The 279,055-nt window shown below is 42.6% G+C and overlaps 6 protein-coding genes and 1 non-coding gene across 11 annotated transcripts; 3 read left to right on the top strand and 4 right to left on the bottom strand.

The window, feature by feature from the left end:
* Positions 1 to 35,598: 35,598 nt before the first annotated feature.
* On the bottom strand, positions 35,599 to 42,307 carry GJA3 (gap junction protein alpha 3). The gene is made up of 2 exons (XM_069850039.1): positions 42,226 to 42,307; positions 35,599 to 37,148 (listed from the first exon to the last, which is right to left on the bottom strand). Exon 2 carries the CDS (start codon positions 37,129 to 37,131, stop codon positions 35,599 to 35,601), a length of 1,533 nt encoding a protein of 510 aa, XP_069706140.1. The 5' UTR covers positions 37,132 to 37,148; positions 42,226 to 42,307.
* A 17,108-nt stretch (positions 42,308 to 59,415) lies between these two features.
* GJB2 (gap junction protein beta 2) lies at positions 59,416 to 60,284 on the bottom strand. The gene has a single exon (XM_069850038.1). It carries the CDS (start codon positions 60,255 to 60,257, stop codon positions 59,580 to 59,582), a length of 678 nt encoding a protein of 225 aa, XP_069706139.1. The 5' UTR covers positions 60,258 to 60,284; the 3' UTR covers positions 59,416 to 59,579.
* Positions 60,285 to 85,512: 25,228 nt separating this feature from the next.
* Positions 85,513 to 96,423, bottom strand: LOC138735424 (gap junction beta-6 protein). 3 transcript variants are annotated; one of them, XM_069883431.1, is made up of 2 exons: positions 96,323 to 96,423; positions 85,513 to 87,345 (listed from the first exon to the last, which is right to left on the bottom strand). In XM_069883431.1, the coding sequence occupies exon 2, from the start codon at positions 87,321 to 87,323 to the stop codon at positions 86,532 to 86,534; it is 792 nt and encodes a 263-aa protein (XP_069739532.1). In that variant the 5' UTR covers positions 87,324 to 87,345; positions 96,323 to 96,423; the 3' UTR covers positions 85,513 to 86,531. The 3 variants fall into 3 exon arrangements, with proteins under 3 accessions (XP_069739532.1, XP_069739535.1, XP_069739534.1); XM_069883434.1 differs by lacking the exon at positions 96,323 to 96,423 and adding an exon at positions 92,143 to 92,283; XM_069883433.1 differs by lacking the exon at positions 96,323 to 96,423 and adding an exon at positions 89,688 to 89,815.
* A 30,295-nt stretch (positions 96,424 to 126,718) lies between these two features.
* CRYL1 (crystallin lambda 1) lies at positions 126,719 to 195,820 on the bottom strand. Its single transcript, XM_069883543.1, has 8 exons — positions 195,721 to 195,820; positions 192,373 to 192,480; positions 180,537 to 180,663; positions 163,946 to 164,107; positions 160,184 to 160,378; positions 143,329 to 143,434; positions 130,799 to 130,905; positions 126,719 to 128,885 (listed from the first exon to the last, which is right to left on the bottom strand). Exons 1-8 carry the CDS (start codon positions 195,744 to 195,746, stop codon positions 128,772 to 128,774), a joined length of 945 nt encoding a protein of 314 aa, XP_069739644.1. The 5' UTR covers positions 195,747 to 195,820; the 3' UTR covers positions 126,719 to 128,771.
* A 7,453-nt stretch (positions 195,821 to 203,273) lies between these two features.
* IFT88 (intraflagellar transport 88) lies at positions 203,274 to 257,459 on the top strand. 3 transcript variants are annotated; one of them, XM_069883494.1, is made up of 27 exons: positions 203,274 to 203,332; positions 206,145 to 206,238; positions 206,792 to 206,854; positions 207,596 to 207,652; positions 209,287 to 209,340; positions 211,046 to 211,109; positions 211,186 to 211,255; positions 212,123 to 212,213; positions 215,391 to 215,495; positions 216,566 to 216,668; positions 217,253 to 217,367; positions 217,467 to 217,698; positions 219,254 to 219,324; positions 219,766 to 219,852; positions 222,407 to 222,506; positions 227,390 to 227,476; positions 228,097 to 228,283; positions 228,870 to 228,978; positions 230,396 to 230,546; positions 231,802 to 231,917; positions 234,732 to 234,784; positions 236,826 to 236,891; positions 238,671 to 238,777; positions 244,255 to 244,315; positions 246,224 to 246,268; positions 256,439 to 256,534; positions 257,198 to 257,459. In XM_069883494.1, the coding sequence occupies exons 2-27, from the start codon at positions 206,149 to 206,151 to the stop codon at positions 257,317 to 257,319; spliced, it is 2,502 nt and encodes an 833-aa protein (XP_069739595.1). In that variant the 5' UTR covers positions 203,274 to 203,332; positions 206,145 to 206,148; the 3' UTR covers positions 257,320 to 257,459. The 3 variants fall into 3 exon arrangements, with proteins under 3 accessions (XP_069739595.1, XP_069739598.1, XP_069739597.1); XM_069883497.1 differs by lacking the exons at positions 256,439 to 256,534; positions 257,198 to 257,459 and adding an exon at positions 246,366 to 246,400; XM_069883496.1 differs by lacking the exon at positions 246,224 to 246,268 and having other exon boundaries at positions 203,282 to 203,332.
* Positions 213,391 to 213,463, top strand: TRNAV-UAC (transfer RNA valine (anticodon UAC)). The gene has a single exon. It is a non-coding gene; the product is annotated as a tRNA-Val (tRNA).
* Positions 257,460 to 271,485: 14,026 nt separating the features above from the next.
* Positions 271,486 to 273,754, top strand: IL17D (interleukin 17D). The gene has a single exon (XM_069883555.1). The coding sequence runs from the start codon at positions 271,486 to 271,488 to the stop codon at positions 271,828 to 271,830; it is 345 nt and encodes a 114-aa protein (XP_069739656.1). The 3' UTR covers positions 271,831 to 273,754.
* The last annotated feature ends 5,301 nt before the right edge of the window (positions 273,755 to 279,055 follow it).

Raw genomic sequence — 279,055 nt, 5'->3', positions numbered from 1 at the left:
CTTCTCTGGAGGTGTTTAAGGCACGGGTGGACGAGGTGCTAAGGGGCATGGTTTAGTGTTTGATAGGAATGGCTGGACTCGATGATCCGGTGGGTCTCTTCCAACCTGGTTATTCTATGATTCTATGATTCTATGGATGCTTGAAACTAGCATGTAAGGGGGCGTGCTCCAAAACTTAGGCTGGTGCTAGTGGCTGTAACACTAATTAGCTATCTCTTTAGACACAGTAGGCATCTCACAGACATACAAAAATGATGTGGGGGTTAGTGCCTGCTCATCGTGCTGCTCCGGTTGGAGCTGGCAGCCGCTGGTGAGCGGCTTTGCCTTGGCAGGGCCCCAGCTGGCTATGGGCAGGGGTGGACAGTGCTCCCCTTCTCCTACCCACAGGCACAGCAGGACCTGCGCTGCATTCAGGGGCATCTCTCGTGGTCTTCCCTTTGCTATCACGTTGCATCAGGGTTTCTTGCTGTTGGGATCTGGTGGAAAATGTGTGACTGCAACATGAGCCAAGTTCATGGCTGGGTGTGAAATAAGCCTTGGGCAGAGAAGGAGCTGAAATGATAATTCCACCTTTTCCTTATCGCTTAATAAGGCATAATTGCACTTCAAGGTTACCTCTACAAAAGCCTCCTCTCTCCCCAGCTCAATTCTCACAGGCAAAACAGCAGAAAGTATCTGAGTAAGACACTAGCATGGTCAAGTGCTTCAGGGATGTGTGAATGTGTCTATGTGATGGTGATTAGATAAACTGATACTGGTGGGTGAGGAGACTGTGCAGACACACAAGGAGAGGGATGGAAAAGATTGCATCCATTTTGAACAGTTAAGAGGGTTTGATTCATACTCCGATGGTCCCTTCCAAGTTTCTGTCACTTGTTCCAACCTCCTGCATAGCCTGACACAAAGGATTTCACCCAGTGACTGCTGTGTGCTCTCAGTGGGCATGGGAATGAGGTGTGTATTTAAAAGCGCTTCATCTGGCTAGTTGCATTTACAGGATATCAGTGTGTTGGTGTTTCTGAATAACTGTATCTGGGAAATATTTGCATTTCCTGACCCGAGAACCAGTTGTCTTCATGGAGTAAAGCCGCTGATAACAGCAGTCATGGCACATTTGCATGGGCATAATTTCAGTAAGGAAGGATGCAGTTAAATCTCTGTATTGTGCCCCAGGTACCAGTGAGGCATCACAGCACTTCAACTGATTGTTTAATCAAATATTTTTCTACCTCCAGTGTTCGTCCTTTGTGAAATTGAAAGGAGAAAAATCTCTGGATATAGCAGAGTCCTTGGAAAAATCCTTCAGGGACACTTGATGATTTCCTCCTCTGCTGGCAGGAGGATGTGAGAGCTGGCTCTGGTTGGGTCACCAGCCTTCTTGTTTGTCATAGTTAGGAAAATCAGCCTAGATTGTTGCTTCCCCCTTGAAGTACGATTTTACTCAGCAAACCAGTGCTGGTGGCAGTCCTGGAATCACTGCTGAGCAGAAGGATTTCTGCAGGTGTTCACAAAAGTAATTGACACCTATTTAATGTAAACTGCTGCCATTTTGTTTGTGCCAAACCACTAAAAGTGCTTTACTAGTTTAAAATATGAAATAATATTTTATTCATAACGTTTGCTGAGTAAGCAGTATGCTTCCTCCAGTCATGAAGATGATTTCTAGTTTTAGCATGCGTTATGCAAGGCAATATAAGTGTAGTATTTGCATTTCTAGTCTTGAATTATTTTTTTTAAATACCCTGCTTGGAAGTGAAGAGGAAGCTTTCCAGTTCAGGATAAAGCTCTGTCGCTAAGGCAAAGGAAGTAAGTAGCCCATCATCACTGCAAAATCACCATCACTGCAAAATCACCATCAATGCAAAATCAACAGCCTCAGTACTTCTGGGAAAAACTAATCCTGAAAGTCTCCCCTCCTCATTACACCTAAAACCAGTTTCGATTTGTTTTTTCTCTAGCCCCAGATATGACACATACATTAGTACCTAACAGCTCTATGGTGGTCATCAAAAGAATAAATATAAAAATAATTTTCAGTCTCGTTTCCATTAACTTAAGAAATGTTCATGAAGGGTTGTAGTGGTGGGATGAGGGACAATGGGTATAAACTGGAGAGGGGCAGATTTAGGCTAGACATAAAGAGGAATTTCTTCGTGATGAGGGTGGTGAGACACTGGCCCAGGTTGCCCAGGGAAGCTGTGGCTGCCCCATCCCTGGAGGTGTTCAAGGCCAGGTTGGATGGGGCCTTGGGCAGCCTGGTCTGATGGGAGGTGTCCCTGCCCATGGCAGAGGGGTTGGAACTGGATGGGCTTTAAAGGTCCCTTCCAGCCCAAACTATTCTATGAAGGCCAATGGCATCTTGGCTTGGATCAGAAACGGCGTGACCAGCAGGTCCAGGGAGGTTCTTCTCCCTCTGGACTCGGCACTGGTGAGACCGCTCCTCGAATCCTGTGTTCAGTTCTGGGCCCCTCACCACAAGAAGGATGTTGAGGCTCTGGAGTGAGTCCAGAGAAGAGCAACAAAGCTGGTGAAGGGGCTGGAGAACAGGCCTTATGAGGAGCGGCTGAGAGAGCTGGGGTTGTTTAGCCTGGAGAAGAGGAGGCTGAGGGGAGACCTCATTGCTCTCTACAACTACCTGAAAGGAGGTTGTAGAGAGGAGGGTGCTGGCCTCTTCTCCCAAGTGACAGGGGACAGGACAAGAGGGAATGGCCTCAAGCTCCGCCAGGGGAGGTTTAGGCTGGACATTAGGAAAAAATTTTTCACAGAAAGGGTCATTGGGCACTGGCACAGGCTGCCCAGGGAGGTGGTTGATTCACCTTCCCTGGAGGTGTTTAAGGCACGGGTGGATGAGGTGCTAAGGGGCATGGTTTAGTGTTTGATAGGAATGGTTGGACTCGATGATCCGGTGGGTCTCTTCCAACCTGGTTATTCTATGATTCTATTCTATGATTCTAAATAAGCTCCCCCCTCAGAGCTCTGGCTGTATCAGTGATGTTAGCCAACCCACATGATGTTTGAAAAGTCTTGGCAATCACGTGAAATCCCTGGTGACTGGAAAAAGGGAAAAACCTCACCCATTTTTAAAAAAGATAGAAAGGACGACCTGGGAACTACTGATCTGCCAGCCTCTCCTCTGTGCCTGGGAAGATCATGGAACAGATCCTCCTAGAAGCTATGCTAAGGCACATGGAGGACCGGGATGTGATTAGAGACAGCCAGCCTGGCTTTGAGTGGGATCAGACTTGCTGCCAACAGCGGGCGCTAGCAAGGCTAGAAAACACGCGTACCCTGCAAAGCAGATGAGGCGACTTGTAGTCTAAGACTTAATCAAATCGGTGGCATTTGGGGTGATCTCTAAGTCTCACAGCCAGTAAAATCAGATAAGACCACCTCCCCCTGGCCTCGTATCTTTGTACCAAAATTCTGCACCCAAAAGGGCATGTCAGTGGGTTCTGCTGGTGATGACACCACAGACTTTGTTAAGAGTCAATTGGCACCCAATAATTGACTTAGTCTCACCTCACTAATTACTAAGAAAAAACCCTGGCATTTTGAATCCTTTGTTTGGAGCACAGGATCTCCAGCTATAGAATGGGTCGACAGGCCTAAATACCTCTTTCCTCCCCAACCAGGAATACCTCCTTGATAAGATTTGCACCTCCAACCGTGTTTGATGTTATCTGGAAAATTATAGTTAACTGTAAGTCCTTCATTTTTAGATCTACCTTAATTTTGCAGTGAGTGAATTTATCACCATCGATCTCAAACTTGTTATACCTGTGTCTTCAGTAAATTGTTCTGTTGGTTCTACTTGGTGAATCTGATCAGTGAACAACAGGCTCTGACAATCAAACACTGGTCCTATCACCCTCCTGGAACTGCTCAGTTAGAGTCCTCCGTGATTGCTGACAGACCTAGTTGAGCAAATCAAATGTGTGAGACTGTTCAGTGAAAGTCCCCCTGTGGATGCTGACAGGCAAATTGACTCTCAAACCTAAACATCCTTCTTTGGATGCTGACAGGCAAGTTGACTGTGGCAGGAGGGCTTCTTTTTCTTAGTCACATCAGGCCCTTTACCCTTTTAACACAACACTTCATCAAGAGCAAGTCCTAGTGGCCTTCTACGACGGAGCGACTACATCAGTGGACAAGGGAAGAGCTGTGGAAGTTGTCTGGACTTCGGTTAGGCCTTTGACATCAACTCCCACAACATCCATCTCTCTAAAGGGGAGAGAGATGGATTTGATGGGTGCACTGTTTGGTAGATCAGGAACTGGTTGAATGTTCACATCCAGAGGCTAGTGGTCCATGGCTCAATGTCCAGATGGAGATCGGTGGCAAGTAGTGTCCCTCAGATCCATGCCGGCACCAGTATTGTTTGATACATTCATCAATAGCGCAGACAGTGGGATTGATCAGCAGTTTTGCAGACAACACCAAGCTGAGTGGTACAGTTGACACTCCCTGAGGGAAGGGATGTCACCCAGAAGGACCTGGACAAGCTTGATAAGCAACCCTATATGAACCCCATCTATCATTAACCCCCAGTATCAATACAGGCTGAGGAATGAAGGGATTGAGAGGCAGCCCTGTGGAGAAGGAGTGGGGGCTACTGGTGGATGAAAAGCTGAACATGAGTGTGCAATGTGTGCTCGCAGCTCAGGAGGCCAACCATATCCTGGGCTGCATCAAAAGAAGCGTGGCCAGCAGGTTGAGGGAGGGGATTCTTCCCTCTACTCCACTCTAGTGACACCCCACCTGGAGTACCACATCCTGCTCTGGAGCCTTCAGCACAAGAAAGACAGGGACATGTTGGAGCAGGTCCAGAGGAGGGCCACAAACACGATCAGAGGAATGGAACACCTCTCCTATGAAGACAGGTTTAAAGAGTTGGGGTTATTCAACTCAGAGAAGAGAGAAGTCTGGGGAGGCTTTATTGCAGCCTTTCAGTACTTAGAAGTAGCTTATAAGAACGACGGGGACAAGCTTCTTAGCAAACCCTGTTGCAATAAGACAAGGGGTCTTGAAACCGAAAAGAGGGTAGAGTCAGACAGGATATAAGGAAGATATTTTTTACAATGAGAGTGGTGAAACACTGGCATATCTTGACCAGAGAGGTGGTAGATGCCCCATCCCTGGAACTAGGTAAGGTCAGGTTGGACAGGACTCTGAGCAATCTGATCAGATTGAAAATGTCCCTGCTCATAGATGACCTTCAAAGGTTCCTTCCAACCCAAACTGTTGTATGATTCTAAGCAGTTTCTCCCACTGGGATCGTATTCATTAGTGATCTCTGAGCACGAATAACAATCCAAGACAAGTAACTTTTTTCTTTTAACAGAAAATGTTGGTTCACTATTAAGAATTTTGCTTAATAATCATGTTTTCCCCTAGTATCAAACTTTTGTTCTCATACAAAAATGGTATTTGTCTTTTACCCTTTGTAAGCAGCTCATCTCACAGCAGCTGCGTCACCTGCTGCTGGGAGGTCCTGGCCCAGTGGTGGCTGCAGGAAAGCAGTGATGTTTGTTTCCATGAGCTTTGAAGGTGGGTCAATGGACACACTGTGGTGATTATGCTTCTCAGTCACAACGAGACTTAAATCAGTTAGATTTTTTCTGTAAATGGGAATATTAACTCTGTTTACTATGTATTGCAGTAGTCTTTGCCATATTTGATTTCCATATGTCTTGAGTCAGAATCAGAGAATCATAGAATGGTTTGAGTTAGAAGGGACCTTAAAGATCATTCGGTTCCAGCCCTCCTGGCATGAGCAGGGACAGTTTGCACTACATCAGGTTGCTCAAAGCCTCATCCAACCTGGCCTTGAACACCTCCAAGGATGGGGCATCCACAACTTCTCTGGGCGACCTGCACCAGTGACTCTCCACCCTCACAGGAAAAAAATTCTTCTAAGATCTTATCTACACCTCCCCTCTTTCAGCTTAAAACCACTACCCCTCATCCTATCACTGTGCTCCCTGATAAAGAGCCCCTCCCCAGCTTTCCTGTAGCCCCCTTTAAGTACTGGAAGGCTGCTTTAAGGTCTCCCCAAAGCCTTCTCTTCTCTAGGCTAAACAAGCCCAACCCTGCCAGCCTGTCCTTTTAGGGGAGGTGCTCCAGCCCTTGGATTGTCTTTGTGGCTCTCTTCTGGACTCACTCTAACAGATCCATGTCCTTCCTGTGTGGAGAACTTCAGAACTGAACGCAGGACTCCAGGTAGGGCCTCACGAGAGTAGAATAAAGGGTCAGAATCACCTCCCTCGACCTGCTGGTCACACATCTTTTGATGCAGCCCAGGATACGGTTGGCTTTCTGGGCTGCGAGCACACATGGTTGGCTCATGTTGAGCTTCTCATGCACCAGCAACCCCAAGTCCTTCTCTGCAGAGCAACTTTTACTCCATTCCCTGCCCATAAGTTCAACAGTCGTCTTTGCAGGAGAAACGACATGTGTCAGCAGGCAAGTACATTGTCATAGAATCATAGAATCACCAAGTTGGAAAAGACCCATCAGATCATCGAGTCCAACCATTCTTATCAAACACTAAACCATGCCCCTCAGCGCATTATATATAACGCTACTCCATAATTTGTACTCATCTTCAACATGCTTTTCAGCTGTTCAGTCTTTCAAGTGTTGTAAAAGGTACTCTGGCTAAACAGGAATCTCACTGGCAGCACCAGGCAAAACCCCTTGTGCTGTGTGAGGTCAGAACATGGTGCGGCCAGTACGTGTTTCTCAATGAGGCAAAAAAAATATGATCAAGAACAGATTGGAAAAATCTTAGAGTTACACAAGTCTGTGGCATTTGGTGACAAATTTGTTTTAAAGTAAGAATTCAGGCAATCAAAATCAGGTCCTTAAATAATACGTGATGTTGTCAGCACCTAAATTAATATTCTATTAATTTCATTAAAAGTGAAATGATACATCAGATCTGTCTACGGGAATGTGTGCTCTTGCAACAGAAGACAATGGTTTGAAATCTTTTTCTTTCTTTTTTTCACAAATTTGGTGTTGCTGACAAGACGAGAGCCTTTTTATGCCATTGTGTGGGGCGTCTGAGATGGTCATGTGAGCTCACGACACGGCCAGTGCCTAACAAAGCCCACAGCGCAGAACTGACACCACATATAATGAAAGCTCGATGTAACCACATTTTTGTCAACTCTGTGAAAACTCAGGAGCATGAACAATGCAGGTCTCAGGGTTTCATATTGAAGTGAAATGAGATACATAAATTACAGGGTACTGTTAACAAGAAAATGATTTTTAAAAAATCAATTTTATTTATGATTGGGGAGAAAACAGTAATGTAATTTCAAACCTCGCCTTTTCCCGAACTTCTTTTTCAGTGCTGCTGGTTTCCAGGCATACGGATGTGCTACAATAAAGCAGGACAAGACAGAGCCAACATTAACCAGAAAAATTTTAAATATATATATAAAAGATTAAAAAGCAGTTGGGGTGTATGTGTAGAATTTTGCACTGCATGTTTTTCTTTTGTTTTTGACAAGCCAGAGAGAAATGAATCATAGAATCATAGAATAACCAGGTTGGAAGAGACCCATCGGATCATCGAGTCCAACCATTCAATGAGAGGAATGAGAGATAGCAGAGTGCCGCAGGAGACCCCCAGCCAGAGCACGTGGGTACCTGGACTGCAGGAGGATTGACCTGGGCAGCGATGATTTGACAGCAGTTGCTCTCAGCTTGGAAGAAGAGGTTTTGGGAGACAGTGCCAAGTCCTGATGGCCTGGGAGAAGTGGCTGGGGCCGAGACAGAAAACGCTGTAGCAGAACAGGAGCGCTCTGCCACTTCATATGGAAGTTACTGCAGTTTTCCTGACATCTCCTTCATGATCAGCTGGATGGGGGCTGAGCTCTCTTCATGTGCAGAGAGAGACAGAGGAGCACCATGCCGAGGACCATGTGCCACATTGCAGGAGCACCTTGATAAGGACAATGGACCGATTACACAAGAGCACCAAGATGAGGACCATGCATCACGTGTATGGGGCCAGCACGCACACAGGAGCATACACGGGAGCACCACTCCGTGGACTGGTTTGGAGAGTGGTCACAGCTTTTACTTGTGGCAGTTCTGGGAAATATTCAGAGGTGAGTTGGGGTGACCCATACACACCATCACCACGTCCTCCCTCGCACACAAAGTAACTGTACTCTTGAAAAGAGAAATTGCTGGCTTAAACTGGCTGTGCCCACTGCCCTGGAGCCAGGAGCAGGTAAAGTCTGCAGGCCAGGGGAAGCTTTAGCTGCATTTCCTTCTGTGTTTTATGGGGAGCACATCTTGGCTGGGAGCACTCATCATCAGGAAAGAAGAGCTTTATTGCAATAAAGAGAAGGGGCATCTTGCTGGGATCAGTCTTGGAACGGTGTCATGTTTGTGGCATTCAGTGGTCTCTGCTTGAGCCCCACAGACACCCAGCACAATGGAGAGTCATAGAATCATAGAATCACCAGGTTGGAAGAGACCCATCGGATCATCGAGTCCAACCATTCCTATCAATCACTAAACCGTGCCCCTTAGCACCTTGTCCACCCGTGCTTTAAACACCTCCAGGGAAGGTGAATCAACCAGCTCCCTGGGCAGCCTGTTCCAGTGCCCAATGACCCTCTCCGTGAAAAATTTTTTCCTAATGCTCAGCCTGAACCTCCCCTGGTGGAGCTTGAGGCCATTCCCTCTTGTCCCGTCCCCTGTCACTTGGGAGAAGAGGCCAGCACTCTCCTCTCCACAACCTCCTTTCAGGTAGTTATAAAGAGCAATGAGGTCTCCCCTCAGCCTCCTCTTCTCCAGGCTAAACAACCCCAGCTCTCTCAGCCGTTCCTCATAAGGCCTGTTCTCCAGCCCCTCACTAGCTTCGTCGCTCAGAAATAAGGTCTTTTAAGCAAAAGGAAGAGGTTGTAATGGAGTTTCTAACTCCTGGAGTCTCCAAACTGAAGATGAAAGCCCTGAGTGACCCATGGCAAAACCAGCAAGGAAGAGTGGGCCACCCAAACCACTCTCCAGGGAGAAAGGGTGTGAGGGAGGCTGGAAAGGGAGCAGGGTCTCGGGCTGGAGGCAGAAGTGGAGGTGTCTACCCAGTACTTGTGGCACTGGTGACTGTATTATCAAAAGCTGAAGAAACAAATCTAGAGAAAATCATTCCAAAGGTATGAAAGGAAGAAATTACTCGAAAGCCTGGTGGTCTGCTGCCTGCTGCCTCTGGCTTCAGCCTCTGGCTTCAGCTTCACCTGCTCCAGGCTTCCTGTGGGCTCAGATGGGGGATACTTGAATAATGGGTATATTTTGTGACTTGAAGATACACAGAAAAACCATTATGGCTCTTCAGACCAAACCACATCTCCGTGATGGCTCTTGGAGTAAGAGACGTTGAGCATCACTCGATGATTTAGATCACCAGCACAGCAGTAACGCTCATTAACAGAGTAGTGATTAAGGGCTGTGAGGAGGAATTCCCCTCCTGCATTGCTAGAATCTCCATCACAGCTCACCCCCTCAGGTGTCTCTAAATTCAGTAAGAGAATCATAGAATCATTGAATCATAGAATCACCAGGTTGGAAGAGACCCACCGGATCATCGAGTCCAACCTTTCCTACCAATCATTAAACCATGTCCCTCAGCACCTCGTCCACCCGTGCCTTAAACACCTCCAGGGAAGGTGAATCAACCAGCTCCCTGGGCAGCCTGTTCCAGTGCCCAATGACCCTTTCTGTGAAAAAGTTTTTCCTAATGTCCAGCTTGAACCTCCCCTGGCAGAGCTTGAGGCCATTCCCTCTTGTCCTGTCCCCTGTCACTTGGGAGAAGAGCCCAGCTCCCTCCTCTCCACAACCTCCTTTCAGGTAGTTGTAGAGAGCAATGAGGTCTTTGGGGCACAGCTCTCTGTTGTGCAAAACACAACGTGGATATCTGAAACAAATTGGATGAATCACACTGCAGAAGTGCCTATCTCTCACCAGGGACTCTAAAGGAACCCAGTTTTACTCCCATATAAACTTAGACAGACAAGTTGTATCCCAAACCTATTTAAATAACTCCCAAGGTCTCTTATTTCTTTTATCTCATCTACTTCTTTTTCTAGATATAACAGATATAAACATGTTATATCCTGAGCTATCTAAATCAAGAAGCTATCTTGGAGGGATGATAGAGAAATATTTCCATGTTAATAAACATATCCCATCTGTTTGTTTTCACAGCCCATGTGAGCCTGGGTGTCCTGAGTTGGCTGCACTGACTTTTCCAAATAACTCTCGGCAAACAAAACAAACACCTGGAAAACCAAAGTAACAAAATCTCCCTTCCTTGCTCAGGTGCTACAGGATATGGTGAGGTTGGATACTATAATACCTACTACCAGATTAGTTCTTAAATACTGCTTGAAATGATAATTTAACTCTTACTTTTGTTGAATAAATGCTGATTCAATGGTAAAAAACACACCAGTAGGGGCTGGGTTCTGGAAGAATTGGAAGAACTCTGTGGTAGACTTAAAACGATATGGGTTTGATGGGCAGGAGATGAGAAGGGGCTTCCTTCCCAGGGTGTGGAGAGACTCTGACAGCTGCAGGAAGGGTAATCAATTCCAACCCCAGACCCTATTCATGTGTCAGGGCTCTGCAGCCAAAGTGCAAGCGAAAGGATGGTGGTTGACTGATGCCCATGGAGCTGGACCCAGATGGGAGTAGAATCTAGATGCAACAGGACCGTGAAAGTTCTGGAAAGGCAGAATATCGTCAGCCACACTGGAAGAATAAAAGATCCACTTTAAGGCAGCCCTGAAACCTCCACTTCAGAAGATACAATGAAAAATATATTAAACAATATGAAAAACAGTCCCAACCAGGATAACCAGCCTCTTCAAGGTTTTGGAAAGGTTTTGTTTAATTTTGAAAACCTGACCAAAGGGGAAATGTAAAATACTTTGGACTGTGGGGACATCTCATGTGTTTTTTTTCTCTGCTCAGGGAGCACATCATTTTTTTGAGGGCTATGAGAGATCTACTTTAATTTGGCCAATGGCTATTGGAACAGACTATTTCTTTGTTCAAGAAGATGTGAGCAGTTTAGGGAGGAGTGATAAGCGCCATCAAGGAGGACTCTGAAATAAAGAAACTGAGGTATTGTGACTCAAATAAATTGAATTTTTTTTCATTGTGAAGGAGAATTGCCATTGGGTAGACACCAGCCATCATCGCACGCCTGGATTTCAGCAAAGGTAGAGAAGATTCAGTTCAGAAGACGAGTTAAATTGGCCCAGCCAGAGGTTTAGCTTGGAAACATGCAGGCGGCCACGCTTGGGGCTCAGGAACAGGGTTGTGAGGACAGAGAGACATTTCCTGCCCAAACTGCTCCATGCGCCTACCCAGCAGCTTTCATTTGGACCTGTTTGTGTCTATGGCTATCCTAAAACTGCTAAATTAAATGAAGTCCCGAACAAATCCCCAGCTCTGAGGCACCAGGAAGACAGCACCCATGGGGGTCCAAGCCAGCTGCATCTCGAGCAGGTTTTCCATGGAGAGGAAGAGCCCGTAACAGAGGCCGTAACAGGGATGTGTGGACATCAAACCAGTGTTTGCACTAGCAGTCTACCCCTTAGTTTTGTCAGCAGGTGACCCCAACAGATAGGCTAGAAGGGGAAAAAAATAAGCAAAAATCATTGCAACGTAAAAAGGACAATGCAGACTTCTAGACAGGCTTTTTTTCCAGTGAGTAAAAGAGGGCAACAGCAAAGAAAAGTGATGAGTGCAAACATTAAGCTAGGTTAGGAGCTAAATGAGTAATGATGGATAATGATATCTAAGTGAAAATAGCAGAGAAACACAAACGTCCAGGGTAAACCTCAGGCTAGGTTTTCTTTTGAGTTTAAGCTTCCTCACCACAGCTCCACCTGGATGCTCTTGAGGCAAAACAGGACAGAAACAGGCTGAGGCATCAGGTGCAGAGTGCTGGAGTCCTTCCCTCACCCCAAATCCCCGATACCGGCAGCAGCCTCCTTGCCCCTCCACCAGCCTGGAGAGCCCATGGCACAAACCTGCCGATGGCTCAGCTCTAGCAAAACTTGTTTTGCTCAGCTTCAAACAGCACCTAGCTACCTTTTAGTATCACATTGCTTTGATATGCAGTGCTCTCAAAAGAAAGAGAGGGAAAAAAGACCTAAGAGAAGAAACATCTGGTTTGGCTGGGGGACTCAATACAGACATGAAAACCTTTAATGATGTTATCAGCAAACCACGTATAACAAAGTTGAATCATGAAGGTGTGCTTGTGCTTTATTATAGCTTGATTTCTTTCCTAAGCAATACTTCGACACCCTATTACCTGTTACAAACCTATGCAGAAAGATCTAATTAATAGCCCTTGACCTTTTAATATATGTCTTAATTCACGCAGTATGAAGCTGATAAACCACCACTAAACAGTCTTAATTCATGAAGTATGAAACTGATACCATATTGAATCAGGTTGTCTTGAGCGGTGTCCTATATTTCTGTGAAAGAAGATTCTTGCTCACTGGTTTAGTTGTTCAGTTTATTTGAAACACATCAGGACTTTTTTTTTTTGAGGAAGATGGAGATTTCTATCGAGCGGTGTTGGCCAGACTCCAGATTTCTTCTATTCATCTAGAGCTATAACAGCACTGAACACATAGCTGTGAGTGTGAAAGCAATTTTCACCCCTGCATTTTTGTTTCTGTTCAGTCCTCTTGTCCTTTTAGACAGCATAATAGAAGTGCTGCAGTAAGCAGGGTCAAGTAGGATATGCCAGTGAGAAATGTTAAAATGAGACTATAGGCTGCGATTATGGGCTCTAATGTGTGATGAATCCTTTTTAATCACATGATATGAACTAATGTCACCGTTTATTATAAAACAACAAAGTGTTCAGCTACAGGAGGAATAGAATGGATGACAACTGCATTTTTAAATGTTTTGTTTAAGCAAGTACAGTGTGATCTTTTTAGATAACTAGGAAAAACTGAAGTTAAAATAAGTGTAAGTATTTCCAGCTGGTTTCAGCTAGAACAAGAGTCTTTTCAGGGCATGAGGATACATTCCCTGAAAAGGGGATGTGCACTCAGTACTGACCTCCACCTCTGAGCTGAAGTAAAAATTAACTTGGTTATTACGCTAAATATTTTGCAAAGTTTTAAATTGTTCATTCCAGGTGTGTTATTAAAACTGTAAATACAAAAAGTTCATTTCCATTTCTGTTCTAAATTTTTTTCTAGTGGCTATTTAATTATAATTCCCTTAAGCTATCGACTTTGTCTTATGCTGAAATGTAGGAGGAAAAGTCTGAAAATGCTACTGTCAGTTTTGACACATCTTCAACTCTCTGTCCAATCTTCTTGTTACATAGCTCAGAAAATATTTTTGATGTTAAAGACAGTCAAGAAGATTTGTACCTGAAGGGAAGGTGTGTGGAAAGACACACCAGTGCCATATCATCCCTCAGAAATCACTGCCACCAATGTACAATCCAGACCGCCCAGCCACCTCTGTTGCTCCAGGTCTTAGAGTTGACTTGTTGAATGTATTCTGCCTTCTGTGACTAAGCTATTTCATTTCTTATCTAGTTGAATTCAAAGGACTAGTGCAGTAGCTCCTGGGAGGGCATGGTGAGAATATCACTCGGAAGCACTCACTTAAATTTCTAGAAGCCAGGTAACTGTGTTTAATAAAAAAGTTGAGAACACAATTTGTCTGGGTGGCATTTGGAAGTACTGGTTGCAAGCACAAAGGAATTGCTATGATTTGCACTGCCTTCTGCCACACCAAACCAGATTGTCCTGCCTCCCCACTCTACTGCGCAAGAACCCTGATTCCTCAGCTTTCTCAAGCAGGAAGGTGCACTATTCATCTCATCATCCTACTCCTTAATTATCAACTTTTGAATCAACATTACTGTAATGATATAATTCCGGGAGACTGGCTGTCTCCTCATGGCCCTGTGTATCCATGGAACCTCGGTGACAGGACATTATTGGTTTTAAAAGCTTAAAATGCATTGATTTAGGCAAAAAGTGAAAAAGAATTTTCATTACTTGGATTGTAAAACAGTTTTATAAGAAGTGTTTAGAAAGCACAGAAGCTGGGAAATGTAAATTTGGAAGAGGTGTTCCATGGCAGAATGTCTTAGGGAGAACAACACTGCAGTGACAGGGTGTAAGAGTCTCTTCCACTTCCAGAACAGCAGATCCATGAATACAAGCATATCACCATTCCTGCACAGGCCTTTTCTCAGCGTGTGACTACATTTTTAGTTTTTGAAGGAAAGCTCAGCCTACAGCTGTCTGGCTTGTTACAGGATCTTTGCTTACAGATGACATAAACACGGCCACATCTCGTAGTCTTTCATGAAGTCACAGAAGGGTTGAGGTTGGAAGGGACCTCCTGAGGTCGCCTGGTTCAACACCCCTCCTCAAGCAGGGCCACTTAGAGCAAGTTGCTCAAAACCATGCCCAGATGACTTTTGAACATCTGCAGTGAAGGAAACCTCCAAACCTCTCCGAGCAACCTGTACGCCAGTGCTCAGTCACTCTCACAGCAAAATGGTGTTTCCTGATGTTCAAAGGGAACGTCCTGCATTTCAGTTTGTACCTTTTGCCTTTTATCCTGTCCCTGGGCACCACTGGGAAGACTTTGGCTCCATCCCCTTTGTACCTTCCCTTTAGGTATTTATAGGCTGATAAAGTTTATATACGTTGATACAGTCCCAGCTCTCTCAGCCTTTCCTCATAGAAGAGAACCTCCACTCCCTTCATCTGGTGCCTGGGGTTGTTCCTTTACCACACACAGAACATTGTACTTCTCCTTGCTGGACTTCTTGAGTTCTTGTTGGCCCATTTCTCCAGAGTGTTAAGGCCACTCTGGATGGCAGCACGCCCTTCTGGTGTATCCACTGCTCCTCCAAGTTTGATGTCATCTGCAAATTTTCTGAGGGTGCACTGTGCCCCGTCATTGAGCTCATTAATGAAGATGCCAAGCAGGACAGGCCACGCTATTGACCTCTGGGCTACACCACTAGTTACTGGCCTAGATTTTGTCCCACTGACCACCATCCTCTGGGTCCAGTCACTCATCCACTTTTCAATCCACCTCTCTCTCTGCTCATTCAACCCAGGCTTATGGGAGACAATATTAAAAACCTTACTGAAGTCTAGATACGCAACGCCCACTGCTCCACATACCCTGCTTGCAAGCCACTCATTTCATCTCAGAAGTCTGTCAAATTGGTCAAGCATGACTTCTCCTTGAAGCTAAGATCGTTTTCTTGCAGCAGACAAGACGAGCTGACATGCTCAGAAAAAGATCTCTTTTTTTCTTACTTTTGTGTTGTTGCTGACTGCCACTATTCCAGGCCTGTTGAACAGATACAAATAAATCAGATTAAATCAATGCATAATTGGATGATCTGCAGCATTGGCTTCCTTGTCAAGTGAAGCATAAGAGTGACAAAGTAATTACGAGTAATATAGTTGCACCTCAGAGTCCAGTCATGTTCAGGCTTTACAAATGCACAATAAGAGAATTACAAAGCTGAGGTTTTTCTACTCTGAGAAATCAGGACAAAACAGGAGAGTGAGAAAGAAGGAAAAAAGCATTAGTTTTGCACATTTCCGAACAAAAGCGGTGAAAGTGAATGAATGACTCAGCCTACGTTAGACACGAAGTTTGCAGCAAACCTGGAGCCTAGATCTGTGCCTTAGTCTTTCATTCCTAAGCTCTTCATGTACAGAAAATCTACACTAAGTTCATGATGAAGGATGTCTCCTATGGTGATTACAATTAAACCACCTATTGCAAAGTATATGTTTATGAAATTTGCCTCTCATTAATATTCTTATGTACCAAAATTCACAAAGGAAAGAACTATATCAGGTTAGCATATGAAACCTCTGAAACCCAAGGAGACAAGGAAGTGCTGATGTCCATGGTGAAACAGAAGCTACAGGACACAGACACGTCTGTAAGTCAGAAGATAATTTTCTGTAGTCCTGAGAGTCAGGTGACTGACGCCAGGAAATATAAGTCACTTGTCAGCTATGTATCACTTACTTTTTTTTCATACAGGCTTATTCTTGCTGTGAAACCCTTTCTATAATTATTTCGGTCTCGGAATATTGGGCAAGAGCATGATGCAATGTTCTGCACTTGAAGGACAAGACAAAGCCCTGAAAAAATCACAAGTGAGATGAAGGCTGATTGTTGTGTCCACAGTAATTTCTCTTAGTTTCTGTCTCTGTTATAATGACGACAACAACGGGAGTTCAAAACACCTTTGGATAAGAAACATTTTCACGCAGCTCTGCTGGAAAGAAAGGGAAATCAAGCCCAATAAAAAAAAGGAATACTACTATGAGTTATCAGAAAACACGTCTGTGGTTTCCCATATCATGGAGCTACATGACTAGCTGCAGAACTAAAGACAATGCTGCTAGAATACAGTGCAAAACAGTGCTTGGTTTTGGGCCCCTCACACTGAGATACTGAGATCCGGGAGCATGTCCAGAGAAGAGCAATGAATCATAGAATCATAGAATAACCAGGTTGGAAGAGACCCACCAGATCATCAAGTCCGACCATTCCTAACACTAAACCATGCCCCTCAGCGCCTCGTCCACCCATGCCTTAAACACCTAGAGGGAAGGTGACTCAACCACCTCCCTGGGCAGCCTGTTCCAGTGCCCAATGACCCTTTCTGTGAAGAATCTTTTCCTAATGTCCAGCCTAAATCTCCCCTGGCGGAGCTTGAGGCCATTCCCTCTTGTCCTGTCCCCTGTCACTTGGGAGAAGAGGCCAGCACCCTCCTCTCCACAACCTCCTTTCAGGTAGTTGTAGAAGATGAAGTTGGTGAAGGGACTGGAGAACAAGTCTGAGGTAACCGAGGTTGTTTAGCCTAGAGAAGAGGAGGCTGAATGGAGGTTGTAGAGAGGTGGGTGTTGGTCTCTTTGCCCAAGTGAAAGGTGGTAGGATGGAAGGAAATGGCTTCAAGCTGCGTCAGGGGAGGTTCAGATCAGGTGTTAGGAAAATTTCTTCACTGAAAAGGTTATCAAGCACTGGAACAGGCTGCCCAGGGAGGTGATTGAGTTGCCATCCCTGGAGGTATTGAAAAGATAGGTAGATGAAGTGCTTAGGGATATAATTTAGTAGTGGACAAGTACAACTGGACTTGATGATCCCAAAGGTCTTTTGCAACCTGGGGATTCTATGGTAATTCAGATGAAAAGAGACTATGGTAATTGTCATAGAACTATATGGTATGGTTTGAAATGTCCTTTGCTAGTTAGTGAAGCTGTAGAAACATGGCAGGGATTTTCAGAGCTGTAGCAATGAAGTGATCTGGAGAATCATCAGTATTAAGGTTAGAAAGAAAGAATTTTGTCATAGGTTGTATTCTGCAAGATGTTTTACCCATCATATACAATCTGCTAAAACATGCTTGCTGAGTTTTAACTATTGCTGTGTATGTGCGTATAAGCAAAAACTTACACAAATTACCATAGTCAGTTCTTAAAAATTTGCCTCCTTTCAGTGGCCTAAAGTATCTCTGTATAGCATGAAGCTTCTCATCCGCAGGTGTGAAAGCATTTCTTAAAGCAAATGAAAGTCATGGCCCCATTTTGCAGATGGGGAGAGGCAGCTATTGGGTGGTGACAGGGCATTCTCAAGGTTAGTGCAAAGGCATTGCTAAGAAAAGTGAGATTTCAAAGCTGTTGGATTAACACTGAGCCTGAAGAGAAAGCACTAAGATACTGGGAGGTCATTATAGGGAAGTATAGTAGTAAGCTACTACACTTAGTTCGTAAGAAGGACGGTGAGTGCCAAAGCTCACGTGCTGTGTGAATGCAGTCTGGGCAGGAGGTCATTTTTAGAAAAGGTTACTCCTGCCAGCCAGTCCCCCTCGTAAATAAAGGGCTGACAGTTTGCAATCCCTCACATTTCTGTTACGAACTCAGAGACACAGGAAAATGTCAACAAGTCAAGTCAAGTCAAGTCAACAGATCAGCTGGACTTCAGATATTCAGAATGTGCTTTACTGATATGCTGTCCTGTAATTTGCATTTATTCCTCTAAATAGGCCAGCCAAGCTTACAGGAATAAGGGTCATGAAGCTGATTATGCTTCCTGACCCCACTTCACTGTGTCGTCCGCGCTTATCTCTGAGCACAATGATAACACAGCATTGTGTACAGAAGGGAGAATAGTTGCTTGGTGACTACTCTGCATTTTAGATTTAACTCTTTAGCTCTCCTTTTCAGGGTTATCCATGTTTGGTGCATACACAAGGAGAGCCAACAAATTTCAGCTTTGACTCTGATAGAATGTCATCGTAGTTTCTTACATGTGAAAACCAGGCATCTTAGTCTGAAAAGCAGAGCTCAAAAAGTTCAGTTTACTGCTGGCCAAAAGGCCAGCCAGCTAGCCAAGTGCTGGTGATGATGCACAACAAAGGGCCCTGTCTGCAACATCAAAGAGGAACATTCCTGGTGAGGATCCCAGCTGGGACTCCATGCAGCCAAAACTTATTGTTCTCAGACAGTAGCTGGAAACAAACATAAACAAGTTTCCTTTGCATATCATAGGTATTTATTTGTTCTTTTTTCTAGTATAAAGTATTTATAAGTCAGTCATGGATGTATTTTGCAAGTACGCCCTGTTGATTTTGGGAGGGAATAAGATACCAAATGCCCTGCTCCATGACAGGCTGCTCTGGTGGGAAAAATGCAGAAAGACCCATCATACAGTTAGCAGAAAATCTGGTCAAGGACGCTGTTTCCTGGGGTCTCCGTGCGACTGGGCTCCTGCCACAGGCAGATGAGCATCCTGAAGTGACCAGATTCCTGTGTGTGGCTGTGTCAACACTGCTGACTGCAGCAAAGTGTAGAGATGCCTCAGAGCATTAAATGATATAACCTGAGGACCAAAATCTGATCAAGAGTCAACTCAAAGACACAGTGCTTGATGGAACATTTTGTTCAAGGAAACAAAATATTTCTGAGCCACAAAGAAGGAAAATACACTTTCAGCCTGCCATGTCTGGGCAGTACTAGCCAACCTATCAGGAAAAAATGTTTTATTTTTACAGGCAGAGCTCTCAGTCTACCCTTGGAAGCAGTCCCAGAACCAAACTCATTCCTGCATCTGGATCACTTCATGATGCGTGTTTATCTGTGAGATATTTAATATGCACATGCCTGCTTCATTTTTCATGACTGACCTCATAGAGTACAACCCAGGCACCTTTCAAGTTTACACCTTTTAAGACTGTCATCTTTTAAGCTGTGTTTTAAACTCATCTCAAGAAATCACTTATGCAACTCTGCTTAAAATAAGGCTAAGGGAAGGTTCAGAGTAACATTAAGCTAAATCAATATGTAGTCATGTTTACATGAGGGCTAGTTTTAGAAAAAAAGCTGAGTAGCACCTTGTCCTAAGTGAAACTTATGTCTCAATGTTGTTATTAACATATTTAGATGTTGATGAGCAGATATAAAAGCAGGGATTTCAAGAAACTGGAAATAACTCAGAAGCAGAAAGCAACACTGACTTTCACCAGAACCTGGAAAACTTCATTACCCTGAAAACTCCTTGATGGGCCTTCACAGAATTTAACTTTTGGCAACTCAGTCAGCAGAAGAAGTTGCCTAACCTTTGTTACAGGGCTGATGATGCCAACCCACCCTGGTGAGCGAGATCCAGGAACCTGGCATAGTACTCCTGCATGTCATAGAATCATAGAATCATAGAATCGTAGAATCGTAGAATCGTAGAATCGTAGAATCACAGAATCATAGAATCATTTGGGTTGGAAGGAACATTAACGATCACCCAGTTCCAGCTCCCCTGCCATGGGGGCAGATATTGTCATTGCAATGTATAGATAGTGATACCTCCAGAGTCTTTGTAAAGCATAGATTTGACCAACTAATGGTGCTCAAGGCCCTGAGGAGACCAACTTCGGTGAGAAACCCCTGTGATTTGGTTCACTTTTCCTCGGGTGGTTAATCTGTTCCACACGCTGTCTGACGGTGCCTGCGGAGGTGCTCAGGACTGCAGAGGACGTCGACTGGCTGATGCCAGGACGTGACATGGCTCAACAGCATCAGCTGCAAGAAGCCAAGCAGATGCTGGGCATAGGGATAGCACCTGTAACAATATCCTAAAAGATGTCACAGAAAGCTTAGAGGATCAGCAGGAACACAATATCCCTCCGTACAAGTGGTATTGTGTTTGTATTGGATATATTATCCAAAAAGCCTCTTGGCAGTCCTTGTATTACCCACAGTGTAGACAGGGGGCACGGTGTAGGAATGGTCCAGCTGTAAGAACGTATAGAGAACTCTCCATAGAAAATGACACCCAGGTAATGCCCATAAATGACCAAGTGGACAGTAGCATTTAGTAATTTAAAATGTTTGGAAGTGAAATTTTTGGTGAGGCTCTGGCACAGGTTGCCCAGGAAAGCTGTGGCTGCCCCATCCCTGGAGGTGTTCAAGGCCAAGTTGGATGGGACCTTGGGCAGCCTGGTCTGGTGGGAGGTGTCCCTGCCCATGGCAGGGGGGTTGGAACTAGATGATCTTTAAGTTTCCTTCCAACTCAAACTATTCTATGATTCTACAAAGGTCATAGACTGGCTTGTTGACACCATAAATAAAGAAGGATGTGGATGCGAGACTAGCTCTATGCTATTAAGGTGAAGGTAGAAAAGCAGTATGTGAGGGAGGAGCTGTAAAGCGATGGGAGGGCAGAGCATGTGCAGACAGGAAAGGGAGGAGAAAGAAGCACAGTTCAGCGAGGATCAAAGAAAATAGTCTAGATAAGGTTTCTAAAGAAATTCTCCTGGGTGAAGAATTTCTTCACTATGAGAGTGGTGAGACACTGGAACAAGTTGCCAAGGGAAGATGTGGCTGCGCCTTCCCTGGAGGTGTTCAAGGCCAGGTGGGATGGGACTTTGAGTAACCTGATCTAGTGGAATGTCCCTTGCCTTGGCAGGGGGATTGGAACTAAATGATCTTTAAGGTCCCTTCCAACCCTAACTATTCTATGATTCTATGATTCTATGATTCTATGATTCTATGATTCTATGATTCAATGTTTTGCCATGCCTGTCACCCTAGAATCTCTTGCTCTCCTTACAGATCAAGGCCACTGTGCTCTCCCAACAGACTCATTGCCTAGACTGCCATTGCCAGCATTCAGAACCAGACCAAGGCTAAAGAGTCCATAAACCCAGTCTCCGGAAGGTTCTGATATTTCCTTAGGTGAACAATGTACTAACCCTGACCCTTGTGGCCAACAATATCAGAGCTTCCCAGGATCTCTGGACAGCAAGAGATATCCTGGCTGGATTCCTTAATGGATTTCTACCTGCCTAGAAATTGCAGTCACTAAGAGAAGTCCCCCAGGCTCTACGGCAATATTGACTGTCCCTGGTAGCAGAGTCCTTTCCACTGAAGAGATTATTCCTAAAGTACCAATGCTCTTTAGCAAACCCCAGCCACTGCCCAGCCAAGTTCCAAACGTGTGGAAGAATATTGTTGAGACCTCCCAAGAATTATCAGCACTTTCATTCCTGCCTAAACTCCAGGCTGTCAGAGCAGCCGTGCAGGAGAAAGACTGCGAAGATGCAGACGAGCCAAAGGCTCATTTGTGCAAGGGAGCCGCAAACCTTGCTGCAAGCAGGGGTTGAAAATTGCAAGACAATACTGCCTGACATTCCAAATACGGGACTACTGCCTTGGGCAAGATTGTCTCAGGCTTGGAAGGGCTTGGAAGTGCTTGGAAGTTGAAAGGACTTGAAAATTAATTGCATTTAAAAAAAAAGGAGGGGAAGGGGTAGGGATATGAGTGCGAGCAAGTTGCCTGGACACCTCTGCTGAACCACAGACACTGTGGAGCTCTAATCATGGAAAAGCATCACAAGCAAGAAGCTTTTTAAACTCTGAAAAAGGCTAAATTTTCTTTCTCTCTGTTACCAAAAGCTGTCCTGAGTATCCCTAATTATTTATAAACCATGTTGCTGTAGGAAAGGCTATAAATAACCACAGCGATAAGTGTGCCCTTACTAGAGTGGCCAACTAAGAAAAAATGGAAATCACCTTTGGCTTATTGAAAACTCTTCAGCTACCTCCTCTGTCCCCACCCCACCAAGCCAAAAGCAGAATTGCCTGGTCTGGACTTGACCTCACATCATCACAGTCAGCTCTTCAGCCAGACCTGAACCTCTGTATCCAATGAGGTGACAACTTGTTATTTGGTCACCACACACAGTTAAAAACCGAAGAGGGAATACAGGACATTCAATAGAAAATGCAACCAAACTGAGACAACGCACAACATAGAAGACAATTTTTTTCAACGTGCAAAGGTTCTCGCTAGGAACAGCTCAGGTAGGTTCAAATCTGGCCCTAGCCATGATACTAAACATCCATAAAAACTAACTCTGTCTCACGCAGACATATTTTTTGATTGGTTCTTCTAGAATATGCTTTGCAATGCTTTCTTGCTGCTGAAGCTTTTTAAAGCGCCACTCCAAATATGCCTGTGAATCAGAAAACTGACTCCTGCCCCAGCTGGGAGCTAACTGCCTTCTCTGAACGCTCACTGTCTTGCTGCAGCTGCCTTGAGAATCATCTTCTCAAGCAGGAAAGCAGTAACAACTTGCTCTGCATGAGTAAGGCCACACCTGGACTACTGTGTCCAGTTTCACGGTCCTCAGTTCAGGAGGGATGTGGAGAAACAGGAGAGAGTCCAGCAATGATCAGTCAAGGTGGACAGGGGCCTTGAGCCTCAAAGATGCAATAGGAACCTGAAACTACTTGTAAGTGAGTTAAAAACACAAGAAAGCCAAATTCTCCTTAGTCATGACAAATGTAAAAAGTGGCAACAGCCAGAGGCTCTGCTTTGGGACTTTCAGAGCGGACATTAAGAAAACCACAGGGGACGGTGCTTGTGGGGTGACCATCCTTGGAGTTATTTGACACTTGGCTATACAAAGCCCTGACTGACCACATGTCGTTATTGGAATAGTCCCACTGTGAGCTGGAGGTTGGATTAGAGATCTCTCAACCAGCATTTCTATGATGCCGTGATACTTTTGATCTCCTCTCCTTACAACAAAAGGCATTTGTACATCTCCGACAGACAGTGATTGCCTAAAACATGCAGCCCATGTGTTCCTCTGGTGGAATTTGAACAGACAATGACCTCCAAAAGTAATACACTCGCTGTAGGCTGTGGGACTCAGTGGGTGTAGCAATGGCTGGTATCACTTATAACATTTATAACTGAAAACTACACAGAAATCAAGTCTGAAACCACAGAAAAATTAACACCACATTAACTTAGATAAAGCTGGGGGGTTCGGTTTTTTTCTGGATCTGATTTGGTTTAGTCTTCACACTTCTTTTACTTCTTATGTTACTTTTGAATGTTCTTCTGTAAGAGCATTTCAACTCCTTGTGAATTAAAGAGATAACTCAACCAACTAAAACATTTCATAATCAGTGAAACAAGTAAAGCATTTCTCTGTATTTGGTTATAATTCTATTTAAAAGTGCACAAAGGAGAATGTACAAATCCTAGAATAAAAATTGTGTCTGCCAACTATAATGTCACTTCGTAACTGAGGGAACATTTCTGTAATCACTAAAATACCATGGATGTAGCCAATTGAACAAAAATGGTACTGTCTAAACAAACTCAACACACAATAGCTATTTCCTAGCTTCAGAGGTTCAGCAGACCAACTGCGCTCCAGACAATGCTGAGTTTGTTTAAAATGTAATACATTTAGTTGTGCATGCTTATATATGAGTTATTGTAAAGTGGCTTCAGGCTAAATTCATTCCTGCTGCAATACCACTGAAATGAGTGCACTTACAGCGGAGATTAATTTGGCCCATTATGTACTAAACTTGCAGATCTTTCTTTAAAAAAGAACTATTCTTCCTACAATTGATCTTGTTCACTGCAGTCATTTAAACACAAAGAAAGTCTTATCTGTGTTGCACCAGTGTGGTGGAGTTATACCGGATTTACGTTGTTGCAACTGAGAGAATTCTTTCAACTGAAAATAAAGACAGCTGCCCAAATTACATGCAGACCATTGCACTTGTCCTATACACCAAAAAACCTGTAATGCACATTTCAGTGTCATGCATGACTTGCTATAGCAGCTGTAGGGAAAAGGAATTCAGAGCAATACACAGAACTTTGTTAGAAAGTTAGGTCGCAGCTTTAGCTGTAACAGATTTCAACACCTAAGCAAATATTTTTAAGCTTTTCCGTTATGCACGAATGGCAAGCAGTCCATGCTCTCTCCATTTTACAGGGCAGCAACGGGATTATTTTCCCATCTGGATCATCTACAGAGGTGGCACTTCAGCATTTTGACTGTGAAGGCTATGAACTCAAGGATGAAGAAAGAAGATCAAAAATAACAACTCAATGTCTAAAACACAACTATAAGTGGAATTCAGGTGCCTAAAGGGAAGAGCTTGGAAATCACCTCATCATCATCACCTCCACTTTGTTTGCTTGATGCTGCACAAAGCGCAGTACTCTTCTCATGTTGCAAAATAATTTTAAAATAATATAAAATATAAAAAAGAACTAAATTCCGGAAAGACACGTTGCTTCCAAAATGATCATCCTAATGTCTTTCTAATGCAAAACGTTTTTAAAGAAATTTCTCAGGCTTAGTTTCATGAAGAATATGTGAAAATGCATTGCATTCTGATTTGAAATCTCAGGATCCTTTGGGAAGTAGAAATTTTGTGTGAGCTGATCACAATTACAACTATCATTTTGCAATAATGAGCTCTGTTCTGCAGACCAGGCCAAAAGAAGCAGGGACAATCCTCTTTCTGAAAATATTTTTCTAAGGCATATAAGCTTTCTGTAACATAAAGAAGCTTTTAAAAATTAATGGGTGACAGAACAAAGCCAGGCAAGGGAAACTGTCAGCTATGAGTCTACAGGTTGTTCCGTTCCTCACGATTTGATCCCTAATGAAGAGGATGGTGAAAATTCAACTATTAGTGATCTTTTTACATCCAAAACTTTTATTTTAAAAGGAAAAAGAAATAAGGAAAAATTAAAAATGGCCATTTACTGGGTTCAGCTCTCATTTCTAGTTCAGTAGCCCTAAAATATGAGTTGAGTTTGCTTTCAGTTGCCTTATCCCAGACAATTTTGTCTTGAGCTTTCTTCCTTTCACTTCATCCAGAATCTTCAGCTCCAAATGTAGGAAAACTCACTGAGTTGTGCGCAGTGTACAAAGGCTTTTCCCAGTTCAAAATGTACTTGTTCAAGCAAACTACTGTTTCTACAAGAATAAGCAAATTGGTACGTGATATTTTTACAGGCCTGGAAAGATTTCCTTGCTATTTTAATTATGCTATGAACACATGAAAGACAAACAGGGATTCCTTTTGATGGTAGTTGCCAAAACCAGCATGATGAGTGGGCAGCAATCTTGCTTGTTCATTTTCAAATTTCTACGAATCAAAATTCTACGAATCAAAATTCTATGAAATTTCTAGTGGTGTTGGGACTGATCAGATATTTTTCCTTTGAAGCAACGATGGATGCACTGTGGCCAGAAATTATGAGTGCAGCACAGTGCAGAGAACTGTGCGAGCTGGGACCTCCAGACCTCTGGGTTTCCATGATGGGGAAAGTGACAGAAGAAGACGGACAGTGCAAGAATCACTGAGGCGTATTTTATGGTTTTTACTTACACAGGAAGATGAGAATTTCTTCCTATTCTCAGGTGAATTTTGACCCTTAATTAAGCCACTTATAGCTTGGATGAATAGGGAGCAGCCTGTGACACTGAGCTGCTCTGAAGAACTGACTGCTTGGGTGCAAGGAGAACAGCGTCAAGGCAGCCAACAGTTGCGCTTGCAACTCTACCTACAGCAGCAAATATGCTGAAAAAAACGGTCTGCTCACGCATAAAAAATGAAAACCAGAGTTTTGAAAAATACATCCCAAAAGTTAGACTAGTAATCGTCATGCAGGTCACAGCAAGAGGCCAGTGCAGACTGCATCCTTCTCCTTGCTGCAAAATCCCAAACCACTGCAGTCCCTCCTACAGCCACATTCACAGGCAAATTTTTGCAAAGCCTCGGCCAAAAATTTTGCTCTCGAAGCATTGGGCTTTACTACTTTAATTGAGTAGAGAGCTTAAAAGACTCCAAGATGCTGAAAAGCCAGAGCCATGTGTGAAAAGCCATGTGTGTTTCTGGTACCCCAAACAGGCTGGCTTTGATGCAGATTTTTCTCAGTTCTGTCCTGGTCATGCCAATGATGACTGTCCTCCCAAGAAAACAGTGTGGTTTACAGAAAAAATCAGTGTTTTGTTTGAATAAATCAGGTACGAGCACTTCTGTTGCACTTGACAGCGGTGAGTAGGGTTTCACGATCATGGATAAATCAGAACAAATCACAGTCAACATTGAGACAGTTTGTTTATTATAAAACTTCAGCTGTGCTTAAGTGTGGTTAATATAAATAAGTTTAACTGATGTTGTCAGTATTAACTGCTCATTCTGCTGTCTGATTTTGTTGGTTTTACTGTATTCAGTCACAGGATTAATTAGGGACATGTACCGGGCCCTAAAGGATGTACTGGCAGTCTGAGAGGTAGAAGCGACTTCATAACTTGAAGAAAAAGAAAAGTTTAAATCCCTCTTGCAGAGCAGAGACAGAAAGGAGGCATGGTGCATGGGGGTATGAAAGCTACCTCTCTTTTAGCATTGAACACTCCAACAGAGAACCTGAAAGAATGCAACTACTCTGAACTGGATTGCTCTACATTTCCTCATCTTCCACGGCTCATAAGGATATTGGTACTTTCCCCTCAGAGTATCCACAATCCAGACATGAATGAGTTTGCTTAGGCAAACCATCCTCAGCTGCTTACTTCTGCATTTTGTGCAGAATTTACATAGCAAACCCCACTACATAAGCCATGCAAAGCAAACAGTGGGTTTCACTGTGGGGCTGTTACAGTTCAACCATAATTATCCCTTAGTCTCTGCTCAGAAGACCACAACATTCCTTAAAGCCAAAATCTTTAGAAAGTTTAATTTTCTCAAACTGGGAAGTAAGATATACAACAGCTGATAACTGCTCCTCCTTTGCAGTTTTAATTTAATTCAGGAGCATAGAAATACAACCCATATTCTCATGTGAAAAGTAAGGTTTCATAATATTTCACTTTACTCCATCTGTTCACTAACTTCGGTGTATCTTCTGCAAACACAGGAAAAATGTATCCCACAGAAAAATGTATTGTCTTTTTGAGAGTTTGAACCTGTTAAGCTCTCTGTATTTTAAAAAAAGTTCTTTAGACAGCACAGGAGCTCTTTAAAAAACCATGTCTGACACTATATAGGGTTGGATTCGATGATCCGGTGCATCTCTTCCAACCTGGTTATTCTGTGATTCTGTGATTCTATATAGAAATGCAAACCTCCAGACATTTCAATATATTTTGTCGTCCTTTCATAAGACAAATAAGCAACGAGGATGAATAATTGCAGGTATTCATTTGGTTGCTTTTTTTTCCTCAGTCGATGACTTCTAGAACGGCAGAGACGTGGCTGACAAAAGGCACCCACGACACACAGGTTAGAGTTGGCTGTGTTAGTGAGTTAAACACCGTGAGCCTGGGCAGCTCTTTGTGACCTTAGTGTTCACATATTTATCCCTGCTCTCTGTGGCACCAGGCACCTTAACCACATTGATAGACACTGTCAAAAGAGCTGAGCGTCACCCTTAAAAACAAGGTATGGTAAAAGCCCACACGTTGAAGATCCTCCTCAAGATACTAAAAATTGTCCTGAGAGACCTGCTAATGACACAAAGGTACACAGATCACCTACCATGAGAAAAAGAAGAGTCAACTAGCCATGATGGGCAACACTTTGTTGTTATGTACCACTAATTTCTATCTAAAAATTAAAAAAAAACCCTTCCACAATGAAGTGCAGCTGGTGCAATCCAGCTGTTCTATTAACACTGTAACAGTGCTTAAAGTTACCTGTAATTCTGGCATAGGAAGTTCTTTCACATACCTGTAAGTGCTAAAATGTGTTATTTCCTCAAACACCCTGTTTTTCTGGACTATGATACTCCAAGAATAGCACATTCTTCCTAGGCCATGTTTATGAGAAGGCTCTCTCTTCAGTTTCGGGATTTTGAATAAGCTTCTGCTTATTCTATTGTCAGCTGAAAATAGACACAAAGATGGTTAGACCTAATGCACGTCCAGTTGCCAATAAATTATCAAAACGTCAGCCCTACTAAGTCCTGACTATCTGGCATCTCTTTCCTTGGGAGACAATGTGTGTTGCCTCCATTTCTGTTCCCTCAGTGGGAAAGCACTGATGAAGATCGTTAAACCCCACTCTTTGTGCATTCACAGCGAAAACGCTTGCTAAAGCCCAGCTGATTGTTCCTGTGCCAGTTCCCTGGTGGCAGCAGCAGCCGTACAGGAGTATGTGGGGTGTTCCACATTTGGCTTTCAGCACAACTGTACAGAGCACATTTACTGGAGATTAGAAAGTTCCCCCCCAGTACACCTCTTCCCATCGCCACTGTGCAGCTGTGGGTGCGCGGGGTGCACCTTCCACCTTTCCTCCACAGGCTCACATCGAGCTGTCTTGCTTAACGTGGTGGTGGAGAGTACCCGCTCCACATCAGCCCACAGAGCTCAACAGCAGCAACATTCATCTTTCATACTCCAGACAGAAATCCTTTAGGAGGCAGCGGATACAGGGTGACAGGAGGCAGAGGGACAGCCTAGCCCTCAGCTGCAATCGCATCAGCGGATCGCTCTCCCCTCTGTTGAGTACTCTGACTGTTCTTCAGGTGACAAAACTGAAACTTTGCAATGAAACGTACATCTAAGTAGAAAACACGCAACATATTCTGGCCACATACATTCATAGCAATAAGTGCTCTTGGTCAAAAGCAAGTGAGTTGTCTTTAGCAATACAGCTGGTATTACCGTACCACGTCATTCACTTTCTTCCTCAGCTTTTTAGCGCTAAGCATCATCTTAGTAGGACCTGTATCACAGTTCTGTCAGCTTGCTTTACCCCTGCCCAGTCTTGAAAGGCAGTGAATAATCTGGTTTACCACCGGGATACACCATGTACAGCAGAAACAGCATTGCCTGAGCACAGGAGGCACCAAAAAAATTACACTCAGCTGTAACACAAGAGAGACAAATGCTCAGTGCTACAGGATGGAAACTATCCTGCTGTGCCAGGTGTCTTCAACTACTGTATATGAAATAAAGTTTTACAAAACCTTCCTATTTATTTTATCATTTCCACACATGTAGTCTCGTCCGCATTGCTGCTTTTCACAAGTTAAGCCTTGAAAACCTGGACCTGGCCTCCTCAACGGACCGTACAATGCTTAGATTTCTGTGCTGTTAGTACATTGTATGTTTTCAGCAGTAAATTGGGTTACACTTCACTGTGCTAAACTGTGAGTTTTGCCTATAAGGGGCAAATCAGCAGATTTCAAATGTAGGGAGTAGTCTGCATTATCCCCAGCAAGGACACGTGTCCCCTGCATTAAAATCCTTTGTGCATTTACAGGTAGCAGTCTCATTAGACTCATCAGCTAGATGGATAAACCAAAAATAAGCGAGTAAGCACTGGGGGAAAAGGTGGGAGTCACTATTGACACCACATGACACAGTATGAGATGAACAGTGATTTGTGTGTGTTAAAATAAGAGTCAAGGGTGAAACCCATATTGAAGGCGTCAGCCTTTCACCCCTTGCACCCGCTAGTTTGTCTTGATCACACGTGTCTTCTGCATTTTGAACCTCCTCCAGAAGGGAAGCAGTAGCGTAAGTCAATAAAGGGGGAGAGCTAACTGACCTCATTAACTCTTAACTCATTAACTCTTCCATCATGTTAGTGTTTTAAAAGACCATCTACGCAACCGTAAAAATTGAATGTGAAAGAGACAACGCTGTGGTACAAAATGTTTATTTAGTCACGATTTTGTAAACATATGAGGTAAATTAACATTTACACCAACTTGTTTCTTACAGAATTCAACACACAAGGCACTTGTTTGAAGACAGCACTTTAAACTGTTCGCTGTTTTTATTGTTACTACAAGTTCCTGACGGCCCAGAAAACTGATTGTGTTTGTTGTTAGATTCTGTCATGTAGAAGACAAACATCTGGCAAGCAAAAAGAAAGCTCTGACTAAGCATTCTTATGCTTTACACCCTTTTGACTGTGAGAAACAGTGTTAATGGGAATAGGAATATACTCTCCACCTTAAAATATATCCACATACCTTGCATAACTCTTCAAGGACTGAAACTTCTGGAATTTGATTGGCATCTCACAACAAACTTAAAATGCAAATCTACAACTTCTTTTTCAGGTCAGTGTTTTCTGCTTATGCAAATTGTCCCATTGCCTTTAATGGTCTTATTTGCAAGAGTGGAAGTAACTTGCATGAAACCCTATTTGCAGGCTCAGGACTATATTTTTGGCTAGAAAGCAAAACATTTATCTTCTGCAAAATATTCTACAGTGTAACAGTGCAGTGTTTCTCCACAAGTATTTTATTTGGAATTTTACACCAGGCTGTAAATTTAGCTCTCAAACGACAGTATGACAGCTAGTTTTTCTCATTGAACCTCTAAACACACAAGAAGGCATATCAATAGTCACAAATCTTAATTTATTTGGTAATAATTGAGTTAATGATGAAAAGTATCTTTTTCCACAGTGTGCTCCCTATACATCCAGCTCCCATATTTTAAATATACAGATAAAACTGTTACTATAGATCAGTGATCAGGTTAAATTGTCTTTAGTGGTACTGCCTTATATCTGAAGAGTTCCTGTGTTATAGTAAGACATTTCTCTCTTAGGCTTAGCATATTAGCAGAATCATTCTTTTACTTTTTATACAAATGTAAACTTAGAAAACAGTTTATTTCATTGGAATATGCAATCTGAAATCAAAAACTGAATGTAAACTTCAGAAAATCAATATTACAAGAGCACACTTTTCACAAGAAAAACCAAAGTAAATGAAACAAAAACATTTGGAATTAAAAAAAAGAAAACAAACAACCCAGCCTGTTCAAATCCACTATGTTAGTGTCTGTATTAAACAAAAAGACCTGAGGGATCAATGCTGATCTGAATTTTAATGCTTGCCTTTATTTTTTTACTGATCCTACACTTACATATTCATACCAGAAAATAATCTCAAGAGGTTCAAAATATCGGACATTTAATTAACTCTTAGTGTCTTTATGAACAGCAAGTATACTGAGCCAAATCAACTCCTGGTACCACTTTGCACACAGCTGGCTTCCAAGTAACACCAGAAAAGAAGATGAAGAGTTCATCTCCTTTTTCAGTGCATACTACCTACTTTCAAGAAGCTATGATTTTTTTAATGCCAACAAATTCAAGGAGCACTTTTCTATCTTTGAAAAAAACAAGATATTGATTTTCATAGATAAAATATCCCACTTTAATAAAAGGAAGGTTCTAGCTGCCTGTCTTCATTTAATCAAATACAAAGGGAAGTAATGTGTGGTTTTAAACTGCCGATACTTAGTTTTCTTTTGTATTAACTGACAGCTGCACTAATTAAGCCGGTGTTAGAAACAGATCAATTGTGCCCATGGCCAAGAAACTATGCATTTATTTGCAATGCGGATATATTTTTATTATATCTTTATAAAACTATTGTGAAAAATGGACTAATTAAACCAATTATTTAGGAAATGTTTCATACAATCATTGTGGTTGGAAAGGACCTCTGGAAGTCATCTAGCCCAACCCTCTGTGCTCCAAGCACGGTCAACTAGTTCCAGTGAGCTGACTTATTGCGAAGAGTAGCACATCATACACCTGGCAACTTGTTCAAAGAGTATCTTTTGCTCAACTTTCTCTTTTTCTTTTCCATCGCTTGCTTTAGCATTTTTGCAACTTCAAGTATGAAAGAACAATTTTCCCATGGTCATTCTACTCAAAGAACAAAAATGAGTGGGTTTTCTTTTCAGTTTGCTTAATATCAGGCATGATTCTGTTCTGACTTCTGCTTTTGCAATAACTTGCTTACTGGCTTCAAGTTAGGTGTGTGGATAAGGTCCTTCAGGATTGCGGCTCGAACAGACATATGACCACGCTAAATCAAAGTAGAATTTGCTACCAGTTCCCTCTTTAGAATTAATTGACACTAAAAAGTAAACAACTTGGAAATGAGCAGATTATTTTTGCCAACATCTCTGTTCTGCAAGTTAGTTGGTGTTTGTACATATTTACTAGAACTATGGAAGTCTCCGTAGTCATGCTTTACTCATAGCATGTTGAATTCAGTGATCATTCACGAGTAAACATTAATTAAAGTACTCAAAGTCAGCCACACCAGCAAGATTTGTTTTCAACAAATCTGATTCAAGATGTGATGTGGCAACTAAAAGCAGTTGGAAGCACTAAGAAAGAGTTCTGCCATAACAGCTACCTGGGCTTAAATGAAGAAACAATTACTCCAAATGGAACTGTAGGCAAACTAGAAGCTTGACACTCTCTAGTTACATGGTGGAATTCACAAACTATGAGTTGTAGCTTTACTTTCTCAGACCAGTACTACTTGTTGTGGAGGCTACTCTGTCAGATTTTTCTTAGGGGTTGCAAAAGCATTACATTTCTCCCCTAAAACTTTGCCTAGCAGGAAAAATGATCTTTTACAGCTTTCCAGTAATTACTCTGTCTGAAAATGCCATATATTCCACAAAACCACCTGAACTCTCTGTAGGTCTAAGCACACACACTTTAACTTGAAAAGTTAAATCTATCTCTGTTATTATTTTTTATATACAATATGGATGCCATCCTGCAGGACACACTCTGTGAGGGTTGTACTATAGTGAGGACTGCAAGATTCAGAGCTCCATCAAACAAGTCAGTTTTGCTATAAACTCAGGTGTTGTCAGGTGTTGATATAAAAAAGCACATATTCCAGGTGGTCTGGTTTATATGGATACCCTCCAGAAAGATTTTGACTTCGTTCTTCCGAAGCGTAAAATAAAGGAAAATATAGCCTATGAATTTTCATGTACTAAAACACAGTGATGCACATTGCATTATTTCAGCAATATAACTATTTGGTATTTAGCAAAACTTACAAAACTGCTACTATAGATGCTAGTAAATGTAAAAGTTTTGTGTTAAAATCCAGCCTTTGCTTATGTCTAGGCAACTTCGTCAGCTTCAGGCTAAGTTCAGCATAGTTGCACAGATACAATAGAAAGCAGAATTTATCTTTTAGCTTTCTTGCAGAAAGCGTTTTTATGGCTTATAACATAGAAAATCCACAAGAGCATGCCTGAAGCTCAGCACCTAATAGTAAATATCTTTATTGTACTGCTGTAATTGCCTTTTAACACAGTGCCTGCCCCAGTGGCAGCCAAAAGACTCCTCCTCACCTGGTTCACGACAAGCAGGTCAAGGAAGTCATGAGACAACATGTCCACGTGTTGCAGAACAGCACCTCTGATCATGAGAAACTCTTTGCCTCTACTCAGAAAGTAGCAAAAACAAATGTTTACTCTTGAGTGGTGGAAATACATTTTAACTGTTGAATAAAATAAACACATTCAGCAAAACATTTAACAGCAGAAATAACTGGCAGCTCTAACTATTTGCCTGAGTAGGGACTGCACTGCCAGGCCAAATGCTTTGAAGATGCGAGGGCTATCCTGGTGCAGTTGACTGCTCCACTCCATTTACACTGGTTTTGATTTATAGCAGCAACAGGACTGACTCCAATCTTCAGTTCTTTTGGCTTTTGCTTAGAACAGAAGTTGACCCTAATCCTGCATTCCTTTTCCCCTTACCTCTCCCCAGCTTTATCAAGCATTCAAAATCCTGACTAATGTTTGTGAGAGTCCTTATTACAAAGGAATGAAGGACAGAGCCAGTTGTAAAGAAAGCTGCACCTTAGAAAAAAATACCCAGTAGTTTCCCCCACCCGTTTTTAACTCAAATACATAATTTTCAAAAGCAAGATTTTAATGTGTTTATCTAAGACCCCAAATCTACATTCCTTCTGGCTCTGTGAATGTTAGCTTTGCTTGAATATGGCCTGCAAGATCCATCCCCAAATCTCGCTCTTTGTTTAACTGAATGGAAATTCTGCAAGTAAATTTAGTGGTATCAGAATAGACCCTCCAGCCACTAGCATGTTGCCCAGATATTTTAGGGCCTTTTCTGCAACACAACGTTGCCTAAATCTGCCTTCACTGACCTGCAAGACACTACAGATTGTTGTTAAAGGAAAGGGTAGAACACAACAGCAAATAACGTTGCTTTGCGAATTTTACCATTAGTAAGTTTTTTCCCCCTTTACATTTTCTTGTAAGATCAAAGATCAAACTAAAATGATTAAGTACACAGTCAAGTAACTTTAAACCTACAGATCAAAATTATTCTCAAAATGTTCAAATACTTAAAAATATGCACTCAAGATTACTTCTAAAAAGCATTTTTCCAACAAACTTAAGCCAATATCTAATAGTCTAAAATGCAGAGCTGTACTTGATCCTATTGTTTGTCCATGGGCAACGTATGGGGCCACCGTGTATTGAAATCATAATCTTTGCTTCTTGAAGAGAAATTGTTCTGTGTAATAATTTCTGAGGTGTGATTTAAACTCCTGTCCTCCTCTAAGCAATTTCAGAAGTCATCTAAAATTATAATCAAACATGCTCAAACATACTTGTGGGCTTAAAAACATGATGTGATCATGATTGGCAAACACTGGATAGAAGGTCAAACCGAACACTTCCTAACAGGTCAAGAGTAAAAAAAAAATATAGAAAGATGAACCTCAAAAATCTACTACAGAGGTGACCTAAACTTTGCCCGGCTGAGGACCATGTAGGCGATATGCCATGAGCAAAAAGGCTTCATTAAGTCATGTTATGCAGAAGAGACTGAGTCACCTTTAATATGGCAAGTTGGTCCATAGAGATGGCAGGTGCCAACAGACAATATGCCACCTTGATGTTTGCTGTATGGCTACGTAAGGCTTGAGAAGAAAATAAGTCATAGCATCCACTCACGGAGAGCTTATGTGAAAAAGGGTGGAAGTGAAGGCAAGGGCAAGAGGGAGATGACGGCCAGGCACATGGGCACTGGGGCTATTATTAACGTTTTTTTTCCTCAGGTGAAAGTCTTCCTCAGGGCACATGACCAGCTACCATCACCTGTTTTCCGTGCAGGGCTCCCCTACGGCTGCCCTTGGGAGATTCGCCATAGACATGAAGGAAAGCGGGATTGGTCCCCTGGCCCATGGGCTGCGCTTCGGCCACCCCTGACCTATTAGAAAATGTTGATATTTTTCCCCACTACAACTCACAGAGTGCAAAAACAGCAAGCGTCAAAGTTTGAAACCCAGGTCTTTCCCACCCACGCTAGACCTGGCCTCCCGGGCAGCTCCCCTGCCCACTCTGCCTTCCATCACCTGCTCCTCTGAGCAGAGGTGACCGCGCTACACGGCCAGGTCGTCTGACCTGGCTCTGCAGCTGCTGGACTTACTGGCCCTGCTCAAGCGCCGCGTGTCGACGAGCAGCGGTGGCTCGTGCATCTCCACCGTGGTGCAAGCAGCTGAGATGGGTCGTCCCTCCGAGAGCTCCTCCTCACCTTCCACATCCCACTTGTTGCCACTGGCTGCGCTCAGGCTGGTGCTGCTGCCGCTGTTGGCCGCTGCAAGAGGTGGCACAGCTGGAGGAGGGAGGAGCTGCTCCAGTGGTTCTTCCTGCTCGGGAAGGGGACGTCGGACACTGCTGGGAGTAGAGGAGGCTGCTGAGCTGGAAAGCGCCTTCCCCTGCTGCTCAGCTCCCATGTTGACCCAATTTTGCTCGGCTGCCAACGCGCGGCTGTTGCTGTTGAAGTAGTTGACCACAGCTGGTGTGGGTGTGGGGATGGGGGTCGGGATGGTGACCGGAGTGGAGATGGGCGTGGGAGTCACAGCGCGGTGCCTCTCCTCAGGAACTGGTGGAGCAACAGGGTAACTGGCCATGGAGGCCGTGTTGGAGGGGGGACGTGGTCTTGGAGTAGCTGCAGCATAGTACGGTGCCATGGTCACCGGGGCCAGCAGCGGCGTGACAGCGCGGGTGTCAGGCAGAACGGGAGGGGGTGCAGCAGTCGTTATCACCACGGGTGGTGCTGGTGGTGGCAGGGAGACAGGTTTGGACTCCCCCGTCACCATGACTGGCGTCATTGTTGCAACAGGTATCTCAAGGCTGTACCGGTTTGTCATGCCCTGCTTCAGCTTCTTCCACCCCAAGTGATACATCTCAAGCATGTTCAGCAGGAGGGACACAGAGGCTACCACCAACATGAAGATGATGAAGATGGTCTTCTCGGTGGGCCTCGAGATGAAGCAGTCCACAGTGTGTGGGCAAGGTGAGCGGCTGCACTGGTAGACAGGCTTTAGCTCAAAGCCATAGAGGAAGTATTGGCCCACGATGAAGCCCACCTCAAACAGTGTCTTGAAAACGATGTTGAAGACGTAGGTACGGAGGAGGGCACCACCCATACGGATTCTACCACGCTCATCACGGATTGGGAGCTTCTCCTTCCCTCTTTTGACAAGAGGATCCTTGATGCTACTGCTGCCTCCTCCACCACCACTGCCAGACGCTGCTCCTGGGAAGTTGCCGTCTTTGACGCTTCCCTTCTTTTTCAGCTCCTCTTTCTCTTTCCTCTTCTCCTCCATGCGTACAATGTGCAGCACATGGCCCAGGTAGATGAGGGTTGGAGTGGAGACAAAAATGATCTGCAGCACCCAGAAGCGGATGTGAGAAATGGGGAAGGCTTTGTCATAGCAAACATTTTCGCAACCAGGTTGCTGAGTGTTGCATGTAAAGTCTGACTGCTCATCTCCCCAGACCTCCTCAGCAGCGGCTCCCAGCACCAGTATCCTGAAGATAAACAGTACTGTCAGCCAAACCTTGCCAATAACCGTGGAGTGCTCCTGCGCATTCTCTAACAGTCTCCCCAGAAAGCTCCAGTCACCCATTGTTTCAGATTTCTAACCTACAATAAGAACATTAGATGAATTAGAGCAATGATAAAAAAAAAAAATCTTATCATTACACAATGTTGGGGCAGAACAGATTGATCCTTGACAAATGACATTTCCATTTCCAGAATATTACACACCTATGTAAAGAACTACATGACTCTGTAGCCGTGTAGCTGTGGGGTTTTGTGAGCAGCTGTTTAATTCTTTTGCCTTGGCGATACTGGTTGAAGTGTCTACACACGATCACAGGCAAGAAAGATTGATAACCAGGCTTTCTAGAAGATTTAAATATTTTAAAAGCATGATTTCTCTGCTTCCTTCACCTGAGATGCCTCTAACTGTTCTTGCCTATTTTTAGAAAAGAACAGATGGAAATCAGTTCAATTAAAAAGAATACTCCTGATATTAATGTGACTGTACTTGTATCTACAAAGTATGCCCAGCGCTAAACATGTTGTTGTTACCAGGACTTATTTATTCCAACATTCAGGAGGCTAGTAGCATCCCAGAACTCTGCTGTTTTCATATTGTACAAATACAGAAAAATAATTACTCCAAACCTATGGAATTTGTAGTCTGATTTTAGAACGTGTACGCCACCAACAAGCATGTTCTCAAAGTCTAGTCATGTTTGATTTTGTTTATTTGTAAAAAGAAAGAATCATTTGAATAAATTGAAATATTGGCAAGAATGAGAACTTCTGAGAGGAATGGTGAAAAGGTTTCTATGCCATTTCCCCTACTGTCCCACCTGTTGGTGTCACTGAACTACATGTACTGCAACATTATTTTTAAAAAAAACCAAGCAAACAAACAAAAAAAGCCTAAAGGGCACATCAGCAAATATGCACAGAGATTTTCCTGGGAAAATTAAACTATATCCTATGGCCTTATTTCTACAATATACAACTGCTATATGTTCTTGGCAGTTTCCACTAATTCATCTATGATGATCTTCCCATGTCCAATTCTAGGCAGTGAAAAAATTTCTGATTTGGAAAGGCTTAAAGCACAAGATATTTTTAAAATCAGGTTACTCACAAGCTACCTTCAATTGAGAAAAAAAGCTATTATCTGCTGGTATCTCTTGAGTCATCCTTCACCAGTTCCTAATTGAAATATAGGTAGAAGTGCATTTCATTCTCCTAATCAACATCCTTCTTGATTTTATGCATCAATCTTCAACCGAAATCAAAACACAAAACTCTACTTTTAGCTAACCGCAATACTTCCGTAAATACTCAGTTCATAATTATAATTCAGATATAAAAATTTGCATACAAAAAAAACACTATCAGAAGGACTGATTATCTTCTTGTTTAAAAATCTCAGCAAATTTCATAAATAGGATTGAGTTACACTTTACTCTCTTTATTTTTATGCTTATATTTCTTGTCCCCATACCCGTGTGTTTTACTATTTCCAAGAAGAAAAAGTGTTTTTCATTATATGTAGGAATCTACCACTGAGAAAATGTGCTCTTCTTGTTGTCATATTTATTGTGATTTCCAACAACGATGTCACTGTTTTTCCTGAGGAAGCATTTCCAGAGCCCCTACAGAACTTCTTTCAGGCTTTAAGTTAAGGTAATTAAAGAAATTAAAGTTATTTCAGTAACATCTTTATAACTTGTTTTTACTCTGAGGTAATGAAATACTTGTAACTGCACACAAAAAGCTACACCACATTCATTAGTATTTGCATTTTTGCAAATCCTGCAACACCAATGCAGGGATAAACACTTTTTATCCCCACAAAGTTAACTCAAAGATAACTCCCAATAAAAACAACGCATATCTTTGTTATTCTGCAAAACAATATTCCTTTTAAGTGAATTCTTCTTCCAGTACAGCATGATAAGATGTAACTGATACTATTAACAATGAAATGCAGGAATATTCCTGGTCCTAAAACATTTAAAATATTTTTTTGAAATATAGTCTGATTACTTTTTTAAGGGGTGTATTTTTTCCTCTCAGTAGCCCAAACCTGAATAAATTGTTATAATACTTAAATTTTATAATCCTCATTTAATATGCTCAAATTATTTTAAAAAATAATCTTCAGTCTTAATTTTACGAGGTTTACAACATTTCAGATGGTGAAGTAAATTTAACCTTGAGAAGTAATAATTTCTCAGGGAATAACGAATTAATTTTGTATCATTTTTACTAAAAACCATTTGAAGATTTACTCAGTTTAGTTTCATCTTTGGCCAGAACCGTTGTCTGGGAATGTTATTATTTTGAGTACTAAAGATTGCTATGCAGGAACAGAAAAAAAAGAAAAATGTGATATTTGATGGATTAAAGATGTTTAGCATAACCCTAAATCCAGTATTTAATTTCTCTGCTATCTTTTGCATCATGCCATGCCTCTCAGTTCAGTTATCTCTGACACCCTCTTTGGTTTTAACTCAGATAAAGCAAAAAAGACAGCTCGGATAACAGGTAATCAAAGTTATTGTTTGTTCTTTTATTACTAATATTTGTATTAATCCACAAAAGTAAACACATTTAAATTTAATTCAGTAATTATGGTTCATTTTCAGCACAGCTGCCACTATCCTTGCTTCCAATGGCACAGACTCTTCTCTCATGAAAAATCACAACCCTTGCACTGTAAGGTGAACAGAGGTAGCAGTCTTATTTTTGTCCCCTACAGGCACACTGTAATGTAGCCCGTATTGACATGAATAGAATCATAGAATCATAGAATCATAGAATAACCAGGTTGGAAGAGACCCACCGGATCATCGAGTCCAACCAATAGGTAATGTCAACTACAGTAAAAGTAGAATTTTTTTTGCTTTTCTGAAGAATTCTCTATTATTGGAAGAAGAAAAATAACAGTTTGTAAAAAGTAAAGGAAAGATGGCAAATAATATATTCTAATTTATTCTCAGTCATTCTCCTTTCACTAGTATTGCTAAAGATTTTTTTTATTTTTGCTAGAGGTCAGCAATGCCTGGACTGAGATGACTCAGGACACCAAAGACATGGCACAATACATTTCTCAAAAGATACACTTTAAACTAATGTTTACATGAATCTAAAGATTTATTTCAGAGCATCAGGGTGTGCAAACGCATCCTGCACAAAGAAAAAGCATTTTAAGCCATGAGCAGATACGTCACAGCATCTTAATTGCACAGAGGTAAAAAACTCAGAGTTCATCTTAGTGTGAATGGCAGCAATCCTTGCCTTCACTACAATTGTGTATTAATACATAATACATAAATATGGGAAGGACATAATTTCCAAGGGCAATGCAATCAGAAATCCAGGTCCTGTATCTTTCTTCGGTGTCAATGCAATCTCCAGTGAGTAATTCTTGAAGCCAATGTAACTCATCCAAAAATCTCATCAACAATTTTAAAGTGGTACTTTGATAAAAATAAAGATTAAATGACATCAAACAAAGCCAGAGAGCTCACAGATCTCACAGAATATTTGCATTGCCACCATTAAATTCAACAATAAAACACCTAAATCTAAATTTAAATAGCCACAACTCAGTGTTTCAGCTGAGAACAATTCCAAGCTTGCTTTTGTAGTATCACACAAACCTCAGCTGTACAGTGCTACTTTGAGCACTGCTGATGTACAGACCTAAGCAATTGTTAAGTCCTAATATTACATATGGATTGTGAAGGAAGACATTTTTCCTTTCTGTGCTTGGAAAAAAATGCATATTAAGAAATAAAACATCTTTGTATTTCATGGCATTCACGTGGAACTACCTGCTAGGTAGAATCTGCCTCAGAAAGCAATGTAATTCAATGGCATGAAAAGCAAGGACTTCAGTATAATACATGCACAACTACACTTTGTAGGTGGGAAGTATGTGCATATTTGCATGTGTGTGACAGAGAACAAGTAAAAGAGAAAATAAATTCTAAAATCTGTGATGTCGAATATATTCCTTCACAGGAGATAAATAATTATAATCTGGCATCTACACACTTGCCAGTTGTTATCTCTATTTCTGATGACACCACTGAAGACATTCATCATTATGTATCGGGTGTGTGAAATACAATATCTTAATTACTTGTAATTTCATTGATACATGTATATGTTTAGGTATTTATATACACATATGTACATAAACACAGAGAAATAACTACACAGCTATGTTACATATATTGCCAGATTATGACACTTGGTGCATTTATTTTTTTGTTACACTGGTATTTCTAAAAAAAATGTCCTTTAATAATTATTTAGCAACCTAACAGATGTCTTTGTCTGAATAAGATTTCTCAAATTCAGTACATGTTTTCTTTCATTTCTTGTGACGATCTAAAATCTTGGGATTTAGGCTTGTATCTTCAAAATTATCTAGATTTTATAAACCACTATGAGAAATAAATGCTTTTAAAAGAGAAAACAACTTGCAATATTTTCTTTGGTTTTGTGCTAAACAACCAGGCATTTCCACTGCCACTAGGGTTTTAACTTTGCTAATTTAAATCTGATAAAAGTAGTCACCCTGCTCAGTCTGCAGCGTGATCATGTCGTGACATTCCAGACCAATGGACACATCTACAGGGACAGAAGGAGCTAGTATAATTTCCAGTGAAACCTAATGGTATTTGATTGTGTACGTATATATGAAACACAGTAGCTGAGGTTTCATAATTCACTTTATAAACCTGTTTAAATGAGGACTTAAAAATACATATCTTGTTGCTCACAGTGTTATACTTTCAGACAAATCTATTATCACTTCCATGGTATTTCAAGCACTCATTAAAAATTATTCCTTAGCTGATCATATTATTACCTTAAACTTACTTTACTGCTATGGAGCCTCCTCCTTAAATCCCAGGGAAAACTTGTCTTGACTTCTTCTTGGCTTCGCTTGACCTCTGACTGAGTAAAGGAAAAGCCCAAGGAGCACAGAGCTGAGCCCAGGAGGAGAGCTACACCCCCACCTGTTAAACTCCTCTTTTCCCTGGGGTAACAAACCCTTGCTTTGATTCACTTCTCGTGGAACAAAACCAAAAAGGAACCCCTTTTCTCCCCCCAAGCACTCAATTGTCATCTTAAAGCTCTATGCTGGAATTAAAAGATAGTGACTTACCAATAAAACTCTGAAAGGTGTGAAGGGTGTGGAGCTCCCAGGGGACTACAGAACAGCCATCGAACGTGAGGGCAACAGTCCCTACATCCCGAGTGAGTGAAGCATGAATGAGACAGATCTGTCAGGTGGCCACACACCATCAGCCAGACAGAGCTAAAAACTGCACAGTAAGGAGTGTCCCGCCCCTCCACCCCAAATGTACAAAGGAGGGACAAGCCTGTCCGGTGTTCAAAGACTCAAGACCCTTTTCCATGGCAGAGAAGGAGGCGCCTCAACAGACAAGTCAACATCTGAGGGGACTTGAGGCAAGTTACTGGAACTGCAAGGCAAGGGTGCTATACATCCTGCTCAGAATTCTTAAAGCCCATTTTTGTCTCATGGAAACCATTTAAATCTTTTTTTCTAGTTGAACTTTTAAACTGTTCCAGTAGGATTTTCCCTTGAAATTTCCCTTAAAGAGAACCTCTAGCTACTCAGTTCAGTCCCTTCTTCATATCTATGTCAGTGTCTTACAGACTTATCACACACCCAGGATTCCTAACAACATCCTAGGCTTATGTGACTTCTTCAGAACCCAAATACTTTTGTGACGCTTTTTTTGCCTACCTGGAAAAAAAACCTCAAATGAAATAACTTTTCTTGCTTATAACATTGACAAGGTTTTGTTTAATCAAGCTATAAATATCTTCCAAAGAATTCCAAAGAATATTTATTCATCTCAAATACTTTGCATCCCTTGTGTGTCCTAAGTGAATAGGTAGCTGGTGTGGTTTTAATAAACCTCAGACCAAAGGTGTGACCAGAGTGAAGTAAAAGCCTGGTCAATGCAAGGAGGCCACTCAGACAGTTTTCCCACTGTCTAAGGACCAGGTAACTCAGAGCTCACCTTAAGAAACCCAAAACCCATCTTGGATTACACTTGTGAACTCCGTCACTCCATGTGGCACAATTTACAAGGGTGAAAGGAATTCTGGCTCTGCTTTATACTTGTGATTTAACTTTATTCTGAGTGTAACACTGGCTTGAAACGCACATCAGTGTTCAAATGCTGGTGTAAGCCTTGAGGAACAAATTACATGGCCCTACACCTGCACACTTCAGTGGGCAACAGCCACAACAATCCTGGACACAAACAGTATTTGCTGCTTCCTCCTCTGCAACATTTTCTGAGTTATATCATGAGGTTTGGGCACTTTTCCTTACCATGCCAGGCTCAGTTATCAGCCCCATCTGTGAGCACCACTGCACGCAGAAGGTTCCCTTGCTGGGGCAGGAATAGCAGACAACACACCAGGGTCTCTCAGGGAGGTATTTCACAGACCTGTAGAGTGTCCTGAGTTGGAAGGGACCCACAAGGATCATCGAGTCCAACTCCTGTCCCTGAATAAGACAACTCTGATTCACGCCGTGTGTTTGAGGGTGTTGTCCAAAGGCTCCTTGTGTCCCCCATGATCTAGTGGGAGGTGTCCCTGCCCATGGCAGGGGGGTTGGAGCTAGAGGATCTTCAAGGTCCCTTCCAAACCATTTTATGATTCCATGATCCTATGATTCTTGAACATCGTCAGGCTCGGTGCCACAACTGCTTCCCCGAGGAGCTTATTCCAGTGCTTCGGCACCCTTTGAGTGAAGAAACTCCTCCTCATATCCAGCCTCAAGCCTCCCCAGCACATTTTCCTGCCATTCCCTCGGGTCCTACGGTTGGTGGCCAGAGAGAAGAACCAGTAAAGCCCTTTCTACGCTTCCTCCCGGGCACGACGAGCAGAACCGGAGTCCTCCCTGCTCTGCAGGGGCGGGCAGAGGCTCCAGGCACCCCCTGCCCCCCGGCCCCAGCGCAGGCTCCGAGCCCGCATCCCCCGCCCGAAGCCGCCAGCCCCGGGTCCCCTACTTACGCTCGGCTATTTTAAGCAGCAAACTCTTAACTCGTTCAGAGGCCGGTGTTGCCGCATAGCTCATCGAATTGGGAAGGGAAAGCGGTCGCCGTCCCCCCACCCCTCCTTCCCCCTCTCCTTAAGCTTTGCTGGGCCACAAGCGGGGATGCGGGATGCGCAGGGATGCGGGATGCGCAGGGATGCGGGATGCGCAGGGATGCTCAGCGCCCTCCCTACCTGCTGCCTCGGCTGGCAACGCGCCCCGCGGGCAGCCGGCAGCCCCCAGGGACCTGTGACCACCTCCCCCGGGGCCACCGGGCACCCGGCCCTCCCCCTCTCCCCTCCCCTCGCCCCCGCCCCCACCCCCGGCGGGCAGAGCCCTGGCAGCGGCTGCGGAGCCGCGTCCCCTCTTCACCCGGGAGGCTGAGAGAGACCTCGTTGCTCTCTACAACTACCTGAAAGGAGGGTGTGGAGAGGAGGGAGCTGGCCTCTTCTCCCAAGTGACAGGGGACAGGACAAGAGGGAATGGCCTCAAGCTCCGCCAGGGGAGGTTTAGGCTGGACATTAGGAAAAAATTCTTCACAGAAAGGGTCATTGGGCACTGGAACAGGCTGCCCAGGGAGGTGGTTGAGTCACCTTCCCTGGAGGTGTTTAAGGCACGGGTGGATGAGGTGCTGAGGGGCATGGTTTAGTGTTTGATAGGAATGGTTGGACTCGATGATCCGGTGGGTCTCTTCCAACCTGGTTATTCTATGATTCTAGGATTCTATGATTCTTCACATCTGTGCGGGTGTCTTAGACTCAGCCCATGCTCAGGATTCCTAATAACATCCTAGGCTTATAGGACTTCTTCAGAACCCAAATACTTTTCTGATACTCTTTTTGCCTACTGGGAAAAAAACCCAACCAACCAACCAAACAAACAAAAATCAATCAAACAACCAACCAAACAAAACAAATGAAATAACTTTTCTTGCTTATAGCAAGCAAGTTTTTGCCTAATCAAACTATAAATATCTTCAAAAATATTCCAAAGAATAGTTACTCATCTCAAATAATTTGCATCCCTTGTGAGTCTTAAGTGAACAAGTAGTTGGTGTGGTTTTAATAACTCTCAGACCAAAGATGTGATCAGACTCTAGCGGCTCTGGATACTCAGTTCAATCCCTTCTTCATATCTATGCTGGTGTCTTACAGACTCAGCCCAAGTTCAGGATTCCTAATAATATCCTAGGCTTATAGGACTTCTTTGGAACCCAAATACTTTTCTGATTATCTTTTTGTCTACTGGGAAAAATAAACAAACAAACAAACAAACAAATGGAATCACTTTTAGAATCATAGAATCACTAGGTTGGAAAAGACCTCTTGGATCACTAAGTCTAACCATACCTATCTGCCACTAAACCATGTCCCCAAGCTCCTCATCTACCTCCAGGGATGGTGACACAACCATCTCCCTGGGCAGCCTCTGCCAGTGCCAAATGACCCTTTCTGTGAGAATTTTTTTCCTGATATCTAGTCTGAACCTCCACTGGTGGAGCTTGAGGCCATTGCCCCTTGTCCTATCACCTGTCACTGGGGAGAAGATGTCAGCACCCACCTCTCTACAACCTCCTTTCAGGGAGTTGTAGAGAGCATTAAGGTCTCCTTCAGCCACCTCTTCTTAAGGCTAAACAACTCCAGTTCCCTCAGCTGCTCCTCGTAAGACTTGTTCTCCAACCCCTTCACCAGCTTTTCTTGCTTATAGCAAACAAACAAAACAACAAATGAAATAACTTTTCTTGCTTATAATATTGGCAAGTTTTTGCTTAATCAAGCTGTAAATATCTTCCAAAGAATATTTATTCATCTTAAATACTTCACATCCCTTGTGTGTCCTAAGTGAACAGGTAACTGATGTGGTTTCAGTAACTTAGAGCAAAGTGAGTTAAGAGCCTGGTCAATGCAGGGAGGCCACCCAATCAGTTTTCCCACTGTCTAAGGTCCTGGTAACTCAGAGCTCACCTCAAAAAAACCCAAGGCCCATCTCGGATTACACTTGTGAACTCAATTACTCCTGATGTGCAAATCACAGAATTATACAATCATAGAATCTCTAGGTTGGAAATGACCTTTGAGATCATCAAGTCCAACTGTACTTGTCCATTACTAAACCATATCTCTAAGCACGTCATTTACTCATTTTTTAAATATCTCCAGGGATGGTGACTCAACCACTGCCCTGGACAGGCTGATAATCCTCCCTCCTTGGCAGACGAAGGTGGGATTTGCTGAGAAATAAATGTCTTCTTCCTCCAAGAAGATAAAAGCCTAAGAAAACCTTAATTGCTGTGTTTTCTCCAGACCTACAGGGAGATGCTCAATGGAACACATGCATTTGCACCTTGACAGCCATGGAAGAGGGTTCATCACTCAGGCAGTCTCCCCTGAATGCCCGTTGCGGTAAGGAAAACTTGTTTCCCACTAGCCATCACACAGGGCATTTTTCCAGAGAATCTGGCTGCTCATGGCTTAAACAGGCTCACTGGGTAAAAAACTGGCTGGCTGGCCAACCCCAGAGAGTTGTGGTGAACAGGGCTAAATCCAGTTTGTCACTGTTCACAAGTGGAATTCTGTAGAGCTCGGTGTTGAGGCAGAGCTATTTAATATCTTTATCTATTTAATATCTCTATCAGTGATTTCAGTGAGGGGATCGAGTGGTCCCTCAGTAAGCTTGCAGATGGCATCAAGCTGAGTGGGTGTGTTGATCTGCTCACGTGAAGGAAGGCAGTACAAGAGGGATCTGGACAGACCGTATCAATAGGCCAAGGGAAATTGTATGAGATACAACAAGGTTAAGTGCCAAGTCCTGCACCTGGGTCACAACTCCATGCAACACTGCATAGAATCATAGAACCATAGAATCACCAGGTTGGAAGAGACCCACCGGATCATCAAGTCCAACCATTCCTATCAAGCACTAAACCATGTCCCTCAGCACCTCGTCCACCCATGCCTTAAACACCTCCAGGGAAGGTGACTCAACCACCTCCCTGGGCAGCCTGTTCCAGTGCTCAATGACCCTTTCTATGAAGAATTTTTTCTTAATGTCCAGCCTAAATCTCCCCTGGTGGAGCTTGAGGCCATTCCCTCTTGTCCTGTCCCCTGTCACTTGGGAGAAGAGGCCAGCACCCTCCTCTCCACAACCTCCTTTCAGGTAGTTGTAGAGAGCAATGAGGTCTCCCCTCAGCCGCCTCTTCTCCAGGCTAAACAACCCCAGCTCTCTCAGCCGCTCCTCATAAGGCCTGTTCTCCAGCCCCCTCACCAGCTTTGTTGCTCCTCTCTGGACTCGTTCCAGAGCCTCAACATCCTTCTTGTGGTGAGGGGCCCAGAACTGAACACAGGATTCGAGGAGCGGTCTCACCAGTGCCGAGTACAGAGGGAGAATAACCTCCCTGGACCTGCTGGTCACGCCGTTTCTGATCCAAGCCAAGATGCCATTGGCCTTCTTGGCCACCTGGGCCACTGCTGGCTCATGTTCAGTCGGTTGTCAACCAACGCCCCCAGGTCCCTCTCCTCCAGGCAGCTTTCTAGACAGACTTCTCCTAGTCTGTAGCACTGCATAGGGTTGTTGTGCCCCAAGTGCAGGACCCAGCATTTGGTCTTACTAAACCTCACCCTACTGGTCTCAGCATGCTTGCGGAAGAGTGGCTGGGAAGCTGCCTGGTGGAAAAGGATCTGGGAGTGCTGGTCGATAGCTTGCTGAACATGATGCAGGTGGTCAATAAGGCCAACAGCATCCTAACTTGTATCAGAAATGGTGCAGCTAGCAGGACCAGGAATGGGATTGTGCCCCTGAACTTGGCACTGGTGAGGCTGCACCTTGAATCCTGCGTTCAGTCTTGGGCCCCTCAGTACAAAAAGGGCATTGAGGTGCTGGAGTGTGTCCAGAGAAGGACAACAAAGCTGAAGGTGAAGGGTCTGGTGCACATGTCTTATGAGAAGCAGCTGAGGAAACAAGTTGTTTAGCCTGGAGAAGGCGAGGATGAGGGGAAACCTTATGACTTTATACAAGTACCTGGAAGGAGGTTGTAGTGAGGAGGGTGTTGATTTCTTCTTCCAAGTAAAAAGTGAGGAAATGGCCTCAAGTTGCACCAGTGGAGGTTTAGATTGGATATTAGGAAAAATTTCTTTACTGAAAGAGGGGTGAAGCATTGGAGCAAGCTGCCCGGGGAAGTAGTGGAGTCACTATCTCTGGAGATGCTAAAGAAATGTGTAAAGCTGGCACTTTGGGACACGGTTTAGTAGGTTGGTGGTTGGACTCGATGATCTTAGGGGTCTTTTTCCACTTTGATGATCCCATGACTCGGTGACCTCCCGGCGCCGCCCAGTGGCTGCTCTCGGGATGCTGCTTGGTCTCCTATAAATCTCAAAGGAGAGAATCCCACTTCCATGCATGAGGTGCTGGATCTTAAAGCAACCATTTATAAGAAAATAATTCTTCACAGAAAAGAGATTTTTTTTTCCTGATAGAAGGTGAACTTTGCTGCTCCTGCCTGCCTGTCCTGTGTGAAGAACACAGAAAGCCTGCCAGACCCTGGAACCGAGCTGCATCCCAGGTGGTGGCTCTTGCCCTTCTGCCAAGACAGGTGCTTTGGTTCTCAGAGTGCAGGTAGCATTGCATCAGCAGCTTGCAGTATCTCAAGACACTTGACAAATGTCTAGAGATGAGAAGGATCCAGGGAGACCTCATAGCAGCCTTCCAGTACTTAAAAGGGACACACAGGAAAGCTGGGGAGGTGCTATTTATCAGGGAGTATGGGGATAGGACGAGGGGTAACATCTTTAAGCTGAAAGAAAGAAGATTTGGATTAGATATTAGGAAGAAATATTTGATTCTGGAGGTGGTGAGGCACTGTAACAGATTGCCCAGAGAAGTCATGACAGCCCTGTGCCTGGATGTGTTTATGGCCGGGTTGGATGAGGCTTTGAGCAACCTGATGTACGGGAGGGTGTCCCTGCTCATGGCAGGAGGGTTGGAACTGGATGATTTTTAAGGTCCCTTCCAACCCAAACTATTCTGATTCTGTGATTTTATGAACTGTATAAATGACAAGCCTAGGTCTACAAAGTCTGAGAGCCTATACCTGGGACTGAGCCGATGTTAGGAAAAGAAGGCATTATGAATGATGTTTTTGAAAAGCTTTTTCCCCACAGCCTTTTCTCAGTCAAGATTAGCCGTCAAACTTTTGTGCACAGACTGCACTTTATTCAGAAGGAAGATAGTCTCAGATTTAAACTATGGTGTTAAATAGTGCCTCTTCATGTCGACTTGCTGACAGGGATTCCCATGGAAAAGTCATCTTGCTAGTTTCCTCACTGCCACTTATCTTTAAAAGTGCACAGCACTGCAAGTGGCCAGATGCCACATTAGTGTGCCCCAAATCCCTAAGTCCTTATGATGTTTAGGGGATTCCTTCCATTGTCATTAATGCCAGACAGCAACATAAAGCTCCAGGCAACATTTACATTTTTACATTAAAATGCATTTGTACATGATTTTCAGATCTCCTTTAGTTATCTTCTCTAATGCCGCTTTTGGTCTTCCATCCAAACCTCCACACAGATGACAACCCTTGTTCCATGTGACAGACCTTTAGCAGTATATAATTTGGCTGGCACAGAAAGTGGATTCAAGAAGTGTGTAGACAGAACAGTTAGGCAGGTGTTTCAAAGATTAGAAAAATCACATTTGCATGGCAAGGTACAAAGAAAGATCAAAAATAGACACCAAGCTTTATGAAAAGATAAAAAGGTCTTGTAAGTAAAGGATCTTGATCTTAGTCTGAACTCGAGCTGATGCTTAACAAGAAAAATGGACTTTTTCAGATCACTATTGGTCCAAAACAGTGTTTTACCCCATACTATTTCTAATTTAAGCATCTATTTTGAAGTACAAAAGAGGATTATTCCTACCATAACTGTGCATCGAAACACAGTCTAGTGGAAGAACTCCCAAAGAGCAGTACACACCACTAGTTATAAACAAGCCACGCCAAAGTCATACATGGCCCAGCAGAGCTGACAGGAGTTCTGTCCGGACAGTCAGCCTAAAAAAAGATCTACAAATGCCTTCAGTTCTACTTGTTGTGGCCATGCATAGTATGTCAATAAAAAGAATTGCACTTGACGTGCCGCTGCACTACAGAAGATGGCACTAAAGATATTTAAATGCTGGTAAAGGGTTTGGCTACCTCAGGAGGCACATTTGAAGCAAGGATTAAAGTCTTTTCTTCTCCAGTTGTTTTATACATGGATGAATCAAAATACTTTAGAACTAATTAACAAATAAAATTGTCATAAAGAGATTAAAGTAGTACCTTAATCTCGCATTATATAGCGATTATTATTGTCCCAATTGATGTTGTTTTCTGTTAGGCACTACTGACAAGCATGTCAGAGAACATAGCATATTAGCAACTAAGAACTCCTGTCAGGAATAATTATTCTTATTTCTAGTTTGTAGAGTTAATGTAACTTCTAGTTTGCAGAGTTACTGTAACTTCTAGTTTGCGGGAATGGAGGCACAGGAGGAATTAATGATTCATCCTAGGTTATATGGCACTGAGATCCTAGGCTGATGTTTTACCCACCAAAACAGGCTTCCTCTCAAAAGTGCTTTTGAAACTGTGAGAAGTTTTCCACAGCATTTCCCTGGAAAAACTGGTTGCTTGTGCCTTGTATGGGTATACTCTATGCTGGGTGAAAAACCAACTGGATGGCTGAGCCCGAAGGGTCTTAGTGAATAGAGTTAAACCCATTTGGCAGCTGGTCACAAGCGCCGTTCCCCAGGGCTCAGTGCTGGGGACAGTTCTGTTTAATATCTTTATCAATGACCTGGAATGCTCCCACTGTAAGTTTGCAGATGACAACAAGTTGGGCTGGAGTATTGATCTGCTTGAGGGTAGGAAGGCTGTACAAGAGGGATCTGGACAGACTGGATCCACGGGCCAAGGGCAACTATATGAGATTCTACAAGTCCTGCACTTGGGCCACAACCCCATGCAATGCTCGCAAACTCTGCAGTCAAAATGTCACATCTTTTTTAATTGCAGGTGGTGTAGTTACCCAGGTTCATGCATGTGACTCTTGTTTACTGAGTGGAATACATGTCAATGTCTCCCATGGAATACAAACAAAATAAGCTCCAGTTTCCTTAGTAGAAGGTTCATCTTCAGTCTTCCAGAACAGAAGTATAGACCTAAACTTTGCAGGAGAAGACCAAAGTAGCGTGTCAACACAAAAGGAATGCTCTGCAGAGGGACCTGGATAGGCTGGATTGATGAGCCAAGGTCAGTTGTATAAAGTTTCATAAGGCCAAGTGCCAGGTCCTGCACTTCAGTCACAACAACCCCATGCAACACTCTAGGCCTGGGGAAGAGTGGCTGGAAAGCTGCCTGGTGGAAAAGGACATTGGTCAAGAGCCGGTTGAACATGAGCCAACAGGTGGCCAAGAAGGCCAACAGCATCCTGGCTTGTATCAGAAACAGGGTCAGCAGGAGTAAGGAAGTGATCATCCCCCTGTTCTCAGCACTGGAGAGGCTGCAACTCGAATGCTGTGTTCAGTTTTGGGATCCTCACCCAAAACTCTTCTCTGAGCACGTCCAGAGAAGGGCAACAAAGCTGGTGAAGGGTCTGGAGCACAAGTGTTATGAAGAGTGCCTGAGGGAACTGGAGTTGCTTAGTCTGGAGAAGAGGAGACTGAGGGAAGACCTTATCACTGTCTACAACTACCTGAACGGAGGCTGCAGCAAAGCAGCTGGCCTCTTCCCCCAAGTAACAACAGATAGGATGAGAGGAAATGGCCTCAAGTTATGCCAGGGAGGCTTAGAGTAAATACTATGAAATATTGCTTCACCAGAAGAGTTGTCAAGCATTGGAACAGGCTACCCAGGGAAGTGGTTGAGTCCCCACCCTTGGAGGTATTTAAAAGACATGTGGATGTGGCACTTGGGGACATTGTTTAATGGTGAACTTGGCAGTGTTAGGTTAATGGTTGGACTGGACGATCTTAAAGGTCTTTTCCAGCCTAAAATGTTCTACAATTCTGTGATTTTGTGATTCTGAGCTGAAAACAAATCAAAAGTCAGAGTTCAAGTAGTTCGCTGGTGAGTCAGTGGGTTAAATCAACTCATACAAAGGCTGAGGAGAGATTGTGTGAGAACAAGGAAGATGGCCAGTAGGTGAGAAGCTGGCCCAACAGAGAGGAGCAGAGAACAGGGAAGGGTACAGAAGGGAAAGAGGGAAAGGGCCATAAGACTTTTGCCTTCCTAGTAGCAATCACTTATGAAAATACAGCCAGAGGCTGTGGTTTGGAATTACAGTGTGTGTAGCAGCAAATACAATTTAACAGGTTGCCATTCCTCCTGCTCCTTCTGTTGACTCCCTACAGCTCTTCTTGCCCAACACCATGGCCTGCTGCCCCACAGTCACGTCAGCATGGACACGTGGCCTCCCTGTAAATCAAATGAAGGAATTGATCTAGCTAAAAATCAACCCAGCAAAGCAAAACATTGGTTTCTTCATCAACTAAACCAGTCAGGCAATCCAGTGGTGAGCGCAGCTGTGCAAACAACTAGGCTGGTATGGTGAAGGTCCTGGAGTGGAGACACCGTGTTGAATGAGGTGGCAGAGACAAAGAAAGGATAAGAACAAGCAGGAAGGGATGACATCAGTGCTTGTGCATTAAACTAGTACTGCCAGTGAGCAAGTCATAGTGCCAAACCACAGCCAAAGCTCCTAAACAAGGGTGTTCTTCTTTGTATTCAGGATAAAAGCAAATACAGTATGTTTTACCAGGAGTATACCTTGCTAACATGCGTGATGAATGTGTAAAGGCCTCAAATACTGGCTGCCTTCCACAGAAAGGAACAGGGAAAAGTTTGTTGCTTTAAAACAGAAAAATAAGATCATACAGAGTAAAATTTCTCAACAAAATCCAAACTGCTGCACAATCTGATGACCTACCTTTGAAATTAAAGAAACTAGTAATAAAAAATGAGGTTTTACTGCTGTGAAATGTCTCCTGGATGCAGACCAGGCTTCAGTAAATGCCACCAGTGTTTGCATATATAGTGAGTTGGGCAGAAAAACTGAGAACTGATCAGGGTTTCAGTCTTCCTGCTGTTGGGAGGAATGCCTCTTCTGTGAGACACAAAACTGAGGCAGGAGGAGCATTTTACTCACTGTGCTCAGGAGAAAAAAAAATAAATTCCACTAGCAACCTCATTTATATTAATAACAATTTTATTTACTCTCAACATCATCTGATATGCTTTGCCAGATGGAAGATATTATAGCACAAGAATGTATAATTACAATTGCTAAAAGCACAGAGGAGCCATGCTGGCAGAGATCATGCTGGAGAGATCCTGTACCGGCAAGTAGACTTGAATTTATATGAAAAATATTTTGATTCAGGAGTTGAGCTTTGGCTTGGCAAAAGAACCTGTACAACTGACTCCTTCCATTGGGGTCGCCTTCCTCAGGGATTTCAAAAGCTCCCTCTGTTCTAGAGCACATCCAAACCTAGACCATCCTCAACAGATGTTTGGCTTAGTTGCCATTTAACAGTCTTCAATGATGGAAAGTCTGTCATCCAACTCAATGCTTAGCCCTCTTCACAAAGAGGTTATGCCATGACTAGTCAATATCTCATTGCAACATAAGCCTATTATTTCTCGCTCTGTTGCCAGATGATGTAGAGTAACATCTTCACCTTCTTTGCCACAATCTTTCACATAGTTGGAGAGTGCTGTTTAATCTTCCCTCAGACTTCTCAGAGCCAACTCATTTCTTTCAGGCCTTCCTCACAGGTTCTGTGTTTTAGGTATTTGGTCAAATATTATTCCTGAATCTTGGATTTCTACAGCTGATAAATGGGATTTTGGGGTACATGGAGCACCAAAGTAGGGTCCAGATAAGGACTTTCAGATACTAGGAAGAATGGAAGCATTATTTCAAATATCTTATTTTTGACAAATCATTAATGCATACCAATATAGTATTTTTCCAAGTCAACAATGTTATTGACTGATGCTCCACTGATGTTCTACAAACTCCAGTTCTTCTCTACAAAACTGTTCTTTAGTTCAGAAAAGGTCACCGTCCTACAGTTCTGCAAGTGCACCATCCTACAGTTCTGCAAGTGCTTAGTGTTTCACAATGCACTTAGCCCTTTGTAACTTCTCAAACTGCTTTTGTTAAACCATCTCTTCTGGTGATAAAGATCTTATTGAATTCTAAGCCTATCTTGTACGTGCAGCTCCTCCCAGCTGCATACAGTTTAACCCATTTGGTGGATCCTTACACTCTGACAATGAGTCATTAATAACTATTTAACTGCTATACACAAAAGCTTTTATCACGGCATAGGTAGAAACTATTCCTGACAAACCATGTTGCAATGTCTCAGCCTTCTATCAGATAATAGTGGGATAATGGTTTAGTTAGTTGGTTCATCTGTGTCTGCAAGCACATACGTGTGGCTAAGTGTAGAGATTGTTCCTGTTTGTTTGTGCTGGAGAGATTGTGGGAGCTATTTAAACTGTATATTAAACACTCAGTCCTTGTAAAGGATGCAACACCTAGGGCAGGGACATCGCACTAATGATGCAACATACAATAGGTTTGAAATCTTTACCACACCATCATTACAGAATATTTTTCTCTGGCACCTATTGCAATTATCTTAATAAACACTTGTTTAAGTGTTCTGCTTAATAAGCAACTGTTCTGCTCCCTGTGAACACAGTTGTGAGCTTTATCTTTCAGCTGGGGAAACTCAGAAACGAAGAGGCTCAGGGTTAACTCTGTGTACTGGGACGGCTATAATACTTTTAAATCAAGTCAAAGAAGTCTTGTGACAAAAGAGATGATAGTTGGATGCCAGACAGCAAGTTTTCCAGTGTCCCCATCTAAAGAAGGTGCAGCATTCTCACTAAGAAGATGAAGTATTCCTATTAATATGTGGATCACTTAGAGAAGTGGGAGGGGTTTTTATGTGTTGTCTTAAAGACCGAACCACAGTAGAAAGTGATCTGCGAAGAACTTTTAAACCTAATTTCACAATCCCAACATATGTAGTTTTAAGACTGCCATTGTCTTTCCCAGCTGACAAGCTTATATTACCATAACTGCCAAGAAAACAGGAAAGATCCACCTTGCCCAAGCAAGTAAGCCTGCCCAGCACAGCTTGTCCTTTGAAAAAAGCCACCTGCATCAGAGCAGTGTGACTGCATTCACACACTGCAGTATTTATTATCCTGGGTACTGTGCTGATCTGTAGTGAACTGGTGGTTCTTACCAGCACACAGAACATACGCTGCTGGAAAAATTAATCCATAACCTGCAGTGATTCATAGCTCAACTGTGTAAGTTCTCTAGAAGTTCATTCAAGATATGTTTCCCTTAACTGTATGTCATATTGCTAAGGTGCAACTTCCTCACCAGAAAGACTTATGCAAGCATCTGGCTGCCTAGTGGTGTTCTTGGAGAGGTTATTTTTTAGTAGACAGCTTATTCAAACACAACAGATTGAGCATAGAGTAGGCAGAGGTAACAAAATCATTGAGTTAATGGCAGTGATTTAATGGGAAGGAAAAGGGAGATGGTATGCCCTGTTACATGGCCAATTCTGAGGCTGAATCCTGTGGTAGCACTGGGGAACCAGCCACAGCAGGGGCAAGATGTGTTCATGTTATAAAGAACTTCTTTTGGTGGCTGGAAAATATCGAGGTCAGAGCTGGACCAACTTTAAGAGACAGGAAATATTTTCTGTAAAGGAAAATGGCAATGACAGCTGGTTTGGTCAGATGGGGAAAAAAGTGTATGTACTTCCTGAACTATCCTGAAGATCAGTACCATTTGTCTTGTTCATTAAGCCTCAGATAGTTACCATTACTCTTGCCACTGTCTGCAAACAGGTTCAAATGATTGCATAGATAATAAGATGGTGAAAACCCAAAGACACTTGTAACTAACACCCAGGGTGGTGACGACCCTGGATATCAGAACAGGTGATCACAAATTCAGTGCAATTTTTTCAGTGTGATTTTATTACCTGACAAAACATATTAACCTAAGAAGCAGGAGAGGGTACTGTCATTAGGAAGAAAGAGATGAATTTTCACTCAGTTCGTAGTGAAGTGCTCTTAGCTGTTGCATATTTGCTGCAGTACACTTTTAATGGGAAGAAGAAGTAACTTCCAGCAATGTTGCTGTTTTGGATGGAACCTTCACAGGACAAGGGCTCTTCTCTGTATGGATCATATAATTTGTCATTGATATTCTTGCTGTCAGATAGGAAAAAGCACAGTACATTGGCTCATAACTGCAAAGTGTCTGGAGGATTTTTTATTTTTGTCTATGAAAGCCTTCAACAAAGGTGCTTATATACCCATAAATACATACTTCTGATTTCCTTTTAAATCAGTCTTTCTCTCATGGGACTTAGGAAGTTTTTCCTCTAGTTGGGTCTATGAGTTAACAGTGAAGCTTTCTTACCCTCTTCCCTCTCCCCCACCCTTTTGGACAAATATGTTTTGGTTTCAAGGTTTTGTATGAAATTTTAGCCTTGATGAAGTCAATGGTAAACTGGTAATTTCAATCATAATACAATTCTAGCCTGTCTTATTCCTGTGCTTCCCAGTTCTGCCACATCATTTTACACTTAATATCCTGGTTACACTGGACACCAGACAGTGAAGAATCAGCCTCCTTTGCAGTCATAACTTCAGACTTGCTGCTTCAGTCTTCAACATTCTTGTGCCTTTCGTTCTGAGAAGAGTCTAGGAACCAAGTGCCAAAAATGTAGACACTTTCAGTGTATTTCAGGAAAGAACACATGCAATTCCAAGACAGCGTTGTATTTGCAACATAGCAACATGCAACATAGCCCAAAGCAATAGGTGAAAAGGGCTTAGTTCTTGTGAAGTATCTCAACCTTTTTTCCCCCTACAAAGTGGCTTTTTACTTGTATTTAATACACACAGAAAATATATCTCAGAGGCAGTAAATATGTCCTGCTAGAGCTATTATCACCTGATGTCGCAGTTCTGGATCAAACCCCTCCTTGGCCACTTCCAGACACTCTCTATTTCTTTTTTGCTGTGTGACAATCCACTTGCCAAACTGCTAGTTGAAGGCAACCTTATAGTGTTAGTGTTACTAGTTTTGATGCGTCTCATTCCAAGTTCCAGTTAAACTCAAAGACAGGCTGGAAAAGCAGTTTGCCTTATAGAGCTGGTGAAATTATTTATCACCAGCCCCTTCCAGCTGCACTTCTGCTAGTACAAGGCTGACTTGGCATGTTTGATTTTGCACATATATGGCCTTCCACTAACAGCTCATCAAGTTTGCGGGATAACAGGCAATGCAACCATTTGAAAAAACAAGAGCAGAAGGCTAAAATCCTTACAGTAGCCCTTGGCTATTAAATGTAGTATTGCTGCATACATTTTCCATTACAGTAAAGAGATTTTTATTATACACATTAGGTAACACAGCTTGTATGAGTAATACAGAAAACAGACAGCAAAAGAGTGCTTTAATTATAATTTCAGGGAAAAAAAGTCATCCTGTTGTTACAAAAGAGACGTAACATTAGAGCAGTGGGAGTGTAGATAGTTTGTTCTCTTCATACTTGTGCATAGAACAATGCAGGAACTTTACCAAGCACAAACCTGATGTGTGCCAAGCTTTGTTCTTTAGAGTAGCATTAAGGATGTTTTCACAGTCCAAGTTGCCAGTTCAGGTCATTATTAATGACTTTCCATAGTTTTGTTCATGCTTTTGCAGACAATGTTTTTCTTGCTCCCCTCTTAGATAACTGGTTTCTATCTGCAGTCAAGTTGCAGTACTGGATGTAGCTCACAAGCCATGGGACACTGCTTATGCTTGGCTTTCACTGTCCAGTGAGGGGTCATAGGTCATAAAGCAGCTTTGTTTACTCCACCAGTGATAAACTTAAATATACAGTAAGAGACAGATGCAAATAGTGAAGCTGATAATTCTCATGCATTCAGGGCAAAAGTCATTTATTAAAGCTAAGGAGGTGAAAGAGGCAGCTTTCTACAAGCTGGTTTCAAGGAAGGCACTTGGGAGACAAACTGCGTTCCTGTATGTGCTGGTGTAGCTGCCTATGACAGGCATAAAACATGTTTTGAGACTTCTTTGGAGAGACAAGACCAGACTGACTCACAGAGTTCGTCAGATTAGTAATAGACAATTCACAGCTCAGCAATGTGAGCATTAAGAAAAATATCAAGTTGCTCCTTATTTCTTTGCTATTTCAGCTCTGCAAACTGCCTGCAATTCCTGCTAGACCTACTGTAAAAAGAAGAAGGGTGAATTGGTCTCACTGCGTGGAGTGTCAGAGAGGATAGGAGTGGTTTGATGGACTCACATGAAAGGTGCCTCACATAGGGAGATGGTTTTATGAAGAAAAGCTCTTCAGGCTGGATAGGAAAAAAAGACTGCAATCTACTGCATGTTATGCCATAAGTGTTGACGCACTTCTTTTGGATAACAAAGAGAACAAAAAAAGCCAATTTTTCTTGGTTTTTAATGAAAAAAATCCAACTCTTTAGAGGTACACAGCTGAAAGAGGCATAGTTAGGCAGTAAAAAGTCTCTTCATCAAACAAAATTAATTCCACTGACATTCTTTACAAAGGGTTGGAGGAGAACAAGAGAAGTCGGACCCCCACCTTCTCAAAGGCAACAATCACTTTTTTTTCACCTGACCAAGAGAATGAAGAAACAAACTTCACTCCTCCCACTTCTGCAGTCCCTGTGAGAGGAGAAAGGCAGCACAGACCTAATGACATTCACAAGCAGTTAAGACGGGCCACCCCCAACCCCATAGGAGATAAAAAAACATTGCTGGTAAACAGCAGAGCTGATAGCATTGCTATAGTGTACCTGTGTTCCTAGGCCCTTTCCTCTCTCCAGAATAATCAAGACAGAATAAGACACAATTAACACAATCACCCCTGTCTTCTTCCCTTTTACAAGCTGTAAGTTCATCCCAAATACCCCTTCACTCCACTATTGACCAATGACTGTGCTACTGGCTCAGCTCTGAAGATGAATTTGCATTTGTAATTCCTGGATTTCCTTTGGGCACTAGAGCCTTTCTTAAGGTCTTTCTACACCCACTTTCTGAAAAGTGGCTCTACCCCAGGATCCCAGCAGTAGGAATACTTGGAAAAGTTGCTGCCAGAAGGCTGCTCTCTCTACTTGTGCATGCAGGAATACTGAATTAGCACACAACCTTTAAAACCTGCCTCAGTGGCAGCTTCCCGGAGAGGCTACAATTTCTAAAACATGAATAAACATTCATTCTTATCCTTTTCCTCGAGCATGAAAATATTGCTGATTGGTTTTTGACACCTAAAAAAAGTTTGAAGGAAATGGGGAGCTAGAAAATCCTGACACTGGGGACTTATTTTAAAACTGTTGTTTTCCTGGACTGCTTCATGCAAACTTTTATCACTAGGTAACATAACTCAGCCAGATTCAACAACATGCAGATCCCAGATACAGCAAGCATGAAAATAGTAAATGTGGTTTTCTCAGTGGGCCGGGACACAAAACAGTCCACTGTGTTGGGGCAGGGCCACGCATTGCACTTCACCAGGCGAGGCATCTGGTACCCATCGTACATGTAATAAAACACGTACATGAAGACTGCTTCAAAGATGATTCTGAAGAAGATACTGCTGGTGTACGTCCACCACAGGGGGCCCCGAATATGCATCTTTTCATTTTTCAGCTCTTCAATATCAATTTTCTCACCATTTCTGAGTCGCCTTTTCTTCTCGTGCCTCCTGTAAGCTACATGCATGGCCACCAGCAACGCAGGTGTGGAAACGAAGATCAGCTGCAGGGCCCAGAGTCTGATGTGAGAGATGGGGAAAAAGTGATCGTAGCAAACATTTCTGCACCCAGGCTGAAGCGTATTGCAGACAAAATCTTGTTGTTCATCTCCCCAGACTCTTTCTGCGGCCACAACCAGGATCATGATACGGAAGATGAACAGGACCGTGAGCCATATCTTCCCAATGCCAGTTGAGTGTTTATTTACACCTCCTAAAATGGCCTGCAGAGATCCCCAGTCCATCTTCTTTTCTGTGCCTTTTTACCTGCAGGATGACATAATACACCAAAGGTCAGTTCTCAAAGGGTGAGGAATCAGCTTTAGACTGTTTACGGACAAGAGGACTTCCCATAGCACTCACTCAAGAGCCATAGGTAAATGGAAGACAGTTTCATTAATGTTATCCATATGTTTATGGATCCGAATAGCTTATTAAACTCTCTGCTTTTATGTATTTATGCTGATACAAGCATACTTTGATCTATTTCTCAACAAGGCTTTGCACAGGAAATAAGTTACCTCTTCAAATACATTTCCTCTGTACACCCTCTGTGCCCTCCTTCCCTTTCTCGATATGCTTCCATTTCTGTGGTTGTTTCTCAGTGTATTTCCCAAAGCATTAGAAATCATAGAATCACCAGGTTGGATAAGACCCACCGGATCATCCAGTCCAACCATTCCTATCAAACACTAAACCATGCCCCTTAGCACCTCGTCCACCCGTGCCTTAAACACCTCCAGGGAAGGGGAATCAACCACCTCCCTGGGCAGCCTCTGCCAGTGCCCAATGACCCTTCCTGTGAAAATTTTTTTCCTAATGTTCAGCCTAAATCTCCCCTGGTGGAGCTTGAGGCCATTCCCTCTTGTCCTGTCCCCTGTCACCTGGGAGAAGAGGCCAGCACCCTCCTCTCCACAACCTCCTTTCAGGTAGTTGTAGAGAGCAATGAGGTCTCCCCTCAGCCTCCTCTTCTCCAGGCTAAACAACCCCAGCTCTCTCAGCCGTTCCTCATAAGGCCTGTTCTCCAGACCCCTCACCAGCTTTGTTGCTCTTCTCTGGACTCGCTCCAGAACCTCAGCATCCTTCTTGTGGTGAGGGGCCCAGAACTGATTAATATTAGTTAATATCAGATTACTATTAATTAATATCGGTGCACAAGTTAAGGCCAATTTTAAACAAAGCAGAGAATTCTCTAGTAGTTTTCAGAGACATTCATCACCAACCCCACAGCCCTAGAAGGCTGGGCTGGTGTTTTCTTTGCCTCTGTGATAAGGACTACTTAGCCTTCTTCAGAAGAAGCCCCAACTCTTCCCAGACACCTCCAGCAGGCCTCCAAGGCTTTCTGCAGCAGCTCAGACATGTCCCTTTCCTAGCTGGCCCTTTATCTCTGAAGTACAGCGTCTGACTTTGCCAACGCTGCTGAGAAGCCTCAAGGGCTCTGTCAGGGCTGCACGCATACAGAGCACAAACCAACAGGGAAATGAGGATGCGGCAGAGCCTGCCCTTCCACAAAGGAGACAAACAAGGCCATAGAGTTGCAAGGAAAATGCCCTCGGCTAAGGGGTTTATGTTGATTTGACAGATGCCATCACACCCCAGCAGAATAAACAAGAAGTCAAACTTCAGAGAAGCTTCGTTTCGGCTTTCCTCATTTCCTACTCTTGAAAACCAAAATCCACACTCTTTGCCCCTTTACAGTCAAAGGTTAAAGTTCACCGCATTTAGGCTCGGGCTTCAGTTTTCAGTGATTGCAGCCATTTGGAAACTACCACCGAAATCAGACAAAAGACTTTGAAACCAGAGCTGGGAACTTGCATAGCTGGTCCATCGTCTTTCAAGGCTAGGGCTGAGCTGTGCAGAGTGGGAGGGACGCTGGCCATGGATTAGAGAGAGCCCTTTCTCCTCTTGAAGCAGGTTGTGTGCCATGGGGAGAGCAAGGTACATTGCAACGCTGCACTGGGAACAGTTTTAAGAATCTCCAATTTTCACATAAAAATAAAAATAAAAGAACTTCTCTACCCTGGTGCAGTTACAACATAACGTGCCCCAACGCAAACCCTTGGTACAAGGACTTAACTTGTACAGACAAGCCTGGAGGCAAGACAGGGAGGTCAGATTTACTGTGATGAGGAAAGGTGAAACTGGGCAAGACAAAAAAAAAAAAAGAAATTTTGAGAAGGCAGCTGGAATTCCTTAGGCTTCTCACGCTTAGTTGCTGCCAAGAGTGGCAGCATTTTATGCAACTTTTTACACTGTCCTCAACTCTAGACTAGGATCAGAGATATCTGCATTCTTTCTATTGCATAGTCATTAAAATAAAGTCAATGGAACCTTCACAGGGGGCTTATCAGGACTGAAGGGAAGCAATTGAAGTGTATATCCAAGTGGGATGAACGAGGTGGGCTTCAACTGAGCTCACAGTGCAGTTCTGAACAAGAGCCGCATGTTCTGGGAGGAAAAAACACCATTTCTTCCTGCTCCTCTGCAGTCACAGAAACACCGAAACCGAGTGTGGGGACTGAGTGTGGGGCACTCACCATGCTGATACCAAAAATGCAACAAATAAACTCTGTGAAACTTGTTTTGGAGTTTTAGAAAGTGAGCATCCCACGGTCTGGGAATATGTAGAAGCAACCTCCATCAATTGTGTGCGAGACAAGAGCTGGGGACACAATACATTCCCCATTACATGGGTACGGATAAACTTTCCCAAAAATCTTATGCATATTCCATTACATTCCAAGGACTCCTGTTAATGTTATTATGAACTTCACAGCAGTCAAAACCTACTAATTTGGAGCTGGCTCCAGCTCTCCGCCTGACGGTGCCTTTGAGACAGCGAGAGGCTGCAGAGAGAGGTGATTAAAGAGTCAGATCATACTTCATACAAGACACGATCATTTCCAAAGAATGAACAGCGTGAGAAAGAACACTGATTAAAAGAAAACATGGACGTTCTCAACTTGCAAACAAAATAAAATTACTTAGACGAAGCTTTACTTCAGCTTAAATAAAAAATATTCCACTTTACATCACTGTAACTACTTCTTGTATCACCGCCAACCAAGTGGAAAGCGTTCGAAACCCCCATCTGGGGGTTACAAGCCGGACACCTGGAGGCAGCTCCCAGCACAGCCCCGGGGCTCCTGGGGGATGCACGGCCCCGAGCTGGCCCCGGGGCTACCAGAAAGCGGGGGCGAGGGGGCGCACGGCCCCCAGGTAGCCCCGGGGCTACCAAAAGGGGGTGGGGGGGCGAGGGGGCGCAGGGCCCCCAGGTAGCCCCGGGGCTACGCGCGCTCATATCTTCCTCGCTTGCAGACGGGGGCGAGTGGCGGCCACCCCGCCGCCCCCAGCCCGTGCTCCAGCCCCGCCGCTCCCCGGTTCCTCACCTGCCCCGGCTCGGGACTCGCCCGTCGCTGGTCCCCGCGGTGCCTGCGGAGCCCTCGGTCCCCGCCTCGCCTCCCGGCGGCTCGCAGGTCCCTCCCCGCTCACCTGCCGCCGCTTTTAAGCCGCCCCCAGCCCGCGCTGAAGCTCCTGGGGCCGCCGGGAGCGGCGCAGCCCGGGGCGGGGCGAGCGCGGGGCAGGCCCGGCGGGTCCGGGCTGAAAAACCCGCAAATAAACTCCCCAAGACTCTTTTTTTGGGGAGTTTTAGAAAGCACACGTCCTTTATCAAGGCTGGAGGGAGGGATCTCTATCATTCGTGCGGCGAGACAAGAGCTGGGGGCAGAGTACATCTCCCACTTACATGCACGGGTATAAATTCTTCCAGGAATCTTATGCGTATTCCATTACATTCCAAGGACTCGTGTTAATGTTATTATCATAGAATCATAGAATAACCAGGTTGGAAGAGACCCACCGGATCATCGAGTCCAACCATTCCTATCAAACACTAAACCATGTCCCTCAGCACCTCGTCCACCCGTGCCTTAAACACCTCCAGGGAAGGGGACTCAACCACCTCCCTGGGCAGCCTGTTCCAGTGCCCAATGACCCTTTCTGTGAAGAATTTTTTCCTCATGTCCAGCCTAAACCTCCCCTGGTGGAGCTTGAGGCCATTCCCTCTTGTCCTGTCCCCTGTCACTTGGGAGAAGAGGCCAGCACCCTCCTCTCCACAACCTCCTTTCAGGTAGTTGTAGAGAGCAATGAGGTCTCCCCTCAGCCTCCTCTTCTCCAGGCTAAACAACCCCAGCTCTCTCAGCCGCTCCTCATAAGGCCTGTTCTCCATCCCCCTCACCAGCTTTGTTGCGCTTATGAACTTCAAGAGAGTCAAAACTCTTGCTGATTTGAAGCTGGCTCCAGCTCTGCCTGACCTTGTGTTTGAGATAGGGAAAGGCCGCAAAGAGAGGTGATACAGAAGAGAGATCTGTTCGGCACAGATCGTACCTCACACAAGACGTTATCATCTTCAAACGATGAACACTGTCTGGGAAAACATCATTTTAAAGAAAGCATGCTATGAGAGGGACATTCTGTCTAACTTTCAACGAACACAGTTACTTAGATGAAACGTTAGCTTGAATAAAAAATATCCCACTTTTTCATAGAATCACCAGCTTGGAAGAGACCCACCAGATCATCAAGTCCAACCATTCCTATCAAACACTAAACCATGTCCCTCAGCACCTCGTCCACCCGTGCCTTAAACACCTCCAGGGAAGGTGAATCAACCACCTCCCTGGGCAGCCTGTTCCAGTGCCCAATGACCCTTTCTGTGAAAAATTTTTTCCTAATGTCTAGCCTAAATCTCCCCTGGCGGAGCTTGAGGCCATTCCCTCTTGTCCTGTCCCCTGTCACTTGGGAGAAGAGGCCAGCTTCCTCCTCTCTACAACCTCCTTTCAGGTAGTTGTAGAGAGCAATGAGGTCTCCCCTCAGCCTCCTCTTCTCCAGGCTAAACAACCCCAGCTCTCTCAGCCATTCCACAGCTTTTCCCTCATCCAGAAGCTGAGTCACTTTGTCATAGAAGGCAAACAGGTTAGTTTGGCAGGAAATTTTTTACTATTTTGTAATAGTAACTACTTCTTGTGTCACCCCTCTGGGATGTCCTTGCCCAGAGACAAGCATCAGGCAGAATGGGCTCAGTACCCTCCAAGTGCGGCTTGACGCCGGGATTGATCCAAAAGTGTTAGCAGAAAACAAGTCCTAAAGGGAAAACGAGTCCTGTGGGTCCCTCCAAAACTGCCCCAGCACCATGGCAGCCCGAAGAAATTGTTGCTGTGGGCCAGTTCAGAGAGCACTCAGATAAAATGCGACTCCCAGAGGCTTTCTGTGAGGTGAGACAAGGCTGGGAAAAGAAAACTCAGAGACCTTCTTAGATGGCTTCAGTTTGGAAGACAAAGAACAGATGAACTCACTGCTAATTTGATACTACTGTGAGAAACACTCATTCACTGGTAAAATATTGAAAAGGACAAAGTCTTTGAAGCAAAGATAATATTTTTATTTCACAATTCACTGTGAATTGGATGCCCTTCTAAAAAAGACAAAAGCAGTGGGTATATATACTAGTTTTAGACAAATAACCATATAAATCTTCAAAGAGTGCTCATTATTTTTTGGATTATTCAACCATGTCTGGAGTCTTCCTTCAGGTTATCTCTTGACCTAAAACAACTACATCTTGCTAGACAACTAAGCATATCAATACATTCTTGCGACTCTAAGAGAGTGTTTATTTTCAGGTTATTAATCCATGTCTGGAGGTTATCTGCATATTATCTCTTGATACAAGACAGATTTATATGACAAGATAATTAAACATACAAACCAGCTGCAGCAAAACTTATCAACTAGTTCTCACACTACCAAGCTGAATGATCTTGGTAGCCAGATGTAGGATTAACAAGGGCAAGCAGGCAGGTAAGGGCAGGACAGAAGGAAGACTTAGGGTAGCTTTCCCTTTGAAATCTTGTGGATTTTCTGCAGCTATAAGAAACCTTTCTGGTGTCCTCACTAGTGTGCACAACATTTATTTGACTGCTACTGCACAAGAGGTGGATGGGTACAGAAAAAAATTTATAGAAAATATAAAGAGTGAATCATAGAATCATAGAATGACCAGGTCAGAAGAGACCCACCGGATCATCGAGTCCAACCATTCCTATCAAACACTAAACCATGCCCCTTAGTACCTCGTCCACCCGTGCCTTAAACACCTCCAGGGAAGGTGACTCAACCCCCTCCCTGGGCAGCCTCTGCCAGTGCCAAAGAAACACACCTCACTGACTATGTGAAAAGTCACTAGATGTTATTTTTCTGGAGCTTGAGCTCTGCTGTTGACTCTACAAAAATAAAAAAGACCTCTTCTAGTTACAGTGTTCTTTAAACCACATCTTTAAGGAAAGCTGCTGAGGATGGAGGCCATAGCTAGCCAGGCATGAGTTAGTTGGCTCAACACTGTAGTCCTTACCTTGGGCTTTTGATTGTAAAATGCCCCCAGTATTGCTTGTCCGGCTCAGGTCTGCCTCACATAGTCTGCGCTTCATCCAAAGCATTTAACCAAGAATGACTTCTATTAAATCACACTTGATTACAACACAGTAAAGCATCTTTGCTTTTTGAAACACTGCAAGCAAAAATTCTACAAGAAAAGAATATTGTGTCGAAGAGGGTGTGCAAGAAAGCTAGAAGGTGGTGAAATGATACCCATATGACTTGAGATAGTAAAAACTTGTCTAAGTAGATGAAGTACTGCTGAGAAAGGTGTGTTTGTTTCTGCAGATTGAAGTAAAGATCTGTCCTGTATGTTCGCCTTCAGCAGAAATGCTTTCATCAGTAGGGATTTAAATAAAATTCAAGCTTGATCTGGAAATATATATAAATAACAATTACAAGAAACTAGAACTTGTGTGTTTCTGCAAAATGACAAAATGATTTTGGTTTTACTGTCAGAGGTTTAGAAAATGAACTTGTATACGTAAGACCTCTAAATAATCTAAGAAATGTCTGGAAGAATCAACTATGTTTTATAAAATGATACCCAAATTTGATAGTGGTAAATGTAAGTGCTTGTAAGTGCTCGTGTTGCTCAGCACTGCCATAGCAGTTTTCATTTACAACCAAACAAAATCTATAGCAAAGCTGAGCGCTACATTTATTTTCTTTTATTTTCTTTCTTTTTTTTTTTTTTTTTTGCTTGCTTGTATGTTTAAGGAAGCATGTAATGGTTTATTTGGGAAGGAGAGGGGAATCTTGACAAGGAATTCTAGCAGAGTACACATCCATCTGCTTAATAATGGCAAGTTGGCAGGAGGTGCAATAGCCAAGTATTAGCAACCCTGGCATCTGTAAAGGTTCAGCTGTAAGGAAGGGTTATTCTGGTAGCATTGAAGGTGATGAATATTACCAAGTGTGTATATATGTACAAAACATGGATTTTTGTGGGTTGTAAAGTAATGCTGTAAAAGTTATAAAAATAGGAAAATCAATACTGTCATGACTTTCTCACCAGAGAAGCAGGTTTTAGCTTATTTCAAGATGGCAGAAATCTTGGCATCATCTTCCAGTAATGACTTATGGCTTTCCAAAGACTGTGTCTGCATCTCTTCATTCAACAGCCCCCAGGCACCTCTGAAGGCTCTGTCCGGATCTATACTTTTAACAGCCCTTGCTTCACACTCTGTTTTGCCTAACCACGTTCTGATGTCACCTGTATCTCGATTATATAAATATATAGTATTTATCCCATACATGTATATAAATCCACAAGATCCTGGAATAATTAACTCAATAGCTTAATTTTGTGTGGCTAAAAAAAAAGAATTGTTTCATTTACTGAAAACCTGCTCTTATATCATTTCGTGGGATATTCCTGAGTCGTCACCATGGGGAGTAACAGCTGATTGTCTTTCTCTGTTCATCTCCTTCATGAATGCATAAACTTCTGTCATATCCTCCTTCCGTCATTTTGTTCTGGATGAAAGTTGTTGAATCTGTGCACTGTGCAGGACGTGTTATATATCCTTATTATTGTCATCACAACTTTTTGTGCCTTTATTTACAAGAGCAGTCCAAGAACCTGCACAAAGCAGTGCTTTCTGTTGCATTCTCCATCATTTTCTAGCAATCCCTCTTTACTCGTTTTCATTTTCAACACGTCAGAGCAATAAGTTGACTTTTTCACAGTCACTCATAGTTCTTTCCTAAGCATTTCGAGAAAGTAGAACAGAACCTTCTGGGGTACATACATACTCATCTACTTGAATAGATGTACTTTGCATTCATTTTTTCATTGTGTATTAGCTTATACCAGCAGACACTGAGGTGCATTCACCATTTTATTATCCAGTTACTCAAACTGAATAAGATCTTCTGCTATTCCTCATGGTCAGGTTTGGTTTTGACTGTCATGAAACATCACTTTTACAATGTGCTATTCACAAGCATTTTGATTTTTGCTAATCCATATATGTAGCAACCTCCTTATTAATCATTTTTGCTTAAAATAAGGCTCTTTCAACACCTAGCAACTTACTTGCTACCTGTCATGCACAATTACTGTTCATCAACTGGAAATGCCACTATAGACTTAGATTGTACTTTGGAAATAGTTTTCATTTCTTTGATGCCGAGGTAAACGTGCATTACATCTGACAATTTTTCACTAGCATCAGCAATAAAAGCACCTTCCCAGTTCAACTCAGCATGTGTCACAAGTTGTCTCTGCGTTTATTTTTCAAACACTCCTTTTAGTCATACTAAGAGCAAAAATACCATACCTATTTAGCCTGTGAGCAAACTATTTTGTCTCCTTCTGTATCTTTTACATTAGTGTCTGAAATAGGTACTCAGCCATTATTTTCATGTTAACTTAAATTGCTCTCCCAGCCTTTAAAAAATAAGCCTTTGCATTTTATAGATTGGCACCTGAAGTTTAGCAAGGTCTGGCTAATCCAAATGTACAGTCTTAGGAGCTCAAATCTGTGAAGTTGTGGCTTCCATATCTACTATACAACCCTGAATTCTTAAAAGTTACTCCATGTTCAGTATCCTCTGCCTCCTGCCTTCCCACACACCAGAAATGGTCTTGTGTCTCATTTTCAATGAACATTTTATTTACCAAGAACAACCTTTTATTGTTTGATGGGAATACTTTGCTACTTCATCATCTTTCAACTTTTTTAATAGTAAAATATTAACCTGATAAAAGTACCACTGTGGTTAAGTGCTATAGGAGGAAGATCAGAGAACAAGTTTGATCTGAATGTGAAAACAGCACTTGATGTGCTTTTTAAACCCAACTTAACGCAAGGGCTGCGAAGATCCTGTTTTATATTAATATTGCTACAGGTCACTCTCACTTCTCTGGCCACAGGCATCAATCTCAAATCCTTACAGACTCCAAAAGCTTCTCTGTCAGATAAAGCTTAAGACCACTGAAAAAAGAAGCCTTTGCAAAAGACATCAACATTTTCTTTATGTTCACTGCCCGGTTCAAACAATTCAGGAGACTTCTGGAGAGAGACACAGCACCTAGTTTACTTCCAGGAGTTAGAGCTGTCTTCTACCAGACTGTTCCTCAAAATTATTCGTCAAAGTTAATCCATAACAAAGTGTGGGCCCTGTCTTATCTGTTGGTGAAATCTTGGCTGTGCATGATAGCAAGGAGGTTAAGCAGCTTTCATCATTTCATCCAGCCGTAAAAAAATAAAATCAACACAACCAACTGCGTGACACTTTGAAGTGTCAGTAGGTGCCTTCTCTCTTGTTTCATCCCGCTGTGGCAACTGGAATTGACTTTGTTAGTGGTTGTTTGCCTTTCCTCCCTAACTCCAACAGATTGGTATAGTTCCCTTAATTTCCCAGGTCCTTTGTCCAAGTCCTACAGCCCCAGAGACACCTTCCTAGGGCTGCTGTCTGTTCCCTATGGGAGGCACTTGGTTGCGGCTCACGGGATCTCCACTGCCCCAAGTTCTGCAGCCCCTGGCCCTGCTTGTGCATAAAGACTCAAAACCTTTCAAGGGTCAAACAGACTTGGTGGGTAGGACCCATGTGTCCTCCATGTTGCTCAAAAAAAAGTGTTTTTGGAGAGGATAGTTGAGTCTCATGTGAGAGAGGTGGCATGATACCTTTTCACAGAGAGGGTCTCATTTCACCAAGAGCTGTATCATGAAGATACACCACAGGGCTGGGCACCAACAGGCAGAGGAAGGTTTGTGAAGGAGGGTTATGATTTTCTTTGCTTCTGGGAAGGTGCTTTCCACTGTCCCTCAGAAATAACCTCTCCCCTAAGGAGAAGGGTGTAGGGTACAGGCCAGAGCTGGGGGCAGAACTCATTTTTTACTAATTCCCACCTTTCGTCATGCATATTACTGTCTGTAATGCACTGTTGGAGTTCAGACAAAGTTTTCTCAGGTTTGCCAAGAACATTTTAATCTTTGATGCTTATCTGTGGAGGTTTTGTTCTTCTGTATCTCTTGGAGCACACAGAGCATAGAAGAAACCCACATTAGTTTACTTATTCACAGATCAGAATGGGAGGAGACCAATGAGAGAAATCAGGCAGCAAATGCTGGAGTCGGGGGAGAGAAGTTGCTAAAGGCATTATTGATGGAATAGCCATAAAGGCTGCAAAGTAAAAAGCATGGAGCCAGTGAAACCTGAGGAAAGGCTGGATGGCAACAGTGGGAGAAGGATTGATCCTTATACAACCCAGAGAGGGAAGGGGAAGAGAGGGAGGGGAGCACTGGAATTAAAATTTCTGCTGTGAGTCACTGGACAGGAACTCATGGGGAATGGAGGGGAGAGCAGGTGGCATCCAAGAACGCTGTATGCATCCTCCGTGGAAAGTGGACTGGATTCACATGGTTTGCATTGTTTTAATTTAATCCAAATATAGTGCATTGCCTTGTTCCTTTTGTCAATTTTCAAATCACTGACTACGTGATTAATCCAGCAGAGCTTGCTGAGGTCTCAAGTGCAAGTCCTGAATCTGACTAATGACAAGAGTAGGATGATTCAGTAGTGACCTGGTTGCACCTAGGTATGCATCATATTAGCCAAGTGATTTCTTGAATGCAAATATATGATGGGAAACATTTCCTCTTGCTAAGGTAATCAGAGACAAGGGAGTTGAACTGGGTTTGGGAAGGAAGAATCATGAGGAACTAAAGGAGTGCAGTTAAAATCTCATGCTTTTAAAAAAACAAAGGAAGAAAAGCAGTGGCTTTTACAAAGAGCTAAAGAGCTTTCCAGGCAGAAGCTACAACCAAGCCCACAGCAGCGTGTTCCTCCAACAGATCTGTGCTGGGTTACAGATGTAAGCTGGAAATCATGTGTCTGTGCGGCTCTCAGTCAGCTGGAACCCCAGGGCCCTTTAGGTGGCATGCCCATGTCCAGTGCTATTCCCTGGTGCAATGGCCCTGGGAACATACCTGTGGAGCCATATGGGATGTATCTGAGCAGCGTCCCAGGAAATAAGAACAAGTCAAATTCTCAGATTTGGATTTGAGAAGGATGCTGGTATTTTCTCCCAAGTGACAGGGGTCAGGATGAGAGGGAATGGCCTCAAGCTCCGCCAGGGGAGATTTAGGCTGGACATTAGGAAAAAATCTTTCACAGAAAGGGTCATTGGGCACTGGAACAGGCTGCCCAGGGAGGTGGTTGAATCACCTTCCCTGGAGGTGTTTAAGGCACAGGTGGACGTGGTGCTAAGGGGCATGGTTTAGTGTTTGATAGGAATGGTTGGACTGGATGATCCGGTGGGTCTCTTCCAACCTGGTTATTCTATGATTCTATGATAATTATACTGTTTGGGGAAAATCTACAGTGCCTGCAGAGCTCTTGGGTGCTGAAGCGCACAAAGCTCCATGCAAAGCTGGCACTAGTGCAAAGATAACATCAGGAGAGCTCCTGTCATGACAGAAAAGCAAGCAGGCAGCTGCATGCTGGAGCTTGACTGCTGTTAGTCAATGGGCAACAAGTAAGAGCTGGAAAGTCAACAGAAATTATGCAAGACTGTGAGGCTCTGCATTGTACAGGAAATAATAAAGGAAGCTGAAGTAGGCTTCGGGAAGACCTGTTTGACCATGGACCACTGAGTATATAATGAAAAAGGATATATTCCCATATTACACATCTACTAGGATGGTCAATGGATGTCTGCCACATGAAGTGGCAGAGCTTGCACTGGGAAACTACGAGCCACACACTCTACAAAGAGCACAAAATAGGTAAGTTAGTAGTATCTGCCCAGATCCACTCCTCCTCTTTGGCAGAAGTGCTTTTTGAGTGACAGCTATGGTTCAACGATGTCTATGCTGCACACTCAACAGCACTAAGCAAGGATTCAGATGCCATCTACTCATTGATGTTCCACAAACTTGAAAACATATAAGCAATGATCCATACGCTGCCTCATACCTAAGAGGGAAATGCTACCAGCAGAGTGGGCAGTGAAGTCAGCTTGCTGGAATGATTCTGCTGACCTGAAACAACCAGACACAAAAACAAATAGCAAAGTATACAAAAATGCTGTTGAGCTGAGGGCAGCTTCCTTTGTCAGAGCAAGGCAGATCCTGCTTTGCTGGGGTTTGGGGGAGGTGAGGCTGGGCTACAGCACTGTAGTGTTGCTTGAACAGACTAGTCTGAGTTCTATGATATAGGCAAACCCCAGGCTAGCAGCACAAGTCTCAGATAGCGTATTTGACACGTAAAACATGATAAATAGACACACGAATGAAAACAGGGCAAATATTACATAACTTGCTAACATAAGTAAAAAAATTTTTAAAACCACACCTTTTTACTAAAATTATTCTTCTGCAGTTGACTAAAACTTTCATGGGTCAGTAAGTGGGACCCTTTTCATGCCCCTTTTCTTCTGTTTTTTCTATGTTGCTTTGCAACATTTCCACAGGTGATAAACAAACGTTCAGCATAAATAGATGGACTTCTAATATTTAAGGGCTAGAAAACGATCAGTGATTTATGACCCTCACTGACAGATTTGGTTTATAATTGGAGATAAAAGCTAGGGACTAAACCAGCAGTTCATTAAAAGAGTCAGTAATTTATGACAGTATAAATAGTTGTGAAAAGCCGCAGGAAGGATGAAGTAGTTGTTTTGTATTCATTGAAGTTTCATAGCCCTTGTCTGTAACAGGTTGTAAAGGGATAAAGGTGTTGCCTAGCTTTGTGTAATAAGAGGTGGAGAATACTTGGAACATGGCAGTATCCTTGGGGTACAAAGAAATCCCTGGAACTCTTCGTCCTGTAGTCTGAATTCTCTGTCTGCTATTTTAGGCTCTCCTTCATGTCCTTATGAACTTTACATTTGCGCTTCCCAGTCCTGACTTTCCTAACAGCCCCTTTTCCTTGCCTGAAGGACAGTTTCTTTGCAGTCTTGTCACTTTTCCCAATCTTTTTGTCAGCAGCTGGCACAGGCTGGAAAAACTGAGAACTTGTATCATTTCTGCATTTTTTTGTTGAGGGCCAAGAAGTTCCCAGTGTGCAGAATACTCCCGGAGAGAAGAAAGGCTGCTCCCTGGGCCTGATTAAGACAGTGGAAGGTAACTTCCAGGCTCTTTGGGGAGACAGTTGTACTGGCTAATTTGAAAGGAAACTGCTGCAAACCACTGTGATATTCCTTGAATAGGATTTCTGGGCATCTGTAGGTGCACTTAAGATGCACAGAACCACAAAAAAGAGCTCAGGAGGCTATAGAGTTTACACTCAGACTGCATCAGCTGGACTTGGACCAAACCAAAAGGCTAATTTCATTCAGGAGTGGAACAATAATTACTGCTAAATTAATATAAGGAAGGACTCCTTGATTTCCACAGGGCAGTGGAGCCCCAGGGAAGGTAATGTTCTAGGTACCAGCATCTCTCCACCTTGCTTGTCATCATGTTGCTGATCACAGAAATCCTGGCAGAGCTCATTGCAGAGATCCATGGGAAGGAAGACAGAAAAAAAACCCAGAGCCATCATGCCAAGAAATGACAAAGAGCCACAAATTGTCTCCTCAGAAATGCCACTGAGAGAGTTCCCAAGCATTCAGGTTTATAAAAACTCCAGGTACAGACAAGGAATAGCCCTTTCAACCAGCACCCCCAAGAGAAGGAAAACCAAACCCAGTTGGGTCAGGAATGTTTCTGCCTTTGCTCTCCAATTTATTCAAGTGCACCAGAAAGGGATTTGCTTTAGGCAAGGAAAGGTGGCCATCCAAGAAAGCCACTGTATTTTGCAATGTTTGCATTATCTGTGTACTCTCCGTTCTCACTGCTGGAAGTCAAAGGCTCCTCATAAGCAGGTACTTGATGATTTGCTGGCATGTTTTAGTGGGTCAGTAGATCATTGCTTTTGTTGAGAAATAAATTTTTGAAAGGTTGCTGCTCCCTCTTATCTGAGATTCTTTCTCAGCACCAAAATGTGCCTGCTGCTAAGTGGTTTCTATGCGAACTGACTTTTTTAATGAGTGAATGGTGGGTGGTGGAATAAATTGACTATGGAAAAAAAAATAAAAATCTGTTCCTTTGTTACCTGACTACATAAAAGAGCAAGGTTTTGAAAGAGAGCTTGGAGGGATTTGGGGCACCCTCAAGGGGAAATGCCCAAACCCCAAACATTGAGTGTGTGCAGTGCTGTGTTAGTTGGGACTTCCTTACCAGACCCCCCTCTCATCTCAGCCCACAGAGGCACATCCCAAAGCTCTGTCCTGCACCCTCCTGTTCTCCTGCTCCCCAGCACAGTCACATGCACTCTGGTGTGTCCACAGCTGCCGAGAGGGAGATCACAGCTGTGCTAGGATGTCCTCCAAAAGAGCCCCAAAGTAACTTCCAGCCTTTTTGGCAGACTCCCTTTTGTCTCGTGCTGTCTGATCCCAGTGGCAGCTCTGGGCTTGCAGTCCCTCTGTTGCCTATGCCTCAATTTCTTTATTTTCCCCCCACCTGTGTGAGCAGCTCGTTTCCAGTAAGGCACTGTGAAGGACTGGGATGTCTTTTCTGGCCAAGGCAGCACAGGAGAGCTCGGCGTTGGGCTGTGTTGACACATAGCAATGCCTGCTTTTTGCAAAATTAAAGAGCAGGAAAAGACCATTTCCCAAATAAGCTGGGCTTTCAGAGAAAATGGAGAGGAGGAAAAGAGAAGCAAGTTTCAGGTCTCGCTAATCCACAGGTTGTGAGGTCCAAAACCAAAGTGAGACCAGGCACTGCCAGGAGGCGTTCACAGTGGGATTCACCTCTTAGGGCTGGCATGGGGAGCACAGAGGCACTGCTGGCGTTTGCATGATACAGGCTGTCTGATGGCTTGAGTTGAACAAGGAGCTTGTTCCAATAACAGAAAAATGTGCTTAAAACAACCTTACAGCAACTCTGTACATGTCTAGCTTGTGGGAAAAGAAAGTGTAAAATAAATCAGGCCTAAACCACACAAGGTCTTTTACTGCCAGGTGTTTTATTGGTATGGGTAGAGTGTCAGGCAAGGGTGCTCATAAATCTGTTGCAGTAGTTTCTATTAGTTTGAAAGAGATAGAATCTACTGAAAATTATTCTGATCAACAGCATTTATGTGAAGCTACGAGGAAATTCCAGACAAGATCAGAATGTGCAGAATTTCCAGTTCCCATCAGCGATTACAATTGCTGTTGAAACATTCTGTTTCCAAATGGCAGCCCACAGTCTCAGGTGAGGTCATTCTTCCTTGTGTCAAGATACGTTGCATTTTCACACAGCCTATCGTACATCTTAGTAACAGGAATTTTGCCTGTAAATCAGCAAAATACACATGCTTGTTTATAACTTCAGAGACATATAATATCATCATAAAAAAACCAAGATTCATAGAATCATACAATGGTTTGAGTTGGAAAGGACCTTAAAGGTCAAACAGTTCCAGCCCCCCTGCCATGGGCAGGGACACCTCCCACCAGACCAGGCTGCTCAAGGCCCCATCCAACCTGGCCTTGAACACCTCCAGGGATGGGGCAGCCACAGCTTCCCTGGGCAACCTCTGTCAGTGCCTCACCATGCTCGTTGTGAAGAGTTTCCTCCTTATGTCTAGTCTAAATCTGCCTCTCTCCGATTTATAGCCATTGTTCATGCCCTTTTAGCTATGCATAGCTTCATTGGCTTAATTGAATTTGCATCTCTTTTTTTCTCTTTTCTATGGCACTCAGTACACTTCCAACACTACCCACCAGGGTAATGGCACTGCTGGCTGATGTGAAAATCACATCAAGCTCATTAAAACCAGCTAAATTTTTTTTTTCCCTTTAGCTCATTTGATATATGCTGTGCCAGAGTTGCAGCCACAGTCAAGAATAACGCAACTTGTCCTTCCTTTGAAATTCCTGAAAGTGGAGGAAGATACAGGGAAAGTTGCCTAAATACTCTCCAATAAGCCCTAGATGTTACTGGGCAGATTTCTGAAATCCAGCACTTTCTGGTAAGCATTATGTTTCTATACCACACCCCAGGATAGCTAGGGAGGGCTTGTGAGCTCTGCCAACGTGGGGGTGTATGCTCACTTCTCTCTCCTGAGGTTCGATCATCCCTTTGGATGTGGAGCCCAGATGCCACTCCTTTGGCATGGACAATGCTCCTACAGCTTTTCCTACCAAAGGCTGAACAGCTTGCTTTCTTCTAAGAGCAGCTGCCGGTGCTGATGATTCAACATAAAATGCAGAATCCTGCATCAAGGATCCTTTTTTTTTTTTTTTCACACTTGCATCATTTACAGAATAACTTTTGGCTATGCTGACATTGCTTTACATTACACCATATTGCCACACACAATATTGCAATATGACATTTACAGACATAGGCTACGGCTACAGACATCAGCAACACCAGAACCAGGCTGTAGGTTAGCCCAGGCTGATGATGGTTTCCACCTGCCCTGCAGAATTTATTCATCCAGGCAGAAAGGAACAAAATTCAGCAGGACAAAAAGCCACAGGGAGGGAACAAGATCATTTGGGGGAAAATTTTCCCTGCGGACTACAGGACTCAACTGGGAAAGGGGAGGAAGGTTTGGATTCTCTGCTCCCACAACATTTTACATGAACCATAGAATCATAGAATCATAGAATAACCAGGTTGGAAGAGACCCACCGGATCATGGAGTCCAACCACTATCAAACACTAAACCATGCAAAACCACTAAACCACTGAACAAAAGGCTGGAAAATAAGACCCAGAAATAATATTACACTTTCCCAGCTGCCAATATTAATCACCAGTTGAGTCAGGACCTGTATTTCATGCTCTCTGTCCTTTGCAGTGTCCCACAGGACTGAAGAGTGTCCCAGCTTCCTTCCTTGCCTCCACACCTGGCTGACAGCCTTGTGAAGGAGAAGATGTTCGGTGAATCCTGCAGGCCAAAGGAAATACAGATCTCCTTCTTGGAAGACAGATGTGCACAGAGGGACAGACAACTATCCAGCCAGGTCCATTAGGAAAGGAGGCATTTTGTGAGGTACCAGAGAATGCACAAGCACGTGCAGGCGTGTCTGCAGCAAACTAACAAAATCCTTGGGGACATCAGTGGCTTCTTCATGGGTTTGTGGTGCACAAGGGATGGAGTATCCTGAGAGCACCTTGCAGCTGTGCCAGGGGCCAAGGGGGTGCCTTACTGAAGCGTGTCTTGAAGAACTGTTACATTTGCCACACAAGTGGAAAAGTGACCTCCTGAGCTGTTTTGTTTTGTTTTGTTTTCACGTATTGAGAATTTAAGAGCTTCCCTACAAAAGTGATAGTTAATCCTGGAAATAACACATATCCAGACTTTTGCTGGCAGTGTTTCTGGGCTTGGCTAGTGCTCAGAGTTTATCCAATATTCAAATTGGTTTAGCAGCACTGATGCCTTACTTAATTAAGCTAAAATAATGTACACGAGTTTTAGACTAATAGAAACATATTTACCAGAGGAATTTTCCAGGAATTTATCAAGCTAAATATAAAATTCATTTCGTTAATCCAAATAGCCTTTCTGCAACAGGAAAAGCCCAAGAAAAACCAGAGAGTCCTTATCTTTCAAGCATGCCATGTCAGATAAGTACACCTCAGGGGTGACCCAGGTGAATTTGATTCTGCTTCAGATACGGAGATTGGGCTGGTGTGGAATCTAATGTCTGATATTTACTTCTCTTGCTTGGTTTGTGTCTGTGAAAAGGCAACTTTTCTTCCTAACGGATCCATTAAGAAAAAATGCACTTGCTGCTGGTTTTTTACTCATGTTTAATAGGTGGTTATTCTTCAGTGATTAATTTTTCGGTGGTCTATTTTATAATGCCTCTCAGCTTTGGTGAAGGAGGCTGTATGATACCAGAACTGTTAAAAAAAAACCCCAAGAGTGAGTGTTAGCTTGCTGAGGAGTGAATTAAGCTGGTGAATGATGTGTGAACCAGGTGAGGTCAAGACCATTAGGGCTCTGGGACCTGCAGCTGTATCAGCCTTTGGGTCAGTCTCCAGAGGCAGTGGTGGGTCTGAAGAGCTCCCTTGGGTTTATGAGTAGCTGGTAGCATGTCTTTGACTGCGAAAACTTTTGATTGCTAATCAAGGTTTTCCTACACAGTGATAAAGGGGTTAGATAGGTTTTGGGAGGGGTTCCAAGAGGCTGTTAAGGTACTTGATAGGATTTAAATGTCAGACAATTACATTCAGAAAAGCAATAAAGAGAAACCCCTCCCAGCTGCCACCCAGCCTTCTAGGCACTTAAATCCACAGGTGCCTTCCATTAAGACCTGCAAATTCATCCACGGGTTCTCTTTTGTGTCCCTGGAAGGGCCTCCCCCCACTTCAAGGAGAGGAAATGCTGGAGGGAGAGGGCAGGAGATTGGTAGGTCAGACTTTCCCTCTGAATGAAGCCCTAGAAAGACTTTATGTTTTGCAATAAGCAGTGGATAAACACAAAAATAATTTGGGGATCAAGGTTATCCCTCTTGATTGTGAGGAGGAAAGCCCGAGCTGTGCGGTATTCCCCTTTCATCCCTAATTCCAGTGAAATATCACAGTCAGCCCAGTTCCGGGTTATCACTTTCATGTATCTTTTTTCAACTGAAAAAGCGACTCTTATCTTTGTCCCTTTTGTTCCTTGCAGTGACCAAGAAATAGGAAGGTTGGTGATGGTCTCTGGCCATCCCCCCTTGCCTTTGCTGGGTGTGGGCATACCTTCCAGCTACATGTTGGAAGGCATGTGTGTGTCATAACATCAGAATGGTTTGGGTTGGAAAGGACCTTAACGATCATTTAGTTCCAACCCCCCTGCCATGGGCAGGGACACCTTCCACTAGGTCAGGATGCTCAAAGCCTCATCCAACCTGGCCTTGAACACTTCCAACTTCCAGGGATAGGGCAGCCACAGCTTCTGTAGGCAGCCTGTTCCAGTGCATCACTACCCTCACAGGAAAAAAAATCTTCCTAATATCTATCTAAATCCACCCTCTCTTAGCTTAAAACCATTACCCTTTGTTCCATCTCTGCACTCCCTGATAAGGAACACCTCCCATCTTTCCTGTAGCCCCCTTTAAGTACTGGAAGGCTGCTAGAAGGTCTCCCAAGAGCCTTATCTTCTCTAGGCTGAACAACACCAACTCTATCAGCCTGTCCTCATATGGGAGGTGTTCCATTCCTCTGACAATCTTTGTGGCCTCCTCTGGGCTCACTCTGACATATCCATGTCTTTCCTGTGCTGGAAACTCCAGAACTGAATGCAGTACTCCAGGTGAGGTCTCCTGAGAGCTGAGTAGAGAGGGTGAATCACCTCTCTTGATCTGCTGCTCACACTTTTGATGCAGCCCAGGATATGGTTTCTTTCTGGGCTGCAAGTGCCTGTTGTTGGCTCAGATCAAGCATCTCATCAACCATCTCCCCCAAGGCTTTCTCCTCAGGGCTACACTCATGCCATTCTTTGCCCAGCCTGTAGTTGTGCTTGGGATTTCCCCAACCCAGGTACAGGACCTTGCACTTAGCCTTGTTGAACTTCATGAGGTTTGCACATGCCCATGTCTCAAGAGGTCAGGAGCAAACCCTTCATGTCTCTGAACATCTATGGATAGCTGAATCTGCCCTCCACCTGCCAGCACAATTAGAATCATAGAATCACCAGGTTGGAAGAGACCCACTGGATCATCGAGTCCAACCATTCCTATCAAACACTAAACCATGTCCCTCAGTGCCTCGTCTACCCGTGCCTTAAACACCTATAGCGATGGTGACTCAACCACCTCCCTGGGCAGCCTCTGCCAGTGCACAATGACCCTTTCCGTGAAACATTTTTTCCTAATGTTCAGTCTGAACCTCCCCTGGTGGAGCTTGAGGCCATTCCCTCTTGTCCTGTCCCCTGTCACTTGGGAGAAGAGCCCAGCTCTCTCCTCTCCACAACCTCCTTTCCGGTAGTTGTAGAGAGCAATGAGGTCTCCCCTCAGCCTCCTCTTCTCCAGGCTAAACAACCCCAGCTCTCTCAGCCGCCCCTCATAAGGCCTGTTCTCCAGCCCCTTCACCAGCTTTGTTGCTCTTCTCTGGACTCACTCCAGAGCCTCAACATCCTTCTTGTGGTGAGGGGCCCAGAACTGAACACAGGATTCGAGGTGCGGTCTCACCAGTGTCAAGTATGGGGGCACAATCTCCCTGGCCCTGCTGGTTACGCTGTTTCTGATCCAAGCCAAGATGCCATTGGCCTTCTTGGCCATCTGAGCACACTGCTGGCTCATGTTCAGTCAGCTGTCAGCCAGCACCCCCAGCTCCTTCTCCTCCGGGCAGTTTTACAGCCTCTCTTCCCCCAGCCTGTAGCGCTGCACAGGTTTGTTGTGCCCCAAGTGCAAAGGGCTCTGGAGAAAGTGGCTGAGTGGTGTTGCAGGGTTTTGGAGGAGTTACACCCTTCCAATGGGCCTGGCCCAAGCCTGCTGGAATGAACAGGGATTTGGTGAGTGACAGTGAGGAGCTTTGGATCCAGCCCTAAAACATCTGCAAGCTTGCAGAAAGTGCCGACGTGATTTTCACCCTATCAGTGGGTGGGGGGAGAGGCTGAAGAAGAACTTCTGGCACAGAGGATGACTCGGCAGCACAGGCAGGTGGTGGCCCTGTGGTAACAGGATGAAAGGAGCGGCTCTCCTGTCCACACGCCTCTTGGCAGGGATGAAGCAGGCTGCTGACAGGGGCCCTTGCTAGGACACGACGGCTGAGTCAGGGCTCTGCAAGAACCTCTCCCTGTCTCCTCCTCCCATGCCCCCCCCCAGCCCATTGCTCAGTGTGTCAAAGTGTTGGGTGCTGCTGTGCAGAGAAACCCACCCAAGCTGTGCGTGCCTGCTGAAGAGCAGTCATACTCCACAACCAGCATCAAGGACACAGGGCTAAGTAAGCAGGAAACTGCAGAAGTGTTATTGGAACACGTCTCCCCTTTCAGGTGGTTGTAGAGAACAATAAGGTCTCCCCTCAGCCTCCTCTTCTCCAGGCTAAACAACCCCAGTTCCCTCAGCCACTCCTCGCAAGACTTGTTCTTCAGTTTTTGGTTTTGGTGATGCTGGCCAATTTTTGGATTCCGTGGATCTTGAGAAGGAAGCCATTCATCTTTACATGCCTAGCCTGAGAAATTCAAGCCTGACAGCACAGGGCCGGGCAGGGAGATGGGCACAGGGCCTGCGGCAGGGGCAAGGCTGCAGTCAGTGCTTTGAAGACTGTACAAGGAAATTTGCTGAGGTGGAGATGGCCCACCGGCCCGCCTGAGGGGAGAGCTGTACCCACTAGGGTGTAGGATATCAGATCCAACAGTCCCTCTGGCTGTGGAGGCCACGATCTCTGAAAGCATTGCAAAACAACTCAAAATGTTCATGGAGAACTCTTAAACGCCTGCCCCCTCCGCCCTCCTTCCTGGCAGCAGCAGCTCAGCAAGCATCAGGTAATGAAGACAAGAAGTAGCTTGACTGCTCTTAACCCAGGTCTCCAGCTATGCCTTTCCCCTCACCGCAAGAAGGACGTTTAGGCTCTGGAGTGAGTCCAGAGAAGAGCAACGAAGCTGGTGAAGGGGCTGGAGAACAGGTCTTATGAGGAGCGGCTGAGAGAGCTGGGGGTGTTTAGCCTGGAGAAGAGGAGGCTGAGGGGAGACCTCATTGCTCTCTACAACTACCTAAAAAGAAGTTGTGGAGAGGAGGGTGCTGGCCTCTTCTCCCAAGTGACAGGACAAGAGGGAATGGCCTCAGGCTTGGCCAGGGGAGGTTCAGGCTGGACATTAGGAAAAAATTTTTCATGGAAAGGGTCATTGTGCACTGGCAGAGGTTGTCCAGGGAAGTGGTTGAGTCACCTTCCCTGGAGGTGTTTAAGGGACGGGTGGACAAGGTGCCAAGGGGCATGGTTTAGTGTTTGATAGGAATGGTTGGACTTGATGATCTGGTGGGTCTCTTCCAACCTGGTTATTCTATGATTCTATGATTCTTTTGCTGCAAATCAAGAAACATATTCTGTGAGCTAGAAGTCGAGCTGTGAGTGATCATTACTCAGATGTACACAACAAGGACTCTTCTCCCAGGCTGGCTGCTGGGCACCTCCTCACCATGCTTTGCCACAATCACCACAGTGCCAATGGGGCAGCCAGCAAGGCAGCGCACGCTACTTTCTGAAGAACAAAAATAGGTTTATTCCAGGAGCGCTGTAATAAGCCTTGGTTCAATAAGGGAAATAGAGGTAACACTGGTAATAGAAACACATACCAAGCAATTGGGAGCAGAGGCCTGCCTCGTGGTGGCTGTGGTGGTGCTTTCCAGCATGCTATCATGGGGCAAAGGTGGGTGAGGCATGAACCACAGAGTCCCTGCTCAGCAGTGGGGCTGGGAGAGCTAAACTCGCTCTGACTTGGCAGTGAAGAGCTGGCAACTGCAGTACACGAGGTAGGGTAAGAGTACCTAACCATGCAGAAGGTGGAGAGCGGGTTCAGAGCATCCCACAACTGATCTCATTTGCTTTTAGCACTTTGGCATGCAGGGTTGCTGGGAAGGGCTTAGCTCAATGGAAAAACAAAGCCAAAGCTGCAGAGGGGTTAGGCTGTGAAGAAGATGGAGGGATGGAGGAGGGCATGCAGTGGGGCTGGAGTGAAGGGCTGTGGTGTGTAATGGGAGACGAGTCTGCTGCTGGTCAGGATTTCTGCCAGTTTGATAGGGAAGAAAGGCAGGGTGGTGCGGGGTGCAAGGAATTTGCAAGAGAGCTTTTCCAGAGGCTCTGATTAATCGTTTGGCACCACAGGGAATTTAAGCAGTCTCTGCCCCAGGCATAACAAAGGGGAAATCACAGGGTGGGGAGAAGCAGCAGGGATGGGCAGGGACAATTAAGCCAGCTGCCATGAAAGAAACTGGCTGAACTACCAGGGGATGGTGGTGCCAGTATAGCAAAAGCTGCCTGTCACCAGTGGGTCAGAGATTTGGGGGGGAGACCCTCTCCCCAGAGGATGGCTACAGAGCAGGAGCAAGGGCAGGCACAGAGAAGGGCTGGAGGGAGTGTGCTCTGTGGTTCAGAGCAGCCCCAGCCAACTTGTGAAGGCACAGGAGGAGGTCTGAAACCAAGAAAAGCTGCTCAGGTTTTCTTAGCCCTTCAAAACACAGCTGCCTCCCGCTCAGGCCACAGGATGCTGCAAGCAGTGCAAAGGTGACTTGGAGGGAAAAAAAAAAAAGGAAAAAAAAAGACAATGAAAGCTGCCATTCCCTCATGCTGCCATCTACTTCAGTGTAATACAACAGGAGATGAAAAATTATTTAAAGAGGGCACCGAAACCATCAGGGACTTTTCCTTGGCATTAGAAAAAGTCAGGGGATGTTTCAAACAAAGGAGAAAAAGCCATAATTAGGGTTGCATATAGCGTGATAGGAAACATCCCAGCCAAACACAGCTCAGTCACAACTAGCCTTCCCTGCTGAGTCAATGAATTAGCCTAAGTGTACCTTGGATAAGCTCCGTCTCTTTGATTTACAGCTGCCTTGGCACAGGTTGGACAGGGACGGGCACATCTGTTCCTGACCTTTCTGGCTCCCAGCCATCCTGGCAGCAGGGCAGTGTTGATTCTCTGCACCTTGCAAGGTCCTGCTACCACGCAGGAAACACTCAACCAACCCAAACCCATTTACACCATAGCCCCACACACACGTGCTGGAGCACAGAAGACCACATACGCCCAATTTCTTAATTTAAGCTTTGTCCACTTATCCAGGCTTACAAAGAAAACAGACATGAAACTGACCCTCTAGAAAAATCCAACTGCCGGAATGAAAAACAGTTTGGAAACTTGAAAGCAGTAAAAATACCAAAGAGAGAGCTATCGTCATATCTGCATTTGCGGTTTAGCAGGTCTGTGCTTTATGACAAACCAAGAAAAAGCACCTCTTCTCCATTTGAGGCAAACATCTGCGTTAAGGTGTTTTCCAGGTTTATTGACATTTAGCATACGGCTATTTCAATTTGATCACTAAAAGTGCTGAGACACGATCAGGCATAACCATTAACTGATCTCCATTCATATTCTCTATATGGCATGTGATTTGCAGCATGCCCTGGATGAAAGTCCATAACTCTAGCTGCTCCATGAAACACAGACCTGGAACAGAAGCAGCTGTGTCCCCACACCCTGGGACCAGCACAACATGAGGCCTTAGTCTTCACTGGTTGCTCATGGGCAGACTAGCGGGGGGCAATCCAGTGAGGTACAGCCTGAGCATCCACCTTCCTAACCCTAAGGGAATGTCTCCATTAAGCAAAGGTTTAAACCACTGTCAGAGTGGGACATGGAGACTGGAGAGGGAGCTGTGATGAAGCCACCAGGAACAACACCTACTAAAGCAAACATTTGTAGCACTTTTCACTTCTGCTTGTATTTTCAATCTGCAGAGAGAACAATACAAGCATGCTAATATACAGTTTTGTGTTTTTCCTCAAGCTTGCTAGTGGACATATTTAGAAGACTAGCAGCAATTTCTTTTCACAACAGTTATTTAAAAAGAAAATGTGCTGTGAAGGCAGGAAAGATCAGGAATTTGCCAGTAGAAGACAATTGACAGGGCTCAGCTCAGATCCTCATGCAGGGACAGAGCTGACTCTAGGTATTTTCTCTCTCCTGTTGCTTGTGCCTACACCCTGTTAGGATTCTACTGGTCATACATGAAAAAAACAATCCCCCACTCCCAAAACACAGCATAGACACACAAAGCTACGCTGGCACCTGTAAGAAAAAGTGTGTCCATGATGTTTTTATCATGGTGAGAAGTGGTCCAAAACAAGAAACACACACAAGACTCTACAGCCTTGTGCTACACCCACGTCTATGACATTCAGCATCCCCTGCTGTGTTCAACAGCACACGCCTCCCACAAACACCTAGTCCCCTGCACTCAAGAGTTACCTGTGTGCCTCCGTTAGCGTATGGACCACAGAACTGGGGCATCAGTGCTCTCTGGCTGGGGACGAGTGGAGTGTACAGGCTATGTACACTTTGCATGTAAACCCCCTGCTTGAAAAGTTTTTCATAAGCCCTTGTCCTGCTTAGGAGCTCATTAGCATTCACATGTAGACTCTCACTTCACTGAGCAAGTTTAAAGTGTTTGCTTTTTATTCAGAAGACTTGTTCCTCTTCCAGTGACACTTTTCCATGTCCTTCAAACAAAAAAGCCCCTAGTTTCATAACAGCACTATCAGTCTACCACAAAGAAGAAAAAAAAAAGGCAAACAAATCAAAAACAAAACAGTTCCATGATGTGATACAGTATAAACAAACAAATACAACTAATACATTAGAGAAATAAACATTTACATGAAGTTACTTATGTTTCTATAAAACTGGTAGTATGCAATTAAAAGATAGCCAGGTCTGCTAGATGTTTAAAGCAAGTCTACTTAGGCCGTATCTATATTGTCATGCTGATTTTAGGCATGATTTTGCACTCAGGATATTGCTACCTCTGTTATCCACACTACACGGGGTAGGCTTTCACACAACTTCCCCTAGAACCAGCAGCACATATACAAAGTGTCTCAAGCTACCTGTCCAGACTCAAGCAGCACTTGTAAAGCTGTAAGGATGCAGTCTATCACTGTCTCCTCCCTATGAATATGGTATTGCAGGGCTCATCAGCATACGCCTGGTTAAGAAACAGAGCAGTCAGTTGTGTACTATAACACCTTAAGTAACATGGAATCTTTGATTTTAGAAAAATACTTTAATTGTCAGTTCACAAGTAAAAACTATTACTATTACAAAACATTCTGTAATACTAGAATATCTAGCATGGAAAGAGTTTTGTTCTTATTGCTGTTGCATGTAGCTTTCAGGAGCTGTGCCAGCATGAAGGTACTAGTGGGTTTCCCACTTGCTGTGGTCAGCTTGTAAAGGTACTCATAGGAAAAAAGCCTTTCCTATTTAATCCTCAACGCAATTTTCACATGGTTAGGCTGCCCTGACTTTTTTTCAGTCATGTGCATAATTGACACCTGACACTACATATCAAAGTCTCCCCCAACTTAAACTGGTTCATGTAACAAATCTCATTTGCAGCCTTTAAACAAAGAACATTCACTCCAAAAAGAGTGAACACCAGCACTGACACCACCTTAGCTACTTGTAAACCCTATAACTGTGTTCTGACAGCTATCGGATATCAACTCATTCATTTCGTTTTGTTTGGTTTCTTCCTTATTCTCGTGGTTGGGGTGATGTTTTGCATTTCCAGCTTTTTTAGACCTTCTGAGGAAAAATTTTGCCAATAAGTAACATAATTCAGCCACATTTAAAAGAATGCAAATGCTGGACACAGCAATCATGAAAATAGTAAACACCGTCTTTTCAGTAGGTCGAGAAACAAAGCAGTCTACTGTGTTGGGGCAGGGCCAAGCACTACACTTCATTAAGCGAGGCATCCTGAACCCATCGTACATGAAATAAAATGCATACATGAAGACTGCTTCAAAGACCAGTCTGAAGAAGATGCTGCTTGTGTATGTCCACCACAAGGAGCCGTCAATATGAAACCTCTGTCTTCTGATTTCTTCAATGTCCTTGTATTCGCATTTCTGGTCTCCCTTTCTGAACTGCCTTTTCTTCTCGTGCCTCCTGTAAGCTACATGCATGGCCACCAGCAACGCAGGTGTGGAAACGAAGATTAGCTGCAGGGCCCAGAGTCTGATGTGAGAGATGGGGAAAAAGTGATCGTAGCAAACATTCTTGCAACCAGGTTGCAGAGTGTTGCAGATAAAGTCATCTTGTTCATCTCCCCAGACTCTTTCTGCGGCCACAACCAGGATCATGATACGGAAGATGAACAGGACCGTGAGCCATATCTTCCCGATGCTGGTAGAGTGCTTGTTTACACCTCCCAAAATGGTATGTAGAGCTCCCCAATCCATTGTCTTGTTTTAAGTGTCTGACCTAAGACAAGACAAAACAAAATAAAGATCAATCAAGATGGGAAACAGTTACCATCAAGCATGTGGTATAAAATAAAGACAATATCACATAATTGTAGCACATCCATTGGCTGCAGTAACATTTTGTTGATGCAGCAGGCTTACATATAAGCAGTCAAAGGTAACAATCTAATTGCATATCAACAGGTAATATTTCATTACTTGATTTCACACATAGTATCACATTCAACTTCTACATATATTTGCCAACTGAAAACAGCTATCAGCCACATTAAATGGGAAAAGCAAACAGGGGAAGTTGATGAAAACAGCCTTAATTTAAAAGATACAACTTCTAGTAGTTTGATAACAGTAACAAAAGAATAGGAGATTAACTTGGCCAAATATAAGGTAGGTGTTCTGGATAACCTGCATTCCCAAATAAATAAAAAGTGTGACAATAGGCCTATAATGCTAGCTGAAGTAAATTCCACAATAACTTGAGGCAATGAAAGTGAATTCTTGCTGATTATTCATCTCACTTCGAGTTGGATGTTTAAAATCAGTGCTTAAAGATTCATCCCAAAATTGCATTCTCTCCACTAACTACAAAGAGCCAACAATAACTAAACAAAGGTTATGCGTCAATGTCTGTCATGTCATTCTCCCCCAGCACAGACTGTATTACCCCTAGAATTAGGGAGTCATTTCAGCAGCTGGGAGAGTGCCAAAAAAATCAAGTTGTAAGTGTTCAGACAGGCCAGCAGTAGCTCAGAGACTTCTCAGAGGCATACAGCTTCCTGTAGGCGAGTTTCAAAGTACTATGGCTGTAATGAATTAAAGGATTTCACCTTTGTCTCCGACATAACTCCCAGGGAACATCAAGAGTGTCTGGGTTTGCTCAGCTTCCACAAACAGCCTTTCACAGAGAGCATTCAGAAGTACTTCAGCCCAGGTTAGTTTGCAAGCCACAATAAATTCAAGAAGCCAACATTTTTCCTGCCTGTCAGCCAGGACCCTTTAGAAGTGTTCCAAATTCCCTCACGCAGGTTTTTATTTCTCAACTTTGTCAAATCATTTGCATCTCAGAGAGCACTTTTCCTTGGCACAGGGACTGATAAGGAAAATCACGTTTCCAAGGTTCCTACAGAAGAGCAGCCACCGGCACAAAGTCCATCATACCCATCATGTGACAGAATTAAGATTTTCCTAACTCGCATTACATGAGGAAGAAAAAGATATTTCTTTGCAGTTGTCTTCCACGTCACACTCCCATTCTGCATAATGTCAAAAACCTTTCTGTTTTACAGCAGCAATATGTGGAATCAGAAAGTTACATACAATACAGAACATCCATCAAAGTACACAACAGCTTAGGGAAAATGAGGACATTTAATTGCTAAATGAATGCAAGGTTATTTTTGTTCTTGAGTTATTGGAATGCAAGATCCCTCGGATCAGGCTGGTTGGCTGGGGGAGGGCAGGCTATGCTGCAGGAGGTGAAAAACAAGGGAGGGACACAAGATTTTCTTTGGACAGGAGAGAATCTTTCCTGAGCCTCCTTCAGGAGGCAGAATCTGCGTGGGCTGTTACCTCTGTATCTGTCTGAACACAGTCCTGGAAGCAGAGTTACTTTCCTATTCTGCCAAGTAATTTTTTCTAAGAAGAAATTTCATTTTTCATTACAGATACAGAGAATGTCTCTAAATTAACAGCTTTATGAGGGCAAAGGAAGGACCCTTAATACCAGAGATACTTACAAAACATCCTAGCCAGGTTTTCAAATATTTGCTTCTACACCTTTTTGCCATCTGATTTTTCATCAGACAAACCGTTCCTTCAGGATTTGCCTTAGAGATCATTGTATATTAAACAAAGGAACTGTTACAGCCTTACTAGCCTTTTTATTAGTGTTCTATTACAACTTTATTAGCCTTTTTATTAGTGTTCTATTACACACATTGCAATTTACAGTACTTATAAAATGACACCGCAACTATTATGACTAGAAATACTTACATGCACCTGAATATAAATCCTTTAGAAGACCTGCACCATGTAAACTGTGATACTACACACATCATTCACCCATCCTTTAATTCCACTAGGCTCTTTGCATTTCTTATCTCAGCCATTGTTCCCTCTCCCTGCCTGTCAGCCACCTCCTTGCAGTATGAAAGGCTGATCAGTGCAGCCTATGTATCCCTTCCTCATAAGCCCTGTTTCATGTGTCACCTCTCGCTGTACACCAATCTGACCTTCCTGTTACCGTAACTTCACAAGGATTTTTTTCCACTCCTTCCTGTCACCCTGTGCAAAAGGGGATTAAAAATACAAGTGTCTCAGGGTGCAGTTAAAGGGTACCTTGTCTTCAGTGGCAAAGTTACTTCAAGACGCTTCCCCATCACTGTTTGCTCCTGAGGTCACACAGCAGTTCTCCATCTCCTGCAACTTTGTGGAGCTGCATTATAAACCAGGTGGCTCATTCAAAAGTCATTCCCAGTACTAGTATGTTTTGAGTTTTTTTAAACTCCATCCATTTCACTAATCTGCTTTACAGCACAGACCCACAAAGCATCTGAAAAGCACAACTTCATTAAAAAACAGGCTGCAAATGGCAAAGCATGGAAAGGAAGAAGCAGTCAGGGAAGAGGGGTTTGGCAAAGCTGAGGATAATACATTGTGAAACTATACTCTTCAACAGACTCACTCCATCTCCTCTGAGAGTATGTTGTGCTGGCTTAGCCAAAACATTGTGTTTCAACTCTAGCAAAAGTATGCCTGTACCTGGATCAATGCAAAAAAAAGCAACCACACTTACTTCAGAGATGCAGCCTTTTGCCTGCAGCGTCCTAGTGACTTTTCCTCGCCTTCCCAAGAAAAGCCTGTCCTTCATATTTGCCTAAACCCTCCCCCCTTCACCATTCCTACCTGACTTTCTAAATCTTCCAACTCTCTCTTCATCTCCTGCCACCCACTCTATTCTCCTTGCTGCTTACCAAGCTAGTTGCCAACCTTTGCCCCTTCTTGCTGTACTCTCACAGCCTCTCCGGCTTGGTTTTATGCTGGTGGAGTGTCACGTGATTTCAGGGAAACTCAAGGGATTGATACTGGTATCTAATCAGTTCCTGTAAGTCTCACTGTCTTCTCCCTGAAAGGTGGCACAGTTAAGATTATAGGGCCATACTCAGGGAGCCTGGATTCCATCCAGGCATTTTGGCTCCAGTGTTGCCTACAAGTTGGCTTTAAACAGCTCTCATCAATGCAATTTAGGCGATTTAATGAAGGCAATTCAGACACTGCTTAAGCACACACCTCTCCCCAATAAACAGACACAGACCCAAGCAGAATTTAACCAAGTACAGCCCCAGATATCAGTGCAGATCACTCCAGCTAAATGCCAAGTCTGGGTTACCTGTACTGGTGTGATGGCTCATTTACTCCTAATTTAATCAAACGCTAGGGCGTTGACTCATGATTGTAGGCTATCTTTCTTCCATATAGTTGCTTTTAAGACATTACTAGCCAGTATAGTATTAACTGTCTGGCTGACCAAAGAAGAAAGCAGGAACACTACTTTCCTTTAACAAATGGTAACTCTTATTTTCGTAGAGCCAGTCCAGACACTATTTCTACATGAGCAAATCCAGCCAAATGCTTACAGAAGTAACAGTCTATAGGCAGACAGAGACTTACCTGCTTTGCTGGTCTCATTAATATACTATTGCTGTACTTCTAAGTTCAACATGAAAGCTTAAGTAACTTTTTTTTTCTAAAAAAAACCCCAAACACAAATAAAGTAGGAATGAGGATAGGAACTGGTTAAAAGGAATAAGCTGGAAAGAACAGAAGATAGCTGAAGTCAGTGAGATTGAGTAACTCAAAACTCATTCTAACATGGGACTGTATTAAGTGTTAAATTTTCCTTAAAAAAAGTTGCAACTGGGCATGAAAATAAGCTTTTCAAAGTCTCAGCATAGATCTCTGCTCTGCTACCAACTGAACCTTCTGATCATTTCAGCAATCAGAGGATCACAACAGTGCATGGCTGCTACAGCAGAAGCAACCACCATAAGACAATCACAACATACAACCATGTTCCACTGAAAGTTAGTTACAAGGGAAGCAGTTCTATATGACCATAGAATCACCAGGTTGGAAAAGACCCATTGGATCATCAAGTCCAATCATCACACAGCACAGACGTACACAAGCACCTGTTTTGGTTTGGATTTGGTGGTGGTTTTTTGGTTGCTTTCTTCCTACTAGTAGGCTAGACACTTAATAATTTTGTAGTTCTGCTTCTGGGCAGTGTTTTGAATTCTGTGCTGCCATGGCTTGACTGTCCTCTACTTTAAAGCTAGCTCCTGCAAAACCACATGAAACCGCAATCACAGCACGGTGCATACACCCAGCGAAAATCCCTGCAATTCACACACTGAGGGCAATTATCATTGAGCTCTTGTGGTTATGAGTACAGCTAGTTAGCAGAGGCTTTTCTCACTCTGTTAAAGACTGTTATGCTGGGAAATCATTAGTCAATGGTTAAATCCACAGCTTCAGCAAACAAGTAGAATACAGTGAAGGCAAAGCGAACAGAAGATACGTTTCTTTCACATACACAGCATGACTCTTGCTGTTACAGGATAGCATCAAGGAAAGAAAGTTAGTATTTGGCTAATGTTAGAATATTTACTTGTGCTACAGGAACATCTAGGAGTCTCAGTCAAGAAGGGCCTACAGTAGCTAACACACACAAATTCAGAGTAAGATTACACCCTTCTCCCCACAACTACAAACTGGATAACGACTTACTTACTCTACTGAAGTTACACAGAAATGTACAGGATGTTCATAATGCCTCCACCTTTATCAGAATTTTAGTAGATGGTGTACCAAGAATCACCAGGCCAGTGTATACTCTCCACCACTTTCAGTAGTGCCTCCAGATACTTAGAAAAGATAAGCAGTCTGCCAAGACAAAAGTCACTTTATCTCATCTGGGAATACATTAAGCAGGATAATCTTTAAACAAAAAAAAGCACGGGTCCTGAATGTGCCTTCCCCACCCCCCAAACTGGGGGCAAAGATAACAGACGCCTGCGAGTGGCAGTTCCAATGCAGAATTTTTGCCACAGAAAAGCTTTAGAACACTTAAACTGCAGACTCAAGATCATGACCAAAATTACTTTATGACTCAACTTGACAGAAGTACTATATTTTGAGGTCCATCATGCATTCAAAAGGTCCTGCTGATAAAACTTTCCTTTTAGATCTTGAACTCGACAGTTAAGCTGGGAGCACTAGCTTGCTTAGGGGCTGACACCAGAATCAGTGTTTTAGAGCTGCCTATGCCACTTCTTACAGTGATCCGAAGAACACAGAAATCTGGATTTCAGCAGTTTTGTACTGACATACATTCATCGTGTCATTGTGTCAATCCAGGATCTAGTTTATTGCTAAGCAAAACAGCAAGCACTTAATTGCTAGTGTGTTATTCCAACTGCCAGGTTAGTTCTGGTGCTGTACCACAAGAAAAGAGCAGCATTGCCAGGACTGAACCAAGCCAGCTTCTAATAAACACAGATGAACATCTTGCAAAGACAACATACTTCTATTTCACCAAGAAAGGCTGGCATACAGGCCACAGCAATTACTTGTTAACTCTCTCAGGCTTCCTATCCAATTGTCAGCCTGCCCCATGCCTCAGGTTTCCAGACATTAATCTGGGGATAACAAAATCTCACCATCTCAGAAGACTGTTCTGAAATGCCCCACTACAATTATAGGCTTCAAAAACTTGCACTTTGTTATCAGCGAACCGAGACAGGCAAGTACCAGTTCAAAGTTGGAAGTACAGAGCTTGAATTCAATCATCCAGGACATTCCTGCTACCTGAAAAATAACAGCAGCTTCCTACATTGCTATAGCTTTAATGCAGAGCTCAAACTGTAAGAATATGGAGCTTTGAACTCAGACTTCGGCACCAAAATCCTTTAACTTCACTATTACAGAAGGCAGCTTCCAGCTATTTTAATTTTACAGTGGTGTATTAAAAACTTCAAGATGCATGCATCTGGAGCACTCTGAAGTATCAACAACTCTACTTCTTTCCTGAAAAGTTGAATAAAGATCAAAAGAGCAGTCTAACAATCACAACAGCCTGGGCAAGTCTCTCTAGTATCTCTTAAACTTTGTTCTGAACACCTATCTCGAGATCAGAGTGGAAACTGGAGAACAGAAGAGCCAAGGCAGAGATTAGAGCCAAGACAGAGATTAGAGCATATCTGATTCGACACAAGAACAGGCAAATACTAATCAGGAACAGGAAGCCTCTGACAGTCGCAGATCTGAACACTGCAAGCATTGTACTCTCCTTCTACTCAAGTTCATGAAAACAGGAGGCATTCTTTGCTGTAATTAAACCCAGTGTGAAACCCAGAGATAGCTTTTAACACAACAGACTAGGACAAAATCTGTATGCAGTTAAAAGTTAAAATAATTCACTAGTTAAATATCAACACCAGTAAGGGTTCAGTTCTACCCACGATGACCCCTTCACAACTGTCCTATATTCACATCCCCACAGGAGTTGTAGGTCTTTGTCCAAGCATGTTTGGGAATATTTATAGCTATTTTACTAGCCTACAACTGTAAATGGAGGATTACCTTCCTCCAGAATCTCTCTGCACAAAACACACTCAACTTGCAGGAAACAGGAACTCAGAAGTGCCAGTCACACTGGAAGGTGTAACAAGACAGCACAAGTCCTATTAGGATTTGACTTGTCAGCCATTTTCTCCTGTAAACCTTTGCTTCAAAATGTGCTTTAAAGTTTCTCACTTTGAAAGAAAGTCAAATTCCTGAGGACTATGTCTTCACTGACGTGAGTGTCCCACTTCCCATATTTTTAAATAAAGTTTTATACGCACTGTGCCCTGACTCCCAGTCAAGAAAACAGCAACTTAGTTACGATATTTCCTATGGGTTTTTTTAACCTGTTGTTAAATTCCTATTTCCTTCCCCCCAGACCTAGGCAAGTGTCTCTATCCCCTCTGCAAATCTGCCAACTCCCACTTCAATATCTTTTCATACAAAATTGGTAAGTCACTCTTTCACACATAAGCAGAACTTGCACTCTTTGGTAAACACTAATGAAGTTTATAAATACTAATATTTTATACTGCAGTGCAGCCTTCCTTTGAGTATGTATTTTGTTATCATTTCTGTCATCAAAAGTAAAGACAAAAGCATCTTTTTTTCCTTTTTAAAATATCTATTACAGGAAGAAGCATTTGTATGAGATAAAAGAAAGCTGAAGACTGATTCTATTCTATTCAACTAACAGGAGATGTGTTTCTCTTTTTCCACATTCCTTCTGTTTTGACAGAACGTTATCTCTCCCCATATATCACCACTTCAAGTTTTTTCTTACACAAACTTGTGTTTAGCCAGGCAAGAGCCACAGTTCTCCTTCCAGATAACTCATCAGTCAACACTAAATAACAATTAAAAGCAGCAAGGAACAGAACAAGGAAAAACATTGAAAGAAAAAACAAAGATTCCACCATTGCCTCCATTTCAAGCAGTTTCTGGGAACACTGATTTCACTGGAACTATTCACATGAATTACACAAGAATCAACTTTTAAAGCATCCTCTTTACTCACAAGTACCAACCGAGCTTATGCAATGACTGTTACTAAGAACTTGTACTTCTATCTCAAAGTGCTGCTATTTTGCCACCTACTGAGACCCTGTACCTTTTTCTCCATACAATTACTTTTTGCATTAATTAAATGAGGTTGCCCAAGTTGCCTACTCAGAATATGCTTCAAGGGAGGCAAAACAGCCACACAATCAGAGGCCCAAGCTTCAGAAAGTAGACAGAACTAGCCCTGCCAGGGCAGAAAATATTTCTCTGGAGGAATGAATTAATTCATGCTTTTCCTTGTTTCATTTTTAAGCTCTGCAATACGCAGTACTTCTACCAATTATGAGACTGACAGTTCTAGGGACTGAAGCTTCCCAGAAAGCCTGAAACATGCAGTAGAGGTGCAATCTCATGGCTCTGAAAACATGTTGGAAATCCCACCCGGAAAACTACATTTCAATGCCTAGTTGACATGTGGAGGTGCCTCCTTCTTCCAGGCTGAAGCTTGGCCTATCATTGCCTTGTCCTCCAAGCTAAACCCAACACGTGCACATCCTTCTGCCTGCTGCCCTTCCTCTGGGGCTCTACAAGGTAAATATCTGGTAAGCAGGGTTTCCAGGTAAGTATTCAGGGTTCTCCACCAGAAAGCAAGAGATACTAGAAACCACATATAACTTCAACAAAATCAAGGACAAAAGTACATTTTCTTCTGCTCTTGACTCTGCATACACACATGCTATGGTGATCCCAAGCAGAATCCAGGCCCAAACACCCTCATATCACTTCACCAAGAGCACAGCCAATAAAAATCTCATTAGCAATCAAAGTCAAGAACTGGGTTTAAAAGAGCAAAGACAAAAATAGGGCACTTCCTTCAACTATCTGCCCTGCTCTCTTCGAGCACTTCCAGGCTACATAGTTAAAGAGCACAAGACAAAGATAAATTCAATTCTTCTATTGGGAGAAAAAAAACAGATTCTTCAACACAAGAGATTGGAAAATACCCAATCTAGGAAAACCCAGTGGGGTGGAAACCAGCCATGCCCAGCTTGCCACCACAACACAACTGCCGCCAGCCATGGAAACACTCCTGCCCTTATTCCAACATGCCCCTCATGTTTCATTTAAGGCTTTGAGTGCTCATTCCTGTGCGATCTTATCCAGCCCAGATACCCAGAAACACATTCATATTTCTGACTCACACCTCCCATTTTCTGTTCCCCCTGTAATTTTGAGGAATGTTTCCAGTGTGTGATCAGATGCTCGCTGGACCTGTCAGCATTACTGATGCAAGCTGTTTACCTTCATGCAGCTCCCTTAACATCTGTAGGCGTGCCATAAATTACCTGTAATTGCGGAAGCCTTAATTTTGCTCGGTGTTTTGGCAGGTTGGGCTCTTCACATAACGTGCTTACAGAGAGCTGCTGGGAGAAGGTGAATTAAAAAAAAAAAGAGTGATTGTAAGGAGTGAAATGGGTAATGAACGCCGACATAATTAAAAACGGGGTTTAAGCGCTCCCCCTTCATCTCGGGAAGCAAAACTGAGCGTTGCCCAGCCGAGCAGCTCCCAACCCACGGCAGGGAACGCCACCCGAGCATCCCGGCCGAGCATCCCGGGATGCAAGGGGACCACCCGCACCCCCGGGATGCGGGGGGTGCAAGGGGGGATCCCCAGGCACCGGGATGCAGAGGACCCCCCGGGATACAGGGGATGTGAGGGGGGAACCCCCAGGATGCGGGATGCAGGGGATACAAGGGGGGATGCCCCAGGCACCGGGATGCAGGGAACCTCCCGGGATGCGGGGATGCGAGGGTGGATCCTCCAGGCACCGGGATGCCAGGGACCCTCCAGGATGAGGGGGATCCAAGGGGGGATCCTCCAGGCACCGGGATGCAGGGGACCCCTGGGATGCCGGGGATACAAGGGGGGATCCCCCAGGCACCGGGATGCAGGGGACCCCTGGGATGCGGGGGTTTATGGGGGAACTCCCCCTCCCCCGGGATTAAGGGGACCCCCCTGGGATGCTGGGGATACAAGGGGGGGATCCCGCAGGCACCGGGATGCAAGGGACCCCTCGGGATGCCGGGGATACAAGGGGGGATGCCCCAGGCAACGGGATGCAGGGGACCCCCCGGGATGCGGGGGATGCGAGGGTGGATCCTCCAGGCACCGGGATGCCAGGGACCCCCTAGGATGAGGGGGATTCAAGGGAGGATCCTCCAGGCACCGGGATGCCAGGGACCCCTGGGATGCGGGGGTTTAAGGGGGAATCCCCCCTCCCCCGGGATTAAGGGGACACCTCAGGCGCCGGGGACCCCTGGGATGCGGGGACACAAGGGGGACCGAGCCCACCCCACCCCCGGGATGCGGGGATCCCCAGGCTCCGGGATGCAGGGGCCCCCCCAGGATCCCGGGGACGCAAGAGGACACCCGGGAGCTGCAACAAGCGAGGACTCACGGGGCAGCGGCCCCCGCCATCCCCACCGCCCAGAAGACACCGGCCACCCCCTCACCTGCCCCCGCGGCGCCGCAGGGGGAAGATCCGACGCCGGGACAGGGCGGGCGGCGGGGACCGAGCGCGGGTCCGGCGGCGCCTGCCGAGCTGCCGGTCGCTGCCCCGCCGCCCCGCGGCTTTAAGGTCCCGCCCCGTTCACCTGCGCCGCTCCCAGCCCGCCCCCCGCCCGCCTCCGGCCCTGCTCCCCGCGGAGGCGGCGCGGAGCCCGGGGCGGGGCCTTGTGGGGACCGGGTGCGGGGCTGGGCGGGGGAGAGCGGCCGAGAGAGGGAAGGGCGGCCGAACGAAGCCCGGGGGAAGGAGTGGGAGGGGTCGGATCCCTCCTGGGGCTGGGGGAGCCGCCACCCACCGCCCTGGGCTGGTGTGGGGCTGCAGGTGGGGGACAGGCGGGGAAGGGGAACCAAGGTAATGGCAGAAGTGGGGGTTTTGTTCTTTTTTTTCTTCTTTCAGAGGAAATTCGAGTACATAAGAAGGAGGTGGAGGGCTGCGAAGATGATGAGAGGGTTGGAGCATCTCCCATACGAGGACAGGCTGAGAGAGCTGGGGTTGCTCAGCCTGGAGAAGGGAAGGCTCCAAGGAGACCTTAGAGCAGCTTCCAGTACCTGAAAGGGGCTACAGGAAAGCCGGGGAGGGGCATTTACAAGAGTATGAGGTGATAGGACAAGGGAGAACGGCTTTAAATTGGATGGGGAAAGGTTTAGATTGGACAGTAGGAAGAAATTCTTCACACTGAGGGTGGTGAGACCCTGGCACAGGTTGCCCAGGGAAGCTGTGGCTGCCCCATCCCTGGAGGTGTTCAAGGCCAGGTTGGATGGGGCCTTGGGCAGCCTGGTCTGGTGGGAGGTGTCCCTGCCCATGGCAGGGGGGCTGGAACTGGATGATCTTTAAAGCCCCTTCCAACCCAAACTATTCTGTGATCCCAAATCTTGTCAAATCCAGGTACTCAAAAGGACCTTGAGGTAAAAAGAATACCCAGGCCTTTTCTCCTGAAAATCCTTAAGGAATTCCTGGCCAGACAGAGAAGGAAGGGCCAGTCACTTCTGGCTTTCTGAGGTTTATTTTCAAGTGCGATTGAAATGCTACAGCAGTGCCCTGCAAGCTGGCGGCTTTCACAGAGCTGCAGATATTTGTCAGTGTGACGACCTGTTTTGGAAAGTTTTCTGTTTCCAAGGAATACAGTTACTGAGGGAACAATTTACTTTGGGTTGAAAAATCCTCGCCAGCAACTGTTCTCTCTGCCTTGCACACTTGCATATCAAACTAAATAAACTGTTTCTAATCCTTTTAACTAAATTTGAAAGGAAACATACAGCACAACTGAAACAACAACAGCGCATTTTCTCAGGATTTGGGTGAAAAATGTGGATGTTTGTGCTTGTTTGGAGTACCAGTATAAGGGCATGAATGATAAACATTTCCAGCTGAATTCTTCTGCCCTTTATCTTGACTTCCTAAGATAAAAGTAATCCCAGGGAAAAACTTTAGTAGAAGTCAGTGGCTTAATTCATCTCATGCGCTGGAAGAAGAGGTAGAAATTTCTAGCGCAAGCAACTCGATCTTTTACTTGAAGGATAAGAGACTGCCATCCGCTGTGGTTTAAACATTAGCTTCTGTCTCTGTGGCATTCGTCTTTCCTCCACCACTGTGTATACTTGCACTTAGATCCGTGCAACTTGCATATTAGGACCGTAGGAAAATACATCTTGGAAGGGATCTCAGGAGGCCTCTTGTCCAACCTTCTGGTTAAAGCAGGGCCAGGTTTTATCTCAGATCATTCAACAGATAAACCCCCATCCATGGGGGACCCAGCACTGGCTGCAGCTGGAGTCAATTTAATGCAGCAATGATAGGACCAGACCCAAGGTATATGATGCTACACTGAGCTAGACAAGCAATAAATACCTGAGGCCTGAGTCTTCCTGTATTTGCTGACTTCTGTGGGAGTTGTGTGTTCAGATGACGTTCAAGGTTCATGTGTATAAGTGTGCATGAGGAAGGGAGGTGGCTCTGGACCTGGCCACGTGTCTGCACTTTGCAAAAGGGAAAACTCATCTACTAATGAAAGAAAAGCTTTGGAAGGACATCTGGAACTCATGTGTCGTTCCCTGTCTGCTCACCTTCCAGCTTGATTCAGTGACCTTGAAAAAGTAAAATGTCAAAGTCAAAGATCAAAATAAACATTTCAGCTGTAGTGGAGGGGGTTAGGGTTTTGTGCTGTTTTTCATGGCTGTGTTTGCTGCAAAAAAGGGAGAGTTTTGCATTAAGAAAAATATTATGAAAAGTAAGTGGAGACAAGACCCTATAGATCTCACTGTGAAATTACCTAAAGGAGATGGGCAGGGATACAACATGGACCTGTCTGAGATGCCTTGCATCAGGACTTAACTGCACTGCCTTCAGGAGAGAGTTATGGTTGGAGGCCAACACCTGGTGTTTATCTAAGGCAGAAACACCCAGTTCTGGAAGCAAAGAAAATTACTTTAGTGATGTTCCATGTTTCAAAAATGAGACAATATTGAACTGGCTGTTCTTTATCTGGAACCACAGTGGGGAGCACTGGCTGAATGGGTGACGAGGAGCAATGGGCCAGTTTCTCCACTGCTGGGTAATTTTTTCATCTCATCTGTTGAATGCTACTTCTCTTACCTAGTAAAACCAGCATGTTCTTTGATTGTACATTGATGATGCAAGGGCCACTAGATAGAAAGAGACGTGTCAGTGCTGGACATTTAAGGAACAGAAAAAGGTTTTCGTAGCTTTAATCACAGGGTTTTCTCTTTAATTAGGGGGAAAAATAAATATATTTAATGATTGAGTGCTTAGTAATCAGAGCTAAACTGTACTTGTTCCTTTACAGGTGAAGAATGTTTTGTGTGTTATTTAGCCAACATGCAAGAAGTGCTGTTTGATAAACCTGTGAAATAAATACATGTACATTGATTACTTTTGCATGATGACAGCCCTTCCTTCTGTTATAGCTGCATCTGTGCACGATGTATGTGAGAGTATTTTGGATTATGACATAATTTTTAAGTTAAAAGGGAGAAGAAAGGGACAGATAACCATAAAAACCATCTTCTACTGACATAGAAACAAAGAGGAAAATTAAAGTCACAGGATTCAGAAATTCTGTGTCACTAGATGCCTCACATGATAAAGCAGACACAAAAGAAACATCTTCATAAATGCATTTTTTAAAAAAAATAAATAGAGATAGTTGTCGCAACATATTATTGAGGACCAAGAGTAACTTTAGGTATAAAGCCTAACTTTAGGATAAGGCCAATCTCTTTGGTAGTGCATGTCATCATCTGTAAGGCCATAATCACAGGCAAGGCTGACTATCCTGTAAGAGTATTTAAATCACGAGCACTCTTTTTAAAATACTGGCGTAGGTCAAGTTTTCCGCTTGACCACTCCGATCAACCCTGAGTCTGAGATGACTACAACTTTTGGCTGAAATTTTAACCTAATTTTTATGTATTTCATCAGACTGAAGAGCTGTACAAAACAAATCCAACTTCTCAATTTTCTTATTCTTAAGGGATAAAAAAGGTGAAGAAAAAAACACCAGGAAATTTCTTTCTCATCTTCTCATGGCAGACCACTGCTCAAACATTCTGGTGAAGTCTGGAAGTGGGAGGTTTTTCTTCCTGAAAATCTCTGGTTCCTTTCCAGACCTTCACATCTCTCATTTGACTCTTGTTGCCTTGTGACTATTTTAGCAATGCAAAAAGGGAAAAAGAAAATAAAATCCAGTCCCTCAGTGTGAAACTGCTGTACAGGAGAATCTCAAAGTGTGTGCTCTCCTGTGGCACATTTGTTAGGGGACATAGGCATGCCTATGATACTGATACTGTGTATGAATCACAGAATCACTGGGTTGGAAAAGACCAAGTGTCAGCTCAAGCTCTGTCCTTGCTGCTCAGGAAGCTGCTATTCTTCAACTTTTATTTCCAGTTTCATTTACTGGCCGAAGTTCCTACAGGGATTGTATTTGTCCAGATTTACATACTCTTGGCAAATCCCAGGACCTCATCTAGCCAGAAACGACACCCAAAGAGTCACTTCCTTTTCAATATAATTACTTTAATGACAATGTGTAGTATCATAAAGGTTACCCATGTAATATCGCTGTTTATTAACCATTACAGCTTCTCAAGCATTCATACTGCTGTGATAGGCTGTATTTTCTCCCAGCTACAAGGGCCTTAGGAGTGCTCTTGCAGAACAATTAGGATTGTACTTTCCTTGAATAATAGAGCAGATGGCTGTCTCCCTTATCTTTTTAACCTCAGGTTGTCCTCATCAATAAGACCTTCCTTTTTTAAATTTTCATTTAACTGATATTCTTGACATACCCCAAGAGCAATGTAGAATCAAGTTTGGAAAAGACCTCTAAGATCATCAAGTCCAACCAATATACTGTGTTCTTTCCTGCTAAGGTAACTCAGCCATCTCAGTGATATCTTCTGCTTGTGGAGATAGAAGAAGAAACAGGAGAGAAACAAAAAAACCCCGTCCCAAGCCCAGATGATAAAGAGGATGAAAATGGTTCCTAGCAGTGCCAGTACATGACCAGCCTGACTCATGCCGATCCGTGTAATTTACATTTTTACATCAAAATGGACATAGGTCTCTGTTTTAGTACAGAGCCACGGATTTTCAGGTCCCTACTGGAAAGTGTACCTCTCCTGTGTGCTTGGTAGGGTAGACTAAATCATCGTCAGACATCCATCAAAGCCTCTCAGTTAATTTCTTAAGCTGACAGCTCCAGAAATCCAGCATCAACTTGATTTGAAAGGTAGAGCTTTCTCCATCCTTAGGCATCCCAGTAATTTCTGCAATGCTCTTGCTAATTTGGAAGCTGACAGTTTCCATCTCCCTACCCCTTTAGTTTATTACAAACATTTCATCAGACCAGCTGTAGTCTGCTGTGTCCTTTGCTCTGAGCAAAGATGGACAAGAAAGGCAGCAATGCAAAGTTGCTGTTGTGATGTTTCTCCCGGAGTAGGCAGCTGGAGAGAGTCCCTCCGCTCCAGTGGCACCTAGCCCAGCCTCCGAATGGACCCATGGAGGCTTCCAGCTGATTTAATTAGTTCAGTTTTCCTTGGTTTGATGCAATAAGTTCATTGTTCCCCAATTCAACTTAATTGAGGCATTGTTACTCGATTTAACTGACTGATTGCTGCCCGACTTGATTTAATTAAGTACTGCCTGACTTGCTGAATAAGCAAGCTCCTGCTGCCAACAGCCAGCATGGCTCCTGGCTCCTAATCCGTGCTGTCTACCTCTGTCACTTCCCCAGTACCAACCTGCTCTTCTCCCGGGACCTGCTCTCTGAACTCCTCCAGCCGCATCCTCTGTTCCTTTCCTGCTTTTCCATTTTGTTCCTGTAGCTGTTCCTCAACCCAAGGAACTTCTCTCCCTCTCACTCTAATCCTCCTGTTCCTTCTTTGTTTCTCCCTGTCTTTAGCCCTGGGCCTGCCTCCAGCTTTCCTCCCAGAACTCTCACCACTGCACTGCATTCATGTAAAAGCCATTGTGTTCCTAGGGTATTTTTGGTCAGATCTCTCTGGTTTTCAGATGATGAACTCCATTGATTTCAAATATCTAAGAACCTTGGAAAATTCTTTGGAAGTGCTGGGTCTTTGGGTTTTTTACAATCAGGCACACAAGTTTTTTTTTGTCACCAAAACCTGTTTGTTTCCTTCAGCTCCAAATTAATGTCAGTTTTTTTCTTTTTCCTGAACCTGGATGCAATTCTTTAAGGGAGACCTGATGTGGTAGGTAAGACAGGATATGCAGTTTCTATATACCTCAGATAGTGCAATGCAGTCACATTCCCACTGCTCCAACATATGTTCTCTCTCATGTATAAGTGATCTCCTTTGAATTAATCTTTGCAGGTCCTCCATTATTGGCTTCAGCACATTTTCTTGCCTTACAAAGTCCATCTGACTTTACCGATGATACAGATACTGGCAATCTCTTTCACATTACTAGTATCTGAAGGTATGACACCCAGCCCAGTTCTCATGAAAGCTGGTGCCAAATCTCTCATAAAATGTTATGAGAACAGGACTGAGCCACAGACACTTCTTTCCATTCTCCATGACAGTAATTAACATTACATTAAAATTAGCTCTAGAATTAGCAAGTGTCAGACTCTTCTTGACATCTTCTATTTTCTGTATTTGGCAAGGCATCTTTCTGAGCTGATATATGCAAAATATGGATGCTTGAGGCTTTTCATAGTGTGGAGGACATATTAAGAAAGAAAGAGATGGAGACATCAGCCCTTCAGTGTACAAACAGCCTTTTGTCTGTAACTTGGAGAGGTCACCCTATCACCTGGAACAATTCTGTCACCTTCCACAGTGTGCAGGCACAGTACATGGAGCATGGACTGGGGCACGGGGTGCTGCTTCCCTGCACAGTGCTTTGTGAGCTAGATACTCACCATGATGCAGTCATGAAAGGCAGTATTCATTATGCACGGAGAGGTAGCTGAGGTCTTATTTCCCCGCATAAGGAAACCTGAAGACTTTTCTTTCTTCCACTCTCCTCGTCCTGTTGTTTTCCTTCCTCTCCATTTCAGATTACAAGACTGTGGTGAAGAACAAGACATTTCTCTGGATTGTCCTTATGAGAATCAGGATCATTGAGTGGGTGGGTGGCATCATCTCATGTCTCCAGCTTGTGGGAGCTCCCCTCATACTAAGCAGCCACACCAACGGCAGTTTTCACTAACAGCTTCCCTTTCCGACACAGCATCCTCCTAACTTTCCTTAGTAATGTCTATGCCAGATGGTTTTCATAAATACAGGACACCTACTAGCATATCAACCCCTAGTTAACATTGGTACAGCGATCTGAAAAGGCAAAAAAGGCTCCTACATACATTGCCTTAGACACACGTTACCAAAAAGCTCTGTTCCTCCCATGCATACTAACAATACCATCTGCAAATATCACCACAGTGTGTTCAAGAGTTGAACATTTTCCAGCTAAATCGTGCTGATAAAGATCTCCTTTGACTCTGGGCAGGGATGGTTGAATACCCCTCATTTGGAAAGTATTGTTAGAATCTTCTGAAAGAAGGCCAGCTTCCAAGGAGCAAGAGAGGCCTTGCTTGGGGCATCTCTTAGAGGTGATATTTCAGGGCTCAGGTCGGGGGGTTCTATGTAGGTCATAGGAAATTAAATTAGCTTCATCTCACATTCCTTACACACACACGCACATGCACACACACCACCCCAACAGCAAAACCCAAGAAGCCCTATGTAGTCTGCTGCTTCTGGAAGAGCTGAGTAAACGCTGCTGGATATAGATAACAGCAGAATTTGGGCAAAGGATTTAGCCACTTGTATCTGCTCCTATTTGACAGCCAGTAAGAGACATGAATTTGGGAAAGAATATGTAAATACAGAGCTATATAAATACATGAACTGCCCATTTGCCTTACAGGATTGGTCAGGCAGAGAAAATATATATAACCATCTAATTCAGCTACTTCAGTTTCACAGCATCCAGGCATACCACAAAAACCCCAATTTTCCTCTAAAGATCTGCCTTTTTTTTTCTACTGTAACATTCCTTGCTATGAAATGTTTACAGTGTTTTATGCAGCTGCGCAAAGAGCAGTGAACCATATTCTGCAGGACAGAGACTCTATAAATGAAATCTTAATTGTGAGCTGATAAGGGCTTTTAGAATTTAGCCTTAGAGACACAATACATGCAGGAGCTTATAAAATTCAAAGAAAGCTGCAATGAGTTAGCAGCAAAGTTCCCAAATGACTTAGTTCCTTCAAATGCTTTGCTCTCTTCTTCCATGGCTTTGTATAGAAACTGCATAATTACGCAGTGTCACGGCTTTCATATATATTTTCTACTGTTACATGTGTTTCAGCCATGAAAGACCACACTTTCTGTTGGCAAAAAGGATTATTATATTTAAAGTATATTTAAGGGCCTTTGGCTTTGCCCCATCAGTTGTTAACTGTGGCTGCATATTCACCTCCAGATATATAATTACTCATAAGAAAATAGCTTCAAATATAAGCTATATCATTGACATTTTCACTTTGTAAATTATCCTATCTAAGAAATGTTGTTACTCAGCTTCCTATTGGAAGTGTCACAAGTAATCACAATCTTGAGTGCTCCAGGTGGGATTAGCCATTTGGATAAGCAGGTATTTTTCTGCTTACACGTTCACAGAATCAAGCCCTAAATCACTTAATGGCATCAGCCTCAAGCCCATATGACAGAAATGCACAAAGTCACTCCTGTCTTCATATTCCTTAACATCTTTGTCTGGAGTTAAAAAATGGCTCCCTACTGGTGCAGAATGGAAACCTGAGCAGTAATTCACATTTTTCCTCATGACTTGAAGGAAACATTCCCATCCATTTGTCGCCTGCTCACAAACTTATGGGACGAAAAAGGAGCAGGCTCTCCAGGGGTTTCTCAGCTCTCCCCTGATAGGTGGGCCAGGCCTCTTCCATTGCCTCTGGCTTAAGGAGTGCTGGGCTCCTGAAACATGGTGAGGGCTTTTTGCCTTAATAGGTGTTATAAACAAATAAATGACACGTTAGATTTCTCCCTTACCTCCCTTGCACCTCTCAAATGAAATGAGAGAGCAGGCAAGAGCCTTTCAAGGAAGCATTTGGTTTAACTATGAAAGGTCCACATGACTACGGCTCTGGGTGTTCTCATGTCTTTATCCTCCCTCATGCTCTTTCTTTCCTCCCATGCATCTTGATGCTTCTCACTTGGGATGTGTCACTGCTCTTTACACCTTTTTGGCCAAGAGCAAGAGTTTTTGCTTGTTCTCACAAGCATTTTGATTATCTAAGCAGTTAAACGAGCAGTGGCACAATAATAATGGGTTTCCATGAGTTATTCCAAATGGATTGTGACTTTGAATTAATGATTTGCAGCAACTGAGTGCAAGATTTCTCTGTGTAAGCTACTGAATTTGAACAGGAGCCATTCCCAGCACATGCTTACAGAAGCATCTTAAAAGTCAAGTGCTTTAAGAAAACATTCCTTATGCAAACTGAGTAAATTGGAATCTGCAGCTTAGGTATGGGCTGAGCAGAAAGCCAGCAGCATTTTCCAGCTCAAGAACTGTTGTCTGCAGCCCCAGCACTTGCCAAACTTTCGTAAGACTTAAGGTATGCAAATGGAATGACTAATGAAGGTCTTGATGGACCACCCCTCTTCCTCTCAGGAGAGAATGATCAAGTTGGACTGCCAGGCCCTGCAGGAAGAGAAAGGATGAAGGGATTTTCCTGGCTGTCATCCCTCTGTAATGATCCTCAGTTCCCATTAATTACAGCAACGGAGATAATCCCTCTTCCAGTGTGAGGATCCCTAGTTGGACAAGCCAGGGTAGTCGAGCCAGTCTTGTTGGAAAAGTCCCACTTAAAATCGTAGCCTCTCTTTGTCTTGATCAGGTACAACTCATACTTATTGTCCTGTATGAGATCCTTCCTGAAGAGGTAATAAGTATATCCCTCACCCCATAGGAGGTCATTACAGAAATCCCATGGGGTGTCCTCCATCCCCTGGAGCATGTGGACCACTGTCAGAGAGAGGGTGCTGAGGTCAGCCAGTGACTATTAGCATCTTTCTACCCTGTTAACTGGGTCCATTAGTATTATCTAAGAGTTTTCATTCAGCCAACATTATTAATTTTCAGTGCCAGTGAGTGTCTCTCATCTAACACCTCCTCAGTAGAAAGGGATGATCTCTGCTTAGCCACTGTCTCCTCTCCCATCCAACACTGCAGTCAGGATTACACCTGGGGACAGCCCACCCCATCCGAAAAACCACCCCAGGCCACAGTTGCTCCTAACTAACCACAGGCTAACGTGCCAACATGCACCCCCTATCCCAGTGCCCTGCCAGCCCTCTCTTCTTCTCTCCATGAGCATGACCAAGCAGACCCTAGCTGAGTGGGCAGAGGGTGGTCAATGCAGGATTGTCACGCCCTCTGCTTTTCCTTGTTTGGCATAATGATATTATTTTCTGGAGCAGTAGAAAGGCCTGTGGAGCACCTCTGTCTCCCGAGGTACGCAATCTCTAGTTTTTCCCTACTGCTATGTGGTAATCTGCAGCGTGGGGATTATAGAGCTGACTCAGGTTGTGGAAAGCCTTTTTGTCTTATGACACTTAAAGGTCCCCATTGAGTCTGTACTAGACACCTTTAGGTTACACGAGAACCTCTTTCTACGTCATCCAGCAAACCACTTTGCCTCTCAAGGAAGGACTCTTGCCATTTATCCCAACCTTCATCCTAGTGATGAATGGACTCTTGCTTACTTTGTCCTGACAGTCATCCCTTTTGTAGTGTACATGGGCTAACATCTTTGCAATACTGGAACTCAGTAGAATGTAAGGCTGGAGTTAACTGGGCCTGGTCACAATTTCCAGTCTCCTGGGTGTCCTCCCATCACAGGATCTCCCTGCTTTGCTCTGTAGAAGAAAGAAGTGAGGTGGCCCTTTGGAAAATGCCTCCCGCTCTTCCTTCCTTCACCCTGTGCAGCAAAACGATTTTCCTTCCACTATATTCAGGATCTCCTATGGCTGCGAAGAAGGAAATATCTTTCTCTTAGCCATGAACCTAGATTTGCTTTGGTTATAGTTTTTTCTCCGCCTAGTGACAGCGCAGCCAGAAAATTTGTTTTATATTACTAAGTTCAGCTTCTCCATACAAGATTTTTGGTCGCTCATCTCAGCTGGAACTGAAGAGATGGACAAGAGGGGAGACCATCAACTGAATGGGGTCACAGGAGCATCCCTGACATAAGATATGAGACAAAATATGAAAACCAAGTGAAAGGCAGACACAAAGACATGTTAGACTGTGCTCTGGTTATCTGTGAGGTCCTCTGCTAGACAGAGAGAAAGACTAGAAAAAAGGGATGGGCAGGTATGAAATGAGATTAACAGTTGTCATCAGCTTCACCAAAATGGACACTTATAATAATGTGTAGAAGAACTGACTCAGATTTTGATGCTGTCTTTAATAGTTATTCTTATTTGGCGTCAAGCCAAAAGTGACATTTCAGAAGGGTCTTGAATGCAAATTTAACACAATAATTCAAATGCAGAAATGAGAATGGGAGGGTTGATCATTGTGTAAAAATGTGACTCACATCAAACTTGGTCTGCTTCTTTTTTGTGTGAGTTACTTTAAATTTAACAAAGCAAATTCTGTAACAGTGGTTGTTCTCAACTAGAGCAGGTGAAGGCTTCAGCTCTTGAGAAACCACCAGTCTGTTGCACAGAAAGAAGGTGTAAATAATCCCCACCAGGAATTTTAGAGTTCACTCTTCCCCCCATCCCTGTTCTGGTGTTTCCTCAGTCTCCCTGCAGAAAGAAAGTTCTTTGAAGGCCTATTTCTCTGTCCCACAGGGCTAATGCTTTACTCCCACATGCTCAGGGTATGAAAGGGAAGCCAGGGTGTCTGGGAAGTCCTTTAACTCTTCACAACCATAAACATTTCTGTTTAACTCCCAGAATCCCCTTTCCCTCAGGGTAAACTGCTGCTTATTTCTCTTCTACCACTGGATGTGAGTGCTGGCCTGTTATTACTGGCACTCCCTTCCCATAGATTCATTTTTCTTGGTTTGAGAGACTCTAGTAAGTTCAGAATTCTTAAAAGGGAATCCTGAGATGTTTTTTTGTTAAACCCTCCTTTGTTTTATGTGAGCAGAGTTCTGTCTTCCAGTACATTTTCCATAATCGGAGCCCTGAGCATCAGGAACTCCTTTACCTGCTATTTCTTATTCATCTCTGCCCTTTCTTCTGCCATAAAATAACGGCACCAATAAGAAAATAAAAGTCACTGCCTCCCTGTAAAATTAAATTACGTAGTAAATTTAAAAAGAAGACAACAAAGCAGAGGTAAATAACTGCTCTTTCCCTGCCTTTATGAGAGGTGAGTCCCATGCATAAAATTCACATCCCAGATGCAAGCAGGAAGGAGAGCTGCGAGGCGCAGATACCCAGAGGGTTTGTTTGTTCAGGTGTTTCTGTGGTGTTTCCCAGCATGGCCCATACACTCTGAGGACCAACCTTATTCAGCTACTTGAGATGTGGGCTGCTGCGACTGCTTGAGGTTCTCACCTCCAGGAGACACCCTGCCTTCTCCTGGGACGCAGAGCCTGGGCTTACACAGGCAATGGCTGAGCTAGTAGTGACAGGACTGAAATTGGTGTCTCCGAAGCCTGTGCAACCTCTGGGCCGTGCCACAAGCTGAGCAGGGTTAGAAAGTATTTTCTCATCTTGCTGGTTTGCTACCTAGAGTCTTGCTCTGTCAAATGGTGTCCAAGAATCATAGAATCATAGAATCATAGAATCATAGAATCATAGAATCATAGAATCATAGAATCACCAGGTTGGAAGAGACCCACCGGATCATCAAGTCCAACCATTCCTATCAAACACTAAACCATGCCCCTTAGCACCTCGTCCACCCATCCCTTAAACACCTCCAGGGAAGGTGAATCAACCACCTCCCTGGGCAGCCTGTTCCAGTGCCCAATGACCCTTTCTGTGAAAATTTTTTTCCTAATGTCCAGCCTAAACCTCCCCTGTCGGAGCTTGAGGCCATTCCCTCTTGTCCTGTCCCTACACTCTCACTTCTGCTATTCTTTCAAGAAGCCCGTTCTATTTTCCTTTTCTTCCAATTTTTATAGTTTTGTCCTGAAAACTGCCTTTCTGAAGTGGATACAAATAAAATCCAAACTCTGAACCATCAGAATTTTCCCCATCTCTGAAGGCTCTCAGACCCTCCCTGTGCTAAGCACGTGCCTCCTAGCCCATCTCATTAACATATAGTGAAGATCGTGGAAGAGAGGGAATCAGACCACCTTGCGTTTTTGCTTGCATCCTTGGCTTTGTTGTGTCACGTTACCTCCTACTCTTCAGCACCGTTGTGAATGTGTAGAAGGTCTTCCATACCCTTTTGGGAAATTGCACATTGGCTTGGCTTTCCCTTTCAGTTTCCTAGCCTAACCTCAGGGAGCAAGTGTTCTTGGAGGACCCTCTGGCATGAGGCAGGAGTATTAAGAAGGAAAACTTTACATGAGCTACTGGTCTCACCTTGATTCAACCTCTTCCCCCTTTACAAAGTCAGGGTGATTGCTTTCTCTTTGACATTAGCTGGGGACTGGTGGTGCCGCTGAGCATGTACCCACATGCTTTCAGACTGCTGCAGAGCGCTCACAGCTCTCTTCAACACTTCTTGTCCTGCAGATCACAATCTCCTGGGGTAAAAAAAAACCAAACCTAGTACAGAGAACCCTGATCACTGCAGGCTTGGTAGAAAGTGTGCAGTAAATGAAAAAATAATAATACATGTCAGACGCACACAGGCTGAGAAGGTAGCAAAGGAACTTAATGAAAAAACAAATCCTAACAAGCATGGGACACTAATTTTAAGAAGTAATTCACATATTGCTTATTGCTTAAGGGCAAACTTCAAGCTGCCTAACATACTTTCCCAAGTCTGCAAAGCATGGCCTTTGCTGCACACTAAGTAGGTACTTTTTAACACTTTGCATGTCCACAAAGATGTCTCTGTAACCCGTGCCACATCAGATATTCACAAGGCAACAGCATGATTTCAGGAATGTGTTTTAGTGTTGTACTGAAGACTCCTGATGAGATCTATTCATGCTCTCCCTCCCTGAAGGATCCAGGCTACCATTACGACCCTGCTGAGCAGGGACAAGGAGGAGATATACGTTAACCCCTTAATTAAGTGCTGAGATGGCAGTCACAAGTCAGGGTGCATCCAGAAGAGCCAGATGAGCAACTTCTGCAAAGAGCAGAAATTCAATTTGAATCCTACAGGGCTGTGGACAGTATCAGCCACAAGACTGAGTTTTGGTGCAGCTTTCCATTTCCAGAGCTTGGAGAAGCCCAGGGTGATTAAATAGGTGAATCTGCCATCATAGAATCATAGAATCGCTAGGTTGGAAAGGACCCACTGCATCATCGGAGTCCAACCATTCCTATCAATCACTAAACCATGCCCCTCAGCACCTCATCTACCCGTCTTTAAATCATTAAGGAAACAGGAATTTCCATTTTTGAGGTGAGGAATGCCAGACCATGGAGAAGGCAACCTGAGTGCTCTAAAGCCAAGCAGCTGTCAGTGCAGAATCAGCAGACAGGCCTGTGACCCTCAAACCTGTGTCCTAAGATCATCTCCACAAGACCACTCAGGCTTTGCCACTCTTTCTTTTTCTTTGTTCCTTAGTTACAAAAAAATGTGATTATGAATTCTGTCGCTGGTTGTCCTACCCTGAGCTATGTGGTTGCAGGGGAGCACAGAGGGAAGGTGGGGATGGGGGGTGGAGGTGGGGATGGGGGGTGGAGGTGGGGATGGGAGAACGCCCCACCCAGCTGCCAGGTACAAATACAACACCCTCTGAAAATGAGGCGTGAGGTAGCAATGAAGCAGGGTGGGTGGGGACCAGCCAGAGGGACAGGCAAGGACAAAGCACCTGCGAGCCCCTAGGAGCAGCTTTCCTCAGGACAGCACGCTCACGGGCAGAGATGGCTATAGATGATGATCATCTACTAAGTTGTTGTTTATAGCAGCTTCTCCATGGTCTCCCCAAGTTCCTAGCAGGACACCAGGTGGATGGATGTTGTCATCAGCCATCTCCAAGGAGTATGGTAGAAGAAGACAAGGTCACTGAGTTGCTCTGCCTAAAGTTACATCCACAAGAGTAGCCAAGGTCTTCTTTTCTCGTGGAAGGACTGAAGGACCCTGAGGAAGGAGTTTTCCTCGGACTAACAAACTGCTTCTGCAGGTGAATCATATTTGGGGCTGGTCACCTGAACACAGGGGTATCTCAGTATGTAGTAACACCTCCACTCAGCTATCTGCACCCAGATCTCAGCCACCCCCATAAGAGGAAACTCTGGGAAAAAATTAGCGGGTGCTTACTGAAGAAGAGTAAAAATGTAAAAGTGTGATCCAGAACTGGACTTCCAACATCTCTAGCTTGTCACAACCCAAGTTCCCTTGAAGAACTCACCAACAACTTCCTTCAGAATTAGGAGGAGCTAATGGTGTGGGAGAGGAGAGAAACAAATACCTTAAAAATCAAATTACCATATGAACCAAAAGGCATGAGATAAGTCTTTGTGTACAGACGTGCAAGAGAAAACAATTAATTTTCTAACAAACATTGGTGCATTTCTCAAACAACATTGTTTTTCCTTCCATTTTCAGTTCTTTTCTTCTTTCTTCTTTCTTTCTTCCCCATTGCCCCCTCTAAATTTCATTTTGGTAAATATTTCTCCCTGTTGCTCAGATAACCATATCTGATTGCAGGGACTTGAAGCGTAACTGATGATGAAAGACTACCTGAGGGATACTGGAGCGCGTATGCCACAGGGGTGTGGACATAAACCCCTGAAATATGCCGGCAATATGACCAGAGTCGTTCTACCTGTAGGTTAAGTACAGATAAGGACTCGCTTGCTGGCTGCACAGGAGATTAGACCAAACCAAATCCCTTGTGCTTGTTAAAAAAACCCACAAGGACTGTTGGGTTGAGATGGGGCAGAGGCTGTGAGCTGGGGGGCAACGAGTGGGCTAAGCACCTACCTCTTCTGACATAAATATTGACGAGAGCTCTCTCTCCTGATGGTTTGGCCCCAGCCAGGAGGGCAGGAGGGGAGAGTACCAGCCAAGACCTTTTGTTCCAGGTGGGCTTTTTGGCTTGGGGCTGGCACTATTGCATCAGGTGCTCCTGCACCTAATTCCTGGGCACTTCTGCCTTTTCTTGGCAAGCTTCAAAGTCACTAAAAGGGGATTTACATAAAAGCAGTTGAACGTGTCTGTTCAGGGTATTGGCGGCGAGGCACGGGAAGAGGAGATGACTAATGGCCCCGAACTGGCCTGGTTAACACCAAGGTGGATTCATTATGTGCTGCCCCAGTGGGTCCCTGCAGCACCCGTGCACAAGAGAGAAGTAGTTCTTGTTGGAAGGGGATGCTGAGTGGGCATCTCTCCTCCCCTTCACGTGTGGCGAGGGCTTAGGTGTTGCATAGGAAAGAAATAACTGGAAAATACCACTGCAGCATGAGAACTGGTGCTTCTTGCACAGCAGCTTCATACGGAACCTTCTCAAAATGATTTACAAATGCCAAGCTAAGCACAAGGCACAGTCATGCAGTGCTGTTCGTAGGTTTATGGGATTTTAGAAATGTTGGCTCATGATTCCCTCTTTGAAAAGTGAGGGCTGCTTTGGTCACCAGGAGTATGTGAAAATCTCTGCAAATGGAACAAGAAATCAGATGTCAAATCAAACCCAGGCCCCATAGTACATTTATAACCCTGTGGATCATGGATAGAAGAAACAAGAAGTCATCTTAAAGTAGCCTCATGCTCTAATAAAAAGAACTAATTAAATAAACCCCTTAATAACAGCTAATAAAAAACGTTCTTGACAATAAAATCTTGCATGATTTCTGCAGCACCTGTTTGATGCCCCTGAGCTGGCAGCACTGGAGAGGTGCCAGGGTGTGTGCACAGCTCCTCCAGCATAACCTGGGCACCAGTGGAGAGCATCCTTCAGCGGATGGCGTGTAGGTCTGAGAGTCTCAGGCATTAAAGGGAATTCCTGGTGGAACACTATGGCCATAGGCATATTGTATTTAACACTTAAAATCTATATAAAGTTTAATACCTCTACCTTTGGCTCTGTCTCTGGCATTAATGCAGCTGCCAGTGAAATGACACAGTAGCGTGTTTAAGCTTTAATTAATTAATTAATCAGGACAGGAACAGTAGTTTTCTGCAGGATTGTAAGCGCCCACACTGCAGACCTGTTCTATATCAGCTCTCCATCAGGTGTTACAGTGTCATGAGACAATTGCTGGTTTGCTTCAGATTTCCTGACCCATTTTTAATGCTGAAATTCTTTGCAGCGAGGCTGTTGCTTAGGCCGTACGGCAGGGTTGCAGCAGGTGCCCACTGGCAGTGGTGACATGGAGGAGCGCAGGGCAGATCCACAAGAAAAATGGGAACATCTCCTGGCTCAGAGATGGAGTGAGAGCAGAGGGTGATTCACAGCCCAGCCCAGGCTTCTCTCTGTGCTGGCCACAACTGTCGGGCAGCAGATTTCAGGGAGGAGGAGGACTACGCCACTCATCATCCACTCCCTGCCCTCCACCCATTTGTTCTCTGCTCATCTAAACAGGGATGAAAATAACAGCGTGCAAGAGCAAGGGCAATAGGTGCAGGTAGCCTGAGGAGGTCTGCATGCGCTGGAGTTCAACTGGGATCACCAGGAAGCCTGATATGGGTCATCCTGGCATGGAAGAAAATTGGTCTGAGAAGGACTGGGAGAAGACAAGTGTTGTCTTCATTCCTCCAGCACAGAAGTGAGCATCAATTTGGTGTGACAATATACAGTCTGAATAAATTAACTGGAGTGCTGGGTTCTAGTCTGGACATGGACAAAGTGAGGAGCATTCAAGGAGCACAAGAGTCAGGAGAAATATAGACTAAGGGATTCAAAATGAGAAACTAGGGAACGTGGCTCATTTAGTTCAAGAAAAGGATATTAAGAACGAAGATGGAAACAATCCTCCAACACATAAAACCTTCTTAAGAAGATGATCATTTTATATTATTTGCAGACACAAGGACATGAAGAAATCAGCTTTATTTCTGCAACAAAGAGTTTTTTGATTGGCTACCAAGGAACATTTCCAAGATGTACAAGGAGAGGAGCATGGGGAGACATTGGAGAATCCCTCTGCAGAGAGATTTTTTCAGAAGTCCTTGGACAAAACTTCCCGTGATGTTTCCTGATGCTGAGGGTGCCTGCAGATGGGGGTCCAGCAGGGCTGCCTGGCAGGCGGGGGATGTTTCTATGCAGGGAGGGGACAACAGTCCCACTGGGTCCCTTCCTAGCTTACATTTCATCACCTGAACAGTGGCATTAAGTATTCTTGGCAAGAGTCATAACTTGGCTTGACCAAGCATTCGATAAGATCCGTAAAGCTAAACATGGATTATTGTGCTATAAGAAAGTGTTGAACACTAAGTATGCCCCACTTTCTGCGATCTAAACTACGTTAATTCTCTAAGCGCAATTCATAACACATCTGGAGCCAAATTTTTCCACCTACTTAGAGACAAACTAGGAGATACTGTTTTAATTTTGCTGAGCCAGACAGAGATAATACCCCCAGGAAACAGTTTATGTCTGTAAAATTTAAAAAAGGATAGTGTAGGTTGCTAAGTGATAATGATTCACAAAACCTAAATACTTACACGAAAGAAGTGATTAATTCAGGACATTCTTTACATATCACATGTATAATCTTTTCAGCTGTAGAGAATTATGTACCTCCATCTCACAGCATACTCTCTTTTGCTTGTCTTACAGTGAATTCTTTTAATCTGCAGGGTTTTTTTCATCTTGCATCACTAGTTTACCCAGCCTTCTGCCTGCTGCAGCCATCCTCACTCTGTGGAATAATGCCCATGGACTTGTCCCGCACAAGATAGGACACATTTGCTATGAGACACCAAAGAAAGACTCAAAGAAGGTTTCGTTCCATGTACCAGTGTCTGTTCCAACTCAGGCATCTGAGCCACATCTCCATTTGCCATCATCCATGAAGGCATCTACCTGTTCTTTATTAACTCCTGCTGCTGCATGGCAATGTTTTGCCCTATGACTTACATGAAGACCTTGGAGATGAGAAGCTGGAAATCCAAGGCAGCAAAAACAATATTTACAGGGTGAAGGACAGTGTTCTCATTAATTTAAATATAACTGCTGTTTATACTGTGTTAATTGTAGTTACCAACATCAGATCTTCCACAGAAATACTCTCCCAGCCCCAAAATGCCAAATCTTTGCTCATGCAAATGGCAAGCACAGGAGCTCCACAGCTCCTTGGTTGCCATTAGCACTTCATAGAATCATAGAATCACCAGGTTGGAAAAGACCCACTGGATCATCGAGTCCAGCCATTCCTATCAAATAGTAAACCATGCCCCTCAGCACCTCATCCACCTGTCCCTTAAACACCTCCAGGGAAGGTGATTCAACCACCTCCCTGGGCAGCCTGTTCCAGTGCCCAGTGACCCTTTCTGTGAAAGATTTTTTCCTAATGTCCAGCCTAAATCTCCCCTGGTGGAGCTTGAGGCCATTCCCTCTTGTCCTGTCCCCTGTCACTTGGGAGAAGAGGCCAGCACCCTCCTCTCCACAACCTCCTTTTACGTAGTTGTAGAGAGCAATAAGGTCTCCCCCCAGCCTCCTCTTCTCCAGGCTAAACCCAGCTCTCTCAGCCATTCCTCGTAAGGCCTGTTCTCCAGCTCCCTCACCAGCTTCGTTGCTCTTGACCCCAAACAGTGGCCTAAAGGTTTGCTAGTTCTTGGAAAACTGCAATCGCATCATTTTTTTTTTTTATGACAGTGTTGTAATTTGAGAGTCTGTGTGATTTATTACTTTCCCCTTAAGGTGCTGCATCTTTAAGTAGATGCCTCCAGCAAGGAATGAGCACCACCAGCCTATGACAACCTCAGCTCCCTGCCCAGCTGTTTGGGGCAGCCAGCTCTTCCTTGCTCATTGCTGCCTTTTAAGTGATGTGAATCCACTGACAACTCCTTTCGCCAATGCTTCTTTCAATACTGACTTCTGTCACCACAAGAAGGATGTTGAGGCTCTGGAGCGAGTCCAGAGAAGAGCAACAAAGCTGGTGAGGGGGCTGGAGAACAGGCCCTATGAGGAGCGGCTGAGAGAGCTGGCGGTGTTTAGCCTGGAGAAGAGGAGGCTGAGGGGAGACCTCATTGCTCTCTCCAACTACCTGAAAGGAGGTTGTGGAGAGGAGGGTGCTGGCCTCTTCTCCCAAGTGCCAGGGGACAGGACAAGAGGGAATGGCCTCAAGCTCCGACAGGGGAGGTTTAGGCTGAACATTAGGAAAAAATTCTTCCCAGAAAGGGTCATTGGGCACTGGCACAGGCTGCCCAGGGAGGTGGTTGAGTCACCTTCCCTGGAGGTGTTTAAGGCACGGGTGGACGAGGTGCTAAGGGGCATAGTTTAGTGTTTGATAGGAATGGTTGGACTCGATGATCCGGTGGGTCTCTTCCAACCTGGTTATTCTATGATTCTATGATTCTATGAAGCATCAACTAAATACAGTAAAACCTGTCAGTCGGTACCTCTTTGCATTCTGCGTGGTTTAGGAGATATTTCCTGATGTTTCAGAGGCCCTTTCCCACTAATTGTACAGCCATGTCCTGCTCTGGAGCTGTTTTCCTCCTTTGTTCCCTCCTCTGTCACAGCCTCAGTGTTGACACTGATCCCTCCTGACAGGCTCCCTGGTTATTTCAACACACCAGTGCTTATGTTGGGATGGATTGTACAGTTCAATCCTTCATCTGAGTGCTCCTTCCACACTCTGCAGCTTCACAACGTTTGTTTCCTTGTGACGAGTGTTATTGGCCTACATTCCTGCGTCTTGACTTTATTTCCTGTGTCCTTCGTGAATTCCCTTTTCTGAAAGGTATGAGTATCCACTCTTGGTGATTTCTTCATGTCTTTGTTCAATGCTGGTGTCTCAGTAGCCCTGGCTTATTCACACCTTTCTGGGAATGACTTTATTGTATTGCTTGACTAGCTTTACCACGTTTGCTTACACCTTTCTGCGAAGTCCATCACTGTGCTATCTTGGATTGCTCCCTGAATACAGGCTGAGAGGGTTGGGCTTGTTCAGCCTAGAGAAGAGAAGGCTCCAGGAGACGTCATAGCAGCCTTCCAGTATTTAAAGGGAGCCTGTGGGAAAGCTGGGGAGGGGCTTTTTATCAGGGAGTGCGGTGATAGGATGAGGGGAACAGTTTTTAGCTGAAAGAGAGTGGATTTAGATTAGGTATTAGGAATAATTGTTTAACCGTGAGAGAGGTGAGGAGCTGGCGCAGGTTGCCCAGAGAAGCTGTGGCTGCCCCATCCCTGGAGATGTTCAAGGCCAGGTTGGATGGAGCTTTGAGCAACCTGACCTAGGGGAAGGTATTCTTGCCCATGGCAGAGAGATTGGAACTGGGTGATCTTAAGATCCCTTCCAACTCAAACCGTTCTATAAAAAAATCACCTGAAATGCCAGCAAATTTTCTTTTTGGAAATGACCTTCTCAGAGCTACCCTTTACTTAGTGTGATCAAATGTCACCCCACCTTTTCCTTTGTCTTCCTCTTGGTCTCTTTGTTAGATAAACTAATTGTTGGCTGTATGAGCATTGGGTGTATGCTTATAATAAGCATTAGGCAATGCTGTATATTTTAATTGTTTTTAATTTGCATGCTTATAGGGATGAAGGGTTTCTGATTTGTACTAACTATATCTACATCATCAAGAGATTTATATCTAGCGTTCCCTAAAAGAACTCAAAGACCTGTGCAACTGCTCTAAACAGCTCATTCAGTTGCTTAACTTAGAATTATAGAATCATAGAATAACCAGGTCGGAAGAGACCCACCAGATCATCGAGTCCAACCATTCCTATCAAACACTAAACCATGCCCCTTAGCACCTCGTCCACCCGTGCCTTAAACACCTCCAGGGAAGGTGACTCAACCACCTCCCTGGGCAGCCTGTTCCAGTGCCCAATGACCCATCCTGTGAAGAATTTTTTCCTAATGTCCAGCCTAAATCTCCCCTGGCGGAGCTTGAGGCCATTCCCTCTTGTCCTGTCCCCCGTCACTTGGCAGAAGAGGCGAGCACTCTCCTCTCTACAACCTCCTTTCAGGTAGCTGTAGAGAGCAATGAGGTCTCCCCTCAGCCTCCTCTTCTCCAGGCTAAACACCCCCAGCTCTCTCAGCCGCTCCTCGTAAGACTTGTTCTCCAGCCCTTTCACCAGCTTTGTTGCTCTTCAAAAACCTGAGCTGTGGATCAAATTCTCTTGATAGTTCTATTTTCACCTAGGATGAACTTTGTAAAATCTTGTAAAAGCTTGAAAATTATTTTTAATCTACTTCATAAGTAGTGAGCCCAAGAGTGTAGTTAAGTCTGTGAAGGTGCTCTCCATGCCCACAAGAATGAACAAAGGTCATGAGCAAGTGGACAGTTAAAATAATTGTCAGTTAAAGTAGTTGTCAGTTAAAATTATGGGCATTAGAAGGAGAAGATGTGGAAGTACAAGCGGGAGCTGATAAATCTGCTTGGCTCATTGCTGTCTTAGGGCTGTAGGGGTTTGGTCCCCAGTCAGTCTTTTCTAACTTGTCACGCTCAGGGCTGAGACTGTGGCTTGTCTACAACCTCTGCCAAGATCTTACACTTAGATGAGGCTCTTGTGCAGCCCTCGCAGAAGTTCCCTTTGCTGTCTTTGATCTGCCTCCCCTGGGAGGGTGGATGACCCAGGTGGCCGGTGACCTCCCTCCACTGAGAGCTGCACCCGGTGGAAAAGTGGGAATGCAAAGATGCAGCTGAGCAGTGAGTGGGTGGCTGGAAAATCAAGGACACTGTAAGGGACTCTGAAACAGGCATGGATTAAAAAAAAAAAAAAGAAAGATGAGGTAATAGGGCAGGAACTGCATAAGGCTGCAAATGCAGAAAAAGACCTGCTAGAAAGTTCCCTGTGTATGAACGAATGGCAATGAATGTCAATATTAAAGAACAAGGTCATCAGAAGGGGAGACCTCATTGCTCTCTACAACTACCTGAAAGGAGGTTGTAGAGAGGAGGGTGCTGGCCTCTTCTCCCAAGTGACAGGGGACAGGACAAGAGGGAATGGCCTCAGGCTCCACCAGGGGAGGTTTAGGCTGGACATTAGGAAAAAAATTTTCACGGAAAGGGTCATTGGGCACTGGAACAGGCTGCCCAGGGAGGTGGTTGAGTCCCCTTCCCTGGAGGTGTTTAAGGCACAGGTGGACGAGGTGCTAAGGGGCATGGTTTAGTGTTTGATAGGAATGGTTGGACTTGATGATCCGGTGGGTCTCTTCCAACCTGGTTATTCTATGATTCTATGATTCTAATACGGAAACTGAGATGGATGGTAAATGGTGACTGGACAATTCAAAGGAAGATTTAAAAAAAACAATAAAGAAGAAATCTGACAAAGTGCAATATATAACCATATGGCTACAGGAGCTTGGAAATCATGCAGAGGATCAAAGGGCTGGAAAATACAAGGTCCTGCCTGCTTCCTTCAGAGAAACTTCTTGAGGAAATGTACTGAAAGAAGAAGAGTTATGAGAAGCAATGAAAGTAAAGCAGTTCCAGTGCCATCATTGAAAATAAGCTCACTGAGGGTTACCAAAAGTAAGAGACAGCTATGAACATAACTAAACAAACCGGCCTTCCCATGGTAGCTGAGCTTTACTCAGTTCTGGTCTTCGTGCTTTCCTACTATAAACAAGTATGTATTGTTCTAGAAATCTCTCAACACTGCCTTAATTAGGGAGCTTCCAAATTATCTCTATTGTTTATGGCATAATACTCATAAATCATGACCATGGTCATATTCAAGCCCTTCTCATAGGCTCTAAAATCTAGTGGTGATCACCTCTGCCTTTTAATATAGGTTTGTGAGCCTTGGATATGACCACTTGTGGAAACAGGTCTTGGCAAAAGAGCTTTACACTGCTGACAAGATAAATACTTGTCTTACAGAAAGGTCTCGAGCTTTCCTCACGCTGAAGTGATGTCATCAGATTGGTAGCAGCTGGTTGTAACCTGTACTAGGGAAAATCAGACAGGCTGCAGCAGGGATCACAGAACAAAGAGCCTGGACCAGGACAGCACTGGGGCAGATGGGCTTAGCTTTTGCAGATAAATTATCTTAGAAGGAAAAAATGGATGTTACAGGTGAACAGTCTGAGCTTGTTAGCCTGGCAGACAGGTGAATGAGGGTGAGCTGTTAACATCTGTTTCTATCTGTGCAACAGGCTGTTGCTGGGCTTCCTATGAGCTGGGCAAACTGGCCTAATTAAAAGTTCCAATCATAGAATCATAGAATCATAGAACCAGCAGGTTGGAAAAGGCCCTCCGGATCATCGAGTCCAACCATTCCTATCAAACACTAAACCATGCCCCTCAGCACCTCGTCCACCCGTGCCTTAAACACCTCCAGGGAAGGTGAATCAACCACCTCCCTGGGCAGCCTCTGCCAGTGCCCAATGACTCTTTCCATGAAAAATTTTTTCCTGATGTCCAGCCTAAACCTCCCCTGGCGGAGCTTGGAGGCCATTCCCTCTTGTCCTGTCCCCCATCACTTGGTAGAAGAGGCAAACTCTCAAAACTCCTTTGCTACAGAAACAGGGCATCAAACCAGGTAGGATGCCAACACAGACTGATCTGGCCTAAAAAATGGAACGAAACCCAGAATTGTGGTTAAGGCTGCCCTCACTGCTTATTTACTGACCTGCATTGGCACGACAAGGAGCTGGGTGTTGGAGGAAAGTCCTTTTGTTGACGTTCACCAAACTCAGCAGCAGGTTACAGGAGGGGTGGCAGCTGGAGGTTACATTTTCTTTTCTTTTGCTCTGCATATGCACAGGTTTGCTAATAGGGTGGACATGCAGTAGGTTACCTGAGGCTACCTGAGCCAGACCACTGTCTGGCCAGTCACCACAGCAAGTTTTATGGCAGGAGACTTGAAACCAAAAGCTCTATGCAGATGCAGAAAGCACTGTCCACACACTGTACCGGGGCAATACCAAGAAACATGTACCTCACTTTTACTGATGATTAAATACAATTGGCATTAATCTCAACCTAGTTTTTTTCTTATGATAAACTATTCAGATACTAAGATCAGAGAAAAACATAAGCTCAGGTTATTACTTAATTAAATATGTTTTTATTTGTACTAGCATAAATCATACCTGCATCTTGTTATAAAAATTATATTTTTCTCTGTTGTCATATCCTTAGTTTTAATAGACCAGAGAAACATGATGTCATCTTGCAGCAACTGAAGCTTTATTCGGACTATAAAAACTGATCAGACTACAGAAGTCACCCTTTACTGATCCAGATTTTGATATTTGGGGTTGAAGATGATGCTTGTAGTTAACTTTCTTTCCTAAAAAAGGAAAACAAAAGCAAATGCAAGAGATGTTTCTGGTTTACAGACTTACACGATGTGAAATCATTCTGCTCCATAGCTTCTGTGATCAGATAAGGCACAGGGACTGCCCATTCAGTTAAATCTCCTGGTTATGCAATTCGCTATTCCCACTACCCCATGTGTTTGAAATGCAAAATTACATCTTTGCATTAGTGCATGGGTTTGAAATGACACTGCTGAGTAACATCAGAAAACCTGGTTTTGTGATCATAAGGTGCCCTGCAATGTGGAAAGCTCTGTGCTTCTTGGTTTGCCACCTTGGTATTGTAGCAGGAATTCCAATAATTTGTTTTTAACTGCACAGAAATACTTCCTATACTCAGAACTCAGTAGACAGATTGCACCCCATTAAGTTTTTAAGTACAGCTTAAAAACCAAATACCAGCTTCCACAGCAACACAGCTGGGAGTAAAGCTGGCAGGTAGATTTGCTATGTGAGTGGTGCTGCTGCTGCGTGCGGGAGCCACGCACACGGTATCGACTGGGCTACATGGAAATTGCCAAGGTTTTCACTGAGGCAGCTGCTGGAGTGAAGCACAAGGCAATGGTGAACCATTCCCACTGGCAGTGCCAGTTTTAATTTATGTATAAATGATTACTCGACAAGATAAAGAAAAGAAAAACACCAAAAAAAAAGATTTCTCTTTCAGAACCGGTTACATCCAGGCACTTCCCAGGTTCTCCTGGCTAAATGACAACCTCCTTTCTTCAGTAATACCAGAGCGCCAGCGAGGATTTTCCAGCCTCATCACTCTCTCTCTGCGCTCCAAACAAATGCCTCCATTGTATTCCTTCTGTTAAAGCTGACCAAGAACAAGCAACTGTGGCTTCATACGGAAAGTATGTGCTATTACGATACTGGAAAAATTAGTGCAAGGCCTGATGTTAAAATTTAAACGCATCATTCATGCAAGGGAACATTTTCACAATATTTTATATTACAGTTTTCTATTGGAAAGCATTTCTGCTTATTGTGCCAACACGGAGGTGCTGGACCCGTAGGGAGGACTTGGACAGTACGTTAATGCTGTCACGGTCAGCATCTAGGCTTAGACTAAAAACATCAAATATCCAATTTAGAGCAAATTTACAGCTCTGTTTCATAGAATCTTTTAAAAAAGCTGAGTCCAGCTTCTGCACAAAGCTTTCCTCTCTCCACACGTAAGTCTGAGCTTTTGACCTTTCCATGTTAGGCTACAATTTACTCATAGATAAAGGAAAACAAGTTTCTGGGTGATGCTGCATGTCATACAGCTTCACTTCTTGCAAATACAGGTCTGAAATCCAAGTAGCTGAAAGAAGTCTACAAAGCCACGTGTTAAAAATCTCCATTTCATACCAGGTCCAAGAGGAAATCTCATACACACTAAATGCCGTTTTATTCCAAGCATCTCTCTCTGTCAATGTTTGGTAAAGGGCAATTCACCCTTGCTGAAGGAACAAAAATCATCAGAGAGAAAAGGGAAAATTATGGAGGATGTGCAACCCAACGGAGCATTTATTTGAATATATGTTAAGGAAACAAGTGATGCCGCTTTCTAGCAAACTAGAAAACAAAGTGGTTTGCTGTACCAAAAATTCAAAAGCCCACTGAATTTCGTGGACCTTACCAACAGCTCTCCTTGAAATCCGCTCTGCTCCCACAGGAGTGGTGCAGGCTTTTCCTCACAGCCAGGAGGATATTGGACCAATTTTTCATGAGTTGTTTAGAAAAAACTGCCAGTATAGCTCCATTTGTTCATGGATTTGTTCCATTTGTTCATTTGTTGTTGGAGCCAGTTGAAACCATCCTCAGAGCGTTGCACAACCACCTATCAGCCTGAGCAAACTGGAGCTTCAGGGCAAATTCTGGGGGTCAAACATCCAAGGTTGCTGTGTTTTGCCTCAAAAGGGAACTCTAGCATCTTTTTTTTACCCCCAATTCTTATGAAACTATTGATACGACAGCATTTGCTATTTAAATTGCTGGTTTCTTTTCTGACCTCCCATTTATAAAAGAAGCAAGTGGTCTGTATAGCCACAGCTTTGTGCCTTTCAGCATCACACACAGCAGTGGAGGATACGGCTACTGACTTTTCCCAGTGGACGGCTTTGTACGGACATGGTGTTAAGGAATCAACTTTTCCTAGTGGTCTGCTCCTAGTACACACTGTAAGTAATATTTAAGCCTTCATGCGTATTAAGACATGCAGCTAAACCTCGCCGTTTGAATATTGTGTTTGTAGGATTAAATGCACATATTCAAATGACTACATCACATTTAAGCTCTAGTCTCTCTGATATACCTTTTTATAAAAATCAGTATTTACTATTATTCATATATAAATATGACGTGAGCCAGCAATGTGCACTCGCAGTCTAGAAGGTCAACACTATCCTGGGCTGCATCAGAAGAAGCATGGCCAGCAGGGCAAGGGATGTGATTCTCCCCCTCTACTCCACTCTTCTGAGACCCTACCAAAGATGATCAGAGGGCTGGAGCACCTCTGCTATGAGAACAGGCTGAGAGAGTTGGGGTTGTTCAACTTGGAGAAGAGAAGGTTCTGAGGACACTTTATAGCGACCTTCCAGTACCTGAAGGGGGATGCAAGAGGGCTGGGGAGAAACTTTTTATGAGGGCATGGAGCGATAAGACAAGGGGGAATGGCTTTAAATTGGAGGGGGAAGATTTAGACTAGACATTAGGAAGAAATTTTTCACACTGAGGGTGGTGAGACACTGGCACAGGTTGCCCAGGGAAGCTGGAGGTGTTCAAGGCCAGGTTGGATGGTGCCCTGGGCAGCCTGGTCTGGTGGGAGGTGTCCCTGCCCATGGCAGGGGGATTGGAACTGGATGATCTTTAAGGTTTTTTCCAACCCAAACCATTCTGTGATTCTTTAAAGTATTGACTGTATTCAATAGTCAATTGACTCTTCCAAATGAAAGTTGTACAATAAAAGAAAAAACTCAGAGAGCAGAAGAAAGTTCTACCTGATAAATAACTATAAGAAATAGCAGTCAATGGGTAACTCTCTCTAAGGGGTGTGCAATAAGTTGCGTTGAACTCTAAATAACACGCTGAAGGGAGGAATTCCTTTCTTTTTCTGAAGTCACAGAAAAGAACAGAAAGAAATTCTTGGCTTGATACACAGTCTTCCCAAATCAGATGTGAGCACACGCCCTCGCATGCACACACACACACACACACGCACTGGGGGAACACGAGCAGATGAGCAGGCAGAGCAAACGTGTTCATTTATACTTACACTAACCAGACCAAAATTAATTTGTGAAACATTCCCTTTGGGCCTGGTAGGCCGTTGAGAGCAAAAGACCATCATTTTTCCTACCAACACTTACACTAATTGCTAGGTGCGCGTTTGCTCCTCATGCAGGGCTCCTGTCCTCTGCACCTCTGCCACAGCAGGGGAACCACAGTCACATGTTCACAAAGCTCTTTCTGTCACTTCATACTAAGGCAGTGCAATGGCAGCATTTCTCATCTTTCTTTCGAGAAACTGAGATTGACAATGACATCATTGTGTCTCAAAGTGATTTTCTGTTTTTATAGCAAGCACCACAAGCACCACCCTGCTTCTCTAATGAAGTTCATTGTTTTCCTAAAAGATGGTATAGATAGAATAGTGCAATTTCTTAATACCATTTCAATTAGATAATATGGCAGTCAGAAAATACTCACATTTTAACTTTCAAACTATTATCATGAATAGTAAATTCACACAGCTGCTTTGCAAGCTGCAAACTACTTTGATTACACTCAGAGATTTAGCCGAGATACTGGACTTCCCTCAGTGGAGCCGGTGAGTATTTCCCTGCATCTGCCCTCTCTTCCTTATCTCACACGTAATAGAGGACCTGATTTCCTATAGCATTAAATCAAAGGCTTTGGTATGAAAACGTTTGACTCTGCTTCCAATAAGCAGCAGTAACATAACATAGTAACACATAATAAAGAAAATAGTAAGCATCAAACTGGTAACAGAGAAAACCACAGTGCAAAAAAGACATGACAAGACCAGCTCCCCCAGCCTCACGATCTTGGGAGTTAATATCTTCCTCATTAAAATATTTTATTCACAAGCAAGTAATAAAGACAGAGGCAAATATTTGATGACATGATTGAGTTTTAAAATATCTCAGAATAAACAGAAGCAATGCAAGCTGATTAGTTATGACAATGTCATATACTCATAGAAAAACAGGGCTAATCTTGACAGTAATTGGAACCTTCCATGGCCTTGTCTAAAATATAAAAACATATACAACACAAGGAAATCGGCCCCATAATCAGGTTTCCATTGCTTAATAAGGCATCAGGTGTGAGGACTCACCTCCCCAACTTCAGATGTCTAAATGCAGGTTGAGGCAGTTGCTGTGACAACAAAAAGCAGAAGAAACCTAACAATTTTAGGTCTCTTTTGGGATAAAATAAATAGAGCTCACAATTTTTCCTTTTTCTCCACTGACAATAAAGGAGTACAGGACAAAGTCAGCTTTATGTCCCCCACTCCATGTTTCACATCCAGAGATAACGTTCTTGGCCCACCACTCATTTCAAGTGATATGATTCATCTTAACATCTCTTTTATCGTGACCCAAGCAGAAATAAGTGGCATTGCTATGTTCACACAGACATTTCTGCTGTTCAGTTCAAAATGGCAACTAATTAAGTTGCAGTAACTTGTTTGTGTGCTGCACCCTCGGTAAAAAAACAAGATTTGAAATGCCCCTGAGCTGAGCATTAGCAAAGTGGCAGCTTAACACTTCTGCATCTGGGCTGTGACTGAAGCTACATGACCAGCTCACACAAATTCAGAAATGCCAACCTCAAGCAGTGTGGGTGCAATTCACTGTTTCAAGTTATCCTTACTAGCTGCATAACAATAAAGGTTCCTGCCCCGAGGTTTCAGCCAAGATCAAAGTCCAACTATATTACAGGGTACATATGTCCATTTTACACGTGCTTTGCCCGTAACACACCACTGGAGCAGCTGAGGATACGATTTCCAGGTGTATACTCTGCCCATACACTGATGTTGTGTCCCCTGTAGGAAGGGCAGCAGAAAAGCACAAATGTTACCTCTAAGCCATTGCATCTCTACATCTGTAGGGGAGCAAAAAAGCAGATAGTTGGGGTCCTTTCAGCTGCCTAAGTCCTAAAGCACTTCTTCCTTCAGATAATGTACAAAACAGACATGGCAACGGAGGAGTGAACTGGCTTTCCGAGATGACTCAGACAGTCATAGGGTTGTCTGGGAGAAAGAGTCCAGATCAATCTACTACACCACACTATCTCCCAAACTACGTATTAAATCAAAATCACGTATTTCTCATAGACTAATCTTAAAATGGGACACATATTTATGCAGCAATGCCAATGACCAGCATCAAACATCTGACTTAAGCTGGGGACAAAGCCATGGGTATCAAGTGCATAGTCTTGAAGACCACGTAGGTCTCTGGTAAGTCTTAACAGAATGAGAGGGAATGAAGGGATGAAGAGGGAATTCTGCTCTTTTTACTCACATTTAGAACATCATATAGGTACCTAAGTGCCAAAGGGAGAGAAAAGAGGAGTAATTCTTTCCCCTACAGCATGGAACAGTTACAGAGCTAAGCTGAAGTGACTCTTACTGCTGCTGAGGTCTCAGCTCACCAGCCACTGAATCTACTCTTCACTTAACACAACTTCTCCTATCTACAGTCAGTGCTTTACACTTTAACCTCACTGCCACAGTGATTGGTGTGTGAGGGTTTAGTTTCTCCAGTGACAAACAGCTGATGTTTGCCCATTTCAGATCCCTGCATAAGCAAATATTGTTCAAGTGCTGAATTCCTAAGCAAGCTGAAAAATGCATTATTTAAAAAATGATTGTGTTCCAGCATTGTGCAATATTAATATTGCTAAAGCTACTTAACGCTTACACATCTAGTGCTCATATATAATAATTTGATAAATCTTAACTGAACTTTTTAACAAATGTTTCCAGTTATTCCTGAATTACATCACGACAAATTTGGACCAAATGTTTCATTGGTCTCTATATTTGCCCATATCGCTGGTTGTACATTCAGTATTTTCTTCTACATGACCAAAAAATTCCACTTTTTATGAAGATCTGCTCTTCATTTGGTCTCTCCTGTTGGACAAGTTGCACCTCAGTCAGATTTCATTTGTTTTTTCAGTTTGGCAAGGCCAGCGAGACATTCATCTCTCCATTTTCTCCTGGCATCCAGGACTTTGGGAACAACTGGAATTTTTTCAGACATTGCCTGAAACAGAAAATTTAACATGATTAAATCTCACGTTCTGAGTAAGAAGTTTCTCACCAGCGTTGTTATCCTGCTCTCCTTGTGTCAGACCAAGCAACCATCCACACAAACTAATTTAGCCCATCACAAACAATAGGCCACTCACTAATTCTTGATACGGGTGACTGGATATGAGCTGCCTGTACAAGAAGAAAAGTGCTCCCACGTGGAGAAGGTTGGCCTGAATGTGGCTACAGAAACATCAAAGCATCAGCCTCCTCTCTTGGTTTGCCCCACACAGCCACTGCCTATTCTCTTTGACAATAACCATTTATCAAATAGGAAGGAGGCAACCTGGCCATATATGTGGCTAAAAATATGCTCTAAACCAAATTCCTCTGTGTGTTTAAAGATGTGATCTCTCTTCTGGCTCCTAAGAAATTTAATGAGGGATACCATATTTATGAAAAACTTTTTGTCTTAGGAGTGCCAGTTATTGACATGATAGGAGACACACAACAAACCCAGAATTATGATTTCTGTTGTTTATTGGAATACAGGAGAGAGAAAGTACAGCACTATTTGAAGACACAAAGGTAGAAGTCTGAACAACTTGGCGTGCAAAAATGATATTTAAAGCAAAATGAAAAAAACCCAAGAGGTATTTCTGAGCGCATTATCAAAGTTGTCTTACAAGTGCCAGTTAAACATATCAGTGAAAGGAGAACAAGAGGTAGTAAGCTCTGGTCAGCTAGTACATAGTAACAGATTTTTCTTTCAAAGTAAAAAAGCTGTTTTGAGAGCACAGATAGAGATCACAGGGTCATCTTTGCCAAAATAGCACCTGAGGTCTTAGGTTTAAAAGGCAAGAGTTGAGAAACCAGGTAAAACCTGGACCTGCTACCAGTGACTGGCAAGTTGCAGTCATTCTAGAAAAAAAGACCAGAGGAGGGAGAGAGGAGTAAGATAAAAAATGTTTAATGTTTTACTCTAAAGAGTAAACCCATGCTGCAAACTCATCTTTGGCATTGAAGACCAAAGATAATAAAGAGACACTGAAACAGAGGTTGAAGTGGAATCCAGCTTTCCATAAAGAAATCCAAACTGTTTCATGCTGATCAAAAGCTTCTAATTGTGAATAACTCTGCAATTATTATTGATTGTTATTATAAGCAGTCTATATTGTTTAAGCATGAAACAATCTTTTTCCTTTGTGAAGCATTTATAAAAGGCAACTATGAAAAGGCAGAGTTAGGAAATACCAATACTTCGGTTAATTCCTTTGATCATACGAAATAGCTGATATAGTGAGTATAAAGAAATTATGGGGTTAGAAATGTTGATAGAAAAACTGGGTCTCAATCCAGCATAGCACTTAAACACATCTTATCTTTAAGCATTCAAGTAACCTTACCGGACTGCTCACATACTTAACTTAAATATGTATTTGCATGCATTACAAACTGGAGCCCTGGTCTGTAAAGTATATAGAACCAAGAAAAAGAACACTTAGAAGGAAAAAGCTACAGGGTTTATGAAGGAAGATGGAGTAGAAGGAAGACACGGGGAGAAAAGTCATGTTGGAAAGGAAGCTTTGAGATGTGCACGTTATGGTAGAGGACACGGGACAGAAGTGGTAAGAAATAGTGTGGAGGATTTCATGTCAATAAACCAGAGATGTTAGCAGTTGGCTCCTCTGTCTAGTAATGGTGTTATTCAGATGCCAGATCACCTTCCCTTGATGGATGTCAAAGTGCTTTGAAAAGGGACGTGCATTCTGTACTGATCTTTTTATTTATAGTATACACTCGCACAAGAAATACAGACTACGGATACCTCTAACAGCAAACTGAAATGGTACAAATTTTAAAATATTATAAAAGTTAGTGTTCTACTTTTCTGAATGTCATTGCATGTATCAACTCTATATTTACCTGACTGATTTTCTGCTCAACTTCACCTGAAAATTCTGGAACTGGTCCGAAGGTGTTCAGAACAAGTCTCATACCTTCACGGTATCTTTCACAATAATTCCTAAAACCTAAAAAGAAGAGTGAAAAATTATATTTCATCAGAAATTCCTACTCAAGTTCCGTAAGGCTGCCTGTGCTTAAGAACTGCCTTAAATCGGAGTCCAAAAAAAAGGTGGCTCTTATTCTTAAGACACCCAATTGTCATCAAGGAAAAATGGATTCTATCCACCACATTTCCATCAAGGTTCATGGAGAAATTACTTAGGACATGCCTTCCTCGCAAAACTAATTAAATTTACGTATCAGCAGGCAGTGCTATGTTGGGGATGTAGTACACAGTCATAGAGACTTGAGACCAAAAAGCTTCAACCAGAGTCCACCTCTCCCCTCCTTCTGTTTCGTATGCGTCAGATCAGCTGAGACATTCCTGTTATTATTTCTGTTTATTGACCTAGAGCGTATCGAGGACAACAAAGCTCAGAGGGAACGGTCAAAGGTGTGGAGACCCAGATGGCCTCCAGTGAATGAGAAAGGTTTAAGGAGGAACAGATGGGTCTTGCAGATCGACACCTTGTTTTGCAAATGCAGTTAGTGATAGGGATTTCACTTTTATGACCTCAGGATGCACGTTAATAGCTGAGCACTGCTGAGGGCAGATGGATCCATCAGATAAAGTGGATAAAAAGCATCTTTGCTAAAAACCTTGCCAATCTGGTGAGAAAATCACTGGAAAAGTGAGACTGCAACCTGTATTCAAGTGAGTAAGGGGCATATGGGATGAAAAGGAAAGACTGCAGGGTAACAGGTACAAGAGAAACCTCAAGAAAGCATAAAAAAGGCAGGAGTGCAGCTCTCGTGTCTGTGCCCAAGGGCGTGCAGTCTGTGAAACAAGGAGGGGAAATAAAAACTCCACGTGTGGTCACACAATCACAACATCATTGGAGCAACTGAAGCGTGGTGGGGATGGCACACCTGGAGTGCTGCAGTGGAGAGACACACACTTCAGGAAAGACAAGCACGAAAGACAAGGAGGACGCGTGCTGTTCTCTGTAAAGGAGCAGCTCAGACATATGGAGCTGTTCCAAGGGATCAGTGACTGGCAGGGTGAGAGCCTGTGGGTCAGCATCAGCGGAGAGGCCAGCAAAGGACAGCATCCTCCAAGAGTCAAAACAGTCCATCCTGATATTCAGGAATACGAGTAAGTGCATCAAGACATTGACTTGGATGAGCTCCAGTGCAAAACGGCAGCATACAGGAGGGACAGGCTGTAAAGGAGAAATTTAAAAACACTGTCTAGGCATGCAGGGACCGTGTCAGAAAAGCCAAAGCTTGGCTCCAGTTGAGACTTGCAGGGATGTCAAGGGCAAGAAGAACTTTAACTCTTACATTAGTATGAGAAGGCTCTACAAGGAAAGCGTGGGCCTGTTGCTGAATGGGTGGGTAATTTACTGTCAGGAGAAACAGGTAAAGTGGAGTTACTCGTTGCTTTCTTTGGTTCTGTCTTCATTGACAAGGTCTCCTATGCCTCTGTGCTTAGAGGCAGGGTTCAAGGAGAAGAGCTATCAGGAGTAGATGATCCAGTCAGTGACCATATGCAAGAACCCACCTGAGATCATGGGATAAGACAGACTGTAACCAAGGATATAAGAAAAAAAGGCCCATGCCCTTGCAAGGCTGCTTTATATTGTATTTTAAAAATAATGCCAGTCAATGCATCAATGTCATCATTTGAGATCTCCAGATGGCTAAAAGCAAATATTGCACCCTTCTTCAGAAAAGCTCAAAAGAACAGTCTAGGGTACTACAGGCCAATAAATTTCACTTCTGTCCCAAGAAAATCAAAGAGCATGTCCTCTTGAAACAAATTCCTGGGCACAAGAATAAGAAGAAAACGATTGTGACAGTCGGTATGTAGTCACCAACGGATACGCTGTGGTGTAAATCACGTGACTGACCTTGTTGCCTTCTGTGATAAAATCATCAGATTTGTGGAAAATAGGAAAGTAGTGGATATTATTTACCTAAGATTCAGAAGGGCATTTGACGCTGCCTCCCATGATATTCTTTAACCAAAGTTAGGACATAAAGGGCAGCAAGCTGAACACGAACCAAGGGTGCCCTGGCAGCACAGAGGGCCAACACCACCCAGGGCTGCGTTAACAGCAGAGCCAGTAGATTGAAAGGAATTATTAACCCTCTTTATTTAGCACTCATTAGACTGCACTGAGAATACTGCATTCAGTTTGGGATCCCCCAGTACAAGGAGGACATCAACGAAATGGAGCAACTTCAACAGAAGCCACAAAAATTGTAGGGGCTGGAGCACCTGCCCTTTGATGGCAACCTGGGGAAGAGATGGCTTTGAGGGGGACCTAACAGCAGATCCCCTATGCCTGTGGTCACTGAGCAGACAAAGCCGGGCTCTGTACAGTTGTTGCAAGGCAGGAGTGCAAGAGACAACAGGCACAATGTGAAATGACAGGTTCAGACTGAATAGTCAAGCACTGGCACAGGTTGACCACAGATGTTGTGTAGTCTCTATTTCTGGCAGTTTTCTAGACTGGATGAAACCCTGAGCAGCTTGGATGAAACCCTGAACTGACCTTGCTGTGAACATCTTAAAAAAACATGTGGTCAGAGAACCTAAGAGGCAGCAAACTGGTAATAATGGGTAAACTGTCAGTCAGGTAGGCCTTGGCTGAATTACGGAGAGATCCAGCTTCCATCAGCTCCAGTAGGAAACTCAGAAAAATTATTGCTGAGGTAGCAGAGAGGAAATAGAATTATAAGTGCACCAAAAAGAGAAATTGGTCATATAGAGAGATGCATACATCTAGTAGACTTCTTAGTGCTATTAACTACCACATAATTAAGAAAGGATAAACAGCCTTTCCCACTGTACATCAACAAGAAGTAAGTCATGAGCTGCACCACAACAGTAAATGAGCAATGCTTGTCTGGCAGTACACAAGCCAACATGAGTAAGAATGTGATTATCCTGATGAACACTCTAGATCTGAGAGGGGAAGTTCTGGATATCCAGTAAAATCTTGAGACAATCTCCCTTTTCTGAGAACCAGAGAGATTGAGAAATTGTACCCTTAACCCTCTTTTTATTAGCTAATCATCCACGCAAAGAGGAGAAATCTGCAGAAGACGAAAGTAAGCAGTTACGGTCACCAACTCTCCTATGAAGACTCCAGAGATCATACAGACCAAGAAGCATGAAACTGAACTGCTCATGGTCTTATCCACCCACAAAATGCAGGAAATGTAAGAGGGGTGGCCTGACTACCACACAAAAGAATGCCACTCAGGTCATGAATCCTTAAGTAGTCTCCTTCCTGAACAGCTTGTAGACAGTTCCCTGGAATGCAATTTTGTGTGATATCAAAACCATAGAAGTTACACATGTCAAACCCTAAATGGCTGAGGTTGAAAAGTGGATGAAGGAACGGAAACCACTGACTACTGTTAACTATGAATCACAAACTACAACACTCAGAATGTTCAACACACCTGAAATTGCTTAAGTATAGGTTTTTCAAAAAGGCCTTTGAGGTCAGTAAGAGTATGGAGAACACACTTGTTTCTGGACCAGAGACAGAAGAACTTTCAAAGGACAAATGCTCAAGGAAGTATTGTATTTCTTTTAAGAAATTAGCAGTCTTAACTCATGATGACCATCAGATAAACAACTGAAAGGACAGTGGGAGAACATATCCATTGCATGACAGCAATATGGATAATAAATGCTCTTAAAAAACAGACTAGAAACACTTTCCAGATTAGAAGGAAGGAGGCTGTGAGAAAAACAGCAACCTTGTTAAGTATCTTGAACCTATATTTGGTGCCAAGAGTGTGTCAATCAGCATTTAGTCAGCCTGCTTCCTTGTTTTATCTGCCCATGGAGCATATGTGTTCCTAGAACACACTCTGGCATGTTCTGGCCTTCTCCAACACAAAAAGGGAGGTCAGCTGGTCGTACAGGTATATCGGTGCTCTAATTATATGGAAATGTAGTATTTTGCTCATTTTTTTTTTGCTCAACACACAGCCAGAAACATTCAAATTGCCTAGCGGGCTCAAAACATCACTGGCAGGACGGGAGGTTCAGGAAGAGATGCATTACTGTGAGATGTGGAACAGGCTGTGATATGATTTTATCTCTTAACTGAAGAAATAAGTAGAGATCATCCTTCTCCATAAACACTCTGGAAACGACCACTGGTTATCAAGCTTATTGATTATACCCTCTCATTAGCATAAGTGCTTGCCTCTTACATCTTAACTGCTGGGCTCGCAGACTTCGGCACCTGAAGCCAACACAGATCAACCTACAGGGCATATGCTGTCCACATGAGAATTCTTGGGAACCCAAGACAGTTCTGGATGAGACTCATGCACCAAACACAAGACGACAATATTTACATTTCACCTTGCTCACAGGAGCTTTTTCTTCTAACAGTGAAGAGTCTGAGCAGAAAGCCTGCCCCACATCATGCAATATCAGAGAAAGTTCCCATGTGTAGAAGTAGAAATGACTGAGGCTGATAAGTGCAGAACTAGGTGGACTTAGGTACATCTTGCTAATTTGCAGCTGCTGGCAGCAGCTGTTGCCAGCTGGACAATCACAAAATCAAATACAGCAATTCATTCAAATGTGGCAATTCAGACAAATCCACACGAGCAATTGGCGACAGAAAGAATGGCAAACAGAGCAGCGCCAGCTACCAGTTGGTGCTTATTCAGCTGACACAGGTCTATGACACCTAGACCACTGCTGAATAGTTTGGGTTCAGTATTTTTCCAAAAGTCAAGAGGAACCTCTCAACCACCTGGTAAGCTTGTGTAATAATACCAGAAATCTGAGTAGTTTTGGTTCCGGTACAGTCAGGAGAAGGTAGAAGAAGACAAGACTGCATACCAGAAATCTTTTTCACGATCCTCAGTCTAAAGAGGCAATATTAATATCTCAGGAAAGCTGAATGCTTGGATGTGGCTGATCTATTGACCTGGTGAATGTGAACTCCTGAGCTGGAGATGGCCTTCAAAGCTCACTCAGCCGGCTAGTCCTGGAAATTGAGTTCCTACTGGCAGCTCACCTACAGCCTGAATGAATCAGAACAATTTATGGGTGGGCGTAGCTCACCGATGCAACAGAGACATGCCAAGTGCAGGTTGAGCAATGCAATTCACACACCGCATGCAGTGTATGAATGAAAAGAAGACTTATGCAAAGTCAGCAAAATAAGAAAAGGTAAAAAGAAGAGCAACAGGTCTAGAGAAGAGCAGCAGCGTTAGTACAGATGATCTCAACATTGTGGCTGAAGCAGCAACATGCAGGTATGTATGCTACACGCCAAGTAGAGGGTGGACACTGCAAAGTCTTTAGTCTCAAATGAACGAAATACACCAAATGTTTGAAAACATACATCATCTCACTCAAAGATTAAAAAAACGTAGCTTCAAAATAGCTAACTCAAGGCAGCACTCCCAGTCTAAAATGTCAGTGCAGACTAGCGCAATCTTTAACTTGGTTTAAGTAATCAAGATCAAGCCTATACTGCCAGCTTCAAGAAGGCACTTGAGCAATGGGGAACAGTGCTGGAAAAATCACTTTGCTTTTCAACTGTAAACTCAAAACTGGCAAATATTTGACTCCAGACCTTTAGGCTTCGGAGTCCATTGGTTCAAAGGTCAGGACTATAGCAAAGGTGGATGAGAAAAGCACTTGACTGGAGCACAGGGACAAGAAGATGGAAAATAAATACGACAGAATTCCTTTAACTTTAATCCTTGTTGATACTGCCCAGGGAGTGGATTAAGCTGGAAGAATTAGCATCTGTAAACATTGTGAGACAAACAAGGCAGCACCTAGAAGCTGGAGACACAGGAAGGAGATGGCAAAGGGGGCTGTAAAAACAATCACCATCTCTCCTTGCATCTAGTTGTTGTTGTTTCTCAAACTGGAGAAAATCAACTCACAGCACAGGAATGACGACACCTTCCTCTTGCTTATGTGGTTTGTTGGCTCCCTGTCTAAAACACCATCTTCCTTGCACATTCACCTCATCAGTGTTGGAGGCAAGGGGCTGTGGGAGAAGGGAGATGTTGCAGCAGGCACCTAAGAATCATAGAATGATTTGGGTTGGAAGGGACCTCAAAGCTCATCCAATTCCAGCCCCCCTGCCATGGGCAGGGACACCTCGCACCAGGCCAGACTGGTCAAGGCCCCATCCAACCTGGCCGTGAACACCTCCAGGCAGGGGGCAATCTGTGCCAGTGCCTCACCACCCTTCTTGTGAAGAATTTCTTCCTAATGTCTAATCTAAATCTCCCCCTTCCAATTTAAAACCATTCCTCCTGGTCCTATCTCTACATGCCCTTGTCAAGAAGTCTCTCCCCAGCTTTCTTGTAAGCCCCTTTCAGGCATGGGAAGGCTGCTCTAAGGTCTCAGAGCCTTCTATTCTCCAGTCCCAACTCTCTCAGCCTGTCCTCATAGCAGAGGTGCTCCAGCCTTCTGATCATCTTCACAGCCCTCCTCCGGACCCTTCATGCTTCATGGAGAAGCATGAACACCAAACAGAAATACCTCTAGGGGAGAGAGGAGTTTCCTGAATCTCCCTTCCACCATGTGTGATTATGATGGCGACTGGAAGAGGAGGAGTAACAAAATGTTCTAAGGGAGTACTGGACACAGGATTATAGAGGTGAAAAGGGGAACACTCTATCTTCCTTGAAGGTCCCAAACCCACTCAGCATTTCTGACTTGTACAGTGTAGTTACAGAAACACATATCGCCAGCTATATGAGGGCATTGATTCAAGGCTCTTCAGCTGCCCGTACGTATCTAGGAAAGGCAAGGCTCTTTACACCACTATCAAAGGAAGAGCAGGTTACTGCTAATTTAGCTTCAGTGAGAGTCCAGGAAGATTCCAAAATAGCTAATGAACTGTCCCCTAAGAATTTGTTAACATAAATATACTTCAGGTCTGCAGGTCCTTACCCGAAGGACTTGCACTGGTGTGGGGCGAACAGGAGTATCAGTGAGTTGCCTCTAGTTCCTTCATCAAGATGAACAGGGCATTGATGAAGGGAAAGGAACTCAAGACCAGTATTTAGCATTGAAGCACACATAAAATGCTTCACTGCCCTGAGAAGACGTCTTCACAGAGGAGGTTCATAAACATAAATGCAATGAGAGACATAGGAAAAAAGAAAGGAAAACATGACAGTAGAAAATATAGTACATTCATGCATTATAGTATGTGAGCATCTTCAACTATTTTAGCTTCTATGATCGGTCTCATTCCTTCCTCTTTGTAAGACAGACAGAAGCACGAGGGCTGAAGGATGCCAGCAAACTTGGTAAACCCGTCTGGCAAGGACACTCCGCATGGGGCAAAACAAGGAAGGCACTGAGATATTTGTCGAAGAAACAAGAGACATGAGTTAGTGTTACTGGCAAGGACAGGGAACATGCCTGTTAATACTGATGATACTGAGTATTAACTTGATGACTTTGATGAGCGGCATAATAAGATACTGTAATGACTCAAAAAGAGTAGGCGAGATGGTCAAGCCACTGATGTAACAGCATCAACAATTTCAAAGGATTGGGGTGGGGTTGATTTTAGCAGGTAAAACCTAAGAGGAGGCTGCACTTGGCAAGACTGATAAAGAACGTGGATGAGAACAGAAAAGAAAGGGCATATTGCAGGACCATCATGGAGGAATCTGTCAAAGTTAGGTTATGTTCAGAGAAAAAAAAATGTCCCAGTCTCTTCGTTTTGCTGATAGAGGGATTACACATCTAGACATTACAGCTCCAAGGGGAACTTTCAAAATGTAATCCTGTCTTCAACAAGGACGCGTTAAAGCACACATACACGCTTTCAGTTAAGGTGTGAATTCACAGGCCACTTGCTATTCTACATTAATTCCCATATGAATTCACTTAGACCGTAGTTGCATGAATACTTTCAACTACCCTAAGACAGTGGTAGCACCAGAAGAAATTTTATTCTCACTGACCCTCTGTTACAATCTCAACAGCAATGCAAAAATATTTGTGCAGGACTGCCGTGAGCTGGATCAAAGAATTAAACTGAGTTAATATGAACCATTTTGTTAGATCAGTTTGAAATCGGAGTTTAATTCCTCAGTTTGAGCCAGCTGGAGATCATAAAAGTTCTTTCATTAGCATAAGGGAGGAAGATGCAACAAGGTGCATTCTTTAGGACACATCTATGATGACTTGGGCAGTAAATCATTAAGAATTCCTGTACAAAGTCACATGTTCCCTTCAGAAGGTGGAGGGAACCACTTTCCACCGAAGAGCCCATAGAAGGAAACTGGTGCACAGCAGCCATTATGCTGAAAAATTCACAGCTTCACTTACTGCACACAAACTTTTTCATACAGAAAAGCTACGCAGCCAGATAAGGGTGAACAGCAGTTCTAGGAGGACTTAAAAACTGCTTTCTTCAGCCTACTGGCAAGTGAATTGTATGTGTGTAAATGCATATGAACTAATTGGTGGGTTTATGAAAAAAAGTTTTGCATGATTATGTACTAATGAGATGAAATATCACAGTGGTACCTTCATACAAGTACTCATGATTTAAGTTGATACATTTTATTATCCTAAAACGTAACATGTGGGCTGGACAGAAACAGAAGCAACCCTCCTTTTAAGGTAGTAAAATCTCTTACTACCTTAACTTAGAGATCCTCACATCTTCTGCTTACTAGCTTTTGGTACAAAAGCTCCTGAACTGGGTTAAAGCTTGGTTTGCTCCCTATATGGCAGCATTAAATCAGCAGCAATAGCAACGAAACTAATCTCTGCTTTTGAATCAGCCAGCAGGCCTGTCTACGGTATTTGTTAAAAACATGCGTGGCTATGTTTTGCCTAGCCAGTCAGGAAAAAATTTCCTTCCTTTTAACTACAGCTTGTGATTCCTACCCCCCCTTTTCCATCTTACGTTTCGTGTTTTTCATACAGTGCATCATTCTGCTCCTACAATCCAAAACAGACTCATTCAGCAGGTGCTTCCAAGAGGAGTGAACATTCCCCCATCTGGTAACAGAAACACAATTTTGACTATGAAGGCTCATTTCTAGCTTATAGGATATTTGCACTTATAGGGACCATAAATCAGCTCCAATTTCCACACAAGAGTATGATCCAGGAACAGTGTTTTTATAAATGCAGGGGAGAAAATAGCAAGAAAGATCCTTCAGCCTCTCCCATCCAGCTCTTCTGCTAATATTAGCAGTGTAGATGCAAATTAGAGCTCACCAAATAACCCTCTAATAAAGTAACAGATCTAAGACAGCCAATTGTGAGACATATATGAAGATCTTCTGCTGCAAACATGTGAAACATTGTATATGATAGTAAACAAGTAAAATTACTCCAGTGAAGTCTACTGATGCTCCTTGTAAAAGTCTTAACAGCATTTTTTGCAGTGCTGCCGTGTGAAATCGTAAGATGACAGACTCAAAAGACAGAGATGAAACTGAAAGCAACATTAATTTTATTAATTTTATTTACTGAAAACAAAAATCAGTGTTATAATATTATGCAATTTGGATGTGCTTTTTTTCCCCTGCCAAAGGGGTTTCCTTCCTGTCTGTCGCAATTCAGTTCTCAAGCTGCTGTTGCTGCTTCTGCTCCTTTTAGTGAGTTGATGCTGTCATTTTATTCCATGTTCAAGGCTGATGACTCACTGCCATATATTCAAAATTCCTGATATTTATGCATGGATTAACTCGTAATCTGAAGTGGCCCGGATAACAGCTTTTGATAGGACCATTTATGAATATGGATGAAAGGACATAAGAACTAACACAGGAAAGCTGGCATTAGCACCTAAGTTCATGGGAAGGTCTCGATGCACGCATCCCACAGGGAAAGATGTAACACTGATCGTTGGAATAATATTCTTTATTCAAAACCAAACAGAAATATCACATCACCCTTACCAAAGAGAAAAGGCCTCACCACCTTCCACAACCTCCCACAAATAACAGTATGTTTCTCTCTCATGCCTTCTGCATCCCACCATCCTTCCTCACTGATAAACAGAGAGTTTAAGACCGTGGGTAATTAATATCTCATGGCTGTAAAGAAAGGCAGCTGCTATGAAGCTGGTGAAGCTGCTAGACAGGCTAACAAACAGGACAGAGAGGGGGTTCACAGACACTACTAATACAGTGCATCAGAGTGGGGTGTCCTGGGCAATCAAGAGGATGTCCATGCTATTCCATAATACATGAAGCAATACTGGGCAACCCAAGAGAAGTTTGCATTGGTACAGAACTATGAGCGTGAGCCATCACGTATCCCAACACTGGCAACTTTGATTTAAACTGTCTCTGAGGAAAGCAACAGCCTGAGTCAGCCTGCCTGCACACAAACAGGAGCAGCTCTGGAGTCGGAGACAACGCATCTGCAAGACCGGGAATGAAGCAATACTCATGATCCAAGTTACTGAACAAGCTAATAAGGTGCTTTTGTCTAAGTGTTCCAGTCTACAAGTATACCTACTATGTTACCTTAGGGTTATTTTTAATTGACAATATTATAAAATGTTAAAATAACAAGTATAGTTTAGTTTTGTATTTTGCAAGCCCACCACAAGACTACTCTTCCATTTTATCAGTCTCCTGGATTATATTTCATGATTTTTCTTCTCTGATCTGGAATACAAAAATTCCTAGCAGAAGGTAGCATTAAATGTAGAAGCTGGATAATCTCTGCCATGAATACCAGTTGCATGTTATTACCTAAAACTGGTTTGAAATGGGAAATATCAGAAATTATTTTTATAACAAGGACTACTTCCTGATGGGAGGAAGAAAGCTAAGCTGGATCATGATGGAATATGAAATGCCAAAGGGCACTTCAAGGAAAAGCATCAAAACCAACTCAGATGACTTATACGATTCCATTCATCTCAAGTAAACATTGCTTTACAATCAAGGACTCTAAAACATGGACTTTAAAAATTATTCACAAGTATGATGTGATCTCTAAAATGGATTTCTTTTTTTTGCATTAACAAGCATTTTATTTTGATTTTATGTTTTAGTAGAGGCAGTTCAGCGTCTTATTCTGACAGAAGACCCTATGCATGAATGGTTCCTGCAAAGGATGGCACAGCAGCTTAGTGGAGCAGTGGGGACAGGACTGGACAACCCTGGCCTACAAGATTCCAGGTAGATTGCTGTGCTTAAGTCTAGTGCTCCGTGCATCTGTACTGTCCTATATATTTGGTTTATATTAAGTAAGTCTAAAATCACTACATGGGACTGGAATCTACTAGATATTAATAAATCAGAAGAGAGAAAATTTTAGGAAGGTACCTTTATTTAGAGAACGGATGCTGTTTTTCTAACAATGCACAAAAGCAAATACTTTGTGACATTTAATTTACTGTCTACAAACAAACTGACAAGCTGAAAGACTGGCAGAAGATCCACAATTCCACATTCATGTCAAAATTGCTTAGTCAGCCTTAGGAGACAAGTTTCTAACCAGTAACTAAACAACAAGTAGACATAAAATAACTCTTCTAATTGTGCACTGATATTTTATCGTCTTGGTTTCTTATTTTTATTTTATTATTGTATTATTAGGCATTGCAGCCATGTAAAACATCCAGTAATGGAGCAGGAGCCTACCACGTCATGGACCATACAAAAACAAAATAAAGATATAACCCATAATATAAAGAGCTAAAAATGTATTTAGTTGATCATTACTTTTTGAAGTTTATATGTTTTGTTAAATTCATTGCTTAAACTTTTGTAACACCGATTCATAGTATTTAACTTATTTCATGCAATTCTCTTTATTTAGCTGAGATTCATGTGTACTATTCCAAAAACATCTAAAAATCTGTCTTGATTATGCAAGTCAGATGTCAAACTGTTACTTGACTGCTTTGTCAAGTGCACTTTATACACACAGTATTTTGCGGACAGAAGCAGTTTTGCTTCATTCAGGATTTAAGCCAGCTTAAAGCAAGCGAGCTCCGGCGATATTTACACCGAGCCTTTGCTATAAATTCTGGGGGTAACAAAAAAAGAGCACTCATTTATGGAAAGTGAATTTTGGTTGATGTTTTATTATTAGATGAACATTTTCAACACTTTCTTTTCCTGACATTTGGACAATCCTGAACTATGGGTACAGCAATGTTTACAGAGCACTGCGACAAATCTTGGGAAAATTTAAGTACACAGCTAGTGTTTCAATGACTTGTTGTCTTTCATCTCATTACTTAAAATAGAATAGTCAACATCCTTTTCCTTCCATCTGACCTCAGGTTTTAGATAAATCTTCCTTTTCTTATCATTACAGTAAAGAAAGATGAGTCATAATTGCAGCAATCCTAACCTGGGCTTTTATATAACATTTCCAGAGCCCTGTGAAATGTAATATAACGTTCATATTCACATAATTTAAAACTACTTACCTTCTGCATTAAGGTGCATAGTTTCCAGGGGTCCAATAAATGCGTATCGCATTCCCAGTCCCTCAGACATCACAAGGTCTAGATCAGTAGGAGATATTACTCCTTCCTAAGTAGCAAAAGTAGAATAGGAAGGAAGATTTGTGGCTGTTCGGTTTTAATGCAAAATTGCACACTTTTTGCATATAATTAAAAAATTAAAAGTAGCAATAAAAACTAAGGCTAGAAACAGCAGTTAGCTTGCAAACAGAAACACAACTGTTTGCCAGAAATGTCCATCTATTATGCAAGCCTTCCTATGATTCAGTATAAATGCTTGAACACTTCTCTAAGTTTGCTCTATTTCATAATCCAAATACACTCTGATATATTTTGACAGTACAACATATACTGTATGTAGACACCAGCTTGCCTGATACTTATTACTTAAAATAATTCATGTACTAAATCTAAACTGAGCTGTTTATGTTAACCAATATACTTTTTCTCAGAAACTGAGAATCAGAGAACACAAAGTATCTGTGACAGTATCAACAGCACACGACCAGAAGAATTGTATCAAATCCAAGTACTATACCAGCTCTTAAAATACAAGAGTTTTGGCTAAATCTTACATATCCCTCCATATTCTCTTAGGCCTGGATTTTTGGGCAGTTGCAATTGGCAAAACAGGGGTGCAGCAGTGGATACTATTCCTGAGGCCACCTGCAAAAAATGCTGGGACCAAACGTGCAGGCAATGCAGCTGCCACACCCTCCCACAAAATTCACTGAACATTCAACCTACCCAGCCTCAACCTGCCCAGGTGCTCAAGTTCATTGCCAGCCTCACATCACAGAGCTTGGCCAGGATACAGAGCATGCAAAATGAAGCATTTCTCCTGTTAAAAGTTGAGCACTGCTGTTCCACCCACAAGGTAGCACTTGCAAGAAAGCCAACATCCCCATCAGGTTAGGGCAAGTACAGGAAGGCTTGTAAAAAAAATAAATTGAGTTACAGTTCATTACCTTAACAGATTTACTTGAGAAGAAAAATATTTATTATACATGGTTGTTTTTCATCTACTAGAGAGATAGGAATTAACTAAGACCTGTTCTAACCACTTCCATCAGATAAAGCTTGGCTTCAATAACTTGTCTTCTTTATTCCCAGAGACATAAAAACATTTCCTTCTGGTTAAGAAAGTGGAAGAGATGCTGAACCACTTCTAATTTGTTTTCTCGCCCAACCCTGAGATGCTCTCCCCACTCAGTTATCTCTTTCTCCACAAGCCCCACTGAGCTGCGGAATACAAGTAGGGATACTCATCTGCTTGGCCAAGGACCCATCTTTTTCTGTTAAATTTCCCTCTTGCAGGGCCCAGTCTGAATGCTTCTTCGTATCACACAGAGTGATCAGCTAGAGTTACGGGCATGGAGGACAGATCTCCAGACCTGCTACAGACAGTGCCATCTGAGCTAGACATCTTGACTCCCTTAATAATCACCAGGGAGAAAAAAAACAAATCAGCATCCTAACGCAGGCATCTAGAATAGGTAAGATTAGTTGTGTCCTACAAGGGCCTAATTCTCCTCACCGACTGAATGAAAGAAAGGAGCCTGGATGTCAATATCTACATTGTAGAAATCCCATCTTAAGTGATCTGAATCCCACCCAGTGCCTTTCTGTGTTCACCAACTGCATTATCGACTGTTACTTTAAAAGAAAGTTACAAGCCAAGGACCAACATAACTTCTACAGCAGAATCATAGAATCATAGAATAACCAGGTTGGAAGAGACCCACTAGATCATCGAGTCCAACCATTCCTATCAAACACTAAACCATGTCCCTCAGCAGCCCGTCCACCCGTGCCTTAAACACCTCCAGGGAAGGTGATTCAACCACCTCCCTGGGCAGCCTGTTCCAGTGCCCAATGACCCCTTCTGTGAAAATTTTTTCCTAATGTTCAGCCTAAACCTCCTCTGGCGAAGCTTGAGGCCATTCCCTCTCGTCCTGTCCCCTGTCACTTAGGAGAAGAGGCCAGCTCCCTCCTCTCTACAACCTCCTTTCAGGTAGTTATAGAGAGTAGGCCACAGACATGAGTGTCATCACCTGAGGCTTAAAGAGAACCTTTTATAAGAATCAGCCTCAAGTCTCCATCTGTTAGAAGCGCTGCTCCTTTCAAAAGAAAGCCTGACTGAACCCCTGTTGCAGGTGGCTTTTGAACTCTACCTTGAAAAGCGAACAATAATGTAATTATTAAGATCTATCTATCATATATGGAACATGCAGTTCTGGTAATAATGTAATTAGACATAAAATGGCAGGGATAAGGAAGCATTATTTTCTTCAACTTAAAGGTAAGGCATAGGCATGGTAAAACAACTCCTCTAGAGGCAGATGGGAAGGTCTGCATAAAGACAGGACTAAATAAAAACCTAGACAGCGTTCAGACCACAGACCAGCACCATTGCAACCAACCCAGGCATCATATGTTTTGTGAAAGTTTTTTTTTTTTCCCCTGACACGGCAACACAACTTCTCTGAACGACATCAGCAAAGTCAACAAAAGCGCTCTTCTGTTGGGAGTGCTTCATCCAAACAATGAGTTATGCTGGTAAAGCTGCGCTTGGTAAGTGGGTTTCTTTTTTATCCTGGTTGACATGGATTTGTGACAAAAGATTAATCACAAGTTCCAGACAAGCCTTTGGACCACAGCAGCAGTTAAAAACTGTAAACATAATATTAATGAGTTAATAGGCTCTTGAAACACTTTGGAATCATTGTAGATTAATTTTCAAATTAAAAACTGATTTATTTCTCTTGATACCATAGTCCCCAGCTTTGATACTGACATCAGGTAGCCTCAGAATGGGCAGATGAGTGCTTTGTTCTTGGCCTTTTACTATAGCTGTAATTTTATGGTTACAGCTGCTAAAAGGTAAAAATTGCTGCTACCAGAAGGAAAACATGACACATCCCTCCAGCTGAGGGATATATTATCCTACGCAAGTGAGCTCAGTTTCTCCTTGTCACAGAGACCCTTCTTAAAGAAAAGCCTTTTACTTTTTCTCTTCAGAAATTAAAAACACATAAATGAGAGACAAGTTAAACCAGGGAATATCCCTACTCCCACTTATGTTAAGGAGATTTTAAGTTGGTGGAATGAGTCAGCAGGGTGGGTGCAAGGTCAGCAAGGTTTCTTCCACAAGGATCAGTGTTTATGCTAAGAAGTAAACAAGAAAGAGTTCCAACCCAGTTTCATTAAGTCTAGGTGTGAAACAATCTTCTCAAGTGGATTTTTCATCCTCTTCATCCTGGGCAACCCTTCTTTAAGCCTTCCCCTTGAGCGCTTGTCAGAGGGAAGAGGAAGTGTGTCAGAGCTCACCAGAAGCTTTCACAGCTACAGAATTAAGAACTTAATTTAAAATAAATTCCAGCAAAATCCTCAATTACCCCCATAGCCAGTCAAACTTCAAGATCTAGACCTGCTCAGAATCCTCCACACTTCTTGTGACACCACAATCTCATCTTCCCAGACATTTTAATCTCCTGTGATGCCACAGTACTGTCCTAATGCTCCTTTGGTATTTTATTAGTGCTTCTCACTATGCAGGGACCCTTTTCTCCTCTCTAGAAGCCTATAGCAGTTCTGCAATTTCCACCTTTAGGCCCTGACCCAACCTGCTTGATTTTAATCAACAGTCTTTACATCTGTGAGTCACATCCACATCGCAACTCCTGTCACTGACTTGGTTTGTCATCATATCAAATATGACATGGCCAAAAAAACAATCTTACTTTTTCCTCATATTACCAATTCAACATGTTCTTCTGCTCACTCCAGTCTGTCCATTGAGTTATTCTGGACACCACTCCCACCCAGACCACATACTTTGTCTCCAAAATTGCCACTTCATATTCTGTATCTTCCAAATCAAGTTGTTTTTTTTCCCCAATTGCCACTAATACATGCATTCTCTCTCAGCAGAACTTGTTACACCCTTCTCTTCACTATCACTTCAATCAAGTCCCTTCCATCCACACCCTGATGAGATCTTTTCCAGTCCTGTCATTTTGAGCATATGACATTTCTCCCTCTACCGGCTTCATCTCTTTCCATTTCATCATATTTGAGAAACGTGCTGTCCTACACACTTCAAACCACTTTACTTTGCTGGCCTCTAACTTCCTTCTGCCATAGCACCCTCACTCACCTCACCCTGTAAAAAACCACTTAATATCAACAATATTTTTCTTCCTGGCCCTTTAAACTCCCTTTTATGATATCCCTCTTTTATGGGGCACTCTAACTAGGCTTTTAACCCTCTACCTTATCTCTGATCTTTTAGCAAGGTCCCTTGATAAGACTTTAATACAATTATTAATAATAAGGAATCTGGAATTAAAAAAGTCTTGCCAGCATTTAAGGATTGCCAAGCTAGTCAACTGAGAAGGGAGAGGTACATAAATTAGGGACTGAAGCCAATGCACCTGATCACTGTGAAAAACCAAAATGGACAATACAGCCAAACCATGACTGTTTATTTTCCAAAAGATTAATAAAAATGGCAAGGCTGGCCATTCTACTCGTCTTTTACAATGACTATAACTTGGAACAAAACCCTCTCAAAAAATATATTGACAGTATTAAAAGCTTATACAGAGGAAAACAGTGTCTTAAGACACTTATCATATGATACATCATCCAAAATAGTTTTATCAGGTTCTTAAAAGCAACTGAAACTCCGCAATTAGATCAGGGCTGAAAAAGTGCCATGTTCTCCTCACTATCTCTGCTGCTGTATTTCATGCCCTCCTTGCAAATTCCAGGTGATGCTAAGAAAAATATTTCACCAAGATAAGCTTCCATTCAGTAATCCACAGTTAAAAGGACAGTTCTAGATATCCAGAGCAACACTTGAGACTTCTGATGTAAAGCATTGCTGAAACTGTTTGGTTGTTATTTCTGGATGAAGTCAACCAAAACTTTACCTTCAGAACAAGACAAAGTCAAGCTATTTAACTAATACTCTTTTGAAGCATAATCCCAAGCTACCACAGAATGTATCAATACTCAGAAAAGTATAATAGTGTCAGCAGTGCACAGGGTGCTTCCTAGGCAAATAAAGGCACTAAATCTCTGCTCCAAGGTGTTATGAACAAAATCAGATAGAAGAGGGACTGAGTCAAAAGAAAGTAAAATAAAATGTTAACAGGGAATAACAGAGAAAGCTGTTAGAGATATTTTTCCTATTACCAGTTATAGATTATTCTAATTGTTCCAAACTTGCATTATCAAAATTTAGGGTTGTGAAGAGAGGAATAAGCATTTTCAACCTCAACATTTCATGGTACGTGTTTTACTCACATCATCACCAGCTTTGTAACACCTAAGAATTAAATACACAAATAAGAAACCTACAAGAACCTCGGTATCTCTCACACCGTGTGGTCCTACAGAAAGTTCTGAGATATGACCTTACAGAGACAGATAGGAGTGTTCCCAGTATCTGCTTTTTAATGGAAGAGATGTGAAGCATGGGGAGACAGAGATAACTGATGCAAAAAGTTTCTGCCACAAACACCTGCTTTGCCCAAGCGCCCGTGACTTGCAAGTCGAAGCAGCATTCAAAAAGATTTACCACACAAAAGATTAACTCAGATCCAAAAGGAAACTTCTGATTGAGCACTCTTGCCTGAAAGGGGAGCTCTTGCTTTAATTCCTTCTTTTAGGCTCATAAATAAATCTATTGTCTTTGTTTATAAGTTCTTGTAAAGGCAAACTTCTGCATCCTTAAAACTACATTCCTAATTATCCACATGGCCAAAGTTCTTGGCACCCAACCGTATGGCTCCAAATGAATTTTCATTCTCTTATTTTCTATAAATGGGGACCTCTACCTTCAGGCCTCTGAATTTTTCACCATCATAACTCTGTACTTCCTACTCTTATTTTTGGCTCAGCCCTGCATTCCCAGCACTCGTTTTGTAATTCAGCTTCAAAATCCCAGTCTCCCTGAGCTGTGGGGACCCCAGTATTTTTGGCAAAGATAAACTCTACCAAATACCTGGATTTCTCCTTACCAGTTTCATCACTGATGATGCTTCTCTCTTGCTCCAGCATCCATGTCCACATGCAATCTGAGCACCATGTGGAGTTTGAGCTTGAAATCAACCTCCTAGCAGGGCCTTACCTGGGATTTCTGGCTGTGTTATAGCCTCTCCTACTCTCGGACTCACATAGCAGAAGTTGGTGAGCCCCACACGTCATCCAGAAAGCAGCTATATTTACCACATTGCTTTCTATACAGCCCCACTTTCATGTTGACCTTCACGCTCTGTCTCAGAGCCCTTCTCCCATCATATGATCTCTGTTCCATGCCTCACTCATCACACATTCCCAACACAGTACTGCTAAGAAAAAGAGAAAGACTGGCAGGTCATCAGAGGCTGGACTACAAATGGGAACTAAAATGTATCCTGCAAGTGGCTCAGTCCGTTTGTGATAAAAAGTTTTCCAAGTGAAACTAACCTGATCGCCTTCAATGACAAAGTGACTCAGCTGCTGGATGAGGGAAAGGCTGTGGATGTATCTTCCTGGACTTCAGTAAAGCCTTTGACACAGTTTCTCACAACATTCTGCTTGAGAAGCTGTCAGCCTCTGGCCTGGACAGGCGCACACTCTCCTGGGTGGAAAACTGGTTGGATGGCCGGGCCCAGAGAGTGCTGGGAAATGGTGTGAAATCCAGCTGGAGGCCAATGACAAGTGGGGTTCCCCAGGGCTCAGTGCTGGGTCCAGCCCTGTTCAATGTCTTCATCAATGATCTGGATGAAGGCATCGAGGGCACCCTTAGCAAGTTTGCGGACGACACTAAGCTGGGTGGAAGTGTCGATCTGCTGGAGGGTAGAGAAGCTCTGCAAAGGGATCTGAACAGGCTGGACCGCTGGGCAGAGTCCAATGGCATGAGGTTTAACAAGGCCAAATGCCGGGTCCTGCACTTGGGGCACAACAACCCTGTGCAGTGCTACAGACTAGGAGAAGTCTGTCTAGAAAGCTGCCTGGAGGAGAGGGACCTGGGGGTGTTGGTTGACAACCGACTGAATATGAGCCAGCAGTGTGCCCAGGTGGCCAAGAAGGCCAATGGCATCTTGGCTTGGATCAGAAACGGCGTGACCAGCAGGTCCAGGGAGGTTATTCTCCCTCTGGACTCGGCACTGGTGAGACCGCTCCTCGAATCCTGTGTTCAGTGCTTCATCCAAACAATGAGTTATGCTGGTAAAGCTGCGCTTGGTAAGTGGGTTTCTTTTTTATCCTGGTTGACATGGATTTGTGACAAAAGATTAATCACAAGTTCCAGACAAGCCTTTGGACCACAGCAGCAGTTAAAAACTGTAAACATAATATTAATGAGTTAATAGGCTCTTGAAACACTTTGGAATCATTGTAGATTAATTTTCAAATTAAAAACTGATTTATTTCTCTTGATACCATAGTCCCCAGCTTTGATACTGACATCAGGTAGCCTCAGAATGGGCAGATGAGTGCTTTGTTCTTGGCCTTTTACTATAGCTGTAATTTTATGGTTACAGCTGCTAAAAGGTAAAAATTGCTGCTACCAGAAGGAAAACATGACACATCCCTCCAGCTGAGGGATATATTATCCTACGCAAGTGAGCTCAGTTTCTCCTTGTCACAGAGACCCTTCTTAAAGAAAAGCCTTTTACTTTTTCTCTTCAGAAATTAAAAACACATAAATGAGAGACAAGTTAAACCAGGGAATATCCCTACTCCCACTTATGTTAAGGAGATTTTAAGTTGGTGGAATGAGTCAGCAGGGTGGGTGCAAGGTCAGCAAGGTTTCTTCCACAAGGATCAGTGTTTATGCTAAGAAGTAAACAAGAAAGAGTTCCAACCCAGTTTCATTAAGTCTAGGTGTGAAACAATCTTCTCAAGTGGATTTTTCATCCTCTTCATCCTGGGCAACCCTTCTTTAAGCCTTCCCCTTGAGCGCTTGTCAGAGGGAAGAGGAAGTGTGTCAGAGCTCACCAGAAGCTTTCACAGCTACAGAATTAAGAACTTAATTTAAAATAAATTCCAGCAAAATCCTCAATTACCCCCATAGCCAGTCAAACTTCAAGATCTAGACCTGCTCAGAATCCTCCACACTTCTTGTGACACCACAATCTCATCTTCCCAGACATTTTAATCTCCTGTGATGCCACAGTACTGTCCTAATGCTCCTTTGGTATTTTATTAGTGCTTCTCACTATGCAGGGACCCTTTTCTCCTCTCTAGAAGCCTATAGCAGTTCTGCAATTTCCACCTTTAGGCCCTGACCCAACCTGCTTGATTTTAATCAACAGTCTTTACATCTGTGAGTCACATCCACATCGCAACTCCTGTCACTGACTTGGTTTGTCATCATATCAAATATGACATGGCCAAAAAAACAATCTTACTTTTTCCTCATATTACCAATTCAACATGTTCTTCTGCTCACTCCAGTCTGTCCATTGAGTTATTCTGGACACCACTCCCACCCAGACCACATACTTTGTCTCCAAAATTGCCACTTCATATTCTGTATCTTCCAAATCAAGTTGTTTTTTTTCCCCAATTGCCACTAATACATGCATTCTCTCTCAGCAGAACTTGTTACACCCTTCTCTTCACTATCACTTCAATCAAGTCCCTTCCATCCACACCCTGATGAGATCTTTTCCAGTCCTGTCATTTTGAGCATATGACATTTCTCCCTCTACCGGCTTCATCTCTTTCCATTTCATCATATTTGAGAAACGTGCTGTCCTACACACTTCAAACCACTTTACTTTGCTGGCCTCTAACTTCCTTCTGCCATAGCACCCTCACTCACCTCACCCTGTAAAAAACCACTTAATATCAACAATATTTTTCTTCCTGGCCCTTTAAACTCCCTTTTATGATATCCCTCTTTTATGGGGCACTCTAACTAGGCTTTTAACCCTCTACCTTATCTCTGATCTTTTAGCAAGGTCCCTTGATAAGACTTTAATACAATTATTAATAATAAGGAATCTGGAATTAAAAAAGTCTTGCCAGCATTTAAGGATTGCCAAGCTAGTCAACTGAGAAGGGAGAGGTACATAAATTAGGGACTGAAGCCAATGCACCTGATCACTGTGAAAAACCAAAATGGACAATACAGCCAAACCATGACTGTTTATTTTCCAAAAGATTAATAAAAATGGCAAGGCTGGCCATTCTACTCGTCTTTTACAATGACTATAACTTGGAACAAAACCCTCTCAAAAAATATATTGACAGTATTAAAAGCTTATACAGAGGAAAACAGTGTCTTAAGACACTTATCATATGATACATCATCCAAAATAGTTTTATCAGGTTCTTAAAAGCAACTGAAACTCCGCAATTAGATCAGGGCTGAAAAAGTGCCATGTTCTCCTCACTATCTCTGCTGCTGTATTTCATGCCCTCCTTGCAAATTCCAGGTGATGCTAAGAAAAATATTTCACCAAGATAAGCTTCCATTCAGTAATCCACAGTTAAAAGGACAGTTCTAGATATCCAGAGCAACACTTGAGACTTCTGATGTAAAGCATTGCTGAAACTGTTTGGTTGTTATTTCTGGATGAAGTCAACCAAAACTTTACCTTCAGAACAAGACAAAGTCAAGCTATTTAACTAATACTCTTTTGAAGCATAATCCCAAGCTACCACAGAATGTATCAATACTCAGAAAAGTATAATAGTGTCAGCAGTGCACAGGGTGCTTCCTAGGCAAATAAAGGCACTAAATCTCTGCTCCAAGGTGTTATGAACAAAATCAGATAGAAGAGGGACTGAGTCAAAAGAAAGTAAAATAAAATGTTAACAGGGAATAACAGAGAAAGCTGTTAGAGATATTTTTCCTATTACCAGTTATAGATTATTCTAATTGTTCCAAACTTGCATTATCAAAATTTAGGGTTGTGAAGAGAGGAATAAGCATTTTCAACCTCAACATTTCATGGTACGTGTTTTACTCACATCATCACCAGCTTTGTAACACCTAAGAATTAAATACACAAATAAGAAACCTACAAGAACCTCGGTATCTCTCACACCGTGTGGTCCTACAGAAAGTTCTGAGATATGACCTTACAGAGACAGATAGGAGTGTTCCCAGTATCTGCTTTTTAATGGAAGAGATGTGAAGCATGGGGAGACAGAGATAACTGATGCAAAAAGTTTCTGCCACAAACACCTGCTTTGCCCAAGCGCCCGTGACTTGCAAGTCGAAGCAGCATTCAAAAAGATTTACCACACAAAAGATTAACTCAGATCCAAAAGGAAACTTCTGATTGAGCACTCTTGCCTGAAAGGGGAGCTCTTGCTTTAATTCCTTCTTTTAGGCTCATAAATAAATCTATTGTCTTTGTTTATAAGTTCTTGTAAAGGCAAACTTCTGCATCCTTAAAACTACATTCCTAATTATCCACATGGCCAAAGTTCTTGGCACCCAACCGTATGGCTCCAAATGAATTTTCATTCTCTTATTTTCTATAAATGGGGACCTCTACCTTCAGGCCTCTGAATTTTTCACCATCATAACTCTGTACTTCCTACTCTTATTTTTGGCTCAGCCCTGCATTCCCAGCACTCGTTTTGTAATTCAGCTTCAAAATCCCAGTCTCCCTGAGCTGTGGGGACCCCAGTATTTTTGGCAAAGATAAACTCTACCAAATACCTGGATTTCTCCTTACCAGTTTCATCACTGATGATGCTTCTCTCTTGCTCCAGCATCCATGTCCACATGCAATCTGAGCACCATGTGGAGTTTGAGCTTGAAATCAACCTCCTAGCAGGGCCTTACCTGGGATTTCTGGCTGTGTTATAGCCTCTCCTACTCTCGGACTCACATAGCAGAAGTTGGTGAGCCCCACACGTCATCCAGAAAGCAGCTATATTTACCACATTGCTTTCTATACAGCCCCACTTTCATGTTGACCTTCACGCTCTGTCTCAGAGCCCTTCTCCCATCATATGATCTCTGTTCCATGCCTCACTCATCACACATTCCCAACACAGTACTGCTAAGAAAAAGAGAAAGACTGGCAGGTCATCAGAGGCTGGACTACAAATGGGAACTAAAATGTATCCTGCAAGTGGCTCAGTCCGTTTGTGATAAAAAGTTTTCCAAGTGAAACTAACCTGATCGCCTTCAATGACAAAGTGACTCAGCTGCTGGATGAGGGAAAGGCTGTGGATGTATCTTCCTGGACTTCAGTAAAGCCTTTGACACAGTTTCTCACAACATTCTGCTTGAGAAGCTGTCAGCCTCTGGCCTGGACAGGCGCACACTCTCCTGGGTGGAAAACTGGTTGGATGGCCGGGCCCAGAGAGTGCTGGGAAATGGTGTGAAATCCAGCTGGAGGCCAATGACAAGTGGGGTTCCCCAGGGCTCAGTGCTGGGTCCAGCCCTGTTCAATGTCTTCATCAATGATCTGGATGAAGGCATCGAGGGCACCCTTAGCAAGTTTGCGGACGACACTAAGCTGGGTGGAAGTGTCGATCTGCTGGAGGGTAGAGAAGCTCTGCAAAGGGATCTGAACAGGCTGGACCGCTGGGCAGAGTCCAATGGCATGAGGTTTAACAAGGCCAAATGCCGGGTCCTGCACTTGGGGCACAACAACCCTGTGCAGTGCTACAGACTAGGAGAAGTCTGTCTAGAAAGCTGCCTGGAGGAGAGGGACCTGGGGGTGTTGGTTGACAACCGACTGAATATGAGCCAGCAGTGTGCCCAGGTGGCCAAGAAGGCCAATGGCATCTTGGCTTGGATCAGAAACGGCGTGACCAGCAGGTCCAGGGAGGTTATTCTCCCTCTGGACTCGGCACTGGTGAGACCGCTCCTCGAATCCTGTGTTCAGTTCTGGGCCCCTCACCACAAGAAGGATGTTGAGGCTCTGGAACGAGTCCAGAGAAGAGCAACAAAGCTGGTGAAGGGGCTGGAGAACAGGCCTTATGAAGAACGGCTGAGAGAGCTGGGGTTGTTTAGCCTGGAGAAGAGGAGGCTGAGGGGAGACCTCATCGCTCTCTACAACTACCTGAAAGGATGTTGTAGAGAGGAGGGTGCTGGCCCCTTCTCCCAAATGACAGGGGACAGGACAAGAGGGAATGGCCTCAAGCTCCGCCAGGGGAGATTTAGGGTGGACATTAGGAAAAAGTTTTTCACAGAAAGGGTCATTGGGCACTGGAACAGGCTGCCCAGGGAGGTGGTTGAGTCACCTTCCCTGGAGGTGTTTAAGGCACGGGTGGACGTGGTGCTGAGGGGCATGGTTTAGTGTTGGATAGGAACGGTTGGACTTTATGATCCGGTGGGTCTCTTCCAACCTGGTTATTCTGTGATTCTGTGAAATGTTAGTACAGTTGTACCTGCACGTCTGTCCTACCACCAATGTCATTTTTAATACTACATTAATACTTCTACTGAGTAAACTTCCACTAGTTTCTTAAATAAAATAAGCTCGATTGACCAAAAAAAAAAATACAAAAAAGAGAGATTGTCCATGCAAAGATGTCAGCACTAGGACTTGATAAATGTATCTCTGCACAGGTGTGCATGTATAAGATCACTCCCTCTGCCATTACTGTAAATATTTTTGAGGCAATGACCCAGATGAGAACTTTTAAGCTTGCACCTCAAAAGCATCAAAAAGACATATAGTTGCTTACATAAAAGGGTTGATTTAAGATCATTTCAAGTGGCTTCAAAACACTTGAAGACTGCTGCTGTGTTTCTATCCTGGTTCCAACACAGCGTTTGTATCTGGAAAATTTATGCCCTCGTTACGTGGCAAAGAACTGATACACTGTGGTGCAAACACCACAGTCTTCCAGCAACAAGAGATATTTCTCAAGCACTCACATTGTTAAAATTAAAGAAAACTTGTAACAGAAATAGAGGCACCTATCAGTTTATGACATTTAACTGTAGGCATGCAAAGATACTTTTCTACTAACAGAACAAGTAAGCTTGCAATTATGTTTTATGGTTCTGCCTCATTGTTCTTTTACAATAGTCAAAAGCAATATACAATTATTAGCATCAAAATACCACAGTGTTCATAAGTAATATTCTAAGAATGTCTGTGTTCTCCATCCAAGCTGACTTGGATTGCCTCATCCAGCACATGCAATTTACATATCTAACCACAAAAGGATTAACAGTGTAATCATTTTGAAAAAGAATGCTTTATCAATATGTCCCTCCTGCTAATATTTGTAGTTTATCTTCCACTCCCAATGCTTCTTAGGATAAGGAAAACCTTTGTTATCAGAATCAATCTGTGTAAGTGAAGTTTAGGAGCCTCTCAAAGACTGAGATTTGGGGAGGCTGATGTTTTCAACAATACGGACTGAAAATCGACTTAGTAGTCAAAAGTAAGAAGAAATTTTCCCACTTTGAAAGTGTAAACTCCAAAAGAACATGATTTGCAATAAAAATTACTAGCCTGACAGCATAACAGTCAAAACAGAAATCGCCTTAGGCCTGCAGCTCTCACTTATCTGTAGTAATCCTCCCTCTATCAAAGGCAGTATGCAGCCTGAAGTCATACAGCTGAAATTATACACCTTTGATAGCTGGTCCAAGCTTTTGGAATGGAAACACAGACATGAGAGTTGTTACAATTTATATATGTATTTGCCTGAAATGCAATAAAATTATAGAAAAACAGAACTTAGAAACTCTGATGATGCACAACAAAAGCAGCTTATCTGTCAGAGCTTCAGGCACTATTTTGTTACTATTCACACAAAGAAAGTGTCCGTACAGGTTAGTACTAAAGGTTCACTTCAAATCAATACCTCTTTTCCAATAGCAGCGCATTAATTGTGCTTAAACCCTTTCCATAACTGAAGACCAAACAGAGTGATACTTCCCGTGATGTGCGCTGCCTCAGCTCCCAGCAGTCCAGGCTTTGAGACTTCGACAGCGGAGGTTGCTTCTGCACAGTTTTGCTCTAATATGAATCATAGAATCATAGAATAACCAGGTTGGAAGAGACCCACTGCATCATCGAGTCCAACCATGCCTATCAAACACTAAACCATGCCCCTTAGCACCTCACCCACCCGTCCCTTAAACACCTCCAGGGAAGGTGAATCAACCACCTCCCTGGGCAGCCTGTTCCAGTGCCCAATGACCCTTTCCGTGAAAAATTTTTTCCTAATGTCCAGTCTAAATCTCCCCTGTCAGAGCTTGAGGCCATTCCCTCTTGTCCTGTCCCCTGTCACTTGGGAGAAGAGGCCAGCACCCTCCTCTCCACAACCTCCTTTCAGGTAGTTGTAGAGAGCAATGAGGTCTCCCCTCAGCCTCCTCTTCTCCAGGCTAAACAACCCCAGCTCTCTCAGCCGCTCCTCATGAGGCCTGTTCTCCAGCCCCTTCACCAGCTTTGTTGCTCTTCTCTGGACTCGTTCCAGAGCCTCAACATCCTTCTTGTGGTAAGGGGCCCAGAACTGAACACAGGATTCGAGGAGCGGTCTCACCAGTGCCGAGTACAGAGGGAGAATAACCTCCCTGCACCTGCTGGTTACGCCGTTTCTGATCCAAGCCAAGATGCCATTGGCCTTCTTGGCCACCTGGGCCACTGCTGGCTCATGTTCAGTCGCTGTCAACCAACACCCCCAGGTCCCTCTCCTCCAGGCAGCTTTCTAGACAGACTTCTCCTAGTCTGTAGCTCTGCATAGGGTTGTTGTGCCCAAAGTGCAGGACCCGGCATTTGGCCTTGTTAAACCTCATGCCATTGGACTCTGCCCAGCGGTCCAGCCTGTTCAGATCCCTTTGCAGAGCCTCCCTACCCTCCAGCAGATCAACACTTCCACCCAGCTTAGTGTCGTCCGCAAACTTGCTAAGGGTGCACTCGATGCCTTCATCCAGGTCATTGATAAAGACATTGAACAGGGCTGGACCCAGCACTGAGCCCTGGGGAACCCCACTTGTCACTGGCCTCCAGCTGGATTTCACACCATTTCCCAGCACTCTCTGGGCCCGGCCATCCAACCAGTTTTCCACCCAGGAGAGTGTGCGCCTGTCCAGGCCAGAGGCTGACTGTTTCTCAAGCAGAATGTTGTGAGAAACTGTGTCAAAGGCTTTGCTGAAGTCCAGGAAGACCACATCCACAGCCTTTCCCTCATCCAGCAGCCAAGTGTGTATAAATGTTTTCAGAACCCATTCACATTTTTAGCAATCTGGGTTTCTATAGCAGTGACTTCCACAATTCATTTAATGCCTCTCAGAGACATGAAGGAATCCTACTATATTTTTAAGGCATTACTTCCCTGGACAGCTGTGCTGACCAACAAGTATTCTATCAGACTTAATGGTCCTCAGTTTTTCAACAATGCTCTGAACTCTTCTTTAAAAAGCCTCAGATGGAAGTGCTAAGTTCCATTTCTGCAGCGTGATGCTAGCTGGTGTGTAAAGCGGTGCTTAAATCAATATTTCATCAAGCTAATATTTGGGTTCTGGGATTCTCAGATAAGTTCCACTTCTCCTTCACAGTCTGAAATTATTAATTTACTCTTTCTTGCTCCAAAAATCTTGTTCTTCGTATGACTTTTTCTACTTCTGTCTCAGATCCCTTCCTTTTAAGGAAAGGTTACAGCCTGGGAACCTACTTAGCAACGAACATTGCAGTTCAGTTAGGCTTTTCACCACGAACTTACTTTCTTTGTCCACATTTTTTAGTACTAGTAATTTTTTACATATTTATTCTCAAAATCTTTTTTTCATCCAAGGTTACTAAGGTTTAAAAAACAATTTAGATGTTACTAATCTTTCCATCCCATGTCTATCAACACAATTACAGCTTTCTGAAGAGTTTTTACTTTTCATATACTTAGGAATTTATATTAACTTCAATAACAGAAACTTTTCTTTTTAGTGTAAAGAAACATCGCCATCAGAAGATCAGTTCCTTCATAACAATATTGCTTTGCTTATTGTTATTCACCACCTCCTTTTTATTGTCGCATTGTGTTGCTAATAGAAGCTAACCAGAGCTAAGCAAAACCAATCCAGCAATTCTATTTAGATATTGGTTTTGAATGAGTTGCTTTGTCTACAATATGTTAATATTACCTTGGTTTTAAGATCTTTACCTACATTTGTGTGCATGGTTGTTTTAAACAGTTTGAAAAAACCAAAACACATTCATGACAAAAAAGCAAGCCCTTCTGAAGTCCAATTGAATCTCTTCTCAACAGAACAGCAATAGACTCATAATACAGCTCTTCATGATGAAAGATCAGACTTTGCAGCACAGAAGAGGTAACTGTGGGAAAAGCCGAGGGGGACAAGCAAATGATTCTCAGCTACAAGTCTGAATGGGCAAGAGGAGGAGAAATCTGTCTCTAACTACAAGTATCAAGTAACTGTTGAACCTATGAGTGCGATTCCTGAAAGGCCAAAGAGAAAACCATTTAAAATATTATTTTCATAACCATGGTAGAGTAGGCCAGCAACGTTCAGAAAATAACAGGACATGATGGGATAACCTAGAAAAAAGAAAAATCAGTATTTTGATTTCCATGCTTTTAAGATTGTTCTTTTGATTGTCCTGAAAATGACAGTATCCTGAAAAGAAAGCAGGATAAAGGACAGTTGTTATGATCATATCACACTGTTTCTCTTAGTCTTTGGTATTTATAACTGATATCACTTCTTACCAGTTTTAATTTACAAGCTAGTATGCATTTCATGTTCATAAGGGACAGCTTAACAAAGATAACACACATTTAATAGAATTTTAAATATACGGTCTTGATTGTAACATCTAAAAAATCAACAGTGTGTATGTGTTGAAATTGTAAAACAAAAATATGTACATACACCCACAAGTCTCCAGGCTTCACTTATCACCGCATACTGGAGCCGATTCAGAACAAACCCCTCAATTTCTCCATTTAGTTTGACAGGAGATTGACCAATCTTCTTCATCAGGGCATATGTTCTCTCTGTAGTAGAAGGATCTGTTTCTGGATGAGGAACAATTTCAACCAATGGCACAAAGTATGGTGGATTTACCTCAAGAAAAAACACAAAGAAGAGTGTCAACTATCAACAGAGTAACAGAACAAGTTAATATAAAGCATCTTTATAGCTTGGCTACTAGCATGGACATTTCCCACAGAACACAGTAAGACTGTCTTCAGACTCTGAAAGACTTCACCAATCCATTAAAAGCTGGTGTATTAATTCAGATTTTAAAAAAATAATTAAACTTGCATTGAATCTAACTCTGTTGAACCCCAGCAAAGTTCATGCAGCTACACTGAAGATGACAGCTCTCAAACAGTACCAAAAGGCACTGTACAGACTTGAGTAACCAACGTTTTCTCAATATTCAAGATGTTTGTTGTTGCAAGCCATATGACCATCACCTCTCTTGCCAAATGAAGCAAGGCATTTCCTTTTAGACATTCAGGAACTTTATAACAATATTATTGCTAAACAGCACCTGTAAATGCAACACTTAATAGATAAGCTGCAACTGGCCCAAGCCTGTAAATATATGCTAAACACAGATAACAGATATCACATAAAACATACTTTCAAAAAAGTTACAGAACAGGTTACCCTCAAACACTGTACCTACTTTAAAAAAATCACCTCTCCAGCTCTTCCAAAATGTAATTCCTCAAGTCTAGACCTTTGTGTGATGTATTTTTGAAGTAATAAAAAATTCTGAAGAGCATCCTAGAAAGAGCTGAAACTTCCTCAGGTCACAGTGTTACAGGCAGTAATACTGCCTGCACGCTCTTTCCAAAAGCAGCAGTCCTTCAGCTATATTATTAAGGGTTTCAATTCAGCTCTCGGTCTAGTTCCCAGGCAACAGAACCAGCTAACTTACCACAAATTACTCCCCAAAATAACACAGACATGTAAAAGACTTGAATTAAGTAGTGATTCCTTTACCACCACCCCTTCTAGTCACCTACTCTTAACTGGGCTCAACGCAAGTATAGGATTTAGTCACAACAAGGTGCAACTAGCCTTTCCTCTCTGTCTGTTCTTTCTTTTCAGTACAGGGTTGTTTCTACTGTAGGGCCTGACCGAAACACACAACCTGTTGTAGGCTATGTGTGCTCTAACTACTGACGTAACACACTTATTTCATCCACTTTAAAGTGCCTTGTGTTCCAACATAACCTTTCTCACATCAGTCTTTGGCAGCGCCACCACCAGCACTGAGAATGGCTTGACGAACCCTGTCGCAGGTGTGGTGTCAGGGCAATTTGGCAAGACCCAAACTACTGCAAGCACCACAGAAGCTCTCTGAAGGCTTTTCCAACCTTTAAGTATATCACAGGAAAAGGACAAGTTAATTGTTGAGAGAGACTGAGGCTATCATAATTTTTTTCTGAGATTAGTGCTGACAGTCATCTTATTGAAAGATTCTGTTTCATGAACTTGCACAGGGAGCATACGGGTGTGTTCATGAGCACACTGAGTAGATTTAGGAAGACAATTTTTTAGGAGTGAGAGAGTAGATGTTGTTAAAAACTTAAAGAAGTAAAATGTGGATGAAATTTGGGGTGGGGGAAGGTTTATAAAAATGAGAAGGGGAATGCAAAGCCTCTCTTCAGGTAGCAGAAGATCCTACCTTGCTCAGCTAGATGAGATTTCATTTACTTTTTTTTAATTACCAAACCTATTGTTATGTTAAGCGAAGGGATGAGCTCCTTCTGTCCTTTGGGCATTTCATTTCTCCTCAATATGCTAACCTGTGCCAGAGGCTTTACAACTCCAGCTTTTAATTTTTCTGATGTATCAAAACTTTGGTTTTACCATGTCTTTTGGAGCTGCTTGCTTCCTGCAGTCAGTTTTCCATACATGCTGCTGTCATGTTCAAGATGTTACTAAGGCAATGGTTAAAACAAGAAACACCAAAAGCCAACAACTACTACAAACCATCCATTTTTCCTGATATAACGTTTGTAGAATGGACCTGGGAAGAGTATACTGGCTCACAGCTTCTCGTGTACAATCCCCTTCGAGTGGGATTTTTTGGTTTGCAAAGCCATTTCAGAACAATTAGACATTTTAAGGCACTTCAGTATATTTGCTTTGGCAAATACATATGTCCTTACAACAGCAACCTAGAAAATGTGTACACAAGGACTAGCTACTTTTCCAGATCTGATAAAACCTGGTTTCAAAAGTGGCTCCTACAAAGACTGCAGCTCAGACTGACCAAGTCATTTGGTACAGACCAACTCAGGGGAAAAAGTAAGAAAGTGTAACATAAAATTAAAAGACTGAGAAATAGAAACAGACAGAAGCCCAGGAGCCACTTAAAAAAAAATCAATCATAGATCTAGTTACTTTCTACAGAAGTCTAGAAGTCTACATTATATCTTCCCTGTGCTACAGAAAGTTACAACGCCAGAAATGTGAGATGAGAAACTACTAAATTTTAGAGTGGAGAAAGGCTAAACCTAGGTACAGACACATACTTTGAAGTTTTACCGTTTCTTTTTTCAACTAAAAAGGGATGAAAACTAATTACAGAGAAAGAAACCAATCCTTTTTGTTTCTTTTCCTTCTCCAAGGCACAATGGTGGTGGTGCAGGAGTCTAAGAAAGGGATTGACGAAATGCTTTGACACTGCAGCATTAGGCTACAGGTAGCTATAGAGACATCACAGTAAAGTGGTGCTCTACTTTTGTGTTCACACTGCCATTCTTGAGCATGCTCAGGGAACTGTCATTTACTTCACACCCTGAAGGACGCGCTGGAGAAACAACACGTAGTTACCAAATTGCAGACAGAAGAGCGGTACCTTTCACTAGATACTGCAAACCTTCATAACAACAGTCCTCTTTACTGATTTGTCAAACAGCAGGCTAACACAAGACTAACAAATTCATGAGCTGTGGAGTAGTGGAAAACAGAAGCAGTAAGAATCCCAGCGATGAAGACAAAACACTCTTCCATACTGAGGAGAGATGTGAATCTGCTGTCTGGCAGCCCCACACACCTCTACAGAAGCTCACAGGTGCCCTTCAGCATTTTGAAGTTCTGCTGCCACCTCTAGTCACATCATTTTTGCATCACTGCCCTGTCCCAGCTGGTCACAGAGCACGCTAATTCTGTTCCAAGTACAATTTGTTCCACTTAATCCACCTGCTTTTCTTTTTCAGGTATACTGCTTCTGCATCAGAAGACTGAAGAAACTAGAGTCAAAACCTTCCATCTTTGATCAACTTTACCTGATAAGCACATGCGGCTCACTGTTTGTATCCTTACTGTTACCCAACAGCAGCTGAAAAAGGATACTAGAGAAGACTAATGATGCCACAAGAAAGTTTGACTAACGCACAGTGGGCACAGCAGCTCACTACACCAAACATATCTTGAGCCAACAGTATGAAACATGCATACAACCTCTACATTTAGCAGGTGCTACTGCTCACAGAATGACCAGACTAAAGATTTTCAGAAAAGTCAGGCCCCTGCACACTAACAATGGCACAAACCCACTCAAAATATCCTTCTATATCTCACTCTGCAGAGAAGAGTTTGGGATGCAGTTTAATTCAATACCTGTACGACTAGAACTACAAAAATAAAACATGCCACCATACTTACAGGATGGGACACAATACACTGCTTAACGTGCTTAAGGCCAGTGAACAATTTGCTGGGTAAGAGACAAGAGGTCGAGCTGCTCAAGATAACATTGTCACCAACAATAAGATCCAACTGACTGAAAACCTTCTTTTTCAGTTCCAGGTTCTCCGGAGTACATTCCTGTAATAAAACCAAAAATGAGCATTAGAAGTCTTCTAGTTCAATATTATTTATCCATATATTGCAGACTTCACCAATCCCGCCTTGACACCTAGAAATTCAGCACAAGCCATCTATTTTAATCGGTGTAGATAAATCAGTGAGACATAACATAAAAATACCCTTCCACTTATAAAATGAATGGAAAGCTTGAGACTTTCCCTACAGCAGAAGACAGATGACCACACACCACAGGAGACTCATCACAAAACAAATTATTCTGGTTTTGCTTAAAATAGAGACTTTTACTCACATACACAGACAACACAATATGGTGGAAAAAAAACTGGTCTCCATTCTTTTCAGAAAATCTCACATGACAGAAGTCAGTAATCTCTCCCAGACAGGTTGTCAATGGGAAAATGTACCTCAAAAGAAGTCAAACTTGCAATCTCCAGAACTATGGCAGGAGATTCAAAGGTATAGTTATGGAACCTGCATTCAACCATCTCCCAGCAACTCTCAGACTTAAAAAGCTTAAACATCTCATTTCAACTCCACAAAAGATTTTGGAAGTAGAATGAATGCTATCAGAACTTCTCCCAAAGACATTGAGCACGTTCAGCTCAGTGGTATTGCGTGAAATTTCACAGGTATGACCCAAGAGCCACAATGTACAGCTACTAGAATTTCAAAATCATCTCCAGGAGCTGCCTGAAGTCCATCCATGCAGAAATCCACCATTCTGGGAGCATCAGAGACATGGCAGAATAACTGCTGTGGATCCCACAGTCAACAGGAAAGACTTCAGCCTATGAGAAGAAAACAGGGGAACAAAGCCAGCCATTTTTTCCAGCTTTTTTGGAAGGTTTCAAAAAATCCAAACGGGATCCACACTTGCAGAACCTCAGCTTTACCTTTAAAATACACAGAAATACTCATTCTTTTCCAACACTAACCTTCTCCCATCTGTCAGTACTTCATTCTGTACTTCCCATTATGCTGAACTGCACATGAAGGTAGGGAAAAAGGTTATACATTATTATAATCCAAAAACCTATATTTAATACCTGCAGGTCCAGACTGACTTGGTGGCAGGAATGTCCAGGGCCAGAGTTTTTAACTCAGAAAATGGTTAAAAGTAATTTGAAGTCTTAAAAAACAAGCAAATTGCATGGAACAGTACTAGAAGTTCCACTATGCAGAAGAGATAAACAAGGTCATTTAAGAAGTCCAGATAGAGCCCAAAGTAACAGACAGCCTTATCCAAACAAAATGATACTCTGCTTATAATTCCAGGATCCCTGCTTGTTGGTTAAGTTTAAATAGTTTCTTTTAGTAAAGCCAAAGATGAAGAGAACTCTGCAGATACTGTTCAAGCTAATAAAAGAGTTGGTCTGAATAGGTTTATTGTGAACTTGAAACCTTAAGCCTCTTCTCGCATCAGATGATAATAAAAAGGCAAACTCAGATCTGTTGGAAACTCAAACCTGCCATGGTTACGTAAGGTTTCTGAATGGGCCATTTGCTTGAAGTTTCTTGCATAGTGTCACAATTGTATTCAGGTTGTTGGACCACTGCAATAAAGTTTCTGTCCTCATCAAGCACGCAATTATTTTCTCAGAGACACCAATTCCCTGAAGAACAGGGAGAAAATTAAGCTCTAAACAATCCATTACACAGGAACCTCATTTGTTGTCAGTTACAGAGGCTGGAGAGGTCTGTAGCTATTCTGTTCACCCTGAGAAAGAGAAGATCAAACAGTGAGCAGGTAAGATACAGTTTTAAAGCTACCATGGTCTCTCTCAGAGAATTGGTGCAAAAAGGTTAGCATACACCTCTATGCATTTTAAGTGACACTGTATATTTCTGTGCCCTTTTTGTAGAGAAGATCACGCTTCTCATTTGCGGTGAACAGTAAACCTTTATTCTGAGGCCTGAGAACACGAACAAGCTTGCTACTAATCTGACTTCCAATTTTGAACTTATTACACATCTTTTTTACATCCTGATCAGAACATGACAGTTGTTAATTTTTAAAACCCACCTCCTGGAAGAGCTGTATTGAATTAAAGGCTTAAAGGTAAACAGGCATCACACTACTTAAACACACGTTCAGAGAACACGTAACAACGACTCGACCAGCCTATGAGCTCTTAAAGAACTACACAAAGAGAAATATGTACTAAACACTCTCCCAAGCAGGCAACAGAGATACCCAGACAAGGTGACTGATCTAGCTGCCCCTAATTAAAAAGTTGCACTCTTGAACCAGTCCATAGAAAGTTAGGGAGATTTACCTCTCTAAATCCAGTGGCTCTGTGTTTTTGTTCATGCTTTCCCACTACTCTATCCGACATCTGTGCTCCTACACGCATACATGCTCACTTATAGAATCATAGAATCATAGAATCACCAGGTTGGAAGAGACCCACCGGATCATAAAGTCCAACCATTCCTATCAAACACTAAACCATGCCCCTTAGCACCTCGTCCACCCGTCCCTTAAACACCTCCAGGGAAGGTGAATCAACCACCTCCCTGGGTAGCCTGTTCCAGGGCCCAATGACCCTTTCTGTGAAGAATTTTTTCTTAAGGTCCAGCCTAAATCTCCCCTGGCGGACCTTGAGGCCATTCCCTCTTGTCCTGTCCCCTGTCACTTGGGAGAAGAGGCCAGCACCCTCCTCTCTACAACCTCCTTTCAGGTAGTTGTAGAGAGCAATGAGGTCTCCCCTCAGCCTCCTCTTCTCCAGGCTAAACAACCCCAGCTCTCTCAGCCGTTCCTCATCAGGCCTGTTCTCCAGCCCCCTCACCAGCTTTGTTGCTCTTCTCTGGACTCGCTCCAGAGCCTCAACGTCCTTCTTGTGGTGAGGGGCCCAGAACTGAAGACAGGATTCGAGGAGCGGTCTCACCAGTGCCGAGTACAGAGGGAGAATAACCTCCCTGGACCTGCTGGTCACGCCGTTTCTGATCCAAGCCAAGATGCCATTGGCCTTCTTGGCCACCTGGGCACACTGCTGGCTCATGTTCAGTCGCTGTCAACCAACACCCCCAGGTCCCTCTCCTCCAGGCAGCTTTCTAGACAGACTTCTCCTAGTCTGTAGCACTGCATAGGGTTGTTGTGCTCCAAGTGCAGGACCCAGCACTTGGCCTTGTTAAACCTCATGCCATTGGACTCTAGGAAACACTCTCCAAATCACCAACATAAAGTGCTGCAACACAGTGATACTGTCCTATACAAGCATGGCAGCATAAGATAAAAGCCAAAGATCTAATCTGGCATGGAGATGGTCAAATACTAGCAATCATTCAGAAACAAGCAAGTAACTTTCTGTCACAGAGAGCAGCATGGAGCCCTCTCAGTACCAAGCATGGAGTCTCATGGAACTCACCATGGGTACTCACCATGGTACTCATCATGGAGGGAAAGGCTGTGGATGTGGTCTTCCTGGACTTCAGTAAAGCCTTTGACAGTTTCTCACAGCATTTTGCTTGAGAAACTGTCAGCCTCTGGCCTGGACAGGCGCACACTCTCCTGGGTGGAAAACTGGTTGGATGGCCGGGCCCAGAGAGTGCTGGGAAATGGTGTGAAATCCAGCTGGAGGCCAGTGACAAGTGGGGTTCCCCAGGGCTCAGTGCTGGGTCCAGCCCTGTTCAATGTCTTTACCAATGACCCGGATGAAGGCATCGAGTGCACCCTTAGCAAGTTTGGAGACAACATTAAGCTGGGTGGAAGTGTCGATCTGCTGGAGGGTCGGGAGGCTCTGAAAAGGGATCTAAACAGGCTGGACCGCTGGGCAGAGTCCAATGGCGTGAGGTTTAACAAGGCCAAATGCCGGGTCCTGCGCTTGGGGCACAACAACCCTGTGCAGTGCTACAGACTAGGAGAAGTCTGTCTAGAAAGCTGCCTGGAGGAGAGGGACCTGGGGGTGTTGGTTGACAGCGACTGAACATGAGCCAGCAGTGGCCCAGGTGGCCAAGAAGGCTAATGGCATCTTGGCTTGGATCAGAAACGGCGTGACCAGCAGGTCCAGGGAGGTTATTCTCCCTCTGTACTCGGCACTGGTGAGACCGCTCCTCGAATCCTGTGTTCAGTTCTGGGCCCCTCACCACAAGAAGGATGTTGAGGCTCTGGAGCGAGTCCAGAGAAGAGCAACAAAGCTGGTGAGGGGGCTGGAGAACAGGCCTGATGAGGAACGGCTGAGAGAGCTGGGGTTGTTTAGCCTGGAGAAGAGGAGGCTGAGGGGAGACCTCATTGCTCTCTACAACTACCTGAAAGGAGGTTGTAGAGAGGAGGGTGCTGACCTCTTCTCCCAAGTGACAGGGGACAGGACAAGAGGGAATGGCCTCAAGCTCCGCCAGGGGAGATTTAGGCTGGACATTAGGAAAAATTTTTCACGGAAAGGGTCATTGAGCACTGGAACAGGCTGCCCAGGGAGGTGGTTGATTCACCTTCCCTGGAGATGTTTAAAGCACGGGTGGATGAGGTGCTAAGGGGCATGGTTTAGCGTTTGATAGGAATGGTTGGACTCGATGATGCAGTGGGTCTCTTCCAACCTGGTTATTCTATGATTCTATGATTCACCAAGCATAAGGAACTGCTGAATAAAGGAGTTTGAGAGTCACATCTGCACAATGCTGAGTTCCCAACTCCTGACTAAATTCTGGCTGCTGTATATCCAAAACACAACCAAGAAAACATTTCCTCCCTGGCAATCTTAATATGAAGATTTAAGACAATTTAAGTTCCTACAAATGAAGGTAGATCAATATTGAGCTCTACTAAACCAGGTGTTCTAGATCCCTCTTCATTCCCAGACTGTATCCCATGCCATGGGATTCTTCTAAGCAGATATTGGCCTGAACAGGCCAAAATTGTCTCTCCTCAAGTCCAGGATTGCGATCCCACTTTTTGTCTTGGTTCCCCTCTCAGGATCCTCAACTCTACCATCTCACAATCACTGTAGCCAAGGCTTCCCCACAACGTTCACATTATCAACCAGTTCTTCCTTGTTTGTAAGCACCAGGTCCAGCACAGCATTTCCCCTCTTCCACTCCTCAACCACTTGTGCCAGGAATTTACCATGAAAGCATTCCAGAAACCCCCCGAATTATTTGTGCTCTCCTGTGCTATCCCTCCAGAAGGTAGTGACATGGTTGAAGCCCTGCTGTGAAGACAAGGGGCTGCAAATGTGAGACTTCTTGCAGTTGCCTGAAGAAGGCCCTTTCTTTCTTGTAAGGTGGTCTGTAGCAGACTTCTAACACAATGTCTTCCTGTTAATCCTGACCCACAAGCTTTCATTTACACCAAGGCAGAGCTCTGTACATGTTAGCTCACAGCATATATTAAATACCCTAGGCAGCTATTCCTCTCCTACCTTCATCTTGCACCTTCATCTTTGCAGCTGCTGCAGCAAAAGCACCCTGTGGCTTCATCCTAACCACAACTGAGATAGAAAATTATTCTCAAGAGTTTCATGACTTCCTTCTTCCCAGTGAATTCAAAAGGGCTTCAAGTAGCAGGTAAAGCTGTTTAGAAGCCAAACCCACTTTGATGATGACAAGGATGACTTTTCAATCTTCTGCAGTTAAGTGAGGATCTCCAAACACACCACAAACCCTGGCTCTGTTCCTTTGTTTCTATTTATACACATATAATTCACAGCAGTTGACAATTTTGAGGCTCTACTGTAAAACAGTTCTGAGTCAAGTGACAGCAGTCCTCTTCGCTCGTAGAATGAAGGTGTAGCAGAGCACTGAAAAATCTCAAAAGCTGCAGCCAGACTGTCAGCACTCCTGCAACAGGAACCACATTATGTCCAGCTTTTTGTGGGAATATGAAAATCTTCACAGGATTAAAAGACAAAGAGTTCTGAATCACAGAAAAGCAGCTTTTCTGAAAGTTTTGGTGCCTAATCCACTTATTCAAATACTTCCATTATCTTGTGTAGTTATAAACCACCAGAAAAAACTTCCCAGAAAAGATTTCTTTTATTTTCAGTCTACCAAGTCACTTTAGAGTGCCGTATTTCTAAAAGAAGGCCTGATTACCATAAGCCTCCATAAAAGTAGGGACCTATGGATTTTAAACAACATTCAGGTTCTAAAGACAGACATTAAAAATATCTGAAAAGAAGATCTGGAAATTTAACTAAATTAAAAATATATTCCAGTTGCTACTACTGTAACTAGTGGCTATACAGCCAAATACAACTATTTCATATAATTTTACCAGAACTAAATAATAAAATAATAATAAACAACGTCATAATATTGCAAAGCTAGATGACTTCAGAGAAGTAGATATGCTAAAGTAATCTCTCTGTTAATTAAACTCTGCAATTTTACAACTAATTCTGCTCCAACCAATGCTACTAGCAAAGTTGAGTTTCCTGAAGTTATTGAAAGAAGATTACACTTGTTTGCTCTGCTTGGGGATGTAAAAAGACTACTGTGCTCCTGTCACTACCACAATTTTATGGGATCCATATCAAAGTCAAATTATATCTTAAATTAAATAGCATTTAAAACTCACGCTACTACCATTTGCACTCCAGTACTAATTCTTATATTTCTATTTAGGCTTTTCACAGAATCACAAAATCATTTAGGTTGGAAAAGACGTTCAAGAACATGAAGTCCAAATGTAAACTGACAAGTCTACAACTAAATCGTGTCCGTAAGTGCCATGTCTACATGTCTTTTAAAAACCTCAAGGAGTGGGGACTAAACCACTTCCCTGGGCAGCTTGTTCCAATGTTTGACAACTCTTTTGGTAAAGGAAATTCTCCTAATACCCAATCTGAACCTCCCCTGGCACAACTTGAGGCCACTTCTTCACAGCCTATCATTTATTACTTGGGAGAAGAGACGAGCACCCACCTCACTACAACTTCTTTCAGGTAGCTGTAGAAAGCGATAAAGTCTCCCCTCAGCCTCCTCTTCTTCAGACTAAACAACTCTAGTTCCCTCAGGCACTCTTCATAATACTTGTGCTCCAGACCCTTCACCAGCTTTGTTCCCCTTCTCTGGATGCGCTCCAGCACCTCAATGTCTTTCTTGTAGTGAGGGACCCAAAACTGAACACAGCACTCAAGTCGCAGCCTCTCCAGTGCTGAGAACAGGGGGATGATCACTTCCTTACTCCTGCTGGCCACACCATTTCTGATACAAGCCAGGACGCTGTCGGCCTTCTTGGCCACCTGCTGGCTCATGTTCAGCTGGCTGTTGACGAACACCACCAGGTCCTTCTCCATCAGGTAGCTTTCCAACCACTCTTCCCCAGGCCTAGAGTGTCGCATGGGGTTGTTGTGACTGAAGTGCAGGACTTGGCACTTGGCCTTATGAAACCTTATAAATTGACCTTGGCTCATCGAACCAGCCTATCCAGGTCCCTCTGTAGAGTGTTCCTTTTGTACTGACATGCTAATTTGGTCTTCTCCTGCAAAGTTCAGGTCTATACTTCTGTTCTGGAAGACTGAAGATGAACCTTCTACTAAGAAAACTGGAGCTTACTTTTTTTGCATTCCATGAGAGACATTGACATGTATTCCACTCAGTAAACAAAAGCCACAAGCGTGAACCTGGGTAACTACACCACCTGCAATTAAAAAATGTGACATTTTGACTGCAGAGTTTGGGAGCTCAGCTGGTGAAACAAGCACAGAAATAAAATAGTAGTTTTGATATCAGAACAAATTATTACATCAGAATACCAATTTTGTTTCCAACGTTATCATTAACCATTATGATTTAGCTCAATTACATAAAATTTTTCATGCATTAAATAGGTTTAGTAATTTCACAAAATTCAGAATTATTAGATATTTCAAATGCAAATATTTGGCTCCAAGTATTCTGGACTTTTCCATCACGCTCCTTCCCCAAAATGGCAAAGTAGTTTTAGATGCTCATTCTGAGACACTTTAAAGATGGATAGTATGTGGATATACCAGGATACCAGGATATAAATTAAGATATGGTGCCAAATAAAAATGCATCATTTCCAGCTGCAAAGATGGTGGGGTGAAAACATTTACTTCAGTCACGTTTCAGAAAAGTGTTATTACCCTCACCTGGGGGTAAAGGCAGGGACAGCAGCTGGGCAGGAGACACACTCCCACACGCCACTGTACAGGTTTGGGATGCAGCATGGAAACACGAGACGCACACACAGCTGTTACTGAAGGAGTCCCCAGGCTACTGCACACCTTTCAGTGGGGAGTCAGCACTGTGATCAGTTAAAATGAGGAAGATTAAAAGAAAAAAAAAAGGCACAAACCCAACCAACAGCCCTGACTGTGATAATTGATATGATTGTGTCACAGCATGACTAGAATTCGAGTCCCCAGCAGCCAGGTTCATGGGAAGAGCAGGGGGAGCAGGTTGTGCACCAAGCAGGGAGGTGAGGTTAAATGACTCTTGACCCTGAAACACTTGGAGGTGATGCAAGAACTCAAACCATATGAGATACACACAAGGGAACAGAGGCTCCTCAGGTTGTTTGTTCCTCCTCAACCCTCCACTTTTTTTTTATTTTAAGGAGGTTGGAAAATACATTTACAATCTTGTCCAACCTAAAACTAACGCTTCCAAGCCCACCACTAAATCATGTGCCTAAGCATCACAACTACATGTCTTTTAAATATCTCCAGGGATGGTGACTCAAGCACATCCCTGGGCAGCCTGTTCCAGTGCGTGACAGTCCTTTCAGTGAAGTAATATCTCCTACTATCCAATCAAAACCTCCCCTGGTGCGACTTGAGGTCACATCCTGTCATCCTATTCGCTTGTTACTTAGGAGAACATCACTAAGGTCACCGTGGAGCTTTTAATTTTAAATGTGCAGGCTCTGTGCCTAGTTTCCCTCCTTCTGTACCCACACAGCTGTGGTCTGGCCCCCAAGGGGCCACTTGTAAGTGTCTGCATGACCATGTCTACATCAGGATTGCCAGTTAGGCCTGGGCTGTCACAGATCTTCTCCCCTCTACAACCACTTGTAATAAGCCTCCAGGGCTGGGTGAGGTTTGGAAGAGACCCCACATACCTGCATACACAACTTCTTCCACGGTGGTTTCAAACACATGTCCAAATACCCAATCATTAACAAAGAAATATGTTTAGCAACAAGACTCCTTAGATGTAAAACAACTCTAGTCAGCCCAAAACGAGCTGCATAACCTTGGGAACTAAGACTTTATTTTCAACCTGAACAAAAACTTGTATCCTGAAAGCCAGGCGCAAGAAAGCAGGATAAGGACAGCAAGTCCATTAACTGAAAAGCAGACTGGCAATTTGTTAACGACAGGGGCACATTATCATCATTTGACACAATCATTAAAAATATATATATAAAACAGAAAGGCATGGTCATGTATGCTCACATCTTAGGGCTTCAGTTACAGTCTTTCATTGGGGTAGGTATGCACTGAAGTAAAATGCTTAACACAGAGGAGAAGGAATCGCATCCCATGAGGATTTTAAGAACAGGTTAACCCATTTTTGGCAGACAGTTGTCTAGGTATGACTGATCCTGCCTCGCGGCATGGGTTGGACTAAGTAACCTCTGAAGTCCCTTCCAGCTTAATTTTGGATAACTGTAGTTGGTAGGGCAGCAAAGGTAAAGATTAGTCTTCTGATGAAGGTGAGGTTCTCTTATACATTGTTCTGTTGAGGAGCAGAGGACTCGGGGAGGACAGGGACAGAGGACACATGCACACCCCCCCCACACCCCCCCTTATGAGTTTAACTCTAATTCATAGGGCTTGAATTTGTTTACATTTCCATTCAAAATATTGTCATAAAATAGTCTTACAGCAAATCTACAAGTGCTTGGCTTTTCAAACAGTGTTAGGTACACATTCAGAAAAGTTTTAATTCAAAGCCATCACCTAAAGGGCAGCAAACGAGTACGCTTATTATGGCGCAGTTGTAAAGGAATCAATTAAAAAACCAATATGCTCAGGCTAATCTAATTTAAAAGAAGTAATTTAGGGCTATAATTCACTTCAAATCTAAAGAAGTGACAACTTCTCAGTCATCTTGAATTTATGAGCTCATATCAGTGTGAAATGTGATCCTTCTTAACTCATTGCCTCTAGAGTGACATGAAAGACTGCCTACCACATGATACTGTACAAGTAACTAACACTTTGGTGCAGTTAAATTCAGCATTTAGATGGAAACAGTTTGTAATTTCCTACAGTTCAGAAACATACCCTGTTAAAGAACTGGTGCAATAAAAATATCAAATTACTGCCATTTTATACTGTTCAGAATAAGTGACTGAATTACAAGCGTCTGTTCAAACCTCAGTACAAAATTCAAAACAGGACTTGAGGAAGTACTAGTTTTCAGAATTACATTTTCTAAAATTCAAACTTGAAGATTTATGAGGGTTTTGAGAGATTATGTGGAGCTTCTTAGTTTGGTTTGTTTTTTGTTTACAACACAACTAATGAAGACAAGCTTTGCTTCATCTAGTGACAGCATCATGCCATGAAGAAATCCATGTTTTTCCCTGATGTTCATGTGCACTATAGAACTTGCAGAAGACAGACAAGCTGATCAGGCAGGCTGTTACAGAAGAGATTAAGATCTTTTTTGCTGCCATAGGGAAGGGCAATAAGATCTCAGGCTGAATGGCATTCTCTTCCCCACATCCTATCTCAAAGGATCAAATCTTCTCTGCTTTCTTCTACCGTGATTCCAGCCACCCTGGAAATGGGGGAAGTGATCTAGCAAAAGGCAATGGAAATACAATACAGCCTTAGAAAAGACACCAAGAAACACTGAAAGAGAACCTGAGGAGCAGTATTAACTGCTGGGCAGGATGACAGTTGTAGCAATTATGACCTGTAACAGGGACCAAAACCATATTCAAGTCTGTAATGGCAGACACCACCAGTTGTTATATGCATAGCACAGATGGGGAATGCATGTTAGAAAGTTTAGGACTAAAGCGTATTCAGCAGCAGCACCACAGCAATAACACTGGAAAGCTGTTTACATCATCTTTCAGTTCAACTCAAACGTTGACATGATAGTATTTCACAGCAAGCCTTTGAGATCAGACTGTTTCAAACCCTAAAATAGTTTCAGCCAAACCCAAACATCTACAAAGATGGCAAGTCAGGTCACATGCTTGAAACCAGCTCCCTCAGAAGCCAGAACAAATTCTGGTGCCTCAGACCACTGTTTAAGGTAAGTAAGGTAAAACCAGGCCTAAGGTTATATTTACCTGGCAGAGAGTAAACAGACCTATGTTACAGAATCACAGAATAACCAGGTTGGAAGAGACCCACCGGATCACCGAATCCAACCGTTCCTACCAAACACTGTTGGTCTGTTCAGCGCTCAAAGCTGAGCAGTGACCAGTCCAGAAAAAGCTGTGTTACTGCAATACCTGCACACTCTGCCATTCAGTAGCTTCGTATTTACACAAGAGAGGTCAGGGCAGCTGAAACCATCTTTATACACTGCAGATATTCCATCATTCAAGAACCCTTTTACTTCTGGGAAAGCCATCAGGAAAGTAAAACAAAAGGCACTGGAAGAGACTGGTCCCAGACAATCAAAGACAAACTTTTATGACAGGAGACGCAAGACATCTACTGTCGATGCTCCCAAAGCAAGAGTTTTCCATTCTGAGGCACCACCAGGCTTTTTGAAAGGTATTTTTAGCTGCTATTGCAGTTTTTCTAGATATGACTAACAGAGAGATAAGAGCGCCAGTAAGATCTAAAAGAGATCAGGCTGAAGATCTATTAGTGTTATCACCAGTTCAAAAGTCTGCAGGTGCAATGGAGGTAGCAGGGGACTACGCACTGTTTTTTTAAAGAGGGGAGAGAAAAAATAAAGATACTGTTCTAATGCTTTTAGGCAGCTTTCCTTCAAAAGGAAAAAGGATAAATACCTCAAGCCACACGGTTTAAGTTACAAGCTTAATTTCCTCCTCTTGCCAGTCTACTTCGTCCCATGCCACAGCACAACTGACTGGTTTGGAGATCACCTCTCAGCTTCAACCAGCTCGGCCAGGCATCACAACTCACCAGTGTACACAGCAGCTCCAGTATCAAGAGCAAGATCTTACAAATTGTTAGTCATCTTATCCTCCTCTGAGACCTAGTAAACTTTATTATTCTGTTAGTAAATTGCTTCAAAGAAAAGCATTTAAAAAGATACATTTTCATTTTACTAGCATTGTGATCACACAAAGGCCTCACTGATTTCTACTTGGCTTACGTTTCATAGGAACTAGACACATATCCACTCAAACATGTTTTTAATAGTGAAAGGAGTACTAATAAGTTCAGTACCCAATGGTCACATAAGGACTAAAGACAAAATTCACCATGGATTTATGCAGGGAAGTTAAGAGCACAGTATTAAGAAGCTTTTACCTTGCCCATGTGATGCCAGGGTCCTTATAGTACAAATATATCCATTAATTTGTCCCCACAATGTTTTCAGCTAATTAAAAAGTTCTTTCAGAATTAAAGCTTTTAGTAATGCAAGAAGCTTGCAGTGCACGTTCATCAAAACGCTACAAGTAATGCACTTAGAGTAGCATAGTAAGTAGCACAGAAAATCTCTGAGAAGTGAAACTGGGTGACTACTCAGTTTTAGAGCAAAAAACAGACTGATTTCCTTCTAAAGTTGATGCAAAGCACAACAATCAAAATGCTTAGGCGAGGGAAATACATAAAATACTAAGCATCAAGGCATACCTTGTTTTTAAAGATTCATGACATTACTGTTATGAATTGTCTTCTTACTCAGTCCTAATCGTTCCTTGCATCTTTTTCACTTTAATATCTTCTCTAATGTCATTTAGGAAGTTCCACTTTTTTACTGCTTCATCCCGTTTGTTTTAAAGTTATGTCCCATGAAAATTACACAGCTGTCTGAAGAATTCAGGGGGTGCAAACTTCAAGGAAATTTTTAAAGCTTAAAGTGGACTTCAGCTACGAAGGTCAAATTTGAAAAGAAGTTAAGCTTTAACCAACTGAAATCTTGGGTAAAGAAATGCACTTCTCAGGGTAGTCAGTCTTCTAACAAGTTAACCAGTAGGTTACAGAAGCAAGAAAATAGAGTTCTCCACATTCAACCAACATTAATGCAACTAAAGTTTTATTTTTATGTAACTGAAACCCAGAATACTCTCACTCATAAGTACAAGAAGCCATATAGTCCTTCCAGGTTCAAAGATGCATTAGGCGATGCTTCTGAAGTTTAATACACTTTAGTCAGAAAGTACATCGGCAATTGCTGGAATACGGCTGTGAGCCTAGAACTAAGATTCTTTTACACCTGTTCCATTCCCCCTTCCAAAAACAAATTAAGGACTAGTTCAAATGATTTGCCCACTGACATTGCCTATTTGTTAACAGTGTGTATCAAACCAAACTTTGATGCTATGGCTTGACACTGATGAGCTGATACGATTACCATCAACAGTGCTTCACACTTATGATTCGTTTGTTACTCGGGGCATGTTGCAGCTACTTCATTTTTTTTTTTTATATGCTTAACGACTACATGTTAAGAGACATCAAAAGGGTTAAGGGAGCATAAAAGAGTAGCAGAAAGATTGAGTTACCCCATATAGATTGTTGCTATTCAGAGACTATCAACACTACATCACTGTCTTCAACTACCTGAAGAGACCCCTGGAGCAGTGAGATCCTTCTCAGAGGTCCACGGTGGTAGGACAAGTGGCAAGAGACAAATGTTGCAAGAAGATTAAAGCCAATTTGATATTAGGAAAGAAGTTTAACAATGAGGGTAATCCAATATTATAACGAATTACCCAAAGAGATCAGAAGTGTTTGCTCTTAGGAGATATTCAAAGCTCAACTGCACAAATCCTGAGCAAGCTCATGTAAGTTGGTCCCGTGGGCAGGCTGGACTATAGGACTTCGACAGGTCCCTTCCAACTCAAAATTGCTTTGATTCTGCAACATTTGCCTGATGCCTGTTTCATAGATCAGCTGATGATGGGAGGGACGGATGATGCCGCCCCTGATTTAAGCTGAAGTAGCATGCAAGTCTTTGTTCAAAAAAAATCTTACTGGTAAAGAGACTCTCTGGGGAACAGTAGCATACTGAGATTCAATATCTCTGAAGGAGGAACAAGAGCCAAGAACTTCATCACAGCTGTGCTTAGCTTCAAAAGAAGACACTAAAATAAAAGTTAGGATACCAAGGAGATGGCAGTAAGAAGGATCAGATCCTTACATATAGCACACAGAAAGTAAAGACACTGCCTGGTATGTCTATTTGTTAAGAAACACTTGAAAGAACAAAAGAAAACAGGCAGAACTAGGAGTCTACTAGAAACAAGAAGGCAGCCTTCACAAAGCTGAAGCAGTACACAAATGAACATGGCCATGTAGAACTGTTAATTTATCACAGTAAGACAAAAAACAGACACCAGCATATATTCCGCCCCTCCCCACCCACAATTTGCAAGAGGAAATCCTTCTTTCTTCAAAATTCATGTAGAATGCATAGAAAGTACAAAATTACAGAAGAATGATCATCTGGAAAACACACACAGAACATTGATGTCTTTGCAATTGTCCTGTTTCTCTTGTAATCTTCGCAGAAAACTGAAGTCTTAGACTTGGGGATTCCCAGGGTCTATCTCAAGTCACAGAACAGAGAGGGGAACCAGAACCAAGATACTACATCACATTTTGATATGGTTTAAAAACCCAACATAATAACAGCACTATACAACTGTTCACTTGAAAGAAAACTGAATGTACATTATTTTGGTACTGAAGACTAGAAAAGTGGCAAGCATGATGCAACTTTTAAGGGAACTTCAGGAAAGAACTCAACAATGAGCCTATGAGCTTTATGTTTCTTTCAAGCAAGTTAAGAGAATATTACATTGATTTGGAAGAATCAAAGCAACTTTTCCAAACATAAGCCCTGTTCCATAGACTTAGTAGAATTCTCCAAAGGAAGCAGCAAGCACAGGAGTCATGTAGCTGATGCAGTCTATGTGAATGCCCAGAAGTCTTGCATCCAAAAGCAATAAAAGCTTTCAAGGAAGTTAACTGGTCAAACGTGAGATAAAACGTCCTTCCATGGACAGTAACTAGTCAAGGAGATAGTAAGCAGACAGTAAGAACAACAGTCAGTTCTTACTCAGTGGAAGATGCTGGCCTGTGCTGTTTCACAGATATCTGTGCCCTTTGTTATACCCCTTCATAAATGACCTCAAAGTTAGCTCATCTGTCATGATCATCACAGCCACAAACATTTGTGGAATGACTAGACAACAAATTAGCAGACTAAACTCAGCCTCAGTAGGTGATACATATATGAAAATATGAACTGACAAGCTCTGAGCTCTTTATTGATCAAAGAGCAAGATAATGGAGTAACAGTATATGGTTTCATGATTTGGAGAAAATGAAGTGAACCCAAAATAGAACACCACTGTAAAAAATCTGAAGTGAATTCACACCTTGAGTCCTGTTTGAGGCTTTGCTCTGCCTCCCATTCTCTCTCCCTCCACCTCTGCATTTGGGAGGAAGAAAAGGTCCAGAAATCTGTTCCCTTTTAATTCAATTTATTATTAGGAACATGTTACAGCCAAGCAGACTATGGGATTTACAATCTAAAACAGTATAAATTATAAACTCGTGGTGCAGCACAGAAACACACAGGGACAGCTGATGGAACAACACTAGAATAATACTGGGGGGCCCTGTAGGGTAGAAGATGCCAGATCCAACACAAACTCATTCATACTTTATCCCAGAAGTGGTCTCCAATTCACCTGTTCCCTGAACTATGCCCATGCCAGTTAGCATACTGATACAGTTAAGCAACCACGGACTACAAAGTTCAGAAACACAGCTTGTTCTCCATCCCAATTTTACCTAGCAGCACAGATTCCATCCCTATATATCCACCCTGTTTTTAATATTCCCACACTGTGTTGGATAGTTGCTTTTGGCTACAGTATCCCACAAATCCAGGACAGAAATCAACCCTAGGCATAGTAATACTCCCTGCCTTCCCAATGTACCTGGAGTGGAAGAAACATGTTTTAGTCCCAGCACTGGAATGCATGGCACTCCTTAAGACATCATCTCTCCCCTGGGAATCTTCCATCCCCCTACATTCACCTTTCTAGAAGGTACAGTCTTTGTTACACACAGCGCGCAGCAATTCTCTCTTGGCTTAACCAGCCGCCAGCCACTTCCAACATAACCAAAAAGAATCTTCCAAGGACTCTTGAGTAGGGAAACCCTGCAGAGAAGCATCATCTCCCATGTCAAGATACGAAGCTAAAAAGAACTTTAATTTCAGCAAGCACAATCATCCTTAAGTGATAGGATGTTGAATTCTCCACTGCCCACCGACTGCACAACACAGCTCTTGATCACCTTCTCAACTGTTAGCTAGGAGGTGTCAAATCTTTGCTTACCTGAATGAAAGTAGCACCCTCTACAGCTGCCTTCAGGTCTGTACAGGTGCTAATGAGAGCCAGCTGCTGCTCCACACTCAAAGATCCTTTCAGGAATCCCGACTCCTCCAGCTCTTGCATTTGTTTGCTGACAGAAACAACATATGAAATTAAGTATTTTATCATTGTTAAGCCACCGGTATTTTCTTTTTTAAAAGACTCTCAACAACCCAGTGGTACTATGCTATTTGCCATGCCAATGCACATACTTACACTTAAAAAATACAAACGTTAGTTTTAGTCATTTCTCTTTGCTCCCTTCATATTATAACACTTCTCTTCAAGTATGGACAGCTCTAAGACCTACTCCTAGATGAAAGTTTGTCACCATGTCAAACCTGTTTTCACTGGTGCAGGATCAGCAAGAGCTTTTCTACTCATTTAATAGAAAGAGAAGTCCTTTTATAATATGCTTCATCTAGTTTTATAAAAACCAGCTCCTTTGTTATGAAGTTTCCCTGCCGGAACACCATTTAACTGCATAAAAATAAACAAGTACATTCCATACAGCCAGAAGTCCTTCCTAAAAAAAACCCCATACCCCATATTGGTAATTATTACAAAGCAAGTGTGAGAAAATTCACATAGTTACTAAATCAAGTTGCCAAAGCTCGAAATGGTGCACACCATTGCTAAGGCTGGACATGCCACCTTCTCAGAAAAAGCCTCTACAGTTTGAAACCCTTGAAAGTTCAGAGCAGGCAAGCCACTTTTAAAACTGTTAAAAGACACTTAGAGGTGAAATTTCCACCAAAATTAAGTGGGATTAAATTATTTGATCACAATCAACCTAAAGTTCTTTGCTGTTGTCATTATGACTGTTAAATCTGTCAGCTACCTCAAGCCAGAATTCCTCTAAGCCTTTGGTTATTATTCAGCAAAAATCACTTATCCTAAAGACAGAAGGAAATTGAGCTAATGATTAGCAGCAGAAAAAAAAGCCTAAATAATCCTTTCTTCTCCTGACCAACTGAGTTCAGAAGCCCTGGCTTCTTTTTGGATGCCCTTTTACATGATAAATAAATTGCACTTGCCACCCAGTTGGAGGGTAAAAAAGTTGCAACAAACAGAGAAGCTGTAAAACCTGGAAAAAGTTAGCATTTTTGTACTGCACAAATCATGTAACTGCATATAGAAATAATCAGCGATCCATTGTGTGTTTCCTGAGTGACTGTGGCCCTGGGGCACATGTGACAGCCTTCGCTGGGGGCTTTATGGTACAGTACATGTTAAAGGGGCAGAATTTATTTATACAAGCCCAGACAACCTCCACTCCCAGCTACACCTCAGTACATCTGCCCAGGAACCCCCATGTATCCAGACAGGAACTCTGGATTTATTTTTGTGTTTGGAGATCTCGGAGGAGATGGGACCCCATATGTTTGTCACAATCTACAGCAGCCAGAGGCAGACACCATCCTTAGTCCTTATGAAGGGCAGTTTAGAAGCCACCAGACTGGGATGTCAACCCCAGACTGCGTGTCCTGCAGCAGCATTTCCTCACCTCCTCCCAGTGACACCTCTGCAGCCAGCTTTACATCAGCAGCCCTGAACAAACCAGACAGAGAGCAATTGGACTGCAGTTCTCAGTTACTTCATGAAGTGGAAGGAGGCACCAACTAAATTTTTCAAGCAGCATTTTAAATTAATTGCAAAGGAAGAGGGAGGTAGATGATTGCCTCTATCTTTTACCTCTCTCCATTCTTTCCAGGCCATCTGCTGAGCAAGGTCTGATAATGCACTCTCACTTTGTCAAATCATCCTCCTTTTATTTAGAGCTCATTCCTGTCAACAAGTATTGAGTCCATAAATCAAATAAAAATATTTCCTTCCTCCTTCAGATTTCCTAAATGAGTGGGATTCATCTCACCTTTTCTGTCTACGTGCACATCTGAGACAATCATCTTCAGCTCTCTTTTAGAGAAGGGAGAACTAAGTGTTCCAGGTGAATTTGTCTGACCTTTTAAAGGCATCCAAGTATGCAATCCATCTTACCTCATGATGTAAGTACCTATTTCACCCCAAAGAAAATAGCTCAGAACATTTAGAGTACAGTATTCTGAAGCTAAAAATGAAAGTTTGTAGGGATTTATTTAGAAGACAATTAAGTTCCTACTGAACTCTACAGAAGCAAGTCAGACCTCAGAGGTTCACTGGGTCCTCAGATCTCTAGCTTGAACTGCCTCACTAAACCTACCACTAACTTCCAAACAAGCAGAATTTTACTTCAGCATTCATGTGGTTGTGTTTTGTCCAAAAAAAATACAGTAAACATAGGCTCTACCACTTTTATCACAGCTTTATTAAGAGATCATAAATATCTGCTGCTCTGCAAGTTACTTTGATGACCCATCTTCTACTCAAAGTAGAGGAAAAGAAAATATTTGTTTCCCAGCCAACAAAACTGCTTCCTAATTCATCCATGCCAGAGTACCAATACCTTATCCTGGGAGCAACCCCACTGAAAATCAAGCTAAGGAGCACTCAGTAGCCACTTAGCAGTAGCCAAAACAATGCACGGAACAGTTCTGCTCCTGGTTTAGCACAAGTCAGAGAAAACAAATACCATCAGATGACCATGGACTTTGCACAATAAATCAAAGGATTTCCAATAACTTGATAGTAAGTGACATCAGAGGCTCTAGAAAGCTATGATCTAGTTGCCATCACAGAAACTTGGTGGGATGCTCCCTGGAGCACTTCCCAGGCTCAGGACAGGCTGAGAGAGTTGGGCTTGTTCACCCTGGAGAAGAGAAGGCTCCGTGAAGACCTTACGGCAACCTTCCAGTACCTGAAGGGGCTACAAGAAAGCTGGGGAGGGACTGTTTACAAAAGTTTGTAGTGATAGGACTGGGGAAATGGGTGTAAACTGGAGAGGGGCAGATTTAGACTAGACATAAGGAGGAATTTCTTCACTATGAGGGTGGTGAGGCACTGGCACAGGTTGCCCAGAGAAGCTGTGGCTGCCCCATCCCTGGAGGTGTTCAAGGCCAGGTTGGATGGGGCCTTGGGCAGCCTGGTCTGGTGGGAGGTGTCCCTGCCCATGGCAGGGGGGCTGGAACTGGATGATCTTTAAGGGCCCTTCCAACCCAAACTACTCTATGATTCTATGTTTTTCTGTCTGAAGCTGGTAAAGATGACAGTACACCTTCTAAACCGGAATATACACCCATATTTCAAACTGGGAAGAATAAATCTCAACAACAACAAAAAAGCACATGTATGTGCACACACTGTGCTAATTCCTACAAGCATTAACTTTTTCCTCTTCAATGAGCTGCTTCAACAATTAACTCCAGATAATAATTTCTGTGCTGCAAGTTCTAACACTTCGTCTTTTTTTTGTCAGAGCTGATCACGGACAATGATTTTTGACACTTAGGAAGAGCATGCCTGGGCAAACAGCAAGGCACTGCATTCTGTTTACGCTGGACAAGACCTTTGAAAAGGTTCAATTCATTCTTAGCTAGAAAACGAAGCCAAGAGTCATACGCTTTTTAGACACTGCTCAGGTCTGTCCTGTTTACTTCCCTGAAGTCCCTTAGACTTGGCACCAAAATTAGTATTCCTACCACTTTATGCAGTCCAAAACTGATGAAAAGAGTTCCATTAATAGCTTTCTGTCTCTTTTCTCAAATATGTATTTAGGCTCAAAAGACCTAGATTTGTCCTACCCAAAGCTAAACTGACCAGAAATTCTTTTCTGGCAAGTTTTGTTTCAAAGCATTTCAAGAAAGTAGGAAGGGGTTGGGAGGAGGAGAAAAAAAAAGCAAGAAAAAAGTGCTCAAACACTTCCCCCCCTCCCCCAGGCAGCATCATAGAAACACGCAGGAAATCCATCAAGTTTCTGGATGAGTTTCCCTTTTTGCAACAGTGGAAACAAACAGATGACTGAAAAGCACAGACTTCTGACTTTGAGCAATCTGCATGCTAAAGAATAGGAGACAGGAAGCTTTGGCTCCATTTTCCAAGCTGCTGGGACACTCCACAGCTTGCCAGGTGGGAGTTCCATTCAAGACTTATGACTTCCACCACGAAAGCTGCCAGTTCTTTATGTGTAAACAAATAGGTACATCTAAACTAGAGTCTCCAAACTTCTTACTCCTTCACACCTTGTGAGGTGAGATGGTAAGGAACCGATCACAGAACCATCTAGCTTGGAAAAGACCATTAAGATTACAGAGCGCAACCTAACACTGCCAAGTCGACCACTAAACCATGTCCCTCAGTGTCACATCAACACATCTTTTAAATACCTCCAGGGATGGCGACTCAACCACCTCCCTGGGCAGCGTTTAAATGTTTGACAACCCTATCGGTGAAGAGGATTTTCCTGACAGCCAATCTAAACCTCTCTTGGCACAACTTGAAGCCTTCCTGTTAACATCACCAATCTTCATGACAGCCATTTATTTGTTAGTGCAATTATTTAAAGCTTGGAATAGGAAATACAATTTGCACATTACTAGAATTTTGGCCTTCCCTCCCATAATTTTTTTTTTTTGTCTCCGTTTCACCAAGACACTTACCCCCTTCACTAAGACATTCTGGCTATTTTGCTCCATAAATTAAGTTTATGTTTTCCAAATGCTAAACCCTCTATATTCCCCTGGGGTATTAAATTGCCCATGTTTTTTGAAGCAAATGAAGGGAGCTTCCCCCAGAATTTATAATAAAGTAAAGCACAAACCAGACCAGTTTGTACATACAGCAGTGCACCACTGACCTCTGCTGGATGACTTCTTATTCAAAGACTTCAGGGTGATCGTCCCTGGGGATGATCACAGACCAAGATCATCGCAGCCGCATCCACAGGACACACACAGGACTTCACTTTGCATCTGCAGTGTGTGCATAGTTTGAAGACTTTGACTAACACTTGTACGGTCTTTGAAGAATGAAGACTTGACATCCATAAGAAAATATTACTTCCTTTTACAGTCCACACTTTGCCTACCTCCTGTTTTACCGTTGTACCCAACTGCCCAAGTTAACACTGCTCTGTGAATTGAGCCAATATTTGCTTCAAGATAAGGTATCCAATCTATAGCACCGTTCCTGATCACATAAACTGCCTGGGATGCTCATAGTTACAAACCTTATTCTAAAAGTATTTATTTACAGAAGGAACTTGCAAGTGATGCTAATTCTTAACCTGCCTCCTTCACACCCCCTCTGCCTCCCCTTCATCCACGGCTTCTATAGGGCAGTCATGCTATTTGCACACAGCACTGCAACAAGATTAAAGACCACTTAATCACAAACTTACTGCTGAAAAGCAGCCAGGAGAAGGGAGAGATAAAGAAGACAACACCAATATTATCATTCATAAGTTCAGCCAACCATCATTGCTCAAAGACTAGGACCATTAACCGGTCATGACACCAGACTGCTATCTAGTGCTGTCTGATACATGAAAGAGTAGCTGGCACAGCAAAAAAACCCATCACCACTCCCATATGCCTACCCTGAGACAACAGATCAAGTAGGCAACTAACAGGGCCCTAGAAAGTCTCCAGTCAAGCTTCCATCTGCAGCAGAGCTATTGCTAACAAGAGACAAAGTTAGCCTTCATTTGGTGTAGCCAAGCCTTGAAACCCTTCAGGGATGGAGATTTTACCAGCTTTTTGACAACCTTCTACTTCTGCATGCCAAGTAAATTTCAACACCATAACCATTCTCAAAACACAGCCTCTGTAATTAAAAAAATCAGTCTTATTTAAATCATATATTCCAGCAGTCACAGAGACTGGCTGCCAAACAGGAGTGAAGTGAGAAGATAACATTTCCCTTTGAAGTTATTTAGGTGTTTTCAGCTACAGGTAGAACCTCTGGAAAGGCAGAATCTATTCCCTTCCAAAGCCTACTAACACATCCTCTAGTTAGTTCTGCACGTGAAACAGTTTCCTCTAGCTACTTAATTGCACTTTGTAGGGAGCATACAATGGAAAAGTAGAATCAAATACAGGTTTTAGAACAAACTTGATGTGCCAGTGTCAGGCACTCAAGATTAAAAAATACTTTGTTAAGAACTGTCTAGCTACAAGGTGTCCCCTCAAAGGGGATACATAAAACTATTGAGTAAGACCCAATCCAAGCTGCATTTTGCCTTTGATATAAATACAGCGTCAATACAATACAGCAATACAGACCAGAAAGTGGAAGAGGCAGTCAGCTTGGGAGAAGTATCAAACCACACAGCCATGGAACATGCCATGAGCTATAAAAAGATCATGAAGCCTGTATCAGTGTACTCCTCATGCTACAAAACCATTTCAGTAATCTGCTCCCCTTTTATACAAACACAGCATAAGAGGGCACCAGACAGCAAGAAGTCACATACATCCAAACATCTCTTCTAGAGACCAGTCTCCCAGTATGAGAAAGATGATGAGCTTGAGCCTTTCAAATCTTTAGCTATAATGAAGTCCTTGGAGTAGATATGGTTTACTTAATTTGCCTTGCAACTTGCCACATATCAGGCACTTAATTACGAGTTCCAGATCCCCATTCACAACAGTACACAGCTCTTAAAGTACTTTCCTCCACATGGTCAGCAGTGTGTGTGTGGAGGGGAAATGCTACTTTTCTCTAGCCCCAGCATCTTATTTCTTACAGTAATTGTGCTCTTATAGCACAAAAAAAAGTTAAGGTTGGTTAATGCAATACTGTACTTTGTATAAACACCAATACAAACTATGGTTAAATTAATACATAACGAACCAAGGAAATGCAATATTCTGAATACAAGACCCCTTGTTTCAAAGTCTTTAAAGGTCTAACATCTCTGAACCATGCAGAAGAGCAAACTACAGTCAGATAAAGCTGACATATGAGTAATCCTCACTAAACAGCCTCACCTTTGAGTTTAAATGCAGCATCACACAACACTCATAGAATGGTTTGAGTTGGAAGTGACCTTAAAGATTATCTAATTCCTACCCCCTGCCATGGGCAGGGACACCTCCCATCAGACCAGGCTGCTCAAGGCCCCATCCAACCTGGTCTTGAACCTCTCCAGGGATGGGCAACCACAGCTTCCCTGGGCAACCTATATGCCAGTGCCTCACCAGCACCATCGTGACGAAGTTCTTCCTTACATCTACTCTAAATCTTCCTTTCTCCAATTTATAGCCATTCCCCCTCATCCCATCACTACAAGCCTTGTTAAAAGTCCCTCCCCAGCTTTCTTGTAGCTCCTTTCGAGCACTGGAAGGTTGCTCTAAGGTGTCCTCGGAGCATTCTTAACTCCATGCTGAACAAGCCCAACTCCCTCAGCCTGTCCTCATATGGGAGGTGCTCCAACCCCCTGATCATCTTCCTCTGGACCTGTTCCAACAGTTCCATATTCTTCTTATGTTGAAGATTCCAGAATTGGACATAATACATTAGCATCGTATATCAGTTTTCAGAAGGCAGAGCTCTACAGAATTCCATTCTGGAAGAACAGAACACATGCTACAGCATTTCTGCAGCATACTTTTTAGAATTAATTACTTTTAGCAATAGAGTGGTACATGTTCTCATTATTTTAAAGTTATTCAATCTTATTCAAACCAGAATTACACTGACTCAGAAGAAAGTATGCAGGACATGAAAAGTTACATCTTCCAAGGCGGGTTACTATAGTGTGTATTCAGTAGGTCAAGTGTGGCAAAAAGCTGTTCAGTAGTTTCTTCAGCAGAAGAAAAGGTTGTTCCATTAGAGCAGGCACTGGTTAATAATGCCACTGGTACACCCAGTTCAACCCAAAGCGCGGTCATTCTGTGTGTCGGGGCACTGGCTGCCAACTACCCAGCAACAGGCAGATAGGCAGTAAACCCAGCGCACCACAGAATCATAGAATCATAGAATAACCAGGTTGGAAGAGACCAACCGGATCATTGAGTCCAACCATTCCTATCAAACACTAAACCGTGTCCCTTAGCACCTCGTCCACCCGTGCCTTAAACACCTCCAGGGAAGGTGACTCCACCATCTCCCTGGGCAGCCTGTTCCAGTGTCCAATGACCCTTTCTGTGAAACACATTCTGAACACATTCTGTCTGTGTCTGGTCTACTGATCCTGTGGCAACATGACAGGTATTTCCACTCGTTTCAGTGGATTCAAATTCCACAACTGAATCTTATTTTTCACCCATAACCAAGCGTTTTGAATAATTGTACAGAGTACATTTCAGATTTCCCGTACAGAGACATATAGGTCTCTCGTGATCATTCCAGACTCATACCAGTCCTCTTGCAGGACTACACACCTCTGTTGCTCACCTACTGTTGTGCAAGAATTGAATTAATTAGTTAATCAACTCCAAGATGCCCTTTTAACAAGTTTACGTACTAAAAGTCACCCACATAAAACAGATAATTATTAAGTATCTGGCAAAGGAGTATCATCTCCTTTAAGAAGTAAGTAAAGTGAATGCTGTTTACTACTTAAATTGCACTTTTCTATTTTTTAGAAAAGGGAAACTACAAACAGACCTCAGGACACTCCAGTTTTTCCTTAATCTGTAGAGTACCTCCATACACTAAAAGATCACAGACTGCAAATTACAGAATCATAGAATGGTTTGGGTTGGAAAGGACCCTAAAGATCATCCAGTTCCAACCCCCCTGACATGGGCAGGGACACCTCCCACCAGACCAGGCTGCCCAAGGCCCCATCCAACCTGGCCTTGAACACCTCCAGGGATGGGGCAGCCACAGCTTCTCTGGGCAACCTGTGCCAGTGCCTCACTACCCTCAATATGAAGAATTTCTTCCTAATATCTAATCCAAATCTTCCCCCTCCCAACCTCCCCCTCATCCTATCAAGATATACCCTTGTAAAAAGTCCCTCCCCAGCTTTCTTGTAGCCCCTTCCGGTACTAGAAGGTCGCCGTAAGATCTCCTTGGAGCTTTCTCTTCTGCAGGCTGAGCAACCCCAGCTCTCTCAACCTGTCCTCGTATGGGAGGGGCTTCAGACCTCTGTCCATCTTCGTGGCCTTCTCTGGATCCATTCCAACCATTCCAAATCATTCTTACGATTAGGATTCCAGAACTGGACACACTGCTCCATGTGGGGTCTCACTAGAGCAGAGCAGAGAAGGAGAATCACCTCCCTTTACCTGCTGGCCATGCTTTTTTTGTTGGAGACCAGGATATGGTTGGCTTTCTGGGCTATAAGTGCACACTGCTGGCTCATGTTAGCAAGTTTGCAGACAACACTAAGCTGGGTGGAAGTGTTGATCTGCTGGAGGGTCGGGAGGCTCTGCAAAGGGATCTGAACAGGCTGGACCACTGGGCTGAGTCCAATGGCGTGAGGTTTAACAAGGCCAAGCGCCGGGTCCTGCAGTTGGGGCACAATAACCCTGTGCAGTGCTACAGACTAGGAGAAGTCTGGCTAGAAAGCTGCCTGGAGGAGAGGGACCTGGGGGTGTTGGTTGACAGCGACTGAACATGAGCCAGCAGTGTGCCCAGGTGGCCAAGAAGGCCAATGGCATCTTGGCTTGGATCAGAAACGGCGTGACCAGCAGGTGCAGGGAGGTTATTCTCCCTCTGTACTCGGCACTGGTGAGACCGCTTCTCGAATCCTGTGTTCAGTTCTGGGCCCCTCACCACAAGAAGGATGTTGAGGCTCTGGGGTGAGTCCAGAGAAGAGCAACAAAGCTGGTGAAGGGGCTGGAGAACAGGCCTTATGAGGAGCGGCTGAGAGAGCTGGGGTTGTTTAGCCTGGAGAAAAGGAGGCTGAGGGGAGACCTCATTGCTCTCTATAACTACCTGAAAGGAGGTTGTAGAGAGGAGGGTGCTGGCCCCTTCTCCCAAGTGACAGGGGACAGGACGAGAGGGAATGGCCTCAAGCTCCGCGAGGGGAGATTTAGGCTGGACATTAGGAAAAAGTTTTTCACAGAAAGGGTCATTGGGCACTGGCAGAGGCTACCCAAGGAGGTGGTTGATTCACCTTCCCTGGAGGTGTTTAAGGCACGGGTGGACGTGGTGCTGAGGGGCATGGTTTAGTGTTTGATAGGAATGGTTGGACTCGATGATCCGGTGGGTCTCTTCCAACCTGGTTATTTTATGATTCTATGATTCTATGTTGAGCTTTCCATCAATCAGGACCCCCAAGTCCTTCTTCACACACTACACTGGGACAAACACTTTTCAGTACTAAAACAGAAAACCCTAAAAGCTTCCCTGAAAGTACCAGCTATTTGGAGAGGAAGAGGAAAGCAAATCCCAGCAAGCCCATAGAAGTAGCCACCAGCTGGCTTTTTCAGTTGCTGTCTGAGAGCCCTCCGTACTTACCCAAGCTCCAACCCTCACACAAGTATTAAATCAGTAACTTAAAGGGATTTACAGCAGGTTGTGTGTCATGAAGTTGGTGCAAACAAATCCATGTTTGACAGTATTTTGATAGACACAGCCATTAAATACTGGTTGAAGAAACTGCACAGCTTGTATTCTTATCACAAAAATACAGTTGTCCTGAAACTACGTTTTTTCAACTAGGATGTTCAGAACAGCTAAGTTACAGAAGTTAATTATAAGTTAAGAACACCTTATGTAAAAGGCAAAACTTGCCTTGAATTCCTGTGGGGCAGCAAATGCAGACACAGGACAGTACAGACACAACTAAATAGCACTCTGTCTTATTACACGTGACATTTTATGCTTCACTTTTCCAAGCTGAAAACCTTGGAAGGCTAAGTCCTCATTCTGCTATTAGAAAAATGAAAAGAAAAAATTCAGGGGTGAGTGCTGTCTTTGGTAATATAAGCTGCAAAACTGCCCCCTCCACAATAATCCAGAATTTCATGATGGCTACACTATGACAGCAATTCCAAAAAAGAAACAGGCCTGACTACCATCTCCATGGAAGGAGAGGTTTGGGGAAAGGAAGGGTGGAAGGAAGGACGAGAGGGAGGGAGAGAGGGAGAATAGGAATTAGATTTCACCCTTCTTCTGTTATCAAGCCTTTTTTTAGCAAATCTCACCAGATATTACATACTGTTCAACTTCTAAAATCCAACAACTAAACTGACCTACAAGAGGCTCCTGAAGTCACTCCTCCTTGCTGTAAGGGAGCCTTTCCTTGTTACAGAAAGCAAGCAGGATGCAACACATCATGTCACTTTTTTAGGTGTAGCTTAAATCTGCACACCAGCTGACGTATTTCATTCCAATGCATCATGAAGGAAGGGCTGATGCATTTAGGTGGATGTTGATCATGAAGCAACATTAAATGCTGATACAGTAACAGAAGGCTGCACACAGAAACGCTTTATAAAGGCACTTTCTCCCCTAGAGGCATACAAAACTCTTTCCAAGACCAGCAAGAAGAGGGTGAACAGGACCAATCAGAACCTTTAACACAAGAACTAAGAACTGAACAAAACAATTAAGGAGCCAGATTCAGAACAAACAAAAGAGAACAGGTCTTCACGCAGCAAGCAGTAAACCTGCAGAACACAAGTCCTTTGACGAGAAGGCCACAAAATCATTTACATAGGTTTAAGGGAACGTTAGAAAAATACTTCGAAGAAATCTAGTTAAGAGTTACTGAATACATAAGAAAATTCTAGGCACTGAAGCTAAACTTAAGCTCTTAAATAATTTCTTAAGAATTAAAGCGCTCTTCATAAGTGTCATTGAGAGATTTGGGAACACACTTCTTGTGATCTTAACAGGACCTGTACTTCTAAGTTAAAGCCTTCTTCCAAGCTTAAAATCTATATTCCCTTAAATACTAAGATATGGCTGTTGATTCATAACAGAAATCCCAGTTTCATTACAATTCCAGTCATTTCAAGTGACCTACCGAATGTTTTCCAGTGCACTTGTTAGCTGTTGTTGTGCAATATCATAAAGTTTCACTTTGAAGCCTCCAGCAGCAAATACCATGGCCCAGCTGCGACCAATGAGTCCACTGAAAAGAAAATAAATATCAGCCAATTAATAAAGAAGCATTTATTTGGGGAATAGGGTCTGACAAGCATTGTAAGAAGGAAAACAGAGCCTGGACTCCTCAGTGTTTGATGAAAGGACTGGTTACACATTGATAGAAAACAAATCTCTCTCTACTAAAGAAGCTAGCTGTGCAGCAGCTTCTCCAGGAGCTGGAGGAAAGATAATGAGGAAGAAAAAGACAGAAAAAGGACAGCAGAATTCAAAACAATAGGAATCACTACTTTGGGACACTGGACTCAACTATCCAGAGTTTTCTCAGCTGCATTCTTTACCTGGAGCTGGTACTTGGAATTACATGAAATAGGTTTTGGGTTGTTTTTAATTCTACCGCTCCTCTGCTCAGTTTATAGTCTGAAAACAGACACCCGCCCTTTAGTCCAAGAGTTCAGGATCCTGATTCAGAGATGATTAGAAAACCTAAGGCCCAAAGTCATGAGTCTGCTATAATCCAGGAAGTATCATAAGCATGTGAAAAAGAAAAGTAAAAAAAAAACAAAGCCAAGGAAAAAACTATGAGTTTGATACTACTTTTCCACCTAACAACCTCTAGCACTACCCTTATTTTTAGATGAAGCACCCTACCATGCTGAAAGCATGCAGGAACACTCACACATTTTGGTGGTCACATTACCGAGAAATACATAGAAGAAACTTGCAGTAACTAAAAAATTTATCACTTCTCTTAAAGCAATGCAGATTTTGACTCAATTAGATTTATAGCAGGCATCAGCCTTTTCAAACACAAGCACTGAGGAACGGCGTAGTAAGTTTAAACAACCAGAGATCAAATAAAAAAAAAATCATCTCAAATGCAAGAGCATAACTCCAAACCCATGACTGTTACAATGGGGGGTCTGAGAATTACATGCATTTCCTGTCATTTTTGAGATCTCTGTATTTTTAGCATTAAACTTCAGCAACCTCCAGCAACGGGAAAATGCAAGGCTGTTAAGGCATCGGTAGGGGATTAAAAGCAAAGTAAAAGTCAGAGATAAAGTTATAGGGCAGATAAGAAAAAAAGGAAGAGAAAACAGGAACAAGTTCAGCCTTTGGCTTAAATACAAAAAGAAAAGGAACAAAACAGGAAGTTTCAGGAAGCAGCAGGGATCGGTAGAAACAACTGGGACAAAATAAAAGAAAGAAAAAACAAGAGTGAAACTTTGCAGTTAGTGTTAAGCATACTGTTAAGTCTCACTCAAAGCTTACCATTTAAACCAAAAACCACACACAACTTCACCGTAGTAAACCCAGACCTTGGAAGTTCTCAGGCAAAGTACAGAACAAGCAAATTTATGGGAAAGCTAAGGTATGGGTCAAGGTTTGTCAGCTACTATAGCCTCCTGGGTAACGAGCGTTTCTAAAATAAAAGCATTTGGATCACTTAAACAAGCACATCCGAGCTACAAGTATCTTTATATATACACAACACCTCTTTCAAACTGTACTTTTAAATTAAGCTTCCTTAAATCAGTGTTTGACCAAAGGAACCCTTTTTTTCTTTTATTTCAATGCAGGGTTTTACAATTGAGGGATTTGTTTTCCTTTTAAACGACAGAGCGTACAGAGCAAGTCCAGGCCTCTTGACCCTTCGCGCACCCATATGGCGAATGAGAGCTTTCTGAGCACCACCAGTAAGATCCAACTTCGTCACCATCACACATCAGCACCAAGACACGTGTCCCAAGACCTCAAGTGATGCCACTGATAAAGTTTGTTGCAGCCTGCGCTTTCAGCACCGGGTTACGGTGGCAAGAAAGGAGCTGTTACTGTCTGACAGACTTCTCTCCCCAACAGATTACTTCAGCTTTAGCTAGAGAACTAACTAGAGAACTTCAGCTTTAGCTAGAGAAGAGGATGAAGCAATGCATTCCCATGCAAATCAGAAACTGCCGTATCTTGTGGCAAGGATACTTTGCCATAGGAACACCCAAGAGAAACTCAAGAGATTCTTGACGTAGCTGACAAACAGGATCCTAAAGCTGTGCTCAGATTTCTCCACTCCTCTTGTACTTAGACACACAAAACATTGCAACGACTGACTTTGAGAAGAGAGGCTGTCGTCATTTGTTTTGGGTTCATTTCACTTGGAGTATTACAGAATCACAGAATCACTCGGCTGGAAAAGACCCACAGGACCATCGAGTCCAACCATTCCTATCAAACACTGAACCATGCCCCCTAGCACCTCGTCCACCCGTGCCTTAAACACCTCCAGGGAAGGTGACTCAACCACCTCCCTGGGCAGCCTGTTCCAGTGCCCAATGACCCTTTCTGTGAAAAATTTTTTCCTAATGTCCAGCCTAAATCTCCCCTGGCGGAGCTTGAGGCCATTCCCTCTTGTCCTGTCCCCTGTCACTTGGGAGAAGAGGCCAGCACCCTCCTCTCTACAACCTCCTTTCAGGTAGTTATAGAGAGCAATGAGGTCTCCCCTCAGCCTCCTCTTCTCCAGGCTAAACAACCCCAGCTCTCTCAGCCGCTCCTCATAAGGCCTGTTCTCCAGCCCCTTCACCAGCTTTGTTGCTCTTCTCTGGACTCTCTCCAGAGCCTCAACATCCTTCTGGTGGTGAGGGGCCCAGAACTGAACACAGGATTTGAGGAGCGGTCTCACCAGTGCCGAGTACAGAGGGAGGATAACCTCCCTGGACCTGCTGGTCACGCCGTTTCTGATCCAAGCCAAGATGCCATTGGCCTTCTTGGCCACCTGGGCCACTGCTGGCTCATGTTCAGTCGCTGTCAATCAACACCCCCAGGTCCCTCTCCCCCAGGCAGCTTTCTAGACAGACTTCTCCTAGTCTGTAGCACTGCACAGGGTTGTTGTGCCCCAAGTGCAGGACCCGGCATTTGGCCTTGTTAACCCTCATGCCATTGGACTCAGCTCAGCGGTCCAAACTGTTCAGATCCCTTTGGAGCCCCCCGACCCTCCAGCAGATCCACGCTTCCACTCGGACTGAAGCAAAGACACTCTCTAAAGCGCCAAGCAGGTGCATTACACCAGGAATTCCACCATTCCAGCAGCAGCAGCAGGACCCCACAGCCAGCCAGCCCCCCTGCCCAGCCCGGATCCCACACGCTGAACCCCCCGGGCTCGCCCCCCGCCGCATCATCCCAAGCCTGCAAGGGTGGAGAGAGGGTGCGACCCCCCCAGCCGGGGCTGCCACCACCCGGTCCCCGTCCCCGACCGGGGATGCAGCCCCTTTACCTGCCGATAATCACAACGTTCTCCATTCCTGCGGGGCCGGGATCGCGATGATCCGCCCCCTCCGCCGTCCTGCCCGCCCCCCTGAGTCACGGGCGCCTCCATTGGCTCCAGCTCCGAGCGCTCCCATTGGCCCCGCGGCTCCCGCCGCCCTCCCCCTGCCTCTACTGACGATTAATTCATTAGGAAAGGCATCATTATCCGTTAGAATAATTTCTTATTGTATGCTGAACTAATTTTTTTTTTGCTGTCCCTGGGTTTTCTACAAAAAAGTGGGGTTCCCCAGGGCTCAGTGCTGGGTCCAGCCCTGTTCAATGTCTTTATCAATGATCTGGATGAAGGCATCGAGTGCACCCTGAGCAAGTTTGCGGACGACACTAAGCTGGGTGGAAGTGTCGATCTGCTGGAGGGTCGGGAGGCTCTGCAAAGGGATCTGAACAGGCTGGACCGCTGGGCGGTGTTGGTTGACAGCGACTGAACATGAGCCAGCAGTGTGCCCAGGTGGCCAAGAAGGCCAATGGCATCTTGGCTTGGATCAGAAACGGCGTGACCAGCAGGTGCAGGGAGGTTATTCTCCCTCTGTACTCGGCACTGGTGAGACCGCTCCTCGAATCCTGTGTTCAGTTCTGGGCCCCTCACCACAAGAAGGATGTTGAGGCTCTGGAGCGAGTCCAGAGAAGAGCAACAAAGCTGGTGAAGGGGCTGGGGAACAGGCCTTATGAGGAGCGGCTGAGAGAGCTGGGGTTGTTTAGCCTGGAGAAGAGGAGGCTGAGGGGAGACCTCATTGCTCTCTACAACTACCTGAAAGGAGGTTGTAGAGAGGAGGGTGCTGGCCTCTTCTCCCAAGTGACAGGGGACAGGACAAGAGGGAATGGCCTCAAGCTCCACCAGGGGAGATTTAGACTGGACATTAGGAAAAAATTCTTCCCAGAAAGGGTCATTGGGCACTGGAACAGGCTGCCCAGGGAGGTGGTTGAGTCACCTTCCCTGGAGGTGTTTAAGGCACGGGTGGACGAGGTGCTAAGGGACATGGTTTAGTGTTTGATAGGAATGGTTGGACTCGATGATCCGGTGGGTCTCTTCCAACCTGGTCATTCTATGATTCTATGATTCTAAATGCTTTAATATCATGCAAAAATAAGGCATTACAACGCCCACAAAATTCTTTAGGCTGCTCTACATCTGCTGCATTGCTCCTTTTTTTCCTAGTTCCATGTACTGGAATTAGGAAAATTCCATGTACTAATTCCTACTCATGTGCTTCTTACTCTGTAATCGTGCTGGATGCTCCTGAAAAATGTTAACTTTTATTTTTTTAAATATTTATTTGTTATCAAAGAAAGTATGACTGTACTCTTAATACAGATGAGAAATGCTTGCAAGTTTTCTTGTGTTTCTGTCTTTCTGGAAAAAAAACTAAATTGAAAACAAATATATTACTTCCTGGAATAAATATTTCATACTTACTGACAATGTTCAATGAACCTTTCTTTGGCTGTCATTTGAACATTTGTCTGGCTATCATTTCTTCTAGTTTCCAAGGCAAAAATAAAATTAAAGACTGACATAATCACTTTGTCCATCTGCCTCTCTTGCCAGAACTTTCCTAATTCCAACCACATTCAACAATGAGACAGGTATCTATCTCATAAGTATAAATCCCTAAAAGGCTTCATGAAGAGCACTCAATGGTCTTCATGGACACAAAATAGTGTCTCCTTGACTTTCCAACATTAACAGGTCCAGAGGAGGCTACAAGGATGATCAGAGGGCTGGAGCGCCTCCCGTATGAGGACAGGCTGAGAGAGTTGGGCTTGTTCAGCCTGGAGAAGAGAAGGCTCCGAGGAGATCTTATAGCGACCTTCCAGTACCTGAAGAGGCTACGAGAAAGCTGGGGAGCAGCTGTTCACAAAGCCTTGTACTGACAGGAATAGGGGGAATGGGCATAAACTAGAGAGGGGCAGGTTTAGACTAGGCATAAGGAAGAAATTCTTCATGTTGAGGGTGGTGAGGCACTGGAACCCAGGGAAGTTGTGGCTGCCCCATCCCTGGAGGTGTTCAGGGCCAGGTTGGATGGGGCATTGGGCAGCCTGGTCTGGTGGGAGGTGTCCCTGCCCATGTCAGGGGCTTTGGGACTGGATGATCTTTAGGGTCCTTTCCAACCCAAACCATTCTATGATTCTATGATTCTATGACTTGTGTTGGAAGCTGCAAAGTTGACCTCTCCATGCTTTCAGTCTCTTTCTGTTAAGCATGCTCCTCTGATGCCCCACATGAGGAGCTGAGATCCACTACTGACTGAGGAGAGGAGGTGGGTTTACTGCAGGGAAGGAGCAGGATGGTATAACTGTGTAATGAACAAGGGGAAATAACTAGGAGGTGGAATACGAATGAGATGTGTATCCCCCCTTGCAGAAAATAAAGGAATTGCATGCTTCGAAAATGTAGTGTATCCTAGCCTGAAGTTTTGGCATGGGATGAAAGCAGAGGCATAGTTCACATTTGTTAAGTATTAGATGGGTTTAATACATTACTTGCTCTCCAGAACAACCAGATAGTACATTTATTTTGTAACGGACTATGGTACGTTGCTACTGTGATCCTAATGGTTCAGAAAACATAATACCTTAAAATGATAGCTTTACTTTAGTAATTTTTTTCCTGTTCTGTAGAGTTCTAACTAATAGTTTGCATGCTGTAATTGTAACTAGTGTTCATATTAAATTTTGCTACAATTAAAACTGTAATTTTTATTGTTGCTAGTAGTTTGTGAAGTTAATTCAGGCAGTCTTTCACAGTGCAAATGGTCCGATGCAAATACTACCAATATTGCTAAAATTGTGATTCTTAAAGAAGCTGTGTGTAGGAATCAGAAATTAAATGGATAAATAGAATTTATTTCATTTACTAGACAGATACACAGTCCCTTCTCTCCACTGCTGTAGATAATTGGGCTGAAACATCAGCATAGGCTGGGTACCAGGATGCCAGGTCCCTGAGGTGGACAAGCTGGGTAGCAGAGCTCAGGCTCTTGCCACAGGATGTACCTGCTGCTCCAGTAAATCTGAAAAATCTAAAAACTATGGGCTGAATTATACATGAGGAGCCACAGGCAGAAAGGGGTGGCTAGAAATGTTTATATATTTCTGGTGCCGAAGTTCATAATTTGTGGGAAGTAGTTCACCTGTTTTGGTTTTTTCCCAGGTAAAGTCTGTTATTCTGCAAGATACCTGTATTCCAGAAACACCAGGTACTTCTCATGTCCAAAGGTCTCAAGTCTTAAGTTTTTGTGTGAAAGTGTCATGCATGGAACGTGAACAGCCTAATGCAAGAAGCAATAAAGCCTTAATACTTCTTTAGGTTATCTTTGTTTCACTTGTGGGGAACTAGAATAAAAAGACCTTTCACTCATATCCTCTGTGCCTTATCTCTTCAGAAAGGACTTTGAGGCTGAAAGGTGAGCAGCAGGAAGTCCTGACGTTGCATAATGCTCACGAACCCTGATCATAAAAGGGGTGTTCTGTCGAACCGTGCACTCACTGTAGAATCTATCAGCAGCTTTCTTATGCCATCAGCAAAGGCAGTAGGGGCAGGTTACAGTTGGCCTCATAAACCCTTTATTCTCTCAGAAATACTGTGGTCTGGAGCTCAAGAAACATGCTTAATGCACGCCCTGTGAGGAGATACTCCGTGCTACGGAACATGTGCTCGAGTGCAAGCTTTGACAGCTACACAAGAACTTATTCCCTTTACAGTGACAGATTTGTTTTTCTCTCATGACAGCGAATCTGTAGCATAAAATAGAAATTTTCGCCATAAAATGACAGCAGGTTTGCTCTAACCTCAGGAAAAGACACAAAGAAATTTAAACTAGGTATGAGGATGGGAGAGGTGTCTTCCAGTCTGAATTATTCTATGACCCCATAATCCTAAATTCTCCATTATGGAGAAGTTGCTGGCATTTTAGGTATCAATAGAATCATAGAATGACTAGGTTGGAAAAGACCTTTCAGACCATCAAGCCCAACTGTACCTGTCCACTACTAAATCATATCTCTAAGCGCTTCATCTACCCATCTTTTTGATACTGAAAATGCCGGCAAATTAATTCTCAAAGTCTCACTTTGTAGTTTTAAAAAGCAAGCATCCTTTATCAGGCCTGGGCGACACGAGGGAGTCATCTCCATCAATCTTGTGCAGTGAGACAAGAGCTGAGGGCAGAATACATATCCCACTTACATGCATATGGATAAATTTTCCCAGAAATCGTATGCAAATTTTATGACGTTCTCAGGTCCAATTTTAATGTTATTATGAAGCTTTGCAATAGTCAAAACTCTGGAGCTGGCACCAGCTCTGCCTGACCTTGCATTTGAGAAAGGGAAAGGCTGCAAACAGAGGTGATACAGAAGAAGACACATCTGTTCAGCACAGATCATGCTTCATACAAGACATTATCATCTCCAAAGAATAAACAGTGTCTGGAAAACCACTGTCTAAAAGAAAACATGCACACAACTTTTATACTGGTTAAACATAAATATTCATATAGGTTCTGCGAAATACTGGTTAAACATTTCCATTGGTTTTGAACTTACTATGAACTTATTGTCATAGTGTATCACCCACTCTTGTATGCACTTCACAGTTTCTTTGTGTCTTCGGAAACCTCCGGTGGTCTTTACATTATCTCCTTCCTCATTTTGTCCTCTGGATAAGCTCAGGTCTGCCCTTTGTTCCTGCTGCGGGACTTCCTTTCAATAGAATCATAGAATCATAGAATGGTTTGGGTTGTAAGAGACCTTAAAGATCATCCAGCCCCAACCCTCCTGCCGTGGGCAGGGACACCTCCCACCAGACCAGGCTGCCCAAGGCCCCATCCAACCTGGCCTTGAACACCTCCAGCTTCCCTGGGCAGCCTGTGCCAGTGCCTCATCACTCTCATAGTGAAGAAATCCTTCCTTATGTCTAGTCTAAATCTGCCCCTCTCCAGTTTATACCCATTCCTCCTCGTCCTATCACTACAAGCCTTTATAAACAGTCCCTTCAGGTACTGGAAGGTTGCTGTAAGGTCTCCTCAGTACTTTCTCTTCTCCAGGCTAAACAAGCCCAACTCTCTCAGCCTGTCCTTGTATGGGAAGCGCTCCAGCCCTCTGATCATTTTTGTAGCCCTCCTCCGGACCCGTTCTAACAGTTCCATATCCTTCTTATGGCGAGGATTCCAGAACTGGACACAAAACTCCAGATGAGAAGGAACAGCGGGGCAGAATCCCCTCCCTCGACCTGCTGGCCACACTTCTTTTGATGCAGCCCGGGATATGTTTGGCCTTCTGGGCTGCGAGCGCGCACTGCTGGCTCGTGTCGAGCTTCTCATCAACCAGCACCCCCAAGTCCTTCTCTGCAGGGCAGCTCTCAATCACTTCATCCTCCATCCTGTATTGAAATTAGGGATTGCCCAACCCAGGTGCAGGACCTTGCATTTGGCCTTGTTGAACCTTATGAGGTTCTCACAGCCCCACTTCTCCATCCTGTCCAGGTCCCTCTGGATGACATCCCGTTCTTCTGGTGTGGCAACTGCACCACTCAGCTTGGCATCATCTGCAAACTTCCTGAGGGTGCACTCGATCTCACTGTCAGTATAATTGATGAGGATATTAAACAGACCCCTGAGGGACTCTACTTGTCACAGATCTCCATCTGGACATCAATCCATTGACCTCTACTCTCTGAATTTGATTTGTTCATTGTTTCAACTAGGAAACAATCTAAACTCCTGTTACAATCACATTCTTTCTAACTGCAATCTGGCCAAGATTTGATTCTTATTATTCTTACTATTCTTATTATTGCTTAAGCTAATTCATTCCCTTAACATAATGATTAATTCCTTCCTTCACTATGATTCCATGATTCTATGATTCCACAATTACATGATCTAGGATCTATGATCCCACAATTCCACAACCTATTATCTATTATTTATGATTCCATGATCTCATGATCTATGATTGCATGATCTGTTATCTGTGGTTCCATGAACTATATATGATTCCATGACCTATGATCTCATTATTCCACCACCTATTATCTATGATTCTATTACCTATAATCCCACAATCTATGATTTACAATTCCATGATTCCATGATCTCGTGATCTACGTTTCATAGAATCATAGAATCATAGAATCACCAGCTTGGAAAAGACCCACTGGATCATCAAGTCCAACCATTCTTATCAAACACTAAACCATGTCCCTCAGAGAGCTGGGGTTGTTTAGCCTGGAGGAGGCTGAGGGGAGACCTCATTGCTCTCTACAACTACCTGAAGGGAGGTTGTAGAGAGGAGGGAGCTGGCCTCTTCTCCCAAGTGACAGGGGACAGGACAAGAGGGAATGGCCTCAAGCTCTGCCAGGGGGGATTTAGGCTGGACATTAGGAAAAAATTTTTCACAGAAAGGGTCATTGGGCACTGGAACAGGCTGCCCAGGGAGGTGGTTGAGTCACCTTCCCTGAAGGTGTTTAAGGCACGGGTGGATGAGGTGCTAAGGGGCATGGCAGCCTGTTCCAGTGCCCAAGGACCCTTTCTGTGAAAGTTTTTTTCCTGATGTCCAGCCTAAACCTCCCCTGGTGGAGCTTGAGGCCATTCCCTCTTGTCCTGTCCCCTGCCACTTGGGAGAAGAGCCCAGCACCCTCCTCTCTACAACCTCCTTTCAGGTAGTTGTAGGGAGCAATGAGGTCTCCCCTCAGCCTCCTCTTCTCCAGGCTAAACAACCCCAGCTCTCTCAGCCACTCCTCATAAAGCTTGTTGATTCCACACTCTATTATCTATGATCTGTGATTCCATGATCTATGATCCCATATGCTATTAACCATGATCTATGATCACGATTCCATGCTCTATTATCTCTTATTCTGTTATCTACGATTCCATGACGTATGATCACGATTCCATGATCTATGATCTGTGATTAAGTGGTCTGTGATTCCATGATCCAGGATTCCATGATCTTTGTTCTATGATTCTATGATCTATGATATCATAATTCCATTATATATGATCTATGATTCTATGATATGATTCCACGATCACCCTGATCTAGGAGTCCATGATTACACGAGCTCACTATCTGTTATCTATGAGCTATGATTCCGTGATCTATGATCTATGATTCAATGATTCCACGAGCTGTGACCCCACGATCCCTGCCCTGCCCCTCCCCTTTGCCCCGGGAGCATCCGCTCTGCGCATGCGCCGCCCGCGATGGGGCAGCGGCTTCGGCCGCCGCTCTGCGCATGCGCCGCGCCCCCGGCTTCCCGCGCTGCCCTCGGGGACCACATCCGCCTGCGTCTCCATGGCAACGCGGCCGCCGGGGCCCCGCGCAACAGCAGCAGCATCATCATCACCATCGCCGCCACCCCACGCTCCGGGCTGGGACTGAGGAAACGGGGAAAACAAAGAAGAGCTTCGGCTTCGGGGGCTGCGCGGCCCGGGGGAGGCTCCAAGCCGGCGGGGCGCATCCCGCTGCGGGAGCGGAGCCGGGGCGGCGCCTGCATCCCGAGAGATCCACGAAATCGAGTGATCCTCGCCGAGATCTTTATGCGAACAGACAGCCAGGTAAAGGGAGACCCGCTCAGCGTCCTCCGAGGGAAGGATCGCGGGGCGAACTCGCCCGTGGGTTTGTGATGGTGATGCAAGAAATAGTTGCTATTACAAGAAATGGGGCGCTTTTGATTGAAGCTAAAGGAAAGTTTCATAGAATCATTGAATAGTTTGGGTTGGAAGGGACCTTAAAGATCATCCAGTTCCAACCCACCTGCCATGGGCAGGGACACCTCCCACTGGAACAAGGCCCCATCCCATGGCAGCACTGCCTCTCCCTCCAAGCCTCAGCACCCGCCACTGAAGTTAGTAAACCTGTTTCCTGAAATTTCACTCTCCCTTCACAGCTCTTCCAAACAATCTTTTAACCCTTAAGCTTTTATTTATTTAGACAAAAGAAAGCTGATCTCATTGAGCTGTTTCATCTAAGTAATTTGTATTTTATAGAAGTTAGACAGCATGTTCCTCTGATAGCATGTTTGTTTTTCAAGCAGTGTTATTCAGACGCTGTTCTTCATGATAACGTCTTGTGTGAGGTATGGTCTGTGCTCAACAGATGTGTCTTCTGCGGTAACCACCATGATACAAGAAGTAGTTATTATAGTAGATTATCATAATAGAATCATGGAATCATAGAATAACCAGGTTGGAAGAGACCCACTGGATCATCACGTCCAACCGTTCCCATCAAACACTAAACCATGCCCCTCAGCACCTCGTCCACCCGTCCCTTAAACACCTCCAGGGAAGGTGACTCAACCACCTCCCTGGGCAGCCTGTTCCAGTGCCCAATGACCCTTTCTGTGAAAAATTTTTTCCTAATGTCCAGTCTAAATCTCCCCTGGCGGAGCTTGAGGCCATTCCCTCTTGTCCTGTCCCCCGTCACTTGGGAGAAGAGGCCAGCACCCTCCTCTCTACAACCTCCTTTCAGGTAGTTGTAGAGAGCAATGAGGTCTCCCCTCAGCCTCCTCTTCTCCAGGCTAAACAACCCCAGCTCATTATTGAACAATATACAATATACAACATATTATTGTATTTTGTATATACAATATTGTATATTGTATTATATGAACAATATACAATATATTATGATATGTATTATCATTATGTAGGAATGGTTGGACTCGATGATCCAGTGGGTCTCTTCCAACCTGGTGATTCTATGATTCTATGATTCTATGATTTTCATATATTAGGATTATAGTCAAATAGTTTGATTTAAGCTAAAGTAGACTTAAGTTTCATTAGGGTAATTGAGGGTTTTTGAAAGTTAGACAGAATGTCCCTCTGATAGCATGGGTTTTTTTTTAACAGTGTTTTTTTCTGGGCATTGTTTATTCTTTGAAAATGATAACATCTCAGGTGAAGTATGATCTGTGCAGAACAGATGTGTCTTCTTCTGTAATCACCTCTCTTTGCAGTCTTCCCACATCTCAAATGCAAGGTCAGGCAGTTAGCTGGAGCCAGCTCCAAATTAGCAAGAATTTTGACTGTTGTGGATTTCATAATAACATTAAAATTGGGCCTTAGAAAGTAATAGAATCTGCTTGAGATTTCTGGGATAATTTAGGCATATACATGTAAGTGGGAAATGTATTCTGTCCCCAGCTCGTCTCGCTGCACGCAATTGATGGAGATGACTCCCGCATGTTGCCCAGGCCTGATAAAGGATGCTTGCTTTTTAAAACTCCAAAACAAACCTTAGAGAGTTTGCTTGCCAGCATTTTCAGTATCGATGAAAGTCATTGGAACCAAGACTGTTTTAATTCTGGTTTCAAAATCCCACATGGATTGAAATGGCAAAATTCTGCAAGTAACGTTTTGTACAGAGAATAGCTGTGGCTGACTTGATACAAGGCTAGAGATGAAGGGAGGGAGGAAGGTTTGAAGCTTAGAGGGATATCTCTTATTAGACTGACTATTATGGTTTGGTCTAATAAACGCAGATTTCAGAATGTGAGACGATTATCCTAAATCTGAATTATGTGACAATGTAAAGATATCCTACTAAAAGTAATGTAATTATTTGGTATGATTATTTACTTTTCATGATTATGAATACTATGTTCAGTTCTGGGCCTCTCACTACAAGAAGGATGTTGAGGCTCTGGAGAGAGTCCAGAGAAGAGCAACAAAGCTGGTGAGGGGGCTGGAGAACAGGCCTTATGAGGAGCGGCTGAGAGAGCTGGGGGTGTTTAGCCTGGAGAAGAGGAGGCTGAGGGGAGACCTCATTGCTCTCTACAACTACCTGAAAGGAGGTTGTAGAGAGGAGGGTGCTGTCCTCTTCTCTTCTCCCAAGTGGCAGGGGACAGGACGAGAGGCAATGGCCTCAAGCTCCAGCAGGGGAGGCCTCAGGCTAGACATCAGAAAAAAATTTTTCACAGGAAGGGTCACTAGGCACTGGCAGAGGCTGCCCAGGGAGGTGGTTGAGTCACCTGCCCTGGAAGTGCTTAAGAGACGGGTGGATGAGCTCCTGAGGGGCATGGTTTAGTGTTTGATAGGAATGGTTGAACTCGATGATCCGGTGGGTCTTTTCCAACCTAGTGGTTCTGTGTGATTCTGTGATTGAGATCTTTTGTATGACTGATATAGATACCTAACAAAATCTAATTCAATGAAATGGTGCCATTTAATATTGCTTATAGGTGAACCCTGCTTTTTTATGACTAATCATAGCTTATTTTTTGTTTCCAAGGCAGCAATTAGAAAATAAAATTAAATTGGATCTCTTTTGAACTTGAAACCTTATTCCTATCTATGCTTTACATTTTCAAAGAGAAATATAAAATCACTGAGGTAAATATTTGATGTCCTAATTGTTTCACAGAAAGATGATGCAAAATGTCCATCTGGCTACTGAGGCTGATGAAGATGATCTTTATTCTGGTTACAATGACTATAATCCCACGTTTGACACAGAGGTAAAAATATTTGCCATTTGCCACCTTTCCCATACATAGGATTTAACTTCTAAGTACAAGATAAGAACGTTTAGGTACAGTAATGGGCAAGTGTACTACTGCTTTGAAATGAAATTTTATTTATTTAGCAAGAAATATATAGTTTCATCTGGATACTTTTTTGAAGTTATTTCTCTAATAGTTTTTCTATTCCAGCAAAATACTTGTGTGCATGTCATAGCATATCTAAAATGCAGTAATCGTTAGAACTTATGAAGTGTAAAATCCTAGTTATTTGAAGGCCATATTCACAGTCAGGCACATTCAAGATGGTGTTTCTCCATCAGTGTGCGGCAGCAAGTTTTCTGACAATAATAGACCAATAATAGACCATTAATATAATTATTATTTCTTGTCAGTTAAACCTGTCATTCAGTTACTTTCAAGTCATATTTTTTTTGAAGAAGAGTTGTTTTTGTAAGCTGTCTGCTTTGGGTAGTCCTAAGGTTCTGGAGCTGTGGCTTTTGGTGTTGCGATTTTAAAAGGGTTGATATTTTCATTTTGTCTTTTCTAGGATTTAGAAAACGATGTAGCTTTTCAACAGGCAGCAAGAACAAGTCATGGTAGAAGAGTCCTTGTAAGTACCTTTTAACATACATTGCAGTAGTGTAGACCTTCTGTAGAGCCTTAGCTCTAACTTTGGCACTGATGCAGACTTATCTTGGGAATCTCTTAATTTTTTTTGTCTACTACTGACATGAAGATACAGACTTTAGTTATTTATATGAAAAAGTAAGAAATGAGCAGAGCACGAGCTCCATTAAGTTCTGGAGCTAAGCTAGACCAAACAGGGAACATTGGTTGAAAAATGTGTATTCTCATTTAAAAGTGAGATGAAACCTTGTTAAAAGAGGAAAATGAAATCCTATTCTCTAATATGCATCTCAACCTTGTAATTACATGTCAAACCCAGTAATTCCATGTATAGAATATTAAACAAAGTCCTTTCAGATATCCCTTCAGAAGTCCTTTCAGAAAATAGGATTTAGAAAACAATGCATTATCGTTACAATGATTTTTTTTTCATATTAATTTTCTTGCTTTCATTTAACTGTGACTTAATCTTACATCGGTTTTCAAAAACTTTAGAAGTACGTACTGTATGTCTAAAGAAGAGCTGGAACAGTTTGATTAATGTTATTACTTTGCCAGAATAACCAGGTTCTACAGTAAGAATTCTTTCTCTCACAATTGAAGCATTGTTTCTATGAATTCACTGTAGAAACTATATAGAAAGATTATTAATTAATGTGTATGTTTGTAATTTGGGCGGGTGCTATCTTTTTGTTTTGTGTATTGTTTGGTTTTTTCCACCCAGGTGACAGCCAAAATTCCTGGTACACCAGCTTCGAGACCTTTAGCTACTGGATTTGGGGTAAGTTTTGTTGTATTCTTAATGAAAATGAGATATTAGCCAAAAAATAACTTTGCCATTTAATCCCTTGCACAAGGGAGCTCTTTGTATCTGAGTGTTTCCTTCCATTGATCTACATGTATTCATTACATTCAGTTAATTTACAGCTCTGCACTTAGTCAAGGCAGTTCTCCCAAGCCATACTGTGAATCAGCTTCTGTACTGCATAAGGCAGTAGATTCCAACATATTAACCAGATTTTCTTGCAGGGGGAATTGGATGGGGAAGTTTTTTTGGAAGTTAAGGTGAAACTCAGTCTTGAATACAGGCTTTCAAATCACCTCAAGTTTAACCAGCATAAGTTTGTTATATTCTTTGTAACTCTTAAGTAACTAACAGTTTTACCTGGTTTGTTATGGAAACAAATTATGCATTAGTGATATATCCACTGTCCCCTTATCTCAATAAATTTCAAACCTACTAGCCAGTCTCAGTCAAATTTGTGAGGGCAGTGCTCTTAGGGATAACGTTTCTGTAAGCTTCATGACAAATAAAGAAGGGACATCACATTGCTTTAGATCTCTTATGCAAGTTAGCTGGCTAACAATTTCAAGAACATCTTAATTCTATTATGTCACTGAAATACAAGCTTTGGTCTGAACTTTCTTTTACCTACTCTGGGTATATTCCTTTTGGGACTGCCTTCTCTTAGAGGTTGTATCTGCAGATGTTTATTGTAAGACCATGCTGTAACAAGATAGGAAAAGCTATCTTGTTAACGGAGTGCACAAAAAGGCGCTTCCTGAGAGTAATAAAGGCTGAGATGTTTCTCTAGGGCTAGGAATCTCATAAGCATTGTCCAAGCCACAGTACTACCTGGTTCGCTCTGAAGGTTTACTTCTTCTGCACCACAGTCTGTGTTAATGTAGATTCAACCTTAGCAGAATAAATGAAAACCCATCATGATGTGTGAAGGGTAGTGGGTAAAATAGTAAAATATAAGCCGCTGAGTAGGAATCAGGGGAGTGCTTTTTCATGGCCTAAAGCCCTTTATTTTTGTCTGTTTGTATTGTATATTTGTAGCATTTAGCGCTGAATATTTCATATTTATTTCTTTACGTTCTTAACACTACTACAGAAGGACAGTGTGCGACATTTCAGCTGATGGAAAAGATATCCATTGGCAGTTTCAAAGTGTATCTGTATTTATTGTAGAATAAATTTTCATGAGAGTATGACTTAAGAGATTAATACGGGGGCATATTTTATCAACTCTACTCAGAATCTTACTGATGTAGTCTGTATAAATTACTCGTTCAGTTTAAAGAGAGTCATTGCAACAGTTTAATAACAGAAATACTGCTGCCTCAGATGAATTTTTATGGATTTTTTTTTTACAATGTCTGACAGAAATATCCAAATACGTGAAAAACAATATTGCGAATTTGTGTTAACTGAAACATTCAACGTCTTTAAGTCTGCCAGGTGCTGGCAGTATGTTGCATATGAATAACATAAATGGGCATTGTGCTATGAACTTAAATGAGCGTTAGATTAACTCTTAAAACTCAGTGTTAGGAAGACTGTATATAAACTTTACAAGCTTCTTATGCTTTGTGAATGCTAGTTTTTAACAATTTACTTATTTTTTGTAGTCAAAGGCAACTTTAACTTCATCTATGGGAAGGCCAATGACAGGAGCCATACAGGTAAAAGTTTCAATATTTACATTTTATGTTGACTTGCAGTGATGAAGTTTTCTGTTAAGTGTTTGGGTTTGATACAAGTATTTAAAAGTTCATTGAAATAATACAGAATCACAGAATCACAGAATAAGCAGGTTGGAAGAGACCCACCGGATCATCGAGTCCAACCGTTCCTATCAAACACTAAACCATATCCCTCAGCACCTCGTCCACCCGTGCCTTAAACACCTCCAGGGAAGGTGAAACACCCACGTCCCTGGGCAGCCTGTTCCAGTGCCCAATGACCCTTTCTGTAAAGAATTTTTTCCTGATGTCCAGCCTAAACCTCCCCTGGTGGAGCTTGAGGCCATTCCCTCTTGTCCTGTCCCCTGTCACTTGGGAGAAGAGGCCAGCACCCTCCTCTCTACAACCTCCTTTCAGGTAGTTGTAGAGAGCAATGAGGTCACCCCTCAGCCTCCTCTTCTCCAGGCTAAACAACCCCAGCTCTCTCAGCCGTTCCTCATAAGGCCTGTTCTCCAGCCCCTTCACCAGCTTTGTTGCTCTTCTCTGGACTCGCTCCAGAGCCTCAACATCCTTCTTGTGGTGAGGGGCCCAGAACTGAACACAGTATTATTACACTATTTAAATTTGTCTTTTTTTGGAAAACACTGCTATCAGAAGGCATGAGGGTTGTGATGAGTATTTTATTTGAGCATAGGGTTAGAAGCAATACCAGCATAGCGCTTTTTGACGCTATTGACATGCAATGAGTATTTTTTTTTCATTGAAATAGGAAGGAGGTAGATTCTGGTTTTCAACCGAAAAGCCAACCAAAAGCCCAGAACGTTAGGCAATATCGTGGTGACAAGGCAGGTCCAAGGTCAACAAAAAAGTTGGTGCATAGGCGAGGGTTGGGGCAAATAATCACTGGCCAGGTCCCTAGCGACAAGGCAAGACTAAGATCAGTCCAGGTCAGTCCACAGGTTGAAATCTGGATCAAGGGGCTCTGTGTTCAGGCATAGCTATGGGTGATCTGGAAACCAGTAGTTTTCCAATAAAGCTCAGGCAGGCACTGAGGGACCAGGGTTGAGTTTGGACCTCTGTGTAGGGCATGTGGCTGGAGGCCTCAGGTGAGGCTGATCAGGGCCATTGAGGTTTAATGAATGCACTCAGTGTCCTGACAGAAAAGTTGAATAAGCTGACACGGAGTGAGGTCAGACATCCTTGTGTTGGGAAGCTTTGACTGTTGAGTTACAAATACAAAAAAATTGCAGCTTGTTTGTGCCTCTTTTGGTATAGATCAAGTAAAATATTCTGATCCATTACCTCATAGGATTCTCTTTATTGTCAATAGAAATGTAAAAGGCAACTGAGTTCTGAAACAGTGTGACAGTGAGCTACAGTGCATTACAGATCGTATGACCAACAATTCTTAAGAATTCTCTAAAAATAATAGATGTTTGAAATTGAGTATTCTGAATACTTACAAAACTTAAAGTAGTCAGTGTTCCTTTGTCACTCACAGGTTCCTGATAGTGTTTGCTTCTCTACTTTATAGACAGTTATGATGTATAATATTTGAGAAATAAAAACATTTTTAAAAGTATTCAGTTTACTGAGCTGGTAACAACTGATATTTAAAGGTTTTGTAGTACGGAACTGATGCCTGTAGTGTCCACAGTCCATTTTTTAGGAATGTTATTTTAATATGTCTTCCTTCTTATTTAAGGATGGGGTTGCTCGACCAATGACTGCAGTGCAGGCTGCAGGTTACACTAAGGCAGCTGTGAGAGGTACGATTTCTAGAAATCCCCAGTTGCCAGAGAGAGATGTTATTTTACAATATTCAGTACTCTGTTAATTTTGCAGGTTCTTTGTTTGATCCTCTTGGCCAAGCAAGAGGTCCTGCTCCACCTCTGGAAATGAAAAATTCAGACAGGTTTGTTCAGTTTTGCATTAAATTATTTCAGAGCATTAACAGCATGAAAAAAACAGCTAAGGGTATTGTGTGACAAGCAAGGAACACCAGGATTGATGCAGTTCTCTGGGAAGAACTTGGGATAATTTGCTTGCTGTTTTTCCCTCTTCACTCTGACCTTAGGTAAAACTGAGGTGGTGAAAGATTTGCAGGCTGGTGTGGATATTGGGGGAGTTCACTCAGAACAAGTCTTTGAGCTTTTCAGTGCGAAAGTTTGTATCCCTCAAATATAGCTACATAGGAATTGGGAATCCTACTGAAACATCTGATTATTTAACTGAGGAAAAAATCTAGATGAATAATGACTTTTTATTAAAATCTGTATGTGAAAGCTGTCCCTTAAAGTTCTCTATGCTAATACAGATTGAATTAATTGCTCTTAATACAATATTTCATAGAATCATAGAATCATAGAATAACCAGGTTGGAAGAGACCCACTGGATCATTGAGTCCAACCATTCCTATCAAAATTTTATTCCTATTTCATTTCATTAGGTGTTTCATTTGAAAGTTTTACTAGCCCATCTGTTTGTTCTCACATTACTACTCCTGAAAAAATCGAGTCCATGAAATTTGCATGGGTGTCTTGCTCTCATAAGAGGATTTATGTTTTCTTAGGTCCCTGTTCTCAAAAATATGAATGTATTACCTTTGCAGGATCTTCTCTGGGCATAATTTCACATTATATTTTCTTAGGTGGGAAAACCAGTTAGTTGTGACAATTGATACATCACTGTGTGATGTTATTGAAAATATACCACCTAAGAGCTTAGTGTTTGCAGTTACATTAGTAGTGTTAATACTTTTTATTGTCATTTGTATTGTAGTTCAGAAGAGAAGATTAGGCAGCTGGAAAAAAAAGTGAATGAACTGGTTGAAGAAAGCTGCATTGCCAACAGCTGTGGAGACTTGAAACTGGTAATTTTTCTGGATTGCACTTCACTTTTGCTTTTATGTGAAGAACAATTTGTGTAGATAGATATTTAAAACTGACTTGAGTTCAAACATTTCACATTATTAAAATCATCCTAATTTTAACTTTGTTATGACTCTTCTAATCCAGTAATACCTTTTATTACAAAAAAAGGTTGGAGCTGTAGTTCTTGTGTATTTATTTGTTAAGATCTCAGTGTTACAAAAACTCCTTTCCCCAGATCTCCATTGGCCTCTTCAAATGGGTCTGATCATTACCAATACTGGCACAGATTTTTCCAGTCTAACCTATGGGCTTTATGGGAATGGGCGACCCTTCTTCAATACCAGGCTTGTGATTGGCATCTTTGCAGCTTTTGATCCTCAAGTGTATAAAGATCTTGTCTGAGTGATGTTCCACTTTCCTGATGTTGCTTGGGCTTTTTGGATAATGTGATTTTCATCCAGGACTCTTATCTCACTGAAGCCCCTTCCACAGCAGCCTTCCATGTCAGGGGCTGTTTGGAGTGATAGAATATGGTAGGCACTATTGCTTTTGTTTCACTGTAAGGGGTAGCATCAGGATGAACTATTTCATCTTATTTCAGCCCTTCAAAGAAGGTGACCTTCCAAGCTAAGCAAACCCTGAAGTGCAAACACCAGAATTCTTCCTAGGACAGTAGCAATGAAGCACGTTAGCCTTGGGTTCCAGAGTATCAAAATAGCTTCTAACACTTTCTTCTTGGGATCAGCCTTATGTTTTATTCCATATGCTCTGGACTGGCCAGCTCCAGCTCCTAAACTACTGGAGGCAGAGTGGGCTTGACTGTTAGAAGTAATGAGATACATTGGGTTCTTAGGAATGTAGACTTCCTTTATGCTCATCCATCGGCCTCTCAAGTTGCTGCCATCTGATCCGTAAGAGAAAAAAAAAACCCTAGAGCTGTGAGAGATGATGTTTCTTGCTCAGTCATCTCAGCTGCAAAATTTTTTTCATGTAGGACTGTATTGTGAGGAGGTATAGTTATAATGCAAGAGTGGCTAAAGCATCTTTCCTGAGCAGCTTAATACTATTGGATTGAGATACTAGGCCAGATGGCCTTTGGTTTCATCAAAATTCATATATTTTGGAGAATGAGAGCTCCAAAATGTGTTGCAGAGATTGCAAAGAGTGTCTTGTGGTGGTTCCATAGTGTAGTGGTTATCACGTCTGCTTTACACGCAGAAGGTCCTGGGTTCGAGCCCCAGTGGAACCAATGGCAAACTCCTTGTTTTCGGGCTTGATGATCTTGAAGGTCTTTACCAACCCTAGAAATTGGGGAAAAAAACAACTTTTGCCCACTGTACACAGGGTCTGAACCTGTGGATCAATCAATAGATTTTTAAATTGTTGGCATGATTTTGGCTCAGGCTAACTAGCGTTTTTCTAAACAGTTTCAGCCTGGAGAAGAGAAAGCTCTGAGGAGATCTTACAGCAACCTTCCAGTACCCGAGGGGGGCCTACAAAAGAGCTGGGGAGGGACGGTTTACAAAGGCTTGTAGTGATAGGACAAGGGGCAATGGGTATAAACTGGAGAGGAGCAGATTTAGACTAGATATTAGGAAGAATTTCTTCACCATGAGGGTGGTGAGACACTGGCACAGGTTGCCCAGGGAAGTTGTGGCTGCTCCATCCCTGGAAATAACTGTGGATAAAGAGCTGTTTCCAGTAGGCAGTTTGACTCTTTTTGATCCATTTTAGAGGGTAAGAAGGCAATGTTGTGCCAGTTAGTGGTAAATAACAGGCTCTATCCCAATTTATTTACATCTAGTATGGATGTAATTAGTAAGTTCAAGCTGTTTGGACAAGTTAGTGCTTTTAATAAGTGTTGTCTTTTTGTCTGATACAAAAGAATATTTTTCTATCCGCAGTGCGATTCAGACAATTTCAAATGTCTCTTTAGGTCTTGTGAAATGTGGTAGGTACAACATCATTTAATCTTACCTCAGCTGTCTTAATGTAGGGGTAGTGTTAGCTGCAGTTTGGATCTGTTAAGAAGCAGCATGCAGTCCATCTTTTAATAGGTCGTCTTTGTTCAGAAGTTGTCTTTGCGTTGAGGTCTAGAATGGATTCAGCTCTCAGGAGCCACAGGGGACCCAGTGACAGTGAGGGCTTTCTTCTTGAAGGGACTTCATACTGTTCAGTGCTTTCCATACATAGCGAAGGCCTCATTAGCTCTTTTATGCAAGGTGATATTGTGTGCGTATGTCATGCTTCCTGTCAGACTATGTATGTTACCTTTACCTGAAAGGAGGTTGTAGTGAGGTGGGTGCTGGTCTCTTCTCCCAAGTGACAGGCAATAAGACAAGAGAAAATGGCCTCCAGTTGCACCAGGGGAGGTTCAGATTAGACATCAGGAAAAATTTCTTCACCAAAAGGGTTATCAGGCGCTGGCACAGGCTGCCCAGGGAGGTGGTTAAGTCATCATCTCTGGAGGTATTTAAAAGATGAAGTGCTCAGGATATGGTATTGGACAGATATTATTGGACTCAATGATCTCAAAGGTATTTTCCAATCAAACGATTCTGTGATCTCATCTGTATATGGCAGATGTCTTAAGTAGTAAGCCTTTAGCTGCATGTTTCAGGCCTCTTGTACATGAGATATTTCATCTTACAGTGGCAGGATCTGCCCTCTGATTGTAGAGAAACATCTAGCGTTTAGTTAAGAAACATACTTGGTTTGAGGTTTGTGGAACTAGTACAGTGAGAATCTACTTTTGTCAATGTTTTTGTCTCCTGTAGTGTAAATGTTTTCAAATATAGAATAGAACCTTTACCCTTTTAGATATTACTGGAAGATTTCAATTGTCTTGAGGACTGTCTTTCAGGATGGGTAACATCACATATCTTCTTGCTAACTACAAATAAGCATTGTATCTATTGCTTTTGAGAAAAGAGCTGTCTCAGCTGTCTGAATGCATTCTTGTTTCTCTGGTCAAAAGGCCTGGTACATACCTTTCTCCAGCTGGTGTAACAATTCCAGTGATTCATGGACCCTCAAATTAAGATGAGATTGAACATTGATTGTCTTGACCTGTAGCATTCCTTGCACGAAGGGTCTTGACACCGATCTGAAGAAGATTGTCAAAATAATAATTAGTAATATTCAAGGCATTGCTAAATTCTAATTATTTATTTAAGGCTCTTGAAAAAGCAAAAGAGGCTGGAAGGAAGGAAAGAGTATTGGTGAGACAACGTGAACAAACTGCTACCCCAGAAAACTTCAACTCAGAACTCACTTACTCAGTAAGTGCTTAGAAATCTTCGGTGAGTGAAAGGTGAATGACTCCTTGAAGTTAGAAACAGCGTTGGATTGCAAAGATCCATTTATATCACTGAGTCTGTTCCTTTGCAGTCTCAAGTACCAGAGAAATAACATAGTCAATATCAAGTGAAGGGTGCCCATATATTCCAGCTACATACTTATGTACAAAACATTCATATAAAAATATACCGGATGTAAACCCTGTACTTCAAAAATAAATAGCCTAGAAAATGTAGCACGCCAAGAGAAGAAAACAGGAGAGATCAGAGACTGCCTTTAACTTGAACCATAAAATGACAGCCATTGTATTACATGAAATAGGATACGTTACTATTCCTTAATCTTAAAGCAGATTTATATTCTGGTTTTCAAGTTAATAGCACACTTCTTTTAAAAGAAGAATGTATATTTATACACATATATTAATGTATGTATGTACAACATACATAAAAATACTTCAGGGGAATTTAAAGTTGTACTCCAGGTAGTGCTGTAGAGAAAATTATTAACAATGAATACATTGAGTTAGGCAGACCTGGTAATTTACTTTAAGGTGAAGGTCAGAGGAGAGCTGGGGAAAAAAAAGTGGAGGTGTTTTACCTGACACCAGCAGAACCTGAGTTTTGAAATAGCAGTTTGGAAAAATTCTCTCTTCATAAACTGAGTGTCTGCAGGTAGTAGGACAGTTTTCCACATTTTTTGAGTCAGAATTTATGCACGGTTTCTGAGAATTATCTTGTATGAATGTTTATTAATACTCCTGAATTACAACATTGTGCTTAGTTAGGTCTGAGGTCCACTTAGGGTAAATTTTAATTGTGATTATTTAAGTACAAAAATAAAATAATTACCTAGAATAAGTAGAATTGAAACTTCTTTTCTCTGTGTCAATGTACAAGAACAAAGGAGCATTAAAGATGGGAGGCATGAAACTGGTAAAACCAATACTTCGAAAGCAAATTAATTTGGAATGGTCAGTTATGAATTCAGGTTTTATTGTTGAAAGAACAAAGTTTTTTTTCTTTTACCTATAATTCAGTTTCTTCTATAGGTTCTTTTCAATCTGGCCAGTCAGTATGCTGCTAACGAAATGTATGCCGAAGCACTGAATATTTACCAAGTTATAGTGAAGGATAAGATATTTAGCAATGGAGGTAGGTTACATTCCGAAGTGGATTAAAACTGGTAGTCAGGCATTCAAAATAAGTACTTGATCCGCGTGGTGTTTACTGATGGAGACCTCAGCCCTCCTGTCTGCTGATCAGAGTGAATGGTAGATACTCATAATCTCTGTCTTAATGCGATTTGACTTCCCAGCTCATAATGTCTTTTCTTTTTATAGATTAAACTAAACAGAAAGCCAGATATATAATTTTCTTATGCAGCATGCGCTGTCTTGTCTGCTTTAATACTGATTTTTTTTCTCTTTTGACTCAGCTTTCCTCTTCTGAAGTATTTTGCACATCTTTGAGGCTTTTTCATTCTTCTTTTCTGAGAGATGCGTATTTGGACAGTCAAAATCAGAAAACATCTTACGTTCATATTTTTTTTCTACATTTCATTACTATTTCGTGAAAATTCACAGAAGGCTGTTTTGTGCAGTGCCTTTTTAGAGGGCCACTGCTACACTGTAATGACAAGTGTGTTAAGTAGTTGTTCTACTCTGTCACTTTGAAATAATTTTAAAATGTTATAACTGTGCTTTAAAAGGCTGCAACTCATTGACTTCTTTTGACAGGCAGACTGAAGGTGAATATGGGAAATATATATTTAAAGCAACGAAACTATTCCAAAGCTATCAAATTCTACCGTATGGCTCTAGACCAGATACCTAGTGCCCACAAAGAGATGAGGTGAGTTTCTACTACTTGGCACGGTTCTGAAATCCAAGTTTTGGATGCAATGTGGTTTGATAGTTAAAAATAGATTCTAATCCTTATTTCTATACTTAGGATTAAAATAATGCAGAATATCGGAGTTGCATTTATTAAAACTGGCCAATATGCTGATGCCATTTCATCATTTGAACATATAATGAGCACCTCCCCAAACTTGAAGGCAGGCTTCAACTTGATCCTATGTTATTTTGCTATTGGAAATGGTGAGCAAATGAAAAAAGCCTTCCAAAAACTGATTGCGGTCCCCTTGGAAGTGGATTATGATGACAAATACATTTCATCAAATGTAAGTTTGAACAAAATAAGTTATGTATTCACATGGTAAATCAAGAGAAAAGAGAAACATAAAATGCTTGGACTATACTGAATGTGTAAATCTGTGTGTAGTTATGTATCTAAAGTAAATTATTTTTTTTACCAGTATGAACTTAGTGTGGCAGTGCTGCTCAGAAATGTAAAGTTGGGAACATTCAAGTCCTTTTTTCTTCAAAAGATACGATGTACATAAAATCCACACCACACGATTGTGTTCATAACAATTTTGTTGAAATTTGTCTGGGCTTGCTTATGTAGCTGACCTACTGCTTTGCCTCCTTTATGTATATAAAATATAAAATATAAGATAAAAGGAGCAAAGTAATAAGTGAATTAATGCAAGTTATCTCAAATGACTGCTAATAAAGTTTATAATATTGTAGTGTTAATTTACAAAAGAAAGTTTTGGTAAAGTTTATCACTGCTTGTTTTAGTTTATTAGACTTTGTAAAGAAGACTTCCTTGTGCTGCAGCGCATGATACTAAAGACAGGAAAAAGTAATTGATAGCTTTTTTGATAGCTCTTACAAAGATTCTCTATAGAAAGATCAAGGCAAGCCTTCCATAGTCTTTTCACAATCTTTTTTTAGTGCTGCAAAGCTTCCGTTTTCAGTTCTAAAGATCACAGATTAATTAGTCTTCAAACTGTGTGCAAATCAAGAGTAGCAATTGCTTCCTACTAACCTCACATAAGCAAATACTAGTACAGGAAGCATATATCTTTTTATATTTATTGATAAATATGCTTATAATTTCTAATATAGCTTTTTAGTATAGAATTAAGATATAATTTCTCGTGTTAGAAATTGTGTAACAGTAAGGGTCATTAAACACTTGAATTAATTGAAGAGTACATAATCATTCATCGGAAGAAAAGCTTTAGACTGTAGTTCTTTCTAAGGATAGGCATGCTATAGTTTTAACAGTCATTCCAATTTCTGTATTTTGTTACAAGGTGATCAGAAGAAAGGTCATAAAGTTTCTTTCTGGTCTTTATTTTGTATAAATCTGTTAGCTATTCAAATAAATGAGGAAGGGGTGGCTACCTAACATACCTGCATTTGTTCTTTTCGAATCAACGGAGGTGTGTGATAGAAACCACAAGATGATCATGTGAGTTATTGTAATGAGATGACAGCATGAATAGTCATCTGCTGAATACCACTACAGTTCAGCAAATGCTTAAGCATGATCTTATTTTTAAGTATGTGAATATTCTCGCTGTGATTTGCAGCCTTCCCTGTCTGATACACATATTAACTACACCCATTAACAACCCTAATGCAGGCTATGACCACAGACATGAGCAGAAGAACAGGATTAAAATAGTTGTAATGCCAAATTTCAGACTTTGTACTTTGAAAACTGTTTTAAACTGAAGTTAGCCTTGTGAAATGTTAAAAGTAAAAAACTGACATTATAGGCTATGTAGTTGGCATTAGTTTATGTTTACAGTCATGTTGTCTATAAAATAACGATCGTGCATTTATACTGGCGTAATTTGCAGTTGTTTTGTCCCCTTTCAGGATGATCCACATACAAATCTACTGATTGAAGCCATTAAAAATGACAGCTTAAGACAAATAGAACATGAGAGGTAATGGTGGAGTCTATTCTTTCTAGGCTGTGGTGCCGTGGATTTTAGCTTCGGAAAGTATTATCAATCTTCTCATGTGGCTACAGCTGTTGTTGTAAACATGTTCTTAGAATTCTTGGGAAAGAACGCGCTTGGAAGAACCGGTTGGATCACTCAGTTTAGTGTACTGCACTGGAATAGAATATCTACCCCAAATGCTAAAGGTTACACTGCTCAAAATTTGCAGCATTATTTTTTTTCCGAAATACATTTACACTCTGCAGTGAAATGAAACATAGAAAACTGAGAGCTTTATCAAGATACAGGGCAGTAGCAGTAGGAGGGGACTGGTTAGGCTGACTTCCAAGATCGTCTTGAGTGCAGGAGAGATATGGTTTGTTTATTTTTTGTATATGTGTTTTTAAAATGGTTACATGTTTGTGTGTTGGTTTTTTCCCTTAGAAAATCCATGGCAGAGGAATACATCATGACAGCTGCTAAACTCATCGCACCAGCAATTGAGACGTCTTTTGCAGTGGGCTATGACTGGTAAGAACCAAGCAGAGCTTCTTATTGTTTAAACTATATGACAATCTCTCGTGCTGGTTATGAAACCAGCTTCACAAACTTAAACAACCTGGGAAACAGTTTGTTGCACATCCCAAACGTAGTGTCCAGGCTATTTTCAGTTTGCCTCCATAACGCCCTGGAGAAAAACAAAAGAAAGGATAAGAATCAAATCTCTGTTAAAAATAAATTTCATTGTATCATCAACACTCAGCTGTTAGTTATACATTTTGAGCTGTTCTATATTAGCACAAAACCTGCTTCTTAAATTTCAATTGGATTTGAAAATTCAAGAACTTTAAAATTCTCAGAAGGCAAGGATTGCAGCTCTTTACTTAAAGTTTGAAGGTAGCATAAGGAGAATTTGAGGTGCCTAAGATGTTTTTGTTACTTTATGAAGTCATGATATAAAACACTGGAATCTAAACAGTATTAGAAACATTTGTTTGTGTTTCATTTGTAAGTGTAATATTTATGAATGTAAATTTGATCTACTGTTTCTTAAACATTTACACAATTATATGCAGTGATAGGATGCTGATACTGTTTACCATTTTTATTTTTCTATCCACTTAACTTATCAATATACAGCCTAGCTTTTGCTTTCTGTGATGATTTCTACGATGGAATAGTTTTCCCTTTATAGGAATTGTGTCTATTTTATTTTGGTTTAACGACAGTTTAAAAATTATTAGTATAACTTTTAAAAATTTTTTTCAACTAGTTTTAGGTTTTCTATTATAAGGACTTACATTGTTACTACTTTTAATAACTTTATTGGAAAAAATAACATGTACATGAATGTTGAGTGTCTGCAGCTGCAACATTACTAACAGATATGCCTGGTGTTTGGTAAGTGAATGGAGTTTGATGGGAAAAAAATAACTTTCCTTTGCTTGTTTGGGTTTTTTGGCCAGTTATGATTATATTCAAGTTTTGTAGGTCCTATAATTATAATTTACTAATAAAGATGTTTATACTAACATGAAATAATCTCTCACACAGGCATGTTTAGTCTGCTAAAGTCCACAAGGTGGTGTTTGATGTTTTAATAATCTTTATAGTCCTATAATTTCCCTATTTTTGCCATTCAGACTTACCAGAACTTTAACACTATTTATGAAAATCAGCTTGTGTTTTATCAGTTGTTAGCATGAGAGAGTCAGATTCGTCTGCTCTGTATCTTGTGGTTTTCTTCAAGAAAACTGGAAAAGGTTATCAGATATTCAGTTTTCTTAGTGCTATCGACAATATAAGTGTCACAAAGTAAAATACATATATTTGTTCTGGCTAACCAAACAATTTTTGTTGAGATGTGTGGGATTGTTTTGTGTATATCGGGATAAATTTGCTCTTCTTCTAAGCTGAGGTATTCAAACCCAGTGAGAAAGTGTAACCACCAGTTTCAGCTTGGTTTTCCAAATATCACACTTTGCTGTGAGTCCGTTGAGTATCAAGCATGCTTTTAATGTAATTAATTTTGTTTCTAGGAATAAAGAGAGGACAAAGAATCTTTGGATTTCATAACTTCTTACTTAAAATGTGTCACACTCTTGGGACTATTCTGTCATATTCCATAAGGAACAGCTGGATAGTTGGATCTCATTGTGTTTTATGGTTAACAGTAGCAGTTGAAAACTGGTTTTTGACCCTTTATTACTGATGTCTTTGCAGAAATTGTTGTTATTTTCAATATACTTTTTCTCCAACATCAAAACTATTTTTGTACTTTATATAGACACTTCCCATCTGTGCCAACCCAGTAAAAGCAACAAGCAGTCTGCTAAATTAAACTTTTGTTGACAAATTAGGGTCAACTATTAGAAGAAAAGAACAAAACATTCCACCTGTTAGAAAAAGTGGAGGGGATGAAAGAAGCATCTCAAAAAGTTGTTTGTTCAGCCTGCTTACTTCCAGACAGCTTAAGAGAACAGTATATGCATACAATAAGTAGAAGTCTCACTTCAAATGATTAGGCAGTTTTACATCACATCAAACCCTGGAAGATGATGTCTGCGAATGAACATCTGAACTGTCTGCTGTGCTCAGTCCTGCCCTTATTTTGCAGAAGACTGTAAGCCAAAAGTGACTGTAGGCTGATCAGAAATACACTTATTATTATGACTTTATTGTTATGTAGCTCAGGGATACAATCTGGAGTGCAGATTTTGCTCACTAAGTTGGTTTATGGGTTTGGTAGTACATGTAACAGGAGATCAGGCTTGAAAAATCAGCTGATAGAACATATCCAAAGCAAGTGGTTTGAAAAACAATATCTGACATGAGATATCACTCAGTGATGGAATATAACGTGATATTTAGGCAGCTGACTAAAAAAAAGAATAAGAGCAGAGATACTATTATTAAGGTAAGTTATGGGAATAAAATGGTTTTTCAAATATTTTTAATCAAAGTGCTTTTTTTCCTGTGTAAAGACAACACATTTTGGAAAGTGAATTGGCTGCAAAAGTATATAACTTAATGACATTTACGCAGAAGCATTTTATTTATCTTTATGGCTTTCTTTATGTTGCAGGTGTGTTGAAGTAGTAAAAGCTTCCCACTATGTAGAGTTAGCCAATGACCTAGAAATAAATAAAGCCACTATGTACTTGAGGCAGCAGGAATTTAACCAGGTATAGTAAATGTCTCCATTACTACTTGCTAATTCTATTGGCAAAGATATCTTTCTTAGCCACAGTATATTTTTCAGCAAGGGAAAGAATTATTTATGCAAATATTATATTTATATTGATGCTGCTTAGTAAAATAACTTTATAAAAACACTGAAAGAGATAGTTTTATGTAAATGAGATTTTTGTCGCAGAAGTTACAGCAAATGAAGTTCACTTCAAATTTAAACCACCTAAACTTAGTTAAGTTTGCTATGTGTCTAAGCTGTTATTACAGTTAATAGAACTGTGGTCAGTACAGTCAAAAAGGCTTAGAAACCATGTTGCTAACTGCTAATCAACATGGAGGTGTTTTCATTAGTATGAGCTGGATCTCTCTCTCTCAGTTAGGTTGACTATAGTACAAAAATATAGGCAGATACACTTTGTATGTGTCATTATTGTTTGCTCTGGTGTTCTGACTGTTCCCTGTGCATTCCCTAAAATGCTATAATCTGACCTTGAATTTTAGTCTGCCCTCCAATCCTTCCATTCAAATACAAACTGAAATTAATTTAAGAAATTTCTCAGGATCTTGGTCAGTTCTGCATCTCTTATGTCTTATCCTTATCTGGAGGGCGTAGAGGGCTAGGGTTCCTGAAAAGATGATACAGGAGTTTAAGCCACAGTGGGCTTAAAGTTCATAGAAAATACACAGGATTGGTACATGCAAGTAAAAGTGTAGCTCATTGCTCAAAATTCATTAAATAGCAGAAGTTCAGAAGATACATCTAGCAAAATCTTTGTGATTTTACATTTTTTATCACGCATATTATTACATGTTCCCTTTTCATTGTTTTGTTGTATTTTTAAATACACATGTGAAGTAAGTTTTGGTAATGTTGAAATTATTTATGTGTGTTTATGTAGCTATAATCTCTTTCTGCAATTGGCCATCCAGTCAATAGTTAGATGATTTTATGAATTTTATACCTAACTGCCTTCTTGGTAGAAATCATCACCAATCTCTTGCTAATAACTACAGCAGGCAGTTAAATGTAGCTTTGCTTTTATAGGCATATAAATTGCCAGTGTAGGTGTATAAATTAATACTACAACTTATCACGGTTAAGGTTTTGATATTATGCAAGTGAATGTGCAGCTTTCTTATGTTTTATTTTAAGAAAAATGCATTTCTTTGCTCTTCAACAGATTTTAGAGGTTGTGGGACAATTTATAATACCTGGTTTTCATCGAAATTGTCATGTGTCACTTTCTTTGCCTGTGAAAAATGTTTGGTTTGAAATGTCAACAGCTGGAAAACAGCTTCATCTGAACAAAAGGAAACTCAGATAATCATAGAATGGTTTGGGTTGGAAGAGACCTTAAAGATCATCCAGTTCCAACCCCCCTGCCATGGGCAGGGGCACCTCACACTTGGTCAGGCTGCTCAAGGCCCCATCCAACCTGTCCTTGAAGGTTCTGACAGGATTTTGCTGTTTGAATATCTGACAGGGTTTGCTCAACTTCCTTCTAACATGCACTGTTTGGTACATTCAATGATAGAAATGCTGAATAAGAAGGAATATAGCAACCCCTAGGTGTGCATGAGTGGCAAGAAGTATGAGAGAAAGTGAATACTTCTGTCATCTTCTAAGGTCCTTCGTCTTCCCGTAGCTTGGAGAGATGCACACAGGGCCATGTGCTTAATTCTAGCCCATTTTTCCTTCTCGTCTTTAATCTTTTCTGGTTTCCTGAGCAGCTTTTGCTTCTCCTATCCTGTGCTCTTCTCCTTCCCTGTAGATCTAGCAAGAGAGTTAATGCTTTATTATACTGCATGTCTGACAGCTTTTCTGACATCAGGAAGCAGTTTGAGAGTTTGGAAAACTTTGGGCAATTCTAGTAGCTTTTGGAGGGTGAGAGTGTTACAGGTAGGTAGTCATTCACGTGATCTCAAGAATTTTCTATAGTCGTGATATTTTTTTTTCGCAATTTCCAGTTAGTATCCAATATGGGTTAAAAAAAAATCAATTCTCGGAGGTAAAATGATATCCAGAGGTTGGTTGTGATGTTTTTGTGAAGTACTCCAATGGGGGAGAAGGAATGGTGCTGGAAATTAAGAGTTAAGTGGAGATGCTCTTTTTATTTTGATTATGTGCCTGCACTGGCACTACTTCATAGTAGAGTCGGACTGCAGAACATCCAAGATTGCAGAGAGTCTTTTTATTTATTCTGACAAATTGCATCTTCCAGTTATATTCATCCTGTCTGTCTGTTGTTCATATACTTACTAACCCACCACCTGCTCAACACACCTTTGGCTGAGAACCAGAATGGAAACTCTTTAAATGCTCAGTTTCAAGGCTGAGCATTTTATTATGTTTCAAAAAAGAAGAACTGAAATAGATTTCTGCTGTAACTATGAGGGGCTAAACTCTGTGCTCATCATAATGAATATGTTATTTTAAAACAGTCCTAGTAAAAATAAAACTCAGAGTGGAAATTACCATAGTATGTCTAGATTGTATTAATGAGGGGGGTTGTGTATTAGAGATTTTGAATGTTTTCTTAATTTTGAAGAAAATCTTTGAAATTTAAATTAAAACCAAAATTCTGTAGGTTAGCTGTGCAACTCCTTAATGTCTCTGGCAGACTCTGCTGGGGTCAAACAAGCTGCTTTAAAGATTAGGTTGGATATTAGGAAAAATTATCTTTCTGAAAGAGTGGTGAAGCATTGAAACAGGCTGTCCAGGGAAGTGGTGGAGTCATCATCCCTGGAGGTGATAAAAAAGTGTGTAGATGTGGTGCTTCAGGACATCGTTTACTAGGCACGGTGGTGTTGGGCTGATGGTTGGACTTGATCATTGAGGTCTCTTCCAGTCTCAGTGATTCTGCAAGTTTAACTTCTATAAGCAAATAATTTAGGTACATTGGAAACATGTCACAAAGAATAATTTGGACAATTTAAGTAATTGTTTGGATTAAAAAGTTAAAAGTTATTTAGAACTATATACATTTAGCTGGTACCATGAGAGCATTTCTGCTTTGCAAGGACAAGAGTATTGCTATGGATTTTCATCCTAGGGCTTGTAATAGGGCTGAAATGGTTCAAGAGACCTGCAACATAATTTACCAGTAAGTTAACAGGTTTCAGAGTCATATTAACTTTTTATTGTGTGTAAAAAAGAGGTTAGTCCCACTTTGACTTTATTGTCAAAGGTGCCATTTAGCAGTAAAAGTGAAGGTAAACAGATCGGCTACAGTGGGAAATGGCTTTTCAGAGGAACGGCTTTGAACTATGTAGCTCCAAGCTCACTAAACATTAATTGGATTGTAAGAAAGGGACAGCTTCTACTTGATCAAGCAAGTCTTTGCTTAAGAGTAGAGCATCTCACATATAGTAATGTTACATTTGTACATCTGTGGGACCATTCCCTCTTGGAAGGAAGTCACAAATATATATAAAAGTTTAAAACTATCATAAAGTCTTACATTTCAGGGACCACAAAATCTGAGTCCTAACTTTTGAAGTGCTTTTCTTAATTGAAATTGGATTGTTTCTGTAGAAAATTTTCTGTTAGGAGGAGAATATTACGATCTTTGGTAGTTCGTAGTTCTTAGGTGGAAGGTAGTTGACTAAATCAATGAAGGGCATCTAGCTCTATAAACTTTGTCATTTACGCATCATAAGTACAGTCATGTTTTTTGTCTAAAGTAACTGTAAAACAGTATGTATGACAGTTAATTAAAATTTGTTTCCTTGATGTTTGTTTTGGCATTCCACATGCAGCGTCATGCATTCACTTTGATATGTAAACAGCAGCTGATAGGTTTCATGTGAAGGAATAAGGAAACTTTTGATTTGCTAATGTTGATGGCTAAACTGAGATTGCCACATCTGTGTTGTTGTAGATGGCAGAACTGGGATCACTGTGATATTCTAACAGCTTTTGTAGTTAATATAAATATTTAGTGTAAAGACGCCAGATTGGCTTAACAATTTAGTCTACTGTTGCAATGTTATCACATAGTCAAATGGGTGGAAAAAAGGTGCCCTTTATTTCAAACTTTCTTTAATAGTTTACTAGCTATACATTTGTGTGTTTAATGTCCATAAAATTCTTTATTTTGAAGTTGGAGGCACTGGCACAGGTTGACCAGAGAAACCGTGGCTGCCTCATCCCTAAAGGTGTTCAAGGCCAGGTTGGATGAAGCTTTGAGCTACCTGATCCAGTGGGAGGTGTCCCTGCCCATTGCAGGGGGTTAGAACTGGGTGATCTTTCAGGTCCCTTCTAACCCAAACCAAACATGAAAAAAAATCTTCTGGCTTCAGTTTTTGTATTTTAGTACTTCCTAAACTTACACAGGTGTCATCATCTTATTACACAAAACAAGTGCAAGCTGAAATCCAATCCTAGTCTTGTTGGTTTTTTTATGCACTGTGTACTTTTTTAGCTTTTTGGTAAAAGTTTCAATGTCAATCCTTTCATCTTTACTTAAAGAAATGCAAAAATAGGTATGAGAATTTTAATTGGTTGGCTAGATTAAAAGCAAATGATATGAACTTGTGTTTTGTAAGTATAGAATTGTGAGATATCTGTGTACTTTAGGTAGAATACGTAATCTTAATTTTGAAGCAGTAATAAATAGCCAATACTATTGAAGTTTTGTGACCAAGATTAATATTATCTATAATATTGATATATTTCTGTATGTACATGCTTACAAGGGTGTGTTACAAGCTCTTAGTAATTACCGTGTGTGTGAAAATATGAATTATTAGAATCATAGAATCATAGAATTAGTTTTAGCTGTTTGTAACTGGGAAGTTTTATCAATGCTTTCTGAAAATATTTTGGTAACGGTTTGCTTCAGTGGGAAATAAGATATTTACAAATTACTTCTAGGCACTGGAGACTTTAAAAATGTTCGAAAAAAAGGATAGCAGAGTAAAGAGTGCAGCTGCAACAAACCTCTCATTCCTTTATTATTTGGTAAGTGTTTGCTTCAACAAAACTGGTTAAGAACTGCACTTTATGTAGCAACTTCTGTATCTTGGTAGCAATTTTTGTGTCTGTCTCTGTGAACAACAAGAAACTGCACGTTAGTGGAGTTACTCTGGAACACCCGTTCTTGGCTGCCCTTTGTATCCTGTTGCTGGAAGGAAAAGTGAGGCTGACCCTACAGAACTACGCCTGCAGTGTGGTTTGTGCCGGAGCTCAGCAGCTGCATTTAAAACTTGGGTACTGAAGACCCTGGCTAAATGTCAGGAACATGTGAAGTATGTAGCTTAGGCAGGTGTGTTTGTGCATGGAGTTTGTAGGGTATAGGGATTTATTTTTTGTTTTGTTTCTCTAAAGAAATACCACTTTGTTGCAGGAAACTTCCAGACCGAATGGGTAGGGTGGCAAAACCCTGTCAAGTGTTTAGTTCTTTGAACCTTGAAAGAGATGATCTGCCTTATGCAAATGCATAAGGAATATTTTAGGACTAAATGCTATTATTTTTTTCATCCTCAATCTTTTGAAATTCTACTGTACTCACTGTAAGAAGCCAGAGCTGCGAGAAAATTGAGTGACAAATGACTAATACAATGTTTGTTTTGTTCATGTAGGAGAATGAATTGGCACAAGCAGCTAACTATGCAGATTTAGCTGTGAATTCTGATAGGTACAATCCAGCAGCTCTGACTAACAAAGGGAATACTCTTTTTGCAAGTGGAGACTATGAAAAAACAGCTGAGTTTTATAAGGAAGCTCTCAGGAATGATTCCTCATGCACTGAAGCACTTTATAATCTTGGTAAGCCAAAGGTTCTTTTGCAATTTAGCTTTTGTCTAATGGTAACACTAGTGTTTCTGAGAACCTGGCTTTCAAAGTTTTCCTGTAGAAATATATACTAATTATTATTACTTTATTCAGTAATTTCTGTAACAGCAAGATATTAATTTGTACTGCCTATCTATTCTGAAAAAAAATACTGGTATTAGCAGCATCAACCAATAACTGCAGATTATTAAGTCACTTTGAAAATAAAGATGTCGTCTATCTACCAAAAATACAGCTGCTTTAGCATTGTTAAACTATCAGAGCCATTGCCCTCTAAAAGCTCTCCTTACCCCTCATTCATCATGTTCAAAAAGTGAAATTAATACTTTCTTGGTCTTTGATTGGGTTTGTGTTCCTTAGGTTTATCAGTTTGGTAAGTCATACTAGCTGGTGAGAATAATAAGCGTGGCTCTTGAGAATAGTGTGTGTCAATGTCAAGGCAGCTACACTGATTCTGAGCACTGTGTTCCTATTTCATTTTTCTTGGTTATTCCATCAGTTAATGTGCTGAAGTCATGCTCTTTCTCATTGCATTAATACTGTAACTTTTACGTTTTAGGTTTAACATACAAGAAGATAAACAGAATAGATGAAGCTTTGGATTGTTTTCTGAAACTCCACGCGATCCTTCGAAACAGTGCTCAAGTCCTTTACCAGATAGCAAACCTGTATCTTTTTCTGGATCGTGATAAGGGATAGTGGTTTTTAGTAAAATCCTTTCATTTAAAATATGTGTTTCAATCATGACACAATGACTTAGAAATTTACTGTAGGATCCACTATAATTAGTATTACTGCATAGATTCATTAAAACAAGAGCAGAATTTACAGCCTTCTTGGACATTTTCAGTGAAGCAAGTAGAGAAATACGTTAAGACTGTTGACATTGCAGGAAATGTAAATGTGTTCAGTATTAAAGTGTGTCCTGGAATATTTAAAATGCTGCCAGTTTTATTATGAAAATAATGCAGCGGTTGTAAGCACAATTGAGTAAAGCCTATAGGAAAAAAATAATATAGTTAATGAAAGAGAAGTTCCATTCTGAAAGCTATTTTCAGATTAGTTGGTGTATATGTAAGAAAATAGTTTCCTAGCAGTGCAAAAGCTTAGCAGATTGAAAAGCTGAGGGGGGGAAGGTTGACTTTGCGCATCACCAATAACATTTTACACTGTGAATTTCTTAAACAATACTTCTGAGGATGTGCAAATTGTAATGTGTCCCTTCCTCCCTCAAGGCAGAACACATTCCCATTCCTGTACAAATAGAGAAGGTAATAAAAATATATCGTAGTCTATAAAATGAATAACCTCCAAAAGTACAAAAGGGCTATGATCTCTCTCTATTCCTTGCATAGCCCCTTTACAAGAGCATAAGTGGCCCTACAACTCCCAGTTCCCATTGGGGGAAGAATTTGTCTGCTTTACTGCTGTGTAAAGCTGCTTTCCACCAACGCTCACAAGCTTTTTCCATGAAGCGCAGGGCGCAGCAAAAACTGAAGAAACATATTGGGCAGTAGCTCCAGTTCACGTTGCTGCAGAGGTTTGAGTAGAGCACACTGCAGGACTAATTACAGCTAAAGCTGCCTCTGTTCGCTAGACCAGAATCATGCAGTGTCTGCACTTTGCTTCTTAGACATACAGCAGAAAATCTCATGGCAGGCAAGAGTCTCTTCTTGAGGACAGCAGTTTTACCTCATGGCTTAGTTTAGTACAAAATGATATATTACCGAAAACCAAGTCGTAAAGGCTACAAATAAATTGCCTGGTTCTCACACTTCATTCGTATAAGTGAGGAAGTCCAAAGTAAAATTAGTAACAGAGCGGGTGGGGAACTGAGCCCAAAGTTCTATTGAGCCCAACATGTTTTTAAGGTGAGAGAGCAGCCAAAGCCTCCATATTTCTTCAGCGTAATAAAAATACTTTCTGGTACAAATGAATTATGAAAACAATGTGGAAAAAAAAAATCCCGATGTATCTCCACAATACAGAGACTGGCGTATCTGTGCGGCATATGGATTGCGTTATGTACAGTAGTAGGACTTTAGAGTAAATCTAAATATAAGTCCTTGACTGAAGAAAACTCAGATACGAGATCATGGAAGATCCCAATCAAGCCATAGAGTGGCTCCTGCAGTTGATCAGCGTAGTACCAACTGATCCACACGTACTTGCAAAGCTGGGGAAATTATATGATAACGAAGGTGATAAATCCCAAGCTTTTCATTATTACTATGAGGTACTTGCTCTTCATTGCTTTTCCAATGCATTTAGACTAGATAGAAGGAAGAATTTCTTCACCATGAGGCTGGTGAGGCACTGGCACAGGTTGCCGAAGGAAGTTGTGGCTGCCCCATCCCTGGAGGTGTTCAAGGCCAGGTTGGATGGGGCCTTGGGCAACCTGGTCTGGTGGGAGGTGTCCCTACCCATGGCACGGGGGTTGGAACTGGATGATCTCTAAGCTCCCTTCCAACCCAAACTATTCTGTGATTCTATGATTTGTAATAATTAAGGAAAAATTTTGTCATAGGTTCCTGTCTCATTAAACTTTTTAAAATGTCACCTCAAAAAAACATTTTGGAGGAAAGTGGAAAAAATCTGATTTTTGTAGTCACATCCTAAGAACTTGCATAGCCTGTGTTTCCACATGGTATTTGACCTCAGATTTTTTTTCCATATGGTCCTTGTTTATATTGATCCCTAAAAATTTTAATTTAAAACACAATCTGAGATGAAATGAAAAATGGACATAATAAATGTAATTGTAAAGGTGTGTAACATGACTGTGCTGATTGGAAGCTGTATCTGTTTGATGGTAGATATGGAGATATGTGTAAATAATGAGTTTATGTATGTACATTTATCTTTTAATTTTAAAGCTGCACATTATATGTACAGAGTTGCCTAATGAGAGGCATCAGGCTGCTTTCTGCAACCTGAGAGGGTTTTTTTTTTATCTATGTGAAGCCAGGATGACCAAAGTCTGCGTTGTAATCTGAATACTAGTGAAGTTGTGCTTGATGATGATTTTCTTGCCTGTTTCATTGGCATGTCTAAAAAGCCAAAACTTATTTATGTGCATATCTATCTTATAGAAAAGAATGCTTTTAGGTGAGTTTTCCAGCAGACTGATTTGAGTGTGGAGTTGCATACGAATTAGTTAGCATTGTTTAATGTTTTAGGTAACTTATTCACATGTAGATGTGATCTGAGTAAACATTTTTGCTGTTGCAAACTATTTAATATTTGAAATAAGGCTGGATGGAAAATGTGACTGATTCATCTCAGGTAACTTCTAAAAAGCATTTTGTAATTAGAAAACTTGGCGTGTTTTTTTTCTCAGGATTACTTAGTACAGCACACTACTTCTATTCATATATTGCACCTTTTTGGCATCTGGAGAATTAAACACTTGAGTAAGATATTCCAGAAGTAATATAAAGATGTTGTTTATCACTAAAATTGTGTTTCTTTCACTTTTCCTATTTTGTCAGTCATACCGGTATTTCCCTTCAAACATTGAAGTCATTGAATGGCTTGGAGCCTATTACATTGACACCCAGTTTTGCGAGAAAGCCATTGAGTACTTTGAAAGAGCAGCACTTATCCTGTAAGTAGTTATTATTTTATGCCTACTCAAGTATTTGTGAGTAGACATCTGTCAATATGGCTAGAAATAAATTAGTTGGATAACTTTACTACTATGAAGGAATACCACAGTTAAGAATATTTGGGATATTATTTCATTTTCTCCACTTTCTGTTCAGTTACAGCGTGTTTTTCCTCTTACGGTTCAATATCAATGTTAAGTAATATCCTCCATTGGGCCCAAGATAATCTTAGGTATTAGAATCTCTTTTCCCTATCCTGTGCTATTAAACACAACTATGAAGTGGTAAACAGCTCTCCTAAGCTACCAAGACCTCCTTCTCTATGGCTTTGTGTGAAATATACTTATTTTCTGGTATTTTATTATGCAGCAAGGATTTGTTGGTTTAGATAAATGCATCTTTTAGCAGTTCTTGATGCACTTCCACTTCTCCCATAACTTCCGCTTCCATAAAAAGGCTACTACAGATAAGATATAGAAGAAAGAAAAATGTGCAGTGCAGAATTACCAATGGTTAGTGAAAATAAATTGACAGATCAAATTGATCCTCATAGAGATATTTGAAACCTACCTAGTTTAGTTCAGCCACTTAATTGCTGGAATTGTCCTTTAGTAGAATACGATGTGCTTTAAAAACTATATAGGCCATATATTTTATTTTAGATCAGAAAGGGAGCTTATCAGACAAATAGTTAATAAACAAAAATTTGGTCAAATTTATATATGCAATCCAGAGTTCAAACAGAATTCTAAAAGGCCGTGCATACGGTCTTTATATGTGGAAACATATATTTGCCCATATTTTCATGAAGAATTTTGTATCAATAGACCAACTAAAATTCATCCAACTAAAATTCTTTCCAACAAGTGTGAATTTCTGTATTTTGGGAAACCAATCAAAAATCAAACTAAGTGAAACTCAGTTATTGCTCGTCATGTGATCATCTAAAATTTGATGTTCTTTGGATTCTGTGAATCTGGATGACAAGTTTGAACAAGATGGCATGTGAACAAAAATTTGTACAATGATATTCCAGGAAAAGATTATACTGTGAATAGGTTGTTAGAGGTTCAGAAAAAAAAAAATACAAATGCTGGTTTTGAAAGGGCTTGAGTTAGAGTAAGCATTAATTATAGAAGAGAAAATCTGAGATTTAAATAAGGATTAAAAATTGAGAAAAATAAAGAGAAAAACATAGATTTCACCCAAATTGCAGTAAAGAAATAGGGAGGTAGATTAAATAAAAATGCACAGGAGACACGTCCCAGAAATCACAGTTCACAGGTTTGTGAGTATTCTTTTCAGTATAAATATTGGCCTCCTTAAAACTACGAGGTTGCATATGGTGGCAATCATGGTCTTATTAGAAACTTTGGAAGGAAACAGATGAAACAAAAAAGAACTATTTCATAGTCTTGTTTTGCAAGAGCCAAGCATTTTATGCTTCATGTTGCACTCAGTGCATGCATGGAACATGAAGTGAAGTATTAATACTTACAAATAATTGACATATGCAGTTCTTCATTGTTATTTGGAGTAATGAAGCTATGTGTAGTACAGAGAAATTATTTCTTTATGGGATGAGATTGTTAATAGTAGAGAACAGAACATAGATACTTGGCAGTTTATTTGGTATTAAAAATAATCTAGACATGCTGGTTGATAAATATGAATGTATGGCTAGAAGTTGCTACTAGTTGTAAATAAAGTTACATTTTAAAATTTATTTTGACCATGGTTAGCAATTTTAGATTAACAGTGTTTGGTATATTCAGTGTTTTAGTCACAATGAATACATTTGCAATGATATTCTAAGATAACATGTTAGACAATGAATTGAGAAACAGTTTTTCATTATTTTATGTTTTACAATGTATCATTAGGGAAAGGAGCTGTGTAGCTAACGCTGGCTGCTGACAATTTATTCTCTCGATGACTTTCATTCTGAAGTGGGTAATAAATTTCATTATGTGCCTGCTCAGTTGCCTTTATGGTTTGCAGGATACACATTCAGTTGAAACTAAAAAAGATGAAGCAGGTGTTATTCATATGCTTGTTTGGCAGCTATCAGGCAAACAAATTATTTAGAGGTAAAAATGGCCTGTGCTGTGACTGGAGTGAAAAACTGAAGAGAATAACTACAAAACTATTCTGAATATGTTAGCGTACTTTGGGATATGCTACTCTGGAATTATAAGCCAAATGTGAGAAGTGCTTTGGCTTTATAGAGAGTCCTCAAGCTGTAGACATGAAAATTTCTGAATTTTCACATTATCTTTATAAGGCTGAGGAAAGAGTCCAGCAGTTTTGTTGATCACGCTCAAACGTATCAAATATTTTCTCTGACCATGTCTATCACCATCATGTGCTAGAAATAAGGACAAGTAGGTGGTAGGACATCAGGGTGATGATACAGAGAAGAAGCCAGAGTTTGATGCTGTAAGAGGAGAGTGTGCTTCCTGGCAGGGATCCCTTGGATGTGCTTGGGACCCTGTTGGTGGAATTTCCCCAGAATACAGTTTAGCATTTTGTTCTCCCCCACTGTCTAATTTTGTGTGGCACAAAGAATCATGTGTGGGAGAAAGATTGTAATATTGGACTACAAACGAGCAACATCAATTCCTGAACAGGGGAGCACAACACAGGGGTAAACTGTTTGTGAGCTGAACAGCCTCAATTCTTCCTAGGAAGGTAATATGCTAGGTGAAAAATGTTGAGAGTAATATCATAGTAAGTCTTTATGAATACTATGCAGTTTATTTCGCTTGTTCATTGTTTGGCAGTGTGAATAATTTTCTTTTATTTATATATAGACCAACACAAGTGAAGTGGCAGCTGATGGTTGCCAGTTGCTACAGGAGAAGCGGTAAGTTCAGTAACTTTTTTACAATTGGTTGGAGGTTTGTAACATTTTTTTGTAATTAGGTGGGTTTGTCCAGCCTGGAGAAGAGAAGCCTGGAGAATCATAGAATAGTTTGTGTTGGAAGGGACATTAAAGATCATCCAGCTCCAACTCCCCTGCCATGGACAGGGACACCTCCCACCAGACCAGGCTGCCCACCACTCTCAGGGTGAAGAAATTCATCTTCTGTCTAGTCGAAATCTGCCCCTCTACAGTTTATACGCATTGCCCCTCATCCTATCACTACAAGCCTTTGTAAAGAATATAGAAAGGGGGCTTACAAGAAAGCGGGAGAGAGATTTTTTGCCAAGGTTTGTAGTGACAGGGCAAGGGACAACAATTTTAAATGGAAAGAAGGTAGACTGAGGTTGGACATAAGGAAGAAACATTCATGATGAGGGTGACGAGACACTGGGACAGGTGGCCCGGAGAAGTCATGGCTACCCCATCCCTGGAGGTGTTCAAGGCCAGGTTGGACGGGGCCTTGAGCAAAGTGAACTAGTAGAAAACAGGACAGGGACACCAATGACAGGGGGATTGGAGCTTGCTAACCTTTAATAGTCCCTTCCAACCCAAACCATTCCATGATTTGTTTTGTTTTCATTGATGCTCTCATTTTTTTTTCTTTTCAATTTTTCTACTTGATGTGAGTACTCGTCCCAAAATTTGTTTGAATATTCAGTTACATATAATTTTGGTATTGATTTTCTGTGTATATATCATTAAACATGACTTTATTTTTAAGTCCAGGATGTGTACCTTTAGTGACTTAAGCATGAAACACTCCTTGTCTTGTTAATTAAGTAGAAGAAAGAAGATAAATGGTCTGATAGAAGGTTTTTTTAATGTAGTTATACTACTGTCTGATCTAACATAAGTAAATAGATTTTAAAGTTGCATAATTCTCATTCCTCTTCTACAGCAGGTATAAGTTCTTTTTATATTAAAATAGTCTTTGCCTTACACAAACAAAAGACAGTCTCAATGTGCTGTATTTTATTGCCAGGAATATAATATGCCAATAAGCAAAATGGAAAGAGATTAATATTTCTGGTTTTTTTCATCACCTAAAATGCATTGAAGACTTGATGATATAAATTATATTCTTCTGGTTTTGCTATCCTCTTTTGTCACTTTCCTTTGTGCTTCCTTTGAACTTTGCAGAACAGACTTCCATAATAAATAAGTGCATTTTTTTCACTCTGCTCAGTTATTTAATACAGCAGGGAGAAAAGGAACAGGACATATGGAAATCAGTGAATTTAAAACAGTCAGCACTACCCAAAACTAGACAGATTAACTGTTTTCCCAGCAAAGGAACGGAATGGTTTTGGCTGCTTTTTAGACCATTTATGATTCATTGGCAAATATCCCAGCTTATTGTGTTAACATGTAGCAGGTCAGTTCGATCTCTATCTTGCAGCAGGAAAATAAAAACAGTGGTATCTCAACAAACTTTTTTGTCAAATATTCTATGGATATAAGGTTTTAGATTCACAGGGTCTATCAGTCCTTTCCATAATAATCAAGCTAGGCCAAAACTGAAGGCAAAATCTTAAAGAATAATTAGTTCACTACGAGGTCCAGGCAAAGGAGAGACAGAGTATTCTCATGGAAGGAAGAGTAGGCAGAGCTCAGCTGTTACACATTTCTATTTGACAAATCCATACATTTGCAGCCTTAGATGAGCCCTGGTGTGCCAGGTAGAGCTTGCCTAGTAAGATATGGCATAGAACAATGAGGTCTTAGAGGCAGATCAAAAAAGGACAAAAATCAGGAAACTCTGAATTCTGTTATTTATAGATTAATTCAGACCTTCTGCAGATGCTCTTATTTTTTACTATCAGTAATTAAAGAGTGTTACATTTTTTTTAATCGAATTTGATCATATGATATGAAATGGTGTACTCAGACTAAAAAAATGAGGTGATGATAAACTTGCTCTCATCAGATATTCTTTTTTATGTTTGAATGTGCGAATAGGATATGTTTGTTTTATTTGCAGGTAACTACCAGAAAGCTCTAGAGAAATACAAAATCATCCACAGAAAATTCCCAGAGAATGTTGAATGTAAGTTGTTTCATTGAGCAGTACCACTATTAAGGGAAATTTTGTTACATTGAATATGCGTGTTAGTTATTGTATGATGTAAGTATTTTTCATGTCAAAATATTTTAATGAACTAACATTTTTACTCATGCTAATGCTGCATGTTTTCTGTGCCAGCACTAAAGGGTGATTTAAGAAATACTAGGGTAATGGTGCAGAAGAGAGATGAAAATGAATGTTAAATGCAGTGGATTGGTTGAGTTCTTTCTCATACTCCTTTCTAAATTTTGTGACATATGATAAGAAATGTTAACATGAAAAATATGTATATTTACTTGTAGTCATTGCTAGTTGAAATCCCTACTGTAAGTTTCTAGATACGATAAAATCTTACTCCTAGGTTTTACAAAAGCCAAGCATATCCAAGAGCCATGTAGAGGTCAGATTTTTGTTGTTGGGTTTTTAAGTATAGTTGGTCAACAAGTCTCTAGAAAATCTGTAGAGAATGTCAAACTAAACTACAGGAAACATAACTTTGAAGTGAAATACATTTTGCAGAATTAGTCACACCTGTACTCTAAATGAAAAAGCCCTCTAGAAAAGAGAAATTGGCACTGGCTGTGAAAACATCCTTTTATACAGCACACTGTGCCTGACTAATTCCAAAATACAAGGTTCTTGCCAACAAGCTCACGCTTTTAAATGCTATATGGGAACAACAATCACTGTGTTTTAAAATAAAATTATATCATTTTGCTTTCACAAATGTGCTGCTTTTCTAAATAGGAATCATGCAGCTCTGTTGTACAAGAGAAATTCAGTGTAACAACTCCTCAAAGTTACAGTCAAAATGTCATGTTCATATTGGTCACACGTTTCAGAAGAATAGAGTACCTAGTAAACCTTTTAGAATTCTGACATTTTTCTGATTGTAGTTTCTACAAATTATGTAATGGAGGCAGGAGTTAGACAAGACAGTTGGACTGATTTAAAAGTTTGCTGCTGCTGAAACAATGCTGCTTCACTCGTCCTTCCCTGGCCATGGTTTTCCTTGTGCTTATTCTGATGCTTATCTCATCCCTCAGTGAACAAGTTCAGCTCCCTAAACCAGCATAAGACAAACAGCAGAGAAATAAAATAATTTATTTGCAAAAGCGGTCAGAAGGGTAGTGAATCATGTCAAGCTTGTCTCTATTTCAGGGGCAGTTCTTTCCACAAACAGAGAGAAATAGCAACAATGTTTTCAGAGTTCAGAGAAGTTTTGTAGGGCTTTTTTGGTTCCATCGTACAGATATAGCCGATCCTCCTGTCCGGTTTGTTTGGGTTTGGTTTTTTTTTCATTCTCTAAATACTAATCTTTAAAAAATCAACCACAACAACAGATAAATCCAAACTATTCTGATTCACTTGGCATTTGTAAAATTGTTTTCAATGAAACGCTCCTGACGGTGGCTCCTCAGTAATAACTTATCACAATTATTATGCTTTCCTGTTTCTGAAGTGTTTTGCAAATGTGAAGAGTCCTGAGCCAGGTAAGCAAGTGTGTCTTGTGCCTTCCACATGTATAAATGGCACTTGTACTGCCCAGCCCATGGATATAGGCACTGCATCACAGAAATTGTTGAATTATTTGCAACTTATCACAACCTGCATAGCAATACTGGGCTAGAGTCACCTTGTATTCCCAGTTGTTTGCATTGTTTGCCGTTCTGTATGTCTAGTTCTGTTAGGTACATTTGAAGCGCTTGGACCTGCTTGTCAGCCCACGTGTTTTTTACCCATGTTTCGCTTTTCAATTAGGCCTCCGGTTTTTAGTTCGCCTCTGCACAGATATAGGGCTGAAGGAAGGCCAGGAATATGTGACAAAGCTCAAGAAGGTGGAAAAGCTAAAAGAAATAAAGGAGCAGGTAAGCTTGTTTCTTTTTATGATTACATAGTATTGCTAGGTACATAGATCAAGATAAAATTCTGTTTATGATACTTCAAGATAAAATGTGTATTAACTCCCTGGTTTAGAGAGGTTTCTGTTTTGCAGGGTTTGGGATCTTAGTTTTAAATTACTGATTAGCCTTATATCTGTCTGAATGGTTTTCGAGCACTGGATTTTCTATGATCTTAAAAACTAGTGAAAGATGGATTATGTGGATGTAATGGGAATGCTGGAGCCACCCACGTAATTCAGCGTCTGTGGAATGTTGTCTTTCCTACTTATTTGCCAGACTGTATAAAGTGTGTTTATGAGCCAAGGAATAATGCAACTGTATGGACAAAAAGGGAGCCTAAGAATTTCTCCATGTATTAGAACTCCTTTTAGCTATATACAAAGCTGCAACGTTGACAAATTATGTAGGTAGAAGTAAATTATCCATGTTAGCGCCAATTTTTAAACTGAAAAAATTTTGCATGGTAAAGCCACAGGCTGTGAAAGGTACAAGATCATGACTTGTGTTCTGTTCAGAGGAGTGAGCGTGTGTGTGTGCACACGTGTATCGCTTTCCTGCCTTTCCTGTGATAAAGTAAGATTTTTGGATTAAAATCAGCTTCTTGTTTGCAAAGTATTATCCAGGCTACTCAGCTGCAAAGTGTTTAATCTTGCTCTTTCCATTCAGTGGATTGCCTCAAAGCTACATAGTCACACTAGGATACATTAAGTCTTAATTAATTTACTCTGCTCCTAGAAACACTTCCTGGCTCCCTTTTGATATCAGATAATGTGTAAAAGCATCCTTAGTTGCTTTACTTTTCCTCCAATTCCAGATAGTCTGAGTATGCACACATATGCTGGGACATTTTAAAAATGCAACACACAAAGGGAATCATTGATCAAATTATTCCAAATTTATGCTACAGCTTTCCTTTGGGGAGGTGGTTGAAGTATATTGGTTTGGATTCTAAGTAAATGGACAAAAGAAAGCAGTCCCCAAATGTCCTAGGGCTAATATTACTCCACGTAAGCAAACCAGTAAGCAAAACAGATGGTGAGATGTAATGTTACTGTTCTGCAAAACTCATAACTATAAGAGATCTCCCTGAAGTGTGCTAAACAGGCTTTGCTTAGTTGCTAGGGAATATCAGTTCAATATCAGTGATACACAGAGTTCTTTACAATAACTTCCAATGCATTACTCTGCAAAGCTCAGACATGAAACCAGTTAAAACTGGATTATTTTATAGTTGGCAAGAGAGAAGACTCTGGAGATGGAGAAGTTATCTATTTCTTTGCATAGAGTTCCAGCATTTTTTACACTAAAGGTGTTGATTATGTACCATCGGTCTGCAAATGTTGAGAATTCTAAGGAAAACATTTTTTTCCTTTCAGAAAGTTAATTTTTTAATATATAAATAAAATAAAATACAAGTTACCTGTTTGTTTCATGTTGGAAGACTGAACTTTGCAAAACAAATTTCTGTGCTTTCTGGTGGTGAAGAAGCTACCAGTAAGATATTTAGAATATTAAATAGTCTAAATTATTTAAGATTTTAGTAACAGGAATTACATTTGTTATGTTGGTTTTTTTTGTTCTGATTACATTATGTTAAGAGTCTTCATTGAGTTGTACCTGAATGACAGAGATATCGATGGAATCCCGGACAGATGCATGGTAGCACAAGTTATTGCATAGTTGGTTTAGACTGTTCAGACTTCAGTAGTGACCACGATTCAGCCATGGAAAGCTCGCTGTCTGTTTTACATTCAAATATTCCTCTTTTAGAGCCTGATGACTATCCTGTCACAAAACTAACCTTGCAAAGCAGAATCGTAGAATGATTTGAGTTGGAAGGAACCTTTGAAGATCATCTAGTCCAACTCCCCTGCCATGGGCAGGGACATCTTTCCCTAGATCACAGCTCCGTCCAACCTGACCTTTATATACTTGAATGATGGGCCATCAACCGCCTCTCTGGGCAACCTCTTCTAGTTTCTCACCACCCTCATCATAAAAATGGCTTTCCTTATGTCCAGTCTAAGTCTATCCTCTTTCATCCTAAAATTGTTGCCACTTGTCCTGTCACTATAGGCCTTGGTCTACCCCATCTTTACTGCAGACTCTCTGCAAGTATTGAGAAGCCACGATAGAGCCTTTTCCAAGCTGAAGAACCCCAACTTTCTTGGCCTTTCCTCATAGCAGAGGTGCTCCAGTGCTTGGATCAATTCTGTGGCTCTTCCTCTGGACCCACTCCAACAGGTTCATGTCTGTCGTGTCCTGGGGACCCTAGATCTGGATGCAGTACCCCAGGTGGGGTCTCAAGAGAGCAGAGTAGAGGGGAGAATGGGGTATCTATGCTGGTACTTCTGATTAGAAAAAGCTTTAAGGCAGATCTGCCTGAACACTTTCCTATAGCATTGTTTTAAGACCCCAAAGAATCATAAACCAGAACAACCTCCCCTGGTCCCCCCAAACCAAACTCCACACACACCCTTAAACCCACAACATCAATGGGGGTGAAACAAATTTCTAGTTAGATCCGTCAACTTCGTTCCTGCAGGTCGGCCCATGCCTCCAGCCTGTCTGAGTAAGCTCAGTGAGTTTCTGAATGGCAGAAAAATCCTGCCCCTGCGGTTCCTGGTGTCATTCATTCTCTTCAGAAACTCTGAAGCCCGATCGGTTGCTTTCTGCTACTCCTTGCACCTCCTTGTCATGGGGAGACATGGTCCCATCTCCCTCTTCAGGCTCTCTTATCTCCCACACTCTGAAATCTCCCAATTTCAGTGTCTCCTAAGGAAAGGAACAACTTTTTCTGCCCCGCCAAGGACCCGGCTTTCTTAAAAATCAACACCATGGTGAATGTAAAAAGAAACAAAGACACCAAGGAAATAAAGAAGTTATAAAACAGATTGCAGTTTGGTATCCTGTGTTAGAAGTTGAGTACCTTTCTGTGACAGAATCTCAACATCAGAGCTGTTTTCCAAACCATAGCCCTGCAGTTCCCGTTTGTTGCTGGTATTACATCTGGTTGCCCATCCCCTGGTTTGGAGTTTGCTTGGTTGGTTTCTCTGTGTGTGGTTTTTTAGTTTTATGTCTACCATCTGGCTTTGGAAATTACGAGATTTTTTTTTTGTCCTAATTCCTCCAGTCATCCATGAGTGCATGTAGTTATAAACCATACTTTCAGGTTCTAAAATTATTAAATTTTAATATTTCACGGCCAAAGTTTCCAATAGGAACACTGGTTTCAGTTAGCAATACCAGATGCAGTTCAATTCCTGCTCCCAATTTTAGACTAACCCATGATTTCCCAGTTGCACCCAGTAAAGAGAAAATAGATAAATGGTGGCGTAATGTACTTGCATCTCAAAGCCTGCACGCAGACTTTGTCCTGCTGTAGAAATTTATCAAAATTTGCTATTCTGGTATTGTTTTTCCAGAATAAGTATATCCACATGGAATTTATACCAAAATAAATATCCTGGAGTACTTATTTCACTCAGTTCTCAAATATAGACAAGTTGTTAAATACTCCCAGCCAAGAATCTAGGAACATCTGTGGGGTTCATTCCTTGCAGAAACTTTTCTCCCTGCCTCTCATAGCACTGGATTTTTACTGAAACCTTCATATGTTGGTGGGTTGGTTTTTGGTTTTGTTTTTTTTTTTTACTGCATTAATCTTAGTTTTTCACATTTCAGTTTTTTAAAAAAAAACAGGTAATAGTGTAAAAGTTCACGCAACCTCCTTGGCACTGATGTATATGCAGCTTACTATTTATTTCTGTTAAGTGAGCTTAATGACTGAAAATAAGGGACTGATGGGGTGTGGTGCGAAGCAGTGATGATAGGTGCAAACACTGGGGAGGACTTAACTGCCTTCACCTCCAGGCATCTACATCTGGACTAATCATCCTAAATTTCTTTTGCAGTCATGGGAGAGAAATAGGCATCTTTAGAATGGAAATCAATGGACGTAGCTTAAAGGTCTGCTTAGAAACTTAGATGACTTACAAACTACTCACTTGGAACTTTACAGGGATTAGTCGTATGCATAAGCTGTAGTGCTTCTATAATATTTTTGGAGTAAAGTCCTAGGATGTAAATGCCATGAGGGCACTATCATATAGGGACTGCTGCCTTCTGGCTAGAAGCTTCCACTAGCAGACTTGTTGCCTGTCGCTCAACATTTGGAGAGTCTGAACATGCTTCCTGAAGGACTGATATATGCTCCTTCACTGGACTGTGAAAAGGATATTTAATCCAGAATTCAGAGAACACACTTTAGACTTGAGGACTTCCCAATATAAATAAAAAGTATGAGAAATTCTGGTCCCCAGTAGGATTGTGCCAAGACTGGTTTCACGCTAAGCTTACTGCTTTTCTGTCTGACTCCTGTGAGTTTTGATATAAGGGTTCTTACTTTTTCTGTTGGCATGAATCTTGGAAGTTCTTTCACTTCTTCTGTGTCATTGAACTTTGCCAGACTCCATTACATTTTTCTGTTGAAAAATGAGTGAAGAAGCTACAATAGTTGACCTGAATACATGGTTAGGAAGTGCACATGTGTTTTAATCAGATCCTGAATTTGTATTTTGAAATGAGATGCAGAGATTACTTTATTAAGAGCCGAGTGCTTTAAACACCAAGTTTTTATACCAACCCATCAGAAAGTCCCATACCGAGATGGACCTTTTTGTAATTGACAAGACACATGCATGAGAAATTTTGTATTTTGCCAGGAGAAGCCAAGTCAGCCATGTGATACAGAGGCATTGCTTTGATAAACTGTTAACGTTTTCAAATAACACTAAAAAAAAACACAGCTGGAAGATGTTTATGGTACCTTCCTCACTGTGAGAGCGCTGACTTTTTAAACACAGCTTTAAAGTATTTACCTTCACCTTTATCTTGCATTTAACACTCAACAGCCAATTAAATTTTGCTGTACAGTGCTGTGCCAAGTATTCAAAATTTAAGATCTGTGGGGTGAATAGTTCTTTTTATAGATTTCCTTACTTCCCCCCACCCTTGAATCTTTACAATAATAAAATGCTTGTGGGATTTACAAGATGTTAATGGGCAAAGGCCACTTTGAACCTGTGCGAGAAGGGCTATGTTGCCTGTTTTTTCAGCTGTACTTTACAAAGGTACATCTGAGCTATTTTTATGTACATTCCTTGTATAAATTTTATCTGAAGAGAAATAATTCATTGAGCTATTCTGTTTGAATTTCATAGAACTCGTTTTATGTAAACATTGGATTTAACACACATTTTAACAATTTTGTGCATTGAAAAACCCCAAAGTTTATTAGTTATAGTATAGTAAGCTTAGTTTAATGTTGCTCTCCTGTTTTATTAATAAGGTAAGTTACATTTTCAATAGTTATCTCTAATGTAAGTTACTAAATGGGGGTTTTGTTCTGTTTTTTTCAAACTTTTTTCACTGTTTTCCAGCGCATTAAATCTGGCAGAGATGGCAGTGCACGTAGCCGCGGAGAAGGAAGTGCTGGTGCTGGTAAGTACTTAATGCCTCTGCTTTAAATTTCAGGTTTATCAGGAACCTAGAGAAAATAGTTTTTCCTAAGGTGTTTGTAAAACCTCCTTACATTCTGAAATGCACACAAATATACACTGAATAATATGCCAGTACTTCACAAATTTTGTTTCATGCTTTTTGATTATCTCGTTGCTGTATGAAACTTCAGTTGGTATAGCAGCCTGGATTTGGTCTAAGATTTGTGCTTTGTATACGGATCTCAGTGTATTTCTAAACCTAAATTTCCACTTGTTTTCAGTTTTGTGGACTTGAACACTTTTATTTCATTAACTTGGAACTTGAACATTTTTATGCCATTAACTTTGGAATATTTACTGTAAAGAAGCATTTATTATAACAAAACAAAACATGTAAGCCATGAAAAAGAGGAATTAATGTCTTTATTTAACATGGACAAAAAGGAATTTTGTGCCCAACATTTAGTCTAATACATTAGGTGTTCATTAAAAGCTCAAGAGGCGGTTTTGCGCAACCAGCTCTGTAGTACAGATGTCTTCTCCTTATTATCTTTGAGCTCCTTCTTACCCTTTTCCCAGTACAGCAGAATTAAAGTACTAGTCTTCCACAGAGGAAAGCCTACTCTCTCACCACTAAGTCTGTCTGCTCTTATAGATTTATGATGCTGACTTTCGTAAATGTAAAACTCTGGCAGTGTAAGTCTGGAAACTGGCCTGCTTTGTCTTTTCTGCACTAGGTAGTCTACATGTTGCAGGCCTAATGATTTTTCCCTCCCAGTATTAAATCCGTGAAATGTCCATAATGTTAAACCTGACTGTTCCCTGCTGCTGCTCTAAGGAAACGAGCAGACTTCAGGCTACTTCAGCTGCCTGGCAGAAAAATCCATTTTGACCCAAATGGGAAATGGTTTCTTTGTATTCTGTGTTTGGTTTATCTTACTGTCAGTGGGCCTCATAAAAAGATAGCCCCTATAAATTCTTGCCTCTCTTCTCTTCCCTTTACAGAGAAATAATTTATGGATTTTTTTTTTCTTATTTGGTAATCTTATTTCTCCACCTACACAGCAGATGCTTTCCTTCATGTATCCAATTCTGTAGGGTCATGGAAAGTCATGGAAATTGTATAATCTTAAAACGACCTTAGAATGCTGTTACATTTCTGGAGACTGCTCTCCTGAGCAGATTATTATGGTTAATAATCAGTGTTGGATGTTTGAGCGAGATCTCATGCCTTTTTCAGCTCAGTGGTTTCACTAGAGAACATTTTAAATCATTTCTTGATGCACAGAAAAAAAATCTTTCACCTAGTATTGAATTTTACCTTTTCTGGGCCTCAGGCCAAAGTAATTCTTGAGGTGAAATTCCTCCTTTTGGTAAAAGAGAGGAATGGAAACTTTTCTGGATTCTCGTTACATAAGCCCAGTGACCTGGTGGCCAGTTAGAGATGCCAGCAAAATAACAGCGTGAGACAGCATCCGTCCCTGTTTTCTGTCATGAAGTGGAGATCGGCTTTGGCTTATGGTAAATAGAAATGAAGAGCAGCATTGGGAGCAGGCAAAGGCAAAACATTGCATCAAGCATACAGGCAAATGTCACAAAAGGTCTTCTGAATTTTGTAATTATCCCTACCCTCGTTAGTGAAAAATGGACATGTTGTGCAGAGAGTGTGAGTCATTAATTTAGTAAAAGAGGTTATAAATAATGACCAAGCTGGAAAGATGCTAAGACAACATTAATCCCGCAAACTACCATTTCGTCATTACTTCTTTTAAAGATAGAAATAGCTATTGAGAATTGTCTTCTTTAAAAAAAATTAAAATAAAAAACATCCCTTCCCCCCCCGCAGTGAAGTTGAACTTGTGAGAAACTTTGTCTGCAAAGTCTAGTAATTCTAATTCTTTCCCTCCAGAGCCAGAGGAGAAGAGCAATAATCATGGGAGAAGAGCAAATGCAGGTATTTAGGATGCTAACATAAATAGGATGAGAGATTAAGCAGGGTTGGAATTGACCTTGAATTTGTCCTATCAATAATTCTTATATTGTTGTGCAAGATATTATGTCAAATTCATGAAAGAATGGAAACAAACAGTTTGGGAACAAGTCTGTCTAAGAAGTCTCTTCTATACAAATTCAGTGCTAAAGATCCAACTTTTCTGGAAATGACTCAGCAAACAAGCACAGGTACAAAGAAGGCTCTGTGCTGAGTGTGGAGTTAACTTTCTGCTTGAATTCCTAATTGAAAGTTGTTATGAGCTGTACTAATTGTACGTATTTTTTAGGAGTGAAAGGCATTACACATGTTTTAACTGGTAATGTTGGCTCTGGGGAACCCTATCAGTGAAGAGGCTGCATGCTTGCAGCAGCAGATGTTAAGGACTATGTTGTAGTTTGTGTACCTTTTACTGAGAATAATAGAGAAAAAGCCAAAGACCCAAACATTATTTTGTCCAATGTTAGGCATTATTCACTTGGGTTATGAGTCTGTATTTTGCAGTGTAAGAAATTTCTCTACATGGCCCATGTGAAGACACACATGAAATATAAACATGGGTTATTTTCTTTCAGAATCTTAGTACACTTTTGATAAATTAATGGCTTCAAAATTAAAAAAAAAAAAAAAAACATTTATATACATTTTAAGATTAATCTTTTCTGGTGGTTTTGCCAAGACATAAAGGGATCAATTTCCTACATTGTATGAAGGATTTGCCATCGTCACTAAACCCAGTGAAGCATGGAATCCTCCTTAGTAGTACTTACTAGCTGAATTAAAGTACTTACTAGGCTAAATGAAGTGTGTGTGCATTCAGGTTATTTTAGGTATGATGCTTGTTTTATTTCTTTCCTCTTACCATCTCCCTGTCCCCATATTTACTGGCATTCTGAAGAGATATTTTTTCCCTGAGTATTTTGTCCCATATTGGGACAATTTGTTATTTATTTTACAAATTTTGTTATTTATTTTACAAATATTAATTTGTTATTTATTTTACAAATATTAATAGTTTAGGCTTCATTTCTTTAGGAAATATGATCTAAAATTGCTTTTAAAGAGAGAACTAAGAGGGAAGAGAACTAAGTCATCGGGGTCTGTGCTTGATAGAACACCTCCTACTTTGCGAATATATATTAAAACAGAAGGAGCATGAGATGAGATGCACTAAAGCATGATTTGAAGAATATGATTGTGTATGCGCGAGTGGTAGACAGAATGGAAAAACAGAGACCATGAAAAAAAGCCATCTTGATCATGATCAGTTACCCTGCCCTTGTCTTTCAGAAATATAAGCATTAAATCTAAAATGTCTATCCAAAATCACATTGGTTCACTCTTACTATAAAAAGTGAAATTTTCTTCTCCTCACAAATATCAGGTTTATGACTTTTAGTCTTTTTGACTCATGTTGGAAGCAGATGACATTGCTACACTCTCTTAAAATTGATGAGCTCTTCTATAAACAGCTGCGGTCAATCTCTAGATCAATGCCTCTCGTTCTTGTGGGAGACTTCAATCTGCCTGATATCTGCTGGGTGTACAATACAGCAGAAAGGAAGCAGTCTAGGAGGTTCCTGGAGTGCGTGGGAGACAACTTCCTCGCACAGCTGGTGAATGAACCAACAAGGGAGGGTGCCCTCCTGGACCTGCTGTTGGTGAACAGAGAAGGCCTTGTGGGGGATGTGGCAGTAGGTGGACGCCTAGGACTAAGCGATCATGAGATGGTAGGGTTTTCTGTTCTAGGTGAAGTGAAGAGGGTGGTTAGCAAGACGGTAGCATTAAATTTCCAGAGGGCAGACTTTGATCTCTTCAGAAGGCTGGTTGGCGAAGTCTCATGGGAGACAGTACTCAAGGGCAAGGGAGCCCAGGAGGGCTGGGAGCTCTTCAAAAGGGTGGTCCTAGCAGCTCAGGAGAAAGCCATCCCCGTGGTCCGGAAAAAAAGCCGGCAGGGGAGAAAGCCAGCTTGGTTGAATAGAGAGATCTTGAGGGATATCAAGAAAAAGAGAAATGTTTATGGGCTGTGGAAGAAGGGACAGGCCTCTTGGGTGGACTACAGGAGGGAAGTGAGATTGTGTAGGGAAAAAATCAGAAGGGCTAAGGCTCAGCTAGAAATTGGATTGGCCAAGTCTGTGAAAGATAATAAAAAATCTTTCTACAAATACATAAATAATAAAAGGAGGACTAGGGAGACCATACAGTCCCTATTGGACACAGAAGGAACAACAGTAACAGGGGATGAGGAAAAGGCTGAGGTACTTAATGCCTTCTTTGCCTCAGTCTTTAGTTGTAAGGAGGGTCGTTCCGTCTGTGTACAAACCCAGGAGCTAGAGGAGCATAATGAGGCTCCCGTGATCCAAGAGGAGGTGGTCAGAGCCTTGCTAGCCCGACTGGACAGCCACAAGTCTATGGGGCCGGACGGGATTCACCCTAGGGTACTGAAGGAGCTGGCGGATGTGCTGGCCAAACCCCTTTCCATCATCTTCCAACAGTCCTGGAAGACTGGGGAAATCCCACTGGACTGGAGGCTGGCTGATGTCGTGCCCACCTACAAGAAGGGCCGCAGGGAGGATCCAGGAAACTACAGGCCTGTCAGTCTGACCTCAGTGCCAGGGAAAGTCATGGAGCAGGTGATCTTGAGTGCTGTCATGAAGCACATGCAAGAGAACCGGGTGATCAGGCCCAGTCAACACGGGTTCATGAAAGGCAGGTCTTGCCAAACTAACCTGATCGCCTTCTATGACAAAGTGACTCGGCTGCTGGATGTGGTCTTCCTGGACTTCAGTAAAGCCTTTGACACAGTTTCTCACAGCGTTCTGCTTGAGAAACTGTCAGCCTCTGGGCTGGACAGGTGCACACTCTCCTGGGTGGAAAACTGGTTGGCTGGCCGGGCCCAGAGAGTGGTGGTAAATGGTGTGAAATCCAGCTGGAGGCCAGTGACAAGTGGGGTTCCCCAGGGCTCAGTGCTGGGTCCAGTCCTGTTCAATGTCTTTATCAATGATCTGGATGAAGGCATCGAGTGCACCCTTAGCAAGTTTGCGGACAAACACTAAGCTGGGTGGAAGTGTTGATCTGCTGGAGGGTTGGGAGGCTCTGCAAAGGGATCTGAACAGGCTGGACTGCTGGGCAGAGTCCAATGGCATGAGGTTTAACAAGGCCAAATGCCGGGTCCTGCACTTGGGGCACAACAACCCTGTGCAGTGCTACAGACTAGGAGAAGTCTGTCTAGAAAGCTGCCTGGAGGAGAGGGACCTGGGGGTGTTGGTTGACAGCGACTGAACATGAGCCAGCAGTGGCCCAGGTGGCCAAGAAGGCCAATGGCATCTTGGCTTGGATCAGAAACGGCGTGACCAGCAGGTCCAGGGAGGTTATTCTCCCTCTGGACTCGGCACTGGTGAGACCGCTCCTCGAATCCTGTCTTCAGTTCTGGGCCCCTTACCACAAGAAGGATGTTGAGGCTCTGGAACGAGTCCAGAGAAGAGCAACAAAGCTGGTGAAGGGGCTGGAGAACAGGCCTTATGAGGAGCGGCTGAGAGAGCTGGGGTTGTTTAGCCTAGAGAAGAGGAGGCTGAGGGGTGACCTCATTGCTCTCTACAACTACCTGAAAGGACGTTTTAGAGAGGAGGGTGCTGGCCTCTTCTCCCAAGTGACAGGGGACAGGACAAGAGGGAATGGCCTCAAGCTCCGCCAGGGGAGGTTTAGGCTGGACATTAGGAAAAAGTTCTTTACAGAAAGGGTCATTGGGCACTGGAACAGGCTGCCCAGGGAGGTGGTTGAGTCACCTTCCCTGGAGGTGTTTAAGGCACGGGTGGACAAGGTGCTGAGGGATATGGTTTAGTGTTTGATAGGAACGGTTGGACTCGATGATCCGGTGGGTCTCTTCCAACCTGGTTATTCTGTGATTCTGTGAAAATTCTTTTTCATTTAAAAAAAAAGGAGAAAAAAAAATCCAAAACACAAACCCCCAAAACCTTAAAAACCTGAAGGGACCTCACAGTAGGTCTGGATTCTCAAAGATTTCCTTTTTCATATATTTTTCTTGTTTTCCTACTCACTTTTTTATCTCGCAGAGGTGTGATACTAACATCCAGGATTTGGAAGTTAGGACATATTGTCGTTTTTACTGCCGTAAGAGATTTTTACTGTGCAATAGTATAAAGCCTTTCATAGACAGGGTAAAGTATGTCTTTAAGGAATACATTACCATAATAGTGTTTGCTTGGTCTCTGCATTTGCTCTGCTCTCTGAATGGGAGGTTTTGTACTGGATGAGAGGAGAGTTTTGTGCTGTCTGAGAGGAGCCGTGCAGTCTCGGACAGGAGCCCAGAGAGGCAGTGACAGATGAAAGGCTGAGCACTTTGCATTCGCCTTGATACCTGAGCCTGTCCAGATGAGTTTGGGAAGGAAATGGCACAAAAATAATTTATGTATCTTTTCTCTTTTCTTTTCACCTATGATGATGCCAGTGGCAAAATGGGTTTGTCCATCCCAAACATCCCATATTAAAACACCCTTTACCATCACGCAAGGGTCTCCTCATATAATACGCAAGCTCGTTATTGATGCTAAGGTAATAAGTAGCTCAAGTAATCTTCACTGTGATTAAGGCAAAAGATTCTTGTGTTATCCTGCAGCCAGGACTTCATGATCACTTATATTTTCTAGATTTTATGTGCCTGTTGATGCCTCATTAATTACAGATTGTGGTGGGATGGTTCCATTGGTTGTGGGTACAGAAAAACCTCAAACCTTTCTTTTTATAAACCAACAGGGAAAACACTTGAGAGAAGAGAACATGTTAATCTGTCTTCTGCATCTGAACTCACCCTAAGGAGGTAGCTTAACTGACACACCAGAAACAATTTTTGTTAAACAGAATTTCAAATGAAAAAAAAAAACATAGGGTTAAAAATTGGATCTGCTTCCCATGGTATTTCTCAGTTTTAGTGGAATACTCTGCCTGCTATGCTGATCTTACTGTTCTCTTTGGTCAAACCAAACCCTCTCTTCTCTAAAGATGGTGTCTTCATCCCGAGTACAAAAGATGCACGGAGCTGCATTTAAGCACATTCTGGATTTAGTGAAGCGTCTGCAGTCTTCGAAAGCATGAGCCCACGATGCACTTTGTTATTCAAACACTTTACAGAGGAGGTAGATTACCAAATCATGTTGCGCTTTGCTACCTTCTTCCTGGTGATTAAAACAGTACTAACAACTCTAATTTATGTCATTTGTGTTACTGAAAGAACTCTTGAAGCAGTAGTCTCATCACTGTAATTGCAACTAGTGAGAGTCCTTTAAAAAGTAACACATAAAATCCATTATTTTATATCTGAAGTGATAAACACACAGCTATCTTCCTAAGTAGGAAGTACCAGACCACAAAGATTTAAAATCATTTTTGCTAGGTATCGCTGCTTAAAATGGGATTATTCCAAAATAGGTCTAATCTCGCAGAATGGTGCTTCATTCAGTATTCTGCCTTAAAAAATGAACCATTTTTTAAAAAATAAGTTTTATATTTTCGATTCTTTTTTAAAATTGTATGTAGAAGATTCAGGTCAAATTAGTTCTTGTATGGAAGCTGAAGAAACCTGAATGAACAGAACATTGTATGCAATAATTTAATTATTAATTATCCTAAATATAACGTTATGGGCATGACTTTTAAAAAAATGAGAGGAAGGAATGCACTGTAGCAGATAGAAGACTGTAAACTGTATTATTTATACACATAGCTGCCATTTAATGCTATTGTGCACAAACTGAGGGGAAGATAATGTCATCATGATAATCCCAGTCGTGTAATCATTTTACAGAGTAAATATCTTGAAAATATATTGACTGTCTCTACTTAATCAGTTCCTGTTACTTTTTCAACTGAAATCTAGAGCCGTGGTCCTGCAGTCAGTTTATGTGTCTGTGTCCACATTAAAAACTCAGAGCAAGTACACCAGGACCGGCTTCCACACCAGCTACAGTAATAACATACCTTTTAAATAAAAGTACAATACATAAATAGATAATGAGCACGTATTAATTGCAGTGGGAGTTTTCTGGGATACAGAGAGAGCAATTTAGTTCAGCACTGATCTTCCATTATTCAAAAACTTTCTTTAATGAGGAGCATGTGTTTGTACAGCTACTAGGGTAACGCAGATAGAATTCATTTATAGTTTGAGAAATGTCTACCTGTAGTCACAGAATCACAGAATCACAAGGTTGGAAAAGACCCACAGGATCATCGAGTCCTACCATAGTTGCATAGTCCTTTGGTTGCAAGTGCAATCAGATGTTAAGACTCAAAGCTGTAATATTAGTAGAGAAAAAGTAGAGAAAAAACTCTACAAAAAAGCCTTTCATCCAGAGTTTGTATTCTTGTCCTTTGTCTCAATGTTACCTTTGTCTTTTTCTGTGTGTTACTTTCTCTAAAGTTAGTTTCATTACCGTAATCCAAAAGCTGGTACGCATATAAAATCTTTGGCCAAATTATGTACGTATTCTAAATAAAAACATATAGATTATTTATCTGTAAATAGAATAAATTATGAAAAATAATTTCAATATGAGATTTAAACTTCTGGCAGATCACATTATGCAGTCAGCAGAATTTCTATTACCTGCCATACTGGCAGTGAAATCCTGTATCCCATGGCAGAGTGACAAGAAAAGCCCTACGTAAACGGCTCAACAGCTAGGACATTCTCCCTGAAAGACGGAAATGTGGGTTTGAACTCCCGCAGGTGAAGGAAGGCATTGAAGCCAGACCTTTCGCTCCCTGAGCTACTGTCTGACATCTATTTAGAATCATAGAGTGGTTTGGGTTGGAAGGGCCCTTAAAGATCATCCAGTTCCAACCCCCCTGACATGGGCAGGGACACCTCCCACCAGACCAGGCTGCCCAAGGCCCCATCCAACCTGGCCTTGAACACCTCCAGGGATGGGGCAGCCACAGCTTCTCTGGGCAACCTGTGCCAGTGCCTCACCACCCTCATGGTGAAGAAATTCCTCCTTATGTTTAGTGTAAATCTGCCCCTCTCCAATTTATAGCTATTCTGTGAGGCAGATGGTGTCATCCAGCTCTTTTTCTCTTCCAGATGCACTTTAAAATGAAAGGTGCTTTTCTTCCACTTCTTTAGGGATGCTCAGACCATCGTGCAGTCCATGCAGATGTGATGTGGTTTTGCATATTAGCTTAATTTACACTAATGGTTGGTTGATACCAAAAGAGATAGTAACATTCCCTTCATTCTTGCTGTAGATATAGTAGTCATATGGGGTAAGGCGACCTGCATTACTTTGCTGATCTGCTCAAGAAGAGGTGTTTACTGGGTTGGTTAGTTTTAGACATATCAGTATTTTGCTTCAGTGCAGCCTGCTGCCACTCACAGCATTTGGGGGGATGTGATGCAGAGCAGAATAGGCAGCGTGTTCCTTTCTGTGGCAACGTGGGGCAAGGTTGGTCGGTTCAAAGTAAACGAAAGGTGGAATTCATACCTCAGTTTGTTACAGATGCAGGAATTTCACCGAGGCTCAAGGGAAGACTGAAAAAGTTCTTGGAGAAGAAATCCATCAATCCATTATTACATATGAGGAGTCACTCCCTTCCCCCAAACACATGCTTGCCTGCAGATTGTTGCAGGCTGTGCAGATAGGCAGATTGTTGGAGGCTAGGAAGTTTTTCTTGGAGAGCTTGGAGAGTATATGCTTGCTCTGCTTTTGATGCTCTTCCCTAAGCATCGCATTGTTCTTTTGTATGGACAATAAGCCAGTTTAGATTTTTAAGCTAATTTCTATTTCTAGCATTAATGTAACCCTTTGGTAAGCTGGTTCAGTTTATTAAACTGGCAGTAAATAATGCGTTTGTGCAATGGAATTAAGTTTGAAGCTGAAAAGGTGATATTTGTGTGAAAGGCTTAACAGCCCTCACAGTTCCATCGGTTCATAAACTGAAAGGGGAGCTTAGGCACCAGGGTTGAACACTGAACGTCCTGCAGGCATCTTGCTGCTCCGGATGGCCGTTTGGGGGAAGTCAATCATAGCAATAAGTGCTTGGGGAACTTCAAAGCTACGTGGGGGCAAGCAGTGAGGTTTAGGCACTTTGAAGGTTGCAAAACCACTAGAGAGCAGAGAGAAAAGGAGGCAAAATATGGCTTCCACTTTTGGACTTGCTGCTTTTTTACCTTTTTGTATGTAGCCCTTAGAACACTTATGGGTTCTAGGATGTTCAGAAAAGCTTCTGTTTTCAACTGTTTGCTTTAGAGCAGTGAAATGGAAGGTAAATTTGGGGTATTATGTTTATCTTGGACATTTTGATTTGTCTCCCATCGTTTTTTTCTTGTTTCGGTTAACATCAAATCCTTCAGCTTTGTCTGGTAGTATCACTAAAACTCACATGTATTCCTCCTTCACAGCTGAAAACCTTTGATATGCCATCTTCTTCCTCTTTTATTTTCACTATACTGGCTTCATGCTTCCTGGAACCAACCAATTAAACCTATGGAGTTTCTCTTGACTAATTCAGCCTTCTCGTAGTCTGGTTTCTGTAATCATGCCTGTATGTAGTCATACCTAATGCTGTAATCATCCCTATCTTTGCATCTCTTTACTGTTTCTTCCAGCTTTATTCATCACCCTGTAAATTGTTTTTCCTTCCACTCCTATCCTACTCTTTTTTTCTCTGTTAAACATTTTGTATTCTCCTCTAAACACCATCTCGGAAGCTTGGCGCTTTCCTCCTTACTGCGCTGGCCTGGCCAGAGCCCACTGAAATCAAGAGGCAACCCTTAAATGATTTTGCAGCCCTTTGTTTGGTGCCCTGAGTCAAACCCATTGATTTCTTTCAGTTTCTTCAAATCCTTCATTAAGCTACCACTGCTTCCATGGAACCTGTCAGTCAGAATTGATCTACATTGGTGGTGTACATTAAAGTAGATTTTCAGTACTTTGAAGTTACAACCATAATCTATATCTTGTAAACCTATTAACTGTTTGACGTGTGGCTGCATGTATTAGGTCTTTTCTGGAGCAGAGACATTGTCTTCCAGTTGGGGCTGGGTAGATTGAATCTGCCATAGTATTTATAAAGAAATAAAGGTTTGTCATCTTTGTGGAAGATTTTCTTTCTTCAAATAGTAACAATATTTATGAAAACAACATTTGTAGTAAATAAGACAATGGAAATGTGTCACCAAGTCCAGAATTGTAATTAATGTTTGCTGAATGAAAACCATTTTTCCTCCTTACAGATGGAGGACTTTTAATAGCAGCATTGTTTGATGTTGTAAACGAGCACGCTTGTGTTTGGCTGCTTGGTTTCCCTTGTAAACATACCAAGCCAAACTTTTTCTCCTAGGAGAAAAATAACTGCATAAAAATATGTTGCGGCAGACGAGATTGCAAGCTTGCCGTGAACGTGAAAAAGAGATTCAGAGGTGAACAGAATATTTAAAGTGTCTGGAACACTGCTGTGGCAAGAGAATGTTAATCTGACGTTGTCTGGGCACGAGGCAGCCCTCGGAGCTGACACATTCCATGGGGCCCCGCTGCAAACTCAGCTGCCAGCACCGTGTTTACAGCGAGAGGCAGGGCCAGGATGGTCTGTATACACGAACAGTGCCTGCCTGCCAGGCAGGCAGCACATGCCGTACATACTCGTTAAATTAAAAGCAAAGTTAGTGTTGTGTTTAACCTTGAGAGCGTTCAACAGGTGGATCATACCAATCTAGGAGTAAGCACACAGACATATGAAATGTCCATATACATTGTGACACCGTTTATATTTACCGTGCTTATTTTAACTCCAAAATGTGTCTGTAATTTATAAGCAACTGAAATGTCAGCATTTGAAGCAGAAATATTTTAATGTGTTTATGCTGAAGTAAAATAAATAAGGCTTGTATATATATATTTATATATAATTTTTTTATTTCTCACACACACATGTGGACACAGTGTCTGTTGTGTTTTAATCACCACTAATACAAATGAGTACTGTATCCATCATGAAAAGACGGTTTCATCCAAATCTTGTTTGACAGATAGTAGCTGAATTTATGTTGTTCTTGTGTCATGATTTCACAGAACATAACAAAATGTTATTTGTCTTCAACTTTTCTTTTTTTCCCCCCAGAGAGTGGTGTCACCAAAGGGGAAAGACTGAGTGCCAAACTAAAAGCTTTTCCTGGAATAAATGAACCCTATGAAAGTAGCAGAAGTAAAGAAATAGGTAAGTGGGCATCTCACACCTTCTTACTTTTCTGGCCCTGAAAGAGAGGGGAGATGGAAAAAATAAGTTCTTGGAAGAGCATGTACAGACAATTTTCGCCATGAAATAAATGTGAAGAAAGGCTTTACTTCATTGTTCAGAGTTCACTATAAAGTAATGTTAAAGATTAAAAATGTGACCCATGTGAATATTTATTCCTTTTGATATCTATCTGTCTGCTGCATCTTTTAGTTCTTCTTCTGCAGTTCTTCACTAAGACTGAATTTCTACGGGTTTTAAAATCCCAAAGCCATGTGGAATGTGTTACTTCCTAAAACACCCTTCCCTTAACCAAGTCGTTGGTCTTCCTGTTCCATGCACTTTTCCAAAGTCTTTTTCTAACTTAATGACTGTAATAAAATAAAGAAAAAATTATTTTAAAAAGGAAGGGAAAAAAAACCCTTGCATCGCTGGCACTCAGGTACTTTGCTCTCGTGCCGAGCCTCGCTTCCCAAATGTTTTATCTTGTTCTGCTTTGGTGTTCATACACTCTTTCTAGTCTGCATTTCAAAGGCACCTTCCAGATGTGCAGTGCTAAACCCCACTGTTGTGTTTGTGTGTGTTTGAAACCAAGCTAAAATTACTTTCAGGTAACTGTTTCAAATGTATTTATTTAAACCCTAGATGCCTCCTACACAGATCCACTTGGCCCACAAGCAGAAAGACCAAAAACTGCAGCAAGAAAAAGAGCTGAGGAAGATGACTTTGCTGATGAAGAACTGGGAGAGGATTTGCTTCCAGAATAGCATATAGTCTACTCATAATTTCTTTTTCCTTTTAAAAGATTTAGCAGAAAAAAATCATCCATGATTACATTTATACTGCATTTTTGATACAATATTTGTGAAATATTTTGGATATCTGCTATCTTACATAAAATGGATTACATGGATTTGAAGTTGCAGTGTCTTTTATAATTGATAATTTTACTTATTACTGCAAAATACCTCAAAGTTTGAGAGACCCATTTCCCTCATGCAAAGCCAGAGGCTACCTAAGGCCTGTGAATTGACCTCCTGAAGATGTTGGGTATGACTTTGGTCAGCTTTAAGGGCTCGGTTCAGCAAAGCACTTAATACTGAAGAATGAGTCTTCATTTTTTTAGTCTGTGCTTAGCCGAGCTAGAGCCAGTTTGCAGTCTCGTGGCAATCTCCCAGGTATTTTTGCAATTATAAAGATGAGGGTTTTTTTATTTCAAATGGTCAGAGTGGGTAGGATTTCAATATCATTTGTTCAGAATTGCTAATCAGATTTCAGCTTTTGAATCTTACGTGAGGATTGTGTGGCCAGCAGGTCAAAGGAGGTGATTCTGCCCCTCTACTCTTGTGAGACCCCACCTGGAGTATCGTGTCCAGTTCTAGAATCCTCAACATAAGAAGGATATGGAGCTGTTGGAATGACTCTTCCGTGTTCGTGCTTCTTCATGAAGCACGAAGGGTCCAGAGAAGGGCTGCGAAGACGATCAGAAGGCTGGAGCACCTTCCATACAAGGACAGGCTGAGAGAGTTGGGGCTGTTCAGCCTGGAGAAGAGAAAGCTCCGAGGAGACCTTATAGCGACCTTCCAGTACCTGAAGGGGGCTACGAGAAAGCTGTGGAGGGACTTTTTACAAGGGCATGAGGTTATAGGACGAGGGTGGATGGCTTTAAATTGGGAGGGGGAGGATTCGGATTAGACATTAGGAAGAAATTCTTCATGCTGAGGGTGGTGAGGCACTGGCACAGGTTGCCCAGGGAAGCTGTGGCTGCCCCATTCCTGGAAGGGTTCAAGGCCAGGTTGGATGGGGCCTTGGGCAGCCTGGTCTGGTGGGAGGTGTCCCTGCCCATGGCAGGGGAGTTGGAACTGAGTGATTTGTAAGGTGCTGAATTTATTGAATGAAATATTATCATATGTTGCATCAAAGCCAGGACAGACTTTTTATTAGTAATGATTTTTTCCAATATTTCACTATACAGATATCTTAAACCCCCTCAAATTCTAAGAAAATGATACATCAATGACAACGGTACGTTAATAACATCTTAGTAACTTGTAAAGGAAGAACCTAAGTTTTGCCAAGGTGTGTAAGTCATATTTTTATTATTCCAGTGCCTCTGGGGTAGGCCACGCCATAAGAGCACTTAAGCGTAGCACTCTTTAAATCCCTATGTTATGGAATCTCATTTGCTGCCCTTGTGAGATTCTTATTCTTTGAATTAATGAGATCGCTAATTAAGCGAGATGATGCAGCTAATGTACAGAATTAGAATGTTGTTTAGATGAGACTCAAAGCGTTAAACTCACTGGAAATCCTACAGATGTTGTGGATGAGACCTGAGGGAACTGCAGCTCATCTCAGTGGAAGGGACCTGAGGGAACTCGTCTCTGTGCCATGAATGTTGTGGAAGGGACCTGAGGAAATCCCATCTCATCTCCATGGAAGGGACCCGAGGAATCCCATGTCATCTCCATGGAAGGCACCTGAGGGAACTCCGTGTCATCTCCACGGAAGGCACCTGAGGAAACCCCAGCTTATCTCCACGGAAGGGACCTGAGGGAATCCCATCTCATCTCCATGGAAGGGACCTGAGGGAATCCCATCTCATCTCCATGGAAGGGACCTGACGAAACCCATGTCATGTCCACAGAAGGGGCCTGAGTAATCCCTTGTCATGTCCATGGAAGGGACCTGAGGAAACTCCATCTCATCTCGACGGGAGGGACCTGAGGAAACCCCAGCTTATCTCGAGGGAGGGGACCTGAGTGAATCCCATCTCATCTCCAAAGAAGGGCCATGAGGGAACCCCATCTCTTCTCTGTGCCATGAATGTTGTGGAAGGGACCCATCTCATCTCCATGGAAGGGACCTGAGGAAACCCATGTCTTGGCCATGGAAGTGACCCTAGGAATCCTATATAATCTCCACAGGAGGGACCTAAGGAAACCCATGTCATCTCCATGGAAGGGACCTGAGGAAACTCCATCTCATCTCCACAGAAGGGACCTGAGGAAACACATGTCATCTCCACAGAAGGGACCTGAGGAAACTCCATCTCATCTCCACATAAGGGACCTGAGGAAACACATGTCATCTCCATGGAAGGGACCCAAGGATACCCCAGCTTTTCTCCAGGGAAGGGATCCGAGGAAACCCAGCTCATCTCTGCAGAAGGGACTTGAGGAAACCCCATCTCGTGTCTGCTGAAGGGACCTGATGGAAACCCATTTCACCTCCACGGAAGGGTCCTGAGGGAACCCCACCTCGCCTCCACTGAAGGGACCCGAGGGAACCCCACCTCGCCTCCACTGAAGGGACCCAAGGGAACCCCACCTCGCCTCCACTGAAGGGACCCAAGGGAACCCCACCTCGCCTCCACTGAAGGGACCTGAGGGAACCCCACCTCGCCTCCACTGAAGGGACCCAAGGGAACCCCACCTCGCCTCCACTGTAGGGACCTGAGGGAACCCCACCTCGCCTCCACTGTAGGGACCCAAGGGAACCCCACCTCGCCTCCACTGTAGGGACCTGAGGGAACCCCACCTCGCCTCCACTGAAGGGACCCGAGGGAACCCCACCTCGCCTCCACTGAAGGGACCCAAGGGAACCCCACCTCGCCTCCACTGAAGGGACCCGAGGGAACCCCACCTCGCCTCCACTGTAGGGACCCGAGGGAACCCCACCTCGCCTCCACTGAAGGGACCCGAGGGAACCCCACCTCGCCTCCACTGAAGGGACCCGAGGGAACCCCACCTCGCCTCCACTGAAGGGACCTGAGGGAACCCCACCTCGCCTCCACTGAAGGGACCCGAGGGAACCCCACCTCGCCTCCACTGAAGGGACCTGAGGGAACCCCACCTCCTCTCCCGTGACGGGACCCGCGGCCCCCGCCGCGGCTGCCCCGGGCCGGTCCCCTCCCCGCGCCCCCTCCCGCCGCTCCCCCCGCGCCTCCCCCCGAGCCTCCCCGCGGCGGGCGGGGCGGGGGCCCGGCGGGGCTCCGAGGGGGCTCGTCCCGGGGCTGCGGGTCCGGGATGCCGGCGGCGTGGTTGCCGGCGCGGGCGGCGCTGGCGGCGCTGCTGTGCTCGGCGCTGCTGCCGCCGCCGCCGCGCGGAGCCGCCCGCGGAGCCTCCTCCAAGCGGGCGCGGAGCTGCGGGGAGCGCCCCGAGGAGCTGCTGGAGCAGCTGTACGGGCGGCTGGCCGCCGGCATGCTCGGCGCCTTCCAGCACACCCTGCAGCCCGAGCCCCCCGGGCGGCAGCGGCACCGAGCCTGCCCCGCCGGCACCCGGCCGCGGGGACCCGTCAACCTGCGCAGCGCCTCGCCCTGGGCGTACAGGTGACACGGGGGGACGGGGGGGCGAGGGGAGCTGAGGGGACAGGACGGGACAGGGGAACGGGGAGGGCTGGGGGGACAGGGGGACAGTGGGAACTGAGGGGACAGGGAGGGCTGAGGGGACAGGGAGGATGAGGGGAAAGGAGGGGACGAGGGGGCAGGGGACAGGGGAACGGGGAGGGCTGGGGGGACAGTGGGGACTGAGGTGACAGTGGGGACTGAGGTGACAGTGGGAACTGAGGGGACGGGGGGACTGAGGGGACAGGGAAGGCTGAGGGGACAGGGGGGACTGAGGGGACAGGGAGGACGAGGGGACAGGAAGGGCTGGGGGGACAGTGGGGACTGAGGTGACAGGGTGGGCTGAGGGGGACAGGGAGGACGAGGGGAGCTGAGGGGACAGGATGGGACAGGGGAACGGGGAGGGCTTGAGGGGACATGGGGTCAGGGAGGGCTGGGGGGACAGGGAGGGACGGTGGGACAGTGGGAACTGAGGGGACAGGAAGGGCTGAGGGGACAGGGAGGACGAGGGGAAAGGGGAGGGCTTGAGGGGACATGGGGTCAGGGAGGGCTGGGGGGACAGGGAGGACGGGGGGACAGGGAGGGACAGGGGGACAGTGGGAACTGAGGGGACAGGGAGGGCTGGGGAGACAGTGGGGACTGAGGGGAAAGGGGGGACTGAGGGGACGAGGGGACAGTAGGAACTGAGGGGACAGGGAGGGCCGAGGGGACAGGGAGGACGAGGGGAGCTGAGGGGACAGGATGGGACAGGGGAACGGGGAGGGCTTGAGGGGACAGAGGGACGGGGAAGGCTTGAGGGGACATGGGGTCAGGGAGGGCTTGGGGGACAGAGAGGGATGGGGGGACAGTGGGAACTGAGGGGACAGGGAGGACGAGGGGACAGGGAGGGCTGGGGGACAGTGGGGACTGAGGTGACAGGGGGGCTGAGGGGACAGGGGGTCAGGGAGGGCTGGGGGGACAGGGGAGAACAGGGGGTGCTGAGGGGACATAGAGGACTGGGGTACAGGAGGGAACGGGGGGCTGAGGGGACAGGGAGGATGTGAGGACAGGGTGATGGAGGGGGCTGAGGGGATAGTGGGGGTCGGGGGGGCTGGGGGGACAGGAAGGACGGGGGGATGGGGGGCTGAGGGGACAGGGAGGATGGGGGGACAGGGGGGACTGAGGGGATAGGGGTTCAGGGAGGGCTGAGGGGACAGGGAGGGCTGAGGGGACAAGGAGGGACACAGGGGACAAGGAGGGACAGGGGGCTGGTGGCAGAGACAGAGATGTCAGTGGCGGGGTGGTGGATGGAGCAATGGCACCAGAGAATCGTAGAATTGTGGAACCACAGAATTACAGAATGATCGAATCATAGAGTCATAGAATTGTAGAGTCGTAGAATCATAGACTGATAAACTCATGGAATCATAGAATTATAGAATAATAGAATCATGGAATTACAGAATCAGAATTATGGAATCATAGAATTGTAGAACTGCTAGGGTGGAAAAGACCTTTGAGATTATCAAGTCCAACTGTACCTGTCTACTACTAAACCATATGCCTGAGTACTTCAGCTTTTAAATACCTCTAGAGATGGGGACCCAACCACCTCCCTGGGCAGCTTCTGCCAGTGCCCAATAACCCTTTCTGTGAAGTAATTTTTTCCTAATGTCCAATCTGAACCTCCCCTGATGCAGCTTGAGGCCATTCCCTCTTGTCCTAATACCTGTAACTTAGGAGAAGAGACCAGCACCTGCCTCTCTACAATCCCCTTTCAGGTAGTTGCAGGCAGTGATTAGGTCTCCCTTCAGCCTCCTCTTCTCAAGGCTAAGCAACCCCAGCTCCCTCAGCAACTCCTTGTAAAGCTTTTTCTCCATCCCCTTCACCAGCTTCGTTGCTCTTCTCTGGACTCGCTCCAGAGCCTCAACATGCTTCTTGTAGTGAAGGGCCCAAAACTGAACACAGGGTTCAAGATGCAGCCTCACCAGCACCAAGTACAGAGTCACAATCGCCTCCCTGGTCCTGCTGGCCACGCTGTTTCTGGTCCAGGCTAAGATGCTGGTGGCCTTCTTGGCCACCTTCTTCACACCCTGGCAGAAAGGTGTGAAGTAGACATCTAAATAAGGACATATAATGTAAATATGTAAAAAAACCCAAGACCTATAAGAGGAGTAAGGCTAATGGGCAGAAAGAGAAATGAGCAATGAATGAGGTGGAGCAAGCTGTGAGATGGAGATCAGGCACCCACCCACCCCCAGGAGCAGACTGCCCCTCGTAAAGTCACTTCAGCAATGGTCATACGTGAAGTTCACTCCACTGAGAGGACTCTCAGCAAGGGACCCTCACCAAGAAGGCCCTTCCTGACTTTGGAGCAGCCCCTAAGGGGCTCGGATGCTTTCCCTGACACCAGACACTGTGCTAGTGTCTAAAATACATCAGAGTACAGCGTGTGCTCTTATTAGGTACCAGCAGAGCCATATCTTCACCTACCCTGCTACAAACACTCCCAAGGGCTTGCTGTCCAGTTTGCTGGAGGGTCCAGTTTGCTGTAGGAGCACAGGCAAGAAATGAGTATTTTGATTTTCCACATCCATGTTTTCAAACGAGGCTTTGCAAACCTCCACCTCCCCTGAGGTGGAACAGGGCGTGACAGAGTATTTTTAAGGGGGCATAAAAATAAGGAAATAAAGTAAATCTGTTGTTAGGCTGCTTAATGCACAAAACAAAGATCTGCATTGATGTAGGGAGCTCTGGAATTAAACCCAGCATGTGATCACATTCTCACTATAAAGTCTCCTGGTGACAGAACTGACTTTTCTGTTTTCACATTTCTGTAAAGATACTGCAGAGAACAGGAAGCTAAAACACGCACAAACTGAAAAGGAATTGACTTTCTTGCTACTTTCTGTACCTGGTCCTTCATACATACCTTGATGCCATTACTGTGTATTCAGAAAACTGAAGTATCTCCTTGTGAGTGATCTCTAATAAACATTTATTTTGTGGCATGGGTTTTGCCCGCTTTCAGTTTAAGAAGTAATCCTACTGAGAGAAAGATGGTTTATTTGCTCAATAAGCCTTTCATAAACAAAGTATTTTTAGACATGGTATTTTTGGTAATTCATTCTCTGTAAGCAGACTGAGGATTTTTGAAGCTACCTACGTGTGTGAAAAGCAAGTATGATGAATGGAACACCATTAGGCTCAGGTATTTTTTATGTTGGTTTTGCCAAATACTAGTGCTATCAGAAAACTGTTTTCCTCATCTGAAAACGGTGACTTCCATGCTCATATCTCATTGGACAGATATTTATTTTCAGTTGGAGCCCGTATAGGAAAACTTCATAAGAACCGGCTGCTATTTGGGGCCTGGCTTACAAAAATTTTATTAAAAAAGCTGTAAATCTGCTGTACTTTTTATCAAGATGTTTTCAAGCAGACCACTAACCATTCACACTAAATAACTTGATGACATTTCCGAGCTAAAAATTATAAAAGACAGTGAAAAAAGAGAAGTGTTACACTGTCTAAGGCAAAATCTAAAATTATATTTAGGAGTATAATGGTTTCTGTAGGTTACAGAGGCCTGAGTACTCTATGTAGTTAACACATCTCATTTACAGCTTTTTTTCCTCAGTCCCAATTTTACTCTGCCGTTAGCGTGCAATCAGACAGCCACAGAGATTGCAAGATGTGTAATGTAAGTATAAAATACAGAATTGCTCAGTATGAACAGTAATGTGCATTTGCTATTGCAGCCTGATATTTCGTAGATTTTGAAGCCAGACAAAAGCATTATGAAGATCTGGTCTGTTCTCCCAGATACTATAGAGGCAAGCTCCCAAATCCCATTAGAGCTAGGGCGTATCTTTAAAAAGGAGACGCAGCTCCCCCTTAAAGATTACACCTAATGGCACATCTTGCCGATGGTTACCCAGTTCTACTTACACAATCCGAACAATTTCTTCTCCATGGCAGGGGTGTTATTATGGAAAATTGCATAATGCTGTCTCCTGTAATACAGAACTTTCTTGACAAGCCTGCTTGTATTTCATTCTTTTAATCTTTCTTCATGAGTTGCTCTCTTTCTCGCATCTTGCCAAGATTCGTTGCTATCTCCTGAACTGCCGTTGAATTGCTGGAGTTGTTCTAGTAGTGAATGCCCGGAATTGAATTCACTGTAGGTATCCCCCTCTTGTACCTCCTGGCAGGACACCGCTCAAAGCATGAATGTGACTAGTTGAAACTTGAATCAAGATTCTCGCCTTGTTTCAGTTTGGCTTACAAACATCTTTCTCTCCAACTTCTTTTCTGCTTCTAAACAGTTACAGTGCAAATGATTTCTGCTCTGTGCACAAAGGGTCTTTTTCTTTTTTGACCTGCATTTTAATGTCTGAGTTATCTCATGCTGTTTCTTTGTCTTCATTGGTGTTGCAGCAGTTCCCATTGTTACCATCTGCAGATTTCATTATTGTAATCTTTATAGTCCCCATTCCAGGCCATTGATAATAAAGATATTAATTCTGTCTCTACTTAACCTTCCCCTACACATCTCTCATGTCACCTGTTCCCAGCTGCTTCTTTCAATTCTGCTGCTCACACAGCCCTTCAGTTTAAGTCAAGTGAAATTTTTTCATATCAGCATTTGTGAGAAAGAATCAAATATATTACTTAGAGATCTGTGCATAACATTCACCCTACTGCATGGCATATATGTAGATTTGTCATTCTGTTCAGTGTGGAAGAATTAGGTATGATTGGCTCAAAGTACAGATTATCCTCATGGGGTTTCTTTCCTTGCCTTTGTTCTGTGATTACTATTTATTTTCTATTATTTGGTCTTTAATTTGGTTACACAAAAATCAAGACTTACCTCATTTTTGGCTTGCTACAACCCAGAGATACAGGAATTGCACTTGGATTGCTCTACAGATCCATCTGGTCCACAGTTCTGCTGCTGATAGCGACCAGCACTTGGTGTTTGAGGCAAGAGTTTGGGCAAGAATATTTGTTCATCTGCCTGATACTGAAATTCCATCCTCATGGGCACAGGAGATCAGTATATAACTCAGGCCACGAAGTTTAGTCAGCCAAGTTGCTCTTCACCCTGCAGAGCTGTAAAGAGAGAGCGGAGTTGAGTCAGTTGAGTGGAATGAAATCTCAAGCACACTGGATTTGCCTAGCATTGGAAGTTGGTCTAAGAATTACCTAGTTTTTTTCTAAAACAACCAGAGCCAGCAGCAGAAGCTCTACCGTGAAGTCATCAGGCTGTAAAAATCATCACGCTGACTGCATGCCAGTTTGTGACATCTGTCCAGGAGCTGCTTGTCCTTTTTAGTACTATTACATGGACAGTCAATGAAGTCTAGAAAGCCTGCTTGTACACATGCTGTGGTTCACAGCTGCTTCACAAGAATTGGTGCTACAGGTTGTCTTATCACCTTGGGATCCTTGGTGACAGCACCAGATGGGTGCTGCTGGTTAAAATGTATAGAAGCCGTACACATGGTGGATCTTTACCAATGCAAGCTCAGCTCCAGAGGTGCACGCACAGGTTGCCCTTGGACAAGAGCCTTAAAGAGGGGATTAATTTTAAACACGCTCCTAAATGTTGGACTCGATGATCCGGTGGGTCTTTTCCAACCTGGTGATTCTGTGATTCTATGTTTGCATCATTAAGCTTAGGGTAATGGTTTAAAAATCTGGTCCTACTGAAGTTAACAGGTAGTGTTGATTTGCAATTCCACTCATGGTGGTGCAGAGCACAGATACCATTCATTCATCAGCTGCGTACATCAGCTCTATTTTCATTCCCAGTTGTCTTAAGGTTATAATAGCATTCACGGCTACTTTATAGGAGTACATTCAGAGTTTTCTGCAAACACACTTCTATGTGAATTTAGCAAAAAATCATTTACATCTATTCAAGAAGTCATTCCTGTTTCTGAATTTCCACATCTCATGTCTTCTGTGCCTGTCTCTGGAGTCTAATCCTGTGCTTATTAAGGGTTCACTTACTGGATTGAGAGATGAGTTTAGAGCCTTGGATTCGCAAAGACTGAGATTGCTTTTTTGTTTTGCTTTATATCCAAGCAAATTGTCACTGTTGGAAAAGCAGCAAAGCACTTCTTACAGTCTGTGTAGAGGTAATGATTTCTATGGAACATTATTCACTGCTGTAAATTCACAGTAAGGTGAGATAATCAGCAAAATTTCTCAGGAACTTTTGCTGTACTGGATCCCTAGGAATCAATGTTCAGTAAGAGAGAGATGGAACTTTTATTCTCTGATTATTTAACTTTTTATTCATCTGACAGTGAAATCCCACATTAGCTAGTCCCTCTCTCAAACATTGTGCATCTTGGTTTGTCTGTGTTTCAACAAACAGTTTTGTTTTATAAGCATCCTTGGTTTAGTGCTCATTTACACAAAAACTTCATAAAAGCAATACAGGCAAGGCTGTCCTTACTGGTAAAAGTCAAGCTTTTGACTTTTGTTTTCGTTTGAATAACACTCCAGTGATTTTCAAGAACTTTATCCAAGACATTTTCCAGGATTCCAGTACCTGAAAGGGCTACAAGAAAGCTGGGGAGGGATTTTTTACAAAGGCTTGTGGTGATGGGACTAGGGGCAATGGGTATAAACTGGAGAGGGGCAGATTTGGACTAGACATAAGGAAGAATTACTTCACTCTCAGAGTGGTGAGACGCTGGCAGAGGTTGCCCAGGGAAGCTGTGGCTGCCCCATCCCTGGAGGTGTTCAAGGCCAGGTTGGATGGGGCCTTGGGCAGCCTGGGCTGGTGGGCGGTGTCCCTGCCTATGGCAGGGGGGTTGGAACTGGATGATCTTTAAGGTCCCTTCCAACCTAAACAACCAATCATGATTCTATGATTTTATGGTTTAGCATTAACGTGTAGCACAGTGTGCCAATCGAAAAGATACAGCCAAGGGAAAGAACACAAGGGGACACAGAACTGATGTCCTTTTTATTTCAGTACATGTTTGGCCAACTCTTCAGAGAAATAACTGTTAGCACCGGGCTATTTTATGCAAGTGCTGTTCTTACTGCCTTACAAACTTACTGTTCTTACAAACTAAGCATAATGTGAACAAAGGAACACCTGCTAGAGAGAAGTAAATGTCTTGCCAAGAAGGGAAAAAAAAGTTGTTAGCTCTTAATCCTGTAAGTATTTCAGAATGCAAAGTAAAGGGATGAGGATCTGCTTATTAAACTTCTGATAACGTCCAGCTGTTAGCTTGGTGCTAACAGTGGTTTTCCAAGAGAGCTGTGTCTGCCTCCCCAAGCACAGCATCTGACCAACTGGGTTTAAAAGCTTGGAAACTATGAAGTGATAATATTATTAAAAATACTACATATGGAAGTCGCTGTACAGGACAAGACAGGTTAAGTCTTTGCAGGACTTTTACTTCTGAGAGAAACTTTTCTCTTGAGTTTCCAGGCTTAGTACATAAACGGCAGGAAGTCTGTTTTTCACTAGGAGCTCTCAAAACACTCGTAGAGTCATAAGGAAAAGCAGCCTAGAACTAGTCACACTTCATTAGCAGTTCCAGTTCAGCACAAACCTGCTGCTTGTTCCAGCAGATGAAAACACAGCAGCCCGGTGTAGCTCACTGCTCCTGCCGTTTGGAAATCAGGAGCGCTGGCCAGGCAGAGGTAGCCTGCATTCCAGTAACTGGAGTTCACGGGACAAGGGCAGCCTTTATTGAAATGGCTTGTCTGCAGAAGTGGCCACAGCAAATGACACAAGGGTGCAGGGGACGCTTGGGTGCCAGTGGCAAGTGGCACTTTGAATCACAGAATCATCAAATGGTTTGGGCTGGAATGGACCTTAAAGATCATGCAGTTCCAACCCTCCTGCCATGGGCAGGGACGTGTCCCGCTGGATCAGGTTGTTCAGAGCCCCATCCAGCCTCTCCTTGGACACCTTCAGCGATGGGGCATCCACGACTTCTCTGGGCAACCTGTGCCAGTGCCTCACCACCCTCACAGTGAAAATTTCTTCTTAATATTTAATCTAAATCTCCTCTCTTTCAGCTTAAAATAGTTCCCTCTTGTCCTATCGCTGCACTCCCTGATAAAGAACCCCTCCCCAGATTTTTTGTTAGGCCCCCTTTAAGTACTGGAAGGTTGCTATAAGGATATAGCCACTTGTCTGGTTCTCCATCACTCTTCCCAGCTGCTTCTGTTGTGTCCACACCAGTTAGATGCATCTTCAAGTCCAGGTTGGATGGGGCCTTGGGCAGCCTGGTCTGGTGGGAGGTGTCCCTGCCCATGGCAGGGGGGTTGGAACTGGATGATCTTTGAGGTCCCTTCCAATCCAAACTATTCTATGATTCTATGATTCTGTGATTCTATGATCTTTCACTACTTACAGGGAGGAGTCAGTGCAAACTTGGAGTATGTGTTTGGTCAATTTAATTGACCAGATCAAAGATGTTTGCCCTGTTCTAGGAGGAGACGTGAAAAAAATGACTTGTAGTGCTTGGAGTAATGGAGATGCATCAAACTACAGCAGCTGAAGCTGTGGTCATTACATGTGCAGAGTGATTATGTTCAATACAAGAAAACAGAGGAAGCAAGTGACAGAATCATATTTATAGAGCTAGGTTAGTGGTGTTTGTTAGCAGTTCAGACCCAAATCGATCTGGGTTGCCCAGAAAGATGAAAATGAGGCTGTAGCTATATGGCCTTTCTTTGGATCCTCTCAGATTCCTGCCAGTCCTCACATGATGATTAGAGGTATCTACAGCAAACTTAAAAATACCAGAGATTTTTCTGTAGAAAGCAGAAAGCCACACTGTCCTTCAAAAAAACCCTCATGTATGCCTGACTTGCCACATGGGAATTCAGAGGGGGAGCTTGTTGTAGACCATGATTCCAGTGACAGCGTTCTCTTGTTAGTGAAAACTTATGTTTGCATCCAGAAGCATGTTCATGCTTTCAACTGATATCATAAACGAGGTGCTAGAGATAATACAGCAGAGGAAATACCAATGACTTGACATACAGTGTGTTTAACAATCCACCACTGAAATTATCCACACTAGAATTTGAAATGGGAATGTATCATGGGAGAAAAGCCTGTATGCCACTTTTTTCCCTTCTCCTGGCTATCAGGAATTTTATTTCACATTAGTGTGAGATCCTGTGACATGAAGGTATTTCCTGAGGAAAAGAATCAAGTATAAAGAGGACAGAGAAGCTTTACAAAAAGTACCTGAAACATCACAGATGATTGGTTATGAGAGAACTGGTCAGATTTTCCTGTGAGGAAAACGAATTCCTTAAAAAGACGAAGAATCCAGATTATATGACCACTGGGGAAAAAAAAAAAAAAAAGAAGTCTTGTTTTCTTTGGTGATGGAATAATCAAGTTTGTGTTTGGCTAAAGCTGTGGTTCCAGGTTTGTTTTAACCTGATAAACTAATGTTGCTTCTCCTGAAAAGGGCAGCTCCCTTCTGCCCCTGTCAACAGCTGCTTGTTCCCACTGGCTTGTTTGTGTAGGTCTCTGCATGCATGTATTCTACTGAAGAACCAAAATCCAGCTTTTGATGAGGTGACTTTTTAGGCTGAGAGAGTTGATTGTACAGACTAGAGAAGAGAAGGCTCTGGAGAGACCTTAGAGCAGCCTTCCACGACCTACACAAAAGCTGGGGAGGGGCTTTTTATCGGGGAGTGCAGGGATATGATGAGAGGGAATGGGTTTAAGGTGAAAGAGGGGAGACTGAGATTAAATAGTAGGAAGAAATTTTTTCCTGTGAGGGTGGTGAGAGACCATAGTATCACATCTTTGTTCCTGTGTCCAACAACATCCAGAGAAGAACATTGGATCTTGGATTTTATTGGTCCAAGATAGGGAGTTAATAAGGAAAAAGAAAGGGTTAAACAACAAACTGTAAGACAACAAAAAATAGAGGCTATACTGTTGAAGCTTTGGGGCAATGCTTTATTTCAAAATGTAGCAGGAGAAGGCAGAAAAAAACATTAACTTTGCAGTTTATCTCAGTGTGGACATGCAAATGTTACTCTGGTTAGAGGAAGTGACAGTGCAGGTGAATAGAGAAAGAAATCTAGAGTTCTGCTTTCAAGAGGAAGGCACCTTTATAACCCCAAGTATACTAGGGAGCAAAAAGCGTTCCAGAAATATTAGTACAATTTAATTCTATTTAGGTTATAACATTTTAAAACATCATTTCATAGCTCAACAATGATAATATTAATAATAATAATGTTAACAAAGATCTGTACCTTTTTTTTAAGAACTCAAGGCAGATCAATGGTTTGGAAATGCCCAAGTGCCCTTTTTAATCCTCTGTTTACCCATTCAGTCCACAATGCAAAACTTATTTTGCTTAAACCCGTGAATCTCACTTTTCAGAAATCCAGTCACTTCATACTTCAGTCCACGCTGTATGACCTGATCAGTTCTATATGTTGTTCACGTTTCTTCTTCGCACTTGCAAATAAGAAGCCAGACACCAACAGCTACAGCTATTTTTCTTGGCAAAGAAAACAAAAATATGAAACGACTGTTTCCAGTCAAATCACATTAATATTTTCCAGATGACTGTTTTTAGAGATACTAATGAATCTTTATTATTTGCTTCCCTCTAGAATTTCATATGATCCCACAAGATATCCTAAATACATTCCTGAAGCGTACTGTCTGTGCAAAGGCTGCCTAATGGGGATCTTCGGCGAGGAGAATTTTCACTTCCGCAGCACCCCAGTCTACATGCCCACAGTCATCCTCCGCCGCACGTCGTCGTGTGCTGGGGGCCGCTATGTCTACACGGAAGACTACGTCACTATCCCAGTGGGCTGCACGTGTGTACCTGAGCATGAAAAAGAGGCTGGAAGTGTAAATTCTAGCATAGATAAGCAAGAAATGAAGTTGCTGGTAAGCCAGAACAAGCCGTCATCAGAATGAAGATTATATAGAGTCACGTTACAGCATTGTTTTTGTATCATTGTTTCACCACCTCAAGAAACGGCGCCACAGTGGCAAACACACTGCCTTACCCTCTTTTTCTGCTTACAGTTATTTCAGTTATAAGATGGAAGGTTTTGTCTAGTCATTCACATCATTAGAGATGACATTTTGTGTTCAGAACTTCTTTAGTTCAAGTAAGTATTTGTTGCAAGTTCCAAAGTAGCTTTTTTTTTTTTCCTTAGAGCAGAACATTTTATCCTTGCTTATTCACGGTAAATTTTATATGATGCAACTGTAAGACATGCTAGCTATTATTATAGCAAACTACTGGTTGTAGATGTTTTTAAGGAATCTCTTATACTCTGCTTTTAAATACTCGTATATAAAGATCACATACCTGGCACACATGTGCCAAATCAGCAGGTAAAAGGATAATTTCTTAGCCTGGGAGACAGTTCCTTTATACTGTGTATTTCAACTCCAAGCAATGTTCTTGGCTGTTACATCTTTGGCTTTTTATATACTTCAGCAAGGAAACCTTTGCTGAGTTTGAGTAATTCCTGAGACAATATTCTATGTTTGCTATTTTTGAACTTGCCAAATTGCTAAGGGCACAAAAGTGTGGAGAAAAAGCACACTAGAATATTGCGAAACTGCAACAGACTTTCTGATGTGGACTAAGTCTAATTACACAGATAATACCAATTAGAAATAGACAGCTTGGGTCCCAAGAATTCTGCAATAGATTTCATTCATCGTTAACTGCTTAACTGTTTCTTGTGACAAAACTGTATTCTGTACAGTTGAAAGGCCAAAACTTTTGTCATGTTAGGAGAGGAGATTCCCCATTGAAATAAGAATAAAGAATAGGCTTCATCTCAGGTACACTGAAAGTGGGTAAACAGGCTAGGTCTTAACTTCTGGATGCTACAGAAGTGAGTCTCTGCCAATCCAAACTTGTTAAATCCATCTGATTTATACAATTAGTGTTACTCATTTTTCACTATGCTATATGTAACAATCACCAGCAAACGATACTACTCTGCCAAGGAGCAGCCTCCCCTTGTTGCAGCTTGCAGGGTCTCGGTGGCAAGACCTAACCAGAAACCCTGGGTACACAAACCCCTGCATTTTCAGACCAAGAGGCTGAAAGCTGACTCAGACTAGTGAATGGGAATCAGGAATAACCAGGCGCACCTTGGACAATCATAACTTCTCAGAGGGACACAGTCATCAAAGCTGATAAACCTCTGAGTGCACAGCCTAGAATGTCTTACACAGCTGAAGACTAATGACTGCAGCATCATTACAAAAAAAGTATAAACACCGTATGTATTCGCTACATCAAGAATCTCAAAAGTTGGCTTAATCCATGGCAGAGAGAATTGCAGTGCTATGCAAACACATGCTCCTTTGGAGTGTCATTGGATGACAAATGGAAAGACTATGAACTAAGCAGAATGAAAAGTTACATGGAGACTGAAAATTACATGACGACTCCTTGTCTTCGTGTGCAATTATTGACTGTGCTGTTTATGACTCAGTCTAGTATAACAGTATTTTTATAGTGCAATCTGTATAGCTTCTTAAAAAGCCTAAAACATCTCTAAGAACTGCAGAAACCAATAAAAGATTCCATCAAAATGTCAGATTGAAGTTTATAACTGTGTTTCTTGTGCTGATGCTTTTCTACAGTTCTACTTGTCTTTAGATCTGTGTTTTTTCAAATAGTGATGCTTCTATCTCAAGGGATCTCTCATAGGAGAGTTCAAAGAAGGTCATGAAGTGTTTATACTACTCAGAGAACGACTACTTGCCTAGCTGCTGCCAGCAATTAAAGGTAGTTACCTATTCCCTGGAGAAGGTAAATACTTGCAGCAATTACATCCACTTCTCCTTCCTCCTAATGTGGAAGAACTTCTCAACCTCTGAGAAGAGGGAAATGATAATCAAAGACAGAGAGGCTTGAAAGGACAGCCAACCCGCAAAACTGGAGAAACACTGCATTAGATGATACCTCAGCAGTCTAACCTCTCACTATTTAGCTGTGGGTTTTTTCTCCACCTGCACACTTCAGACATGGTGAAGTTGGACTTTCAGGCTCCACAGCATAGAAAGCAAAGTCTTCCCAGTAAAAGGCAGTAAAAAACCCCCAAACAACAGCAAAATGTGCCAAATCACACAGCCCTTAACGTTTAGTAAATACCCAGAAGGGCTACCAGCTAAAACTCCAGCTAAACACTGCCCTACAGCAAAACTCCTCTGTCTGCCTACACACTTCTGTTACAGGAATGTGTCTGCAACAAATTAGTTACTAGAGCAGAAGCACTAGTATTGGTGGATATCACAAGGCTGAGTAGAGAATGGATGGAGAGCAGCCTTGAGGAGAAGGACTTGTGGTATTGGTTCATGAAATCAACAAAACCCAGCAGTGTGTGCTTGCAGCCCAGAAATCCAACCGTATCCTGGGCTGATAAAAAAGTGTGGCCAGCAGGTTGAGGGAGAGGATTTTCCCCCTCTACTCCACTCTTGTGAGACCTCACCTGGAGGACTGCACTCAACTCTGGGGCCCCCAACATAAGAAAGACGTGGACCTGTTGGAGTGAGTCCAGAGGAGGCCACAAAGACGATCAGAAGGCTGGAGCACCCCTCCTATGAAGACAGGCTGAGAGCTGGGGCTGTTCAGCCTGGAGAAGAGAAGGCCTCCAAGTGGCATCTTATAGCAGTCTTCAGGTACCTAAAGAGTGCCTGCGGGAAAGCTGGGGAGGGAGTTTTTCCAAGGGCATGTAGTGATACAACAAGGGTGAATGGCTTTAATCTGCAAGACGGTAGATTTACATTAGATATAATGAAGAAATTCTACACTATGAGGGTGATGAGGCACTGGCACAGGTTGCCCAAAGAAGCTGTGGACGCCCTGTCCATGGAAGTGTTCAAGACCAGGTTGGATGAGGCTTTGAGCAACTTGATCTAGTGGAAAGTGTCCCTGCCCATGACAGGGGGGCTGAAACTGGATGATCTTTTAAGTCCCTTCCAACCCCAACCATTCTATGATGTTGGAAAAAAACGAATCTCACCTTTTATTGCAACTCTCCTGTCCTGCAGGCATAAATTATGGAGTCATTTTTTTAAGTTTCTCAAGTAACTACAGCACGTTCTGGGAATTCCTGGAAGTTCCAGGCTAAGATCAGGTAAACACAACATAATTGGTTTCGCCAGTCCAGAAAACCAGATGCTTTAGCTTATGTTTAGCTATATAGGAATTGGATGGCTGAAAGGAATGTACTAGAGAATGGCAAAACCTCAGTGGATCAATTGATGATGTTTGTTGGCAAAAAACAGCCTGTTCCAATCCTTGACCACGCTTTCAGTAAAGAATATTTTCCTAATACTCAATCTAAACCTCCCCTGGCGCAACCTGAGGCCATTTCCTCTCATCCTCTGACTTTTACTTGGGAGAAGAGACCAATACCTGCCTCACTACAACCTCCTTTGAGGTAGTTGTAGATTGTTCTGCAACAAGTGCAGAAGCTTCAATGCTTACAAGTAACTTCATGTTATCATACTCAGAAGCCCGTTGTCCTTTTTTAATCCTCACCCTCTTCTGTGCCAGACTTTCTCGCTGAGCCAGTCTGCTTCCTGCTCCAGCCTTCCACTTAGATGTCTCTTAAAAGCCATGTTTATGTTTTAACGCGAGCAACTGTTTCCTAATCATTTGTTAGTGAACAACTGTTTGTTAATACTTAACATCAAGAACTGTTAGCTACATAAACATTTGTTAACCTTCAAAATATCCTTCCATATATAAACCCTCTCCACATTACTCATGTGGAAAAGGCTGAGTATCAAGTGTAGCTTGCGTTTGCTTAGATTTTTTTTTTTTAAGACATCATCACATCCTGGATTTATATCAGTTTCATTTTAACTGTGGTGTGACATTTTCCAGCTTCTAGCCCTCTGGGTACAGCTGCTGCAGCCTTGTCTTTCATTTGCATGGGGGGAGGGAGGGTTCCTTGGAGTTGCTTCAAGGCTCACAAACTGTTGACACAAGGCAGACATGAAATGCCTCATTGAACCAAGTCCAGGCCCAGTAAATGCAAACAATTCAAAGCTGAAACTATCTGGCAGCTGCGGCTGATTTGAGAAAATTTTTGTTGTGCCAGGAAAAATCTTTTCTTTCAATGAGGTCGTCCCTGGAATACATTAGGAGCCACAAAACACAAAACAATATCCTTGGTAAAGAGATTATTTTCTTCTCTGTAGTATCACTTAAGATAGGTTGGGAAATTCATATCATGCTGAAGGGCTGAGAAAAGTCTGAGATGCTCGTTTTGGTTTAGTCGCCAGTCATTACGTGAAGGTGTTTGAGTAGGAGGAAGCCTATGGCTGCAAGTAAACGTTAAATAGCTGGGGGCAAGGGGAACAGGGAAAAGGGCTCTGATGTGCTCAGAAAGTATAAACACTCATTAATCTTGCTGGGATTATGGAACAGCCATAAATACGTGGAATAGCGCACAGGAGGGAGGTCTAGTCAGTCCTACAATTTGCCAAGTAGTGGCATGAGCTACCACTTCCATTTGCTGTACTCCAAGCTAAGGAGCCTGCAGAACATGAAGAGAACCGGAGCACCAGCACAGCTCTGACCCTGGGCTGCTGCAGCCTGAACCCAGACACCCCATTCTCCACCTCACTGCAACCTCCAAATAACCAAGGAAGAGTGACAAAACCAACCAGCAGTTATTTTCCACCTAGAATAGCATCATTAAGGTTGGAAAAGACCTCTAAGACCAAGTCCAATTCCACTGTGCCCACTAAACCATGTCCTGAACTGCCACATCTACATGGTTTTTGAACACCTCTAGGGATGGAGGCTCCACCAATCCCCTGGGCAGCCCGTTCCAATGCTTGACCACGCTTTCAGTAAAGAATATTTTCCTAATACTCAATGTAAACCTCCCCTGGCACAACCTGAGGCCATTTGCTCTCATCCTATGACTTGTTTCTTGGAAGAAGAGCTCAACACCTGCCTGGCTACAACCTCCTTTGAGGTAGTTGTAGACTGTGTAGTGGAGCAGTTGTAGACTGGACCCCTTGCTCTGCTACAGATGGTCACGGGCAGAGGGGTCAAGGCCATCGTGCAGTATAGAGACGGGCTAACTGTGCAACATCGAACTGAGAGCAACACCTTTTTTAAAGGAAAGCACAGGTTAGATCTTAACAGAAGCAGTACCTGGGAATCATTTACATACAAATGTTTCATTTGTCATCTTGGGGAGACGCAACAGCTGTGATTTGTTCCGTTCCACCTACAGCCATCAGCCCGTGTGCAAGACCCCAGGCTCCCTCTGCCAAGGGTCACAGAATCACAGAATCACAGAATCACAGAATAACCAGGTTGGAAGAGACCCACCGGATCACCGAGTCCAACCGTTCCTACCAAACACTAAACCATATCCCTCAGCACCTCGTCCACCCGTGCCTTAAACACCTCCAGGGAAGGTGAATCAACCACCTCCCTGGGCAGCCTGTTCCAGTGCCCAATGACCCTTTCTGTAAAGAATTTTTTCCTAACGTCTAGCCTAAACCTCCCCTGGTGGGGCTTGAGGCCATTCCCTCTTGTCCTGTCCCCTGTCACTTGGGAGAAGAGGCCAGCACCCTCCTCTCTACAACGTCCTTTCAGGTAGTTGTAGAGAGCAATGAGGTCTCCCCTCAGCCTCCTCTTCTCCAGGCTAAACAACCCCAGCTCTCTCAGCCGTTCCTCATAAGGCCTGTTCTCCAGCCCCCTCACCAGCTTTGTTGCTCTTCTCTGGACTCGCTCCAGAGCCTCAACATCCTTCTGGTGGTGAGGGGCCCAGAACTGAACACAGGATTCGAGGAGCGGTCTCACCAGTGCCGAGTACAGAGGGAGGATAACCTCCCTGGACCTGCTGGTCACGCCGTTTCTGATCCAAGCCAAGAGGCCATTGGCGTTCTTGGCCACCTGGGCACACTGCTGGCTCATGTTCAGTCGCTGTCAACCAACACCCCCAGGTCCCTCTCCTCCAGGCAGCTTTCTAGACAGACTTCTCCTAGTCTGTAGCACTGCACAGGGTTGTTGTGCCCCAAGTGCAGGACCCAGCATTTGGCTTTGTTAAACCTCATGCCATTGGACTCTGCCCAGCGGTCCAGCCTGTTCAGATCCCTTTGCAGAGCCTCCCGACCCTCCAGCAGATCGACACTTCCACCCAGCTTAGTGTCGTCCGCAAACTTGCTAAGGGTGCACTCGATGCCTTCATCCAGATCATTGATGAAGACATTGAACAGGGCTGGACCCAGCACTGAGCCCTGGGGAACCCCACTTGTCACTGGCCTCCAGCTGGATTTCACACCATTTACCACCACTCTCTGGGCCCGGCCATCCAACCAGTTTTCCACCCAGGAGAGTGTGCGCCTGTCCAGCCCAGAGGCTGACAGTTTCTCAAGCAGAACGCTGTGAGAAACTGTGTCAAAGGCTTTGCTGAAGTCCAGGAAGACCACATCCACAGCCTTTCCCTCATCCAGTAGCCGGGTCACTTTGTCATAGAAGGCGATCAGGTTAGTCACATTCCACATGCCCACAGCAGGGCACTGAAACGTCCCGCTGCTGCACGGAGCCCGTTACGGCAACCTAGAGGTTGTCGCACATCTGCCTCCACACTCCTAAACGCCACTGGAAAAGCAGCACGGAGATAACACTTCACCACAGTCTGTTCCAGTAGAAGTCCATCCACAATAAAGCAAGCCAATCACTACTTGACACAGAAGGGTTTTTTTGTAATCCTATTACAGAAAAAGAAGGGTTTTGCTGTTACATAATATTTCTTCAAGTTAATGCAATGGCACAAAGTACTTATTCACTACAAATTTTTGTGACTTGCGGCCTTCTCAGAAATAACAGCTACTTCCTCAGAAACAACAGCTACTTCCTCAGAAACAAGCATGGCAAAACCAGTTTTCGTGTTATCACTGGTGAAGGGTATGAATGGCACTAGTCAAGCTCTGCTTGGGCAGCTGCCTGTGCTCACCAGGCTTTTAAAAGGGAAGCCACTGGGCAACAGGCTGCTCTGTTGAGTGCATCTACACAGATTTACATGTTCCCTCATAATCTGCATCTTTACAGTGTCTCTTTCCAAAGCCGTCTCGCATACATGTGAGAAAAGACAGCAGTTATTTCCTTGGTGAACTGAATCCCTTGGAACAAGTG

This window comes from Phaenicophaeus curvirostris, chromosome 1 (genome assembly GCF_032191515.1).
Source record: "Phaenicophaeus curvirostris isolate KB17595 chromosome 1, BPBGC_Pcur_1.0, whole genome shotgun sequence".
Taxonomy (NCBI): Eukaryota; Metazoa; Chordata; class Aves; order Cuculiformes; family Cuculidae; genus Phaenicophaeus; species Phaenicophaeus curvirostris.
This window is presented reverse-complemented; position numbering and strand designations above follow the sequence as displayed.

Coding starts and splice junctions, on each gene's coding strand:
- LOC138735424 (XM_069883431.1), bottom strand. CDS start 87,323: ATGGATTGGGGAGCTCTACATACCATTTTGGGAGGTGTAAACAAGCAC.
- IFT88 (XM_069883494.1), top strand. CDS start 206,149: ATGATGCAAAATGTCCATCTGGCTACTGAGGCTGATGAAGATGATCTT. Junction 219,325..219,765: donor AGACAAATAGAACATGAGAG/GTAATGGTGGAG, acceptor TTTTTCCCTTAG/AAAATCCATGGCAGAGGAAT. Junction 246,269..256,438: donor TGGGAGAAGAGCAAATGCAG/GTATTTAGGATG, acceptor TTTTCCCCCCAG/AGAGTGGTGTCACCAAAGGG.
- GJB2 (XM_069850038.1), bottom strand. CDS start 60,257: ATGGACTGGGGATCTCTGCAGGCCATTTTAGGAGGTGTAAATAAACAC.
- IL17D (XM_069883555.1), top strand. CDS start 271,486: ATGAATCTTTATTATTTGCTTCCCTCTAGAATTTCATATGATCCCACA.
- GJA3 (XM_069850039.1), bottom strand. CDS start 37,131: ATGGGTGACTGGAGCTTTCTGGGGAGACTGTTAGAGAATGCGCAGGAG.
- CRYL1 (XM_069883543.1), bottom strand. CDS start 195,746: ATGGAGAACGTTGTGATTATCGGCAG. Junction 160,379..163,945: donor AGTGTATTGTGTCCCATCCT/GTAAGTATGGTG, acceptor TTTTTTCTTGAG/GTAAATCCACCATACTTTGT. Junction 143,435..160,183: donor AAGCCTGGAGACTTGTGGGT/GTATGTACATAT, acceptor TTTGCTACTTAG/GAAGGAGTAATATCTCCTAC.